The sequence below is a fragment of the Schistocerca piceifrons genome, chromosome 5, assembly GCF_021461385.2.
Source record: "Schistocerca piceifrons isolate TAMUIC-IGC-003096 chromosome 5, iqSchPice1.1, whole genome shotgun sequence".
Taxonomy (NCBI): Eukaryota; Metazoa; Arthropoda; class Insecta; order Orthoptera; family Acrididae; genus Schistocerca; species Schistocerca piceifrons.
Window position 1 is genome coordinate 96,214,999 of NC_060142.1, and position 288,358 is coordinate 96,503,356.

General features: G+C 45.7%; 1 protein-coding gene and 2 non-coding genes across 3 annotated transcripts; 2 read left to right on the forward strand and 1 right to left on the reverse strand.

Annotated features, from left to right (window-relative positions):
* The first annotated feature begins 47,988 nt into the window (after positions 1 to 47,988).
* Positions 47,989 to 48,063, forward strand: Trnat-ugu. The gene has a single exon. It is a non-coding gene; the product is annotated as a tRNA-Thr (tRNA).
* Positions 48,064 to 81,861: 33,798 nt separating this feature from the next.
* On the forward strand, positions 81,862 to 225,007 carry LOC124798761 (coiled-coil domain-containing protein 177-like). The gene is made up of 4 exons (XM_047262290.1): positions 81,862 to 81,959; positions 159,626 to 160,547; positions 203,468 to 203,606; positions 224,448 to 225,007. Exons 1-4 carry the CDS (start codon positions 81,862 to 81,864, stop codon positions 225,005 to 225,007), a joined length of 1,719 nt encoding a protein of 572 aa, XP_047118246.1.
* On the reverse strand, positions 177,737 to 177,841 carry LOC124799739. Its single transcript, XR_007017080.1, has one exon. It is a non-coding gene; the product is annotated as a U6 spliceosomal RNA (small nuclear RNA).
* Positions 225,008 to 288,358: the final 63,351 nt, after the last annotated feature.

Consider the following 288,358-nt stretch of genomic DNA (forward strand, 5'->3'; position numbering starts at 1 on the left):
TCGAAGACCAGGGCCTCCTCTTTCAATTCTCTGTTCTCCACACACAAGGGTGGTCTACCACTTCGTTTTTTGTCATTCATACTTGTCTGATCACACTAAAAGCACATGCGCCACAACCATTGTCATACGATGGTGCATTGTTGCAGTACACATCCAGAACGCAGCGTGGATTGCTGCACCGTTGTTCCCTTTCAAATGCAGGAAACAATTACGTCATGACAAACCACTTTATCCAGGGATACCCCATTTTTTGTTTCTCCTGGCAGGATGCTCTGGTACTGTGGGGCGCGATTGCAATGTGCTCCAGATCTCTAGACGTGTGTACGCATGTACGTAAACAATGAAGTACGTACCTTCATTTTTTCGAGGCGACCATTAAAACTTCATGACTACTCTTCATATACTCTGAGGTGACAAAAGCCATGAAATACCTTCTAATAACGTGTGCGCCCGGCATAATGCAACAGCTCGACGTAGCATGGGCTCAACAAGTCACTGGAAGTCCCCTCTAGAAATACAGAGCCATGTTGCCACTATACCAGTCCATAGCTGCGAAACTGTGAGCGGCGCAGGATTTTCATGGACGAACTGACCTCTCGATAATGCCCCATAAATGTTCGGTGGGCGACCAAACGATTCGCTCGATCTGTCCAGAATGTTCTCCAAACGTTCGCGAACAATTGCGGCTCAGTGGCATGGCGCATTTTCATAAACAAAATTCCACCGCTGCTTGAGAACATTAAGTCCATGAATGACTCCAAATGCTCTCCAAGTAGTCGAATATAACCATTTCAATCAATGACCGGTTCAGTAGAACGAGAAGTCCCAGTGCATTCTGTGTTAACAGATCCAACGTCATTATGGGCCTACCAGCTTGATGACAACTTATGTCCATGGCATCGTAAGGTCTGGGCCACCTTAGAACCTTGTGACCGTATTGGTTGGACCCTAGACAGCTGGAAAACCGTGACCTGACCAGATGAGTTCAGATTTTAGTTGGTAAGAGCGGATGATGAGTCAAGCGCTGCAGGCGACATCGTGCTGTTTGGCAGCAAACGGCCGACGAGAGTGCATTTCCTGAGTCCGTTCACGCCGTATTTCACCGTACTGTACTAACAGTATGTCCCACATTTTTTTCAGGGTTATTTCAGTGTTGCTTGTCTGTTATCCCTGACAACTCTACGCGAATGCAGCTGCTCCTCGTCGGTAAGTGAAGCCTGAACTCTGGTATTCTCGGTACACTCTTCACACTGTGGATATCTGAATACTGTATTCCCCAATTATTACCGAAATGGAATGTCCCATGCGTCTATCTCCAAATACCAGTAGGAGTTCAAAGTCTATTAATTCCCCCCGTGAAGCCATAATCGCTTTGGAAACCTTCGCACATGAGTAAGCTAGGTACAAATGACAATGCTCTGTCCTGTAACTTTTGTATGCAAACCAGCATTTGTATACACACACTTCAGTGTAATATGTAACACATTTATCGTATAATACGTAACGTATTTAATTTTTTGAGTTTTTGCCGATTCGTGTGTGTTTTCTAATACACAGTAGACTCCGAAAGTTCCTGTAGATTAAAACTGTGTGCCTGGCAGAGACTCGAATCTGGGAACTTTGCCTTTCGTGGGCTGAGCTATCCAATCACGACTCACGATCCGATCTTACAGCTTTACTGAAATACGACGCATATGTGAACTTAAGAGGTATGTCGGAATCTAAGATAGTCTGTGGCTGCGGTAACGATTTCTACGAACCAATGTTGAGATACTTAACACAATGGACGCACGCTATCTGAAATTGGGCCATGACACGAGATCCTAAGGTGGGGAGCTGCTACAACTCAATTAATAACTACATTTTAAAACAATTTATAATCAAAATGAGATGAAGGGAACAGTACCTACTTTACATGAAATTCAAAATAAACTGGTGATTTATCACAACCAATAAACTGACAAACTGAGATTCATTGGTTTTATTCACGTCACTGAGGAAATATGCAGTTTCAATTCATCATTATGTCAGATTAGTACTGACTATGCAATGGTTGATTGTCCGAACTGAACTGAGAAAAACTATCTTCGTAACTGAAATCCAATGACACTGTGGCGCCGGTATACCCTTTTAAAAACGAAAAATTCTCACTTCACGAGTCTCTCTTCGCCGCGATGGAAGTGAAGATGTGCGTCAGCACGAGATCTGCACCATCGCGGTACCTGTGGGTCGCGTTAAGTCATCGGCACAACGTCCCACTGCAAAACACCACAGTGATCGCCCCCTCAGCGATCGAGTACACGTGAAAGTCCCGCTTTGACAACAGATCGCAAAGTCTCTGATAATGTGTCCCTGCAACCGACTTCCCAGTTTGTGCTAACATGGCAACAAACACCAATCAGGAAAAATATTATTTATGTCTGTCCAACGGCGTTAAACTGTAGTACGAGGTGCATTCAAGTTCTGAGACCTCCGATTTTTTTCTAATTAACTACTCACCCGAAATCGATGAAACTGGCGTTACTTCTCGACGTAATCGCCCTGGAGATGTACACATTTTTCACAACGCTGACGCCATGATTCCATGGCAGCGGCGAAGGCTTCTTTAGAAGTCTGTTTTGACCACTGGAAAATCGCTGAGGCAATAGCAGCACAGCTGGTGAATGTGCGGCCACGGAGAGTGTCTTTCATTGTTGGAAAGAGCCAGAAGTCACTAGGAGCCAGGTCAGGTGAGTAGGGAGCATGAGGAATCACTTCAAAGTTGTTATCACGAAGAAACTGTTGAGTAACGTTAGCTCGATGTGAGGGTGCGTTGTCTTGGTGAAACAGCGCACGCGCAGCCCTTCCCGGACGTTTTTGTTGCAGTGCAGGAAGTAATTTGTTCTTCAAAACATTTTCGTAAGATGCACCTGTTACCGTAGTGCCCTTTGGAACGCAATGGGTAAGGATTACGCCCTCGCTGTCCCGGTACATGGACACCATCATTTTTTCAGCACTGGCGGTTACCCGAAATTTTTTTGGTGGCGGTGAATCTGTGTGCTTCCATTGAGCTGACTGGCGATTTGTTTCTGGATTGAAAAATGGCATCCACGTCTCATCCACTGTCACAACCGACGAAAAGAAAGTCCTATTCATGCTGTCATTGCGCGTCAACATTGCTTGGCAAGATGCCACACAGGCAGCCTTGTGGCCATCCGTCAGCATTCGTGGCACCCACCTGGATGACACTTTTCGCATTTTCAGGTCGTCATGCAGGATTGTGTGCACAGATCCCACAGAAATGCCAACTCTGGAGGCGATCTGTTCAACAGTCATTCGACGATCCCCCAAAACAATTCTCTCCACTTTCTCGATCATGTCGTCAGACCGGCTTGTGCGAGCCCGAGGTTGTTTCGGTTTGTTGTCACACGATGTTCTGCCTTCATTAAAATGTCGCACCCATGAACGCACTTTCGACACATCCATAGCTCCATCACCACATGTCTCCTTCAACTGTCGATGCATTTCAATTGGTTTCACACCACGCAAATTCAGAAAACGAATGATTGCACGCTGTCCAAGTAAGAAAAACGTCGCCATTTTAAGTATTTAAAACAGTTCTCATCTCGCCGCTGGCGGTAAAATTCCATCTGCCGTACGGTGCTGCCATCTCTGGGACGTATTGACAATGAACGTGGCCTCACTTTAAAACAATGCGCATGTTTATATCTCTTTCCAGTCCGGAGGGAAAGAATCGGAGGCCTTAGAACTTGAATGCACCTCGTATTAAGGAATTCCCCACCACGCAGTACATCAAGTAGAGGTCCAATCAGGGCACACTCTCCTCTCAAAGTTCGTAGCAGAAATTCCCATCCGACCTCAAGCGGCTACAGGCGAATCAGACCGTTGTTCATACAACTCAGAACGCCCAGCCAAGCGAACGCAACGGTAACTGCACCTGGTCCCACTCCCACAGTAGCAAGCCTGACCTCTTCAAGAATAGTGACGTCGCTCCAAACGCTTCCAGGTGGTGGGCCAGCCCTTAAGACCCAAAACCTGACAGCCGGGCATCGGACAGTACTGCACGCCCCAACACCGAAACTTTCGTCCTCCTTTGAGTGAAACGAGAGTCCTGCATGCCTCAATCGAGAGACACTACTACCTGCATCAGCCAGGGACTTAATCCTCTGAGTGGAGAGTAAACTGCATCGTTATTCCCAATATTGTACACCTCGGCCATTCACGAAGTTCTGGGGAAACGGACTGCAAGATTCCGATGAATTCCTTTGGCTGAAGCTACGTAAGTTCAGACAGACAACCCTTGAAATTCTTTATCTACTACAAATAGCTTTAACGAAAGATTACAAGCCCTCAAGCTAGCTTCCTTCCATTAATAAGTTACTTCCGCCAGTACCTCATCTCCTCCCTTCCAAATTACACAGGCGCTCTCCTGCATATTTCCCGGGAGTACAGCTCCTGGAAGAAACGATAGAGAGGAACCACGGTTTAGTCACAGTCTGGAGTATTGTTTGGAGAACTAGTATTCACTCTGCAGTGGACTAAAACAATCCCCGAGATTGTGATTAGACCATATTTCGGCAATATCGTTTCTGACGAAAGGTATAGAGGAGAACTTCTGTCAAGTCTGGAAGTTAGGAGATGAGACACCGAGACGTCAAGACCTATAGGCGAATCAGAATAATGTTGTTTATGCAACTCAGAATTTCCAATAGCGACGAGAACGTGACGGGAACTCCACCAAGTCTCGTTCCCATGGCAGCAAGCCTGGCCTGTTCAACAATAAATAGTGAGTTCCCTCCAGATGTTATCAGGTGGCGAGCCAGATCTTTAGAACGAAGACCCACTGACCGGGCACTAGACTTGTTGCTCACTGCTGAAGCAGTCGCTAACTTAGAGAGGAGTTAAATATATGCAATTCTTGATCATTTTCTCAATAAACCAAAAACGTCTTTAAAGTGTCATTTTATTCCTATACGTGCAACTACAGTGTTCATTAATGTCAAAACTAATCACGGATACATATGCTGTAAGCTGTCTCGTTCCACATGATTTTGATGAAAGAATCTTTCCAATGATCTATGGAACATATAACTAACTAAGTAGCTAGCGGAAGTATCAAGCAAATTTGTTACTGGTTTGAGAATTTTTTGGATGGGAGGACGCAACATGTTTATCTTGGCTGGAGAGTGATGGATATGTGAGAATCTGTGTGTGCCGCCGGCCGGAGTGGCCGAGCGGTTGTACGCGCTTCAGTCTGGAACCGCGCGACCGCTACGGTCGCAGGTTCGAATCCCGCCTCGGGCATGGATGTGTCTGATGTCCTTAGGTTAGTTAGGTTTAAGTAGTTCTGAGTTCTAGGGGACTGATTTTTTGTTTTTTTTTTTTTTTGTTTGTGGTTTTAGGGCGCAAAACTTCTATGGTCATTAGCGCCCAGCCCGTGACATAGAAAACAGGAAAAAAACGAAATTTAAAATCAGCAGCAATGGGAACAAAATCATAAAATTTGAGTAACTAAAGGCAGAAGGAATGCTTAAAAATCCACTATAGAAAAGGGTTGGTTGTCCCCCCAAAAAAAGCTTCAAATGACTGACGTCATTTCACTGTCACTAATAAACTGTAGAACGCGGTCAGCTGAGCGCGTGTCATCTGCTAAAATCGACGATAGATCAGGCGATAGCTGTAGACGGGAGCGTAACGGATTAAAATAGGGGCATTCAATTAAAAGGTGTCTGACCGTCCACAGCTGAGAGCAGTGGGGACAGAGTGGGGGAGGATCACCGCTTAAAAGATGTCGATGACTAAAAAGACAGTGCCCTATCCGGAGTCGAGCTAAAATTACCTCCTCCCGACGACGCGTTCGGGAGGAAGAGGTCCAAGCGCAAGGAAGGGCTTTCACTTCCCGCAATTTATTGTGGGGAAGTGTTGACCAATGCGCATGCCATAAATGAGCAGCTTGGCGACATAAAACGCTCCGTAGATCGGTAAACGGAAGAGACTGAATAGCTGGCCGAGGAAGAGAGACTGCAGCCTTGGCCGCTATATCGGCCGCCTCATTTCCACAGATACCAGCGTGTCCCGGGAGCCAGAGGAACGCCACTGAGACGCCCCCCAGGTGGAGCAAGCGCAGACAGTCCTGAATCCGGTGGATCAGAGGGTGCACAGGGTAAAGAGCTTGGAGACTTAGGAGAGAGCTGAGAGAATCTGAGCAGATTACGTACTGTATCCGCTGATGGCGGCGGATGTAGTGGACAGCCTGGAGAACAGCGTAAAGCTCCGCAGTATAAACCGAACACTGGTCGGGAAGCCGAAAGTTATTTGGGGTGTCGCCAACAATATAGGCACTCCCTACACCTAACGATGTTTTCGAGCCATCGGTGTAAATAAATGTGGCTTCCGTCATTTGTGCACATAGAGCAGCAAATGCCCGACGGTAAACAAGTCTAGGGGTACCATCCTTGGGAAATTGACATAGGTCTCTGAGCAAGTCGATCCGGGGACGGAGCCAAGGCGGTGCTGTACCCCAAGTTGTCAAGAAGGTTTTAGGAAAGCGGAAGGAAAGAGAATGGAGCAGTTGACGGAAGCGGACTCCCGGGGGTAGTAGGGAGGAGGAGCGGCCTGCATACCCGACATCAAAGGAGGCGACGAAAAAAAGGTCATGCGCTGGATTAGCAGGCATGGAAGACAGATGGCTAGCATAACGACTCAGAAGGACTGCCCGCCGATTGGATAGCGGAGGTTCAGCAGTCTCAGCATAAAGGCTTTCCACAGGGCTGGTGTAAAAAGCTCCAGATACTAAACGTAATCCACGGTGGTGGATAGAGTCGAGACGCCGAAGAATAGACGGCCGAGCAGAGGAGTAGACTATGCTTCCATAATCCAATTTCGAGCGCACTAAGGCGCGATAGAGCCGGAGAAGGACCACTCGGTCCGCTCCCCAAGAGGTACCAGTCAGGACACGGAGGGCGTTAAGCGAACGCAGACAGCGAGCCGAAAGATAGGAAACGTGGGAGGACCAGCACAGTTTTCTGTCAAACATAAGACCCAAGAATTTAGCGACGTCGGAAAACGGAAGGTTGACAGGACCTAGATGTAAGGAGGGCGGAAGAAACTCCTTACGTCGCCAAAAATTAACACAAACGGTTTTACTGGGTGAGAAACGGAAGCCGGTTTCGATGCTCCACGAGTGGAGGCGATCGAGACATCCTTGAAGACGTCTTTCAAGAAGGCTGGTCCGTTGAGAGCTGTAGTAGATCGCAAAATCGTCCACAAAGAGGGAGCCCGAGACATCAGGAAGGAGACAATCCATAATTGGATTAATGGCGATGGCAAACAGTACAACACTCAGCACGGAGCCCTGGGGTACCCCGTTTTCTTGGGAGAAAGTACGGGAGAGAGTAGTGTTCACCCGCACCCTAAACGTGCGCTCTGCCATAAATTCGCGAAGAAAAAGGGGCAGCCGGCCTCGAAAGCCCCAAGAGAACAGTGTGCGGAGAATGCCTGTCCTCCAACAGGTATCGTATGCTCTCTCCAGATCAAAAAATATTGCTACCGTTTGGCGTTTCCGGAGAAAATTGTTCATGATATAAGTGGAGAGAGCAACAAGATGGCCAACGGCAGAACGATGCTTTCGGAATCCGCATTGGGCTGGTGTTAAAAGACTGCGGGACTCCAGCCACCAAGCTAAACGGTAATTCACCATACGCTCCAAAACCTTACAGACACTACTCGTGAGAGAAATGGGGCGATAGCTAGAGGGGAGATGTTTGTCCTTTCCAGGTTTCGGAACGGGAACGACAATAGCTTCCCGCCATCGCCTGGGAAAGGTACTGTCGGTCCAAATTCGATTATAAAGGCGAAGGAGGTAACGCAGGCTATGGGTTGATAAATGCAGCAACATTTGGACATGGATACCATCCGGTCCTGGGGCGGAGGAGCGAGAAGAAGAGAGTGCATGTTGGAGTTCGCGCATGGAGAAAACAGTATTGTAGCTTTCGCGATTGTGAGAGGAGAAATCAAGATGTCGCACTTCCGCTGCACGTTTCTTCGGGAGAAACGCTGGCGGGTAATTTGAAGAGCTCGAAATCTCAGCAAAGTGCTGACCCAATGAGTTAGAAATTGCGACGGGGTCCACTAAGGTATCATGCGCGACAGTCAGCCCAGAGACCGGGGAGAAACTAGGCGCGCCTGAGAACCGTCGAAGCCGACTCCAAACTTCCGAGGAGGGAGTGAAGGTGTTAAATGAGCTAATAAAGTATTTCCAGCTTGCCTTCTTGCTATCGCGGATGACGCGACGGCATCGCGCACGGAGCTGCTTATATCGGATACAGTTGGCCAAAGTTGGATGGTGACGGAAAATGCGAAGAGCACGTCGCCGCTCACGTATTGCGTCACGGCATGCCTCGTTCCACCAAGGAACTGGAGGGCGCCGGGGCAATTCGGAGGTGCGTGGTATTGAACGTTCCGCAGCTGTGAGAATAACGTCGGTAAAATGTGTGACCTCATCGTCGACGCTGGGAAAGCGACGGTCATCGAATGTCGCTAGAGACGAAAAAAGTGTCCAATCGGCTTGGGCAAACTTCCAGCGACGCGAGCGCATATATGGCAGTTGAGGCTGCAGTCGAAGAACACATGGAAAGTGGTCACTCGAGTGTGTATCATCAAGGGCGAACCATTCGAAGCGCCGAGCTAGCGGAATAGTACCGACCGCAAGGTCCAAATGAGATAAATTTGCCGTGGAGGCAGACAAAAATGTGGGGACCCCAGTGTTGAGGCAGACTAGATCCGCTTGGTGGAAGACGTCTAGCAATAGTGAGCCACGTGGACAAGGATGTGGAGATCCCCAAAGCTGGTGGTGGGCATTGAAGTCCCCAACCAGCAAATAGGGGGGTGGAAGCTGATCAAGAAGATGAAGGAGATCAGCTCGTGCCATTGGTGTAGACGATGGAATGTATACCGTACAAAGAGAGAACGTGTATCCAGAAAGGGAAAGACGGACGGCGACGGCTTGGAAGAAAGTGTTTAAGGGGATTGGGTGATAATGGAGAGTATCATGGAGCAGAATCATGAGTCCTCCATGGGCTGGAGTGCCTTCAACAGAGGGGAGGTCATATCGGACGGACTGAAAATGAGGGAGAACAAAGCGGTCATGGGGACGCAGCTTTGTTTCCTGAAGACAGAAGATGACCGGCGAGTAGGATCGTAAGAGGATCGACAATTCCTCCCGATTGGCGCGAATGCCGCGGATATTCCAGTGGATAATGGACATAGGGTGAACAGAAAATGGAGGAACGTGACCAAGGGTGCTGTCAACTCAACGACTGCTCAGAGCTTGCGACCGACAGCATGGAATGGCATTCAGTCGAAGGCAGAAGATCCTGATCCATAGGTTGGTCAGGAGCAGCTCCTGCCACCAACGATCGGCCAGTTGACCGGCCACCAGCAGTGCGCCTCGGCGACACAGAAGATGGCCGAGGGCGATTTCCGCCAGGTGGTGCTGTAGATGGGACACGCCTTGGCGGAGAAGGAGAGGAACTGTGTTTCTTCGTGGCCTTCTTAGAAGTATGATGTTTAGATGAAGGAGGAACCGATGGTTGTGAAGTTGCGGTACGTAAAAACTCTTCACGAGAATGCTCTTTTTTCGAAGACTTGGCGTCTGACTTTTGGGCTCGAGATTTAACAGAACCCGATGAAGGGTGAGCCATAGAGTGGTCAGGCGAAAGGGGTGAGGTTGAACGGGCGATCTTTGCGCTGGCCGATCTGACGACCGTGGTACTAAAGGTGAAGTCGCAAGTCAGCGTGGCCGCCTCCTTTGTTGGTCGAGGAGAAGCAAGGACAGCGCTGTATTTACCTTTCTGAGGCACGGTGGGCTGTCGACTGGCGAGTAACTTTCGAGCAGCAAAGGTCGACACCTTTTCCTTCACTCTTATTTCCTGGATGAGCTTTTCATCCTTAAAAACGGGGCAATCTCGAGAGGAGGCTGCGTGGTCACCCATACAGTTGATGCAGCGAGGGGATGGAGGTGGACAAGCACCCTCATGGGCATCCTTGCCACAAGTAACACATTTGGCCGGATTGGAACAGGACTGGCTGGTATGATTGAACCGCTGACATCGATAGCAACGCGTAGGGTTTGGGACATAAGGGCGAACGGAAATTATCTCATAGCCTGCTTTGATTTTTGATGGGAGTTGAACTTTGTCAAATGTCAAGAAGACAGTGCGGGTTGGAATGATGTTCGAATCAACCCTTTTCATAACCCGATGAACAGCTGTGACGCCCTGGTCAGACAGGTAGTGCTGAATTTCTTCGTCAGACAATCCATCGAGGGAGCGTGTATAAACGACTCCACGCGAGGAATTTAAGGTACGGTGCGGTTCCACCCGGACAGGGAAGGTGTGGAGCAGAGAAGTACGCAGCAATTTTTGAGCCTGGAGGGCACTGTGTGTTTCTAACAACAGGGTGCCGTTCCGTAATCTGGAACAAGACTTTACAGGACCCGCAATTGCGTCGACACCTTTCTGTATAATGAAAGGGTTGACCGTGGAAAAGTCGTGACCTTCGTCAGACCGAGAAACAACAAGGAACTGTGGCAACGATGGAAGAACAGTCTGTGGCTGAGACTCAGTGAACTTACGTTTGTGAGCAGACATAGTGGAAGGTGAGGAAACCATTGCGGAAGAATCCCCCATGATTACCGGCGTCTCCGATGGCGCGCTCCTCCCTTGTGGGGGCCCTCGCCGAGGGCACACCCGCCTTAGATGATTGTTCACACCTCAGGTCACACCTCCCGACAAACGGACGGAGGGACCAATCGGCACTTTCGGAAGGTATCAGCTCGGGTAATCACCCCTCCCTGGGCCTGGCCGTTAACAGGGGGTACGTACGTGTCCTACCTGTCTACCCGGGGCGGGGAATTACGCGTTACCCCGTCACCGGCTACGCATGGAAGTGCGTGGGTCGGCCTTCAGACACGCACAGGGAGGAAAGAAGAGAAAGGGAAAGGAAAGAAGAGGGGGTCTCAAACGCCGTAGCGGAGAAAAGGGCAAGGAGAAGAGGGAAGGAAAAGAGAAGGACAGAGGAAGGACGAGGACTGGCAAGTGTAAGAGCAAGGAATTTGGAACAGTTTCGAGCGTCCGTCTCCGGACGTAGGCACAAACCATACTCCCAGAGGGGGAGAAAGGAAGGAAAGAGACAGAGGTGAGGGGGGGGGGGCGAAGATGGGGGACGGGGAGGGATGCGGAAAGGGAAGGGAAGGTATGCAGCCCGGAAAAGGAAGGAGGGCCACATTAGCTCGGGGTCCCGTGCTCGCTACGCACGTGTCCACAAAAGAGTTGTGGACCCCCTGGGGGGCTAGGGGACTGATGACCTCAGATGTTAAGTCCCATAGTGCTCAGAGCCAATTGAACCATTTTTTTTGTGTGCGCCACAGGGGCGTTTACTCGTACCTATTCTGTTCATATAATATGTTAGTGATCCTACGGACAATATTAATAGCAACCTCACACTTCTTGCAGGTGATGAAGCTGTATATAATAAAATACTATTTCAGAAAAGCTGCGTAAATATTCAGTCAGATCTTGATAAGATTTCACAGTGGTGCTAAGATTGGCAACTAGCTTTAAATGTTCAGAAACGCAGAATTGTGCGCGTTACAAAACGAGAAGAGATAGTTTCATGTGATTACAATATTAATGAGTCACTATTGCAATCAGTTAACTGATACGTATACCTGGGTGTAACACATTTTAGGGATACGAAATGAAATGAGCACATAGCCTCAGTCGCAGGTAGAGCATGTGATAGACTTTAGCTTATTTTCAGAATATTAGCGAAATTCAATTAATGTAGAAACGAGATTGCTTGCATCCTAGAACATTCCTCAAGAGTGTGGGATCCGTACCAAACAGGACTAGCAGTGGATATTTAATGAATATAGAGAAGGGCAGCACGAATGGTTACAGGTTTGTTTGGTCCGTGGGGGCTGTTACAGAGAGGCCGAGAAAACGAAGCTGGCCGACTCTTGAAGATGTAAGCTATCGCGAGAAAGATACTTACAATCTCTCAAAAACAGACTTCAAAGAATGACTAGGAATGCATCGTATATATCGCTCCCCTAAAGGAGAACAAGATTACATAAATTTCAGTGGGCACGGAGGCATTTGGACAATCATTCTTCCGGCACGCCACACGTGCATGGGGGGAAAAAAAAGAGAGACCCTAACAACAGGTACAATGCTATGAAGTTCACAGAGGTTTGCAGTGTACAGATGCAGACAAAGAAGTAAAGCTGTGAAGACGCGTCGCGTGTCTTGCTTGGGTGGATCAATCGGAAGAGCACTTGTGTGCGAAAAGTAAGGTGCCAGGTTCTAATCCGGTCAGTTTTTATCTGCCATGAAGCTTCAGATCAGCACACACTTAGCTGCAGAGTGAAAATTCATTCAGTATTCTGGACTTCTACTGAATTTGTGGAAATTACGGTTCTGAACGCGACCGCAGACCGGAGGTAGTACTGACCGGCCGCAGGTTTCACAGCTGGTTAACAGTGCAACAAAATATTCTGTAATTTATGACGCAGAACATGAAGAATACAGAAACGTTTTAGTGAAAGATAATGTCTGCAAAAGTAAATCGTAAGACTTATGTAAAACATGGAGGTATAATAAAGCTATTATTTACTAACAGATAAATCCATATGTGCATTGTTGATAACAATTATATGAGTTTGTTTAAAAGGCAAGAACACAAATGTTTTGTCTTATATAAACCGTATTTAGAATCCACTGATTATTTACAATACCTTGTTGACGGCTGGTTCGTGCCACGCCACAGAACCCTATTCAGTAGCGAAAAAGAATCTTTAAGTTTGTCTCTAATTTCAAATCCATTGCTGTTCAGAAATCCTCCAAAACGAGAAAAGTTAAGCATGTTGTTTTGGCTAGTTTCTTCGTTAACATCTTCTCGCAAAAGATTTCATCGTACAACCACTGAGAGCAAATGCTTTGTCTCCAATCAGTAAATGGGGTAAAATTACAATTGTGCCCAGAAAACAATTTGATGGAACAATGTTGAACTCCTTTCCTGCTTTCTTCTCGCCCATTGCCGATTTCTGAAATATCCCGTTAACAGATTCTTTTCCGTAAGCACCGTCATCATCGCCGATGAGTTTCCAATTTACGTCCACAATATCCAAGAAAACAACTGAAATGAAATCCTTGTCGAAACAACTGAAAGATTTCAATACAAATAAACCATCAGGTCCATGTGGAATCCCAGTTCGATTTTACGAAGAGTACTCAACGGACTTGCCCTCTTCCTAGCTTGCATTTATAGTTGATCTCTCGACCAGCATAAAGTCTCAAGGAACTGGAAAAAAGCGCAGGTGATTCCAGCATACAATAAATCCTTGAACGTATTCCCAGTTTGAATATAATAATCTTTCTTGAAACTGAGAAGCTTACGTCCACGAATCAGTATGGGTTTAGCAAGCATCTCTCGTGAGAAACTCAGCTTTTTCTTACATAATATACTGAGAACTATGGATGAAGGGCAACAGACAGATACCATACTTACAGGTTTCCAGAAAGCATTATACACGGTGACCTTATGGAGGCTGTTAGCGAAGGAACGAGCTTATGGAATACGTTCGCAGACGTATCAATGACTCGAAGACTTCTTAAACAATAGACCCAGTAAGTTGTCCTCGACAGCGAGTTTTCATCGGAGACAACGTTATCACCAGCAGTGACCCAGGGTACTGTTATAGGATCGCTATTGTTCTCTATACACATAAATGATTTGGCGGATAGGGTGGACAAAAGTCTGCGGTTGGTTGCTGATGATGCTTCGGTGTAAGGGAAGGTGTTGAAATTTAGTGACTATAGGAAGATGCAAGACGATTTAGACAAAATTTCCAGTTTGTGTTGCGAATGGCAACTAGTCCTAAATGTGGAAAAATGTAAGTTGATGCTGATGAGTACGAAAATAAAACCAGTAATGTTCGGATACAGTATTACTAGTGTCGTGCTTGAAACAGTCAAGTAGTTTAAATATCTGGGCGTAACGTTGAAAAGCGATGTAAGGTGCGACGAGCATGTGAGAACTGTGGCAGGGAAGGCGAATGGTCGGCTTCGGTTTATTGGCAGAATTTTAAGAAAGAGTGGTTCACCTGTAAACGAGACCGCATAAAGTACCCTGGTGCGACCTATTCTTTAGTACTGCTCGAGTGTTAGGGATCCGTACCAGGTCGGATTGCAGGAAGACATCGAAGCAGCGGAGAGGCTGGCTGCTATATTTGTTACCGGTAGGTTCGAACGACACATAAGTGTTATGGAGACGCTTCGGGACCTGAAATGGGAATGCCTGGAGGGAAACACTAATGAGAAAATTTAGAGAACCGGCAATTGAAGCTGACTGCCGAACGATTCTACTGCCGCCAACATACAATGGACGTAAGGACCACGAAGGTAAGACAATAGAAATTAGGGTTCATACGGAGGCAGACAGACAGTTGTTTGTCCCTCGCTCTATTTGCGAGTGGAACAAGAAACGAAATGACAAGTAGTGGTACATGGTACCCTCCGCCAGGCAACGTAAGGTGGCTTGCGGAGTAGCGATGTAGATGTAATTAAAAAAAAACAGCGATCACCTCTTCTCTGGAGCTCTTACGCGAGCATGTTTTCGATCTATATCGTCAATGCCATTAGGGGTATTCCTTGTATGGCAAAATTGTTGTTTCACGATTCCTGATATGTAAGATGGTGATACACGATATGCAAATTACAAAGAAAGGTAGTTTTCGCCTTTAGCCAAGAATCTGAAATAACCAAAAAACATGTAACTAATGTTTCCATTTACAGATGACGACTGTAAGAAGAAGTGAAAGTTGTTAAGAGACGGTTACCAGAGGTTCAAAAAGAAAAGCTGATTAAGAATTGGCTCCGGTGTCTCAAAAAATTAAAATTGATGGTGTTCTACAACGCAAATTTGGAGGAACTAATATTCCAGTGACATTGTTGACTCGCAAGTCACCGAAGTGGCATCAACTAAAAAGAACTTGCAATACGGCGGCCCAACTCCCCCGCATGGGACCTTCCGGCCAACAATGTCATACACTCATTTCACATCAGTGCAGTGAACAACATAGGAAAGCAACGATGGCAATGGAGATCAAATTCGTCAACTGTACCTTTCAGCGTCAGTAGAAGATGATATGGCAGATACATCTGAGATGAGAGTTGTGTGCCAGGACAGAAAGGTAAAGTTCCTAGTAATGATTATAAAACGTTATAAACGCGGAAAGAAAGGAACGAAGGTAGTGAAAATTTAGTAAAAAGTTGTATGAAACACAAATATGATGATACTGACTTACATTTCCGTCACCTGAGCACAGTTGTAAGAAGTTTACCATCCGTTTACTAGGCAGAAGGGAAAAAAATAGTAACATTGTACCGAGTTACGAAATTATGGCTGCACACTGCAACACACATCATTCAAGTGATAGCTTCCTTCACAACCTCCACACCTCGTTCACCAAGTCTTCGAAGTACAGCATAATATTATAACGTATAATGCTGTGTTTACTTACCTCAGCGTCAAACATTTTTTCTTCTGCACTTGCTGCATTTTTTAGGCACTGCGGTTTTATGTCATCTTTAATAAAACTGAGCACCAAATTGAAGTCTTCTCTGAATGACAATAGCTCCTGAATGTATTTTCATCATTAAAAAAAAATGTTCCTAAACATCGTTGTTTAAGTGCCTTCTGCACTTCTACGTTTTATTGTTACATGCCAGGAAAAGAGGAAAGCTAGTGACACCTTTATATAAAGTAGAAACGGAAATAATGTCTGGTCCGCAGCTCGTGGTCGCGCGGTAGCGTTGTCGCTTCCCGCGCCCGGGTTCCCGGGTTCGATTCCCGGCGGGGTCAGGGATTTTCTCTGCCTCGTGATGACTGGGTGTTGTGTGATGTCCTTAGGTTAGTTAGATTTAAGTAGTTCTAAGTTCTAGGGGACTGATGACCATAGATGTTAAGTCCTATAGTGCTCAGTGCCAATAACGTCTTGCTTAACAGGAAAGACTTAGTAGTGGAAATCAATTACAACGTAAATAATTACATTCTTATATTCATATATACTAATTCCTCATTTATGTGGCCATATTGTCCTCAGTTGCCTTACAATTCTTGTGGTTATTTTTGTTGCGTTGTTTGAACTACGAAAATGTGTGTTCTTTTTCTTTTCACCAGACTCGTTTCTCTTTATTGAGGTAAAGCATCAACAGTGGCCTGTAATTAAGTTATTTACATTTTGATTTCCTTTAACAATATGTTGGTTCGTAGTTACTGTGAATTTCACTTGATTTTTCGCTTTCATTGGGATATGCCATCTGCTAGCACATCGTTAATGATTTTCTTCTTCAGACACTGGCAGTTGTGGTCTAATTTTTAGTTGTTCTGCGGCACTATGCATTTCTTATGTTTTTCGCACCACACTTTTTCGCACACCACTGTTTACTGTTTTTTTATACTAGTAATACTACAGAACACAAACCGCAGTCTATACTTGGAAGTATAAAAACAGGCAGTAAACAGTGGTGTGCGATAAACTGTGGTGTGAAAAACATAAGAAATGCGTAGTGCTGCAGAACTACTAAGAATTAGACCACAACTCCCATTGTCTGAAGAAGAAAAACATCAAGGATGTACTAGCAGACGCCATTTCCCTATGTAAATTACAAAAACAAACTAACATATTGTTCACGAACTGTTTTTCGATCTTAAAGCAAATCAATATGTAAATAACTTAATTACAGACCACTGATGGTGCTTTACCTCAATAAAGCGAATGCCGTCTGGTGGTGAAGAAGAAAAAGAAGAAGAAGAAGAACAAAAGGAAAAAAAGACGCGCATTTTTGTAATTGCAGCGACAGAACAAAAGTACCCTCAAGAATGTATACAATTCATGTGCAACATTTCGTCTGTCTTTGTACCTAGATAAGAGACTAATAGAAAGTAGCAAAAAAATGGTTCAAATGGCTCTGAGCACTATGCGACTTAACTTCTGAGGTCATCAGTCGCCTAGAACTTAGAACTAATTAAACCTAACTAACCTAAGGACATCACACACATCCATGCCCGAGGCAGGATTCGAACCCGCGATCGTAGCGGTCGATCGGTTCCAGACTGCAGCGCCTAGAACCGCACGGCCACACCGGCCGGCAGAAAGTAGCAAATAAATAATAGTGAAAAGAAGGGTAGGTATTCTGCCTAGAAAGCAAGATTACGCAGGACGGCGGAGGCAAAGTAGACTGCCACAGGAGAAGAATGCTTTACTGGTATCAGATTGGCTGAAGAAAAAAGGAAGGAGGACCTGAAAATACAAATGCTAGGCTCCCTACGCACCATACACTGAGGTCAAAATGCTGTGAAACAGAAGTGTTGCATCATTCTGGAAACAGAGGCAGGGACGTCCTTCACGCGGGTAGAGGTCACACGTGGCCCGACTACAGCCGGCGTCTCTCCGGTGGCTCCAACCGCGGACCGCAACACGTGTCTGACCTATACCACTAGCAGCTACCTTGGCCTTAGACCACGGATACATATAGACCCGCGCACGCAACTACCTCTCGCGCGTTGATGTATGAAATCGAAGTCTAATTCACGGAACTGAGGGCCAGTTTCTGCTGTCACTTGCTATGTAAGAGGATCCAACAGTTACAGTTATTCTCATTCATAGCTGAAATCAAGTACTGATTTTAACATCTTTGCGAATTTTTGTTTAGTATTACACTTGTAGCGGCGCAGCTGATCTAATTTCTCCGAACTTCCCGATGTTAATGAGATGGCTGATTGGTGCCATTTATAATTTTGTTATCTGAATAGATTGTGAGCGAGCAGCGATGTTGTAACGCTCTATCACAGAAGTTAGGCTATTATCTTTGGTGTGTGCGACACACGAGGTCAGATAATGGCTGAGTTACAAATGGTTCAAATGGCTCTGGGCACTATGAGACTTAACTACTGAGGTCATCAGTCCCCAAGAACTTAGAACTAATTAAACCTAAAGAACCTAAGGACATCACACACATCCATGCCCGAGGCAGGATTCGAACCTGCGACCGTAGCGGTCGCTCAGCTCCAGACTGTAGCGCCTACAACCGCACGGCCACTCCGGCCGGCGAAAAGCAACTCTACTTGCGTCCAATTCGGACTTCAGTTACAGTGAGGCGCGGCTTTGCGTACGGGGTTGATCTACACATACATCCATATTCTCCACAGAACTGTGGAATGCATGTCAAAGTGTACTTCCCATTGTGACATCTACTACGGTTTCTTACCTCCTATACACGTACGGAGCGCAGGAACAATGACAGTTGAAATGTTTCTCCGCGTAATGTAATTATTCCAGTTTTGCTATCGAAATCTGTGTGGAGCAACATACGTTGATGAAAACATTGTATCACACTTGCAACTTGATTATGGATCTTGAGGGTTTCACAAGGAAAAGAATGTAAAGCTCCTGGAGAATTTTGGTGTGAAAGAATTTGTCACTTAACTGGAAGTTGCACTGCAGATTGGTCCGTTCCCTCTGTACATCCACAGCACAGGGGCACTTTAAAGTGAATCGGCAAATGGTCACGAAAACAGCTTAAAAACAGATTTAACATTGGCAGTATTCACAAAACGTTTAGAAAACTGTCTTTGTAATTCTTTCAACTCTACGACGAATTCTCTGGAATTCAAGGTTCCTCTAAGACTACTGAACAAGGGAAATGGACGGCGGTGGTTTTTTCTGTTACGCAGTGCAATCATCTTCTTAAATGCGTCCCCATCAATTTAAAGTAAGTTGTTAATCGCTTTGCTAAGTGCTATCGGGGGCAACGTGCAGTCAAGTCCACTTACTATGTGAGTTCTGCCACCCATTCTGGATGTTCTAATTTCCGTTCCCGCTTTCCTTTTCTCTTTCAGAATTCAACAATAGCGGGTTTCAAATTAAAAATCATTCTAGACATGCCCCTTGATTTAACCAAAGTACTTCACAGTATATACAGTCTCCATTTTCTTTATTCAGTTCCAGAAAACACTGCTGCATGTGGCACTGTATTTGCCGCCGAATTCAACACAAAGTGTTTCTTGATGTACTGGACAATGACTCCCGTACAAAGTTTGTCACTATTGTTGTCATTTTTTGCATTTTCATTGTCAACAAAGTCTTTAAACTCTTTCTGCAGTATATTGTAATGTCATTCGATACCAAATTTGTGGTTCCAGTCGATTATGCACTGCTTAGTAAATGTTAGGAATCCCCATGGTCTTCTTCTATGATTGCCATTCATTTTCAAGACTCGTCAGCGTAAATGGCCACTGGTCCTGCTAACTGCCTTTGTACCATTAAAAATAGCAATAATGAATTTGTGCCGCACCGCACTGCTAAATGAAGCGTCGTGCTGTACTATTACCGAACAAGGCCGGGAAGTACTGAGTAATTCCGAGGCAGTCTGGGCCTCGGACCACACGTACAAATGGTTCAAATGGCTCTGAGCACTATGCGACTTAACTTCTGAGGTCATCAGTCGCCTAGAACTTAGAACTAATTAAACCTAAAGAACCTAAGGACATCACACGCATCCCTGCCCGATGCATTATTCGAACCTGCGAGCGTAGCGGTCGCTCGGATCCAGACTGCAGCGCCTAGAACCGCACGGCTACTCCGGCCGGCCGGACCACACGTAAACAGCACAATGTCGACCAGTGCACTTTTGCACGCTGTGGCCGACCGTTGTGTAGAACCGTAAATAGCAGCTCCCCGGCCATAACAGGTTTCATACTGTTGCAAACAGCGCCGTCCCTGACGAAGAGTCTTCTCTCCCGAAAGCAACTACTCATTCGTCTTGATCACATGTACTGGACAACTTCTTGTTGTGGTCTGAAGACTGGTTTCATGCAGTTCTTCTATCCGACCCCCCCCCCCCCCCACACACACACACACACACACACACACACACACACACACACACACACACACACACACACACTTCTTTCTAGTACCAAACTGACAGTTGTTTCACGTCACACGATTACTCCTATAAATTGATGCCTTCTTTTAGTCAAATTAGGTCATAAATTTCTTTTTTTTACAGTTCGATTCAGTACCTCCGCATTAGTTATTCGAACTACCCACCCAATCTCCAGCGTTCTTCTGTAAAACCACATTGCGGAATGTATTCTCCTTCCTGTCTGAGCTGCTTATCCACCACGTTTCACTGCTGCAGTCCAAGCAAATACCATCAAGAAAACTTCTTCACACTTAAATTCGTATCGAATCACAAATTCCTCTTTTTCCGAACCGCTTCTTGCTATTGCCATACTACATTTTATATCTACTCCACCTCGGCCACCATCAGTAACTTTGCTGCCCAATTGGCAAAACTCATCTAATACTTTTAATGTTTCATTTTCTAATCTGATTTTCTGACAATCGCCCGCTGTAATTGGACTACACGCCATTACCCTTGTTTTACGGACGTAGGTGCTCATTTTACAGTCTCCGTTTAATCCAGCTGCTCTTTGCTCGTCGACGTCGTTTCCTGCCTGTGACATAATTTCAATGTCTTCGGCAAAACTGAAATTTTCTATTTCTTGCCGGCCGATGTGGCCGAGCGATTCTAGGTGCTTCAGTCTGGAACCACGCGACCGCTACGGTCGCAGGATCGAATCCAGCCTCCGGCATGGATGTGTGTGATGTCCTTAGGTTAGTTAGGTTTAATTAGTTCTAGGTTCTAGGCGACTGATGACGTCAGAAGTCGCATAGTGCTCATAGCCATTTTTTGAAAAGTTCGTCAGCGCAGATCGTTTCCTCAGTTCGACAACTCAGCTCCATGGGACTGTGGCAGCTGACGTCATAGTTCGTTAAGTCTGCGAAAAGCAGCACAGCTAGAAACACAGTTTACTATTGAGTCGACAAAACACTTTATTCAGAGATTGGTAATGCTTGTTATGTTCTACATGACTGCTTCGCAGAGGATAAGTAAATGTGATCGATTATTCAGCTATAGCACAGCCCATTAATATTCTGTAGTTGTCTGTCTCCTACTCCCTAATCTTCGAATTACTGTTGTGACAGCATGAGATACTCGTACAATATATTCACGTTTTCTTCCGTGGCTTAGTACTGGGTTGTTCTAGTTACGCGTTCTTCTGCACCCTTGCATTTGTTCTCTAGCCATTCTCGCTTAGCCATTTTGCGCTATTTGTTAGTCTCATTTTTAGATGTCTGTATTCCCTTTCGCCAGCTTCATCACCCGCATTTTATAATTCCTCCTTAAACGAATCAGCTTGTGGACAACCCGTGCAATGAAAAGGCTACGTGGCATCCATCGCCTGCCGGCCACGGTAAGAGCCTGTTGTTACCGTCAGCGGATTCTCACGAAAGGGCGCGCTGGCTGCAGGCGTTCTAGTACAAAGCACTCAATGCGAATTCTGTGGGAGGATGATCGTGGCGTACATGTTGCGCCAATACAGTTAACATAATTAGAGTGCGGATTTGCACGCAAATGCATGTCTCATGCATGTATACATCTTTCGGCAATTTGGAGAGCGAATGCATATTATTGTCACTGAGGCAAAAAAGAAAGTCACGGCATAGCACCTTTACTGATATTTATCTCGTGTGAATTACATCAAAAGTGCAAAAAATAAGTAATTTCGCGAATTTTAGGGCAGTCTGTCAACTTCATCGCGAGCTCAAGCGCCCCAGTTCAGCTCGGCAGTAGTCTGTAGAAGAAAATACACTTGTTGCGAACAATATAAAATTGTCCTATTATTTTTAAGCGATGTAGCCCTCTACATGATGCAGATTGAGAAAACAATTAAAATATTTTATATTAACCTAAAGGACGTCACATGTCTAGCCCACGTGGTACGTTGTGCAGCTGAAACAGCACGTCTATAACACGACAATGTGAATACGCTGATATCCACCGTAGACAAGGTAAATAGACGTACAAGGTATAAAAGTTCAATAATTTTGACATGCACTACGCTGACCTTTTCTTCCTATGAAGATATTCTCGAAAGCAACTGTCCGTGTTGCCGCATTTAGAGATAAACTGCCATACTGCACTTTGTTCAAAATGTTCAAATGTGTGTGAAATCTTATGGGACTTATCTGCTAAGGTCATCAGTCCCTAGGCTTACACACTACTTAACCTAAATTATCCTAAGGACAAACACACACACCTATGCCCAAGGGAGGACTCGAACCTCCGCCGGGACCAGCCGCACAGCCCATGACTGCAGCGCCTGAGACCGCTCGGTTAATCCCGCGTGGCACTGCACTTTGTTCCCACAGCTTCTTTTAATCAACAACTGCCACTTTTACTGCGATAATTTTTAGGAAGCTAAGTCGGCAAGAGGCAGGCAATTACCGAAAATTTAATAAAGTTGCCATTTGTTCGCTCCATTCTGCTGTGAAGCCGTAAGTTCTAGCCCCCGATTTTTTCTCCACTTTCGAAGCTACTAATTCAGCTTGCACTAAAGATGCATAAATGACATTCAAGAAAACAGATTTGATTTGATGAAAATCAGGTCATGATTAAAATTTTGCAGTAATAAAATCAGTATCATTTATCAATCTGTGGCTTCCATCTTCTTTAAGTCTATGTAATTGAAAAAAAAAAAACAATATTTTGTGGTAAAAGCCCGCATCTCGTGGTCGTGCGGTAGCGTTCTCGCTTCCTACCCCCGGGTTCCCGGGTTCGATTCCGGCGGGGTCAGGGATTTTCTCTGCCTCGTGATGGCTGGGTGTTGTGTGCTGTCCTTAGGTTAGTTAGGTTTGAGTAGTTCTAAGTTCTAGGGGACTGATGACCATAGATGTTAAGTCCCATAGTGCTCAGAGCCATTTTTTGTGGTAAAAATGCAAAAGACTTCCAACTTGATCTGGCTTTGTCCGAAAATTCTTCAACTAATTACACATTTGTCACTTTTCGTGACTGTGAAGATTGCCTATGCGCAAAAACGTTGTCTGATAAACGTGTGTGCCTAGGGGATGAAAATTCGGAGAAATTGGTTGTTTATTGTTTTACGAGATAATGGAAATAAATATGGAACTGAAGTTTGGTATAGCATATTTTTTTGTTATCCTGCATCATTGCGCACGTTTAATGCTATCGTACTGCAATGCATCCATGTTTTACGATTTGATAGTGCATGAAAATACGGGCTCTACAAATCACAGTGCATGGAAGCAAATTCACTTTTTTGTTTTAATCCGATACCACAAGAAAGTCTGGAATAACGCCGACAGGGCGTCATAGACAGTAGCTGCTCAAACAGGCAGCGTACAAATTGTAGTACACAAAATGTTTTCTCCACCCGTTTCGTAGTCAGTCGACAGTGAGTTAGCGAAAAACTTTCCGTGTTGGTTTCGTAATATCACCAGTTAAAAAAAGTACAGTGAAGAGGTACAAGAAATTCGAGAAGGATGTTTCTCAGTCGATGCCAACTGTTCAGTACAACTGGGTGTGTCAGAACAGACACTGTACCGTATGTTTCACACCGTACAACGTGCCACGAAGTCTGCCTATCGGGCTAGTGCAAAACTGACCATCCCTCAGACAACAGTGTGGAAAATCCGTAACAGACTACGAGTAAAGACGTAAAAATGGCAGCTGCCGACAAACGTGACGACAAATTTTGTTGTCTGCAGTACTGCATTAATATCGGGAAAAATCTTTAAAATGACGACTTCGCAAGAAAATTAATCTTCAGTAGCGACACCACTTTCCACCTGTCGTGTAAGGTCAACCGACACGACAATGACATACGGGGGACTGAGAAATCAGATGCAACTCTCGTTCACGAACACGATTCCCAGAAATATAGCGCATGCTGTGCCGTGTCCAACAAGATAATTTGTGGATTCTTCTTCTCCGCTAAGAGTACTGCCTATGGCATCACCTTTCTCGACATCGTAAGACACAAGCCGCAACAATCACCTTTGAGCTAGATGGCGACCATTCACATTTCCAAATTGTGTAGGAGATTACTGGATTGAGATGCTGCCGCGTCGCTGCACAGGCCACGTCGCGGTCGCTGACCTGGCACTACTGGAGTGGCCACCAGTGTCGCTAAACTTGAGGCCTTGCGTTTTTTTCTTGTTACATCACGGACAGCATTTATATTCCAAGCCTACCACAGAACCTCACAAACTTGCGACACCCCACCGCAGCGGCTGCTCTTACATCATCCCTAGTACACAGAGGCCGACGAGAAAGACAGGCCGGATCACGTACGTCACAGCACGTGACACTGCAGGTCATACGAGTGCCAACAGCCGTCTACGATGGGGAGCGAGTAGCTATTTCAGACTAGTTTGCATGCATTTAAAGGCGCAGTTAAGAATTAGTAAACTCTCGATAGCAGACGACATAGTTAAGAACTTTATTGGGTACCTTTTCACTAGCATATTGATTTCCCATGGGTCCTGCGTTCGTGAAGTATGACGGACAAGCTGACTAGCGTGACGTCGCGAATTCGTTGCGGGGCCCGTATTTCTCATGAGTCCCATGATATGGTGGGTCGGGTATGGTTCAAATGGCTCTGAGCACTATGGGACTTAACATCTGAGGTCATCAGTCCCCTAGACTTGAGTCTAACTAACCTAATGACATCACACACATCCATGCCCGAGGCAGGATTCGAACCTGCGACCGTAGCAGCAGCGCGGTTCCGAACTCCCTTGGCCATTTATCTGCACCGATGCTCTTGACTGTTTTATGGTCTTTAGAATTACCCTGTGTTTTATCACAGACACGTCACTAACTGTGGTGTGCGTACTGTAAGACCTTCGGTACACACACAATCAGATTATTTGACTTGTCGCTCTAACGAAGTAGGCGAATGTCAGCAATACGTCTCGTGGTCTTATCGTGGCGTGTTTATCTTCTGCCGTTAGGACAGACGATAGAAATGCCACTTGCACGCTTAGAGTAGCAGATTGACGGTGACCAACTTTAAACAGAACTTGATTAATTTTCACACACATTTATTAAAATAATAAAAAACATAGACATTACGTAACTTGATTCTGGATGCTGTTTACAACTGACAATCTGAAGTTCCTTTGGTCTTGGTACGTTAATCTCATTCTCGCATATCTCTGATACTTGACAAAGTGTCTATTCATTTATCTTCATGGCTATGTACAGGAATATGATAATCTTATTAGGCGCAGACTGAAACTTGACTATAGACTGGTGCAGACAAATGCAGACTGAGTAATCGGAGGTCTGTACACTCGTTATAATACCTCGCGCCATCAGGTATCACTGCGCGAGTGTGATCCGCGAGGAGAAAAGGTTCTACGTTAGCAGCAATCTCATTGGCTGCGTTACATATTAATACGCGGATCGGCGGGAGCAGAATTTGGTCCATCTCTAAGTAGGCGCCATCTCGTAGTGCGGAGACGGACGAGCGCTGCGCCTGCGCTGTTGTGCTTAGCGGGGTGCGCTCTAGTGGGAAAGTTGTGTACGCGCTGACTACGCGGAACTATGTACACAACACTAACGTGTCAGTTTCGACAAAATGATGCCTGCAGAAATTCTTGCGCTTGATCGAGTGCTGCCTCCACGTCAGAAATCCAGTGATTTCGCGGACCCGGGCACGGTTTACACACGGCGGTGGCAGTGCGCAGGCCCGCGTGTCCGGACATAAACACGGGCGGTGCCGCCATCCGCGAGGTTCATCGGCGGCGTGCGTGAGCGTCGCGTCGCGCGTGACGCTGAATAAGACATGGCGCGACATCGACCGCCACCTGTCGGCCACGTCCCACGGAGAACCCGGAATAACGGCTTCGATTTCGGCGAACGGGGCTCATGCGACAACACCGGCTGACCCCGGACGGCGACCCAGAGTAGCCACCCGGCTGCGTCTCCCGCCTAACGATGCAGGGCAGGGATACATCGACAGCTCTCGTCACCAGCATTCAGGGCCGTAACGTGGGGGTGGCGAGGTAGGCTCCCCACCATGTGAGATACATTCTGCAGAGACCAGTACATTTCCTTTACTGCAGTAGTCGATACAGAGGATTATAAAAGCTCTCGACATTGATATCTGTATTGTGCAATACATGAGACCTCATGTAAATTGTTACTTACATCACAGAAAGATTAAAATAATTAAAGCATTTGTAATGATCGAAGCAGACGAAATGAATTAAAATTTCTGCTGCAGCCGGGACTCGAACCCGGGTCTTCTTGCTAAGCAGAAATTCTAACCATTACACTACCACAGCACGATGGTCAATACTGCTGCACGAACTACCTAAGCTGAGTGCCCTCCCCAACATAAACATTTGAGTCCCGGCTGCAGCACAAATTTTAATTCATTTCGTCTCCTTCGATCATAATCGTAGATAATATAAAGATAATTATATGTCTCAGAGAAACATTACTGTAGGCTCAACATAAATGCTTTTATAATTTAAAGTAGAGTGCGTATAGATGACACACAGTAATGATGGTTGGTTATCTCATCATTTATTAAAAAATAAAGGAATGAATTAAAAGCACTTTCAATTTCTTTTATACTACCTATTAAATACTCGTACATAATGTGCGAGCAATATATTTCGAGAATTGTCCACAATTTATTAAAAATATTTCATATTTAATTTTACTAATAATATTTGATTACACTAGTTTGCATTTTAAAACATGTTGTCAGATAATTTGTTGAATCATGTATTCAAAATGACTATCACAATCAGATTATTTATTTTGTCGCCAACCAGTTTCAACCCGCGATGGGGTATCTTCAGGGCAGTTTACACCATTTGGTCGCTCGCTGGAGTCGTCACCCTGCCTGTGCACGGCAGGGTGACGACTCCAGCGAGCGACCAAATGGTGTAAACTGCCCTGAAAATGACCCCATCGCGGGTTGAAACCGGTTGGCGACAAAATAAATAATGTGATTGTGACTGTCACTTTGAATAATTGATTACAAGTAAACCAATCGACCGGCCGCGGTGGTCTAGCGGTTCTAGGCGCGGCTGCTACGGTCGCAGGTTCGAATCCTGCCTCGGGCATCGGTGTGTGTGATGTCCTTAGAACTACTTAAACCTAACTAACCCAAGTTCTAGGGGACTGATGACCACAGATGTTAAGTCAAATAGTGCTCAGAGCAATTTGAACCATTTAAACCAATCGCTGTTATCTCCACGCAACTATGTTGTCTAAAAATTTAATTTGTTGAAAGCAGGAGTTCTTGAAACAATTTTTTATGCTCATTCTAGAAATAACTGCCATTTTTGCCTATCACGTCAAGATTTTACACAAAATAAGACGTAATATTTTGAGGAGTTTCACTTCTGAGCCCACAAATATATTCTAACATGTCACACAAGGTGAGTTTTGAATCAAAACACATTTAAAAAATAAAATACATTTAGAAATATTCGTCAGAACCCCCTAATTTGTTTCTTGCTTCCAGATCCATGAGTATGATGACTGTCCCTCTTCAACATCCAACAGTAGTCGGCCAATACCGCTGCCGTCCAGTGACACTGGTACCCCTCTTAAAATCTCAGTGTAAACATTCACTCTGACTACTTTCCGGAAACTTAGGACATTATATTCAAGAGCAATTTGTGAGTGTAGGAAGTGGACTTCCACACTCATTTAACAACCGATCTTCTTGAAATTTTTCAACATTTTTCAACAATGGTCTTGTAATTAGTATCTTTGTTATCCCAGTTCTCAGTAAGTGATCGGAAGATGGTCGTGCGCATTTTTCTCTATTCTTTATTGTCTTCTCAGAATCTTCATCCTTTGTCAGTTTCTGGACTTGAAGACTAAAAACAAAAATTCCAGCTTTCAATTTGTCACTATCGTCTTGCGTAATTGCATAAACTTCATTTTCTTCAACATCTTGTGTCACGTTCTCTTCAACAGCTGGAGAAAAGGAGCAATCAGATCTTCTCCAGGTGCAAACTGGCCTAACGGCTGAATCAATGGTTGGATAAACAATTTGCTCTTATTTTTCAAACTGCACCCCTGAACATTAACTAAACAGAAGTAACAGCCCTTAAGATGGCTTTTAGGCTCGCTCCACACCATTGGAATCACAGATAGCATGGATGTTTTCTTTTATTTTGTCCACAATCTTAACCTTTTCACACAGCAGCAGCAAACTGACTCTGGCGCCCATCCCTTGCGCTGGCCACCAATTTTCATTTTAAAATAAGCGTGATAAGCTTTTTACAAAAAGTTTGTGCAGCCATTGTATCTTTCCCAAAATGTAAAACAAAATATTTACATTCTTCACACACTTGCATGTTGACATAGTAGTAACAATACTGTGTTAAATATACAGAGTAATCACAATACAGCATTGGTAATCCAAGCCTGTGAGCTAAGCAACACTTTCAGAGTCACTCAACAACAGCTAGCATAAAAACGTGTAACAACCTAAAGGTATACAGGACCATACCGAGAAATTTCCCTCCAAGAATGCGCATAAGCTACTGACACAGCAATACATATCTGAAGTCAAATTGCGGCGAATCTGTACTTGATTTAAAACTACTATGTGATACCACCTTCATATATATATATATATATATATATATATAAGTATGTAATGGTTTCTGATAGTCGTGCGTATAAGTAGTGACATACCTCAATTGAAAACACTTCTCCTCCATTATTGAAAAAACATTTTTCCAAGAATAATTTTGTGAATAGTACACATGTTCAGAAACCTGAGAATCGGAGTTACAAGAATATAGTGCTGATTACTCAATCCTTATTCAAGTTAACGAAAGAACAATCTAGAGCGCGAACCTAAGGACATCACACACATCCATGCCCGAGACAGGATTCGAACTTGCGACCGTAGCGGTCGCTCGGTTCCAGACTGTAGCGCCTAGAACCGCACGGCCACTCCGGCTGGCGCAACTAACTTTGCTAGTATTTGAAAGAAGTTATATCATATGTCTGAAGAGGCTCGTTATTTGTCTCTCCCGTCTGTAAAATTTGTGTCGTGTACACCTGACGTGATGACAAGTGTCGAAGAAATAACGTTTCAATCGTAACATAAAAAACTGTCCTTACGAAACGAGCAATAAGTAAGACCTAACGATAAGTAAAAGCTATTTAGCTAGTAATTATTTCTTCTTAAGAACGGTGCCACAATGCAAGGATGGGAAATATTTATAGAATGTATTTGATCTGGGTGATGTTACAGGAAAAAAAGAAAAAAAAACTACGTTCGATGTTGTAAAAATACAAAATTCAGAGAATTTAGACAAACTTTGTGAAACGGAACCTCACCGAAAAGAGACTTCAAACATCTGCAGAGGAAGTCAACTTCAGTTTTTAATTTATCACTTTTTTGATGTCAGTGCCACTAAAGCAGAGTTATTGAACTCGGTTTTCCGAAACTGCTTCACCAAAGAAGACGAAGTAAATATTCCTGAATTTCAATAAAGAACAACTGCCAAGATGAGAAACAAAGAAGTAGTTATCATCGGTGTAGCAAAGCAGCTTCAATTACTTAATAAAGGCAACGCCTCTGGTCCAGATTGGAGTTGTTGCATCAGCATACTCTGAAAGAAACCTGACTCGTATACACATTTAGCAGTTATATACGAGCGCTCCCTCACAGAAAATTTCGTACCTAAAGATTGAAAAATTGTGTGTGTTGGCGTGACTCGAGCGCGCGCGCGCACACACACACACACACACACACACACACACACACACACACACACACACACACACACACACACACCCATGAGAACTGACTGTGTCTCCAGAGGATCCGCATATTGATGATTTCACCGTTCTTAAGGTCACGATTTCTTTTAAGCTCGAATATTTTTTTCTCGTCCTTACTGTCACAATTTTTCTCAAAAAATCTGGCTTCGGCAGCCAGGGACAGTGGCCATGTGCGACTCAGACTGCTTATCACCATGTAGTGGAAATTTTATCATTTTCATATTTTCATTATTCCATCCTGGATGTTCGATTCTTTGATTTCTATTATATTTTAATATGTAAACGACTGTCGTATTTTGCCGCTGGACACACTGGCACTTTGCTTTTCTCGCGGCACTTTTAAAGCTGAGGAAGTCTGTCCCTTAGCAAACTTTTGTGCTCTTCAGAAGATCAATTGACAAATGCAGTTTTTGCTACTATGTGCCCTTGCGCGTTCCTTTCGCAATCATAGCGTGCCAAGCAGGTGGAGACACGGCACAAAGGGACGCCAGCGTGGCAGTACTCAGGTCGCAATGAGAAGGACTCGGAAGGTGCGGATGGACGCAGGCGGGCGGACAAGACAGCAGGAATGCCGTGTAGCCATGGTAGTCATGAAATGACAAAAAGAAATAGTCATGTGAAGGGAGGAAGAAAGATGCGAGTTCCGCGAGTGCTTACTAAGCAAACCTGTGTGTATGACGTGACTGACAAAGATGGTGAATCGCTGCAATAGCTCACATACAACGAGAAGTGATGTTCTTTCTTGGCTCTACGAGATCTTTGTAAGTTCCTTTACTAAACGAGAAAACGTCACAGAGAAGCTCAGCTATCTGCAGTGGCCGTCGCCGAAAGAAATGCGTTCAGCGTGACGTTGATTTTTATTGAACAAGTTGCGAAAATGTGCGGTTCTAAAAAAAAAAAATCAACCAATACCTAACTTCCTCCCATGCATATATCGGGAAAAGAAAATGAAGATAAAATCCGAGCGATTCGAGCCCACGCGGAGACAGCAAGGATCGTTCTTTCAGGAAACCATTCGCATTTGGAACAGAGAAAGTGACACTGGGCAGAAAGTACCCTCCGTCACATACTGTGAGGTGGCTTGCAGAGTACAGATGTACACACAGATGTCGGTGTCATCTTATTTCACATAAGCTCCTTCCAATGAATATCGCGTCAAAACATTTACAGTGGTGTCATCATGGTCGAAGAAATGTGCTCAACCAGATACCGCCGGAAAGATGGAGGTAAAGCAGAGCGCTTTATACTGTCCCCTTCGCTCGAAGTGATGGTTTCCGGAGCATGCCGATAGACATATTTCCAATATCATTACAATGGCATTCAATTCTATAATGGAGACTGCATTTAACAGAATCTTTTAACTTTTCTCGGTTATATAATAAGAAAATAAGTCGTCTCTCAAGTAAGAGATAAATGACCATCACATGACTATCAACAATATAACAACCATCAGTTTTCTAATAAAGACTAAGTATCTAACAGTTTTGGTTTTAATTTCTGCTTGGCCTTCGACACCATAATAAATGCAACATTTTAATAAGAATATTATAACTAAAGCTGTCAACCAATAAACAGAACGAAGACCGTTCAATAAGTAATGCTCCGCATTTTTTAAAAAAATCCATTAATATACATACATAAATGTCCTTGTTGGTGCTTCATGTTTGACGTTTGTTCTGCGTACCGGTAAAGTTTCGAACCGTTCTGACAGATTGGAGAGCCGTAGTACAGCGTTAAAATGGCGTCTACATAAGACTCACGTTACAAGCAGCGTGCTGTCACTGAATTCTTCAGTGCAGTGAAGAAACCATGGTGAACATCCATAAACGTTTGTGTGCAGTGTATGGCGATGATGCATTTGATAGGCGTACAGTTGGGCGATGGGTAAAGAAAGTTACAGCCTCAGGAAATGCAGAAACAGACCTCCATGATCAGCCACGCTCGGGACGTCCTGTCACAGCCACTGCTCCAGGCAGGCTGAATCGTGCGGATGCCATCATTCGTTCCGAAAGGCGCATCACTACTCAAAAAAAATGCTTCAAATGGCTCTGAGCACTATGGGACTTAACTTCTGAAGTCATCAGTCCCTAGAACTTAGTACTTAAACCTAACTAATCTAAGGACATTACACACATCCATGCCCGAGGCAGGATTCGAACCTGTGACCGTAGCAGTCGCGCGGTTCCAGACTGTAGTGCCTATAACCGCTCGGCCACTCCGGCCGGCGCATCACTACTCGACAAATGGCTCTACAGTTGGCGGTCATCAGCGTCTACAATGCTCGAGACTCTCGGGTATTCAAAGAGGTGCTCACGATGGATTCCACGAATGCTCAAAGCGGACCACAAGATTCAAAGAAAGGCCATTTCATCTGAATTGTTGTAGAGTTTTGACACCGACGGGGAACACACATGAAGATGACGAGAGTGTCAGTCACGCAGTGAAAATCTGGCTGCGCATACAGGACAAGAGCTTTTGCCAGCAGGGAATACATGCTCTTCCACAACGCTGGCGTACGGCCATTGAACGTGATGGAGGCTACGTTGAAAAATAGGATATGGACAAGATATGTTGATGTATATTGTCAGCAAATTCTGACTCTTAAAAACAAATATGTGCTGATAAAAAAAAACGCGATGCATTACTTATTGAACGACCCTCGTATTTGTATAACATAATGACTGATGAGACAGTTACTAGAAATTTTTCCTAAAAACTAAGAACATGTTTTCCACACAGCAATACAACAACAACAAAAACGTATTAATTGTGTGGAGAGTAGATGAATTAAAATAAAAGGATAAAGAGCTATATTAAGGCGTGCAGAGAAGTAGAGTGATACTGTCATTCACAGTCGAAATAAGTAAGCGAAGAGAAAGAAACGAGGATGTTTATCGCGGTGTGGGCAAGTGGTATGATTTGAAGGACACCGTGCCACGCGGACGTCGCCTCGCGTGCGGAAACGTACGTGGCGTCCCTCGAGTAAAAACAGAGGACGCCGGCGGCGCAGCCGAAAGCAGAACGGATCGGAAATCGATGATGGATCGCGAGGAGTCGCAGTCGAGCTCAGCTGCGGGATCGACTCGGTAGGCGGAACGCCCCCCGCTTAGGCAACCCGCGACGCACATGTCGGCCACCGACGATGAGTAGCGATTCCGGCCTGTGTACAGCAGACCAGAAGAAAGAGACGAGAGAGAGAGGGAATGTTTGTCTATGATGGGGGGGAGGGATACTGTGAGCCACTACGAGGTGAAGTTGCCGATACGGTGCGCCCGTGGAGCTTTATACTCTGGGCTCTGCGTTTGAAGCCCATGAGTCTATCTGTAATCCTCAATCTACTGGCGCTACAAAAACAGTCCGCTGCCCGAATTTCCATGCCTTTGAAATCCTGCCAGAATTTTTTATACCCTTTTTGTCCACCTTCGATTTCTATGTAAAAGAGATAAGCTCGCGTGTATTGGCGCACGGTCGTTCTAAAATATCGAGGCACAGTAGCCGTGTCTGTTTTTGCTTTGTCCGCTATACTAGAACGGACTAGTAATGATGTCAGGGCAAGGTAGGATGCTTCAAATTGTCAAAAATTTCCAAAATAACGGGAGGTCGTATATGTATCGTTGTGGAACTTCACACGAACCTTCCCTCTCTTAATACATAAAACGACTTAATGAACAAAGTCGAATAATGCCTCTAATTATTGTTTAAATAAAATAAACTTCTTAGCAATGGCAACGACAGTGTAGTGAGACATAATAACTGGGACAGAAGATCTCAATAAAAATTTCATTATTCATCTACTTTCTATGGCTTCTCGACGAGATCGAGGCTCGCTGAAAAAATATTTTTGCATCTAGGTAGTATGACTGAGTTTTTTAATTTTCAGACACGAACCCCTTGTGGTTAAACTACGTTCACTTGTTGATTTATCACCTTTACTTCAAAAATAGTAATTCTGATGTTTCTATATTGTCTTCAAACCTGTAACTAGGCCGGCCGTTGTGGTCGAGCGGTTCTAGGCGCTTCAGTCTGGAACCACGCGGCTGCTAAGGTCGCAGGTTCGAATCCTGCCTCCGGCGTGGATGTGTATGATGTCCTTAGAACTACTTAAACCTAACTAACCTAAGTCTAGGGGACTGATGACCTCAGATGTTAAGTGCCATAGAGCCATTTGAACCATTTTTTTGGAACCTGTAACTCTGCCTTTATTGTGAGATACAGTTGTCCTATGAACAAAAATTATATTTTCTCTTAAAAAAAAACAGATTTGCAGAAGACAAAGACTACGTAAATACGTAATTGTATTCACAAATTTCAACACACAAAATGATTTCAATTAACTAACAATTATAAAATGAACTTCCCCAATGCTCCACTTTAAATTAGTTTGCTCAACTGATAACTGAACGTTATGGTCTGAGCTCAACACTCAAAGCTACGCACACTTTAAGATCCTATTCGTAGTCGGTTGGATTAGAGGCTAAGTGTGATGTTTTCTGGGTAAAGATTGACTGTCAAATCAGCCATGCAACAGGTACTGTAATGCCTCTAATTTGTTAAGATAATTATCCGTCGCACAGGAAGAGCACTGCTTGTGATAGTTAATAATAACATTGCACCTTAAGGTACCACATGCTAAGTACATAGGACAGAATTTCTCATTTTTGCTGATGTACGGAGAGCCTAAATAAACTTTTATTCCAACAAGTAGAGAAAGAGCGAAGACACTGAGCAATAGCGGGGTTTTGAATAATTGACTTCGTACAGTATACCACCTGCATAAAGTTGTCACTCGAACCTCCTCAGCTAAACATAGCCTTATGAAGGAAGGAAGGAAGGATGTTGTTTTGTTTCGCGCACAATTTGTATATGGTTTTGAGAGATTCTAATATGAGATAAGCTCTCACTTCATGTAATTGTTACAAATTTTCATAATAACTTAGGTTTCTGAACTTAATAGTATTAAAAAAGTGGTCACTGTTCGACAAATTCCCATGTCGACGGATGCATCACGAGAGAGATTTTCGAAGTAACTGTTGTGACTTGGCAAGACAGCCAAGTCACTATGCGAGGATGCCGAAAGGCACGCATTTAAACTCGCGCAGGCTGGCGTGAGGTCTGGAACAGGACAATTTAATTAATATAGCCAATAAGGTACGTTGCTGCTGGAATACTTAACTTTAATCCATAATTGGTGTACATCAGTCTGACGGTACAGGCATCACAAATAAATATCAAATGATAAATGGCGCCTTGCTAGGTCGTAGCAAATGACGTAGCTGAAGGCTATGCTAACTATCGTCTCGGCAAATGAGAGCGTATTTGTCAGAGTAGCATCGCTAGCAAAGTCGTCTGTACAACTGGGGCGAGTGCTAGGACGTCTCTCTAGACCTGCCGTGTGGCGGCGCTCGGTCTGCAATCACTGACAGTGGCGACACGCGGGTCCGACGTATACTAGTGGACCGTGGCCGATTTAAAGGCTACCACCTAGCAAGTGTGGTGTCTGGCAGTGACACTACAGTAACAAAAACATTTATGGAATGGCATCTAGGCGGGCTCAAGGGTCGCACAATATGCCAGCTGCCCTTTCCATTCTACCTGCCCTCTACTATAAATTGTTTTCTTCGTGTTTGGCTATTATTTACTTTAACAAATATGGACTGTAACAAACGGTTTGTAATAATAATAATAATAATAATAATAACAATAATAATAAATAATAATAAATTATTTGTACACGAGCCATGTAAGGAGAGAAAATAATGGGATGCATGTGACATGGAGGATATGGACAGAACAGTACAAGCAGTGAAGCACGGCATGGCACACACTTCAGAACTGCTGCAACCACCTATCGCGTTCCAAGCAATACGCTGAAGAGGTGTGTTTTGAAGGGAAAATGCTAATGACCACAAGAAGATAATGGCAGGTTTCCAGTCAGGTTTTACCCAGAAGAAAGCAAAGGAAAGTTATTACCATTGCCTGTTGTTGAAGAAAAGATTTTTCGATACAACATTTAAGGATTTGCTGTGAGCAGCATTTAACTGACCGAGAGGAATAATCTTCCAGGTGATTTTGCAAGGGATCAACAATAGCTTGGCAAGGATGGATTGTTGGTTTCCGTGAAAGGTTTCCAATATTGAGGTTGAGGACAAGTGCACAGGATGCGCTACGTATGCGGGCCCACGAACAGTGCATGGCTATTAGTGAGGACGATAATGTTTCTTTTTCTCGGTAGTAACTTTAATATTTATCAATAAAAATTCTATTATATTATGTCGTTATATTATGCGAATATTTATTACGCACAAAATGTAATTTGCATTGTAAATAATTCCTTTTTTCGCTACCTATACTTTTTCATAAGTGAAACTGAATTCTGTCTGTATATTTAACCTGTTGCAGCTATTTTCCCAGTAGGCATCACCCTATCGGTTATATTATGTAACTATTTATTACGCACAAAATGTAATTTGAAAAAGTATATCGAGCGAAAAAAGGAATTATTTACAATTCAAAGTTGAAACTGAATTCTGTCTGTTTATTTAAACTGTTTCAGCTATTTGCCAAGCAGACAGCACCCTGTCGGGCACAGTGGTCAGTTTGATACCTTTAGGATTCTTGATTAAATAAGTGCTTTCCTTATGTCAAAAGAGAATGAAAAAAATTCAGGCGGGTTGTCGTGTCCTGACACAGGTGTTTCTGCATTCTATCCTCACCGCTCGAAAATTGCAAATTAGCAGTGGAGACAGATTGGATCATCGCCACACACTGTCACATGGCAACAACCAGATATACAGATTCTGGGACTCGACAGGATGCTTGCAGCAAGAGACTCATGAAAATCAGGGGTCTGATTAGCACCATTTATTCGTATTTGCCATCGGAGTAACCGGCTTCTGATGTGCAACCAACTGCCTCCTTGCTTTTTCTGATGTTTAGAATCAGTCTTCAGTGTAGCAGTGTCTGAAGCCACGGGGGCAGGTGCTAACAGATATAGTGAACACTTTCCGCTGCTCTCAAGTTTGTACTGAATGTGCTACAAAACAGACATGTAGGAGCTTAACGAGGCTGGCCATGAGCGACACGGAGTCGGCACCCCAGCGATTTGACTGAGAAATCACTCTCAATTCAAAAACATGGGTTATTAAGGAATCGTGTCGGCGCACCAGTATTTCTCTCTTCCTATAGTCGATCCACCAATCCACTGGCATTTAACAAGCTTCGACCAATCTGGCGAGCCCCTCCGCATCTCCAAGGCGCCTCTGGCCAACCACATCTAGATTCTCCCCTCCTCCTACTCGGCAGGTGTGTATGTTTCTGTATTTTAATTTAACACTCTCCAAGTTCGTTATGGACAGCGTTCAGGTTAAAGCTAAGCGTCACTGCCACTCCTATTGTGGCCTCCAACAACCGTGTTTACCTTCACTTGGCCCCGTCCTCCGCTCTTCTGTGGGTGGTGTAACTTCCCAAATGTAGAGCCTCTAATGACATCTCTTTTCACAGCAGAAGATGTAAAATTACTTATCCTGACCTTGACGGTAGCTACTGGCAACAAAATATTAACACTATTGAAAGTTTGACTAACAGAAATACTAGGGAACTAACAACATCTATTCCACAGAAAGAACTAAATGAAAGACTATCAGAGGATCACTTTTCTACGAAGCATGAAACTCTAAAGAATTTAAAATATATGCTATACGAAGGTTAAAACCCAAATAAGATAAAATTATCAGAGATAACATTTATGTAAGAAAGAGTTGTAGCCGCATCGAGCTCTATGTTTGCTGCGGCTACAATGAAAAACTTCAATAGAGATGTTAATTCGCTCTCTTATAGACGTCGCGGTAGAAGCACGCTTACTAACCGATATTAGATTGTTTCAGGTCGATCTGGAATTTTAAAGTTTTTCTAGTATCGTCTTGACGCATTAGTCAAAGTTCTGGAGAAAGGTGACATAACATTTACCGTTTAGCCAGACAACGGAACAGATAGTATACTCAAAGGAAAAGTAACTCGTGTGATACAGATCACGACAGCTAAGACCAAGAATTTATTAAGTGATTGTCAAGAACATTGAAGGACACAGCAGTGTACCAGACGTCGACATAAACTCTGCAAATACACGTGAGTAGGAAACATATACACGCAATCATGAAGAATTCATAGGTACGCTTTGTTGTCGGAATCTCTCATCAATGTCAGAATTGCTGATGTAAATCGTAGCTTCAACTCCTTCAATAACAGATCACTGTGCCTTCCAGTGCAGTGGTTAGATAATTCAGAAGTTCAATTGAATGATGTAGACGACACGAAGTATTTAAGTTATAACCGAGTTTATTGAACTGTTTTGTGTAACTGTGAATAATTATTTTCTTGATAGTACGCCGAAGCTAAAGGCGATTGAGTGACATTATTAACAGGGAACAGTAATTGAACATTGTATTAAGACACTTTCTGAACATTATTTAGAGAATATATTGTCTCCGATTTACGACGTAGGAGTTGTTGAATTAGCACCGTAGCGACACGTTAACGACGCTATATTACTTCACAAATCAACATCCTCTCAAGACTATAATGTAACATCGGCTTGAATGGTGTAACTTATAATTCGAGATGTCATATTATCTACGTTTGAACATTCATTTGCAAACCGGGCATAAAAACTACTGTTATCAAGTTTCGCTTAAGCTTATAAGCCCGTCGTGTACACGCGAAGGAAATTTGGTTTATTGTTTCAGATAAAGGGAGTTGTTGCGGTACCGAGTGGTGCAGTCGCTGTGTGTAGCAGTAAAGAAGACAGACATCCTCAAACACCATTGCTTCAATTATAAGCGAGGGCCGCTTATACATTACGGTGTGGTCTTCCATCGATACGCGGATATCTGTTAAAGGAATATAGCATCTGAAACTTTTTGTTTGTTTTATTATTCAATATCTGGTGATAATAATTTTTATTCTAGATTTTCTTTTGATGATAAGGGCGAGGAGTTTGTTTTAACAGTTACAGAGCAGGGTTGTCGCGATCGGCGGACGCCGACCTGTGTCAACCGAATTTGAACATCCACTTCCATCGAGCCGACACACACACACACACACACACACACACACACACACACACACACACACACACACACACACACACACACGCCACTACTGTAGTAGCATTCAAACTTGTGTAAACCCATTGACGTTGCAGTTCTGAGCAGCAAGTATCAATCTTGCTGCCTCTGCTAAGACGTGCCTTTTTAAGGCCATCTTCTACAGTGACACCTTACGACAGAGCCTAGGCGTTAGATGGAGTTACAAAAAATGGTTCAAATGGCTCTGAGCACTATGGGACTCAACTGCTGAGGTCATTAGTCCCCTAGAACTTAGAACTAGTTAAACCTAAGGACATCACAAACATCCATGCCCGAGGCAGGATTCGAATCTGCGACCGTAGCGGTCTTGCGGTTCCAGACTGCAGCGCCTTTAACCGCACGGCCACTTCGGCCGGCCTGGAGTTACAAGTTAGTTCTCTGAAGTGTAGTTTCTGCCCTGGGTCAGCTGCACCGAGCGTCTGCTGGTTGCACGGCTGCAGTGTTACTATCAATCGACGGTAACCTAAACGCAAACCTTTAAGCTGCTCACTGCATTGTGATTTCCTACCCTGGAGTGCCCTTGATCAAATAGCCTTATGTGTAACAAATTACAGGCCATTTTGTCGTGGATATGACAGGGTAGTAATACAGTCTGGCAGTATCCGCCGACTGTGGATATCCTACATCGATTGCAGCTTAGTGAAAAAAAAAATCGTTAAACCTTAGCACAACAGCAGCCTACCGCGTCTACTCGTCTGCACAGACTTCATCCATGTATAAGGTATACGCTGGGCTTGCTAGAAATTTTGATCCAGAGACACAAGCAATTAGGGAAAGAAATGGGTTATTGGTGCGTGTCATACGAGTCATGAGCAATAGCGTATTTACCAGCCTGCGTTTGGCGCATCAGAAAGATTACAGAAAGGTGATGCGAAGATCATGAGATGGATCACTATGCGCACGTTTTTATTTTTAATTTTTACGTTACTTGCACTGCAGATAAACCGAGATAATTCTCAATATATTTCACAAAAAGCATGGAAAGGAAAGGAGAAAGAATGTAGCATTTCAAACAAGTTTTAAGGATGGATGGTACGGCGTACACGAGAAGTTCGTATTTATAATTAAATCGTTTACTTATTTCAGGGTTGACGTCCTACAGGTGCTGGAATAGTATACATTGCGAAAACAGTGATCAGCAATTGTCTTGACATCGTGTAGTACTGCTGCATTTATAAAGTGTACAAGTTTGAAACGAATCTTTTAAATACACAGGTCTACTAAACATTTATTATCTATGATGTGTAAAGTTGTCACGAGAGACGTTTTTCCACTCTGGAGGTGGTCCGAAACCGGCATAGAATAAATAAACTGTAAGACAACATAATGTGTATCATTTATTTCTCCAAGTAACCGCAAAGAAATATTGGCTTGGCACATAAGTTCGTAGTGTTCTTCCATAAGTTTAACACGACAGATACTCGTAACAGAGACTTTACCGACGACTAATGTATTCTCCTTCTCTATATATAACGTTAGCTCAAATTTTCGATTTCGCGAGTGTAGACATCATGTAGTTTAGAGGCGAAGAACTCGTCGACTCATATTCGTAGCACATTTTCATCAGGAAAGGAAGTTCCTCGAAGGTTGTTCGACAGAGATCGAAAAAAGCGAATATCTGAGGGCACAAGATCAGGCGAATAAAGTAGGTGCGGAATAATATCCCAACCTAACTCATGTACAGTATTTTTAACAGTCCAGCAGAACGTGGGCGGGAGCTATCGCAGAGTAGCATCACTTCACGCTGCCTTCGCAGTCGTTTTTGCATTGCGTCTCGACAATAAATGTCTACTGTGATTGCTACACCTCGGGGAAGCAATCCGTAGTACACCACACCGTAATTGTTTCACCAGATACGTAACATTATCTTTTGTGAATGCTCGCAAGACTTTATACGGGGAATTGCAGCTAGGTTTGGGCTCAACCATTCCTTCATTTTCCCTATGTTAATATAAAGACACCATTCTTCGTCACCAGTACCGACTCAGAATACGAACGATCGGTGTTGTTCATGACGAGCAAGCAGAGCTGTTTATGTGGCCACAAGCTTTTTTTTTTTTTTTTTTTTTTTTTACTTTGGCTTAGAGCATGCCGTACCCACACATCTGATATTTGAATCTTCCACATTGCCTCCAAACGAACTGTGGTTATTTGACCATCATGTGACGTCATATTTGCCAGTTATCGAATATACTGACGTCAATCATGGTGGATTAATGTGATTAAATTATCTTCATGGAACCCTTAAGTTCTCTCTGAACGTGGAGAGTAATGTAGCCGGCACGGTAGCTCAGCGTGTTCGGTCAGAGGGCTGCGTGCTCTCTGTAAAAATAAAAAAAACTGAGTCAATGAATCAACGATCAAATTGAACGGATGTCTTGTGATGCTCGCCCAGACCAAACGCAACGAACTATATCGAACAAAATGAAAAAAAAAAGAAAAATGTCAAAACTGTCTGTTTAGAACGAGAAAATCGCAATTGGACAGCGCACGACAAGAAAACATTATCCCTCTACTGAATTCAAACAGGAAAATACGTCGGAAATGTCCTAGTTCTCCATTTCATTTTCTAGCATCCACAGTTCCGCTCACTATCCCCAAATGACAAATTGACAATATGTATACTAAAATAGCAAAATCAAGCTGGAAATAAAAATGACAATCGATAAACGAACCCTTAGCAACCGGAATAATAACATGCAAACCAAACACGCTGCGAACTTAAGCACCAACTAATATAATATCTTGCATGTAAACAGAATTTTAAAAAAATCCATTATAGTTTCAAGGCAAAATCGGATAGAAATAATTAAAATGAAGTGTCTAGGAGTGTTAAGACGTTTTGCGATCTGGGTCGTATACGTATACTCTGTTCAAAATACCAACAAGACTGACAGAAAGTAAGGGACGAGGCTCGGACAGGTGGCTACGGAAAACAGTCAGCCCACCCCTGCAGTCTGTAAGCCGGTCGTTGTGTCCGAGCGGTTCTAGGCTCTTCAGTCTGGAAACGCGGGACCGATACGGTCGTAGCTTCGATTCCTGCCTCGGGCATGGATGTGTGTGATGTCCTTAGGTTATTTAGGTTTAAGTAGTTCTAAGATCTAGTGGCTCATGACCTCAGATGTTAAGTCCCATAGTGCTCAGAGCCATTTGAACCCTGCAGTTTGTGGACCTTGTACCACACCACTGCAGCACTTGTCAGTTTCTGGCAACACGCTGTAGTGTGGAATCACAAGCTGAGCCTCGTGACACTGCTTGATTTATTTCCACATTGGTGAAAATTATTATTTTACATGCTGTTAATATCATCTGTTGCTTATTACTGAACAAGTACCCCGATAGTTTTGAATGGGTTAATTTGAAGTCGCTCCTGTGCCCATGAGGTTATTGCGCCGTCATCAAGGACTGCTATTTTCCCTACATTCTGCACACCGTCTTAAAAATTGTCTGCGGCAAATAAATCTAAAGCGAAAACGTTCTGCTGTTCGTACACAATACACTGGTATCAGTTCCATCTTCATGCACTGAGCTGTCAGAGATGGAGCGAATTGAATGACACGCAACATTACGCTCGCGTTCTGTGCGGATGTGCCAGTTCTCTTCGTCTCCAAGTGCTCCAGCCGAAGTGGTAAATTCTGCTCCAGGTCTCCACTTTACATACAACTTGCAATTATAACAGCGTAATTATGAAACCTCAGCATATCATTCACAAATGTTTACTGTTACTGAAATGTTATCCAGTCTCACTAAACTGTCTTCCATCATGAAGAGTTTAATGGGTGAAACTAGGAGTGATTCTTCGCTTCTACAGGTGTAATTTTTCGCTTCTTTTTAATCACAAATACAGGTTTCGTTTCACACAGCGCCGAAATTTAAGTATAAAAAGTGCAGCAACAGTGACCGCATATGAGTAAAATAGGTGTTTAGAGATGATTATCAAATAAATCTATACGATTGCAGCGTAAATTGGTGATGTCTCTATTATTTTACACTTCAGTATGACGAATTCGATGACGGGAAGACAAAACCACTACAAATGTCATACGTGCTTATGAAAGATACGTCGCACAGATCATTTGTTTGTTGTTTTGTCACCCGTTGTTCAGAAAAGGTGTTCGTGACTGTATTCCATATGCATCCATTGCCTGTATAGCATCACATAGGCCTCACATCGAATGTACTTTTCTGATTATGAATATTTAAGGAGATCAGTAAAAGTGAATGTAGTGGCGTAGCATTGCACGTGACGTAAAAGCAAGTGTCACTAACAATACAGAGTAATCGACAATCCAAACAGTGAAAGGTATTTTCGCAGAATCGGTCCTGACCTAGCAATACTTCGGTATTACATAACGAAATTGCATGAAGTGTAAATAATATTGCCATACCGATGAATATGGACAATGACGATGTACAAGGTCTGTAGAATAGCAATCAAATGGTGAATATTGAAAAAGTGTGAAGTTGTTAGGAAAATGGGAACATTAAAACTACACCCTGAAACCCGTTTAATGTTCACAGCAGGCTCTCAGATTTTTCTATACAGTTGAACTGTATTAGATCATGTATTACGAGGGTTAGCACTTAAACAGTGGCAACTGTTTATTCACAATCGATACAAAAGAGTTACATGTTTCCACCTTTTACTGTCCAAAGTAGTCACCAGCGTTGTGTAGAACCCGTTCCCAGCGATGTGGAAGACGTAGTATACAGTTAGCAGAGCCTGTTTTGTTGATGGTGCGATTGGAGCAATCTACTACCTGTTGTCTCTCTGGAACAGTTCTGAAGCGAATGCCACGAAGTGGTTCCTTCATCTTCGGAATCAAATCAAAGTCACTACTACTTAAGTCCGTGGAGTATGGTGGATGGTACAGTACTTCCCAGTCCCATCGACCTAACAGAGCAGCCACAGCTTGCTCTGTATGAGCCTTCTTACGCCGTATCGTAACGTTGGATGAGACATGGACCACATCGTACGAGCCAAATTTGTGTATCATATCTGTGGCACTCTCTCCTCTATTTCACGATAATACAAAACGGGTCGTCGTCCTTTGAACATTTTAGATGTCCTCCCTCAATCCTATCTGACACGGGTCCCACATCACACAGCAGTATTCCAGAAGAGGGCTGACAAGCGTAGTGTAAGCCGTCTCTTAGAAAATGTAACAGGTCTACTAAAGTGTTCTGCCACTAAATCGCAGTGTTTGGTTTGCTTTCACCTCAACTTTATTATGTGATCGTTCCAGTTGAGATTATTCGTAACTGTTATCCCCAACTATTTATTTGAGCTTACAGCCTTTAGATTTGCGTGAAATTTAGTGGGTTGCTTATAGTGGTCACACTTCTCATGATTTAGAATCAATTGTCACTTTTTGCACCACACAGATATCTTTCTCAATTATTTTTCAATTCGTTTTGATCAGCTGGTGTCTTTGCAGACGAAGCTGTTGTGTACCATAATGTAAACAGTCTAAGACGGCTGCTCAGATTGTATACTAAACCGCGTATGTAGATCACTAACGGCAGAGGGACTGTAACACTTCCTTGGTGAATGCCATATATTACTTCTGTTTCACTCGATGGTTTTCCGTCAGTTACTGCGAACTGTGACCTTTCTGACGCGAAAAAGAGGAATCCAGTCACACAACTGAGACGGTACTCCGTAGGCACGTAATTTGATACTGTTCCTCAGAAGCGACTTCTAATTAAAAGCCTTCTGGAGATCTAAAAATACATAAGCAATCTGATGTCCCTTGTCGATAGTTACTCATTACTTCCTTAGAATAAAGAGCTAGTTTGTGTTTCACAAGGACGACATTTTCTGAATCCGTATTGGCTATCTGCCAACAAATCATTTTCTTCGATGTGATTAATAATGTTGAAATAATCCGCTGAATTACAGACCCATACCACCAACGTCGATTTGCAGTGGGATTTTGCCTTTCTTGGGTACTTACGTGCCTTGTGCAACTTTCCAGTCTTTGGGTACGGTTGTTCTTTTTACGAGCGAGCGGTTGTATACGATTGCTAAGTATGGAGCTATTGCACGCGCATACTCTGAAAGGAACTTGAATTGTACCCAATCAGAAAAGGAAGCCGTGCTGTTTTTTTAGTGTTTTAGGTTGCATCACTGCACTGAGGATATCTACGTTTAAGTTACTTATGTTGGCAGTTGCTTTTGTTTCGAATTCTGGAATATTTACTTCGTGTTCTTTTGAGAAGAAATTTCGGAAAATCGTGTTTAACAGCTCTGCTTCAATGGTACTCTCGTTAATAACATCACCAATGTTATTTCAGAGAGAGATAATGACCGCGTCTTGCCATTGGTGTACGTTTCGTACGACCAGAATCTCTTTGCGTTTTCTGCCACATTTCGAGATAGCGAGAATTTCAGTGCGGTGTGCTTATCATAGTTTCAACAACGTGATTCTAAATTTCGAGCATCCAGATTGGAACGTCGACAAATGGGAACGTGTCGCCTGGACGGAGCAATCACGATTCTTGTTATTGCAGATCTATGGTCGTGTCTGTATGCGCCACCATACACGCTGCTGGAAACACGCAAGGCGGTACGGACTCAAGTCGGTGGAGGCAGTATTATGATATGGGGGACATTTCGCTGGGTTTTCATAGTACCTGCGGTAGTAATCGAAGGCACCATGACAGTTATGAAGCACATAAACTGTATTTAAGATCGCCTGTAGTCCTGCTCGCTCTACGTCTAACCCGACGGTTATGGCATCATATAGTGGGATGAGTATACGTCTCGCAAGGCGGCATTCGTGTTACAGTGGTTTCAGGAGGAAGATAGTGAACCCACGTTGATGTCTCCGCCATAAAATTCGGCTGATCTGATCCCGATGAAACACACATGGCACACTATCCGAGCTAGTTCCGCGCCCAAAAATCACCCTTAATTTACGGGGATTTCGAGACGTGTGGGCAGGCCATATAACTCCAGAGCCCTACCGACAACCTGCCACGCAAAATCAATGCAGCAGTGCGCTACAAAGTGGACCAGCACGCTTTGGTTGTCATAATGTTTTGGCTTATCAGTGTGTCAACAAAACAAGGTCGAAACTTTGCGTGTTATAAGAAATTTGGTTACACAATACGTCAGAAAGTAGCACAGAGAAAGCAATAAATAAAGGTCGTCCCCGCAGTAAGTGAAAATCTTCTCCGTTAACGAAGGAATCACATTTTTTCGACAGAATGCAAAGATGTGATTTCTTGGGACTTGGGTAGCCAGAATACAATTGTGCATGTCGTATTATCTGATAATATTGCTGAAGTCCATGTCCTAAATAAATATTTTTGAAAACAGTGATTGACACATGAAGAAAAAAAATGGGTTTTTTCTCCCAAGTTATTTCTCTGACACTACAATGGGTTGGGCACTGCTTTCAAACTTCGAGACACATTCTAGAGCGCTGCCTGTCAATGGCATTTGAATGAACAGCAGTGAAACCGATGTCCGAATAGTTGAGATTCGTTGAAGGTAGGCTATAATCAATTTCGAATAAACGACGAAATTGGAATCCCCATCTACATCTACATTGTTACTCTGCAATTCACACTTAAGTGCCTGGCAGAGAGTTCATCGAACCATTTTCATACTACTTCTCTACCATTCCAATCTCGAAGGCGCGTGGGAAAAAGGAATACTTAAATCTTTCCGTTCTAGCTCTGATTTCTCTTATTTTATTATCATGATCATTTTTCCCTACGTAGGTGGGTGTCAACAAAATATTTTCACATTCAGAAGTGAAACTGGTGATTGAAATTTCGTAAATAGATCTCGCCCCAAAGGAAACCGCCTTTGTTTCAGTAACTGACACCTCAACTCGCGTATCATATCAGTGACACTCTCACCCTATTGCGCGATAACAAGAAACGAGCCGCCATTCTTTGCACTTTTTCAATGTCCTTCGTCAATCCCACCTGGTAAGGATCCCATACCGCGTAGCAATATTCCAGTAGAGGACGGACAAGTGTAATGTCGGGTGTCTCTTTAGTGGGTTTGTCGCATCTCCTGAGTGTTCTGCCAACAAAGCGCAGTCTTTGTTTCGCGTATCTATGTGGTCTTTCCAATTTAAATTGTTCGTAATTGTAATTCCTAGGTATTTAGTCGAATTGACAGCCCTTATATTTGTACCATTTATCGTATACCCAGAATCTATCGGATTTCTTTTAGTACCCATGTGGGGTACTGAAATGAATTCGATGGCGCTAGCTGAAAATTTGTGCCGGCCAGGAACTGGAAAACGTGTTTCCTGCTTTACACGGCCGCCTTAACGGCTTCCGATATCCGATTAAGCTTTCCGTCCAGCTCAAATTCCCACCTTGTTGCACACTACAGACTTCGTGTCCCTTATCCATTACGTTCTTTGCTCGCGGCCTCATGTTGAAACCGGCAAGAGTACGGACGAAGTATGCATCTGTACTGAATGATGATTCCCGTCACAGCGCATATATTTATGTGCGTGGTGTCTGCTCTTTCGGATATGTCCGAAAGTTCAGACCCAACACCAATTAATTTTAATACATTGCTCACTGGAGAAAAAAATTCTGCAAGTCGCGTTTGTGAGACTTGAAATAGGAATTTATTATATATGACGGTAATATCTGTTCCCGAAAGAACAGTTACCGTAGATGACCATGCAGCTTTGATAGAAATGAAATGATAATTAAATGGACATCCTAGCTGCAAACAGGCGTTGATGAACTTCATTGGGGACATGTTGAAAATGTGTGCCCCGACCGGGACTCGAGCCTGGGATCTCCTGCTTACATGGCAGACGCTCTATCCATCTGAGCCACCGAGGGCACAGATGGTGTGCCTGCACGGAATTATCCCTCGCACGCTCTCCGTGAGATCCACATTCCCAACATGTCCATACCACTACATTCGTATTGCGCCTAATAGATGTTTGCCCATCATACTCATTACTCGTGGCAGATTAAACTACCATCTATTAGTCGCACCACGAATGCAATGGTGTGGACATGTTGGGACTGTGGGTCTCACGGGGGGCGTGCAAGGGATAAGTCCCTGCAGGCGCATTATCCTCTGTGCCCTCGGTGGCTCAGATGGATAGAGCGTCTGCCATGTAAGCAGGAGATCCCGGGTTCGAGTCCCAGTCGGGGCACACATTTTCAACGTGACCCCAACGAATTTATTGCTATTATTACAGAAACTCCTGGCAGAGGAACATTGTGTGCCAGACGTAGTGCTTGAACACAACACGTTTACACACACACACACACACACACACACACACACACACACACACACACACACACACACACACACACACACACATAAAAGAACAGATACAGCTCACACCCAGCTGCTTATGTTTGTCCTTTGTTGGTTGCATTCCCGCTAAGAATACGTTTATTCAGAGAAATGCTGTAATCTCGCACAGTCGTTTCGCTCTACCGATGGATGTGGGATGACGTAAGCAGTTTCTGGTGACAATTAATTCTGCACTCCACTCAGCTGTGCTGCTGTTGTTGTTGTTGTGGTCTTCAGAGACTGGTTTGTTGCAGCTCTCCACGCTACTCTATCCTGTGCAAGCTTCTTCATCTCCCAGTATCTACTGCAACCTACATCCTTCTGAATCTGCTTAGTGTATTCATCTCTTGGTCTCCCTTTACGATTTTTACCCTCCACGCTGCCCTCCAATACTAAACTGGTGATCCCTTGATGCCTCAGAACATGTCCTACCAACCGATCCCTTCTTCTGGTCAAGTTGTGCCACAAACTTCTCTCCTCCCCAATCCTATTCAATACTTCCTCATTAGTTATGTGATCTACCCATCTAATCTTCAGCATTCTTCTATAGCACCACATTTCAAAAGCTGCTACGCTCTTCTTGTCCAAACTATTTATCGTCCATGTTTCACTTCCATACGTGGCTACACTCCATACAAATACTTTCAGAAAAGACTTCCTGACACTTAAGTCAATATTCGATGTTAACAAATTTCTCTTCTTCAGAAACGCTTTCCTTGCCATTGCCAGTCTACATTTTATATCCTCTCTACATCGACCATAATCACAGTTATTTTGCTCCCCAAATAGCAAAACTCTTTTACTACTTTAAGTGTCTCATTTCCTAATCTAATTCCCCCAGCATCACCCGACTACATTCCATTATCATCGTTTTGCTTTTGTTGATGTTCATCTTATATCCTCCTTTCAAGACATTGTCCATTCCGTTCAACTGCTCTTCTAAGTCCTTTGCTGTATCTGATAGAATTACGATGTCATCGGCGAACCTGAAAGTTTTTATTTCTTCTCCATAGATTTTAATACCTACTCCGAACTTCTCTTTTGTTTTCTTCACTGCTTGCTCAATATACAGATTGAATAACAACGGGGAGAGGCTACAACCCTGTCTCACTCCCTTCCCAACCACTGCTTCCCTTTCATGCCCCTCGACTCTTATAACTGCCATCTGGTTTCTGTACAAATTGTAAATAGCCTTTCGCTCCCTGTATTTTATCCCTGCCACCTTCAGAATTTGTAAGAAAGTATTCCAGTCAACATTGTCAAAGCTTTCTCTAAGTCTACAAATGCTAGAAAAGTAGGTTTGCCTTTCCTTAATCTAGCTTCTAAGGTAAGTCGTAGGGTCAGTATTGCCTCACGTGTTCCGATATTTCTGCGGAATCCAAACTGATCTTCCCCGAGGTCGGCTTCTACTAGTTTTTTCCATTCGTCTGTAAAGAATTCGCGTTAGTATTTTGCAGCCGTGACTTATTAAACTGATAGTTCGGTAATTTTCGCATCTGTCAACACCTGCTTTCTTTGGGATTGGAATTATTATATTCTCCTTGAAGTCTGAGGGTATTTCGCCTGTCTCATACATCTTGCTCACCAGATGGTAGAGTTATGTCAGGAATGACTCTCCCAAGGCTGTCAGTAATGGAATGTTGTCTACTCCCGGAGCTTTGTTTCGACTCAGGTCTTTCAATGCTCTGTCAAACTCTTCACGCAGTGTCATATCTCCCATTTCATCTTCATCTACATCCTCTTCCATTTCCATAATATTGTCCTCAAGTACATCACCCTTGTATAGACCCTCTATATAATCCTTCCACCTTTCTGCTTTCCCTTCTTTGCTTATAACTGGGTTTCCATCTGAGCTCTTGATATTCATACAAGTGGTTCTCTTTTCTCCAAAGGTCTCTTTAATTTTCCTGTATGCAGTATCTTTTGTGGCGGTGTTCGTAGCGACAAACACTTGGCTGTGGAAATGGCTTACGAAGTCACCGCCACACTTTTAATAGCGGGCCGACCGGTCCGCTGGAACAGTAAACAGAAAGATGAAACCCCAAACACTCTGATTAAATAAAAGTCGGTACTTATCTTTATTGATGAAGATACAGAAACACAAGAGTGAACTCGGTGTCTACAGAAATCTGTCTAGTTCGAGTCGGAGCGGCTAGGTCAGCGTCGGCTGACGACAAACAACAACTCTGCCGCGATGAACACACAACTGACTAGCAAGTACACAATTCGGTGGCGAGTATACAACTGAGCGGCGAATACAGAACTGTCCTAGCGCTCTCGACTCCAGCGCTTAAGAAGCCAGAACCCAGCGGTGGCGCGCGCAGACTTGCGGCGATTTCCTGTCTCGCTGGCGCTGCTTATGCGGACGGCGTCCGTACTTTGATGCTGCCAACCTTTTGGCAGCGGGCTCGGTTGGCATTACTGGCTAGGATACAACAGTATCTATCTTACCCCTAGTGAGATAAGCCTCTACACCCTTACATTTGTCCTCTAGCCATCCCTGCTTAGCCATTTTGCACTTCCTGTCGATCTCATTTTTGAGACGTTTGTATTCCTTTTTGCCTGCTTCATTTACTGCATTTTTATGTTTTCTCCTTTCATCAATTAAATTCAATATTTTTTCAGTTACCCAAGGATTTCTACTAGTCCTCGTCTTTTTACCTACTTGATCCTCTGCTGCCTTCCCTACATCATCCATCAAAGCTATCCACTCTTCTTCTACTGTATTTCTTTCCCCCATTCTTGTGAATTGTTCCCTTATGCTCTCCCTGAAACTCTGTACAACCTCTGGTTTAGTCAGTTTATCCAGGTCCCATCTCCTTAGATTCCCAACTTTTTGCAGTTTCTTCAGTTTTAATCTACAGTCCATAACCAATAGATTGTGGCCGGAGGCCACATCTGCCCCTGGAAATGTTTTACAATTTAAAACCTGGTTCCTAAATCTCTGTCTTACCATTATATAATCTGTATGGAACCTGTCAGTATCTCCAGGCTTCTTCCATGTATACAATCTTCTTTTATGGTTCTTGAACCAAGTGTTACCTATGATTAAGTTATGCTCTGTGCAAAATTCTACCAGGCGGCTTCCTCTTTCGGTTTCTTACCCACAATCCATATTCACATACTACGTTTCCTTCTCTCCCTTTTCCTACTGACGAATTACAGTCACCAATGACTACTAAATTTTCGTCTCCCTTCACTATCTGAATAATTTCTTTTATTTTATCATACATTTCTTCAATTAGCTAGTAGGCATATAAACTTGTACTACTGTGGTAGGCGTGGCTGTGCTGTTGTTAATAAATTTTGTGACGCTCTCCACAAGCCATTACCATGGCAACCATCTCACCAATGGCCATTTTACGAGCATGAGTCCAAAAGAAATGCCTAACTTTTTTTTTCGAAAATCCATCTTCATCATCGAGATGGCTACTGTATTTTATGATACTCTGAAGCATCAAGCTGTTTTAGAGTTCCTGTGTTCCGAGAACGAGACGATAACAAAACATTCAAAAGGAATTGAAGAAGGTGTATGGGGATGACGCTGTTGATCGCAGTACACTTAGTCGCTGGGCAAGCAGACTGTCCGGCGAAAGTGGACACGATAATATTCGGGACTTACCGCCCAGCTTCAGACAGAGCACTACACAGTCTCCTGACTGTCTGCACCCTATTCACAATCCGATTCACTTACTTCCACTCGGATTGACCAGTAGTTCACTGTCATGCAAGGGCATTCAGAACACTAATATAGGTTGAAGTTGAATCAGGATTGCGCGAAGTAGACCGCGAAGATTTTGATGGATACCCCAAAAACGTTGACACACGCATCCTACAGCCCTGATAAAGCACTGTGTCAGTATCAACCTTCTTAAACTGACAATTCCTTCATGGAACGAAATCTCAAGATGGCGACTCCATTTTGTAGTCTGCTAAACAGCGGCTCGAACATCTGGTTCTGACTTCTACCGTGCAGGTACACAAGCCTCAGTGCCACTATGGCGTAAGGCAGTTGAAAGGGACGGAGACGATGTGGAGGAGACATTTTGCCTCTAAAGTATGTATCAGCAGACTGTGTATTTCTTTTGAACATACAATTTATTTTCGACACCTTTGACATTTTTACAATGCACTGTGTCGGTATCAACCTTCTTAAACTGACAATTCCTTCGTGGAACGAACTCTCAAGATGGCGACTCCATTTTGTAGTCTGCTAAACAGCGGCTCGAACATCTGGTTCTGACTTCTACCGTGCAGGTACACAAGCCTCAGTGAGTGAGTCAGTTTGGTGATGTCTCCAATGCAATAGATCGAATGTGTCCGTCTCTGCTCGTTATCGCCGTACAACATGCGTTGCAGCGACCGCCTACGTGTCGTGACGGAGGCTCCCCTAAGCTGGTACAGGGTGACAATTATTGAACTGTATGAAATAAAATCGTCGTAACTACTAAACGGTTTGAGTTAGGACGTTCAAACTGCACGCTTGGCCGCAGTGCGCGATGGAAATTGGTATGTGCATGCGCACATCCCTTGTTGTCGTCGGCCATTTTCATTTGGATGGGTCTGTCAGTAAGTAAAATTGACGTATTTGGTGGACTAAGAACCCATATTTCGCGATCGAGAAGTCTCTTCATCCTCAACAGGTGACCGTGTAGTGTGCAATTTCCAGTCACAGAATAATCGGTGCGATATTCCTTGATGGCACGGTGACTACCAAACGGTAAGTGTAGGTTTTGAAAGATGACTTCATCCCAATTACCCAGAGTACCCTGATTTCGAAACGATGTGGTTGAAGCAAGACGGAGCTCTACTCCATCGAAGCAGGAGACTGTTTGATGTCGTGGAGGAGCACTTTGGGTCTCGATTGGCCGCCATGTTCTTCGGACCTGAACACATGCGACTCCTTTTTGTGGGGACTATATTGAAGACAAGGTGTACAGCAATAGTCCCACATCCATTGCCGAGCTTGAAACAGCCATTTTGGAGGTCATCGACAGCATCGATGTTCTGTCACTTCAGCGGGTCATGCAGAATTTCGCTATTCGTCTGCCTCACATTATTGCCGGCATATCGAACACATCACAGCTTGAATCCGAATATCTGTAGTGACGTTTACATGGTGAATGAAGTGTGTTCACGCTGTAGTTTGTATTAAATTTTTTTTTTTTTTTTTTTTTTTTTTTTTTTGGTAGTTCAATAATTGTACCCCTGTACGATTCCCTGTGACTGGCGGCAAGCCGTCTCTTACACACTCAGGAGGAAGTCAGTCAGGTGCCTAGGTCTCAATGACTTCAGAAGACTGTTCTGCGTGTTAAAATAATTATGAACCCCCCCCCCCCCCCCTCGATTGCACAAACTACCTGGTAGTTTGAGCAATCGAGGCGGATTTTTCGTAATTATTTCGATACTTACGATAGCTAACGCGCTGCAATGCTAAATGTTCTTATGTTCTGCGTGTGTTTAGTCGTGCCACACTAGGATCGCATGTCTGCAGCTTTGCGTGGTGCCGATTTTGATTGTAGTTGCCACGAGTTTGACGTCTGCCTCGGTAGCTGCGCGGTCGGAGTTCCAAATTGCTAACCGAAGAGGCCCGTATTTGGTTTCTGGCCGGTCGGAGATTTTCTCCTCTCTGGGACTGGGTATTGTATCGTTCTTACGTGCGTGTCGTCGTAACTGCCAAGAAAATCGTCATCACTACGGTATCGTACCGTCTTTCCGAGATGACTGAATGGGCACAGCCCGAAAGCAAATAAACTGATAGTAAGAAAAAAACAGAAGCTTCGCAGATGCGGACGTCATGTTCTGCAAACTACTACCATCAGAGGCTTAATTTGTTCTAACGACAGTATAGTTCCGAGTATCTATCATCATCTGATGATTTATGCGATACTACTGAGGTCTAGTGAAGGAACAGAAGTTCCAGTTGGCACAGGGATATGCGTGAAGTGATTTGACGCCAATTACAATTTGCAGCACGTTGGCCGTTGATGACTGACTTCTTCAGAACGCTTAAATCAGTTCCAAATCATGTGCCACTCTGCCGCACTCATCAACCCGTGTTACCGAACTCTGCCTAACCATTTGAACAGCTGTGCTGACAGAACAGGCTTCCAACTGCTGTTACGAAAGTTTTATTATAATCGCTAAAACATCAAATGATGGCATGGCATTGTTGGCCGGGAGGCCCCATTCGGGAAATTTCGGCCGCCAAGTTGAAGTTTTGTTGCAGTCGACGCCACATTGGGCGACTTGACTGCCGGCGATGAGGATGAAATGATGATGACAACGCAACACGAGCGGAGAAAAATCTTCAACCCGGCCGGGAATCGAACCCGGGCCCGCTGCATGGGAGGCAAACACGTAGCCACCCAGCTAAGCAGGCGGAATGATAATTGTTCAGTACTACCCAAAAATCCAAATTAACGTCTTTTCTGTTATGCTAATTGATTTCAAGTTTTCCTGACAGTGTGGTCAAGTTGGTTCAACTTGTGTAAATAATTAAAGTTAAACGATGATTCCTGTTACTGGTGAAGTTTCCTAAATTAAAAGTGAAATAAATGTTTGTGAAATTTGTTTTAAATTCGTTTTTTGTGGCCTGGTACCATCCGCTCACCCAAATAGTCGCTAGCAGTTTCTTTACCCTCACACGCTGTTTTACAAACAAAAGCTGAAAATGAGCTTCAACACACCTCTAAATAGTGTGATCTGCATAGAGAATGATTCCACAGCACTTCACTGTGATGCTCCAAGCACAATACACAATGAGGTAGGTAGGCCCTATCTCGTTGAATTTATCTGCATTACAGCAACTGTTGTGGTGGCCACAAAATGAAAAGCTATCGCTTCAAAATGGAGGAAAGTTTACATTGTGTCTCGATGGACAGTGAGACTAATAAAATCAATTGGTCTTCGTTTTACGAGCCAGTTGGCTTGTCAGTTAAGACGAAAAGGGTGGTCAATATATTTTTCGTTATGTTTGCGACCTTCCGCTCCTCACGGAGTATAATGCCTTATAAGCACCGATTGAAGAAGATTACATCGTGAGACGACATTCCACTGTACAAAATGGATACAGAAAACTGCGCATAAACCAAACTGCGACGTTTACTGTGTCGTTCCAATGTCGCTTGAGTTTTGTTAATATTTCATGGCAGTGACGTTACCTTTGCTTTGTAGGCCTTAATTCGTGGCTGCGACGTTAAAGGAGTTCTATATTGATTCCCTTTACCACGAAATACAGAAAGATAAACAACTGAAATACAAATGCCGTGTAACTGGAGACCGATTTTTACGCAAGACTACATAAAACTTACAATTGACGGGGGACTTGTAGGTAAGCAGCAAAGAAAATATATCCTGTCTCTCGATTTTCATTTCCTGACTTTTGACGGTCCAGGAACTCTGCCGGTGAACAGACACAAATTGTGACGGCTGACAGTGTATTACGCCTCAGTAGAGCCTTTTATTACGATGTACTGATGTACTGACCAGTGCCGGCCGGAGTGGCCAGCGGTTCTAGGCACTATAGTCTGGAACCGCGTGACCGCTACGGTCACAGGTTCGAATCCTGCCTCGGACATGGATGTGTGTGATGTCCTTAGGTTAGTTAGGTTTAAGTAGTTCTAAGTTCTAGGGGACTGGTGACCTCAGCAGTTAAGTCCCATAGTGCACAGAGCCATTTTTACTGACCAGTGGGACGTAGGTAGCACGTCTCACTGTCTTGCAATGTCGATTCAGTGAAGCTGATGTGACAAAGTGATGACAGATGGCGCGAACTTTTAACACTTGCATGTCATAGGGCCACAGTGAGACCTATGCCGCTGAAGAATGCTTCGCTACAAACGTAACAACAAACCACAATGTGTTGAGGAAATTTAAAATCTTTGACATATTTTTCTATCGTTTACGATTCAAATTTCTATTCAAATATTTAAAAAAAATATAGGTCAATAAAGTTTCATTTATCAAATACTGGTACGTACGCAAACCCGATTCTGTATGAAAGTATTATCGATAGAAAAATTTGAGTCAAAGCATCACATTAACTTACACAGAGTGCTTCATCAACTCGCCATGAGCACATTCCTTTATACAAATAAACAGTGAACATTTGTACAGCGCGCGGTCAGAACCAATTTTTCAGGAGGGAAAGACAGAGCATTTGTGATTTTATTGATTCTGTACATTGGACAAATACCAAAGGAAACCAATGAGATTTTTGGAAAAGAAACTTAAGGCAAAGTAAATATAAGCTTCTTAGACATCCATGACAGACTTACGATGTCATCAGGAAATCTAAGAACTTAAGTTTTTCTTTCATCCTTTTTCCATGAGTATCAACACAAACAAAACGAGGGTAATGGAATAAAGTCAGGTGCTGAACAATTAGACTGGGGAATCACATAGCAAAAACCAGTTTTGGTTTTTCCTTAGCGAAAAATTCATATTTTATACGTTTATTATATTATTATTTGTTGATTACCATGAAGTAAATGATCGTAGACTCATATAGAACGGTGCCTTATCCGCTTCTTCGGAAGAAGCTCGACGCACTGTTCAATAGGGTCACGAATTCGACACACTGGCTCAAGGTGTGTACTGTAGAACAGCTGCACGTGCTCCTGCAGGAAAAGACACAGTTTCGTCGTCAGCGGTTCGTGTACTGCTGCTGCGACTGGGTTTTTGTGCAAGATCAAAACTAAAGTGCTGGGAAATTTGTTATTCCGAATTCGGACGCCTCTGCACAAATCCAGCTGGACTGGCGTGGCTCAAAATAATTAAATTTTACAAGGGTTCGCCCTCTCCTTTCCAGGAGGGAATGAAAGACAAGTAACAAAAATTTATAAGAACAAATGGTGACGGGTGGGCAGCGAACTGAAAACGGCGGGCTGTATTCAGCCCGCGGGCTACGGCCTATGCACCCCTGGTATACATCAAAAACTGCCCACTGAAAATAACTGCTGCATCAAATTAAAGTGAATTTGGCAATTGATTTGTCATTCACACGTAATTGCAGTTTCATGTCAATTAATTGGCAATACATCAGAATTTCTGTACTGCGACTTCCTCTAATTTAATGGATAATAAAAACCTGGAACTAGAAAATATTTTACGCACCCTTCAGATACGGTTAGTGCGACTGGCTCTGCTTCACCTCCCCGAGTCAGGAACATTACTTGTTCTGCAACACACGCCGCCTTGTTAGAAAACATGTAGTCACCGATAGGTCAGAAGATATTTTCAGTAGGCGAGACAAAACACAGAACTACTGCAACGACCGTGCGTTACTAGTCATGATCTTATTGGAGGTGACACATCTTTGCCTTCCTATATACTTGGAAATCGTTGATGCAATACTTGTTTTGCGTGAAATCAGGTCATCCTTCACAGATTCGACGAGAATGGAAATCTCAGAGCAGGAGAAAGACTGCGTTTACTTTATCCAACCTATTATGGAGCCCCTATACATGGTAAGAAGGCCACTGATTTGAGACTTTCTTCTTCTTGTTCCAGAAAGCTCACCATCTGGCTGAACTGCAGAGCCTTGTGGACTGTGTGTAGCGAGTAGCTGTTATCCTAATTTTTTTTTTTTTTTTTTTTTTTTTTTAGGTGTCCTCGTTCCTCCACTTGCCCTGTGGGCAAGTGTACCGAGGACATTACTTGTGTCCCTCGCATAGTGGCAACTGCCTGCAGCAAGCGAACATCAGGTCCCGAGATTCCGTGGGGTCTTTGATGAATTAAAACATTCAGAAAAGGGAGTCATTCGTCCTTTTCCGTCTCCATGGTGAACTGGAAGTTATGATGGACGGACAAAATTAAGATTTTCTGAGAACTAATGAATTTTCTGCCCTCCAAGGTGCCACAGCACATATGTATCATCTACATACATAAAAAAAACTGTCACCCCCTGATGACTAGTTGGTTTATAGAGGACTTTGGCTCAAAATTATCACTTCAGCGTCTTATCTTCAGACAGCTCCCTAGTTCTTAAAAATCGTTGTTGAATAAAACAGTATCTGGTGACTCACTGCATGTTACTAAATTTCCATGCCGGCCGTTGTGGCCGAGCGGTTCTAGGCGCTTCAGTCTGGAACCGCGCGGCCGCTACGGTCGCAGGTTCGAATCCTGCCTCGAGCATGGATGTATGTGATGTCCTTAGGTTAGTTAGGTTTAAGTAGTTCTAAGTTGTAGGGGACTAATGACCTCAGATGTTAAGTCCAATAGTGCTCAGAGCCATTTGAACCATTTTGAGTTTCCGTAACTTCATGGAACAAACAGTACACCGTGTTATTATGAAGACCGACAAACACGAAATTGGACTGAAAACCTCCTGCTGCACAGAATACAGGTGTAGTGGTCTTAATACAAAGCAGAACAATGGCAACGATAAGCAAAAATGGTTCAAATGGCTCTGAGCACTATGGGACTCAACATCTTAGGTCATAAGTCCCCTAGAACTTAGAACTACTTAAACCTAACTAACCTAAGGACATCACTCGCACCCAAGCCCGAGGCGGGATTCGAACCTGCGACCGTAGCAGTCCCGCGGCTCCGGACTGCAGCGCCAGAACCGCTAGACCACCGCGGCCGGCAACGATAAGCATAGCAAACATTGTATTGTGTGTGCAACAGTTGCCGAAGTTGACATTTCTTCATAAAAGAACCCAAGGAATTTCGCTGGGTGAGAAACAAGTGGCAGATGAAATATTAGCATATCTGCATGATCACTCAGTGGAATATGCTCAACTGTGCGTACAATATACGTAAGGAGTACAATGGTGACAACACCTGCTTAACAAGTGAAAGTGATACTGGAACATGTCTCGAGCCGAGCCATGTACTTCATCATCCTTGTGGAACACGGAGCGACACATATCGTCTCGAGTGAAACGTAGTAAAGGACGATCGTTGTCGACGGAGCGGGTACAAAACGTAATTACGAGCTTGACAGATCATCCGTAGCATAGAAAAAATGAACAGATCGTGTAAGTCCGCAGCAATATGACCGTGTAGTGCATAAGAAACACTATGGGTATTCCATGGAGGGTATGGTGCACATGTATGGAGCATCCTTGATACGCGCAAACACCTGTTTGTTACAAGTTGTTGGATATGCATGATAGTGACCTACTATGTTGTGCACATCAAATAGCGAGCGACATAGATTCCAGTGATTTTAAGGGAAACAATGGGTAGTTGCATAATTTCAAACAGTACTACAAAATTGGAAAACTTAAGATAACGAAATTTCAAACAAAGCGTCAACCTGACGATGCACAGCAAACTGCTGAATCTGCCGTAAAATTTGTACGTGAGACATACAAACTTATTTGTTTTCACTTCTGACCAATCTAAATTTGAAGACGAAATGTCTATAATAGTAACCCTGGAGATTAGAGGCTGAGCCGTGACTTCCTGTAATGATCTTGGCAGGACAGTTTCTCTTCCGAAGTTAGCCGCTTTGCGGCGTCCTCGTTGGCTAAGGGCTCTCCATTTAGGACGGCCGCTGCTCGCGAGGAGTGAATCGGTTGGCGGCAGTGACAGAAGGATAACAGGGCACGCAGCATCGCGAGTAGTCAGTCGGTGCTTGGTGTACTGCGAGGACGCACGGTGTTGACATTCCGGTGCCTGGGTCTGGTGGCGAGCGGAACTGGAGTCCGAAAGCAATCACCTGTCAACATAGACGCTGTTTAAGAGTCGTGGCTATCTCGAATCCTGAGAAGAGCGCGGGAGTTTACCCTGGCGTGCATGTTAACGGCGAGCCCCTGGACTAACTTTAAAAGTTGGGCCATTTTGTGGTGGAACTTTTGGTTGTTATTGCTCCGTGTAGCGATTTTGATTTTCGCTAGTCATTCCTTAAACCACTTGGACTTGGGTCCGGGAAACTAGCTATTGCAAGTCCATGTAACTACATTATGCCCTGGTTCCGTTGCATTTATCTTGAATTACAACAGTGGCCAATATTCGGCGATTCCTTTTTTTAATTACTATTGTTAATATGTTAATTATTCAATTTAATGGATCAAAGTTTATTCTTTACATAAAACTTCAGCCGCTGATTTACACTGCAATTTCATTCCTCCTTGTTGGCAACAATAATAGTCTCCAATAACGTGAAATTACACTTGATACATTTATAAACCACAACTACCTCAAGGCGATAGTGACCAGACAATCCGCACACAACATTAAATACCAAAGCACCGTTTGACGGCGCAGATTTGTTACTGTTTAATCAACTATTGCTTTAATAGCAACTACGGTTGTCACACTATAACGCTTAACATGTCTTCCTGCATTTGGTGCTATCCAGTGGTTGGCTGTTGGTTTTAGAATTTTAGCTAACTGTGTATTAATACTAGGTTTTTACGGTCTAGAAACCGTTATTGGTGTGCGCAAACCCTCCTGCCTGTTGTTGTCACTTGAGCTCTCTAGCACGGAATTCAGAAGCGCGGCCGACGTGAACGCCAAATGCCGAGAATGTGCTGACTGCTGTGTAAATCTTTCAGGCTATCATATCATATCATATTGCCGAATGTTTTCCACACTAGTTAATTCACGTATTTATTAGATCTTGCTATTCGAGTATTTTTGAATCTTAACAGCTATTACAAATTGTAATTTTTCATATTGACAAGGCCTGATAATTGACTTAACTGCAAATCTGAGCTCACTAGTTGTAAAATTATGTTAAATTTATATTTGTGTAAAGTAATTTTTATTGATTTAAAGTTGGGCTCTAAAGATTTTAAAAGCAAAACAGCCTTATATTATTCCCATTGATTTTATTCAACTGAATAATCGGTGTAGATCACAGCAATTTGCAAATGCTAATGAATCTTTGTGCTCTGTTTTAATTAACGTGGTGAGAAGAATTTTTTTTTTTCCTCGAATGGGGTCATCATTCGACTCCAGCAGCCCACGTGCCCTGCTTACCAATCCGAAACCTTAGGAGAGACACCAAGAGACTTGTTTCAAGATCAACTAGCATCAATACCTCAACGCATTTGTATACAAATATGCCGACTGTTACTCTGGGTGGTAAATTGGATGGAAAGTTGTTTATTGTGCTGTAAGAAGTTGGATGTAATCAGCCTCCTACGACTTTGGCAGGGCAGTAAGGGAATATTTTCGTCACAGTAAGGAACATTGGGAAAATGGGCTTAATAGAACTACAAATTTTGTTATGAGCACAGGATTTGTCCAGTAGCTAGTCACAATAATTTCCTTTTCGTTGATTCCTGATGTGCGTACCAAAATCATACTCCTTTAGAGAAACTATTCCCCCCCCCCCAAATTTTGTGACATTGCAGTTCTTACCACTTGGAACCACTCGACAAATAAGGCCTCTGGGTGAGAGTTGCAGATAGTGCGATATTATTGTGTTGTAGACACGGAAGTAACAAAGCCTTAAAGGATAGCTAGTGCACGATAAGCTCCATCGCCGACGGATTCGCATTCGGTTGCTTGCCATCACATTCCATCAGTTCTTACCATGCCGTTGCACCAATACGTTTCGACATGCATTCTTGAAGAGTGGATACCTTCTTGAACGTCCTGCACGGTTTGTAACTCCCAAGGAGCTCGAGCTTGTTGTGCGAATCTTTGTGATAACTGTGGCGAGCCGTTTTTAATTCGGTATTCATAAACGGACATCTTAGACATTCAAGAAATGTTAAAAACAAACTATTAACATGTACAATGAAGTGTAATACATAATCTCATACAAGGTTGATCTCTGCATCTCCTGGACACTCATTACCTGTCGCCATCCTGATGCACACAGTGACTCCTTAGTTGCTAACACAACACTTTCCAATGAGCCTTACTAAACATTGAACTTGCGCCCTCGCACTCAAGTGGTTTCTTGTTAGAGTGTCTACGGTAGGCTAGTTACAACCAACTGTATTTTTTTTTCTTCCTTGAGCTGCGGCATTTTGCAAAGGGAACGAAATTGAAAATTAGTCACAAATCATGAGTCACGAAAGAGCAATGAAGCGATTCCTGACTGTTGTAATGGCATCACGCAATCAGTGTGCGGAATGGGCCGATTCTGTTCTTTCGTGATCACTGCAGCAACACGCTAGGCCAGGCTATCGTTGTGTGGAACGGTCGCAAAAAAAATAACGATATGAAATCTCGGCAAGAACAGCGAAAAACTCACGCAAATCAACATGTGCAACCGGTTTCCTGAGAATGCAGCGAAAGCGTGTTAAAGTAAGTACTGGGAAACTAATAACACTCGCCAACTACAAACCAACAGTGAAACCCAGAAAAAAAGGGTTTTTGTTACAAATGACAAACTCTAAGTATGTAATTTTTCATTAAGAGCTACATGATAAATATAGTAGCTCAATGTTGCAAAATTAAACAGCGTTGCTTCCCTCACTTCTCATACATATATTTCACGTTCGTCAGTGTTGATCTTTATTTATGTCAGATACACTACAGATTATCATAAAAATCATTTTTGGTCTTGCAATTTTAATGACAGCTGATAATGGTTACTGTATACGGTAACAGGCCAAAACAGTAAACATACATTAGTAAGTAAATTGTTTACGAGATAACCGCGAATATGTGGTTAGGAGATGCCACTGACTTCAGTGTGAAAATTTTGTGCACTTTACATTGCAATAACACTTGTGCTAACAAAGTAACCTCCCCATCGCACCCCCTTAGATTTAGTTATAAGTTGGCACAGTGGATAGGCCTTGAAAAACTGAACACAGATCAATCGAGAAAACAAGAAGAAGTTGTATGGAACTATGAAGAAAAACAAGCTAAATATACAAACTGAGTAGTCCATGCACGTGATAGGCAACATCAAGGGTAGTGCGAGCTCCGGAACGCCGTGGTCTCGTGGTTAGCGTGAGCAGCTGCAGAACGAAAGGCCCTTGGTTCAAGTCTTCCCTCGAGTAAAAAGTTAAATTTTTTATTTTCAGACAATTATTGTCTATCCGTCCGTCCGATGCGAGGTAACTGCGTCGTAGTATAGGGACGCTACACCTAAACAAACATCGAAACACACGACGTCAGTCGACTATAGCGCACGGAAGAGAGAGTATTCCTGCTAACAAGGCTCCCTGGCTGACAGTTGACTGTTCGCTACTTTGGACCTGAGTGCATTAAATACGTGAGATGTATTCCGTGGGCAATATGAATCCAGAAAATATAGCTCGCGACTTCAGTAACAGGGTCAATGAATATTTTCCGAACTGTAAGGAATCGGAAAGTTCCTTAAGGGATCGAACGATTGTCGAACATTTGCATGATTATTTCTTACATTTGTTGATAAACAGTACGTGTGATGATGATACCTTGCTCATTGCTGCGGTGCTTTATGTACCAGATGGTGGTGGTGGTTAGTGTTTAACGTCCCGTCGACAACGAGGTCATTAGAGACGGAGCGCAAGCTCGGGTTAGGGAAGGATTGGGAAGGAAATCGGCCGTGCCCTTTCAAAGGAACCATCCCGGCATTTGCCTGAAACGATTTAGGGAAATCACGGAAAACCTAAATCAGGATGGCCGGAGACGGGATTGAACCGTCGTCCTCCCGAATGCGATATGTACCAGATGATGAGATTGTTGACGATCCGTACGAAGTACACGAAGAGGAAATACTGCGACTTCAATCTGATGGTATTTCTTTGGGTTACATGAAGGAAATGCTCTAATACAGGTTACTGTCCAAACCAATTAAAAGACGCCAATATAGATTATGGAGTGAAGTAACAAATAAACTTAAGAAATTTAAAGGGATGGAGGAAAAAAGCACAATTAAATATTGCAAAGAACTCGTGGAACGAAGTGGAACCCGAAGACAGAAGTGAACAGAGACGTCAATGAACGAACGGACAGATCATAACTTTGCGAAAATAAAGAAAGTAAGCTTTTCACTCGAGGGAAGACTTGAACCAAGGACCTCTCGATCCGCAGCTGCTCGCGCTAACTACGGGACCACGGCGCTCCTGAGCTCACATTATCCTTGATGTTGCCTATCTTATGCATGGACTTCTCAGTTTGTATATTTTGCTTATTTTTTTTTCATAGTTCTACACAACCTCTTCCTGTTTTCTCGATTGATCTGTGTTCAGTTTTTCAAGGCCTATCCACTGTGCCAACTTATAACTAAATCTCAGGAGAGTGCGATGGGGAGGTATCCTTATAAGTAAAGAATTGTAAAGTCTGATTTTCTGCAAGGTGTTTACAACGCCCCCCCCCCCCCCCCACACACACACACATAAACACACACGAAGGGGGGTAGAGGGGGGGGAGAGAGAGGGAGGTGGAGGAAGTGAGTGAGGGGGTGGGGGAGGGGCGGTAAGGAGGGAGGGAAAGGAAATATTAAGAAAGCGAACAACACTTGAGGCAGCGATTCCTGACACGAAAAGGAACGAAAAAGTTTGTACCAAAGTATGTCCGAGAAAGAGACAGTGAGTCTACAGTAAGCAATTAGAAATGTTACACTATATTACCCTTTATCCTTATTAATTTTTTAGTAGTGCTTATTTTCCAATGTTGATGCATGCTGAACCCCTTTATTCTGCATGTAGCAGGTTTTGTGGTTGTAGCTAAGTCGAAGAACAGTAGTCTGTTGCCGCGCGGGATTAGCCGAGCGGTCTTAGGCGCTGCAGTCATGGATTGTGCGGCTGATCCCGGCGGAGGTTCGAGTCCTCCCTCGGGCATGGGTATGTGTATGTGTTTGTCCTTAGGATAATTTAGGTTACGTAGTGTGTAAGCTTAGGGACTGATGACTTTAGCAGTTAAGTCTCATTAGTTTTCACACACATTTTGAACAGTAGTCTGTTGAAGACCATCACGGCCTGCTCCTGGCATGAACATCTTGTAATACGGTTACACGGGTCGAATAAAAACGTGAAATACCCAGAAAGGGAGCAGAAAATGAAATGAATATCCACGGTTTGAGAGTGTATGTATAGTTATTCCAGTGATTACAAAATCGAGTCAGACTCGCAAAGAATATGGCAGTAGGAGCCCACTTATCAGTATGACATTGCACCCCCTCTGGACTTCATGCGTGCACTTGCGATTCTGGTGGTAAGTGTGTCTTAAGGCCGTTGTATCCTCTCCTGAGGTAAGCTGGCCCACAACTGCTTTAAGTGGCCCTTTATAGTGGGGTATTGGCAAACGGACGGAGTTGACGACCAAAATGGTTCGAGACACGTTCTACTGGGAAACAGATCTGGGGATCTTAGTGGCCAGGTGAGAGGTGCTCGACCAGAACTTTTACGGCGAGTATGCCTGTCCTCACGTTCCCATACACTCCAATATTGGATCACCGTCCATCCAAATCCCCCCCCCCCCCCCCAAACCCCTGGATGTTGCACTACTATACCAGCCGGCCAACTACAGACCCAGAATGAGGCCCCTTCAAACTTTGCAGGTGCTGACAATGCAGTCTCACATGATTACGCAGTAAGTCCCTGTCCTTCAGCGATCAACGTGTCATAGTGTTCATACACCTCCTACACGGTGCAAGGAAAATGGACGGCACCAATTGCACGACATATTCCTCACACATAGACGAAGAAATTATGTTACATGAACATGGGTCTATAAACATTTTGTCACCATGGGACGTTTTCTCCAAATCTTTAATCTTGGGAAACACACACCAACAGAAAGCACAATAGTACCACATGTAACTCTTTCTCACACGAGACGTTCAATAAACCCTCCGTGAGTATTCACACATGCGTCATACCGCCGTCGTAGCGAAACTCTTACGCGCTGATGTATCCCTGAAGTACTGTGTTGGTTTAGCAACCTTCCATAATATGAGCGTGGAAACTCTGAAAGCCCTTGTATTTGAGTGGGGGGGGGGGTGGTTTGAACATCTTGTTTCACACACAAGTCCAATCGGTTTGGGTCCGGAGAGCGTGGAGGCTAGGCAATTGGTCCATATCTACCCATCCATTAGTCTCCGAATCTGTTATTTAGAAGCCGACGGACATTGACACTGCAATGAGGTGGTGCACCATAGTACAAGTTTTGGCGCGCAACTAAAGGCACATCTGCTAACTGATCGGATAGAACTTTCTCTACGAAATTATGATAGCACTATCTGTTGAGCCTGGCCGAAAAAAGTAAGGCACTACCAAACAGTCACCAACAATGCCGGACCAAATAATGACACAAAATCATTACTGATGACTTGCTTCAATAGTTGCGTGACAATTGACGTCTGCCCATACATGTCGACTGCGAAAATTTACAATCTCACCTTGTTGGAGAAAATGAGTTTTAACACGGAACCAAAGCGTTTCCCACCCTCTTGTTCATACAACATAATTTCTTCGTCTACGTGTGACAATTTGTGCCGTACATTTTCGTTACACCCCGTACATCGTACTAGGCCCAGTATGAACAGTAAAGAGGAGCTACAACAATCCACGCAGGTTGCCGTTCCGCTCGTCACAGAGAACAGGATCCCTTATCATTTTCATACCTACCGCTGATTTGTGCGTCTACGGACGTACGTTGGCGTTCGACCACAAGTTCTGAGCGCTTTTTTTCCAGGCAGTGTATATTGTCGTCAACTGAAGGTATGAAAGAGTCCAAAACGTGGTAAATTGATGGATTTCTTGAAGTAATGACTCCACTACCACGAAACTAGACCAAGATTAACCTGGAAAAACTAATGCCGCACAGCTTTACTGAGCTGCTAGCATCGATAAAGAGTCTGACACAACTGAAGAAAAAAACGTTTGGGTCCACTTTGCGGTGTTTCTGTCAGCAAGGAACCTTTCAGCGAGATAAAGTAGGTGGCCGCGGGATGTCCGTAAATCTGTTCTGGAAAAAAAGAGTATCGGCACGATGCTGATACACAAAACGGTCCACCGGCATGGAGTAAGCTGAAATACGAGGTGCCTAGATCATGTACTGAGGTTGGTATCATACTTGTACACGATGTAGGTGATAACGTTAGTAATGATTTTCAAGGACTGTCCGTGGCGGCTGTTTTACCACTTATTGTTACCAGTGTCACGATAGTAAAATTGTGTCTCTAGTCACAACAAATGGTTGGTCTGTCCTGTATTTAGAGCAGCGGGCTGTGAAAAAAAAAAAGGTTTAAATGGCTCTGAGCACTATGGGACTTAACATCTAAGGTCATCAGTCGCATAGAAATACTTAAACCTAACTAACCTAAGGACATCACACACATCCATGCCCGAGGCAGGATTCGAACCTGCGACCGTAGCAGTCACGCGGTTCCGGACTGAAGCGCCTAGAACCGCTCGGCCACCGCGGTCGGTGCGGGCTGTGAAAGCCGGTTGACAGATTCGTTGGAGAGTCGTCTTAATAATATTGCGAATGATGTCATTCCCTAAACTTTGACTTTGAAAATGATCCGTCTGTGGTTTCTGAAATAGTAATCGGTGGCGCGCAATTTTTTCAAGGACTAATTAAATTACTGATACGATAGTTTAGTTAAAGTAGTGGAATACGGTATATAGTCCAGTTTGATTACTCGGGCATTATGCAGTACATTTAAATGATGAGGCGATCTTTGGTAGAGACTGTAACATGAACCTGCACAATCTTCATCTGTGAGCTGCAGATGATCCTCAGGAAACGGTTGTAATATCGCGTGATCAGCGGATTAGTACGAATGTTAGAGATTATTGGTGACCACCTATTTGGACAATTTGCTTTGCAACAACACCGTAATGGATACATGTAGGTGGAATTTCTACTTATTCAGAATGTACCTTTAGCAATACAACAGGTGAGGTGACTGCTGCACGATGAAGCACCAACCCACTTCCATCATGCTGCTCCTTTTATCTTCCATTTTATTTATTTGAGAAAGTATTGGAACTGTTACGCTGTAGTGCACGATGTGTCCCAACTACTGTGTTTATACGCTACAGGCTACGACTAAGAGCGCGAGGCACTCTTTCTATTGAACGGAAACATTTACTCTGGACGATGAAAATATTACGTGTAAGTAATGATTTCGACCCTTCTTGTTCAAGACAAGTTTGCGATGGTCGGTCCGTATTTCTTTGTTCAGGCTAGTCATTGCTGTAATCTGGAAAAATACATACTTTTAATTTCAGGGTATATTTTCCACTTTATGTATTTAGTACCGCAAGTTCTATATATATAGTGGCCTACTTCTATATAATAAGGATCAGCGTAGGTTGGATGCGTAGACAGAACCTGCAGTCTCATATCTGCCGGTTTGGGGAGCATTCATTTGATTGGAATTTTGACTTTCAATACAATACGACGACAGCTATCGCACCCTCTCCACCCAAAGAGCTCCGCTGCCACTTGAGAGGACTTCTTACTATCTATCAATGTGTAAGCACACTGGAGAGCCAAGGAAACTAGTATGGGCATGCGTCGGCAACGTCTGTATAAGGCAACAAGTGTCTGGCGCAACTGTTAGATCGGTTAATGCTGCTACAATGGCAGGTTATTAATATCGAAGTGAGTGTGGACGTGGTGTTACCGTCAGCGCACTAGCGATGGGACACAGCATCTCCGAGGTAGTAATGAACTGGGGATTTTCCAGTACGACCACATAACGGGTGTATCGTGAGTATCAGGAATTCGGTAAAACATCAAATCTCAGACATCAATGCGGCCGGAAAAAGATCCTGCAAGAATGGGACCAACGAACGCTGCAGAGAATCGTTCAACGTGACAGAAGTGCAACCCCTCCCCGAATTGCTGCAGATTTCATTGCTGGGCCGTCAACAAATATAACCACGCGAATCATCCAACGAAACATCATCGATATGGACTTTCGGAGCCGAAGGTCCACACGTGTACCCTTGATGACTGCGCGACAAAAAGCTTTATGCCTCGCCTCGGCCCGTGAACAGCGACACTCTACTGTTGATGACTGGAAAAATGTTGCTTGGTCGGACATTTCAAATTGTATCGAGCCGATGGAGTATACGGGTGTGGCGACAACCTTCTGAACCCATGGGTCCTGCATGTATCCAGGCTGGTGGAGTCTCTGTAATGGTGTCGGGCGTGTGCAGTTGGAGTGATATGGGCCCCTGATACGTCTAGATACGACTCTGACGGGTGACACGTACGTAAGAATCCTGTCTGATCAGCTGCGTCCATTCATGTCTTTTGTGCATTCCAAAGGACTTGGGCAATTCCAGCTGGACAATGCGACACTCCATACGTCCAGAATTGCTACAGAGTGGCTCCAGCAGCACTATTGTGGGTTTTAACACTTCCGCTGGCCACCTCAGTCCCCAGACAGGACATTATTGAGCATATCTTGGGATGCCTTGCAACGTGCTGTTCAGAAGAGATTTCCACTCTTACGCATTTATGGACAGCCCTGCAGGATTCATGGTGTCAGTTCCCTCCAGCACTACTTCAGACATTAATCGAGTCCATGGCACGTAGTGTTGCAGCAATTCCGCGTGCTCGCGGTGGCCTTACAAGATATTAGGCATGTGTACCAGTTCCTTTGGCTCTTCAGTGTAAGTTCAGTGAACAAAATTTCACGGTCAGAAAATTAATAATTTTTACAAAAATGTTCAAATGTGTGTGAAAGCTTATGGGACTTAACTGCTAAAGTCATCAGTCCCTAAGCTTACACACTACTTAACATAAATTATCCTAAAGACAAACACACACAACCATGCCCGAGGGAGGACTCGAACTTCCGCCGGGACCAGCCGCACAGTCCATGACTGCAGCGCCTTAAACCGCTCTGAATAATTTTTACATCCTAGCCATTTCAGCAGCATAGCTGACGCAGATGTGAGGCTACGCAAGACACTGTGCCGTGTCGTATAGTGTTTATGTGGTGTACTGCGTTGTGGTTTCAATGATCTTTAAATATGCTTCAAACGCAAATGAAAGTCAAAGTTACTATCCTTAATCATTGCATTAAAAACTGATAATTGTGCTCGAGTATTAATGTGGTCTTCTGGAAATAATGACATCAACAACACACTGTGCTATGTCAGTTTTTTAACTGTTTAGAAATAATTTACGCAAACATTTTGCACTTTTGACCACACACACACACACACACACATCAGAGCAATATATGTCCCTAGAGCATGAATTAATAAAGTTCTCAGGAATCTGACTCGGAAATGGATTCGTTTGCAAAAGGAATATTAGGAACAGTGTACTACGCCTTAATTAACCTGTACTTTTAATTAATATGCCGTGATCGCTGTGACAGCACAGGTGAGGGCACTATATTACAAAAAAAGAAGTTTTATAATTAACAAATTTACCACTGTGTTATGAAAACGCTGAAGTAATTGATACAATTATTGTTAACAGACCTGTATTTTAATGAGAGTTATTACAATCACGTCCGCACAAGCCAGCGGTAATCGTGAGAGAGCTAGAGTCAGTCTCTGTTCACTGGACAAAAGAAGGAAAGAATAGTAATTATTAATGTATTTTGTAGTCAGAATAGGATATCACAGTTTCATATGTAGTTGTTCGTCAGCATTGATGATCACCTTTTATCGCACACTTCACACTATTTCTTTCTTTTTCTACAAGACTAAGTTTGATCAACTGAATGTTCTATTGGTTAGGACTTCCTGAAAAACCGACAGAATGGTTTTGGATCTGTGTGATAATTATTCAATCATCGAATACATGACAGCACAATAATCAGGAATTTAACTTTTTCCAGTGTCCCTTACGAAACAATTACTCTCATTATTCGGGTGGAGAGTAATTTTCAAAACTAAAGGTTAATTATGAAGGGGACAGGCCTTAGGTAAATAGTTTGAGAGCAGCATAACTTAATTTCGGAAGATACAGCTTACCTTTCACTGTACATCAACACCTCATCACCACATTAGATGAAGAGGACGTGGATGTCCTGTTCCTTGGTCACCTTGATCACCAGACTTAAACCAAAGTGACTTTACTTTTGGGGGCATCCGAATACTGCTGTGTTTGCTGATTCAGGTGCTCGCGTACAGAACCTGCGAACAATGTGTCTGTGTAACCTGTCACACAGTTCGGCTACAGCTGGGAATACCCGAAAGAGTGAGGCAGCCCGCGACGACACGTACGATCGCGCGTATTGCATTGCATGGCGGTCTCTTTTGTAACGTGGCAGAAATTAATACCATGTTGTAGTTAATGAAATATGTGGTGTCACCACCAGACACCACACTTGCTAGGTGGTAGCCTTTAAATCGGCCGCGGTCCGTTAGTATACGTCGGACCCGCGTGTCACCACTATCAGTGATTGCAGACCGAGCGCCGCCACACGGCAGGTCTAGAGAGACATCCTAGCACTCGTCCCAGTTGTACAGCCGACTTCGCTAGCAATGGTTCACTGACAAAATACGCTCTCAATTGCCGAGACAATATTTAGCATAGCCTTCAGCTACGTCATTTGCTACGACCTAGCAAGGCGCCATTACCAGTTACTATTGATACTGAGTCATGTACAGTCAAGAGCGACGCTCATCATTAATCGATTAAAGTTAAGTATTCCACCAGCTACGTCCGTTTTTCTAAAGTCTAATTTCCTTGTCCTGTTTCAGACCTCACGCCGGTCTGCGTGAGCTAAAACGCGTGCCTTTCGGCTTCCTCTAATAATACGGTGTTGGCTCTCCTGCCAACCCACAACAAAATATACTAGTGTCACTTTTTTTATTGGTAACACACTGTCAGATCCAAGACACATGTCGATATGAACTCCTTTGTTCATTTTCCTATAACAAGTTTTTCCTTTACTTAAAAATCAACCAATTACAGTTGCTCAGCAAATGGATTCGCGATAGTAATTTATGAATGCATACAAAATGTGTAAACTCACATTTTGGAAGAGGGGAGCTCAGAATTTAACTTGCTGTGTACCTGCATCTACATCTACAGTCTGATAACCACCGCGAAGTGCATGGCAGAGGGTACGTCCCATTGAAACTGTTACTAGGGATTCTTCCCGTTCCCTACATGTGTGGAGCGGGGGAAGAATTAGTGCTGAAACACCTCTGCTCACGCTGTAATTAGTGTAATCTTGTCTTCGTGATCCCTTCTGGTTGGTTCCTTTCTTTGCTCTTCTCAACCTCACTGTCTTCCTTACTCTTTCCCTTGCCTTCTTCTCCTTGCCTTCTCATTGCCTTCTTCTCTTTGCCTTCTCTGGTCTCCGCCTCAGCGTTTGAGACAGTCCGTCCTCTCTCCCCCTCTCTCTCTTCTTTTTCCTCTTCTTCCTTCCTCCCTGTGCGTGCCTGAAGGCCGAGCCACGCGTTCGCACGCGTAGCCGGTGACGGGGTAACGCGTAATTCCCCGCCCTGGGTAGACATGTAAGGCACGCACGTACCCCCTGGTAAAGGCCAGGCCCAGGGAGGGGTGATTGCCTGAACTGATACCTTCTGACCGTGCCGATTGGTCCCTCCGTCTGTTTCTCGGGAGGTGTGACGTGAGGTGTACACATTCACCTAGGGCGGGACAAAAGTACTACCGCCTGCCTCACAGTTCCTCGTCGTTTCTCGATCTGAGGACGGAAAGGATTTTTCCTCTGTCAACCTGTTCGTTATCCAGAAGGGCGTAGATGCCATAGCCGGATCTGTCAAATCTTGTACCAGGTTGCGTAACGGTACCTTATAACTAGAAACTGAGAGCGCCTTTCAGGCACAAAAACTGCTTCGGGCCACACTCCTGTACACGTTCCCTGTCCGGGTGGAGGCTCACCGAACTTTGAATTCGTCTCGTGGTGTGGTCTATACTAGATCCTCGACGGATTGACTGACGAGGAGATTCAATCTTTCCTCGCTGAGCAGGGCGTGACGGCTGTCCATAGGGTCATGAGAAAGGTCAACAATGACCTTGTACCGACCCGGACACTTTTCTTGACCTTCGATAGTGTTAAGCTGCCATCGCGCATCAAGGCTGGCTACGAGGTTATTTCTGTTCGCCCCTATGTCCCGACACCTACGCGCTGCTACCAGTGTCAGCGTTTCAATCACACTCGACAGTCTTGTTCCAATGCGGCTAAATGTGTCACTTGTGGCAGGGATGCCCATGAGGGTGACTGTCCACCTCCGTCTCCTCGTTGTGTGAACTGTCAGGGTGACCATGCCGCATCCTCCCGCGGCTGTCCTGTCTATGAGGAAGAACGCTGTATCCGAGAAATTCGGGTCAAAGAGAAAGTGTCCACCTCGGCTGCTCGCAAGCTATTGGCTAGTAGGAAGCCCACGCAGCTCCCGGCGGGGAAATACAGTACTGTCCTCGCCTCTCCTCGGACTACCAGGGAGGTGGCAACCCAGACATGCGATCTGACCTTCAGCGCCACGGTCGTCCGTTCGGCCAGTGCTAAGATCGCGCGGTCGACGTCTCCTCTTCCTTCCATCACCCCACAGACACCAGCCCCTTCATCAGCTTCTGCTAAGACGAAGACCCCGAAGTCAGATGCACGGGCCTTCAAGAAGGAACCGTCCCGTGCAGACTTCTTACGTCCCTCGACCTCCCTGCCTTCGACCGGTATTTCCACCAAACGACCTTCCAAGAAGGCTCATAGGAAGCACAGTTCTCCTTCTCCGCCACGGCGCATTTCTTCTCCTGCGCCACCCAGCGGTTGCCGCCCCAGGCCGTCATCGGTTTCGCCTGGCCGCACCGCTGGTAGCCGAACATCTGGCCGTTCACCGGCGGAGGAAGCTCCCCCTCCCGGCCATCTTCCCAAGATAGCACATGAACCTATAGACCCAATGGACGATGACTGTCCGCCTACTGATAGCGGCGGCAGTGCTCGCTCGAAGCCAGGCCCTCAGCGGCCTTCGCGGTGACCCCTTCTTTCATCTTCCTTTTCTTCTTACGATGGCACTTATTCACTGGAATATTCGCAGCATTCGCTCCAACCGAGAGGACTTGAAGCTGCTGCTCCGCTTGCACCGTCCGCTCGTCGTAGCCCTCCAGGAAACAAAGCTACGCCCATGCGATCAAATTGCCTTGGCACACTACACCTCTGTGCGTTTTCACCTACCCCCTGTGGTAGGTTTCCCGGCTCATGGAGGGGATATGTTGCTGGTCCAGGATGATATTTACTACGATCCCATCACGTTGCACACCGGCCTGCAGGCAGTTGCCATCCGCATTACTCTCCCCACTTTTACATTTTCTATTTGCACCGTTTACACTCCATCGTCATCTGCCGTTACCAGGGCAGACATGATGTAACTTATTGTTCAGCTACCTGCACCACTTTTGTTAACTGGAGACTTCAATGCCCACCATCCCCTTTGGGGCTCTCCAGCATCCTGCCCGAGGGGCTCCCTGTTAGCAGACCTTTTCAACTAGCTCAATCTTGTCTGCCTCAATACTGGCGCCCCTACTTTTCTTTCGAACACATCTCACACCTATTCCCATTTAGACCTCTCTATATGTACTCCCCAACTTGCACGCCGGTTTGAGTGGTATGCACTTTCTGATACATATTCGAGCGACCACTTTCCGTGTGTTATCCATCTCCTGCAGCATACCCCCTCTCCGTGCTCATCTAGTTGGACCATCTCCAAAGCAGACTGGGGGCTCTTCTCTTCCTGGGCGATCTTTCAGGATCAAACCTTCACAAGCTGCGATAGTCAGGTCGCACACCTCACATAAGTCATTCTCACTGCTGATTAATATTCCATCTCTCATACCACTTCTTCTCCACGTCGCGTACCGGTCCCCTGGTGGACCGCAGCATGTAGAGACGCTTTACGTGCTCGTCGACGTGCTTTACGCACCTTTAAACGCCACCCTACAGTGGCGAATTGTATCAGTTATAAACGATTACGTGCACCGTGCCGTCGTATTTTTTTTAAAAAGCAAGAAAGCCAGCTGGGCTGCTTTCACAAGCACCTTCAACAGTTTTACTCCTCCTCCTGTTGTCTGGGGTAGCCTGCGCCGGCTATCTGGCACTAAGGTCCACTCACCAGTTTCTGGCTTGACGGTCGCGAATGACGTCCTTGTGGCCCCGGAGGATGTCTCCAATGCCTTCGGCCGCTTTTTCGCCGAGGTTTCGAGCTCCGCTCATTACCACCCTGCCTTCCTCCCCCGCAAACAGGCAGAGGAGGCTAGGCCACCTAACTTCCGCTCCTCGAATCGTGAAAGTTATAATGCCCCATTCACCATGCGGGAACTCGAAAACGCACTTGGCCGATCACGGTCCTCCGCTCCAGGGCCTGATTCTATTCATATTCAGATGCTGAAGAACTTACAATCGCATCTGGATTGAGGGACATGTTCCCGCATGCTGGCGCGAGTCTATTGTTGTCCCGATTCCTAAGCCGGGGAAGGACAAGCACTTGCCTTCCAGTTATCGACCCATCTCGCTTACCAGCTGTGTCTGTAAAGTGATGGAGCGAATGGTTAACTCTCGATTGGTTTGGCTGCTCGAGTCTCGACGCCTACTTACCAATGTACAATGTGGATTTCGTAGGCGCCGCTCTGCTGTTGACCATCTGGTTACCTTGTCGACCTTCATTATGAATAACTTCTTGCGGAAGCGCCCGGCCGCGGCTGTGTTCTTTGATTTGGAGAAGGCTTACGACACCTGTTGGAGGGCGGGCATTCTCCGCGCCATGCATACATGGGGCCTTCGCGGTCGCCTCCCTCTTTTTATTCGTTCCTTTTTAATGGATCGACAGTTCAGGGTACGTGTGGGTTCTGTCCTGTCAGACACCTTTCGCCAGGAGAATGGGGTGCCAGAGGGCTCGGTTTTGAGCGTCGCTCTCTTCGCCATAGCGATCAATCCAATAATGGATTGCCTCCCAGCTGATGTCTCAGGCTCCCTTTTCGTGGACGATTTTACCATCTATTGCAGCGCTCAGCGTACGTGTTTCCTGGAGCGCTGTCTTCAGCGTTCTCTTGACCGTCTTTACTCCTGGAGTGTCGCCAATGGCTTCCGTTTTTCTGCCGAGAAGACGGTCTGTATTAACTTCTGGCGCTACAAAGAGTTTCTCCCACCGTCCTTACGACTCGGTCCCGTTGCTCTCCCATTCGTGGAGACAACAAAATTTTTAGGTCTTACATTTGACAGGAAACTCAGTTGGTCTCCACATGTGTCATATTTGGCTGCCCGTTGTACCCTTTCTCTAAATGTCCTCCGTGTTCTCAGTGGTATGTCGTGGGGAGCGGATCGAACCGTCCTACTTCGCCTATATCGGTCGATCGTCCGCTCCAAGCTGGATTATGGGAGCTTCGTATACTCCTCTGCACGGCCATCCATCTTACGCCGCCTCAACTCCATACAACATCGGGGTTTACGACTTGCGTTCGGAGCGTTTTATACTAGTCCCGCCGAGAGTCTTCATGCTGACACTGGTGAGTTGCCACTCACCTACCGGCGCGATAAACTGCTTTGTCGGTATGCCTGTCGGCTACTGTCAATGCCCGACCACCCGTCTTATCGTTCCTTTTTTGATGACTCTCTCGACCGTCAATACGGGTTGTATGTCTCTGCCCTGCTACCCCCTGGAGTTCGCTTTCGTCGCCTCCTTCAACACCTTAATTTTTCACTCCCTGTAACCTTTCGAGTGGGCGAGAGCCACACGCCACCTTGGCTCCAGGCTCAGGTTCGCGTCCACCTTGACCTCTGCTCGCTCCCGAAGGAGGTTACCCCCGGTTCAGTCTACCACTCCCGTTTTTTGGAACTTCGTTCGAAGTTCATTAATATGACCTTCATTTATACAGATGGCTCTAAGACCAATGACGGGGTCGGGTGTTCTTTTATTGTCGGGGCACGAAGTTTCAAATACCGGCTCCATGGCCATTGTTCGGTCTTCACAGCTGAGCTCTTTGCCCTCTGCCAGGCTGTTCCTTACATCTGCCGCCACCGACATTCTGCTTATGTCATCTGCTCCGATTCCCTGAGCGCCATCCAGAGTCTGTGATACGTATCCGGTTCACCCTTTCGTGCACCGGATCCAACGCTCTCTTCAGCAGCTGGTGGATGTCGGTTCTCCGGTTAGCTTTATGTGGGTTCCTGGCCATGTCGGTATCCCTGGGAACGAAGCTGCAGATGCCGCGGCCAAGGCTCCGGTCCTCCAGCCTCGGACAGCTTCTTGTTGTGTCCCTTCGTCAGATTGCAGCAGGGTCATTTGTCGGCGCATTTTATCGCTGTGGCATGCCGATTGGGCTGCACTTACAGACAACAAGCTTCGGGCCTTGAAACCTCTTCCGGTGGCTTGGACGTCCTCCTAACGCCCTTCTCGGCGGGAGGAGGTAGTTTTGGCCCGGTTACGCATTGGACACTGCCGGTTCAGCCATCGCCATCTGCTGACGGCTGCGCCGGCGCCGTTCTGCCCATGTGGGCAATTGCTGACGGTCCGCCACATTTTAACGTCCTGTCCGGATTTTAACATACTGCGTCTTGATCTTGGCCTGCCATGTACTCTAGAAGCCATTTTAGCGGATGACCCACGAGCAGCTGCTCGCGTTCTTCATTTTATCAATTTGACGACCCTCTCTAAGGACATTTGATTATGCTGTTTTCTTTTTTTAATCCTATGCCTGTCAGTCTGTCTTTTATCGTGTTTTCAGTTTCGTTGCTGTTTTAAACTTGTGACTCGCGGTGCATTCCTATCGTAGTCTGGGCGCTAATGACCATTGAAGTTATGCGCCCTAAAACCACAAAAAAAAAATTCCCTAGAGACGCACATGAATTTACTTTCGTATTTGTTATTCTATTAACAAATATTCACAGAACAATTCGTCATAATTTATTAGGCAGAATAAATACACTAACACAGTTCACCTTAGATCAGAAAGCCAGGATGCGAAAGAATCTCACACGATGCCATATTATACTGGGGCATGCTTCGCCAATACGTATGCGAACAATAAGAGGTTACAGGCACGAGAGATGGAAACTAAGATTCGAGATTCTCATTTTAGATTCGCTGTCTCTTCTCCCCGCTTCTGGAATTGGAACGAGATTCACATACGAAGAGCGACCAACTGCAACTGGAATTCATGAGGTCTGAGCGGTTATGCCGAGCACGATACATGCGAACGAAGCGGAGCATTCTTAATCATCCTTAACGTGTGTCTACGTATCCGGAGCTACAAATGTATAGGCTCTGCTGACTTACCGTTATACGACAAATTATTGTCTTTTCTGCTCATGATAACGTCTGGTACCATGACGTCGCATTTTTTTTTTTCATCATCTTCTAGAAACAATCTGTATCACATGAAGTACACGTAAAGTGAGAACAATATGGCGGCGAAGTGGAGTTGAAACTATGAAACTGTGCTGGATTTCTGGAGTTTGCTTCTCTTTCTAGTAGTATAAAATAATGGTATAGCCTCGAAGTCTCTTGCGACGGATCTGTTCCATTAAAGGTTCTGTGTACTTGCGGCGGTTATTCTCTATGGAATTCGGAACAGTAAACACATTTCGGATTTCTGCCATTTTCAAGTGCGTACTCGTATACTTCTACATTATAGGAGGGTCACTTCAAAAGAAATGCACACTATTTTTTTAAATCCATCTTTTATTCTATATGTTTGAAAGTTTTACAGTGTGTACATACATCCTTTAGGAACAATATTTTCATTTCTCCACATAATTTCCGTCCATCTCAACTGCCTTACGCCATCTTGGAACCAGCACATGTATACCCGCACGCTAAAATTCTGGACCAACCTGTTGGAGCCACTGTTTGAAGATGACTCCCTTGTGCACGCTGCCAAACTTTGGGAAACTGAAAGACTCTCTTCGTGGAACAAAGAGATGATAGTCATATGGAGCCAGGTCAGGATTTAAGGCGGGTATTTCAGTGTTGTCCATCCGAGTTTTGTGATCGCTTCCATGGTTTTTTGACTGACATGCGCGATAATGCACGGACACAACAGCAAAAAAACCTGCTTTTGCCGATGTGGTCGAACACGACTCAGTCGAGATTGAAGTTTCTTCAGTGTCGTCACGTATCCATCAGAATTTATGGTGATTCCACTTGGCATGATGTCCACAAGCAAGAGTCCCTCGGAATCGAAAAACACCGTAGCCATAACTTTTACAGCAGAAGGTTTTGAATTTTTTTTTCTTCGGTAAATTTGCAAGTGCCACTCCATCGATTGCCTCTTCGTCTCAGGTGAAAAATGATGGAGTCATATTTCATCACCTGTCACAATTCTTCCAAGAAATTCATCTCCATCATTCTCGTACTGTTCCAAAAGTTCGCTGCATACCGTTTTTCTTGTTTCTTTGTGAGCCACTGTCAACATCCTGGGAACCCACCTGGCACAAACCTTTTTTGAACGCCAACACTTTCAGTATTCTGCAAACACTTTCTTCCCCTATCCCAACGTAGCGTGACAATTCGTTCACTGTGATGCGTCTGTCAGCAGTCACCAATTCGTTAACACTCTGCACATTGTCTGGAGTGTGTGCAGTACGAGGCCTGCCGCTGCGAGGACAATCCTCAATATTGCCGTGCCCGCCTTCATCACTTAACCTGCTTGCCCACCGACTGCCGGCCGGTGTGGCCGAGCGGTTATAGGCGCTTCAGTCTGGAACCGCGCGACCGCTACGGTCGCAGTTTCGAATCATGTCTCGGGCATGGATGTGTGTGATGTCCTTAGGTTAGTTAGGTTTAAGTAGTTCTAAGTTCCAGGGGACTGATGACCAAAGAATTTAAGTTCCGTAATGCTCAGAGCCTTTTTTTTTTTTTATTTGATCCCACTGACTAACTGTACAGCGATCGACAGCTGCATCTCCATACACCTTTTTCAACCTCTTGTGGATGTTTCCCACTGTCTCGTTTTCACAGCACAGGAATTCTATGACAGCACGTTGCTTCTGACGAACGTCAAGTGTAGCAACCATCTTGAAGACATGCTGCGACGGCGCCACTCACGGGAACAGGTTGAACTAAGTTTGAAAACAAGCGGGAAAGACGTATCTACACACTGTAAAACATTCCCACATGCAGAATGAAAACTGTATTTTTACAAAAATAGTGTGCATTTCTTTTGGAGTGACCCTCGTATATACGCAAAAAGGGGCGATGTTGTGAATTTACATCTGTCATTTTAATACATAAAGGCTGTCATAGTAAGCACGAGTGAGAACAACGTTCCATAGTCGTCAGTACTTTAATGCTGTAGTGGCATACTATATAAATTTAATGTTAAAATAAAAACTCGTATCACACAGAACACCGGTCTACTCAGACTGATTCACCTCTGCCCACTTTCCATGAAGTCGCCGTTTATAGATGGCATCTGTCATATCTACAGTGGTAACTATTTGTCGGTACATGTCCCCAGCACTTATAGATAGGCGCCATTACAAAGGTGTTCAGAAATTCCCCTTACAAGCTTCTAGGACTTGTAGAGGGGAGTGAGTATACAGAACAACAAATTGCTAAGTGCAGATAATTGTAGGTAGACTTCACAGTACATAGCAAATGCAATTTACAACTGTCTGTTCACTTCTAGGAGTTCACTAAACGGCATTCCCTGTCTAAGTCAGCACTGGACCATGGTCTACAACCAAGTGAGCGAGAGCTGCTCTTCAGTCTCCCGAGTAGGTTTTTGTCCGTTTTCGTCCGGTCATTGGCGGATTGTACTCTGCCACCAATTGTCCGAGGCGTAGTCGATATCTTCATCCTCAGCGCCGCCCGTGGCGCCTGGCGCTGGTGGAACTCGCTCAGCCCCCGCCGGGATGGCCGAGTGGTTCTAGGCGCTACAGTCTGGAACCGCGCGACCGCGACGGTCGCAGGTTCGAATCCTGCCTCGGGCACGGATGTGTGTGATGTCCGTACGTTAGTTAGGTTTAAGTAGTTCTAATTTCTAGGGGATTGGTGACGTCAGCTGTTAAGTCCCATAGTTCTCAGAGCCATCATAACCATTTTTTGGAACTCGCTCAAGTGGCGAGTCTATGGCACTTGCACCAGTTCGCACCTTTGCGCCAGGGTTTCCTTTTATATAGCTGTGTCTTTTTCGGACGACACAGCAACATGTATACCTTTCACCATTGGACAAAGTGTCTGTTACAATTATCACTGTACTTTCCTATATTTTTTCTGTATGCATTCTATTACCTGTGGTTCGGAATTGATCAAAAGAACGATTTCTATTCTTTATCTACTCATGGCTTTCCAATGGACTAAAAACTGTTGAATGTGAAGTGAAAATATACCTTTGTGTGCAAGTTTGTGACAAAAAACGGTGATGTCGTGATTTAAACATAGTTACGTATGTGTAGTTAAGCAGCGTAATTCGGCAATTTTTCTTTGTATGTACCTAAAAAATATTCGTTTTAGCGACTCTGTCCGGCACAAGACACTGGTTTCGCCGTCAGGCTTCAGTACGTCTTGAGACTAATTGATCAGCAGCCAGCGGTGTTACCGAAATCCACGATGCAGCGCCATCATTGCGACTGAACGTGAAGCCCGCGGCGTGTTCACGCCAACACAGTTGATCTTAACGCGTGTAAGTATTGGCCAGTAAGAGGCGTATAGTCAGCAACCGCTGTGGATTTAGAGCGACGACTCTTGCCTGCGCCGCATGGCGCTCACTATTACCATCCGCTGGTGTAGGTTCGAGTCTTCCCTCGGGCATGGGTGGGTGTGTCGTCCTTAGCGTAAGTTATTTTGAGTTGTATTAAGTAGTGTGTAAGCTTAGGGACCGATGACCTCAGCAGTTTGGAAATTTGTGGTAAGGTCGTATGGGACCAGAGTCAGCTCTGCTGGGTGCCTGGCCAACAATCTCGCACCGCCCTGAGCCAAGCTGTCTTCAGGATCCTGTCAACACATCACCGACACGGTGAGTTCTGTAGTATACGAAGGGGTGTGCCCCTGCTACTCCTGGTCTGGCACGACGTTACCGCTCTGCTGGTTGCCACTCCTCGCTCCCGAAGGCGCTCGACCTTCAGAGACAGTTACGCATCTCGCTAGTACTTCCTGTGCTTCTATTCGGTGTCTATTGTATTCTGTTAACGGGTTCACCTCTAACAAGCACCACCAGAGACCGGTGCCGTCGCATACGATCCGTGGTAGTAGCACCGCCGTTGTTGCTGCTGCTGCGCGCGCTGCCTACCTTACATCCGGAGTTTACGTGAGCCTCGAGATCCCACGGATATTCCTCCGCTGCGGTGTACTTAAGCCGTGGCGCGTGGTCCAGCGGCCAGTGAGTGAGTTCAGTCAGTGGACAGTCAGATGTCGAAAGCTGGATTTTTGAACGAGACGATGCGTTGTTTACGTGCGTGGCCGAGGCAGTTGCCCCTATTGCGCATGAGTCGGTCGATCGCCGTCCGGCGGGGTTTCCGACAGTAGCGGCCCTATCGTTCGCTCCATCTACGACTACAAGGCAAATACCACCCGACTACCAAACGCTTACATATTCGGAAGCCTGTGAAGAAGAGAAGATGGATATCAGACACCTCCAGGAGGGCCGGCCGCTGTGGCCGTGCTTTTCTAGGCGCTTCAGTCCGAAACCGCGCACCTGCTAAGGATCGCAGGTTCGAATCCTGCCTCGGGCATGGATGTGTGTGATGTCCTTAGTTAGGTTTAAGCAGTTCTAGGTCTAGGCGACTGATGACCTCAGATGTCAAGTCCCATAGTTCTTAGAGCCATTTGACTCCAGGAGGAAGAGAGAAAACCACTGCAGATAGTCACCGGCGCCGGCGAAGCGGGATTCGTGTTGTCGCCGAAGAAAAGGCAAACTCGGCTTGCCTCGGCAAGAGTGGCGTCTACGCCGCCTGTGCTACCGATTTTCTCTCTCTCTCTCTCTCTCTCTCTCTCTCTCTCTCTCTCTCTCTCTCTCGTCATACCGGACTCTAGAGTCCATTATCGCAGCAAAGTATTTGTGCTACCGATTGAAAACTCTTTTGTAGCATTGCGAGAAGATGATCCTACAACACAGGACCAATAGCTACACCAACAGCAGAAGTAGCAACTGGAGCAACATAAGCACAGTCGTGCTGCACTATTAGGAGAACTTAAAACTATTAAATAACTAGCTGAAGGAGATCCTTGCGGGCCCTCTTATTCTGCGGCACTCTGGAGCGTGAGCTCTAGTTTGTGCCGCCAGCCAGAGTAAGCATTTATGTCATTGTTACGGAGTACGTAAGCGCCGAGGGTATTACCAACTACACATTGTAATATAATGATTATTCCCTGCTACTGTAGTGTTATCTTGAAGCTGTGAGAAAGGAGAACAGGCGTTCCAAGGCGCGGAAGCAGACGAAACTATGAGTGAGATTGTTACATGAAGTAAACAGTAAGGGGAGAGCCTTGCGAAAATGCAGACACCCCCAGACGCGGTCCCAGGGCGTTAGTTACTCTTCAAGGAATTAACATGTAATTTCATAGGTCGTCTAGACGCTGTAGTAGGTTGTCACCGTAGAACGTTATACACTAGTAGGTGCCTGTTGGTTACAAAGGCAGCTTGATACCAGCCCTTGAGAACAGCAACGTCAGTACACTCACAAGGATTAGAAAGAGAGCGAAAACGCCAACAACTATTGACCTAGCAGTCCCTACTCCGGGGAGCCCGAGGGGCCGGGCTAAATGACGTATCACAATATTTCAAGCCTTATTTGGCAGAGCAGTTACGCTTAGCTTGCAGCTGAACAATGTTGATAGCAAATACGGACTTACTTAGTGCAACTGCATTAACATACTCGCCTTAAGAGCAGTAGAGGGGACCTATCTAAACCATGATTGGCAGGCACCTGCAAGAGACCTACGGGATTGGCTGGGTCTGCTGTAAGTGGGGAAAACGGAGCCCCCACGCGACTATTGAAAACCCCCTAAATTCCGCATTTTCGCAGTCAGATGATCTGGGCGCCGAATCCGCGTCCGTCGACTCCAGCCCTCGGTCCATCTCAACGTAAATCTGCTCTCTCACTTGGAGTGCCTCAGTGACCAGTGTCACATTTAGTATGTTTTGTTTTGCAACTAAGTTGTTGCCTTAAGACGCTGCTAGTGTTTGCTACTATGGTTAGCATCCACTCCTGGGACTTCTGCACTGGCTTCTGTTGTGTTATTCATGCTTTTTCTAACCCTAGAAGTAGTCTCCAGCTTATTAGTTAGTCCTGTCTGGAATAAACAACTATTTCAAAACCCTGTTTGTCCAAGAGTCGCCACAACGAGTTCAAAAATGGTTCGAATGGCTCTGAGCACTATGGGACTTAACATATGAGATCATCAGTCCCCTAGAACTTAGAACTACTTAAACCTAACTAACCTAAGGACATCACACACATCCATGCCCACTGTAGGATTCGAACCTACCACCGTAGCGGTCGCGCGGTTCCAAACTGTAGCGCCTAGAACCGCTCGGCCACCCCGGCTGGCACAACGTGTTCCTACCGAGTCTCACCACCTGCATTTCTAGTAAATGCTTGTACCATTGTTGGCTCAGATAGAAGAAAAATTCACAATGAAGGCATTTGAAAGTTTTCTTTTGCCTTCTGCTCTGTACCGCTCGGGAGCGCAGCCTGACCAGCAACCCCTTTTCCCCTCTCCCACCTATGTCAGGACACAACATTTCCGTCGGCAAAACCGAAATGGCTGAAGGCTGTTATCAAGGGAATTCCTCGGGCTGTACGTCACGAAAATGTTACAACAGTACTATACGAAATAGGATTCATCGCCACGCTAGTTGACTGACTCAAGATTCACGGTACAACAAAGACGTCACCGAAAAGGGTAGTCATACTATCTGATACTGAGAAGCACCTCGAGATATTACAAATGGAGCGGTTCTGTTATCTTTCTGTCACTGTTGAGGAAATGCGCTCTAGTAGAGTCCTCATTCAGTGTTACAACTATCACACGGCAGGTCTCTGCGCAATGCCGACTCGGTGTGTTAAGTGAGACCAAGTCCCCCGAAGCGAGAGTCACCAGCGGCCTTCTGCCTTGGTCAAGGTAACCATCCAGCCAGCTATAGAGGCTGCGTCCGGCACATGAATGCTCGACGTCAGCAATCTGGACCCCCACTCTCTGCACTCAGGATGCCGCCCAGAAGATGTCATCGATCTCAGTCCATCAGGCAAAGCTTGTTTTCACCTCAAGGCGGCAGGAAAAACGAAGGTATACATCTGCAACACTCATTAATCTGCTAAAAATCAGACAGAATTTGACAGGAGGAGTCTTATCCCGTGGGATTTGCCGTGACCCTCAGGCGAACTTCCAGATCTTAAAGAGCCCATCTACCAGTCAGCAATCCCAGGAAGTACTCAAGCCTCCCGAAGACATGGCATATCTTGCCGAGTTGATTCGTGAGCTAAGGCAGACTGTCACTGAACTTACGGAAACGCTGTTTGCTATAGCAGAACCCAGTATCACGACTCTTCAGGAAGTTATCAGAGAACTGTTCCATATTACCAGTGACACCACACAGATTAGTCATGCCAATGATTGGGCACATGGCGAGTATCACCTTCGCAACTTGTAATGCTGCGAAAATCTTCTACAAGTTGAAATTTTGATATTTCTGTCGTCAGTGAGACTCACCTGAAGCGGGGATTAAGGGCCAATATTGCGATCTATACATGCCACCGCTTGGATCGCCTTACGGCCAGAGACGGAACGGCCGTCTGTTCGCTCCGCCATTGTGCAGCTCCCCACTTTCCGCAAGGACGAAACCAGCCATGGGGTCGTGACATTCACGGCCGTCTACAGATAACCCAAAGGAGTCCCAGAAAAGGATGCTTTCAATTTCAGGAACGGGAAAAATCTTATCATTCCTGATAAATTCAATCCAAACACGTTAAGTGAAATTCCTGTAAGGGAAATTGCAGAGGTCGTACCCTACGCCATGTAGTTGACTGCTTCCAAGCCTAGGCCAGCGCTCTTGACGGACCCACGAGCTATTCCAAGAAAGGTACCCAGAAATACGTTCTGGAACCCCTTGTACTGTCAAGTGCATTGCGGGAGTCGTCGCAACTGAGACTGTCCATGTGCGCTCCTCTGGCCACATCCTGGTCATTTTCTCTGCCCCAGGGCAGCTTATCCCCACCGCCAGCTGCTTTAGCACTGATAAGACTGACTGGAGCGACTATACTCGCAGACTACACCATACTCTCACTACAAATCCGTTACCAGCTGACGCAGATGTTGACGAGGCCGCTACCTGCATCACAACGACCATTTGAAAAGGCTTCAATCTATTCACACCTCAGCCGCCCATGACGGACGCAGACCGTCGCCATGAAGAAGAGATCCTCCTCTTTGTATGGGAATAGAACCGCTTGATTGAAGAGTGCCATCTCACGAAAGATCGCGACGTTAAGATTCGAGTCAATTTTCCCCAGCAGCGCATTAAGGCAGCCCTCATAAAACATCGCCATAAACGATGGGCAGGCAAGTCAGCATTGATCCGACCGACTGATGGCCCATGGAATCCTTCACGAAAAGGAATTTCATGGCATCTCCACTAGTGACTCCTAGCAGGCACGCCTACAAACCATATGAAAAAGCTACTGCCATACCTGATGTGTTCGAGCGCAACTTTACACCGGTAGAGGAGCCCATAAATCAGGCCAGATGGTTGAATACAGACATCAGGCCTATCTCACAGCAGACCCTGACGGGGCAGAAGCCCAATAACAGGAATCTATCAGCAAAGAAGAAGTCTGACAGACACTTCAATTTCATCCCCGCATGAAAGCGCCTGGACTCTACCTCATCACTGCCCCAATCCTCCGAAAATTACCAACCATTTCACCTCAGAGTAGCACTTGCAACCTACGCCCTCACAGAGTGGAGGACATCCAGCAAGTAATTGCCATGGTACTATAGGGATCTGTAGAGCATAAAATATGAATACAATTATTCCATGATTTCTTAACATGTATCCAATCATACAGTCACTTCTTTCCCATATATTCCTTTCCTCTCAGATCTGCTCAGAACCACCTCATTCCTTATCACTCCACCTAATTTTCAGCATTCGTCTGCAGTTCCAGATCTCAGATGCTTCGACTGTCGTCTTTTCACATTATCCCGAAGTCCACGTTTCACAACCATACAGTTCTGTGGTACAAACGTATATTCCCAGAAATTTCTTCCTCAAAATGAGATGTTTGATACTAGAAAACTTCTCTTGGTCACGAATGCCCTTTTTGTCAGTGCTAATCTGCTTTTGATATCCTCCTTGTTACGTCCGTAATTGATTCTTTTGCTGCCTACTTAGCAGAATTCTTTAACTTCATCTAATCCATGATAATCAATCCTGATGTAGCAAAAACGAGAATAGCGAGAAACTTAACATCTCATAACCTCCGTCTTTATTCGCTTTACTCTTCGTGCATATTCAGTGCTCATTAGAGGCTATAATATTTCTCTAATTTTTCTTCACTTTCAGTGAGGATAGTAATGGCATCAAAAAATCTGGTCATCGATATCTTTTCCCCTTGACCTTCAGTTCCACTCTTGAAATTTTCCCGTACTTAAGTCATTGCTTCTTCGGTGTATAGATTGAACAGTAGGAGCGAAAGAGTAAATCAATGTCATGTACCTTCTTCAATCCGAGCATTTCGTTTATGGTCTTTAGCTGTTATCATTCCCTCTTGGCTGTTGTACGTATTATCTCTCCCTATAGCTTACCCCTATTTTCCACAGAATTTCAAACTCTTGCGCCATCTGACATTGTCGAAAGCTTTCTCCAGGCCTACAGATCCTATGAACGTGTGTTTTAGTACTGACCCTGAAGTATCCTGAGATTATGAAGAAGTCAGTCGTCGTTTGCCCAAACTGGGAGAGAATCGCGCAGCACCAACCAGATATCGGCCTATCAGCCATCTCTCAACTCTCAGTAAAGCTGTTGCTCCGATTAGCCGCGCACCTCGCTCTTGAAGCAGTATCGCGAGATGAACAATTTGGGTTCATGAAGGCCACTCCAATCCTCTCTAGCTCTTACGGGTGGTCGTGCACGTCATGCAGGCTTATAACATACAGATATCTGCGGCATGATTCTCCTCGGTGTCTCACAAGCTGTTGGCAGCATGTGGCACCGAACTTTTCATATATGGTTTGTCGAGCCATTTGGTGCACCTACTTGCTAGCTATCTGGAGGGTAGGTTCTTCGTTGTGCGAGTTTTAGGTGCCACCTCCACGAGTAACTGTGTCCTTGCTGGAGTCCCGCAGGGCTCGGTGTTGAGCCCCATCCCGTACAGTGTTTACACTGAGGATTTACGTACCTCACTTCGAGTTGAAAAGCATGTCTACGCTGACGGCACTGCCATGGTCTGTCGCCACAAGTCCAGTGGCGGTTCATCGTGATCTTCAGGTTGGCTGCTGTGACATGGAGGAATAAGCTTCTACCTGGAGAATTCAATTTAATGCTGCGAAGAGTCAGGCACTACCACTTACGAGACGATGGGGTGTGGTAACAGAAAACATCTCGTTATGAGATACCTCCATTCTTTGCGCAACGAAAGACAAATACCTGGGACACAACCTTCACAACAGTGGACCTGGAAGCATCATGTCGGCACCTCAGAGTTCTTTATGCCATTTTGAATGAAAGACATTATCTGTTCAGCGTGGCCTTCGAATATACAGATCAACATTGGGTAAGCGTGGTCTATGATCGTCCACCATACACCATGTCAGCCGCTCACACGCATATAGCGATACTGCAGTAACTCAAGAACTAAGCGCTTGGCAACATTTTCAACGTGACGCACTATTTCCCTGCTGTTACCTTGACAAGGCGGCGAAGGAACCAATTGCCCTAGCACGATTTCAGGGACAAGTAGCGAAGCTGTATCAGAGGACAGAACCGTCACCAAACGTCCTCATAAGAAGATTAGGACGGTATAATGAGGCAACCATTTATGCAGCCCGTGGCTCTGCTGTACAGGTCGAACGGAGCGACCAGTTCAGAAGAAGCCTTCGAGAAGCAGCGGCCAGCTGCAGTCGCACTTTCGCTCCAGGCCGTTCTCACCGGTCGCTTACGGCGTCTCATATGTTGGAGCACAGCTGATTCCGAACCACGTCGCATCACTGTGCTACGTCGCCCAGAAGCCATCAGCACTCTCCTGGAACCCAGTGCCACTGTATACTGGCGCAGCACTGATTACGTCACGATCTACGTCATAACCCAGATGACGAAAAACTCTTGGTGTTGCTACGTTCATATTTGTTCTGGCGTAACCACAAGCGCCGGAACGAAGAAGTGGAACGCAAGAGCAGAGAAGGTGGTGAGAAAACATTGGCCAATGGTGCGCGGAATTGAACCGCACGGCGCTAAGAGCGACACCTGAAAGACGTCAATATAAACGCCGCTCCTGCTAGCCTCGGCCGCTCAGATCGGCCCGAGTCCGCAACGAACATGTCTGCTACGCTGTCAGATTATCGCGATCCGTATCAAGTGCCTACTTGGGCATTGCGTATTGGACTTCGTCTATGGCAAGACCTTCAGTTTGGAGTTAACAGCAAATGTCCTAGCGAGAGGCGTCAATTTGCTTTCTAGAAACAACGTTAGTAGTTTTATTTGTTTGAATTGTTGCATATCATTCCGAGAACGCAACATCCTCTAGGCACCCTATAAGCAACTAGTGGGCAAGACCCGAAAATACTGATGAAGGGCCAGCCGAGGTGGCCGAGCAGTTCTAGGCGCTTCAGTCCGGAACCACGCGACTGCTATGTGGTACTTCAATTTTGGTGGTGAGACTGCATTAAATATTAGGTTGGTCGGTAAACTGTATTGCACGCAATGACTGACTGAGTCAACAGTAAGACAACTAAGCCCACAACCTGCCTGCTAGATGTGGGCATTGCATCTCCGACTTAAGATGACGTTTGTGTAAAGATTGCGACCTTGTATGGGCGCTGATGACAGCGCGGTTGAGCGCCCCGCAAACCAGTCCAATCTAGGTACTTTCAAGAACGATGATGAAATGATGAGAGCAACACAAACACCCAGTCCCTGGGCAGAGAAAATACCCAATCCGGCCGGAACCGAATCCTGGACGCCGTGATCCACAGGCAGCAACGCAAGCCACTAAACCACAAGCTGCGGACGAAGACGTATGCTGAACTAGAGAAATAAATCACCTTGTTTCGACCTGGGACTGAATTTGTTACTGCTCTTATTAGGTAACCTGACGGCCGACGGAATTGCAACGCCTAAACACACACGTAAAGGGGTACAGAATGAGAAGTATTAAAAAGGAATATGAAGTCTTCAACGCAGTGCTGGGTTTATAGTTCGAGCTAGGGCTCATTCCAACTGTGGCACACTTACTGTCCGACACTTTATAGCCTCTTCTCCTCTTTACGACGACCATTTGCTTTGCCTTCAGGCTTAAGGGTGCACGAAGTATTAGACGTCATTAATCTTTGTTGAAGACGCCGCAATTATTTAAACACGTTTTGAAACAGTGTTACAGATCTTGTTCCGTGTCAGTGATTAAGGTTTAGGTCCACACGCAACATATGGTTCAAATGGCTCTGACCACTATGGGACTTAACATCTGAGGTCATCAGTCCCCTATACTTAGAGCTTGGATGGCGTGTACAGGTACAGCTGCCCATGCAGCTTCAACACGATACCACAGTTCATCAAGAGTAGTGACTGGCGTATTGTGACGAGCCAGCTGCTCCGCCACCATTGACCAGACGTTTTCAATTGGTGAGATATCTGGAGAACGTGATGGCCAGGGCAGCAGTCGAACATTTTCTGTATCGAGAAAGGCCCGTACAGGACCTGAAAACGCGGTCGTGCATTATCCTGCTGAAATGTAGGGTTTCGCGGGCATCGAATGGAGGGCAGAGCCACGGCTCGTAACACATCTGAAATGTAACGTCCACTATTCAAAGTGCCGTCAATGTGAACAAGAGGTGACCGAGACGTGTAACCAATGGCACCCCATACCATCACGCCGGGTGATACGCCAGTATGGCGAAGACGAATACACGCTTCCAGTGTGCGTTCACCGCGATGTCACCAAACACGGATGCGACCATCATGTTGCTGTAAACAGAACCTGGATTCATCTGAAAAAATGACGTTCTGCCATTCGTGCACCCAGGTTCGTCGTTGAGTATTTTTTTTTTTTTTTTTTTTGTTTGTGGTTTTAGGGCGCAAAACTTCTATGGTCATTAGCGCCCAGCCCGTGACGTAGAAAACAGGAAAAAAACGAAATTTAAAATCAGCAGCAATGGGAACAAAGTCACAAAATTTGAGAAACTAAAGGCAGAAGGAATGCTTAAAAATCCACTATAGAAAGGGGTTGGTTGTCCCCCAAAAAAAAGGCTTCAAATGACTGACGTCATTTCACTGTCACTAAAACTGTAGAACACGGTCAGCTGAGCGCGTGTCATCTGCTAAAATCGACGATAGATAAGGCGATAGCTGTAGACGGGAGCGTAACGGATTAAAATAGGGGCATTCAATTAAAAGGTGTCTGACCGTCCACGGCTGAGAGCAGTGGGGACAGAGTGGGGGAGGATCACCGCTTAAAAGATGTCGATGACTAAAAAAGACAGTGCCCTATCCGGAGGCTAGCTAAAATTACCTCCTCCCGACGACGCGACCGGGAGGAAGAGGTCCATGCGCAAGGAAGGGCTTTCACTTCCCGCAATTTATTGTGGGGAAGTGTTGACCAATGCGCATGCCATAAATGAGCAACTTGGCGACACAAACCGCTCCGTAGATCGGTAAACGGAAGAGACTGAATAGCTGGCCGAGGAAGAGAGACTGCAGCCTTGGCCGCTATATCGGCCGCCTCATTTCCACAGATACCAGCGTGTCCTGGGAGCCAGAGGGACGCCACTGAGACGCCCCCCAGGTGGGGCAAGCGCAGACAGTCCTGAATCCGGTGGACCAGAGGGTGCACAGGGTAAAGAGCTTGGAGACTTAGGAGAGAGCTGAGAGAATCTGAGCAGATTACGTACTGTATCCGCTGATGGCGGCGGATGTAGTGGACAGCCTGGAGAATAGCGTAAAGCTCCGCAGTATAAACCGAACACTGGTCGGGAAGCCGAAAGTGATTTGGGGTGTCGCCAACAATATAGGCACTCCCTACACCTAACGATGTTTTCGAGCCATCGGTGTAAATAAATGTGGCTTCCGTCATTTGTGTACATAGAGCAGCAAATGACCGACGGTAAACAAGTGTAGGGGTACCATCCTTGGGAAATTGACATAGGTCTCTGAGCAAGTCGATCCGGGGACGGAGCCAAGGCGGTGCTGTACCCCAAGTTGTCAAGAAGGTTTTAGGAAAGCGGAAGGAGAGAGAATGGAGCAGTTGACGGAAGCGGACTCCCGGGGGTTGTAGGGAGGAGGAGCGGCCTGCATACCCGACATCAAGGGAGGCGTCGAAAAAAAAAGGTCATGGGCTGGATTAGCAGGCATGGAAGACAAATGGCTAGCATAACGACTCAGAAGGACTGCCCGCCGATTGGATAGCGGAGGTTCAGCAGTCTCAGCATAAAGGCTTTCCACAGGGCTGGTGTAAAAAGCTCCAGACACTAAACGTAATCCACGGTGGTGGATAGAGTCGAGACGCCGAAGAATAGACGGCCGAGCAGAGGAGTAGACTATGCTTCCATAATCCAATTTCGAGCGCACTAAGGCGCGATAGAGGCGGAGAAGGACCACTCGGTCCGCTCCCCAAGAGGTGCCATTCAGGACACGGAGGGTGTTAAGGGAACGCAGACAGCGAGTCGAAAGATAGGAAACGTGGGAGGACCAGCACAGTTTTCTGTCAAACATAAGACCCAAGAATTTAGCGACGTCGGAGAACGGAAGGTTGACAGGACCTAGATGTAAGGAGGGCGGAAGAAACTCCTTACGTCGCCAAAAATTAACACAAACGGTCTTACTGGGTGAGAAACGGAAGCCGGTTTCGATGCTCCACGAGTGGAGGCGATCGAGACATCCTTGAAGACGTCTTTCAAGAAGGCTGGTCCGTTGAGAGCTGTAGTAGATCGCAAAATCGTCCACAAAGAGGGAGCCCGAGACATCAGGAAGGAGACAATCCATAATTGGATTAATGGCAATGGCAAACAGTACAACACTCAGCACGGAGCCCTGGGGTACCCCGTTTTCTTGGGAGAAAATACGGGATAGAGTAGTGTTCACCCGCACCCTAAATGTGCGCTCTGCCATAAATTCGCGAAGAAAAAGGGGCAGCCGGCCTCGAAAGCCCCAAGAGAACAGTGTGCGGAGGATGCCTGTCCTCCAACAGGTATCGTATGCTCTCTCCAGATCAAAAAATATTGCTACCGTTTGGCGTTTCCGGAGGAAATTGTTCATGATATAAGTGGAGAGAGCAACAAGATGGTCAACGGCAGAACGATGTTGTCGGAATCCGCATTGGGCTGGTGTTAAAAGACTGCGGGATTCCAGCCACCAAGCTAAACGGTAATTCACCATACGCTCCAAAACCTTACAGACACTACTCGTGGGAGAAATGGGGCGATAGCTAGAGGGGAGATGTTTGTCCTTTCCAGGTTTCGGAACGGGAACGACAATAGCTTCCCGCCATCGCCTGGGAAAGGTACTGTCGGTCCAAATTCGATTATAAAGGCGAAGGAGGTAGCGCAGGCTATGGGTTGATAAATGCAGCAACATTTGGACATGGATACCATCCGGTCCTGGGGCGGAGGAGCGAGAAGAAGAGAGTGCATGTTGGAGTTCGCGCATGGAGAAAACAGTATTGTAGCTTTCGCGATTTTGAGAGGAGAAAGCAAGATGTCGCACTTCCGCTGCACGTTTCTTCGGGAGAAACGCTGGCGGGTAATTTGAAGAGCTCGAAATCTCAGCAAAGTGCTGACCCAATGAGTTAGAAATTGCGACGGGGTCCACTAAGGTATCATGCGCGACAGTGAGCCCAGAGACCGGGGAGAAACTAGGCGCGCCTGAGAACCGTCGAAGCCGACTCCAAACTTCCGAGGAAGGAGTGAAGGTGTTAAATGAGCTAATAAAGAATTGCCAGCTTGCCTTCTTGCTATCGCGGATGACGCGACGGCATCGCGCACGGAGCTGCTTATATCGGATACAGTTGGCCAAAGTTGGATGGTGACGGAAAATGCGAAGAGCACGTCGCCGCTCACGTATTGCGTCACGGCATGCCTCGTTCCACCAAGGAACTGGGGGGCGCCGGGGCAATTCGGAGGTGCGTGGTATTGAACGTTCCGCAGCTGTGAGAATAACGTCGGTAAAATGTGTGACCTCATCGTCGACGCTGGGAAAGCGACGGTCATCGAATGTCGCTAGAGACGAAAAAAGTGTCCAATCGGCTTGGGCAAACTTCCAGCGTCGCGAGCGCAGATATGGCAGTTGAGGCTGCAGTCGAAGGACACATGGAAAGTGGTCACTCGAGTGTGTATCATCAAGGGCGAACCATTCGAAGCGCCGGGCTAGCGGAACAGTACCGGCCGCAAGGTCCAAATGAGATAAATTTGCCGTAGAGGCAGACAAAAACGTGGGGACCCCAGTGTTGAGGCAGACCAGATCCGCTTGGTGGAAGACGTCTAGCAATAGTGAGCCACGTGGACAAGGATGTGGAGATCCCCAAAGCGGGTGGTGGGCATTGAAGTCCCCAACCAGCAAATAGGGGGGTGGAAGCTGATCAAGAAGATGAAGGAGATCAGCTCGTGCCAGTGGTGTAGACGATGGAATGTATACCGTACATAGAGAGAACGTGTATCCAGAAAGGGAAAGACGGACGGCGACAGCTTGGAAGGAACTGTGTAAGGGGATTGGGTGATAAGGGAGAGTATCATGGAGCACAATCATGAGTCCTCCATGGGCTGGAGTGCCTTCAACAGAGGGGAGGTCATATCGGACGCACTGAAAATGAGGGAGAACAAAGCGGTCATGGGGACGCAGCTTTGTTTCCTGAAGACAGAAGATTACCGGCGAGTAGGATCGTAAGAGGATCGACAATTCATCCCGATTGGCGCGAATGCCGCGGATATTCCAGTGGATAATGGACATAGGGTGAACAGAAAATGGAGAAACGTGACCAAGGGTGCTGTCAACTCAACGACTGCTCAGAGCTTGCGACCGACAGCATGGAATGGCATTCAGTCGCAGGCAGAAGATCCTGATCCATAGGTTGGTCAGGAGCAGCTCCTGCCACCAACGATCGGCCAGTTGACCGGCCACCAGCAGTGCGCCTCGGCGACACGGAAGATGGCCGAGGGCGATTTCCGCCAGGTGGTGCTGTAGTTGGGACACGCCTTGGCGGAGAAACAGAGGAACTGTGTTTCTTCGTAGCCTTCTTGGAGGTATGATGTTTAGATGGAGGAGGAACCGATGGTTGTGAAGTTGCAGTACGTAAAAACTCTTCACGAGAATGCTCTTTTTTCGAAGACTTGGCGTCTGACTTTTGGGCTCGAGATTTAGCAGAACCCGACGAAGGGTGAGCCATAGAGTGGGCAGGCGAAAGTGGTGAGGTTGAACGGGCGATCTTTGCGCTGGCCGATCTGACGACCGTGGTACTAAATGTGAGGTCGCAAGTCTGCGTGGCCGCCTCCTTTGTTGGCCGAGGAGAAGCAAGGACAGTGCTGTATTTTCCTTTCTGAGGCACGGTGGGCTGTCGACTGGCGAGTAACTTTCGAGCAGCAAAGGTCGACACCTTTTCCTTCACTCTTATTTCCTGGATGAGCTTTTCATCCTTAAAAACGGGGCAATCTCGAGAGGAAGCAGCGTGGTCACCCATACAGTTGATGCAGTGTGGGGATGGAGGTGGACAAGCACCCTCATGGGCATCCTTGCCACACTTAACACATTTGGCCGGATTGGAACAGGACTGGCTGGTGTGATTGAACCGCTGACATCGATAGCAACGCGTAGGGTTTGGGACGTAAGGGCGAACGGAAATTATCTCATAGTCTGCTTTGATTTTCGATGGGAGTTGAACTTTGTCAAATGTCAAGAAGACAGTGCGGGTTGGAATGATGTTCGAGTCAACCTTTTTCATAACCCGACGAACAGCGGTGACGCCCTGGTCAGACAGGTAGTGCTGAATTTCTTCGTCAGACAATCCATCGAGGGAGCGTGTATTAACGACTCCACGCGAGGAATTTAAGGTACAGTGCGGTTCCACCCGGACAGGGAAGGTGTGGAGCAGAGAAGTACGCAGCAATTTTTGAGCCTGGAGGGCACTGTGTGTTTCTAACAACAGGGTACCATTCCGTAATCTGGAACAAGACTTTACAGGACCCGCAATTGCGTCGACACCTTTCTGAATAATGAAAGGGTTGACCGTGGAAAAGTCGTGACCTTCGTCAGACCGAGAAACAACAAGGAACTGTGGCAACGATGGAAGAACCGTCTGTGGCTGAGACTCAGTGAACTTACGTTTGTGAGCAGACATAGTGGAAGGTGAGGAAACCATTGCGGAAGAATCCCCCATGATTACCGGCGTCTCCGATGGCGCGCTCCTCCCTTGTGGGGGCCCTCACCGAGGGCACACCCGCCTTAGGTGATTGTTCACACCTCAGGTCACACCTCCCGACAAACGGACGGAGGGACCAATCGGCACTTTCGGAAGGTATCAGCTCGGGTAATCACCCCTCCCTGGGCCTGGCCTTTACCAGGGGGTACGTACGTGTCCTACCTGTCTACCCGGGGCGGGGAATTACGCGTTACCCCGTCACCGGCTACGCATGGAAGTGCGTGGGTCGGCCTTCAGACACGCACAGGGAGGAAGAAAGGGAAAGGGAAAGGGAAAGGGAAAGGAAAGAAGAGGGGGTCTCAAACGCCGCAGCGGAGAAAAGGGTAAAGAGAAGAGGTAAGGAAAGGAGAAGGACAAAGGAAGGAAGAAGACAGACAAGCAAGGAAGAAGAAGAATGCGGTACATTTACAAGCGTCCGTCTCCGGACGTAGGCGCAAACCATACTCCCAGAGGGGGAGAAAGTGAAGGAAAGAGCCAGAGGTGAGGGGGGGGGGGTGAAGACAGGGGATGGGGAAGGATGCGGAAAGGGAACGTATGCAGCCCGGAAAGGAAGTAAGGCCACATTAGCTCGGGGCCCCGTGCTCGCTACGCACGTATCCACAAAAGAGTTGTGGATCCCCTGGGGGGAGGTTCGTCGTTGAGTACACCATCGCAGGCACTCCTGTCTGTGATGCAGCGTCAAGGTCCATGCTCTCCGAGCTGATAGTCCATGCTGCTGGCAACGTCGTCGAACTGTTCGTGCAAATGGTTGTTGTCTTGCAAACTTGCCCATCTGCTGACTCAGGCATCTTATCCGCATGGCTGTAACGGATCGTGCAGCCACGTCTCGATCCCTATCATCTCGACTGCTATTGATACGAGGCCGTTGGGATCCAGCACGGCGTTCCGTATTAGCCTCCTGAACCCACTGATTCCATATTCTGCTAACAGACATTGGATCTCGACCAATGCGAGCAGCAGTGTCGTGACACGATAAACCGCAATCGCGACAAGGTACAATCCGACGTTTATCAAAGTCGGAAACGCGATGGTACGCATTTCTCCTCCTTACACGAGTCATCACAATTAAGTTTCATCAGGCAACGCCGGTCAACTATTGTTTGGGTATGAGAAATCGGTTGAAAGCTTTCCACATGTCAGCACGTTGTAGGTGTTGCCACCGGCGCCAACCTCGTGTGAATGCTCTGAAAAGCTAATTATTTGCATAGCATAGCATCTTCTTCCTGTCGGTTAAATTTCGCGTCTGTAGCACGTCATCTTCGTGGTGTAGCAATTTTAATGGCCAGTAGTGTAGTTACCTGTATGTACTCCATTTCATACCACTGTTAACTACGCTCCTGGAAATTGAAATAAGAACACCGTGAATTCATTGTCCCAGGAAGGGGAAACTTTATTGACACATTCCTGGGGTCACATACATCACATGATCGCACTGACAGAACCACAGGCACATAGACACAGGCAACAGAGCATGCACAATGTCGGCACTAGTACAGTGTATATCCACCTTTCGCAGCAATGCAGGCTGCTATTCTCCCATGGAGACGATCGTAGAGATGCTGGATGTAGTCCTGTGGAACGGCTTGCCATGCCATTTCCACCTGGCGCCTCAGTTGGACCAGCGTTCGTGCTGGACGTGCAGACCGCGTGAGACGACGCTTCATCCAGTCCCAAACATGCTCAATGGGGGACAGATCCGGAGATCTTGCTGGCCAGGGTAGTTGACTTACACCTTCTAGAGCACGTTGGGTGGCACGGGATACATGCGGACGTGCATTGTCCTGTTGGAACAGCAAGTTCCCTTGCCGGTCTAGGAATGGTAGAACGATGGGTTCGATGACGGTTTGGATGTACCGTGCACTATTCAGTGTCCCCTCGACGATCACCAGTGGTGTACGGCCAGTGTAGGAGATCGCTCCCCACACCATGATGCCGGGTGTTGGCCCTGTGTACCTCGGTCGTATGCAGTCCTGATTGTGGAGCTCACCTTCACGGCGCCAAACACGCATACGACCATCATTGGCACCAAGGCAGAAGCGACTCTCATCGCTGAAGACGACACGTCTCCATTCGTCCCTCCATTCACGCCTGTCGCGACACCACTGGAGGCGGGCTGCACGATGTTGAGGCGTGAGCGGAAGACGGCCTAACGGTGTGCGGGACCGTAGCCCAGCTTCATGGAGACGGTTGCGAATGGTCCTCGCCGATACCCCAGGAGCAACAGTGTCCCTAATTTGCTGGGAAGTGGCGGTGCGGCCCCCTACGGCACTGCGTAGGATCCTACGGTCTTGGCGTGCATCCGTGCGTCGCTGCGGTCCGGTCCAGGGCGACGGGCACGTGCACCTTCCGCCGACCACTGGCGACAACATCGATGTACTGTGGAGACCTCACGCCGCACGTGTTGGGCAATTCGGCGGTACGTCCACCCGGCCTCCCGCATGCCCACTATACGCCCTCGCTCAAAGTCCGTCAACTGCACATACGGTTCACGTCCACGCTGTCGCGGCATGCTACCAGTGCGATGGAGCTCCGTATGCCACGGCAAACTGGCTGACACTGACGGCGGCGGTGCACAAATGCTGCGCAGCTAGCGCCATTCGACGGCCAACACCGCGGTTCCTGGTGTGTCCGCTGTGCCGTGCGTGTGATCATTGCTTGTACAGCCCTCTCGCAGTGTCCGGAGCAAGTATGGTGGGTCTGACACACCGGTGTCAATGTGTTCTTTTTTCCATTTCCAGGAGTGTATAATATTCGTTAATTATCTGCTAAGATGATAGGAATGGAAGACTACGAATAGAGAGCAGCATAAAAATGTAAAAGGACAAATGAAAACAGCTCTCGCTATGAACTGTAATTTCTTACAAGGCAGGACCGTAAGTCATGAAAATCACGAGCTGACAATACGAAAGAATTAGTAATCATTCACTTGTGCTGCTTTTAGATTTCCGTTCCTCTTCGCGTGACCAGCTAGTACCTCAGAAAGCACTACATGCTCAGTAATGTATATAATTACCTGAGCAGCTCCAAATCCATATTACGTACATCCCTGCGTCACAAAATTTGAAGCAGCTCCAGTATTGGGAAAATAGCGCTGCTCTCACTTTGACGAATGGAATAGTTCGGTGTTGCACGCGATGGTGGTCTCGAGAGACTTTGTACTGGGCTTTGTCACGCATAGGGTAGCAAACACACAACACTGATAGTCAGGCGGGGTACTTCATCTTCGGTATCGACACTGCGCTTCGCTTCTTGCGGCAGAACGTCAGTTTCGGACAAGTTGTCGCCGGTTGGGACAAACATTTCTTGTAGCAAGTTAGATTATATTGTTGCTGTAACGGTAATAACTAACGAACCTAACACCCCAAAACAATATTTAAACAGCCGTACCATTCACAACAGATTTGTCACAGAGAGAAACCGCATAGCCCCAGGCGAGAATGACTAGAAAGTTACATATTAAGAGACACTTTAGATAAAATGTTTGTTCGTCGACCTGCTGCAGTCACACATTAACATCGCCCTCCAATGAGCTTTCAGGTGACTCTTGGATTGTAGTTGAATTTGAAAACTAGATTTCGTTGCACAACAATTGCATAATACTGATGGACGATAACATGCAGTAACGAATGCGCTCGTACAAGAGCAAATACACGGTCCCCAATGGGACTATCCACCCAGCATTAGCTACTTGTTATCCCTCAGAACCATTCGCCTACCACATTTATGCCTCGAAGCTCCGTTACCGAATGAGCACAAAGATATTATGAAGGGGAGAGATATTTCAGTTTGGGCACACCACCATACTACATCACTGATAACTAAGACGACTGTGAAACAAGCGTGAGGAAAGGAAGAAAGATGATTGTAGTTGGATATCTTTCCGAAGATTATGTCGATAGAAACAGCACGCGTTGAGAATGGATTTGGCTTTTAACAAACTTTGTCCAGATTAAATCCGTGAGCCAGACCGGTACCCGAACCAGGAATCTTTCTTTCTCTGGCAATGTTCGTACAGGAAGTAGGAGTAAGTGTGTTGACTCAAGACGGGTCCCTGCAACTTTAGTCTACATGGATAGCTTAGTCTATAAATACCTCGTCCGTGCCGGGTGCTGTGGCCGAGCGGTTCTAGGCGCTTCAGTCCAGAACCGCGCTGCTGCTACGATCGCAGGTTCGAATCCTGCCTCGGGCATGGATGTGCGTGATGTCCTCAGGTTAGGTGTAAGTAGTTCTAAGTCTAGGGGACTGATGACATCAGATGTTGAGTCCTATAGTGCTTAGAGCTATTTAAACCATTACTGAACCTCGTCCGTGAACAAAAAGACTCCGTATCGAGTCTCATTCTAATCTGCCAGCGAGATTCCAATCAAAGCACACTCCATTGCGAAAAATCATTATGCGGGCAAGAAACACTATATGAACCATGCCAGCATTCAGCACAACTATAAATTTGAAATCGTGGAAGGCAATGGAGGTGTTCAGATTATGAACGGTATTGTGGATTGTAGACTTTGGCATCAAACTGTCTAGTAAATGCTTCACGGTTTTCTTGCCGTGTCAGCTTTCGGCGACTCCCTCCGCCGTAACTTTCATCAGATTGAAAGCCAGTGAAGAGCGAATGCTACTTCTTCTCGCTATGAGTATGCACAACAAATGTGCGCGTGTCCGGCTCAAGGAATTTGCCTTGTTGCGTGCGGTCCTTCGATGGTCGCTAAATACGACATGACCGTCGCCGCATTTACGTGGTATCTTCCATGGGAACATCATCAACGTGACCCCACTGAGCCAGATCGCTGGTCGATCATCAGCGATCGGCTTGTTATCTTTGGCGCGACCCCGGGCATGAGCATCTTTGCGGTTTTCGGCTAGGGCGCGCGGGACGGCGAGAGGCAGTCGGTTTGGGGGGGCCGGTGAGAAAGGCGGAGTTGTGGTTCAAATGGCTCTGAGCACTATGGGACTTAACATCTGTGGTCATCAGTCTCCTAGAACTTAGAACTACTTAAACCTAACTAACCTAAGGATATCACACACATCCATGCCCGAGGCAGGATTCGAACCTGCGACCGTAGCAGTCGCGTGGCTCCGGACTGAGCGCCTAGAACCGCTAGACCACCGCGGCCGGCGCGGAGTTGTGACTCCAGCGTAAGCACATGTGTGATGTCTGTTACGCTGGGGCTGTTTGCAAATCGTGAAACTCCTGCGGCGGTTACTGGTTGCCTGGAAGGCATTTCATATAAACTGTGCAAGCCTCGCTGTGAGAGGGGAGTCTGGAGTAGGTGTTGGCCTAGATGTTTGTACAAATTGAGGTGCCCGTGTGAGAAGCACGACATGGGCCTGTTGGTTGCTTTGTCCTTCTGACAGCCACCGCAAGCGGATGTTCGGCCGGAATGTCTACAGTTTGTGGTGAGTATAGTGTGAACAAGTTCTCGTAGGATGTGCTCCCAGCCTGACTCAGCCTGTGATATTTGTGGGTGCCAACCCCTTGTCTGTTACGGCTTCCGGGTGTCCTGTAAGGTTTCACAGCCAAACTGTGTTTTTGTGGCATTCAGTGTTTCTGACTCAGCCTCCGCCTAGAAAGGGGAAAGATTTGTGCCTCAACCGAAAAAGAGGGGGGGGGGGTTTTCGATTGGACATTTTTTGGAATTCCTTAATGCTGTAATTTAAACATATAAGAAAAATTGTTCTTTCAGAATAAGCGCCTGTTTCTTTGGGATGTTGCAGTTCAAACAGGAGAGGCGTAATGTTAATGAGTATTTGTTATTCGTCAAATGAAGTGTATTTAATGTCTTGCAGTTTTCTGGGGCACGAAGCTGTGTTACTGACTCATTTTGAAGTGTTCTGTCGGGTGAATGACTGCTCCCCACTTCAGTGTATTCTTTTGAGTAGCATTGTAAGGTTTTTTGGATATTTGTCAGTGGGTGTATCGATTCAATTTTGTTTCTTTCTTTCTTTTGAATTACGGAAAATTGTTTAGTTTATCTGGTTATTGGCTTAACTCGCGTTTCACGCACTAAATCAGCTGATATTGAAAATTGATATTTTTATTCCTGTTTAATGTCAGACAGATTCAAATGTAGCTTCATTTATGTTATTTGAAATAAATGTGTTGGATTGACGTTAATGAATTATGTGCAATTGAAGTAAGGGACCCAGTCCTTCATTAGTGCTTAACAGTGGCGTGTGGTTCGGGTTGTGAGCCCCGTGCTCGGAGCACCCACATTTTAAGGAGGAAAACGTAAACTTGTAAGGTAGCATCCACAGCAATCGATCCAGCACGAAAATTTGGGTCATAATCGCGGCGGGACGCATTGACGACCTTCTTCCCGCACGTACAGCTTTTGAACACAGGCGCGCACCGGTCGTTTGTCACCGCTTCGTCCCCCTGCAGCCACCTAACACCCGGGTGCGCAGGAAAGACAACCAGGGCCCTCCTGCTCGCTGGATGTTGAAGGCGCAGGAAGAGGAAGTGGAGGAAGACTCCTCTGTCCAATGTGTTTTGAGATGATGTTTGAGAACACCTGGTGCTGCTGTTGTTCTGCGCAAAAAATAGATAAATAATATCAGTAAACAATGCGTCAACCTCTCGCTCATATAACTTCAATATTATTTTAACAATATTATCGTATTGATATACTGCAGCTATACAGCGTGTATCCAAAAGGATGGTGTAAACTTATACGGCTGAAAATACACGATAATAGAAGCAAAAATGTTCCAGTAAGCACGGTTCCACAAACAAGCCGCTGGCGAGATAATCACGACTGTATGGTTCCAAGCCGCCACAGACGTCATGGTAAACATCGTCCTAGTTAGTACACATTAATTTGAAATTTAGACTTTACTATTGGGTTGTACATCGCAATTAGTTCACATTTCGTGTATGGGGTACGTGCTAAAGGACGTGTTTGATCCGCCTTGACCTATACATCTTTGGCCTTATTTGCGCGTTAGATGCCGTCTCACACCAACAGCATAATGTGCCGAAGCTCCATCATGCATGTACTGACGTTGCTGAAGCGGGACATCCTCAAGCAATCCTGGAAGATGACACCGCTGATAGCTAAGGTACCTCCGTCCATTAAGTTTTGGTGGAAGAATGTGTGGCCCAATGAGTTGATCGCCAAGTGGCCCTAGCCACACACTCACTGAAAAACGTCTGATGTGGTGACTCTTGAACAATATGTGGGTTTATTTCGCGCGACAAATGTGTATTATTATAGTTAAACAGACCATCGCGTGTGAACCCTGCTTCGTCTGTAAATAAAATGTCACGCGTGAAACGAGAGTCGACTACAGCCTTCTGTTGCAGCCACTGACAAAACATCACTCTAAGAACAAAGTCCACATCATTGAGACATTTAACTCGTTGGAAGTGGTAAGGGTACAGTAAACTGCGATGTAAAATTTTCCATACACTACTGTGGCTTAGTACAGGCACTTGTGTGGCAATAATTCTCGTCGAGGTTCTCTGAGAGCGCTGTACTGCTTCCAACATCATATCCTCAACCTCAGGCGCAATGCGAGCAGGCCTACCTCCTGCTTTGCCAGGTGCAAAACTCCCGTGCTCTCTCAGGCACTGATGGACCTTTACCGGCTCCGGTGGCCGAGCGGTTCTAGGCACTACAGTCTGCGACCGCTACGGTCGCACGTTCGAATCCTGCCTCAGACTTTGATGTGTGTGATGTCCTTAGGTTAGTTAACTTCTATCAGTCCCCTAGAACTACTTAAACCTAACTCCCATGGTGATCAGAGCCATTTGAACCATTTGATGGGACCTTGTAAATGTAAGACTTTCGGGGTGTCTTCGATCAGGATATGTTTCTTGGTACAAGCGTGAAGCCTCCCGTGCACTGCCATGAGCCCTACAGTACATGAAATGCATACCCGTATACTCTTCGTTACTTTACGGTTCCATTGGAAACTACAACACAGCACACTTGGTACTCCTCAGACGGGACTGATACCGTTTGAGACTACGTACTGTAACCGTCCTGTACGTTCTGCGTGTATGGTGTGATTCCACCTCGCGGCAATGTTCCGTTGTGTAAACAGTGAACATCGGATGGCCTGAAGTGCGCAACGTACGTTGAGAATATCTTTCAGCGTATAAGGCTCTAGCTCTCAGTAAATTTCGTTGGCATTTTCCGTAAATGAGAAGCGTATCGGCTAGTGTTCCTTCGAAGAACATCATTCACATTCGCTTGATTCGACGATACTAGTTTTACCGTTCCTAATAGTGTTGTATTGCGAAACCGTCGAATGGTGTTTACATGTGAATGGCACGTTAGATGGATACGCCGTATTCGGCAATAGTTAATTCTCTCTCGTATATCGTGCAAATAGTGTCAGAGCATGTGATTCGATAAGTGGCGAAGTGATAAGGAATACCACTCAATCCACGATGAGAAGTTTGCAGCACTGCATTGATACCAGTGGTCATCACTTCGAACACCTTCTGTAAATGGACGTTCATGCCATCTTTTTGACCTTAGTTGACCTTCAAAGACATTATTGTCACATATCACTGGATTCGTCTCGATGGCCGCTATCAGAAAAAAAGTACCAAACTATAGCATACCGGCCGGCCGGTGTGGCCGTGCGGTTCTAGGCGCGTCAGTCTGGAACCGCGTGACCGCTACGGTCGCAGGTTCGAATCCTGCCTCGGGCATGGATGTGTGAGAACTACTTAAACCAATCTAACCTAAGGACATCGAAGTTCTAGGGGACTGATAGTCCCATAGTGCTCAGAGCCATTTGAACCATATAGCATCCCATTTAAAAACAAAGTTGACCTTCATATCTCTGAAGCAACCCCACCTGGCAACAAAAAACCAACGTCATATTATGGCACCCGTTTCCCCATGCAACATTTGTCCCAAAACGTTTCAGCTAGTATCATACTTTTGGAGTTACTCTTGGTGGCAATAGTTAGTGACTCACCCTGCATACGTCTCAGAATCAAAATGTATAAACGTAAGGAACTGACGAATTATTATGAAATGGGGTTTACAATTTAATCGTAATCACGTTGAAGCATATACTGTAGCTCATCTCCTGCAGTGTACCACACTTTAATAATTAAAACTAGCGCTGTTAATGACCCTGTGCGTCTCCCCCTTTGGCTTGTAAACAGCGTTACGTTACTCATTTAATGACCCACTAATTCGTTTCATTCATTTACACTGCATTTGTGAAAGGCATCATAATGGTGTTTAAAGCAAAGAGATCTCAGGCACCAGACAGAAGTTAGCAAACGCGCACTTTGACGTTGACGTAGTGACTAAGGATGTTGTCAAAATACAGAGCTATTCAAAAAGAATGAACAGATTTCAAACATTTGTATCTTCCAGATTAAAAAAGCTAGCACCATAATTCCAACGTTTCTGGACAGATAACAGTTTACAATTTGAACAGTGCTGATAACGTTCCACTCACGACCACTCTCGCGTTGTTGCTTTCTTCTTCATAGAGAAAATTGTGTCAGGACTAACCTATGAAGACGTGCTTCAAAACTGGTTATTTCCTCAATCTGAAGATGATTCAGATGACTTCATATTCTGCTCCTTATCTTCCAATCCAATGTCCCGGAATGGTGAGATTCAAGTAACGTCAGACGTGCTTAGAGAAATGAGGCGAGGTACCATCTTGCATGAACTTCATCGCCGATAGCCTTCCAGGTTTCCAGACCTCTCACCTTGTGACTCTTATCCGTGGGGATACGTAGCAGACAGCGTTTATAACCCGCCAATGCGTGACACTCTTGAAAGTCTGCGACAACGCATTGTTGAAGCTGTGAATTAAATAACGTGAGACCAACCGTTTCTTATGTGGCAGGAAATAAGGAACTGTTTTGATGTTTGGCGTGTAACACATGGTGCTCACACTGAATGCACAAAAATTTTAAACTTTATCTTTCCAGAAACGTTGGAAATATGTTTCTATCTTTTGTAGTTTGGAAGCAATAAATGTTTGAAACCCGTTCCTTCTTTTTGAAGAGCCCTGTAGTATTTCACAAACATCTCTTACTCACTCCACTCCCCACTGAGTGGGACGGAACGAGTGACCGTCAACCGTCGCGCGAGGCAGTTAAGATACTCTACTTTCGAAAAGGCTATAACTGCGTAGTGTCAGAATTAGGGCTCAAATTTTCGGGCAGAGTCGATTGCTGGCGCTGATATCTTGCAAGCGTGCTTTTTTTCCTCTTAAAATAGGTGACCTTGGAGACTGTTGTTCTCTTTCTATTTTCTTCATATTTATAAGATTTCAGTGTCAATGCCTGGACATCCGTTTCTTAAAGCAGCACCACATATTCTCTACTCTTTTAATAAAACAAGGTATGCATTTTATTTTCTGCTGCTAGTCATGTGAAAATGTGAGTGCTCCGAATGACGTTTCGAATTTTCTACCAAATATTAATTCAAACAGAAAATCAGAACTGACCATCATATGCCGATCAGTGAAACAAATAACGTAAACACTTATCAGAAACGTTTAATATAGAAATATGGAAGAAAAAAGATCAGACGCGCAAGTAAACAAATCTCGAACAAGAATCAAACAAAGATAACAACTATATATCTGCCATCGTACAAACGAAAACTAAAATACTGAGAACGACTGAATTTCGGAATTATATAATGATCTATTGCAGAATATAACAACAACAACAACAACAACAAAGAGCTGCTATTCGAATCTCCATGTGGTTTCGGAAGACACTAAAAAACAAAATACATCCTTAAACTTTTCTGAATGGAAGGATTCTAATGCTACGTCTTAAAATTAAGGGAGAACACGTCTCCATAAAGTTTCTGTATGCATCGGAAGAAGGAAGAACTCAAAATACCACTAATATTTAAGATCTGTGACAATACTACAGGAAAAATCCCATGACAAGTATATAAACACTTTTATTTAAACATGAACACCTTAGTAGAGAACACAAATTTATGAAGCACATGAAAGAACAAGACCGAGGTATTTTACAACTAAACATAATATCCGAAAAGCAATGGTTAATTTTTTATAGACCGATAATGAAGGAGAACCGCAGAAAAACGCCATACCAATGACTCTCTCCATGTAATAACAATTGAAGAACTCAAAACGTAATCGAAGGAACAAAGAAAAGTCGCAGCGCATGGAAAATATAAACATGGAGCTGATTAAATGAAATTTTCGCTAACTAAAGCATAGATTTTTAAATTTTAGAAATATTTTATGGCTGAGCTGACACGTTCCAGAGGGATCGAATAATGCTTTGAACTGTCCCATTTCCAACAAAGTCAAGAATTTAGCGGATTTTTTCCTTGGTAGGTTGCGCATTCTATTTTATCATTACAAACTGTATGTTAAAATTATAGATAAGAGAGTGGTACCAACAGAGGAAGCACGTATGTTTCAAACTACAGTTATAACATGATCCGTCTTCCCTAAAACCTTGTTGTAGCACTCTTTGTAGAAGAGAATTTAGATTGCCAACACATAGTGTTTTTGTCGATTACGTTCCTTACAATTATGAAAATATGTTTGAAAAGATACAACGGAAAATGCTAGGGGGATCACTTACAGCAATACTACCAAAATACAGAACATTATTATATTGTACTTGTATAATAAAGAGTGGGAGAAAATCTGTCGATATTAATCAAGAAGTTAGACAAGGCTACTTGCTGTCCCCCGCCCTCTTTAATGTATTTATTGACGATATCAATGTTGATTATATTAAGTGACACCTTAAGAAGTGATACGTTAGATTTCGTGACGCTATTTGCTAATGATCAACTTACAATAGCAAAATCTGAAGGAAAGCTGACTGCGGCGCTCTAGTTGAGTGAGACTGCCACTAAATACACACTGATGATATCGATAGATAAAACAAAAGTAAAAGACTTTCATGGATTGGAACTTGTAGGAGCCAAAGTTGTTAGAGAGATACCAATAACTGAACAAATGAAATAGTTTGAATTCTTTTCAAACTGCACTGTAGGTATTTCGAGCCAAGAGCGGTGGGATCACGCAATTCTGTGGAACCATACAACGTGTATTAAAACATAGCATACGGAAAGAAACATTAAAGAGGTTATCATATTAGCAGCTTTGCCTTTGCTGCTGAATTTTGAACCTTAACATCAGATAAATCATGACAAATCGAATCATCAGAGATGATGTTCCTCCGATTCGTAGTGGTACCATCGAAGCAACATCGCTATTAGACAAGAAATGAACTTAGAAACCATTACAACTCCAGCTGAAAAACACAGACTGAACTGGAAAGACTGCGTGGAACTTATATAGTACTGCTGCTTGAGTTATGTGTAGTAAAACGATAACTAAACAGGATAGAGGTATGTTCGGCGTCCCTTAAAGAGACGCGTGGCCAATTCTGGTACAGAGCAGGGCAAAAGACGTTCTCCATTAAGATGATGATGACTGTGGTATTTCCATCTAATAATAAATATAGATTATATAGAAAGATAAAGAAAAATGCTAACAACATGAATCGAACCGGCAACATCGTATACGCTGCGTAATCATCTACCGTGGGGGTCTGTAAACAATTCCGAAATTGTTTGCAGTTAGCAACGCTTAAAATATTCTCATTTTCAAAGGTGACTTTTTCGAATGTTTTGACAGTTACATCGCATTGCTTCAGGAAACAGATTTTAGACGTACTTATAGAAATTTTAGGTCAAAGAGGACCTATGAAAACTAGACATGGAAAAAATGATATAACTAACAAATGCAGGTATCTAGGACAGACTACCAGCCAAGACATTTCGGAGAAAGAAACTAATAAATCAAGAGTTGATGCGGAGGTGGTTTGCTGTATTCATTTTATTAAGGATGCATATACAACGCAATAAATACCGACAATGCTAAACGTAGACACTATTCCACTGTAATTCACTAAAAAGCACTTTATGCAGAGAGAAAGAAGATAATGTTTCAACGTCCCGACGACATCGAGACGGCGCAAAATCTCAGTGTAGAGAAGAACGCAGAAGTAAATCGGCCGTGCCCTTTCTAAATAACAATCCCAGCAATTGCCTGTAGGGATTTAGAGAAATCACGGAAAACCTAAATCTGTATGGCAGGACGCGGAATTGAACCGGCGTCTTCCCACATGCAAGTCTATTGTACTATCCACTGAGCCACCTCGCTCGGTAGCACTTTATGCAGCAGAATGTTTAAAGAACGGCGGTAACAGAACCACGGGGAATTACAAAAAAATACCTGGAGACCTGAAATTTTAAACATTTTTATTGGCTGACGTCCAGCAACCGTATGTTATTACATAACAGGATGTGTGATAGTCACCTCGGTTGCACATAATTACTGTCAAACTGACCAAGGTTTCGACTGCACTGACGCAGTCTTCACCAGAATGAAAAATTACATAGGATTGCCTAGAAAATATAATGACATGGCTTGAAACACAATATACTTAATAGGATTACTTCCATAAATTGTAGAGAGTATACATGTAACCACACCAAGGGTGAAAAACGTCTGAGCAAAAGTGCTCTCGTCAAATAGAAAATGTTACATTTTTACATTTTAATTTATATTCTTGTGACATGTTTGTCAACTGGATAAAATATTCCGTGAAATGCAATGGCAGCTGCAAGGTCGCTTAGGGTCAAGAACTGCATAAACACAGTCGCTACCGTCAGACCAAACGGCCTACAGGCCAAGGTAGCCACGAGGTGGATACGAAGAAAGATTCGTGACATCTAGCAAGAAGTAATCGTATTACAGACAGGAGCATATCAGGCATTGCAGAGACAATTTTAAACATTACAGGTAATAAACAAGAACCAGTGTACGAAAGTTACAACATAACGTAGCAGTCTTTTCTTTATTAAAGAAAATGCACTTCAAGGAATGTACAGAGGGAACATGGAAATGGAAGGGAAAACGATGTTTAAATGACTACATTGAGGAGAGTATCGCCATTGAAACCATTTTTAATTAGCGGCTTTATACCTTGAAAAAAGTTTTTTGTTGCGTAATTGCAACTGTTTGTTAAGAATGAGACCGTCCTTCAGAGACAGGTGTTCAAAAATTTCTAGCTCTTCTTGCACTCGGTGAAAAAAAGGCTTCAGGCTTAACATCTTAGATCTGGACGTCTTTTGCTTCTTTAGGATTATGTCCTCTGATTAACAAATAAAGTTGAGTAGTGAAGACTTTTTTGCCTAGATGTGTTCCTTGAATCTTATCGAAATAGCTCGGCCTGTTTGCCGTAATAGGCTGGACAATTGCAGTAAATAATTTTATGAACACCAGAATTTTTCAAAGGGGAAAGCGTAGGTTTGAAGTTATGTATGATGTTGCTTTCTAAAGAATTCGTAGTGGAGAAAGCTACATGGTATTGCATTGTATTGTATGTTAACCGGGGACCTAGAAACGACGGAGAGGCTCCGTCCCAGCCGCAGCCGCAGTGGTCCACAACCCCACGACGACTACCGCAGTCCACTTCACCTCCCCGCCGCCGCACACCGAACCCAGAGTTATTGTGCGGTTCGGCCCCTCACACCAGACGAGTGTAACCCCTATGTTTGCGTGGTAGAGTAATGGTGGTGTACGCGTACATGGAGAACTTGTTTGCGCAGCAATCGCCGACATAGTGTAACTGAGGCATAATAAGGGGACCAGCCCGCAATCGCCGAGGCAGATGGAAAACCGCCTAAAAACCATTAACAGACTGGCCGGTTCACCGGACCTCGACACAAATCCGCCGGGCGGATTCGTGCAGGGGACCAGGCGCTCCTTCCCGCCCAGAAAGTCGTGCGTTAGACCTCACGGCCAACGGGGCCGGCGAAGGCTACTTTACACCTGCATATATTTTTAATCAGACGCTGTATCCTGTAAGAAATTGGACCCAGAAATGGTATAGGGAAACATTTTTGTTTTTAGTAGGTGCATTATTAGAAAGGCAATGGTCGTGATTCTGTTATTGGTTTTCTAACTAAAAGTGACTCTTCTATAGTTGTTAATAAAGTTGCTATTGATAGCAGTAGTTTTAATCAGTTGATTTCAGTATTGAAATTTTCACAAGAAATGGGGGTGGTGGAAATGGCTCTATGAATAGCTGAACGAAAAAAAAAAAAAAAAAAAACGGCTTATGAGTATGCGGGTGTACTGAAGTGAATCGTATAATTCGATCAATATCTTCCGGGCCGGCCGCGGTGGTCGTGCGGTTCTAGGCGCTGCAGTCCGGGACCGCGGAACTGCTACGGTCGCAGGTTGGAATCCTGCCTCGGGTATGGATGTGTGTGCTGTCCTTAGGTTAGTTGACCGAGCGAGGTGGCGCAGTGGTTAGCACACTGGACTCGCATTCGGGAGGACGACGGTTCAATCCCGTCTCCGGCCATCCTGATTTAGGTTTTCCGTGATTTCCCTAAATCGTTTCAGGCAAATGCCGGGATGGTTCCTTTGAAAGGGCACGGCCGATATCCTTCCCAATCCTTCCCTAACCCGAGCTTGCGCTCCGTCTCTAATGACCTCGTTGTCGACGGGACGTTAAACACTAACCACCACCACCACCACCACCACCACCACCACCACCTTAGGTTAGTTAGGTTTAAGTAGTTCTAAGTTCTAGGGGACTGATGACCTAAGATGTTAAGTCCCATGGTGCTCAGAGCCATTTGAACCAATATCTTCGGTAAAAAAACCAGTTCTGAAGCTAATTTTGTCGTTTACTATAGTAAGAGTGAGATCTAGAAAGTTTAACTGCCGGAACCTATTTTCACGTTCACAACTGAAAGAAATATTTTCATCAAACCCGTTGAACATATTGAAAAGTCGGTCAATAGCTGAGCCGTGGCGGCTCGGGTTTGATCTACCGAACGTGCCGCGTATAATATTATCGCTGTATCGCGGAGGAAAGAGAGAAGTGGCACCTCTCGTGGGGGAAATCGGCGAGGCACCTTGGACAGTCGAGTAGCTGGATTTTGGAGGGCGGGGAGAAACAATGGGATAGGCAGTAGTGCGCGGAGCGTGAAGCCGTGTCTGCCGACGCCGTGTGTCATGGCAAGAGGTGCCACGTTACCTGATTGTGTTTGGGCGTTTGCAGCGGACTTGGTGGGTAGAGGCGCCGATGCTGTCTGGAACATGCTGCTTCCTTGTTTATGATGTATTTACCGTTTGCTTCTAGTGACCACTTTGTCGTCTCTATGGCTCGGTGACTGATGTGATGCCATTGCGAGTTGGTTTGGATACAAGCAGCATTTTGTTCTCAGTGTCCATCGTTCTGGCGATTACTGAGTGTGCTTGCCGTTGTGGTGTATTTATTGAGCAGTGTGCTTTGGAGGCTTGACCTTACTATTAGGAGGCCATTGCGTAAGGCCGCGTTTGTCTTGTGAGGAGTTGTGTTCTGCATTTAAAAACTTACGCAGAGAAGTATGAATGCATTTGAGCAATTCAGTGACTGTCAACAACTAAGTGTTATTGTTTTACGCCCCTCTGAATGGGAAAATGATAAATGGCCTTACTATTACTGACTTTCTTGTGTGTCACTGACTTGGATGTGTTTTTCAGCCACGTAATTTGTGCGTTTAACACTCAATGTCACAGGGAAGCATTACTGTAACGAACCGATGTCTGTTTCTGATTAATCTTGTAACGAACACTGTTTTAGATATTTCAATCAGTGTGTTGCAGGACATATCCTATTTGTGCCTCGGAGGCGGTTTATTGGCCATGATGATGTGTTGGTAGATCCATTTCACGAGTCCAGGCCAGTCACCCGGAGATTTAGACGTTGTATGTTGTGTTAATACTCCGTATTTTAAGCGTAGTGCGCTCATGCAAGAAGTTTATGTGGTTTTGCGCAGATTGCGTGGTATGTTTAGATGACTCTGAATTCAGTGTGTTAAGCGGTGTCCCCTGAGGTGCTGGAAGTAGTGGATAGACAGATGTTTTGGACACGTTGTAAATGTAATTTATTTATGTCCTTATTACGTTGGTGAGTTGCTTGCCCTTTGTGTCACAGGCGGTGCTAATTTCATTAATTTCGCCACCGGTCTTCGCAGAGGCTGTGGGAGGAACCGACCCACCGTGGCAAGCAGTTACGTAGTCGCTCCCGCCCACCGTAGCGGGCGTTGTTTACTAGCCCGACGCCTTCCTGTATTTGGAGGCGGGAGCGTGTTGACTGGTTTCTTGCGGCTTGCAGTCTGGGAAACCGTGCCTTTGGTGTACACGTGAAAAACTTATGTTTTGCTTCCAGTACCTCGGAGTGGCTCTATGTGGGTAATGAGAACAATTTATGTTGTTGGTGGCTCAGGCCGAAAGTGGTTCATTTGCTAAACAGAAGGTGTGTATGCATTTCTTTCCCATAATTCTGTAAACTTGTTTAGGTGGTTGTGCTTTTTTTTTTTTTAGTCAATTGAACTGTTGTTCAGTGGTTACTATGGATGGCCATTAACTTTTGCAGACATTTAATAGCAAGGAAGTGTATTGAAATCTGGTATCAAGTTGTGTTGATTATGTGGGGAAATTGCCTTGAACAGACATTTAATTAATTAGTAAACAACTGAATGCTATTTGTGAGTTGAAGTTTATTGTGTTCCTAAACATATTAACGATTATTTTTTAGTAGTTCACTTATGCAGTTAGGCGATTTACAAGGCCTGTTGTGTAGTTTACTTTTAAAAGTATTATCAATGTTATTAATAAAGAAGCGTGTTGTAAAAAAATAAACATTGAATGAAGTGCCTCAAATCCCTTTGGTCAACACCTTCTGTCATTCACCCTTGGGTGGTATTAACAAACCGTGAAAGCCCATTTCAATAGCGTCGTAGGAACCAGTTAAAGAGCAGATATGATACAAGAGTCGTTGTAATACTTAGCTTTCTATGGGCGCATCCAATCATGTCTTCCCAATATGTGCATAAAGTTGGTATCTCCCTAAAGGACGAATCTCAACGGACAAAAAGACTTCACTTATTTCGGGAGATTGAAAATGGGTAACACATGGTACAAAGAAACTAAAAAGAGACGTAGACGGATTACGATTTACCCAACAAGATAATGCTGAACGACTTCCGCTGAGAAGGAAACTGTAGAGTTCCCAAAGTTTCCGTGAAAAACGCAAGAAGAATGCTGGAGCAACTTGGACATCAAAAATAATAGAGAAACATCGAGATATTTTAAGGGAAATGTGACAGAAAAGAAAGGAAAAACAGTTGAAATAAACGTAGTCCATACCGGAAAGGAAGGAAGAAAGAAAGAAAGAAAGAAAGAAAGAAAGAAAGAAAGAAAGAAAGAAAGAAGAGGGTCGATCCATACATTTGCGCATTTCCGAAACAATCGTGGACGGAACCCCATGCAGTACAGGTAAATTACCTGTTCTCTCGCTTTTTTCCCGTGCTTGCGGTCTGGTCTGACAGAACACAGAATATGGCCTGACCGGGTAATCCGCCATCGCAGTCGTGCCGCTTTATCAGAGCGCGCGCGTGCTTAGCGAGGCGAGCACGCCGCCGCTACACGCACTCGCATATCAACTGGCGCGATGTGAATGTCGCGATCGCGCGCACGGCCGCCTGACGTTTATGCAGCACGCATTACGCGCCCGCCACAGTCGAGTACGTAATAGCGGGGGCGTGATTCTGCGCCACTGTCCGCTGCAGGAGCGCCCGAGTCCCGTAATACCGCACGTACGTTCTCCCACAGCACTGCAGCTCTTATACAGCGCCGCGGTAATGACACAGTGGCAGCCGAGAGCCGCCTTGTTCCGTCAGGATCGTTTATATAAATCGCCAAACGAAACACTACCACAGTTACGTTTTGCTGGAAACTTCTATCTCTGGATGGTTACTGTTAAGTCTCTAATTAGAAGCAATAAAAACCCGTGCAATTCATTTCTTAAGACGTTTATATGTATAGTTTGATGCTTTCCGCTATTTTAATGTTTATTCCAAATCTCTGGCTATTTAAGAAATGTGTTAATGCCAAACACCTCGGAATTATCGTATTTATCGGAGGGACAAGTTACACTAACGTGCTGACAGTGCCAGTACGCGCATGCGCTCTCGCTTGTTGTGGTTTTTCTGTTTTAAACTAAGTTGAGAGTCGAGTGCCAGAAAGTGATCCATCACTATTCAGAGACGGAAGTAGCTTTTTCTAGCAGTCGAATGGCGAAGGACCGATATCGTAACTTCTTCGGCGCAATCAAACTAGTCACATTTAGCTAGCAGATGGAACACTTTCGTTTATGAGTACGTAGATAAGATGAGCACCATGTTACAGGGTTACTCGTAAGTACCTGTGTGGTTCCCGAAAACGGCTGAAGAAAAAAAAAAAAAAATCCCAAACAACTGCAAAGAAGGCTCGCGGTCTAGAGGTTCGGTACAGATTTATTTGTGTGTGTAGGTGGTAGTAGTAGTAGTAGTAGTAGTAGTAATAGTAGTAGCAGTAATAGTAATATTATTATTATTATTATTATTATTAAGTCCCGTGGAGGCCCGGGAAAAGAATAGGCCTCCGGTATGTTCTGCCAGTCGTAAAAGGCGACGAAAAGAACAAACCACTAATAGGGCTAACCCCCCTTTTAGTGTGATTACTTGGTTCAAGACAGAACTGAAGAAGCCTCTGACAAGCCCCGTCATGGTCGGGGACGACGCTTGAACCCTATGCCCGCCCACAATGGTAACGACACTGCTAGCCAACTGGAAAATGATTTAAATCCAAATAGAGGTGTTTTGCAGGATATGCTTCCTGCAACCACCCTAGAAGGAAAACAAAGACAGAGGATGAGATGGTCAGATAAAGTGAATCGACACCTCATGTTCTGTTATTACCAAGCAACAAACCTAGGAACCAACATAACTGGATACAGATCACAAGTATACGCAACATTTATTACCAGATACCCGGAATTAAAATTTTTAACAGAACAACGACTAGCTGATCAGATACGTGTAATAATAAAAAATAACAGGATACCCCAGTCAGAATTAGAAAACATCAAACAACAAGTACAACAAATACTGGAACAAAATAATGTGCAATCAGAAGAAGAAGAAGAAAATACAGTAATGGACTCAAACATCCCAGAGCAAACAAACAAAGAACAACACGCATCAATTAAACAATCAGAGGAAAACGAAATCTCAAGACAGCCACCAGAACAAGCACAAATAGAACACGAAGAGACACACGTGTTAGATATAGAAGAGAAATTTCAGCTGACATATACAGAATACAAAGACACAAATACAGACATCAGACCATTCTTGCATAGACCGCCAAATAACCCACAAGTCGAAACAACAATAAAAACTATCAACACAATCATACACAACAAAATAAATGAAAATATAACTATGGAAGAGTTACAACTACTGGCTTATACAGGAGCACTCACTACACTAAATATACACACTAGGCAGAGATCAGAACAAACCAACACACAGAAGAAACCCACAAAACCAGCATGGCAACACAGGCTACAGATAAGAATAGAAAAACTGAGAAAAGACATCGGACAGCTAACACAATTTATAAGAAATGAAATATCAGACAAAAAACGAAAAAGGTTAGGTAAAATCTCACAACAAGAAGCAATAGAGCAATTAGATGAAAAGAAGTAGAAATTACAATCATTGGCCAAACGACTTAGAAGATACAAAAAAAAGTGATAATAGAAGGAAACAAAACCAAACATTCAACACAAACCAAAAGAGATTTTACCAAACAATAGATAACACACACATAAAATAGACAATCCACCAAACATAACAGACATGGAACACTTCTGGAGAAACATATGGTCAAACCCGGTACAACATAACAGGCATGCACGGTGGATACAAGCAGAAACAGACACATAGAAGATGATACCACAAATGCCTGAAGTGATAATTTTGCAACATGAAGTCACCCGAGCAATTAATTCTACACACAATTGGAAAGCCCCTGGAAATGATAAAATAGCAAATTACTGGCTAAAGAAGTTCACCTCAACACATTCACATCTAACTAAATTATTTAACAGTTACATCGCAGACCCATACACATTCCCTGATACACTTGCACATGGAATAACTTATCTGAAACCTAAAGATCAAGTAGACACAGCAAACCCAGCTAAATATCGCCCCATAACATGCCTACCAACAATCTACAAAATATTAACTTCAGTCATTACACAGAAATTAATGACACATACAACACAGAACAAAATTATAAATGAAGAACAAAAAGGCTGCTGCAAAGGAGCACGAGGATGTAAAGAGCAACTGATAATAGATACAGAGGTGACATATCAAGCTAAAACTAAACAAAGGTCACTACACTACGCATACATTGATTACCAAAATGCCTTTGATAGTGTACCCCACTCATGGTTACTACAGATATTGGAAATATACAAAGTAGATCCTAAACTGATACAGTTTCTAAACATAGTAATGAAAAACTGGAAAACCACACTTAATATCCAAACAAATTCAGATAACATCACATCACAGCCAATACAGATTAAGCGTGGAATATACTAAGGAGACTCATTAAGTCCTTTCTGGTTCTGTCTTGCTCTGAACCCACTATCCAACATGCTAAATAATACAAATTATGGATATAATATTACTGGAACATACCCACACAAAATCACACATTTGCTATACATGGATGATCTAAAACTACTGGCAGCAACCAATCAACAACTCAACCAATTACTAAAGATAACAGAAGTATTCAGCAATGATATAAATATGGCTTTTGGAACAGACAAATGTAAGAAAAATAGCATAGTCAAGGGAAAACACACTAAACAAGAAGATTACATATTGAATAACCACAGTGACTCCATAGAAGCGATGGAAAAAACAGATGCCTATAAATATCTAGGATACAGATAAAAGATAGGAATAGATAATACAAATATTAAAGAAGAACTAAAAGAAAAATATAGGCAAAGGCTAACAAAAATACTGAAAACAGAATTGACAGCAAGAAACAAGACAAAAGCTATAAATACTTATGCTATACCAATATTGACCTACTCGTTTGGAGTAGTGAAATGGAGTAACACAGACCTAGAAGCACTCAATACACTTACACGTTCACAATGCCACAATTATAGAATACATCACATACATTCAGCAACAGAAAGATTCACATTAAGCAGAAAGGAAGGAGGAAGGGGATTCATCGACATAAAAAACCTACATTATGGACAGGTAGACAATTCAAGAAAATTCTTTCTAGAACGAGCAGAAACTAGCAAAATACACAAAGCAATCACTCATATAAATACATCGGCTACACCACTGCAATTTCATAACCACCTCTACAACCCTTTAGAACACATAACATCAACAGATACGAAGAAAGTAAATTGGAAAAAGAAAACACTACATGGCAAGCACCCGTATCATCCAACACAGCCACACATCGATCAAGACGCATCCAACACATGGCTAAGAAAAAGTAATATATACAGTGAGACGGAAGGATTCATGATTGCAATACAGGATCAAACAATAAACACCAGATATTACAGCAAGCATATTATTAAAGATCCCAATACCACAACAGATAAATGCAGACTTTGCAAACAACAAATAGAAACAGTAGATCACATCACAAGCGGATGTACAATACTAGCAAATGCAGAATACCCCAGAAGACATGACAATGTAGCAAAAATAATACATCAACAGCTTGCCTTACAACATAAACTTATAAAACAACACGTTTCCACATACAAGTATGCACCACAAAATGTACTGGAGAATGATGAATACAAATTATACTGGAACAGAACCATTATAACAGATAAAACACCACCACATAACAAACCTGACAGCATACTCACCAATAAAAAGAAGAAATTAACACAACTAATCGAAATATCCATACCCAATACAACAAATACACAAAAGAAAACACGAGAAAAAATTGAAAAATACATCCAACTGGATGAGGAAGTCAAGGTCAGGTGGCATCAGGATAAAGTTGACATTATACCAATAATACTATCAACTACAGGAGTCATACCACACAATATCCACCAGTACATCAATGCAATACAGTTACATCCAAACTTATATATACAACTACAAAAATCTGTATTTATTGACACTTGTTCAATTACCCGAAAGTTCCTAAATGCAATGTAACATATACCATACAGTTAAAAGGAAGTCACGCTTGATCAAGGTCGGCGTCACCTTCCATTTTTAACCAGATATAACGTCTGAGACAAGAAAGAAATAGTAATAGTAATGTCGCGAGGCTCATTTGAAGTCACTTTGGCTGCTTCCATGTTCCTAACACACCAGTTATCCAGCCGGGAAAAGGAGATCAACAGTAACATGGAATCCAAACCACTTTTGGTTTCTGGCGACTCCTCACATCGTTGAGAGGTGAAGGTTAGGTTCAAACGAAGAGTGAAGTATCCGTGATATGACAGCTACCTCTCGTTTCCGGGCAGGGGCGTTATCGGTAGACCGCCAAGTCCATGTCGGGCGTTGAAGAAGTAATACAACAGAATTTTTTTCACAGCCAATTTCAGATGAAAGAAATGTGGATTTTTATGTGGTACATCGTGAATTATTCCCGCTTGATCTCCTATAGTGTCATGGATTTCCGATCGGTGACGGTGGTACACGTAGCCTTCGAAATGACGTCTGTAATGGAGGTCCGTTCCTAGCAAACAGCTATCAATGAGTTTCTTCTAGCGCAAAATCAGAGAATCGCAGATATTCATATGCACTTGCACAGTATCTACGGACGGCTGGCAGTGAACCGAAGCATGGTCAGTCGTTGGGCGATGCGTTTGTTATCATCGCAACAATGTCGCGCAAACCTGTCTGAGTCTGCACGTTCCAGCATTACGCGACGTACAGCTGTGTGCTGCTGGCTGGGACGCGGGAGATCATTCACCCAACGTGATCGATGGATCACAACCAACTTCTTGCTGCTCAACTTGAAACGATCCCTTTGAAAATCAAATAATGTAAGAAGTTTTCTAGCATAGTACTTCATTAATTTTTCTAACAGCTGAGCAGAACTGAACGTACTCAGATAAAGAGCGAAATGTCTATTCTGATGAACACTAAACTGACACACAATATTTTTAGCGCAACGCAATCTGACTTTCACTAATCGCTACAAGAGAATGGCCCTGACTAACATTAACCTATACGTTTCGCAAATCACTTACCTCACAAAAATCTTCGTTACTCGAACTACTGCAACACAGCGAGCGCTACTACTGCCAGCTAAATAAAAGATTCAAACTACTGAAGGCACTAACTATTGATAGTTTGTTCTCCATCAAAATCTTTCATTTGTTAACTATGCCTATGTATTTACCTTAATAGTGTTCAAAAGTCATAATATATATATCAGTCCATGATATCCAATATTACAAATTCACTCTTTCTGATGGACACACGTCCAGATCGTCCGCTCTCAAAACTCCGCCATCTCTCTCCCCACATCCACCACTGCTGGCGGCTCACCTCCAACTGCGCAACGCTACGCGCTGTTAACAGCCAACTGCCCAACACTACAATAGCATATACTCCAACAATGTGCTGTGTGAAGGCTGTGGTTGGTTTGCAGTCAGTGATTTTCATATAGAGCGCTACATGGCGTTACCAACATAAAAACCTAAACAAACTGGACGTTTCTGATGGCAGTGCTGACAAACTTGTCTACCAGCTTGAGGACTTCAGTCAGGCTGCTAGGAACCTAGGGGGACACACACCGTTGAATACCACATCTGTACGGCCCAATGAAGGATGCGCTCAGCGGGAAGCAGTAGGTGGACGATGGGGAGGTTATTGATGCATCTAAAGGTTGGGTCCGGCGCCGACCAGTAAAGAGGTACCATGCAGCCATGCAACTCCTCCCAGTAAGTCGGCGTAGGCCGTGCATTGAACGTAGATTATGTTGAAAAATACTGTTTTCTAGCGACGAAAGTGCGACATAATATGGTCTATTGGAATAATGAATAAAAGCATCCTGCTTTTAGAAAAAAAGTGTTTCATTAGTTTCTGAAAGGCACTCGTAGACAGCTCATCTATAGGTTGTGAGGAGTACGTTTGTGAGTACCGACGTAAATGATTTGCTTGCGTTGATGTAGAGGCTCAAATTTTTCACACCGCCAAAAGACTACATACCTTACCTGATATACAGTGAGGTACCATATACATGCATGCGTGATTTTTGAGTTAAGAACGTGTAGACAAGGCATAAAACGGCAGTGCACTCGTGGAAATGTCATTAGTACTCAGGTGATTAATGTGGAAAGGTTTCCTACGTGATTATCGCCGCAAGATCTGAATTATGTTTATCGCACGTCTCGCATTGATTCCTGCGGTTATTTCACGCAGTGTTGCTTGTCTGTTAGCACTGACAAATCTACGCAAACGCCACTGCTCTCTGTCATTAAATGAAGACCGTCGGCCACTGCGTTGTCCGTGGTGAGGGATTAGCCTGAAATTTTGTACTTTTGGCACGTTCCTGGTATTGTAATTCTCGGAATACTAAATTCCCAAACGATTTCAGAAACTGAACGTGAATGCTAATTGAAGCTACACGCTTCGGGCGTTCCAAGTCTTCAAGATCTTGAGGCCATAATCACGTCGGAAACCTTTTCACGCGAATCATCTGAGTACTAACGACTCCTCCACCAGTGCGCTGCCGTTCTATGCCTTGTCTATACAGTACTACCTCACTCTGTATATGTGCATCGATGATTTTTGTCATCTCAGTGTATGTCAGGCCGGCCGGTGTGGCCGAGTGGTTCGAGGTACTTTAAATGGTTCAAATGGCTCTGAGCACTATGGAACTTATCATCTGTCATCAGTCCCATAGAACGTAGAACTACTTAACATTTCAGGTCATCAGTCCCCTAGACTTAGGTTAGTTAGGTTTAAGTCCCATAATGCTCAGAGACTTTTTTTTGGGTACATCGGGTAAGGTCTGTAGTCCCTTGGCGATGTGAAAAATTTGAGCTATTTACACGCAGTCAAAAGGTCATTTATGTAGGTACTCACAAACTTACTCCTCAAAACCTATACGTGAGCTGTCTACGAGTGGCTTTCAAAAACTAACGCAACACATTGTGGGGATGTAGGACAAACATATCCGTTAGGACACTGCGGCGAAATTTGGTTTTAATGGGCTGTGGCAGCAGACGACTGACACGAATGCCTTGCCGGCCGGACTGGCCGTGCGGTTCTAGGCGCTATAGTCTGGAACCGAGCGACCGCTACGGCCGCAGGTTCGAATGCTGCCTCGGGCATGGATGTGTGTGATGTCCTTAGGTTAGTTAGGTTTAAGTAGTTCTAAGTTCTAGGCGACTGATGACCTCAGAAGCTAAGTCGCATAGTGCTCAGAGCCATTTGAACCATTTTGAACGAATGCCTTTACGAACAGCACGTCTCCCGTAGTACCTCTCCTGGACTCGTGACCACATCAACGACTGGAAAACCGTGGCCTGGTGAGATGAGTCCAGATTTAAGTTGGTAAGAACTGAGGGTAGATTTCGAGCGTGGTGCAGACCATATACAGCCACGGACTCGAAATGTTGACAAGGCATTGAGCAAGCTAGTGGTGGCTCAATGAATGTGTGCGATGTGTTTTTATGGAATGGATGGGATGCTCTTTTTCCAACTGAACCGATCATTGAGTCGTAAGGTTTATGTTCGGCTCCTTGGAGATAATTTGTAACTATTCGCGAACTTCCTGTACCCATACAAAAATGGAATTTTTGTACATGACAATGAGCCCTGTCATCTGGCCGCAATTGTTCGCGGTTGTTTTGAAGACCATTTTGGACAATTCGAGCGAATGTCTTTGCCACCCATATCGCCCGGCAGGAATCCCACGCCTTTTGTCAGCTCAGTGCAAATTTCAGCCTGTGACTTCTACCCGTTCCTGAGGAAAATGGGTTTTTAACAGTGGGAGAGACAGGCTGAGAGACGAGCAGCAAAGTGATCCTATTAGACTTTCATCTTTAGCGTGTGAGGTATGGAACCTTAAAAATAACGTATCAATGGATAGAGGATCTTTCCAAGTTCTGATACGTAAAACGCGCCGTGGCATAGCTGCAATAGAGGTCAGAAGTGTCATAAGAATTGGAAAAAAAAGAATCATGCTTTACAAGCCGTCATATCAAATCAGTTCATTTATATGAATGCTTGGTGTCTGTTCTTTCGTACAATTAATCCGCATCCGTGGGCAATGAAGCCATCACCTTAAGTACGGATCCCCAATACGCTCGACATCCTCCGGGGATCTCAGAGTAGCGAACATGGAGGACATGGACGAGAACTACGAGTAGGTGGTAATAGGTGGGAACGTGGGTCGACCCAGGTGCAGGGAGACAGTCTGCTCAACAGCAATAAACACTGTGTCCGGGTGGCGCAGTGGTTAACACAACTTCCTAGCAAACGGGAGTTCCCGAGTTCGAATTCCGGTCCATTACACATTTTTACTAGTCTTCGCTGATTCCGCATTATGTCCCGATGCAGCTGACACCAATAGTTCCTCCCTTTTCCTTCCCTTCCCCCTCCTTCAATTTACATAATTAATTCATGAGGTAGGTAGGCAGCCCGATGGACATATTTCCAAAGCGCCTTGCTGAGAAATTAGTGCAACGATGTATTCATGTTTGCCGTGTAAAAGCCATTGCCCATATGGAGCAGCTATAATGAGAATTACGAAGTTGGAGAGACACACTATCCTCTGATGTGTGCATGTTTTCTCCATCTCTTTTAGTTCTTGCATGTTTGGCTACTAAATAGGAAAGCAACTGGAATCACTCAACAAGGGGAAGTCCACTGGACCTGACGGGATACCAATTCGTTTCTACACAGAGTACTTGCCCCCTTCTGACAGCCGTGTACGGCAAGTCTCTAGAGGAACGGAAGGTTCCAAATGATTGGAAAAGAGCACAGGTAGTCCCAGTCTTCAAGAAGGGTCGTCGAGCAGATGCGCATAACTATAGACCTATATCTCTGACGTTGATCTGTTGTAGAATTTTAGAACATGTTTTTTGCTCGAGTATCATGTCGTTTTTGGAAACCCAGAATCTACTATGCAGGAATCAACATGGATTCCGGAAACAGCGATCGTGTGAGACCCAACTCGCTTTATTTGTTCATGAGACCCAGAAAATATTAGATACAGGCTCCCAGGTAGATGCTGTTTTCCTTGACTTCCGGAATGCGTTCGATACAGTTCCACACTGTCGCCTGATAAACAAAGTAAGAGCCTACGGAATATCAGACCAGCTGTGTGGCTGGATTGAAGAGTTTTTAGCAAACAGAACACAGCATGTTGTTATCAATAGAGAGACGTCTACAGACGTTAAAGTAACCTCTGGCGTGCCACAGGGGAGTGTTATGGGACCATTGCTTTTCACAATATATATAAATGACCTAGTAGATAGTGTTGGAAGTTCCATGCGGCTTTTCGCGGATGATGCTGTAGTATACAGAGAAGTTGCAGCATTAGAAAATTGTAGCGAAATGCAGGAAGATCGGCAGCGGATAGGCACTTGGTGCAGGGAGTGGCAACAGACCCTTAACATAGACAAATGTAATGTATTGCGAATACATAGAAAGAAGGATCCTTTATTGTATGATTATATGATAGCGGAACAAACCCTGGTAGCAGTTACTTCTGTAAAATATCTGGGAGTATGCGTGCGGAACGATTTGAAGTGGAATGATCATATAAAATTAATTGTTGGTAAGGCGGGTACCAGGTTGAGATTCAGTGGGAGAGTCCTTAGAAAATGTAGTCCATCAGTAAAGGAGGTGGCTTACAAAACACTCGTTCGACCTATACTTGAGTATTGCTCATCAGTGTGGGATCCGTACCAGATCGGTTTGACGGAGGAGATAGAGAAGATCCAAAGAAGAGCGGCGCGTTTCGCCACAGGGTTATTTGGTAACCGTGATAGCGTTACGGAGATGTTTAATAAACTCAAGTGGCAGACTCTGCAAGAGAGGCGCTCTGCATCGCGGTGTAGCTTGCTTTCCAGGTTTCGAGAGGCTGTGTTTCTGGTTGAGGTATCGAATATATTGCTTCCCCCTACTTATACCTCCCGAGGAGATCACGAATGTAAAATTAGAGAGATTCGAGCGCGCACGGAGGCATTCAGACAGTCGTTCTTCCCGCGAACCATACGCGACTGGAACAGGAAAGGGAGGTAATGACAGTGGCACGTAAAGTGCCCTCCGCCACACACCGTTGGGTGGCTTGCGGAGTATAACTGTAGATGGAGAAACCTCTCGTACTGATTTAAAACAGTGGGCAGCTGATGTCCACTGCAGATGATCGCAATCAAAAGACGACTGTAACAAAAAAGTACTGTTTCGTTGTCATAGTATAACTCTGTGGCTGTGGATTATGTCGATATCTTAAAAAAAATACATGTACCAGCCACTTTTTAATGTATTTTTATTTATGCCACGGTTTTGGGCTTTCACAGGTCTTCCATTGGCGTAACACATACTATTTCATCAATTAGTACACAGTTATAAACATCAACTGTCATTTGGATGCTGCAACTGGCCTAGGCACAATAACAATTTTGCTTAGCTTCCATCCTTCGCGTGTTGCATATCTCCGATGTATTCCTCGTTAGGTGTACTTACTTTCTAAACTGCTCACCTTTGTTCCATTTTCCGCATTTATAATGGTACACAAACATTTTTTCAATTGTCTGACGCACAAAAAGCAGTGCAGTATCCGCCATGTTGTCAACTGATGTCCTTGTCTGCGTCTAAAAATATTATCTATGTTCAAAGTTTATTTTTACTTGCTGGAAGTACTATTTGTAAGTCAATCTTTTCAATGACTCAAGATTTCAAATTACTTGCCATAATGTACCGAGTGCTGTCTGCGATTATTATAATTATTTAACCAATTCCTACTCCAGTTATTAAATGAGTAATAAAATGATATAGTACATTTTGCATAAAAAATTCATAGTACATATTTTACTCACAGTTGAAGTGACACAAAGAATAAACGCAGACCAACTACCTTACTTGATGGAGGACAACTATTAATAATTTTACACAAAAAGTACTATATTACTGATGTTTTTCAATGCAGTTTAGTTAACCACTCACCACTGCACGCATTTAATAAATACACTACCGGCCATTAAAATTGCTACACCTCGAAGATGACGTGCTACAGACGCAAAATTTAACCGACAGGACGAAGATGCTGTGATATGCATATGATTAGCTTTTCAGAGCACTCACACAAGGTTGGCGCCAGTGGCGACACCTACAACGTGCTGACATGAGGAAAGTTTCCAACCGATTTCTCATACACAAACAGCAGTTGACCGGCGCTGCCTCGTGAAACGTTCATGTGATCGGACGCATTTCTCCTCCTTACACGAGGCATCGCGTTTCCGACTTTGATAAATGTCGGATTGCAGCCTATCGCGATTGCGGTTTATCGTATCGCGACATTGCTGCTCGCGTTGGTCGAGCTCCAATGACTGTTAGCAGAATACGGAATCGGTGGGTTCAGGATGGTAATACGGAACGCTGTGCTGGATCCCAACGGCCTCGTATCACTAGCAGTTGAGATGACAGGCATCTTATCCACATGGCTGTAACGTCTGAATCCCTGAGTCAACAGATGGGGACGTTTGCAAGACAACAACCACCTGCACGAACAGTTCTATGACTTATGCAGCAGTATGGACTTTCAGTTCGGAGATCATGGCTGCGGTTACCCTTGACGCTGCATCACAGACAGGAGCGCCTGCGATGGTGTACTCAACGACGAACCCGGGTGCACGAATGGCAAAATGTCACTTCTTCGGATGACTCCAGGTTCTCTTTGCAGCATCATGATGGTCGCATCCGTGTTTGGCGACATCGCGGTGATGTCAATTTGGAAGCGTGTATTCGTCATCGCCGTGCTGGCGTATCACCCAGCGTGATGGTATGGGGTGCCGTTGGTTATACGTATCCGTCACCTCTTGTTCGCACTGACCGCACTTTGAACAGAAGACGTTACATTTCAGATGTGTTACGACCCGTGGCTCTACCCTCCATTCGATCCCTGCGAAACCCTACATTTCAGCAGGATAATGCACGACCGAGTGTTGCAGGTCCTGTACGGGCCTTTCTGGATACAGAAAATGTTCGAGTGTTGACCTGGCCAGCACATTCTCCAGATCTCTCACCAACTGAAAACGCCTGGTCAATGGTGGCCAAGCAACTGGCTCGTCGCAATACGCTAGTCACTACTCTTGATGAACTGTGGTATCGTGTTGAAGCTGCATGGGCAGCTGTACCTTTACACGCCATCCAAGCTCTGTTTGACTCAATGCCCAGGAGTATCAAGGCCGTTATTACGGCCAGACGTTCTGGGTACTGATTTCTCAGGATCAATGCACCCAAAATGCGAAAAATCTTATCGCATGTCAGTTCCAGTATAGTATATTTGTCCAATGAATACCCGTTTATCATCTGAATTTCTTCTTGGTGTAGCAATTTTGATGGCCTGTAGTGTGTATTCATGCAAAGGAATTACAGTTTTTTAGCTACAATGAGGCTTAAACTAAAAATAGTACTTTAAGAATCTACGTGTACAGTGAAAGTCACATTTTACTGGCAATTTTTCGATGTATACAAAGACGTCAGTCGGAAAGATGACAATACTGCGCTGTTTTTGTGCAACATAGACGCGGAATCGGAATAACAAGAAGCAAACACTTTTCGTTTCTATGACCGAGGCACAGAGTAGGAAATAAGTATATCTAGCGGGTAATATATAGCAAATATCTACTTGCGGATTGTAGTAGCTAAACAAAACTGCCAGACCAGCAGCAGCATGCGAATTGCAGTTTATGTTTATAACGATGTACTAAATGAAGTTTAAATTACGTACTACATCAACTGAGTATGTTCGATAGCCCGGAACGCGCATTGGAAGAAAGAGGAATACGTACATAAAACGTGGCTAGTTTATTGTAATAGAGGAAACTATATGCCCACATCGATGTTAGTGCACTAGCACACAGTATTTGAAGTTACCCCTGCTGTGTACTGAAATGCTTGCTCGTTATCAGGCTGTTGTTGACTTTTTCTTGTCAAATGTTGTGACAAATATGGGTTCACCACTATGAGCATGAAGCGAATCGGCAATCCATGGAGTGGCACCACACGACGTCTCCTAAAAAAAGTACTGTTTCGTTTCATAGTCTACCTCTGTGGCTGTTATATCGGTATACCCTCAGTTGCCAAATTCATCGCTACAGTTTTCTGGTACTCTAAAAGGATTATTCTCTTCAACGTTCTCCATCAAGGTCAAATACTCAACTCTGATGTCTATTGAGAGTCCAAAGAAACAACGTATTTGCGGCCACAAAAATGTGAACGGTCTTTAGGGTGGGTGAGGAAGAAAAATTCAGAAATGGTTTGTGACCCCTGAAGCCCACCACTCACACTTTGTCGCTTCGGACAAGTGAAGGATGGACTCCGCGGGAAAGTCAGAAACACTACAACAATGATGGGAATATTATTGATGCAGTAAGAGATTGGGTGAGACTAAGGGCCTGTAGAGAGGTACCATGACGACATACAAGCTCTCACATTCAGGCCGACTCAGGCCATAGCACTGAATTACACTGAAAATTAGGGTTTTATAGCTAAAACAGGGGAATAATAAAAGTGCACGACGAAGAACGAAGTGCTCGAATTAAAAAGAGTGTAAGACAGGGATGTAGTCTTTCAGCCCTGTTGATCAATCTCTACATCTAAGAAGCAATGATGAAAATATAAGAAAGTTCCGGAATGGAATTCAAGGTGAAAGGATATCAATGATACGAAAGTAATGAGAAGTAGCAGAAATGAGAACAACGAGAAACTTAACAACTAGATTGATGGTCACTAAGTAGATGAAGTGAAGGAATTATTCAACCTATGCAGTAAAATAATCAATGACGGACGGAGCAAGGACGACGTCAAAAGCAGAGTAGCAATGGCAAAAAGGACATTCCTGGCCAAGAGAAGTCTACTAGTATCAAACATAGGCCTTAATGTGAGGAAGAAGTTTCTAAGAATGTACATCTGGAGTACAGCATTGTATAGTAATGAAACATGATTCATAGGAGAAACGGAACACAAGATAATCGAAGTCTTTGAGATGTGGTGCTACATATGAATGATGAAAATTAGGTGGACTGATAACGTAAGGAATGAGGAAGTTCTGCACAGAACCGGAGAGGAGAGGAATATGTGGAAAATACTGGTAAGGAGAAGTTCAGGATGACAGGACATCTGTTAATGCATGAGGAAATTACTTCCATGGTGCGTAGCGAGAGCTGTAAAGGGCAAAAACCGTAGAGAAAGGCAGTTATTTGCTGGATGTATTCCAATCTCCGAGGATGTAGGTTGTAAGAGATTGTCTGGTTTGATGCGGCCCGCCATTAATTCCTCTTCTGTGCCAATACCTTCTCTCAGTCAGGAGACTGATAACGCAAACCAAAAGCTAAAATATGGGGGATGAATACGGTGTATTTATATGATGAACCGAAAGGTATTGTTGTGAGGACTGGAAAAAGAGGTGATAACTTTACATGGGTCGTTCAACAAATAAATTTCGTATTACTTTGCGTGAGGCATAAATAGCTCGAGACAGCTTCCATTTCTCACCTAAGAGTAAAACATATCGTAGAAAGTAGAACTGGAAACTAGGTGCACGTAAGTTAACACTCATCTGAACGCATGTCTTACACCACATGGCAAGCGCCCCAGTTAGCACCCGAGTTGCTCCTGAAGTACGTATTCAACAAAACGAAAACCCTAATTAATCGTTTTTCTTAACTTATTAGGTCTCTACACATGGGTTCCGAGAACGAATATGTAAGCGTATTAGACCAGCAACCTACCTACCTTCATAGGAATAATATTCGTGTGGCCCCCGACTGTCTGACCAAATAAGCTTTGAATAAAGATATTAAAGTTAGAGTCGGTACAGATGTATGCCTCGGATCAAGTAATGTAGCTCTCCCAAAAAACGAAAGGGGTTTGCAGATCAGGCCGCCTATTGTGACGTTCTTATTACCACCGCCAGTATTGAGAAAATGTTCGCGTTTGAGTGTGGAAGTTCCCTATTAGTTAACAGTAGTTACGGAGTGCAGTCCAGTAGTCTAGACCAGTCTATTATCATGGCACTAGCGCCCGCCGGAAGCGCGGGTATGTGAACGACCTTCGTGGTGGCAGCCATCCGGAAACTTCGGGTCGTTAGCCGCAATTATGCGGGGATATTGCGGGACGGTCGCGTGGAACGAGAAAACCGGCTGTCGCATATCAAACAGGGCGGCGACCGCTCGCTACGTATGCGCTATTTGTCATACACGCTGAAAATCGTTACAGCTGCGATGCCAGTAAAGGTAGCATAGTACGAAATTTTACTTACTGTGCTCATACAATATAGTCGACGGAATACGAGATCATAAATTCCTAAAGCACCTGAGTATTTTAATTTTGTTCATTGCTGTAGTTCAGAAGCTGCAGAACATATCAAGAAACATAAAAAGTCAGTCGTCATCTGCACAAAAAACCGTTTATTTGGTTCACTTTACCGGTTTCGACAGTTTAAACTGTCATCTTCAGAAGGGAAACTGGCTCAAATTATTGGTAATCTAACGTCCTTTATTACAAAACCAATAAAATACACATATCACGTCTTTTTAGCGAAGTCATTCTGACGCATAGCAAGCATCTAACTGTCAAATTTCACGTCGTACATAGTATGTGCGACGACGGTCAACCAACTTCACCCGCGTTGACGCAAACGGTCAGTCTATCAGACACGCCTTAAGGCCACGGGGCAAGGGTGAAAGGTGCTGCACCTGGATTTACAACGTAAGTAAAGCGACTGAGGAGCTAAAAGAAAAGAAACAGGGAAATGTGACTGGCTCGCTCAAGTTCTTTGTAAGTGGTCAGGCCAGTCACCCGGTTAACACATTAAGAGCACCTCCCCAAAGCCTTGGAAAACATGTTGGACAAAACATAAAACATTAAAACTTTCATACGAGTGCAGCTAAAGTTACTTAAAACGGACGACAATCTGTCGGGAAATCTGTTACAGGTCTCGGGTCTGAAAATAAAACAAAGTGTAGTAAAATGCGGCACACACTGAGGACGTAGACTGTCATATGATGGATGGTTTACAAATCAGTTGTTTGTTGGATATATTTCAATAATTATCTTCCCCTATAGTCTTTGCCCTCTACAGTTTACTGAAGCACCATGAAAGTTATACCTAGTATTAGTGTATGTTCCTACCCGCTCTTCTTGTTAATACTATCCACATCTGTCCCACCTCTCCCATTTTGTGGGGGGGGTTTCTTCCCTTTTCTTTTCTTTTCTTTTCTTATCTTCTCTTATCAGCCTCCTTAATTGTGATCATTCTTCTACAGCGCAGTCCTGAAACGCTTCGACTGTCTTGTTTGCTTTGCTGAAGTACACGAATTACTTCGATACAATGCTGTCGTATAAAGTAATTCCATCATTACTACTTCGCTCGGCTAATCCCACGCGGCGAACGTCGGTCTAAGGCGCTGCAGTCATGGACTGTGCGGCTGGTCCCGGCGGAGGTTCGAGTCCTCCCTCGGGCATGGGTGTGTGTGTGTGTGTGTGTGTGTGTGTGTGTGTGTGTGTGTGTGTGTGTGTTTGTCCTTAGGATAAATTACATTAAGTAGTGTGTAAGCTTAGGGACTGATGACCTTAGCTGTTAAGTCCCATAAGATTTTCACACACACACACACACACACACACACACACACACACACACACACACACACACACACACACTCCGACGTTCAGATTGAACAGTAAAGAACGAAATTGTAAATTCCTTACACTCTTTTTAATCCGAGCAGTTCGTTCTTAATTTTCCGTTCTTGTTTTTCCCCTCTTGGTTTTTGTATATTACCCGTTTTCCCTCACAGCTTACTCCTATTTTCGCGGGAATTTCGAGCATCTCACACCATTTTGCACTGCCGAAAGCTTATCTAGGTAGACAAATCTAATGAACATGTCATGGTATGTCTTAAACCTTGCTTCCATTATCAAGCGCAGCTACAGCTTTCCGGATGGCTTTACCTTACGTAGAGCCAAAATGATGGTCATCTAACAGACACTCAACTGTATTTTATAATTAGAACTGGGAAGTTTAAATCCTGTAACTCAATGAATCTTGCCTCTAGAAAGTCGACAAATGGCATGTCATCAGACTGTCGTTCTCGTTTTATTGCTGTTCACGTATGAGTCATGTGTTCTGAACTACGAAGGTATCTACAAGTCCTGGGTCGGTAATAAGCACGTCCAAGTTTCTGAAAATAAACGTGATTTCAAAACTTTAGTTCTTCGTGAAAGCTCGTCATATCGTAAAGTTGCCATCGTTTTTGCGGCAATTTGCTTCTGACCCCCCCCCCCCCCCCCCCGTAGATATTGTTACTATAATACATCACAGGTGCTTGAGTCCACTGCAGTATTTCGCAACAGAAAACGAAAAAAAAATTGCGGATAAAATTTGGAAGCAATGATATTATTTTGGAGTATTATACGCCTTTATCACGCTCCCTTCCCTGCACTCTTTGGCCCCGTGCCTTGTTTCACGCAATCGCCGGTGGAAAAACATGCACTGTGGCTGTACATCTGCAGCTCATAAATTTTTCACAGGGCTGCTTGTTTAGCATCCCCCCAGGTAACGCCGTTATTTATTGCACCCCTTGCGTATTGTTTCCTATCTTGGTCGCTGCATGCATTCCGGCGTTCTTTTTGTATTTTCCGCGAGGGAATTCTGACAACCGAAACAATTCCTCGTGCTGGTACATTCCAATAATTTGTCACTGGTCATTGTTCACAATATGAACAGCGGAGAAGGCATTCATTTTTCATCGCAAAGGTACTTCGATACGAAATTACGGTACTTTTAGTTGTTGCAACCTTTACAAATAAAAAAAAGACTACTGTATACCAAAGCGATCACAAAGTAAAGCAGCCGACACTTAACTACGTTTCCTGTTACTTCTCTTACGAGACGTTATTCCACGTCTTGTAATGAGAGCCATGTGTGGCGTTTCTCAAAGGAGCGGCAGGAATTTAACAATTTATAAATGGGGCAGTTTAGAGGAGTACAACAGCCGCGACATAGAGTCAACCCTCATTGAAGATGGATAATTTTACTAAGAAGTGCAGAATCTAGTGCGTCACAGTAGTAGTCTCTACTTTTACGGAACATTTTACCCGATAAAAATTCACCCTCTTGCGCTCGTCAGTGTTCGGAAACATATTGCGATCATTCATCGTCGGCATGGGATATTTTACAATTAAAACTGCGCGGGTCTGATCGATTCTACGGGTTAAGGAGGTTCGGGTACACAACTGAAAAGTAATTAACAAAAGGACAGTGATTACGTCCGATCGTTCGTGTCCGGACAATCTGCCGTAAAACTAGCTTATTTTCCTTGCCGTAACATTTAGAAATCATGACATAAATGATTAAAAGGCACTACAATGGGTTGAATCAATAACGGAGCCGACAACGAATCGATTTCAGTAATCTTTACTGAACAAATATAATTGCAACTACGACACCTACATCTGCTCAGCTCGAGTTGCAAACGACAATAGGTGGTAATACAAGAAATCCCTCTTCATTTAACATGCAGAAACTTTCAGAAGTTGTAGAAGTGGTGGAGGCAATCTCTGAACTTGTGTCAAAATCTTGACTTCTTTACAATCAGTGAGGAGTTTTCTTGTTACAAATCACTGCATTATCACTTACAAGAGGAAAAATCTAGTGTAAAAATAATGCAAAATTTTACCTATACTGGAACTGGTCACATTGATGAACATTAGAAACCATTTCAATTTTCGAAAGTTTTTCTACTGTTTTACAAATGGCCAGAAAAGAGAATGTATCCCAAACTCTAGTAGTATGACATAGTAGAGTGCTGTAGTGTGAAAGATTAACGGAGACACTTCACAACTCCATGTTTGGGATTTCCCACGGTTCAGTTCAAATGGCTCTGAGCACTATGGGACTTAACATCTGTGGTCATCAGTCCCCTAGAACTTAGAACTACTTAAACCTAACTAACCTAAGGACATCACACACATCCATTCCCGAGGCAGGATTCGAACCTGCGACCGTAGCGGTCACGCGGTTCCAGACTGAAGCGCCTAGAACCGCACGGCCACACCGGCCGGCGTTTGTTAATAACAACATTATAAATAGTGCATAAAGTTATAATGATTTATAGAAATCGAAAAAATGTTTCCCTGCTATGGTGTCCCATGCACGAAAGAGAAAGAGTATTTACAGAACTATCCGGACAGAAATTTTCTGACAGAATCCACATAAGGAATTCAAAACTGTAATTTCTATTCTCTGCATGACCAGCTGTTGAGGAACATAGAAGAAGAGTGTCCACGATCTTCTTAAAATACTGTAAAAGGTGCGTAAATACTCAGACATTCACTTCACATATATTCATTTAAAAACTAACTTTAGAGATGAAAAGAGTTTGTACAAAACCGTCATTTTTCAGTAAAGGAAGTTATACATTCCTACCAGATGTGTTCGGGCTGAGGGACTGAAATTTAAAATCATACTTTGAGCAAAGGAATCTTGAATTCGTTTAACGGACAAGCATTTCAATTTGTAACCAGACAGCCGATGCTTTACCTCTGGCTAAAGAGTCATGAAGCTGGATGGTTTCCAACGACTCCTCCTTTCAGATGTCGTCGCACAAAATGCGTGAGGGGCACTAGGTTGACTACGTGGGCCTCATCTTGAATCATAGCGAATCCCTACACCAACAAAACCCTACTACCATCTAAATGGGGTAGAAAGTTCTCTGTGCTTGAATGTGCCTATAGATGAAAATGTAAGCAGAAAAAGCAATATAGTAGATTTTCCAGATCGTTTAGGTCTATGTTATTTCACCGTAAGAATAAGTGTAACTTTGGGATTTCGAAGTCAGTACGTTAATATACACATTGCTCTGCGTGTGTACTTTATGACCACTTTCCCCCACAGGTGGCGATGCGGTTGGCAAGCAAACACGAACAGGGACTCATACTAGCGATGATACGGTCCGCGAACTGGGGAATTACCGGGCCGCAACGTTCTGCCCTTTGTCATCGTCGCTTATGTCGGTGTAACTAGGAACGAACATCTAGGAAACATTATGGCTGGTAGCCTGTTGAAGTGCTACTGTCATGACCATCTACGGAAAGTGGTCGAAGGAGTGTGAAACCACGAGAAGGCGACATCGCGGCAAGTGGAGGTCGGAGGCTTATCCCCTATGTAAAGCAGCACAAGCGGTGATCTGTGGTGCATATGGCGGCAGAGTAAAATGATGGTGCAGGCTTAAGTGTTTCGGAGCACACCGTTTAGTCCAATGGCTGAGTATGGTCACCTACATCTACATCTACATCCATACTCTGCAAGCCACCTGACGGTGTGTGGCGGAGGGTACCTTGAGTACCTCTATCGGTTCTCCCTTCTATTCCAGTGGAAAGAAGGATTGTCGGTATGCCTCTGTGTGGGCTCAAATCTCTCTGATTTTATCCTCATGGTCTCTTCGCGAGATATACGTAGGAGGGAGCAACATACTGCTTGACTCTTCGGTGAAGGTATGTTCTCGAAACTTCGACAAAAGCCCGTACCGAGCTACTGAGCGTCTCTCCTGCAGAGTCTTCCACTGGAGTTTATCTATCATCTCCGTAACGCTTTCGCGATTACTAAATGATCCTGTAACGAAGCGCGCTGCTCTCCGTTGGATCTTCTCTATCTCTTCTATCAACCCTATCTGGTACGGATCCCACACACTGCTGAGCAGTATTCAAGCAGCGGGCGAACAAGCGTACTGTAACCTACTTCCTTTGTTTTCGGATTGCATTTCCTTAGGATTCTTCCGATGAATCTCAGTCTGGCATCTGCTTTACCGACGATCAACTTTATATGATCATTCCATTTTAAATCACTCCCAGTGCGTACTCCCAGATAATTTATGGCATTAACTGCTTCCAGTTGCTCACCTGCTATATTTCTATGTATTCGCAGCACATTACACTTGTCTACATTGAGATTCAATTACCATTCCCTGCACTAAGCGTCAATTCGCTGCAGATCCTCCTGCATTTCAGTACTATTTTCCACTGTTACAACCTCTCGATATACCACAGCATCATCCGCAAAAAGCCTCAGTGAATTTCCGATGTTATCCACAAGATCATTTATGTATATTGTGAATAGCAACGGTCCTACGACACTCCCCTGCGGCACATCTGAAATCACTCTTACTTCGGAAGACTTCTCTCCATTGAGAATAACATGCTGCGTTCTGTTATCTAGGAACTCTTCAATCCAATCATACAATTGGTCTGATAGTCCATACGCTCTTCCTTTGTTCATTAAACGACTGTGGGGAACTGTATCGAACGCCTTGCGGAAGTCAACAAACACGACATCTACCTGCGAACCCGTGTCTATGGCCCTCTGAGTCTCGTGGACGAATAGAGCAGATAAACCATACCATATCCCACGTTGGCCCCATAGCATAATCAGCTATAACTGCAGCGGTCAGGAGATCGTCGGCTTAGGACCGTAGATCAATGGAAACGTTTGACAGCATACGTAATTCATCCGACCTGGCGAGACAAGGTTCAAGCAGCCGTTCACCTGGCTGATGGCATGCCCGGACGCTACCATAAAACATGCACCGATTCACAGACGAACGCCGGTCTGGGCTCTGTTATGCTACGAGTAATGAAAGTACCACGACAGCGTGGATTGCGTGAACATTACCTGCATCACTTTATGCTCGATGTGTTCCTCAACAGCCAGAGCACCTCCCACCAGGACAATAGTCTTCATCTCGAGACTAGAATCGTACTCTGATATCATGGCTCTCAGACCACTGTAATACAAGTTACGGTGATGCCCTGGGCACCACGTTCGCTTGATATGGGCTGATGCAACATATCTGGGACGCTTTCGGGCGCCAGCTCCGCGCTCACCAACAACTGGCCTGTACCGTGCAGTATCTGCTTGATCCGAGCGTAGACATCACGTACGGCTGCTTCAAGGAACCTACCGAGGCCTCGTCGGATCTACGACACGCACCATCACTGCTGTATTGCCCTTGAAAGACGGACCATCACGCCATTAACCACATGAACATAATGTTTAGGTTCACTAGCGTATTTTTAATATTTTCATTCACTGAGGTAACTCCTACCTTAGTGTAAGTATCCGTCAAATAGTCTCTAGGAAGATTTATTTTATTTAGTATTGGAAAGGACACCAGACTCAGTGTTCTGCCCATTAATTCTATTTCATGTATCCCCTTTCATCAGTAACCGAAATGCTCTTTTCGAAATTAGTATTAATTATCTAAACTAAAGTCACTGTCTGAGCCATGTCAACTGTCTGTCTGCTAGTCTGTCCTTTGAATATTACACAAAAAGTAATTATTTTACGGAATAAATTAAAATTACCTGTGACTGTCACGTGCGTTTTGAGAGGGACCAGTCCAAGAAATAGGCTATGTTAACCACAGGCTCACAACTGACTGGGAAGGACTTACATCAGTGAATATCAGTAACACCATCACACTGCAATGGCGTTCACATTTACACATTCCTTGTAATACTGTGTGTACGAATATCCGTAATTTCCCAAGCTCTAGCATATGAAGTACTGAGAAACACAGCCACAAAACTCATTGACATATTTATGGAAATAAGACGCATGAGAAGAATGCAGTTGTGTTCCCAAATGTGAACTGCTACCTACAGCTGTCCACCGTTTCACCACCTTCTATACTATAAAAGAGATGTTGAATAGAAATAACTGGTCAATTAGGAGCCTGCACATGGCCGGCCAACAGCGACATAATTTTTACGGTTCCGTCCCTCAATCGGTAACAACGGAACCTTTATTGGATCTTTTAGATGTCCGTCTGACCGACTCTTCAAAACCCTTTTTCTCAGGAACGGGTAGACGAATAAAGTTAAATAAATTTAAACATACTAAGTCTACGGCCGCTTGGTGATATAGAATACTGAAGCTTCTATGTCAATGCAATCAAAAGATACGCCTATTTTATTCACATATTTTACACTCAAACCTATTCATCAAAACTTACAGGTTAGTTCCTAGAGTCATGATATTTGGCAAGGAGCAAGGTTTCGCGGTACAGACAAAGGAACAAATCCAAAAATTGTTAATTTATAACTATATGACAAGGAAAAAGTAGACGGACAGTCCGATAGCGTACGACAAAATACGTCTGTTCGTCCGTCCGTCCGTCATTCCTTCCTTCCTTCCTTCCGTTTAGATCCGGTTTTCTCAGGAATGGCTCGACGTATATCCTGCCTGTATCAATATCGATAACAAAACTCTTCGCGATTCTCGATTTCCGGCCTGGATGAACTATCGATGTATATAAGTTTGTATGGAATCTTCATTGCGCGAGTCCCGGAATTTTTTTTTAATTTGTCGCTGCAAATTTTTGCCAATTAAAACGCTCCGCATCATAACAATTATTGTGAATATCACATCTGGAACAATTAACTACTTACAAAAATGTCCTACCTTGCCATCTCCATCTCAATATATGGCCAATCTCACGTAATCAATTCAGTTTTGTGGGCGGAGATTTTGCCTCGAAACTTGCTTAACTGTCCCACTGACATCACCACACTACTCCGTTAAACAACCTACATCGTCCAAAATATACAGCAGTTTGAGCGGTCCTAACTCCAAAAACTCACAGCCCACACATCTTTCTTTAGCTACACTCTCACCGTAGCATGTACGTATTCTATACCACAGTCGCATTCAGATCCCATTCCGTCACCCCAGCCACCGGAATAAATACTTATACATTTGTTTTTAGACATCATCTTTCCCTACCAACCCACACATCAACCACACACCCCTCCACCTCCCCCCCCCCCCCCCCACACACACACACCATTTGATAAAAAGTGTGTAGAAGCCACTATGCAGTGTGGAATTGAACAATAGATGCCAAGACAAACAGACCCGACAGTTCTTAAGGAGACGGGTGGGGAGTCTGTGCAGTCAGTACAGTATCAGTAGCAACAGGGTGTGTCGGCCTGGAGAGCTCAGTGAATTCGACAGGTGACATTCAATGACTAATCTACTGAGTAACAGCAATACAGTACTGAAATGCTGCTGAAGGATCTAATTTCACAAGTCGACTTTTCGTGAGGTGATTGGTTGTTCTTTCGCGTTTCTACCTCACAAAGCTACATTAAAATCAGGCAGATTTCATGTACTGATGAACACGGGCCGTGGATGATTGCAAAATGTAGTTGTAAAAAAAATCGCATTGTAAGTAGGCTGTTTAGATTTTTATATTGGTAACGCCACGTACCGCTCTGTAGCCACAGACTGCACACAGCTCAGCCAGTTTGCATTGTTGTCTGCCACTGTAGTGTTGGGCTGTTGGCTGTTAACAGCGCGTAGCGTTGCGCAGTTGGAGGTGAGCCGCCAGCAGTGGTGGATGTGGGGAGAGAGATGGCGGAGTTTTGAAATTTGTAATAGTGGATATCATGAACTGATTTATACATTATGACTTTTGAACACTATTGAGGTAAATACATTGTTTGTTCTCTATCAAAATCTTTCATTTGCTAACTACGCCTATCAGTAGTTAGTGCCTTCAGTAGTTAGAATCTTTTATTTAGCTGGCGGTAGTGGCGCTCGCTGTATTGCAGTAGTTCGAGTAACGAAGATTTTTGTGAGGTAAGTGATTGGTGAAAGGTATAGTTTAATGTTAGTCAGGGCCATTCTTTTGTAGGGATTATTGAAAGTCAGATTGCGTTGCGCTAAAAAGTATTGTGTGTCAGTTTAAGCACAATCATGTATAATTTTTCTAAGGGGACGTTTCATATGAATCAGTAAAAGGAATCACATATGAGTTCCAAAGTGCAACCACAGAACAGCTATTACAACGACTGCGCAGGGAATTGAAAGGAATGGAGTACAACGGTCGAGCAGCATTTAATAAACTACATTTCTCTAGTCAGTCCTGAACTACATTACTGGCCATTAAAATTGCTACACCAAGAAGATATGCAGATGATAAACGGGAATTCATTGGACAAATATACTAGAACTTACGTGTGATTAGATTTTCACGCAATTTGGGTGCACAGATCCTGAGAAATCAGTACCCCGAACAACCACCTCTGGCCGTAATAACGTCCATGATACGCCTGGGCATTGAGTCAAACAGAGCTTGGATGGCTTGTACAGGTACAGCTGCCCATGCAGCTTTAACACGATACCACAGTTCATCAAGAGTAGTGACGGGTCAATGGTGGCCGAGCAACTGGCTCGTCACAATACGCCAGACGTTTTCAGTTGGTGAGAGATCGGAGAATGTGCTGGCCAGGGCAGCAGTCTAACATTTTCTGTATCCAAAAAGGCCCGTACAGGACCTGCAACATGTGGTCGTGCATTATCCTGCTGAAATGTAGGGTTTAGCAGGGATCGAATGGAGGGTAGAGCCACGGGTCTAACACATCTGAAATTTAACGTCCACTGTTGAAAGTGCCGTCAATGTGAACAAGAGGTGACTGAGACGTGTAACCAACGGCACCCCATACCATCAGAAGGGTGATACGCAGTATGGCGATGACGAATACACGCTTCCAATTCGAGTTCACCGCGATGTCGCCGTACACAGATTGGACCATCATGATGCTGTAAACAGAACCTGGATTCATCAGAAAAAATGACGTTTTGCCATTCGTGCACCCAGGTTCGTCGTTGAGTACACCGTCGCAGGCGCTCCTGTCTGTGATGCAACGTCGAGGGTAAGCGCAGCCATCGTCGCCGACCTGATAGTCCATGCTACTGCAAACATCGTCGAACTGTTCGTGCAGATCGTTGTTGTCTTGCAAACGTCCCCATCTGTTGACTCAGGGATCGATACGTGGCTGCACGATCCGTTACAGCCATGCGGATAAGATGCCTGTTATCTCGATTGTTAGTGATACGAGGCAGTTGGGAGCCAGTGCGGCGTTCCATATTACCCCCTGAACCCACCGATTCCATATTCTGCTAACAGTCATTGGATCTCAACCAACGCGAGCAGCAATGTCGCGATACGATAAAACGCAGTCGCGATAGGCTATAATCCGACCTTTATCAAAGTCGGAAACGCGATGGTACGCATTTCTCCTCCTTACACGAGGCATCACAACAACGTTTCACCAGGCAACGCCGGTCAACTGCTGCCCGAAACCAACGTCGTCTTCCGTCCAGAGATTCCCTTTGAGTTCCGAAGCATCTGAGTAACACGTGTTGTTCGAACCAACGGTAACAAATCTGGCAGCTCGTCTCTGAATTGCTTCGATGTCTTCCTTCAATCCGACCTGGTACGGATCCCAAACATTCCAGCAGTACTCAAGTATAGGTCGCACCAGCGTCCTATGTGGTCAGCTTTACTGGTGAACCACGCTTTCTTAAAATTCTCCCAATCAACTGAAGCCGACTATTCGACTTCCCTACCACAGTTCTCACATACTAGTTGGAGCTCATATCGCTCTGCATCGTTTCGCCCTGATATTTAAACGACCTGACTATGTCAAGAAGGACGGTAGTAATACCGTATCCGAACATGTAAGTTAATGTGGAAAAATGTTTGATCTTCCTACTCATCCTCATTTAGGGTTAGCTGCCATTCATCACACCAAATGGAAATTTTGTCTAAGTCGTCTTGTATCTTTCTACACTCACTCACCTTCAACATTTTACCGTACACCACGGCATTACAAGCAAACAAATGATTTGGCGGACAGGAGGGACAGCAACCTGCTGTTTTCTATATAGAGAACAACAACGGTCTTACACTTGCATGGGGCACTCCTGCCGATATCCTTGCCTGTGATGAACACTCGCCGTCGAGGAAAATCACAAATCTGTGAACTTATTCCACATGATCGTACCTTCGTTAACAGCCTGCAATGGGGCACAGTGTCAAATCCCTTCCGGAAAAACTGCGAACAAGGACAACAGGCAGATTCAATATTCCTAGATATCGTATGAGAAAACGGCAAGCTGAGTTTCCCCGCGAGCTTTGCCTTCTAAAACCATGCTGATTCGTGCACATAAGCTTTTCATTCTCAGTTAGTCTCGAGGAAGCTTACTATACTCTATGTTCGAGGAGTCAGCAGCAAACAGAAGCTAGGGATACTGGTCTGTAATTCTGCCGGCTCGTCCTTTTACCCTATTTGCATACTGGAGTCACCTGAACTTCTCCCCAGTCGTTTGGGACTTTACGCTGGGCGAGCGATTCACGATAAATGCAAGCTAGGTAAGGGACGAATGCCGCGGAGTACACTATGTAAAATGGAACTGACAATCGATCCGGACCTGGTGATTTATTTGCTTTCGAACTTTTCAGTTGTTTCTCTACGCCAGGCATGCTCATTACTATTTCATCCACACGAGAGTCTATCTGATTGTCAAATTACGGTATGTTTGTACGTTTCTCCCGTGTAAACGTGAGATTTAAAACTTCCGCTTTCGTTTTGCTGCCTTCAACTGCCACACCAGACTGGTCAACTAGGGACTGAATGGAAGCCTTAGACCCGCTTAGCGGTTTTACATAAGACCCGAATTTTCTCGGGTTCTCTGCCAGATCTTTTGCTGAGGTGTGACGGTAGTAGTTGTTGGATGCTTCGCGCAGACCCACGAATCTCTGCTAATCTTCGCTTGTGATTTGCACATTCCTTGAGTTTTTTTGAGTTGTTTTCATTCGTCCACTGTGCAGTGGCATAGCTCTTTACTCCAAGTGATCTGGAGTGAGTTATCACTCCATACCCCGTGGCAATCCAAGGGAAACATCTGGGTTTGCCGAACGCCTGGAGATCGTTATCTTCATTACGTTAAGCTCTAACAATGAGGTAGAGAGGAGATCGTGCTATGGCCTGGGAGTGTTTTTCGTTGTTATAGCGCGTTCCGCTTTCATTGTTTTAGAAAAGGCTACATGTGGAAAGACATGAACACTTTTCATCTACTGTAAGCAGTACATAGTGCTGCAACAGTTCGAAGATGATCACTGATTGTAGCAGCAAGACAGCATATTCCGTCATAAAACAGCATCTATGAGGCAATTATTTGTGGACTGTAACATTTCTGAAATGGATTGGCCTGCCCGGGGTCCAGACCTTAACCTAACAGGAAACCTTAGGGATGAGTTAGAATGGTGACTTCGCTCCAGACCGCAGCGGCAATGATCCTCGATTCTCTAGTTTCGGCTCTTAGTGGAATAATGGCACTCACTCTTCCCCGTCGTTCTCTCACCTCAATGGAAACGTCCTTGGCGAAGAACATGCCGTCATGAAAGAGAGAAGTGGACATATCCATTATTAATGTCAACTAATAGTACATATCTCATCAAAAGTAACTGTTTTACTTTTCGCATTCTTCCTCGCGATATCAATATCGCATTCATTGCAGGTAACTACCCAAAACTAGTCACAAAGCTCCTGTGTATTACGCTGCTCCTGAACGTCGGATGGAAGACAAAGGTCACTATTCAGCAGCACAACACTAGCAAAAAAATTTTCCACCATGCTTATAGTGTTGGCATCCGTCACGATATATCGCTACCGTCAACGTTTTATGGTTCAAATGGCTCTGAGCACTACTGGACTTAGCATCTGTGGTCATCAGTCCCCTAGAACTTAGAACTACTTAAACCTAACTAACCTAAGGACATCACACACATCCATGCCCGAGGCAGGATTCGAACCTGCGACCGTAGCGGTCACGCGGTTCCAGACTGAAGCGGCTTTAACCGCACGGCTCACCGGCCGGCAATGTTTTATGGACCTCCTTATCCCGACATCTCTGCAAGACCGAATTTTGTCCGATTATGCAAAATGCTGTTACAAACTTCGCTGAAGTAGTGAAGAAACGCTATGTCTTAGCACAACACGTAAATGCAGCCTCAGCTACTTTTATTTATATTAACAAGTCCATGTTAACGAGGACGTCTTATCAACGGCGTTGCATGTTGCGTATCCTGTGTCGACAATGCAAGCACCTTATAGATCTAGCGCCATCATTTGAGAAAATAACAGACTTCTCAAAAAGTGCGGATCTAGTACACACATATTTAAGCAGCGCCACGCGGGACAATAGGGCAGTTCCCATTTGAACAGCGATCCGTCTAGTCGTACAAATGGCTCTAAGCACTGTGGGACTTCTAAGTCTAGGGGACTGATGACCTCAGATGTTAACTACTTAAACCTAACTAACCTAAGGACATCACACAACACCCTGTCATCACGAGGCAGAGAAAATCCCTGACCCCGCCGGGAATCGAATCCGGGAACCCGGGCGCGGGAAGCGAGAAGCGAGAACGCTATCGCACGAGCACGAGCTGCGGACAAGCACCTAGAACCGCTCGGCCACCGCGGCCGGCCACAACGAGTACAAGTTAGTAATATTTGAAGTGTTTTTGCTACGGATATACAGGGCATGAAGGGTAAAGTGACGTGTACTGATAACTGAAATCTTATTGTCGATTGTTCACCGTGCAGTAAACTTATCTTTTCACGGCTTACGAAAACGCCTAACAATGGAAAGAGAAAAAACCACTCTTTTGTATAATCAAGCTAAAAGTGACTTTGTCAAGAAAGAACATACGAATCAGTTAGCGGTGGGAAAGCTTTGTAGCTGTTTCATCTCAGCAACTGATGGAGGTACGGCAGATGTGAGGCATCACATTTCTACGAACAATCATATTAATTCATTCGCGGGAACATCGACATCGAAGCCTATTTCTACTTTTATGATTAAAGAAGATATCCAGGAAGAACTGCTCGTTACTGCTGCAGATCTAAACACAGTTCAAAAAGTTGAAGAGCATCATTAGTCCTTCAGTTCTCTTCACTGTTCCATAAAACTAGATGCCGCAAATTGTCTTGACTCCGAAGTCGCCGCAAAGCCGTCTACAATAAGGATCAAAGCTACAGCGATCGTTAAAAATATTCTCGCACCACACTCCGTGTCCGAAGGCATAAAACAACTGCAAGAAGTTTCATTTTCTGGCAAGGGCACCGACGCATCGTTTCACAAGGTTGAAAAGATGTTTCCTTTAGCTGTCCAACGCATTACTGAAATTGACGGAATGCAACAGAAGCTGTTGAAGCTTGATTCGCTGAATAACGAAACATCGGAGAAACATGAAAAGTTTTGTCCAGGCGCTTTAAGACAACTGCAAATTCCATTAAATAAATCAATCGCTTTTTGTGGAGGCAACATCAATACCAACTTTGGAGCGTTTCATCGACGCGGAAAAGTTGCACTTGTGTCACGTTGAACGATTCTGTTCGTTCGTCGTTGGTCCAGTTCTTACAGGATCTCTTTCCAGCCGCAGTAATGGAGTTTATCAGGAAAGCGGTGAAACACATATTGACGGTGCACTCGTGAAATGGTCGTACAGGGAAATCCCAACTTCATCGTTACCTCGGAAATGCTGTGTCCCATGGCTCGAGCGCCGACTATAACACCACGGTCAGACTCGCTTAAATCTTGATAACCTGCCATTGTGGCAGCAATATAATGGCGTCAGCACTATTCACTTGACTTGTACTCTCTATGAATCGTAGGATTGGAATTTTTTTGTACTGATGTAAATTGATTATGTTTTAAGTTACCCTTTGCTTACGGCACATCCGTGTAATTCCGAAAGGTAGCCTGCCCGGTTAGCCGCACGATGTAACTCACTGCGCACTGCTTTCCGGTCCCCAGCACGAATCCGCCCGGCGGATTAATGTCGAGGTCTGGTGTGCCGGTCAGTCTGGGGATGGTTTTTAAGGAGGCTTTCCATCTGCCTCGGCGAATGGTTCGCCTTATTCCGCCTCAGTTACACTATGTCGCTGATTGCTGTGCAAACATTTTCTCCACGTTTGCATGCACCATAATTACTCTATCTCGCAAACATTTGGGTTACACTCGTCTGGTTGAGACGTTCCCGGGGGGAGGGGGGGGGGGGGCGTCCGGTGTGGGGCGGCGGTGGTGTGAATGGGCTGCTGTGGCCTGTTGTGCACCACTGAGGGCTACGGTTGAGACGAAGACTGTCCGTCGTTTCTAGATCCCCGGTTCAATACAACAGCAAAAGTTAAGTATCTGTAATTTCCTTTTTGTAATAAAATTCATCAATACGACTTGTTTAAATGTTTGTCAAACGAAACGACTATGCAGGCTTCCTATACACCACAGTTTCTTTGGCGCTTAAGTGTAGAAAGAAACGATGTACGTTCTTTTGTAAAGAAAGTATCTATGAGTTACAACTTTTTGTTTCACAGAGTTTTCTTTACACGTTTTAAGTACCTCCGTCTGTCTAGCGATATAAGAAAGCGGAAGGCGGCCATCACGCGCTCTCTCTTTTGCCCTCCACTATCGTGGTAAGCTGTGTAAATGCCACTTTCACACTTCTGTTGAATAATTACGTTAATTTGATGTTAAATAGCCGTATTTCATTTGAAGATCCGTTTCCTTGCTATCTATGTTGTATGTGGCTTCATTACGGATTTTTGTAGCCCAGTTTCAGGCTGCATCGAAGAGAAGTTGCTGGCGCATTATGTGGTGGCCACGGACGAACACTGCTAGCATTCAGTAGCCGTTAATACATCTGATTATAACTATTACGTCCGTGAGATCATTTTTATCGATCTTTCTCTCAAAATCTAGGCAATGTTATTACACGAAGCGCGTAATATTCAGATCGGCCATTTGCCCTCAAACATCGCTGTCTACAAACGCACTCACCGGTCTCACATAATGACGATGCTGGAAGGCATTAGAAAAGGGAGTAAAATTTTTCTGTGCCACGATATATAATTTCAATAGCATTGCCTCCAGCAAAGCAAGAAACATTCATGTAATCTTCTCAACCAGTACTTACCACTAATTCAGTGCTTTCTTAAAAGTCCTGTTTACCTTTACTGACAAAGGATCTCTGCTAGTAATCTGAACTTGTATCAAATCCCATTACTGTGCCCTTTTCTGTTACAAACACAATGTCAACGAGGCTTTAGGCGCTTACCTTCCCCTTTCCTGCTGATCACCTCCCCCTTCTCGCCCCCCCCCCCCCTCGCCGTCGCCGTCGCGTAGTTTTACTTATGTTAATTATCGTAGAAAATATTGGAGTCATTAATATGATGCCTTTATCTTAGTGAAGAAGAGGGAACTTTGCATCGATTCAGGTTTCGAATTCGTGTACCTGTCCTTTTAGGCAGTATGTAACCGGTTGCAATTTGTTTGGGACTGTCAGTCGTGGCGTCTCCGTAGACGGTGATGGAAGAAGAGTTTCTTAAGGAAATAAAATGTGGCTTGAACAGAAAGGGTACCTTAAAAAATATATTATCTGAAAATTACTTCCCACTTTTAAAAATTTGTATCGCGTATGCAGATATCATGTAGCATATAGTGAATAAAGGCGGTACTGTAGAACGGACAAGGTAGGGAGCAAGATTTCAGTTCCCACGCTGGCTGAAGCAGCCGGTGGACCATATGGCGTTGCCAGTGGACGCTGGTGTGAGGAGCTGTGGCTAGATTTGAGAACGCCCGTTACGTCAGCAGCGAGGTACGTAGGCAAATCCCAGTGCGAAACAACTAATCTTGCTTAATGAACATTTATTATTAAATGTCTTTTTCCAATACTGATATTAGAAGAGGCCTACAGCGCATAAGTACTTCCCTACAACAATAGTCCATCGCCAAATAACAATCATATTAATAAATAAACGAATAATGTTCAAGCTAATGAAAATATACTAAAGGCTACGAAATATCACGAGTGTAAGCGTGAGGTAAAGGCAGCTTATAGGATGAATTCCTATCTACTTTCGTAAGACACTTAGTTTTCAGTTAACTTTGTCGATATTATCAATTTTCTGAGAGCAGTTTATGGTGTTTAAAAATGGATGCCATTATGATGTACTTATTTACTAAAGTTATCCCGAATAATAAAACTTCCTTCTTTATCACTTAGGATCACAAGAAGTAGAATCGCACATTACGGATAACTCGACGGCACTGATGCAGCTTCTGAGAGGGACATGAACTTCGAGAGCTTCTCCGCAAAACAGGTGGAAGGAATGAAACTTCCTGGCAGATTAAAACTGTGTGCCGGACCGAGACTCGAACTCGGGACCTTTGCCTTTCGCGGGCAAGTGCTCTACCAACAGAGCTACGCAAGCACGACTCACGCCCCGTCCTCACAGCTTTAGTTCTGCCAGTACTTCGCCTCCTACGTTCCAAAAAACTTGGTAGAGCACATGCCCGCGAAAGGCAAACGTCCCGAGTTCGAGTCTCGGTTCGGCACACAGTTTTAATCTGCCAGGAAGTTTCACATCAGCGCACACTCCGCTGCAGAGTGAAAATCTTGTTCAGGTGAAAGGAATGCTACACGGCGACTCAGTAAGGTGGTCAAGGACGGATTGCGTTTCCATCTGATTTTTGCAGGGATTGTCTTACTGTAAGCCTCTTATCCCGTCCTCTACGGGCTCACTGGCTAAACTGAGACATTTGAGGAAGTTTACTAAACCTGCGGATTCATGCAACTTGCATATGCACTGTACGCCGATACCGCATTTTTGGCATTAAAGATAGAGACTGCTACCGAACTGTAAGCCGCAGTGCTCTGTAACTGCTCGGCCCCACTTGCAGGTTGCCTTCCAGGGGTGATAAAAGTTTGGTTTCCAGTATTTCATGTAATTTGCTCTGAGCACTAACGACTTCTGAGGTCATCAGTCCCCTAGAACTCAGGTTATTTAGGTTTAATTAGTTGTAAGGACATCACACACACCCATGCCCGAGACAGGATTCGAACCTGCGACCGTAGCGGTCGATGGGTTCCACAATGTAGCGCCTAGAACCGCACGACCACTCCAGCCGGCTTCATGTAATTATTGACCACATTTAGGAATATCAAATCCTATCATAATCTACTTATTGCGAGGAATAATTTTCCGTAGAATGTTTTACACAAGGCTTTATGTACTGAAGTTACAAATTGTGTAAATGTGTCGAGGTAATTTAACTCATTACGTACTCACTCCCCTCTACAGGTCCTTGAAGTTAGTAACAGGAATTTCCGACATCCTGTATAGGTAAAACGGGAAGTACTGTTAAGAATCATATTAAGGACCATTAATGCCACACTCGAATAATGAGTAAGATCTGTGGTAGAGGAACATCACGAGAACTGTGGCTTTGAAACTGGTTTCAATAACGAGCTTATGATGGCTACGGAAAGCAACATTTATAGAAGGAAAGTTCGAGAAGCATAGAATACCAGCACCTATGTCATACGGTCGTGAAAGCATTCAATCCTCTCGGGATGTGAGGTCGGGGTCCAAGAAACTCTTCTGTTCCTGACGTTTTTTCCTGGACGGCGCTGGACATCCTCATTGAGGCTCCTCCGCTAGGCTTGCCGACTGATCGGTCGGACGTCCAAGAGCGACATGTATGCTGTAGGAAAGGGGGCGTTGTCGAAGAAACACCTGACGAAGAGAGACCATCTTTGTCAAAGATAAAACAACTATCGTATGTCGGCTTGTCAAAGATAAAATTGTCTAGCGATTCTGCAAGGATACTGTCCATATGTCGCTAAGTTTCATTGGCTCCTCTTTAATATTAAAATTCTCCTAAAGCTTACAAATTTCAGTGCCGTCTCTACATAGTCGTGGATAATAATTTGACGTTGTAGATGAAATTTCTGATACACAGAACTTCACTTCGTGGTGTCCTGACTGAAAAGCATGCTCTGCTACAGCTGCGATCGATTATTTCTATATGGAGAAATTCGAACAGTCGGCTCTGGACATAGTAAATAAGAACCAGCTCGCTGGTATCGGTTTGTAGATGACATTTGTGGTTTGGTAATTAATTAAAGAATCCAGTTTACCATGGAAATGGAAAATAACAGAATATCTTTCTTGGATGTTTTAGTTATGAGACGGTCCCATGGAAGTTTGAAACACAAAGTTTTTCGGAAAGTAACACATACGGACAGATATTTGCACAAAAACTCCGTCATCCTCAACAAAAGAGAGGTGACATTAAAAGCCTTGTCCATAGAGCCGAACGGATACGCACATCGAAACACTGGGACGCTGAACTAAAACATCTGAAGCAGGCCTTCGAGAGAAATGGCCGCTCAGGGAAAGAGGTAAAGAGAATTTTGCGACCAAGGAACAGAAGAACGAAGGACAAGGATGAACCATAACGACGGAAAAATACAGTTTCTCTCTCTTTTATTAAAACAAATAGCTGATCAGATCGGTTAGATCTTACAGAAACATGACATCATTTCTTTGTTGGTCTAAAGACCGGTCTGAAGTCAAGAACTCCGATCTGTGAAGGATAAACGCCCACCTCTGTCGAAATCTGCAATACAAAAAATTCCGTGTACGTGTGGTAATGTTTACATTGGAACTACCAAAAGGAGCGTAAATACACGGCTAAAAGAAAAAATAACAGCTGTAGCAAAGACTTTTGTGGTCTATTTTTCCTAGTCGGCAGAGCATGCTCTTCAGTCAGGACACCACGAAGTGAAGTTTTCTGAAATAGAAATTTTGTCTAAAACGACAAATTACTATCCACGTCTATGCAGAGTAGCCATTGAAATTTATAAGCATCACGATAATTTTAATAGGAAAGACGAGGCAATGAAACTTAGCGACATATGGACACTAGCTCCCCAGAATCGCTAGACAATTTCATCATTGACAAGACAACATTGCATGGTTAAGTTTTATCTTTGACAAGTATTATCTCTGATCATCCCGTGTTACTTCGACCACGCCCCCTTTTCTACAGCACATATGTCATTCTCGGACGTCCGACTGGTCAGTAGGCAAGACTCAGCCTCTGAGAAAGCCCAGCGAAGTTCTGGACGAAACATCATGGACAGGTGAGTTTCTTGGACCACGACCTCACATCCAGAAAGGTTTACAAGCAGCTCGTTCGAGAAGCGATTTAAATTCGTAACAAGGGAAACTTCCCACCTCACCACCATCGGATACACAGGGTGGTCCATTGATCGTGACCGGGCCAAATATATCATAAAATAAGCTTCAAACGAAAAAACTACAAACAACGAAACTTGTCTAGCTTGAAGGGGAAACCAGATGGCGCTATGGTTGGCCTGCTAGATGGCGCTGCCATAGGTCGAACGAATATCAACTGCGTTTTTTTAAAATAGGAACCCCCATTTTTATTACATATTCGTGTAGTACGTAAAGAAATATGAATGTTTTATGAAACTTCCTGGCAGATTAAAACTGTGTGCCGGACCGAGACTCACCCGCGAAAGGCAAAGGTACCGAGTTCGAGTCTCGGTCCGGCACACAGTTTTAATCTGCCAGGAAGTTTCAAGTCATCCTAGTCGCAGCTCTTTTATAGGACCTGAGGAGAATACTACAGTACGCCGGATCAATGAAAAGCTCCGGGATAGTGGTGCAATTGTAGTGCAAGCGCGTAAGTCTACATCGGTCATAGATATTTCGGAGCGACAGTACGTTGAAAAGGTCGAGCATTTTTTTTACACCAACCACATCGAGAAAAGTAGGTACGACCTAACTGCTAAATACGTAGCGACTATCAAAAACCTGACTAGGAATACAAGTATCTTCCTCAGACTTTTTAATACGAGGTCAATTATTCCGATGAGCCCATCGGCTCCTAGACTTCGTGGTGTATTGAACCTCCATAAGGAAGGTTTGCCTATCCGACCCATAATTAATTCCAGGAATGGCCCAGGTGTTCAACGTCACAAACATTTGGCTGATTATTTGAATAGGAACTTCAAGCATACAGTAAACTTCAGTATCTCAAATAGCAAACTTATGTAAACTTTTAGCCTTGAGAATCCCAAAGGGTATTTCCCTGGTTTCATTTGATGTAAAAAAATATGTATGCAAGCATCCCAACCGATCAGCGCCACGAAATAAGTGAAAATTTAAAGAAAGATACTGGAAGACCATTAAAAGTGATAGAAGAGGCATTGCAGCTTCTCAGATTGGTATTAGGTTACAACTATTTTAAATTTGGGGATAGCACATACATCGAAAACCAGAGCTTGGCAATGGGATCTCCACTGTCTTTATTGCCTTGCCGACATTTTTATGACGTTATTTGGGCATAATATGATGGTCGACATAAGCAATTACTTTGAAAGGATAATTTTTTGGGCTACATACGTGGTTGACACAATCCTGAAAGAACCGTTATACATCAAAATTATAACGCTTTTCTAGGTGAACTAAATAAAATACACGAGGGGATCCAATTTACTATGGAACAGAGCCTTAATGGCAACCTTCCCTTCTTAGATCTGTTGGTCAAAAATCAGTGGGAACTCTCCTAATTTTGATATTTTCAGAAAGGTCACCACTTACGACTTCGCGATAGATAGATCGTCTAATCATCCTCTGAAATTCAAAAAGGCCACATTCAGGGCTTTACTACACAGGACGCATACGGTCCCATTATCTCAAGAAGCCAGTGATCTGGAATTTAAATTAATATAGTTTATCCTTCGTAATGCACCCCTGTTAATCTTCCCAAGAAAATCCTGGTCGTACCCATTCGAAAAGGCGATAAACATAACGCTGCTTGCACCCCACGCACACCCGGAATATTCGCTTCCCTACAGCCAGTAAATAGCGGATTGGCTATTGGGCGTAAATTCCACAGGTTACCTTTCTATGGTAACTTTTCAGGCAGAATCGGCAAATGCTTAAGTTCTAAGAGAATAAATCGGGCCTTTCACACTATTGGCCATTAAAATTGCTACACCACGAAGATGACGTGCTACAGACGCGAAATTTAACCAACAGGAAGAAGATGCTGTGATACGCAAATGATTAGCTTTTCAGAGCATTCACACAAGGCTGGCGCCGGTGGCGACACCTACGACGTGCTGACATGAGGAAAGTCTCCAACCAATTTCTCATACACAAACAGCAGTTGACCGGCATTGCCTATTGAAACGTTTTTGTGATGCCTCGTGTAAGGAGGAGAAATGCGTACCATCACGTTTCCGACTTTGATAAAGGTTGGATTGTAGCCTATTGAGATTGCGTTTTATCGTATCGCGACACTGCTGCTCGCATTGGTCGAGATCAAATAACTGTTAGCAGAATATGGAGGCGGTGGGTTCAGGAGGGTAATACGGAACGCCGTGCTGGATCACAACGGCCTCGTATCGCTAGCAGTCGAGATGACAGGCATCTTATCCGCATGGCTGTAACGGATCGTGCAGCCACGTCTCGATCTCTGAGTCAACGGATGGGGACGTTTGCAAGACGACAACCATCTGCACGAACAGTTCGACGACGTTAGCAGCAGCATGGACTATCAGCTCCGGTTACCCTTGACGCTGCATCACAGACAGGAGCGCCTGCGATGGTGTACTCAACGACGAACCTGGGTGCACGAATGGCAAAATGTCATTTTTTCGGATGACTCCAGGTTCTCTTTGCAGCATCATGATGGTCGCATACGTGTTTGGCGACATCGCGCTGAACGCACATTGGAAGCGTGTATTCGTCATCGCCATACTGGCGTATCAACCGGCGTATTGATATGGGGTGACACTGGTTACACGTCTCGGTCACCTCTTGTTCGCATTGACGGCACTTTGAACAGTGGACGTTAAATTTCAGATGTGTTACGACCCGTGGCTCTACCCTCCATTCGATCCCTGCGAAACCCTACATTTCAGCAGGATAATGCACGACCACATGTTGCAGGTCCTGTACGGGCCTTTCTGGATACAGAAAATGTTCGACTGCTGCCCTGGCCAGCGCATTCTCCGATCTCTCACCAAATGAAAATGTCTGGCGTATTGTGACGAGCCAGTTGCTCGGCCACCATTGACCAGTCACTACTCTTGATGAACTGTGGTATCGTGTTGAAGCAGCCCATGGGCAGCTGTACCTGTACACGCCATCCAAGCTCTGTTTGACTCACTGCCCAGGCGTATCAAGGCCGTTATTACTGCCAGAGGTGGCTGTTCTGGGTACTGATTTCTCAGTATCTATGCGCCCAAATTGCATGAAAATGTAATCACATGTCAGTTCTAGTATAACATTTTTGTCCAATGAGGACCTGTTTATTGTCTGGATTACTGGCCATTAAAATTGTACACTACTTCTTGGTGTAGCATAGTACCACCTGGCGTCCCTCTGTCTATCTGAAGATAAAAACCTTTTGCATGTTTCCGCTTCCTAATTTATTGGTAACCGGAATCTACGAGACTGCTCTGTTACTACCCAGGAGGAGGACGGAACATCGATAGTCCACCCAAATTGAAGAATTGAAGGAGGGCACGACAGATGCAGAGTTGAAGCTTACTATTACGTCTGCTGATTTGTGAAAAAATAAGAAATAGATGGAGAGAAATATCAGAGAAACTTGCATCGTGCTACGTTCTCAAGTGGGAAGAGCAAAAATAAGAAAATAGTTAGTGATATCCGATGTCCTCGTAATGAACTCACTTCACCAGTCTGAGCTGCAAGTGTATCAGAAATATCACTATTTCTAAGCGTAATAGCAACTACGAATACTGTGAGAGTCGGTGGGGCAAGCGGAGGTGGGGAGGCACAGCGACACCAGTTACTAACCACCTACTGTAGTTAAGCGACTCAGAAAATCCAATCGCGGTCGGTTCGAGGATTAATGAGAGGCCATTACCGGTGTCCACGTCGCCCGCACAATTTACTGCCGCCGCGTGGAACTTAATGAAGTGGTGGTGCCGCCACATATGAGCAAACTCAATTCTAATGGCGACACGCGGCCAGCGCCGCTACACACACGGCTAGGGGTTCCGGCGCAACAACGGGCCGTGTGGGAGCAGCCAAAACTCTTGAACCGCTCTCGTGTCCCGTTAACATCCATAGCACACTGCTTGTGGGTCGTGATGCCAGACTCTGGTAATGAGGTTTCCGTAATTTTTCGTATTTATGGTACGTCAAGTTCAGAATTCAACTATCAATAGTCCTGTTCGAAGCAGGTCTCAAAAATTCTTAAGAAAATAGACTCCTAAGTTTTATGAGAAACTTAAATTCACTACAGTCAAACTAATTTTCTCAATGGGTCACGTAGATCATTCGGTAGTGTCTGAGAAAAAGAGGTGTCATGAAAAGCTTAGTGGACAGAGCCTACAAAATCTGCGAGCCGGCTTACTTACAAGATGAAGCAAATCACTTACGGTCAGCCTTCATGAAAAACGGATATACCAGCAAGGAAATTGTTTCGATCCCATACTTAGCCAGAACTTTCCCGATACTGTCCGTGACTGTGTTAATGAACGGTAAGAAAACTTATCCAGTAGCAGACCGTTTTGTTCTGGACTTCTGGCTTTTCTTCTTTGATGGAGGGCTCAATCAATTTTCAGAAGCGCCAAGAAGATTAAGGAATATTTAAAAAACTGCAAAACACGTTCGAAACCTCCTAGCAACACCTGTGGTATACAAAATTCCATGCAGTTGTGGACAAGTATATACTGGAACAACGAAAAGAAGTGTAAACACCCGCTTAGCCGAACATAGAAGAAATTGTCGCTTAGGACACATCGAAAAATTGTCCGTAGCTGAGCATGTTTTTCGAGATGGGAATCACGAAATTAAATTTAATGAGACAAGCGTTCTAGCACGAACATCCCATTATCATGCGCACATGTATAGAGAAGCAATAGCGATTCACAAACACCATAACAAATTTAATAGAAAAGAGGAAGTTTAAAAGTTAGACAAAATATGGATGTCGACGTTGCGCCAGCAGAATAACAATCTATTACTCTTAATCGAGAATGATGACGCCTTCCAGAGACAGGCATATCGTCGTCATCACGTGACATATAGTGGTGCCCTCTATGCGCTCTTTGAATGCGAGAGTACCTGGAGCCTCAGTGGCAGTAGCCAGACGACCTCAGAAGATGTCTTCCGCACATGGAGGCGAAAAGTTAGGTAGAAATTTTATACATCGACCACGGCCTCTCACACCCGAAGTTTCAACTGAAGAAAACACCGGCCGTGAAAGCATTCATTGCATCTTGTCTACATCTACGTCTACATTTATACTCCGCAAGCCACCCAACGTTGTGTGGCGGAGGGCACTTTACGTGCCACTGTCATTACCTCCCTTTCCTGTTCCAGTCGCGTATGTTCGCGGGAAGAACGACTGTCTGAAAGCCTCCGTGCGCGCTCTAATCTCTCTAATTTTACATTCGTGATCTCCTCGGGAGGTATAAGTAGGGGGAAGCAATATATTCGATACCTCTTCCAGAAACGCACCCTCTCGAAGCCTGGCGAGCAAGCTACACCGCGATGCAGAGCGCCTTATAAATTATTAATTATTGATATTTTTTAAAACTGCAACAAAAACTGGAAGTTTTTGTGCAATATGTAATTGATCATCATCTCGTTTATAATGTTCATAAAAATTGTGTTAGCATATATTTGACTAATTAACACGCATCTAATTCTTCACCACGACTATTCGTTTTAAGCTTCGAAAGGTCGCGAAATGGAAACCACATAGAAATTACGATGAACCTCTGCACAGATGTGTTGGGCATAGTCTCTAGTATGGCCGTCGATCGTGTCACGTATCTCTTGTTCAGTTCCGAGCGCACTTCGAGTGAGGAAAGATCCCTAGAAAATATTATCTCCTGCGAAGTATGAGTACCTGCTGAGATTTTTCGCCGGATTTCATGCAACCCCACACAACGTTAACTGTAATACGATTTCTTATTCATGAAAATTCTCGGCCGCGCTCTGCATGGGCACAAACACACCCCTACATCGTTTTCGATGGGAACTGTTGGACCACCCATCATGGGTGAGTTTCACCTCTGCTCACATGAACCACTGATTCTGAAGATTACGCTGGTCTGCAGCTCGTTGTCTGTGCCAAAATGTTGCGAATTGGTGGAAAACATAGACTGCCTTCTAGGACGAGGGTACTCGAAAGCTGGACCAAAGCTACGACAGATGTCAAAGTCGGAGAGGCGACTGTGTAGAGAAGTACCTGGAAGATGTAGTCAACCGTCGCAAATAGATTTTTTTTATTTTCACTGTGGTTTCCTTATCGGGACGGATCGAATCTTGATAAACGTGGAGCGCTCGGATTCAAATTATGTAGGCGTTTGCACTGGAGGAAAACAAAATGTAATAAAAAGATCTCTGGTTAGAATCTTGCTAATGTATCGTTTTTTGTTGCATTGCCACACTACAATGCTATGAAGTAAGCCACAATAACGGTCGATATACGGCTTCATTCAGACAAATGGGGGATAAAATGCGTGCAAAGAATGTCGCCTTCACTCTGAAGTATTATGTTAAAATTAGTGAAGTTTTCTCGACTGCCATGAAAAAGTTTAAGTTTCTTATTTAGGACTGTGTTAAGTGTACCGACTGTAAGTTTCATAATTCTCTCGGTGACCATGAGAACTGTAGACATACACTGATGCAAAACAAAAACCATTACAGAAAGAAGGGCTTGTGCGACATAAACCGAAGTTGGTAGGGATGTTTCTTCATCTGAAATATGATGTCTACTCATATTTTGCGGTAGTCGCGTAAGTATGGCGCTGGTAGCACCTCTATGAGAATGCAGATTATGTTTACTTTAAATATACGCTGTAACGGTCGTGAATGTTAGTTACCTTTGAGAGTGGAGGTGATGAGTTGATGGTCAAGAATGGATTTAAGGCGACAAAGACGCCATTATCAACACGTCACTGAGTTTAAAGGAGGTCATATAACAGGGTTAGGAACAGCTGGATGTTCCTTGTGCGATACCTGACAAGAGTTAGGCAGGAATACAGTTGCGACTTCTGAAATTTGCCAGGCGCATTTCTTCTTCTAATAATTTCCGGGTATGCAGCCGGATCCCGTAGACATTTTGTCGCGATATTTCGGCCCAGAGACGTCCGGACATCATCTGGTGAGCACACAAGTACTGAAAACCCCAGGTGCAGTCGCGGTATTTATGCCGAATCTCGCACATGTGAAATGTACTGGCATCCTACAGCTCATTCGTCAGGTGTTGACATGCGCCGCATAGCCGAGTAGTACGTGCTGCCCTCGGTGGTGAAAGTAAAAGACCATCTAGTCATTGAGTATCTAATTACGCCGTCGATTCCACTTTGATGGATAATTTTAATAACAGGATTCCAATTCCAAAGGGAATGGCTACACTTCACGCCAAATAAGGAAGGCCATGCGCAACTGTCATTCCCAGCGTATGGAAGGAACGCAGTTGATTTATAGACGTCATCAGCGTCCTCAGTGCGTTGCTTCTTGTTATGTGTCGTCGAAAATACACAAATTGCTGGTGGACGGAAGATAAAATCAAGGTTATTCTTCTTCAGTAAAGAGCCGGGCCCTGGTCGAATCCGTTAAAGACGATTTGCAAAAGAAAGCAGGCGTCTACGAAATTGGCCAATATATGCAAAGGGAGACGACAAGAACTGTCCATGAACGATGTACAGAACATGAAAGATACAGTGCTCTGCTACTGCCGATTTTGACAGTTGTCGCAGATCGGTGTATTTCATGGGACATTCAATGGAATACAATGGAACAAAAATTTTAGCTCCAGTTTCTGGATTTTTGGATTCTGTAATCAAAGAATCAGTGGAAATACGTCTTGCCCATAATCTTATAAATCGTGACAACGGCTTTCAGCTGGATAAAAATTGGAATCCTGTTTTTAAAATTATACAATCACAGCGGAAACGACGGCGTCAATCGATAATGACTAGACGATATTGTACTTTCACCACTGAGGGCAGAACGCACAACTCGGGTATGCCGCGCATGTCAACACCTGACGCATGCGCTGTAGGAAGCCAGTACATTTCGCATGCGCGACTGCACCTGGGCTCGACCATCTCCGTCGGTAATCCGGAAGGATACCGCCCTTCGATTGCGCCCTCCCGGTTCTAATCGAAGCGATAGGTCTATTGAAGGTGCCAGCAGCCAGCGGCTGCAGCAGCAGCAGCCGCCAGCGGCTGCAGCAGCAGCAGCCGCCAGCGGCTGCAGCAGCAGCAGCCGCCAGCGGCTGCAGCAGCAGCAGCCGCCAGCGGCTGCAGCAGCAGCAGCCGCCAGCGGCTGCAGCAGCAGCAGCCGCCAGCGGCTGCAGCAGCAGCAGCCGCCAGCGGCTGCGGCAGCAGCAGCCGCCAGCGGCTGCGGCAGCAGCAGCCGCCAGCGGCTGCGGCAGCAGCAGCCGCCAGCGGCTGCGGCAGCAGCAGCCGCCAGCGGCTGCGGCAGCAGCAGCCGCCAGCGGCTGCGGCAGCAGCAGCCGCCAGCGGCTGCGGCAGCAGCAGCCGCCAGCGGCTGCGGCAGCAGCAGCCGCCAGCGGCTGCGGCAGCAGCAGCCGCCAGCGGCTGCGGCAGCAGCAGCCGCCAGCGGCTGCGGCAGCAGCAGCCGCCAGCGGCTGCGGCAGCAGCAGCCGCCAGCGGCTGCGGCAGCAGCAGCCGCCAGCGGCTGCGGCAGCAGCAGCCGCCAGCGGCTGCGGCAGCAGCAGCCGCCAGCGGCTGCGGCAGCAGCAGCCGCCAGCGGCTGCGGCAGCAGCAGCCGCCAGCGGCTGCGGCAGCAGCAGCCGCCAGCGGCTGCGGCAGCAGCAGCCGCCAGCGGCTGCGGCAGCAGCAGCCGCCAGCGGCTGCGGCAGCAGCAGCCGCCAGCGGCTGCGGCAGCAGCAGCCGCCAGCGGCTGCGGCAGCAGCAGCCGCCAGCGGCTGCGGCAGCAGCAGCCGCCAGCGGCTGCGGCAGCAGCAGCCGCCAGCGGCTGCGGCAGCAGCAGCCGCCAGCGGCTGCGGCAGCAGCAGCCGCCAGCGGCTGCGGCAGCAGCAGCCGCCAGCGGCTGCGGCAGCAGCAGCCGCCCGCGGCTGCGGCAGCAGCAGCCGCCCGCGGCTGCGGCAGCAGCAGCCGCCAGCGGCTGCGGCAGCAGCAGCCGCCAGCGGCTGCAGCAGCAGCGTTGGCGTCGGCGTCTCCACCGGCCAGCCAGTCGGGTCGCCCCCTCCGCCAGAAGCAGCAGCAGCAGAGTGGGGCTTCGGCTCCAGTCTCCTTCATCGTTCTCTGTCCCTTTTACTCTGTGTCTCTCGTCGCCTTGCCCATCCCTCGTTTGCTTCTTTGTCCCGTCCCGTCTTGTGTTTTTCCCCTTATCGTAATGTCGACACCACCACCACCACCACCACCGTCATAAACACGCCACCGCCGCCACCACTATCACGTGGTGTGCCCCATGACCCCCCCCTCAGTCCATCTCCCCACTCCTCACTCTCCCATCTCCCTCACTATTTGTCGCCCCATCCTCGGCTCCTCCCTCCCGCGCCTCCTCTGATCCCTTCCCTCCACTCCCTCCCTCTGCTCCTTCCGTTTCCACAGCCCCCGCTAGGGTGATCGCCCTGAGGGCCATGGCCCATGCTCAACTCTCCCCTTCACCTTCATCATCACTTTCGCCATCGCCCTCACCATCTCCCACGCCGACTCCAGCACCGGGACCTGCCACTCCCCGCCACATTCCAGTCGCTCCCTCCTCACTCCTCGCCGTGATTCAGTCCTCATCTCCTCCCCCAGCCCTACCCTCCACTCAAATCTCCTTTCCTGCATCCCTTTCACCCACTGTGGCCCTAATGCCTCCCTCACCCCTGCTCCTTCCCAACCTCCCTCCAACCAACCCCAACACCCGCCCACCCTCACCGCCGTGATCACTAAGCTTAGTCCTGTGATCACGGAGGAAGTGGTGTTGGTGGAGCTCAAGGGGCATCACCATATGGAGGTGCATGCTGTTCGCCACATCCATAACTCAGCTGGCCCAACCCACCTTATGCGGGTCTTTTCCAAACATGCCCCCTCTATAGACAGGCACCCTCCTTCAGGAGACGTTCTCTTTCACCAACGCTACCAAGTTGACCCTTCCCGTTCCCCTTTTAAACCCCTCCACTGCCAGAGGTGCTTGCGGTATAATGCACAACTGACATCCGAGTGCCACGAGGCCCCCACCTGCCCGCACTGTAGGCAAGCCCACTTCTTACGGCAGTGCCCCATCTCCAGTCCCCCCTTCCTGTAATACCTGTAACCTCCCTCATCCTACTTATTCCCAAAAATGTAAGGCCCAACCCCCTCCTACCACTCCTGAACTCACCATTCCTGTCCACCCTCTGGACGTCCCCACCCCTCCCAGCAATTCCCTTCGCCCACCCCCTACTGTTGAGGACATCATCAGATTCCTCACCATCATCCTCCAAAATGTTCACCCATTTCAGCGACCCCACACCCTCCAACAGATATCCGTCGCCGCCCATTCCGTTTACCACTTAATAATGTACGCCACCTACTCCAACAACCAGAGCCGTTTCACATTCTCCCATCTTGACACCATTGTCTCAATCCCTGTCATGGTGCGACAGCACCATATCCTTTTCAACATCATCTGCTCCCTTCCAGCCAATAAGAACCTCTTCCTGCACACCCTTGCCACCCACCGCATGGATGCCTTCCTCCTCAATGAAACCTTCCTCCAACCCCACCACACTGCCCACACTTCGCCCTACCCCCTTCACCGCTCCCCAGTTCGGCTCCAACCTCTTCTTCCCGACCCCACCAAACACCTGATTCTTAGCCACTTCTTCCCCGGCCTTACCGTCACCTGCGCCACCATCTATGTCCACCCTATCGCCCCTATTCCCTTCGACTTCCTCTCCCACATTGACCGTACCTTCTCCTCCTACGTGACTGCCGCAGACCTCAACATCCATAGTCGTTCCGCTGCCCAGTTACGGCAGTGGCATTGGTTCCTCTCCTCACTCCAAGGCAGCCTCATCCCCATTCCCCAGCACACCCGTCCCGAATCCAACTCCAATCCCGATGTTATCCTTTCCTCCCCTAACCTCCTTGGCCGCATAACGGTGGATGTCCTGGAGCCTATTAGTAGTGACCATCTCCCTGTCCTCCTCACCATTTCAGATGGTCGTCGCCCCCGCCCCGACCCTTGTAATGACCCTTCCCCAAAGTATGTCCATGACTATTCCCGTGCCAACTGGAATGCCTACTGGGATACCCTCTCCACCCAGGTCGATAGCCACCCCTTCACCTACCACCACCTTGACGATGTTACCCATGCCACCTCCTTTCTCCAGCAGGCCTTGTCTGAGGCCGTGGAGGCCCATGTCCCTACTGTCGCCATCCACCACCACTGTCCTACCTTACTCCCACAGGCCATCCTCCTCCTCCGTAAATCCCGTCATCTCTACTGTGCCTTCCTCCACACGCGTGACCCAGACACACTACGCCGCCACCGGCAACTCCAGCGACACATTCGAAATTTGCTCACGGCTAAGAAATGCCGGGACTGGCGACAGACATGCACCCGTTTAAATGCTACCCTACCTATAAACTCGTCCAAGATCCGGTCAGCCTTCCGTCGCCTTACCGGAACTAAACCCTCCCCCTACTATCCTCTTCTCCATAATGATCACCCCTTCCATGACACGCTCAGTAAGGCCAATCACTTTGCCTCGTATCTCTCCGATACCTTTTCCATCCCTGATGATCCCCAGTTTGATTACTCCCTCTTCCCGGATGTCCGTGATCGAACTGACACCTCTGTCCCACCCTCGCACTGGTTTCCAGTACTTAGGGGCATCGAGTTCTGTGCGTGCAATGTTGTCCATCACTACACAGGATCCCATTGCCACACTCCACACGAAACGCAACACCACTCCTGGTCACGATCGTGTCACCTACCGCCACCTTCGTGAAGCTCCTGTCTCTTTCCTCTCCACCCCGGCAAGGCTCTACAATGTAGTCCTGTCCACCGGCTACTACCCCAACCTATGGAAAACCTCCCGTATCCTGATGTTCCTTAATCCTCGTAAACCGCAGTCCGCCGCCTCTTCCTACCGTCCCATCAGCCTTACCTCGGTCTTCAGCAAGGTCCTGGAATCTATCCTGACCAGACGCATCCACCAGCATCTCCACCAGCATCTCCACCAGCACCGCCTCGTTCCCGTTACCCAGTGTGGCTTTCGGCCGTCCTTCTCTTCCAATGGCGTTCTCCTTCACCTCACTCATCTCCTTTCCGAGCAGCTTAATTCCCATCACTCCGGAACCTTCCTCTCCCTGGACCTCGAACGTGCCTATGAACGCGTATGGTATTCTGGTCTCCTCTTCAACCTCCAAACCTTCGCCCTTCCGATTAACTACGTCTGATCGGCTCCTTTCTCTCCCACCGTCCTTCCTATGTCACCACCCATAACACGGATTCCTACACCTTTTCTCCCTCCGCCAGTGTGCCCCAAGGCCCCGTCCTCTCCCCCCTTCTGTACCTTTTCTATACGGCGGACATGCCGCCGCCGTCACCCCCCGTCCACCTTCTCCAGTTTGCCGATGACAGCACCTTCCTTGCCCTCGCCCCCACCCTGCAGCATTCCCAACACCTCCAATCCCGTCTTGACCAGTTCACCGCTTGGTGCAACCAGTGGTTGCTCAAGGTCAATCCCTCCAAAACCCAGGTGATCATTGTAGGCAAAACCACCCCTTCCTTCCGCCTCAAGTACCTTGGCGTCACCCTCGACCAACGCCTCTCCTGGACCCCCCCCCCCCGCCCCCCATCTCCGGACATTCCAAGCCAAGGCATGCTCCCAACTCCATCTCCTCAAGCTCCTCTCCGGCCGCACGTGAGGTCTGGACCCCTCCACCATCCTCCACACCTATAAATCCCTCATCCGCCCTATCCTTTTTTTACGCTCATCCAGCCTGGGTTTCCTCCCCCCCCCCTACCTTTTATAAATCCCTTCAAATCCTTGAACGCCATGCTCACTGCCTCGCCTACTGCATCTGTCTCCCCTCCCCCATGCGGATCCTGTACGACCTCATTCCGTTCCCCCACCTCCTCCTTTTCCTTGAGAGGATACAGATCCTGTACACCTCCCGCAAACTTGATCCTCCTCACCCTCTTGTCTCGCCCATCATCTCCCACCCCCGCCCGCTGCCGCACCTGTATTCCCACGTCCCACACGGTCTCCATCTCTCCACCCTTCTTACCCTATCCCAAGGTGGCTTCCGCCAGCTCCCCCTCCCTGATGATGTCTTCCTCCCCTCCATCTACTCCTCCTATCAACTTTGAGCCTCCCCACTTCCTGTGTTTTTTTCCTTTAGGCACCCTCCCTCCCTTCTCTCTCGTTTTCACCCCTTCCCCCTTCCTCCACCCCTCTCCCCCAGGCTTCCCCTCCCCCTTCCTCCCTTCCTCCCTGGCTTCCCCTCCCCCTTCCTCCCTTCCTCCTATCTCCCCTGCCTGTGGTATCTCTGCTCTCCCCCTCCCTCTCCCCCTCTCCTCCTCTCTTGGCAGGTCCCCGGACTCGTACACGCCCAGTGAACATTTGCGCGCCGGAGATCATCGCCATCAGTGTGAGCCTCCGTTTTGTGTTTAGTGTTCCTTCGCCATCACGCCACCACTGTTCACGTGTGCCGTCGCAGTCATTTGTGTTATGTGCGCCGTGTCACCAAGTGTTAGTGTTAGTGTTTTTTCTCGTCCAGTGTACACGGCTTCATGTTTATTGTTTTTCGATCTACAGTTTTTGCCCGCCGTTTTTATTGTGTTATCTGTGCCACCTATATGTCATATTATTGTACCACTCACGGCTGAAGAGCAGCGTAATATGCTGCTGACAGCCCGCCTTGTATGAGGTGATTAAAATAACAACAAAGAAGAACAACTGGGCTTTACAGGAGTTGTGTACTCACCTGATGACGGCCGGCCGTCTCTGGGCCGAAATATCGTGGCTCAATGTCAACGGGATCTAACTGTATTCCTCTTCTAACAAGATACAGAAAGTGTGCATGATTGCTGGCAGTGGTGGCCACGAGAATGTAGAGACACAAGAAGACCGGGATCCGGACGGATACGTGACTTTACCGAGAGCAAAGACCACCGTGTTCACCGCATGGTTCTCCTGCTGCAGATACAAAATCAAATGACCTCAGATGTTAAGTCCCATAGTGCTTAGAGCCACCAGTCCCCCAGACTTAGAACTACTTAAACCTTACTAACACAAGGAGACCACACACATCCATGCCCGAGGCATGATTTGAACCTGCGACTGTAGCAGCAGCGCGGCTCCGGACTGAAGCGCCTAGAACCGCTCGGCCACACCGATCGGGGCTGCAGGTACAGACGGTACACCAATTTCAGCAGCTCTTGGCCAAGTGCATTGTAACGCGCATTCCGCCGACCCCAAACCACAGCCATTTGCGACTCCAATGATTTTCGCTTGACACCATTGAAGGGCGGGATGGGTGTCTTGTGTTTTCTGTTGTATGCTGGTTCTGCCACGCTGCTAGTGACGGCCTGGTGTTTGTTAGGATGACGCAAGTTGACGGCCTTTACAGGGGACAGGCTTTGGTGGGCGGATGTGAAGACCGCAATTTCTGTAGTAAAAATTGCGGCAAAGTGGCAGTCGAGAATCTGGCGTGTTTACATCTAAGATGGGTGTGTGTCAGCCGTCTTGGCAGCAGCAGAATCGTCCTAGTTTCGGCACTGACCAACAGTGGCGGTTCTTTAAAATGAGTACGGTCAGCTTAGCGTCCATCCACGTGATGGGGAAACTTAACGGCCGGCACACTGGCTCATGGCAGGATTTCTCCGCGCCGCTTTTAGCACACAGCTTATGTCAAATATAGAAATCAATAAAAACTGATCCCAATGCGGCACAATGGAGCTTTTAGGCTCATTTTAAAGCAGAAAATTAGCTGGTTGTACTCTTATAAACGCACCTCCAGTCGCCCTGGTAGTTTCTGAATTATTAAAATATTCAATTAATTATAACTAAAATTGTAAATTGGACATCTTGGAGACGCTTTGACAAAATTTTACGAACGAGGTGTGAAATGAAAAGTCTGAATGAGTAGTACTAAGATATCTATGTAACTTTTTTTTTAACATGTTCTAAAAATTTAAATGAGGAGCCAAAATGATGTTTATAGTTCCTATTTTTTATTTATCAAAATTCTGCATTTTTAATCACGAAAAGATAGCGGCAGTACGGAAAAGTAGACATACAGAAATATTACCATTGTATGATCTATGTTATTTATGCATTGAAAGTATTTTAAATAATGAAAAGTTCTATATGAAGGACACAAATTTTAATAATACGAGAATAAGATACCGTACAGAAATTCTAATGATGAATCTGAATTCAGCGGAAAATTTCCGTCTGAAAGAAGTGTTACATGCATTTTATTACATCTATATAAGTGAAGTCAAATCAAGTTTTTTGCACTTAAAGTTTAGAGTGTTCAAACCGAGGGCTTTTAAGGCCGCCCATTTTCTGTGATGGGGGCAGTCATTTAGTTGAGTTGAAAAGGGTAGCACGTGTGACTGACTAAAGTCCGTGCACGAATTGGACTTAAAATATTTTTCGGACCGCAAATTCGCGTGAAACGTGTGATTTTCAGCAGTTGGGTGCTGCTGGACTTTGAAGAATTCTCGGTGGTGCGATTGTGAGACTTGTGAAAATTTCGCGCGCTAGTTGAACTTTGAATATTTTCGTACCGCGAAGTCGTGATGGACTTTAACTCTGAAATCACTATGACCCACAGCGCTTGTTCAGTTTGCGGTTGGACTTCAGATTGTGTTTGGTTTATTATTATTTGTCGAGAAGTATTCTCCGCTCAGAACTTTGTTCATCTTGGAGGTTTCAGCTATTTTAAAAGAAACATTAAGTGAATAATTGCTGAATGATTGTGGTCAATATTGGAGTGGCGCTGTTGAATTAACCCGGTCAATATCTGAGGTCAAATGAAGAACACTTAACAGTGTTTCAGTCAAATCTGTCCTGAACAAGTTAAAATAAACTCCAATTAGTTAAAACTGTATTGTTAGCAGGCAGGAATAATTTTTAGTGAAAACGTTTGGTTTTATAAACTTGACATTAATTTAAAATTACTGGGGACTGTGCAGCGGATGTGGTTGGCGCCCCTCAGACCTAACGTAGCCAATTTAGTTAATAAGTCCAACCACATTTTACGGAACCCCAAGGGTATCCATCCTACGTACGTGCTTGGGTGACGATTTTACTTTTTTTTCCGTGCAGAAGCTGGTGGGGGCTCGAGCCCTCTGTGATCACCCAGTGATCTAGTAAAACCAATTTTAGTTCAGTGTGTTTCTCCCGACCTCGCGCATACAGAGAAACCGTAGCACGTCGCAAATGGATTTCTCGACACCAGTGAAGCTCGCTAATGGGTATTTCTCGTCCGTAGTAGCTCGCAGCCTGCAACCAACCTGTCTGCGCGCTGGACACACTGGACCTACACCTGGAATTACGGTCTGGGCGCGATTTCTCATGGCAGTAGGAGCACTCCAGTGGTTATCCCACGTACCCTGACTGCAACGAACTTCGATTCATCAGTTTGTCGTACAATCTTTTGTGATGCTATTCGTGAGCAGCACTGCAGGGCGTGTTTCCCACCGGGATAACGCTTGTCCACATTCTGCTGTTGTAACCCAACGCTCTTTACAGAGTGTCGACACGATGGTTTGACCTGTTTGATAACCAGATCTGTATCCAATCGAGCACTTGTGGATCATCATCGGGCGACAACTCCACCGTTATTCACAAACAAAATTAGCCATCCCTGTATCGACGATCAAGTGCAACAAGCGTGGAACCCCACCGCATAAACTGACATCCGGCACGAGTACAAACAATGCATACATTTTCGAATGTCTGCGTTCAACATTCTGGCGGTTGCACAGATTATTAATGGACCAGAATTTCGTATTTGCTACGGATTTTCTCGCGCTTACATCAGCATCTGCTCTTGCAATGTTTGTAACTTAAATCTGTTACCTACACACACGTAATCCCGAAATTTCACTAGTCTAAATAATTATCTTTTGGTAGTGTGATTTTTTCCGGCAGTGTAAATAACGTAATTTTAATTATTAATAGAACACAGTATAGTAGTAATTATGCATTATATATTTGGTAAATGCGAAATAAAGTACACAGAACCGATATCTATGATAGTTCCATTCAGGATAGAGCCGTGTAAGACCTCTTGTTGCTGACATGGGTATCGTATGAAGTCCGATTTCATTCATTCATAATGGCAAGTGTGTCGGGCACGACTTTAATTTTAACATATGCAAACAGAAAGACGCAACTCTCAACCGTTTTCGAGAAAATCGAGTTGGAAAATTTTGGAAGTGCTTATACGTTTCGTATGGTCGCTAGCATTCACATCGTCCGCAATCGTGGGAGTAAGTGTTTGTTTTCTGTTAGATGATTTACTCCGGGTGTTGCAGTCGTTTTATAAAGTTCTTCGCCTGCCTGAAGAAAAAGTACCGCCAGCGAGATTCAATCCAAACCAGAGACAGGTTCTAGAGTACCTGCATAAAAATTCAATCAATTGTACGTCAGTATTTGGTGACATACATTTATATGTGGTATGTCGCGAAATTGTGTGACGTGCGAAAAGGAATTATGAATATAAACCCACTTTGTTTCGCAAAGGAGTCATTGAATTTTTGCAAGCGCATGGGTTATTCAGCGTTCACTACATGTACTCCACGCTGTAAAAATTATTGCTCTCTGTCATTTCCCCGATCAGTATCATCGTGATTCGCTCATTATCGATAGGTTACACATGTCACAAATATAAATAATGTCACTAACAAAAAAAGGAAATAAAAGAACTTAAATCAATACACCCATTTTATTTCTGAGTTTTCAGGCTGCATAGGAAAAAACTCTCCCCTTTTTCAGAGTAAAGATTTCGAAAATAATTAAATACAGATAACTGTCACAGCAATAATAAACCGGCTGTTAGAATTACATGGGAATGAAATAAAAAGCAAAAGTGCTGACAGCGAAATTCTATCCATATACTTCGGAGCCGACCGAGTAAGTCACGCTTATATGGGCCTACTTTGTAGGCGTCTCTAGTTAGCAAGAAGTGCACGGTTATGAAACGAATGCCATTTTGGCTCTGAGCAGTATGGGACTTGACTTCTGAGGTCATCAGTCCCCTAGAACGTAGAACTACTTAAGCCCAACTAACCTAAGGACATCACACACATCCATGCCCGAGGCAGGATTCGAGCCTGCGACCGTAGCGGTCACGCGGTTCCAGACTGAATCGCCTACAACCGCACGGCCACACCGGCCGGCTCAAACTCCATTATTCAACAGCGGTTGACAGTTGCGTCCATCTGTTTACATCTACTGAAGTTCTGGTCGCGCCGTACACAACATGTCAACATGAATAAAATTGCTCAGGGGAAGTTAGCAGTCTCATTGCGAGCTTGAATGGCCAGGTACACGTACTTATTTCCATGCTACTTCAGTTCTATGACAAAGTTCGTCATTAATAACGGCTGGTGCCTGGTAACGTACGAGACTGTTCGTAACCCGTACCCATACGATTTCGACTCTTGAGGGACAAGGAGAAAGTCATGGTCAGGCCAACATGGTATAAAAAGAGTAGCGATTAGTTTCTTATCACAGTCGATGCTTCTTCTGTTGGTGGCAAACAACACTTTGTTAACACTATTCTTCCTGTTTGGTCTAATTTGGAGTATTGTGTATCTGAGGAACCTTTTGCGCAAGGTTATTTGACCCTTTTGCATTGTTATAGGCACGTCCTGGCCTGCAGGCGACCTTGAATGTGTTGCGGAAGACCTAAATCGCGGAATCGCGCCACTAGTAATACTAGGTGATGGCGATTGACTTTCTAATGGGGCTCCCACAGGGTTTTCACTCGCAGCGGATGCCCCTGCAGCTCCGAATAGGTACGCTGGCATGCGCGACAGCGGCACTTCCCATCCGTCGTCTAGTTGAGATTGTGAAGAGTCTTCACTTCTCCTGAGCTCCGGCAAAGAATTGTGTTATGTTCATCAGCTTGGGTTTGCTGAGGATTATTGGTAAGGCTTTCATAGTCTGCTCTTCTGAATCCCACAGCGGAACGGAGATTGTATTATTCGTTGGATATTGCAGGATGGCGTACAAACGTCGTAATAATACCCACCTAAGGTGCAGACAGAATTCATATGAACATTTACAATGCCAATGGACTTTCTCCTTGCATACCTTGTGTACAAGCCTATATTTATGTCTACCCTGATCAGGAGACCTCACTACCCGTGAGGTCATTTTCTAGGATCGCCTTCGGCTGTGCGTCTGAGCTATGACTTCTGGGGTTCTTCTATTGAGGTTCTGATAATTGTACCACAATTGCCTGTAGCGACCTTGCCTAAAGTCAAAATGTATGGAAATACATGACGAAGTACAGGATTAACATATTGCTTTGCATTATTTTGTTTAATGATTGTGACATGGGTATCTCCAAGATAGGGCTCAGTCAATGGGCTTACCATGTCCGATGTCAATGGATGCAGAACTAAAGCACTTTTGCTTTACATTACCAGTGATTTGCACACCAACACGCTAATCGTTGGGCCTGTACAATTATTACGAATGCAATCTAGCAGACTTCGTTGCCGAAGAAGCTTTCAAACAGGGACACGCCCATCATGGTGATGTGCACAGAACCGCGACTGGAAAGACAGTTTAGTATCTATCCCGTGATATCAAGCATTACGACTGTACTGTCGAGCGCTAGTCGCACGGTGACGCTGAGACCCTGCTTGGCGCTTAGGTAGTGCCTACGAAGTTACAGACCAGTATCCCTAACATCGGTTTGCTGCAGTGTACCTGAACACATTTTCAGTCCGAATATAATTTTCTTGAGACCGAGAAGCTTATGTCTACTAATAATCACAATTTTAGAAAGCATCGCTCGTGTGAAAAACAGCTCGCAGTAGTTGGTTACCATTTTAGAAAACGGCAAGCTATGGGTGAAGAGGAACAGGCAGGTTTCATATTTCTAGATTTCTGGAAAGCATTTGACATGGTGGCCCACTACAGATTGGTAACCTACTCCATATTCCCGTATCTTCTGTTAACAAAGACGTGAGTGGCTCTAAAATATGAAAAGTGCACTGTCCTTTACTAGCGATATCCTTGCCATTGTTGAACACTCACCGTAGTGACCCAGCGATGTGAAATAGGACGGTGATTATTTTGTGCATACATAAATGACCTGGTGGACAGGGTGAACAGCAATTTTCAGTTGTTTGTTGATGATGTTGTGGGGTACGGGGAAATATCTAACTTCAGTGACTGTAGGATGACACAAGGTGACAGACAAAATTTCTAGTTGGTGTGATGAATGGCGCCTAACTCTGAAAGGTAGAAAAATTTAAGTTAGTGCGAATGAGAAGGAAAAATTAACCGATAAATTACGAATACAGCAGTACTGGTGTCGTCCTTGACACAGCCATGTAGTTCAAATACTTGAGCGTAACTTTGAAAAGCGATATGAAATGGTACGAGCATATGAAGATTGTGATAGGGAAGGCGGATGGTGGACTGTTTATTGGGAAAATTTTGAGAAAGTATGGTTCATGTGTGCAGAAGATCGCACACAGGACTCTATTGCGACCTGTTTTTGAGTGAAATTCTTCGAAGTCTTCCTTTAATCCAACCTGGTGCAGATTCCAGAGCTGGGCTGCTAGATTTGTTGCCGGTGGCGTGTGTCTATGTTTCGCCTTTGACGATGCCAACCCGCAACGCATCTATACTTCGCAGGTTATAGTCTGCTCGACCCTGCGTCGAGGCCGATTCCCGCAGAATCCTGTTCAGCCTCCAAATGGTGCTGAATATAGCAACAGTGGTTGCTCCAGAGATTAACTTCTTGCTGCAACCGCCGTTACTCCGATAGCCAATAGGAAAAGTGTAACGTTCCGCTGCCCAAGTATTTCTGCCCGTGCGGAGCCGGTTAGGGCCAATTCCATCTTCAGCAGCCAGCGACTGACGTACCATAGCCACTTGGAGACCGCCTTGGATGGGACGTCGCCTTGGTCACCCAGACGGCTGTGCTCCCACGATCTGTGCTCCCAGTCTTTGTGTTACGCACTGTGGACAGGTAGTGTTATTCGAAACACATAACTTTGAATATGTACTTTGTTTTGAAGATCCCATTGGTCAAGAGATCGTGATCTATGGTCTCAAGGATCTAATTTCGTATCATTGAAGAACAGTTATTTGTCACGAATTTTTCCTTCGGATTACTAAAAACACTTTCTGGAGAACGTTTACTTTCTTTCGTTGTACTGCATCAGAAACAGACTATTTATGTGAACACGGAAACTTCGAACACAAACAAAATTTAGTTACGTCTACTGATCTGCTTGTTATCCACTGGCAGTATTGCGAATGAGGTATACTTCAACCGGTGGGTTCGAACACCCAAGAGCTAAGGAGGTGCTTCGGGAACTCAAAAGGCAATCAAAAGAGGGAAAGCAACTTTCTTTCTGAGGAACACTATTGAGAGAATTTAGAATCGTTCTGCAGTCAGCTTCACATACCGATGATCTACTGTCACCAACTTTCTATTACGTTTAGCGCATGGACGATGAAGGTACGAGAAACTCTGGCTCGATCGGAGGCTTATAGACAATTGTTTCCCTCGCCATGTTTCCGAGTGGAACAGGAAACGAAATGATTATCATTAGTGCAGGCGACTCTCAGTCATGCACTGTACAGTGGCTTTCGGAGCATGTACGCAGATTCAGACACAGATTTCGCCTTCCGGAACTCATACACTCCATATTTACAGTCGTGGTATTCAGAGCAAAACGAGCAAGAGCATCGCGGGACGATAAACCGCCGACTGTATAAACCTTAAACGCTGATCACCTGCGCATCCAAACATGTAGTACATTTCATGCCAATCTGCTTTCTTGTGTGTGTTGCTTTCATTGTCGTTGTATTCAGGAAGACCACACATACACACATACCGTTGTGTCTGCTACTGTGGGTGCACCGACACGAGAAAGGAAGCAGAGAAGTTGCGATGGCCGATGGCAGGAATCCAAAATTATCTGTACGAAACACTTTCAGATTAATGGAACTTTTTACGTCTTCCTGTGCCTCCTACAGAGAAGTACTCTGCGAGTAGTAACAGTGAGTAGAGTGCAAGCTAAGTAACGTCTTCCTATTAATCAGTACTGATGCCTTCTAAGTCTGCGACCGAACTAGGCCTAACAGCGATGGGTGGCTGTTTGTCAGCGTTTACCAGAGGCGCCGAACTCTGTGTTCCTGGAGGTGCGGCGCTGCCCGCCATTTCCAATGGCGCGCGGGTCAGCGCCTTCTTGATGCCATTTCGCGGCGCGGCGCTGACGGGTGGGCAGGCGATGCTTTAGGACTGCACATATACAGCATATTTCTATTCTCTTCTAATTTAAAATTTATCATGTAAGTGTTTGAATTCACTTGCAGTATAAAAGTGTGACGGAAAGATAAATTTTCAGTACCAACAAATACCATGTGGAAGAAGAATATACTAACATCTTGTATGGATATCGCTCAGGAAACACTTTGAGATCAGGTAAGTGCCCATCTTGCTTTCTACTGCGGCGTGTTCTTTGTTCTACATCTACATCTACATCTACATCTACATTTACATTTACATTTATACTCCGCAAGCCACCCAACGGTGTGTGGCGGGGGGCACTTTACGTGCCACTGTCATTACCTCCTTTTCCTGTTCCAGTCGCGTATGGTTCGCGGGAAGAACGACTGCAGGAAAGCCTCCGTGAGCTCTCGAATCTCTCCAATTTTACATTCGTTATCTCCTCGGGAGTTATAAGTAGGAGGAAGCAACACATTCGATACCTCTTCCAATAACGCACCCTCTCGAGACCTGGACAGCAAGCTACACTGCGATGCAGAGTGCCTCTCTTGCAGAGTCTGCCACTTGAGTTTGCTAAATATCGCCCTAACGCTATCGCGCTTACCAAATAACCCTGTGACGAAACGCACCGCTCTTCTTTGGATCTTCTCTATCTCCTCTGTCAACCCGACTTGTGCGGATCCCACACTGATGATCAATACTGAAGTACGGGTCGAACGAGTGTTTTGTAAGCCACCTCCTTTGTTTGTGGACTCAGCCTGGCACCCGCCTTACCAACAATTAATTTTATATGATCATTCCACTTCAAATCGTTCCGTACGCATACTCCCAGATATTTTACAGAAGTAACTGCTACCAGTGTTTTTTCCGCTATCATATGCCTATTTAAATCATCCCCTTTCTAAAGAACATACTTCGGATTTCGAACGAATCATGTTAGCAACATAGAATAAGTTTCTTGCTTTGTGGTAGTACATTGTGTGTTTCTTGTGATAAAGCATTTCCTGACAACTATTCGTAATATAAATATATTACGTTATAAGAATGACCTCCACCATTTATTTCATGAGCTTGTATTGAAAAATTAGATGAATTGCTTCTTTACTTTTAAATCTGCTAAAAAGTGGATAATAAAGTATTTTTAGTGGCAGTTGACACATTTTGTAAGGAAATATGAGGAATCAGTCTCCATGGGTATAAGATGTCACCTAGAACACATGTGAGCTATCGCCGTCACAGCGAGCGATCTTCATTCAGGGAAACAATGTAGTGCGATCCAGACCGACTTGTCACGCAACTGAGGGGGCGACAAGTGGAGGGAAGAAGGAGCGTCACGTGATTGAAAAGGCCAAAATTACCTGTCAGGAGACAAGTGAGGCCATTCGCAGACAAAGGCAGAGCGGCCGATCGAGAACTCGTGGTCTCTGGAACCTAATAACGTATTTTGGATTTTTGTAGTTAAATTTGTTGATAAGTGCAGAAGACCGATGAACCACAGAAAGAGAATAGCATGGATGCAGTATTTCTACTCCGTACAGGAATATCAACGATGTCGGTGGAACGTCCCAAGCATTTTGGTGCAAGGGACCAACGGTCTCCGGTGGCACATTACAGAGTAAAGTAAAGTGAATTAAAGTAAACACTACTTGCATATTGGGCCTCAGGCATGTTCAGACTGGCTGGCTGCTGCCGCCAAGATAGTAGAAGTAGTAATCTACGCTGATCAGACAACATTATGACCATGTACCTAATAGCCAATATGTTAATGTCAGGCATGGATAACAGCCGCGACGCATCGTGACGTAGAAGCAATGAGGCCTTGGTAGGTCGCTGGAGCGAGTGGGCACCACGTCCGCACTGCCATGTCAAGCAATTTCCCTAAATTCTGTGAAGGGGAGCGATGAGCTGTGACGCCACGTTCAATCACATCCTAGATGTCTTCTATCGGATTTAGATCTGGCGAGTTGGGGGGCCAGCACATAAACTGGAAGTAGCCACTGTGTTCTTCCAATCACTCCATCACATTCCTAGCTTTGCAACATGGCGCATTATCTTGCTGAAAAATGCCACTACCGTCGGGAAAAGTGATCTTCATGAAGGCGTGTATGTGGTCTGTAAACAGTGTACGATACTCTTTGTAATATATCCGCCGTCCGCAGATAGGAAAATCTCAGTGTGAGTTATAGCGTTTTTATTTAAACTAAAGTCTTTCTTCAAAATTTACAAAGCAATATTCGTGAGGTAGGACTGATCCTCCAAGCTTCCCCATAACTAAACCAGAGATTCTTCCAAACATAAACTGTCTGTAGTAACCATACAACATCACCAAACCAAACCCGGGGCGTCTCGTGAAGAGCGGCGCGGAGTCCACGTTGCAGTCACCTCAGTCCGAGGACGAGTAGAGGCCCTGCGAGGATGGCTCCGGTACGCTGGCGGCGGTGGACGATGACGTGGCGGCGGCTATGATCACACCAGTGGGCTCGCTCGGCGTGAACTGCCTCTCCAGGCTCCGGCGCCAGCCTAAATACTGCTTGGCGCATGGATATGGCTGGCTCTATTTGCAGTCACGTGTCGAGCGGAAGGAAAGAGGTCCGCGGCTGTAGCGACCTCTTGCGGCGTCGTGGACGCCTCCTGGTGGTCTCTGGGAAGCGTCTGTGTTTCCGGGACGACCGACCAGGCTGACCTCTACTCAGTCCGGGGCCCGCTGTACCGGTCTGCTTCGCGGGAAGCGAGAGTTGCAGGCGCTTAGTCTGACCGTCATGGTGCCTTGCACGGTGTCCAAAATACTATTTCCACTGGGCCTACGGATACCAACGTGAACGTTCCGAAGAGCATTATGGAACCGCCACCACCTTGTCTCCGTCCCGTAGTACAGGTGTCGCGGAGCTGTTCCCCTGCAAGACGACGGATTCGCGCTCTCGTATCGGCATGATGATGAAGGCATCGGGATTCATCAGACCATGCAACGCTCTGCTACTGCGCCAACGCCCAGTGCCGATTGCCACGTGCCGATTGCCACGTGCCGATTTCATGGTATAAACATTGGCACATGGATGGTTCGTCGGCTGTGGAGACCCATCGTTAGGAGCGATCGACGCACTTTGTATTCAGAGATATTTCTGTTGTTCCCAGCATTGAAGTCTGATCTTTGATCCGCCACTGTTCGCCGCCTGTACTGTTTTACCAGCCCGCCCAGTCTACGACTTCTATAATAAGGGGGTGGCAACCCAATCCCACGACTTCTGGACATTTTCTCCTAGGTTTCGCCATGTGTTGAAGACACTCTCTCCACAGCACTCCTCCATACCCGAAATGCTCTTGCCTAGCCTCAGGGAAATTCAGATAGATCACGCAACTTCCCCATTCTACACACGGATCTCACGCTCACTGATACTACATGCAAAGTGCGTGTGAATGAACTTCTATAATAAGGGGGTGTCTGATTAGTAATCATTCATCGCCAGGTGACGCTGCTATCGCCTGGACGGGTTTATATCAATAGTAGGTCAGTCGTCCCACCATCATATACTGATCACCCAGAAAACTATGACATGTGGTCAACGTGTCGCCAATCATTCTAGCCGTCACTGCGAGTAGTCAGTACTACTACTTCTTTATTCACGCGGCACCTAATTTGAACTCTCAGTCGCTGAGCTGACCCCACAACAGACCACCTTAGCTCAGAAAAAAATCTGTGGTGGTACCGAGAATTAAATCCGAATCCTTCGGCACAAAGGCAGACACGATAACCATTTTTTAAAAAGAAAAGGTTTCTTAGTTTTTAAGATATTTCTCTTAGTTCGTAATCTTTTATATTTGGTTTATAATTTGGAACTCTTTATGATGTTACATGTCATCCTTGCACAGGGGTCTTTCTAAGTTTTTCTCAATCATTCCAATTCTAGTATACGTACTGCCGAAGTGAGCGTAACTTCTCGGCAACAGAGGCGGTTGTTACAGAGTAATAATGCAACGGTAATTTATTCAGTGTTTTTTTTTATCGCCATCGCCTATATTTATGCGAAAACACCACCACAACAGTGAAGAAGCCTGTAAGAAGCAATAACCAAACAGAAATACACACGACACAGAATAACGCAACATCATTCAGATGTAAAAGTACTGTGATGTGGTTGCTGTCTGTGAGGCAACAGGACACATTGCGTCATTTACCGCTGTTCCATTGAATTCAGTGGAGCCATACGCGAGGTGCAAACCGGCCTAGTCTTCATCAGTGAATCTATCCACAACATTTCTGTCCCTCACTTCTCATGTTCAAGTAACACTGTCCGAAAACAAAAAGTCTAGACAGAACCGAACAATACTGAATGTAAACTTCAGAGCAACTAGTTATAGAGGGCATTACTCTTTCAAAAGTATGTACACTTAGTAAATTGAACAAGACACAACATGTACTGCAGAAATTTGCACTGTTGTGCATCATTTTTCGTTATAATGCAGCTAAAAAGCTGATGGTGTAACCGATCAAACGAAATGCAAGAACACTGTAACGAGTTGCCGGAGATCATTGCTCCCTTACACCTAAATAATCTGAAGATATCCCTGAAAAACCTCTGAGTTCGTTGATGGAGTTCCGATTAACACACAACAGCACAGTACAGATACGAACTAGCTTAGAAAAAGATAAATGAGGCAGATCAAAATCAAAACGGCGTGGTGGGTTAACGACAGTTTGTGTGATACACTGGCCAACCTGACTGGCTTTTCTACACTTGCTGAGGAAGGTTCTGGACTGGTCCTACATTTTTACCTCAGAAAATATGTTTGAACTTCGTGACTCAAACAGTGAGAGCGCAAATATACAAAGAACCAGTTCACAGACATATGGCAGCCGCTACTTCTTGTGGGGGTGACGGTGTGTTTGGCATAATGCGTCGTAGGGCTATGCTGCAAACCCCGGTAACAAATACAGTAAGAAACCATCCTAAACGATCATGCAAATGAATTAAAACAATTTTAATAGATACTCTGCCGCAACAGAAATGTCTTAATGTTAATATGGGTGGTCCAATTAACGTGAAACTGATAGGTACCACACTCTCACGTAGAAATATTATTGGGAGCTACGATCTTCTAGTGGTGAATAGTCATTACTGTAGCGGTTCGGGGTTTAGAGACACTATATATTGGGTGTCAGTGACAGAGGGGAGCAAAAGTCATCATTTTGGCAGGGATGGCGGGAAGGAAGCGACACTTTGAGCCAAGGAAAGAGCCCACTCAACTGCCCACAGTGGGTGAGGTGTGAGTGAAACTTTGGTGGTTCCACTAAAAGTCATTTACCGAGCCTTAAGACCCTTTCAACAAACAGAATACATTTTGTTTTAACTCGCTCAATTCCTCGCGCAGTGGCGAAGCGGCGAAGTTAGTAATTCTCAGACACAGCTATTGACTGCGTAACTTGGTGGCTGCTGCGTTTCCGTGATATTCCTTCATTTAACGAACGCCATGGGATTGCAAAAATGCGCACTGAGATCTACAAGCTGGGTAGCTGACTTTATTCCCTTCAGGAGCCAAGAATACAGCTTTAAATTAGCAGCGTCTGCAGACAGACGTTCGCACATCTTACCAAACACGCAGAGTGCCTATAAGGAAGGCGGTGACAGCAGTGATTGGAGAATATGATTTCTGCCCACTCTTTGTACTTAATACTCAAATACAGACACATCTTGTGGTAGCGAGGCACATCTCATCAGAGATCTCATAAAAAAGTCTCTCACCTGTCCTAAACTCTGCAGAAGTATAACACGAAGCATGCTCGGCAGGTTAGAACATGGTAAGCTCGCTCTTTGAAAATCTTAAGTCTAGAATACTCTATCATTAGGGTTTTGAAGCGTCCTTCTGAGTCAGGGCCAGCGACAGCGTGACAAACTTCACAAGTTGGGCGAGCGTGATGGCCGAGGTTGCGTCGGTATCGCCTTTGCTCATTCCTTCCCGGAAGTACTTAGTATAGCCCATAATTTTATTTAGTATTGCGGTGTCGTATGGCAGTCATCCCTCGGCACAAATCTTTGAAGGATAAACAGCGCTGACAACACGATTCTGCCGAAATTAACTGTTTGCCCCTTTAGTGCAAATATGCAATGGACATATGAACGCCTTCTACACGACGAACGATATACGGATGTATCGTCACAAGCTTACATTGGGAATGGGAATACCAGAAGAGAGGTATTAGAATTCTCATTCACTTTATGTTAGCAGTACCCGTCGCTTATGAGACTGCATACGTTGCGAGGAAACGATATTACAGTACCATGCAGAAAGAATTTAAATATTATGTTGACAATGTAAGGGCGAAACATTACTACGAACGACAGATGGGACTCATTATTCAGTACAAAAAGAAACACTTTATGCTAAATTTGCAAGCATGCAGTATGTAATGATATTGATGTTATGAACAGTAAAATTTCTGATGTCGCAATCCTTATCCCAGTGTAAGTTTTCTTAACCAAAGCAGTAACGTATAAAATTTCCGCACTCTTCGCTCAGTTCCATAAGAAAATAAACTCGCTATTGTTGAACTTGTGAAATAGTACAGAAACGAAAATTAGAACATCCAGAATGAACTCGACGGCACACTGCCCACAATAACTCATTAAAAGGTGAAGAGAAATGTATTCCCGTCAAATAGGAAAGAAGTTAAACAAGGAAATAGCGTTAAGAAGAGATACATTTTGACGAATGCAGTCCAGCTCCCTAACTTCACTGCCATTGAAGAAAACGCGAGATCTGAAGAATTCATTGTGGTCCGGTAAGAATTTCAAACAGACAATGTTCGTAAAACGTTTAGGAAAGTATGTCTCATATTTATATCTATTTTCGAGCTGCCACGCGGGGTAGCCGTTCCGTCTGAAGCGTCCTTTCACGGTTCGCGCGGCACCGTCCGTCGGAGGTTCGAATGCTACCTCGGGCTTTGTGTGTGTGTGTGTGTGTGTGTGTGTGTGTGTGTGTGTGAGAGAGAGAGAGAGAGAGAGAGAGAGAGAGAGAGAGAGAGAGAGAGAGAGAGAGAGAGAGAGGTTGAGAGGTTGAGAGGTTGAGAGGTTGAGAGGTTGAGAGGTTGAGAGGTTGAGAGGTTGAGAGGTTGAGAGGTTGAGAGGTTGGGGGGGGGGAGAGTGAGTTAATGAGTAGGAATTCTGTACTCCAAAGATCAAAGATTTTGGAGAAGACATTAGCTGGCATGGCTACGCACTGAACGGTTTTGCCTACGCAGGGCCAAGAGAAGCAACACCTGTGTTAAATGTAAATCTGCCCATAAAGGGCCTCTTTCCAGAGTGCTATGTCTTTCGTAGAAAACTAGATATGTAGCTGGGTACCGGCCATCGGGAGGGGGGAGGGGAGGGCGGTCGAAGAGGAGACATGTTGAGGTGCCCAGTGAATTGCCCACTGAAACCAACTCAGGGTCCTTGTTTAGAAAAGACGGCAGAGTTGTAAATTTCTTCTGGCCTAATCTTTCTCTCAACTTTTGGAAGCCTACACAGTAGTAGAGAGAGAGAGAGAGAGAGAGAGAGAGAGAGAGAGAGAGAGAGAGAGAGAGAGAGAGAGAGAGAGAAATCAGTGGAACGAAAACACCTGCTGACGACGCTGGTCCAGGTCTGCAATTAATGAGCAGTGTAACGTAATCAAGGGAATTTGGAAGCCTCCACTATCAGATTTCAGAAGATTATACTCACTTACGGTTCATAATAAATATTTAATCAAGAAACGAGTTAATTCATACATCTTTTAAATTTAGCTAAAAATGAAGACTCAAAACTATCAAAACTATATGTAAGTCGTTCTCCATTGTCTGACGGCAATGCCTTAAGCTCTGGAGCGCCCCCTCTCTACCCCACGTAGCTCCTGGCTGCTTAGCCCTCATCATCACTTACAGTGACTAGGCCTGCACAGCGGGGGTCAGGCGCCATCGCCATCATCCAGATGGGTAACAATACATTGTTTTAGAGTATTGGCTACTTTTACATCATTGACTTCTCTATGCAATACAGCACTTTTAATTAGGGTCATCATCACAGTTTGCACTGTAATAACAAAAGTAAAAGGCTGCGATCAAGACTGTTTATAAATAATTAAAGGGAGAAGAAAATGGCCACAACATTCTCTATCTGGGCTAACTGACGACTGAAGCCACACATTTCAATAATATGAGTTTGCCAAATCATGATAACCAGCGGGCCTTGTACCTCGTGTTAAAACGCTAGGAAAAAAAGAGTAATGAAACAATACCTCAAGAAGCTCCTACAAACCTGTGTCTGTCTCACGCTATGCATTCAAGAGAACGCGCTGGATTCTAGGTGTCAGAACGCTTTTAATCCAGTTCTAACAGTGGCGACACACTCAATACGAAAATATTTGCTGTCGATGTTGCACTGAACTGACAGACTTATACAATTCATTTTATTATCCCCATCTATCATTTGTTTTGTGTCCATAACTTGCAGGTCAGAGCCCTACAAGAATCAGGCATTTTGGAACTTCGGAAAACATTTCGGTTCTTCTCCCAAGTTTCTACGAAAACGTACATATATCAACGTGCCAAATGTAGGTACGAGTCTAGTCTCCCCGTTTTTAATATCTCTTAAAAGTTTCCTGTCTTACCACAGAAATCGTCCTCAGAGGCAATAGCAATCGATTTGTTCTGTTTCTGGGAAACTTATCAGCTTGCTCAGTTCTCGTTTACGGTGCGATTTATCTTAATGACGTAAGGCAGAAAGGAGCAACATCGATTCCCGAAAATGGGTGGCAGCCTGCCCTTGAATAATAGATCGGTTCGCGATGCGGAACCTCGCAACGTGGCTGACTCTTGCTTTACTGGACACGCGCCTTGCAAGCCGTTGCTCACATACTTAGCAGATGCGCCAGTGTGCTGTGAAAACAAGTCGCCCTCACCGCTGGAAGGTATAAGGCGCCAGTCGATGCTTCACTGCAACGCTGTCTGATAATGCACTCGCTATTAATTGAGGCACATTTTCGACAATCATTACTGTAGAGTTTTCTTCTTTCAACTCACTTCTCTCTCCACGATCTTTCATTGAAATGAGGCACATGGTTGGTGAAGTGTTGGCAGAAGAGCCAACACCGTGTTGCTAGAGGAGGCCGAAATGCACGCGTTTAAGCTCACGCAGGCTGGCGTGAGGTCTGGAACATTACAAGGATATAAAAACTTAGAAAAACGGACGCAGTTGCTGTAATACTTAACTTTAATCCATAATTGTAGAACATCGCTCTTGATGATACAGAATTATAATCTCAATATAAACTGGTAATGGCACCTTGCTAGGTCGTAGCAAATTACGTAGCTGAAGGCTATGCTAACTATCGTCTCGGCAAATGAGAGCGTATTTGATGTGAATCTTCAGGTTTTCGCGGCGCAAAGACTGCTCCATTAAGTTTCGGGAATGCAGCCGCATAAATTCTGCTTCTTCTTCTTCTAATATTTCGGCTGTATACCTTTCAGCCATCTTCAGAGAGAGCCGTACGACTGACGCTCCAGCGCTCGCTCCATCCTTTTAAACTCGCGGACCGCGCCACTGCGCATGCGGCCACAGATCGGACAAACAAATCGTACAGTCCAAGAGAGGTGTACGGAACATCGCAGGTACACTCCGCTCTTACAACCCAGTAAATCGGCTGTGGCAGAGCATTGTATTGATTCTGGTCACTCTATGGTATATGAAAATGTCGAAATTCTGACTTCTGTTTCATCTTTCTGGGACTCCGTAGTAAAAGAGGCCATTGAAATCCGCTTGGCGAAGAATTTAATTAATAAAGACAGCGGTTTCACATTAGATAAATCATGGAATCCGGCACTTTCAATATTGAACTTACAAAGACGTCGCTACAGTTCAGCTCCCAGTAATATATCGACCTCCCAGCATGGATCGAATGCGCAGCCACAGACTTAACTCATGCATATGTTACGTCTTTGCCGCCGATCAACATCACTGGCGCCTTGTTTATCTGTGGCCGCATGCGCAGTGGCGCGGTCCGCGAGTTTAAAAGGATGGAGCGAGCGCTGGAGCGTCAGTCGTACGGCTCTCTCTGAAGATGGCTGAAAGGTATACAGCCGAAATATTAGAAGAAGCAGAATTTATGCGGCTGCATTCCCGAAACTTAATGGAGAGCGTATTTGTTAGTGTAGCATCGCTAGCAAAGTCGGCTGTACAACTGGGGCCGAGTGCTAGGAAGTCTCTCTAGACCTGCCGTGTGGCGGCGCTCGGTCTGCAATCACTGACAGTGACGACACGCGGGTCCGACGTATACCAACGGACCGCGGCCGATTTAAAGGCTACCACCTAGCAAGTGTGGTGTCTGGCGGTGACACCACAATTGGTATCCTGTGTAGTGTGACCACCTCGAATTCTCGGGTGGAATTCATGTGTGTCTGACGTCAGTTCAGCACTGCAAATTCTAAAAAAAATGGCTCTTAACACTATGGTACTTAACATCTTAGGTGTAAGTAGTAATTTCTAGGGGACTGATGACCTAACTAACCTAAGGACATCACACACATCCATGCTCGAGGCAGGATTCGAACCTGCGACCGTAGCAGTCCCGCGGTTCCGGACTGAAGCGCCTAGAACCGCACGGCCACTGCGACAGGCACTGCAAATTCTGTTTTCAGCCAAGAAAATAATTGAGTACAAAATACCTATTTCTGTTCCTACTGATCTAGAAGCTGAAACTGCGTAGCTAGCATCTGGAGATTCGTAGTTATGGCACCACAGCAACTTGCTTAACGAATTTAATACAAACAAATTATTGAAACTAACGGCCGTGTTTTTCATCTTCATGTTCATTTGTTGTTCTTATGTTATATACATACTACATCAAAATAATTAAAGTTGAAATGCACTCACATCAGTCAGTCATAACAGTGCAACGCCACTTCAGGACGAAGTTCAACAAAGATCCACCAACTGCTAACTCCATTCGGCGATGGTATGCGCAGTTTAAAGCTTCTGGATGCCTCTGTAAGGGGAAATCAACGGGTCGGCCTGCAGTGAGCGAAGAAACGGTTGAACGCGTGCGGGCAAGTTTCACGCGTAGCCCGCAGAAGTCTACGAATAAAGCAAGCAGGGAGCTATTTTCATCTTTCAACAGGATGGTGCTCCACCGCACTTCAATCATGATGTTCGGCATTTCTTAAACAGGAGATTGGAAAACCGATGGATCGCTCGTGGTGGAGATCATGATCAGCAATTCATGCCATGGCCTCCACGCTCTCCCGACTTAACCCTATGCGATTTCTTTCGGTGGGGTTATGTGAAAGATTCAGTGTTTAAACCTCCTCTACCAAGAAACGTGCCAGAACTGCAAGCTCGCATCAACGATGCTTTCGAACTCAATGATGGGGGACATGCTGCGCTGAGTGTGGGAGGAACTTGATTATCGGCTTGATGTCTGCCGAATCACTAAAGGGGCACATATCGAACATTTGTGAATGCCTAAAAAAACTGAGTTTTTGTATGTGTGTGCAAAGCATTGTGAAAATATCTCAAATAATAAAGTTATTGTAGAGCTGTGAAATCGCTTCAATCATTTGTAATAACCCTGTACATTTGAACTTCTTTTTGCAGGTCACTGGTTTTGGTTCACAGTTAGATTCAATATTATATAGATGTTGCTAATTTTAATGTAATATCTATATTCTTTCGAAATTATTATATGCTGTGTAAATGTAATATAGCGTTCCCATGCTGTTTTGCCAGTTGAAGGAACTTTGTTGTTGACACCTGTGAAGGCAACATTATATCGGTGATTAAATTGTAATTGTGTCTTTTTTATCATGACTGCTGAAGTCTTAAATATTGTTTCAGCGTTAAAAAATTCGAACAAATATTAGTACTAATATCACGATTGAATTTAGCGTGTTTCAGAATTTCCGTTTGTGACGCAAGTTGCTTCAGTTTTATCCTAACAACAGTTTTGACAACCTGTAACGCATAGCGTTTACTCGGTGCTGTAAGGTTCTTATATTTCTTTGAAAATTACTTCAAAATCCACGTAACTTATTGAGATATCAAAAAGTAAAGTTCAGTGTTATTTTACATTGTGCGTCATTCGTATTCTTCAATAGTCTGTCTTGCGTAAACGATAGTCATTGTTGAATTCAATAAGAATGAAATTACTTCTTCATACTTGATTAAGATATTTTATTCATACTTGAAAGGTTTCTGAAGAACAGTAATTACTTTCTCCTCCTATGCCAACTCTCGAAAATAGAAATATCGGAATACTGTCTTTGCGAAACTGAAGAAGAATAAATACAGAATTTTATACACTGAAATGCCTGCAAATAAAACTTGAAGTGTAATACCCGATAAACAGCACAACATTATTGTAGTATAAGGCGCACGACTTAAGACGTCACGCCCCTTAATGCCGTCCTCCCGTGAAGCATGCTGAAATTAGTTACCAAGGACTTTGGTATATGCTTAGTAACGAGTTTGAACACTGCCGCTGGAGATGGCTGGAGTCGCAAGACACACAGTACATCACATAAAACGTGCTACTCAATCTTTCAATGTTACACATATAAAAATTTGATTTGGGATTCGTTTAAAGTCATAAACCACTTACTAACGGATTTCACTTTTTTGAGCTCTGGGGAGAGCCTCTAGGCTCGGCAGTGCCTGTTGTTCGTTTTAATAGGCGCAGTGATAGGGGAGCAGTGTTTGTACAATGGTAAAAGTAAAAACAACCACATTTGTTCCCTTGTCCACTGGCTAGCCATGTTGTCTGGCTGACCTCTCGTAATTCAGTACAGTGTATACCATAGACAAGGACATTAGCCTATGTCCTGCCACGTTGGTAAAATCGAACAAACTCATCCCGGAAACTTATACTTCGTTCTAGAATATTCGATGTTATAAGTAAATATTACATTAACAAGACATTCACTTTAATCTTTTCTGTAAGACTGGTGTATTCTGCCTTCTGAGCATGCTCTCTTAGCCCCACAGTCGACAGATGTTATATGTTAAATGTTTCTGAGACGCCAAGGTCCCTTCCTCCACCTCCCATTAATCCGAAAGAAACTAAAAGTAATTTTGAAAAAATAATAATAATATTCTGTGCTAAGTTCCGATGGGACCAAACTGCTGAGGTCATCAGTCCCTAGGGTTACACGCTACTTACGCCAAGGACAACACACACGTTCAAGCCCGAGGGAGGACTCGAACCTCCGACGGGGAGAGCCGCACCAACAGTTACAAGTTGCCTTAGACCGCACGGCTACCCTGCGTTTCTAACTAAATGTAGAAACTTGCAATGCAGTGGTAACTTTGATATTCTTATTGAGAATCCTCAGATTACGGAGTCCACTTACTCCAACATCAAATAATTCCTTAATGTCTCCAACGTAGAAAGGTTTTCTGTGCTCATTAATGATTTCAATGGATAAATGATGATGTAACAACTTTGATTGATGGGCGCAATATAGGCTGAAGATTCGAGTGAGGCTACATGTTTCATCAAGGAAGTGCAGTTGATAAGCACAAGAGCTAGACATGCTTCTTGTTCACCATGCAGATTCCTCTGCTCAGCAAGTAATCAAAGAAGCAATAAGAAGGAGTAAAAAAGCAATGGACAGTATTGATACAAATAATGACAAAAGTAAGTATTGAAAGACGTAGTTGCTAGTAATGTAACATGGAAGTCTTCTCCATGTCAAAACAGACTAGCCGGCCGAAGTGGTCGTGTGGTTAAAGGCGCTGCAGTCTGGAACCGCAAGACCGCTACGGTCGCAGGTTCGAATCCTGCCTCGGGCATGGATGTTTGTGATGTCGTTAGGTTAGTTAGGTTTAACTAGTTCTAAGTTCTAGGGGACTAATGACCCCAGCAGTTGAGTCCCATAGTGTTCAGAGCCATTTGAACCATTTGAAAACAGACTACAGGCATAGAATTTTGACTCTTGAGAAACATCATTCACCATAATTTTTAACGTTGGAAATGTGAACAAATATTTTTGGCTGTTGTTTATTGTTTATTCATTTGCTTGTTTAGTTTATTTATCGTGTGATAATAACAAATTTTATTATTTCTAATTTACAGGATATAACTTCACATAGATGTATTTCTCACTTGTGTTTTAAGTGACTTCCATTAAAAAAGCGGCAAAATTAAATATCACAAAATACACAACTGGATACCTTTGTTATTATGATGGATTGTTAAGTTTATATTAACAACTTCATTTGGCGTCACCGTCAGAAAATCGTTTGCAATCTGAGGGCATACTAGGGACATCCAGTGTAGCATGGCATGATACCATCAGCACACCTGGCACGGTTTGTTCTGATCCTGTGAAGGACTCACAATGGCTGATGCGGTAATTCGACACTGGATGTTTTAGTTATGTAGGACATTTTGCAGAACTTCACTTAGCATTCATTTATTTATTGCTTTGGAATCACTAGGTCAGATTTCCAGCTGGTCTTTACAGGTATCAGTGAAAAGCATGGATTGTAGAGCGCAGCCTATTCCTTCGTAGTTTTTGGTAGTTGTAGAATCTTACTGTAGCCGGTGACAACAGCTGTGGATCTCCGTATTGGTAAAGTTGTGATATGGCTCCAAGGTGGTAGCCAGTGGTTTGGAGCGACTTTGTATCTAACTGGGCGCAAGATTAATCACCAAATTTTTTGTGAGATGTGGCACAATTATTGAATTTTTACTGTTCGTCATAGCTCTTACTATCTGAGAGAATTTACAAGTAACCTGAGCCAGTGTGGTGGATACTGCATTCAATCGAAAGTGTGCTGTATACCCAGCTTCCTCGTCTTAAAACATTGGCACATGCTGAACATTGTCGTATTTCAGTCAACAGCCATGGGAGATGCAAAGTAGACCTCCGGCCTAACTTATTCCATTCAGGGCGTGATATTTGACGAAGAAGTGGAAATACAATTAGGAGAAAACAAGTGGCGCCAGATGTTTGCCTTCTCTAGCATATAGTAAAGGTTATGTTGTGCATCGTTATCAGAAGAATCGTTGCTTCGCGTTTGAATCAACATAGGATCAAGTGCCATCCGTGCGACTGGCATCGTGCCACGCAGTCACTACACGTGGGGCCAACTTAGCATTCATTCATTCATTCATTCATTTATTCAGTTATTCAGTTTTAGGTGGTATCGACCAATTCACCAGCTATATTTTATTAATACATCTACATACAACGTGTTTTTTAAATTTACTTGTTACATAAACTTATACATTAGGCAACATAAATAGCTGTAAACATTCAAAAAGTTATTACCTAAAAGACGTAGACATCAACATTTAGATACCTACGATATGTCGTTGTATCACATCAATTCTACTTGAAGAGGACAAACAAAATTATACCGCATGTTGAACCAGTTGACGTTTCCGGTATCTACATCTGTTTGCTGTGTTCGATAATTAGTGCACGTGGTCTTGCGTAGCGTTCTCGCTTCCCGCGCACAGGGTCCCGGGTTCGATTCCCGCGCGGGGTTAGGGATTTTCTCTACCTCGAGATGACTGGGTGTTGTGTGTCTTTCATCATCATTTCATCCTCATTCACTCGCAAGTCGCCGTAGTGGCGTTAAAGAACTTGCGGAGCGGCGGCCGAACCGCCCCGCGAGGGGTCTCCCGGCCACCAATGCCATACGCTCATTATTAATATTAACGTCCACTAATAATAAGTGATTTAAATCGGATTCTTTTTCACTGTGACGACTATAAAATTACAGATTACTCAATGTGCTGAGAGGACTCGAGTAACAGTCATGTCCTAACCGATTTCGTATTGTGGAGCTCTAATACCGTTTACCCATTCTGACTCCATCATACCACGGTTTGCTCTTGCTCTTCACTTCTGGGCGAGTACGAGAAAAGCTCTTCCTTTGTTATCCTCGGTCACTATCCATCCCCTGCTCCATTCCTCATGTGTTCTTTGCACTCCGATTCTAAGACTTCGTACGGAAAATACGCCAACGTTTTGAAATATGCCCCGAAAAATACTTACACTAGGATATCTGTCGATTATCGTTTCCAGTGCTGCCTGCATGCCCTTTGATTCGTACTGCAAGAAAACGCTTCACTGCTGTAAACTTCGTATGTACCAGATTTACTATGTCCTGCGCACAACAAGGCGTGGTCGCATTCCGATATGTTGTTTCTATCCTCCAGATAATCTTCAGACAGCAGCATCTTCACAACAATGATGCTAGTAAGCTCATCTGCGTCACACGTTTCGTAGAAAAGAACGAATTTGAGTAGATATTTGCATTATTATAACGTACGCGCAACGAACACTGCATATGTTTTACTGACACATTCCGGGCAGCCGATTAAGATTTTATTTGTTGAAATCATCGACATGATTGGCGATAAACATCGACCTATTAAGCATTGTGTGATTTGTGAGATGGTAGTAATTTAGTATGAGTAATTACATTATAGCTTGAAGGGTTTCCTCCAGAAAGCGAAGTATACCTCGCGTGATAACTACACATAACAAGTTGATCGCAGAACAATATGTTAAGTAGACTTTAGTCTCACGGCGACCCCGTAAGTCCTTCAGATTATGCTTCAACTATTTCTAGAAACCATTGGTGGCTGTACCATTACCCTCTAGAGCCAAGACCACAGTAGAGACAGTAGGTGGTCACAAATGAAAGTACCGCAGATTGTGAACCCATTTTTTGGGTGGAAATAGTGCAAGTGGTTGTTTCTTGAGGCTCGCAGTGAATTGTGACAATTCACTAAAGAAAATTGAGATTTTCAAATACACAAAACAATAGATACTTTGTACCAAATTTATCAACGCACTTACAGGTATACCAACAGGTCAATCAAGAATTCCTCCTTACATGCGACACACAACCAACTATGCTGTCTTTATACGGGTGATCGTTCAACACATCTGAAAGAGCCACTAGTGGATTTTAGGCTCATGAAGTATCTAGCATATTGTGGAAATTTCTAAATCCCTTGCAACACTACTTTTTTCCGTTAGGCTCTGTGGAGCCTCTCGAAGACCAAGAGGTGTGGTGACACAATAGTCTTCATACGGATTAAATCTGTTGCGTCACAAAAAGAAGCGTCGTCAGGAGAATGCAATGAACATTCTGCAGCGTTCGGATTGTAATAATGACACTAGTAATTATAGCATGGGTAGGTGAAAGGCGCATATTAGGGTCCGACGTAATTAATGAGCAATAATCTGAAACGGACTGAAGAGCCTACAACTACCACTGTGAAAACCTGACATTACTGTTATATTTCTTAAGTAAAGAGTTTAAATGGATGTAGTGTTACTATAAGCGTACAGCAAACTTTTTTGTAGTCTGATAGGAGCAAGTTTTTTTTTAGGTTATGATCACTTTCCTGCCACGCAAATTAATGTAATGAGAGTCAACTTTCCTTTCACGTTTCGTTTGTGTAGCTTAACACCGGCCGGATCGAATACGCACGGCGGATTAACGACAGTTGATCTGGCACACAGGTAGCATGAGTGTGGCTTTTAGGCGGTTACGTACGTCATAGAGGTAAACGCTGGTTTGGATCCAAATCTCCTCCTCAGAAAATACAATTAGCGAACTGTTATAGTACGCTAACGTGCAGATAAAAGTTTGACCAGAGAGAAGGGAGGGAAGTCCGTGAAGCGTGTAGACACTCTACCTGTCGTCAGTCTTGACAGTGAGATAAATTTGCCAATTCATGTATAAGAAGACCCGCACGGCGGACTAAACAATAGGAAATTGGGAAATGAGTGTTTCCTTTCATGCCGTTTTTCTGGTTCTGAATGGGAATTAAGGAAATGTTTACTATCTTTTATGGACCCAAAAATGGAATTAAAAAACGATATTCTGAACAAACATTGTTTAGAATTCACCCCTGAAACGGTTTTTCCGAATACGCAGCGGAAATATTTGTTATTCGTGGTTGGTGCGTGAAAAATGCCGATTTCAGGCAGGTGCATTTTTTATTCAGTCTTTTTCGGGAATTTCGACTTTGTAGCCGCGAAAAATTTTTCTATGTGCTTGCCCATACTAAAAGTGATAAAGTGATCAAGGAGCTTACGACGTGTTACGGCTTGGCAATCCGACGGCACTCCAATTCGATGGAACATATGAAGAAGGCAATTTGGGCAACGTATTTCCGCAAGTGTTCGACGGATGACCACCCACAACACCAAATTTGTCCGGCCGGGGAAACTAATTGGTACAGGTGCCGCAGTGCAGAGGTTACCGGACATCTGCACGAGTATCAACACGACCAGCCGCTCTCCAAATAAGTTCAAAAAGTGATTCATCCGATTTACGAGGCCCTTTTGGAGGATAAGTTATTGTACCTGCGCTTGGTAGGAAGCATGCGTTCAAACTTTCGTTTGAATTTTGTGTGTGTTTGGAAGTTAGCCCCCAAGCATTTGCATTCTGGTGCGAAGACTGTGGAGATTTCTTCGTTGGAGCTGCTCGCTGCCAGGAAAGTCGCATATTCAGCAATTCTGAAGACCATGACAACGATGGACGTCACCGTCGAACCGTATTCGACGCAGGTCGCCAAGCATTCAGAACCACCGGATTCAAGCGGCCGAAAACCGCCTGTCACCGGCTGTACGAGCGGCTCTGGAGCGGCGCAGGATGGCCCAGATCGAGGAGAACGCCTTCTACAAGGAAGAGGAAGGACTAGTTTATGGCCGGCCGGTGTGGCCGTGCGGTTCTAGACGCTTCAGTTGGTCGCAGGTTCGACTCCTGCCTCGGGCACGGATGTGTGTGATATCCTTAGGTTAGTTAGGTTTAAGTAGTTCTAAGTTCTAGGGGACTGATGACCTCAGATGTTGAGTCCTATAGTGCTCAGAGCCGTTTGAACTAGTTTATGGACCCGGAATAGCAGATAGAACGTAAGTTGCATAATATTGCATTTATATGTAGTCCCAACTTCAAACGCGTTTTTCTCGAAATGACTTTTTATCGCACGGTATGGTGACTTCAAATCTACTGAACCGATTGGCATGATTCTTTGCTTCCGACGAAGCTAACTAAATTGTCTAGAAGTTGTACCACTTTCATTCCGATCCAAAAAATATATTTTTACTTGGCCGACGGAGTCGAAAAATCGATGAAAAAACCCTATTTTTTTCAAATGACCGCCATTTCGTTTCCTATGGTCCAAATAACTTAAGCGAGGTACAACTCGTAAAGAATCTTATATACTTTGCTAACGTCAACTCAGTTTTGATTTCACTCGAGCCGGTTGACCTGCGACATACCGCGCGTGGAAGTCCACATCGAAATTTTGTTTCGTTCCGACGGAACTTCCGCCTTTGCTCGTAGACATTTCCGGTCGAAAAAATTCCGGTTTGTAGAGGACATAAATAAATATTTTGTCCACATTTGACATCGATATCTGTAACATGTTCTTTGAGAATTTTCTCGGGATGTTTTTTTCGGGCCAAAGATAAATTATGCTAGTGAATGTGTAAAGTACGCACCTATCAAACAAGTAAAATCATAACGTTCGAGAAATATTCAATTGCACCACTGTACCGGAAATGTTTGGTAAAAAGTACAGGTGCAAGCTGGCACCTACAGCAATGGTTACTTTAAGGTTCTGGAAGATTTATTATGATAACTGTGACCTCAACAGAAACACTGCTGTTTCCCATACCAATCACAGATGATGTAATCGATGCTTCAGAAATAAACCGCTTTCTGTTGTATATGATCTTTCCTCTCTATTTACAGGAACACGACCGGGTTCGTGGTATCAGCTCACATCTTCAGTTGTACGTACGCCAGCAAAACATGAAACCCTTGATACGGGTAGGTGGGTGTCTCAACCTCCTACAAATAAAATATTGCTTTTTATGGATAATAGCATTGCATTTTGAGGAGCTTGAGAGTTCCTGCTACCTGTATCATGAGTTTAATGTTTTACCAATTTGTATGCACCTGACGGCGTGATTTGTTACCACGAAAACAGTCGTGCTGCTGTACATAAAAAGAAAAGTTCAAATATATAGCTGAAACCAATTTATTTCTGAAACAGAGTTATGAGATTTGATGTACTCTATTATACAAAACAAATGTGGCACCAAATATTGATCACACAGCTTAAATCGCCCTTTAATATCGTAATATTAGATATAATACAGGAAAACTGGTAGTAACTAACTGTCAACGACAGCAGCTTACAAACGAAGTCCGTAACATTAATACGTGAACAAACGCGGTAGTCTAGTAACGGCATCAGCGAAAACGAAAGCGTATCGACCAGCGCGCTCATCATTTATCATGGGAGTTAATCCATTAAAGTAGCCATGCCAGCCGCCGGAACAGAACGCATTACGAAAGTGAATGGTGTAACAGCGGCTGTAGCTCGCCCACTACACAGCGCGATGCGCGGCTGTCCGATGCAGCGAGACCGACCACGGCGGGCCGTCGCGTCGTCACCAGAGAGCTACCGATCAGCTCGCGGCAATCGACAGGCGCCAAGAGAACGGATTTGGCAGACGCTCAGATGCAACTGGTACCAACTACGCGGAACTGTGAGAGAAATACGATTCGACGAAACCCATAACAATTCTTGCTGCTTGTGGCTTTTGTAAATTACAATCGATAAGTTCAGCAACTTGACCTTTTTTTTTTTTTTTAAGGCAGCGTTTTTCTTTTTCAATAACAAGGAAAGTTGTAGAAACACGCCTACCAACTTTCGTTTATGTTGCACATGTGAAAGGTGATGTCCATTAAAATTTTGCAACCTTTTTTGTCGCCGTGCTAGACAGTGTATCTACACCTGGAGTTACGGTCTAGGATGCGATTTAGTATGCAAATTTGAAATCAGAGTCCGTGGGAAACCACAAGTGTGCTCATGCTGTCAGTCAGTCTGGTGATTGGACTTGCTGTGCTGCCATTCACAAACAGCATTAAAGGGGGTGGTTTCCAACCGGAGAAAGGCCATCCACGTATCGCTGTTGAAACCCGACATGCTGTACAGTGTGAAGACACCTTGCCTTGTCGCAAACGTGCTAGAGTGAAGACATATCTGGTGACCGAGCAGGCCCTCACCAGATGAAAACTCCAGAGTCTTCCACAAACAGCATACCTGTGTTGACAGTGGGATGGAGTTCCATGATTGTTGCATTCGGTCAAACAGCCATCAGGCACCTGTGCGACATGTTATGCCGGAGCCAAGGTAGCCCCTGAGGGCCGGCAAACCATATTACACCACAGAGGACGGCGTTGTTTATGTCCAAGGCGTACCAACAGCACCATATTAAACACCGGTTATTTACATATAAGATAATCGAAACAAACGTTCCGAGCACTACTTCCTGCACGGGGAGCTCGAGCTACGGCATGCAGGAAGTATCACTACACCAAAACCTGACTGGCTGGAGACAGCTATTTAGGGGGCTAGAACCAGCCCAGAAGTTCGGTTCACTCCAGATGCCGACCTCGTGTACTTCGACCGCTGAAGATTACGTCTTCGTCTTGTTGTTGAGTCATCAACCTTGTGAACTTATATAAATAAAAGTTGTTTGTGAAAAAATTGCTAATTGTCAGTCACAACAAGACACAATGCATGCACGATTGCAAGCTTGTATTTAATAACCGTAGTAACCGCCAGAACTTTAACGTACGAGCATTTCACATGCTTACATTAACCTGTCATCTTGCAGTGTTCGAGTCCTCCCTCGAGCATGGGTGTGATGACCTTAGCAGTTAAGTACCGTAAGGTTTCACAGACATTTGAACATTTCTTGCAGTGTTAATCACTAAAATATGTTACCCAAACAAATGTATTTCCGAAATTCCACTACTCTCCATTAATTATTTTTTGGTGTCGCGATTGTTTTCCTGTCACTATTAAGCTACTGTTCACAGTTTTTAGATCAAGCTGCCACCGTATCCACGGCAGTGATGTCGCTTATGCGCCAGGAATGAAATCAAACTGTGATGAGTATTGGAAGTGCGACCTTAGTGTGCCAGCGCTGTTGATCTACAGAGACTACTCCATTTTGAATTTTGTCACATAAGTGCTCAAGCAGTTCTCCGAAATGTTTTAGAGATGCGAGAAAGTTGTGCTAAGTTTGTTCCCCATACCTAGACTCCCGAACAAAAACCACTTGTGGATACCTTCTGCAGTGCTATTTTTCTCAAGGTAACACCTAACCGCATTATAGCAGAAATTGAAAATACCGATTCAATTGTGAGCTGCTTTCTATTTGAAACACGACCTGTTTCGGACTCTCATACGCCCATCATCAGGTGTTACAACTTTGTGCTGTGACCTCGGGTACTCTGTGCTCGCTGGTGATACACAGCGCCCTGTAATCGTCCACCGCGGCACTCGCGGGCGCAGCACGAAGTTATAACACCTGATGATGGTTATATATGAGTCCGAACCCAGTTCTGTTTTAAACATCTACATATATATTCCGCTAGCCACCAAGCGGTGTGTGGCGGAGGAAAACAAAAAGAACCTTACAACTGAAGTGGTATTTTCAGTCCTGTTATAAAGCTCAGTTGCGGATGTTTCTCCGACTGCACTGTTTGATCACTCGTGATGACTTTACTAGCAAAACGAATTTATCACAGAATGAAGACTCAACACTTTGTAATACAAAATATGGGCGCAAAGTCCCATGAATGATCAACGTTATGACCACGCAAGTGATATTCACACCAGTGTGATACTCTAAGAAATATCCTCGTTTTGGATGTTGCCCAGTTAGAGTTGCATATGGTTGTATGAACGTTGTGCTCAAGTAGAGGGAGACACCTGCAGAAGAACTGAAGCATTAAAGTGACCACCTTAATGCCGCCCTATTTCTTATTACATTAGACTCGTGAACGTACTCTCTTAAAAGTTGAAATAGTCGAGCTGTTATTTGCTGCGTTTTTTTTGTGTAACACTCATCTGTTTGCAAATTACGTACAATTTAATTTCCCTCGTTAAATCTAACAGTAACTATATTCTAGTTCCAATTGCTATGACCGAACTGTAAGTGTACCTCTGTTTTCTGAATTTGAGTGGACTCAATACGAAAGCTACATATCTAGTACAACAGGCTGTGTAAGTGTGTAACTTTTTAACGGACAAAAAGTCGATCTTTACCAGCAAATGACGTTAGAATCATCAGATAGGAGGATACATGCTAAGGAAGCTTCTGCGAACCGAAGGAAGCGTGACTGTAGTATCAGGTATGCAATGGTTTCTCAACTAGACAGTTCTCAACAGAAAGTTTGGTTGTAATAAATGTGGTCACCGTTCTGATTTTATGAACTATATCACATCAGCACACGTCGTACTCTGAGATTGCTACAAACACTCACGTCGACCTTTGAGAGACTTGGACCAGGCCGTTGAGGAAGACGGTTATCACAATACTCCATTATAACAAAATGTTTTATTTTTCATCTGTTCAACTAACACGTTCTCATGACACGGCTATATTAGGAATGTCTGAACGCAAGTTTGAGTTTTCCGTCGTCGGCTGATACTCGTATCCGAGTTTTCATTTCTCTCCTGAGATTTCCTTTGTCACGGTTCAGGCGTGGAAGTGTCGTTGATGGCTTAGCAATCCAATCCTAGCGTGGAACAGGCGGCCACAGACATTACAGCTGATGGAAGGTGGAGGACGTGGCTGAGCCTGGAGGAGTTTACGTCTCTGGCGTTTGTCATTCTCCATTCTTCGACGTTCCAGCTCAAAGTTTTGAGGAGCATTTGAGGTAACTGAGCGCCAGCGACTTCGGTCTTCTGCTATTGTGGACCAGTTACTCGGATCGATGTTCAAGTTTTTCAGATTTTTCTTGTACTGATCCTTATAACGTTTGAGAGGGGCACCTCGTGGCCTTTTACCTGTGCTCACATCGCTGTACAGCATTTGGCGTGGAAGTCTGTCATTTTTCATCCGCTGGACATGTCCGACCCATCTGAGTTGATGCCCAATGATAAAAGCTTCCATGCTATGCATTTTTGCTTTCTCTAGAACTGCCGTGTTGGATATGAAGTCATCCCATTTCAGGTTCATGATGTATCTTAGCTTCTGTTGGTTGAAGCGTTCTAGTTTCTTCAGATCGCAGCGATATAACGTCCAGGCTTCGCAACCATATAGCAGGGTGGAAATGACTACAGCTTTGTACACCATCAGTTTGGTGTACAGTGTTAGGTCTTTATTCAGGAAGACACGCTTTGTAAGACGAACAAATGCTACATGTGCAGCACGTAATGTATTCTCCACATCTTTTCCAGATGAGCAGTTGGATGACAGTATGCTTCCCAGGTAGAGGAAATGGTCCACTTGTTCCAAGGGTGTATCATAGATGGATATGCTGAAGTCAGGAACGGAGGAGCCAGGAGTTGGCTGCGCCATCACCTTTGTCTTTGGAATATTGATGGAGAGACCAAATCGTTCGTACGTCCTGCTGAAGGAGTCAACTGACAGCTGCAACTCTGCAGGTGAATGAGCTGGAGAGGCATTGTCGTCTGCATACTGCAGCTCTGTCACACGAGTGGTACTGGTGAACCTTTTCGAATGGAGTCTGGACTGGTTGAATAATCCTCCATCAAACCTGTACTTTACGAGACAACCGTAAACAATGCAGGAATAGAACTAAAGCATAGCTGCCAGATACAATGCAAATAATGTTGGTGCAAGAACGCATCCTTGTTTAAGCCCACTTGTTATTGGGAATTCACCAGTCATTTCATTCTGGCAGAGGACCTGTCCAGTCATATCAACGTGGAGAGCTTCAATCAGGTCAACAAAACGTTCAGGGCAGCCGAAGCGTTTTAAGACCATCCACATGGCTTCTCTGGGAACTGTATCAAAGGCCTTTTCTAGATCGTAGAAAACAAGTAGTAAAGGCTTTTGCTGTTCTCTGCACTTCTCCTGTAGTTGTCGTGCACAGAAGATCATGTCAATTGTCCCTCTTGGAGGTCGAAACCCGTATTGAGACTCAGGTAGTATAGTCTCTGAAAGTGTCTGGAGGCGATTTAAAAGGATTCTTGCAAAAATTTTTCCAGTGACAGAATGTAGAGATATTCCCCGGTAGTTACCACAGACGCTTCTGTCGCCCTTTTTGAAGATAGTGACAATTGTGGAGTTCTTCAAGTCAGCTGGTACCTTGCGGGTTTCCCACATTAAAAACTAGACTCTTCTCACTTATTATATTAGAGGCAAGCCGCCACCCTCAATAAGCTCCATCGGGATGCTGTCAGGTCCAGGGGCCTTCCCAGGTTTCACACTCTTGAGTGCCTTGCAAAATTCTTGAAAAGTTGGAGGATCAGCCAGCCAGGGTTTTGGAGGGTGCTGTGGGACATTTTTGAGAAAATCTCCAGCGGCACTAGAAGGGCTGTTTAACAGTGAGCTGAAGTGCTCTTTCCAACGCTTTAACATGTCCTGACTTTCAGTAAGAATGGTGGAGTTGTCAGCAGCTTTCAGTGCTCCTGATGAGGAGCGGATAGGTCCATACAGCTCTTTAATACCAGCGTAAAAGCCACGCAGGTTCCTTGCATCAGAAAGATTTTGGAGTTCTGTGGCGTTTTCCATGAACAATGAATACGACAGATTCTTTGTCTTTATGCTCAACGCACGGCGTACTTTTGAACTGCCATTCATTATTGACATTATTGGCGAACCTAAAACCAAACTGTAGTTAAAGATACCAGTGTGTGAATACTATACGCCACAATTGTGACCTCATTTTATTTTTCAATCATTTCCTGAAATCTGTGGATCCAGATACCTTGAAAATCTTGAACGAACAGAATATTTCCATTCCACGACTTCTCTGGGATACTCGCAGGCATATTCAAAGTCTGCATCCGCTACACGTGGGTCTCTGACCTTTGAGTGACATCGACAAATACTGCGTAATCTGTTACACAGCAAGGTGTTTACCTGCGTTTGTAAGTCAACGCCGTGATTGTGTCATTTCTATAGTAGCTACATCTGTAAAGTGACAAAGATGATCTATTAAGACTTTAATAACTTAAGATTCAGTGCATTACTATGGTACTTCGATATGGAAAACGTCTCGTTCATTGAAGAGTTTTGATCGACGCGATTAATCACTAGTGGCGATGATAAAGAGTAACTAAATTACATAGGGCTGATGATGCACCGCAAATCTATCTTACTACCATAAAATTTGTCAGCCAGCGTGTACACATAGTTGTCTTTGCTGTGTACAGAGAGCGAAAGACAAATTTTCTGCCTCTATGGATTCACTTCATATCTTGTACGTAATATGGTTTATATTTAATACTGAAAGAGCCTTCCTTACGTCAGAATTACACCGAAAGACGTGAAGAGGAGAAGAATATTTACACCGTCTTTAAATATGCTGCGACACCATGAGCATCAAAGTCGTTGATTATGAGGACGTAACGCTGTTGTCCATTTGCATAATATAATGTCTAATCCCAGGTATAACGTCTAGATCGCGAAGGTGGCGTTGCCAGAAACTATCTAAAACCAAGTAACTGAAGTTTGCGTTTTCCTTTTTTATGTACTACGTTCACTGTCATAGGACTAAACTATGATGCACGAAGTGTCCTCTTTCTGCACAAAGGTACTACGCAGAACAAGTAAAATATCGTTAATTTTTTCTGCTGGTGTTCTCTCGTTATTATGCGAACAATAACAAGTGCTCACTTAACAAGAGGCAGGAGGAACGTCAAGACCTGGACAAGTTATCCTCTCACAGGTGAATCACATGACATACCAGCGTAACGTTCTCTCTGTACATGGGCTAGGAAGATACGCAAAAATAAAGCTCAGAATACGAGCAGTTGTATCGTAACCTGTCAACCATACTATGTCAACAATGACTGTATGTGACGTATAATGCCACGTGAAACTGGAACTATTAATGGAAAGAACGATCTATGAGGCGAAGAAGAATGCGGGCGAGTTGGGCAGTCTTGCACTATTTCCTCCTAGCTTGTGCTAGAACATGCAAATGTGCCTTGGAGTTTATGAAAACCTCTTGCACTGGCGTTCATTGGCGTTGAGCCACAAACAAACAATGTGACGTTAAGCACAAAATACGGAGGGCTTGCAGAAGAACCCATGACATCTTCAAGAACAATAATAACTCTGCGCGCATTACTACAACCAGAAGCCCTGTCTGCATTCCTCTTCCGTGTTGCCCTCGGCACGAAGCACGAGCGTGAGTATTTTGCTGGCAAAGTGAAAACCAAAAGAAAAACAAAGCTCAAAACAAAACGCCTGATAGCTGTAGACTAATGTCCTGAAAAGCGATAGAAGAAATATCCAACCGTTTGGCAGACATCCTTAAATAATGACATGTTGTTGGCACTCCTACAGAATAAGCAGTAAGAACCACCTGTAAACTTTTGGTACACACGGAAGAACTAGATCCCAGGGTATAGTTTCAACAAGCCGAAAATTGTCTGAAAGGAGCACACAAGCGTATGTCGCAAGTTTTGGGAGAAGGCAGATGAGAAGTGCATTCGGACAACTAAATTGGAACGAAAACAAGGGGAAGATAGATCACGCAAGGCCCTGTGAATTGGACTGAAAGAAGGAACAATAGGCAGCTCTCATTCTTCCTCTGCGATCAAATAGAATCCAGTCTTGACTAACACTGATAACGAATAAATACTGGGTGAATGGCCTAAGATGTAACACTCATTTTGTATACGGTACGAAATATCGAAACGGGGTCTTAAAAGCTAGTACCAGAGGAGCATTTAGATTTTGTTGTATGATTCATACTCTAATATTTCGACTGACATAAGAATTAAAAGGACGAACGCTTTTTTGAGTGGGACATCATACTTTTTAACCGCAATCGAAAGCACCTTTGATGAGTACAATGATAAAGATTCGTTAATGTTGACGTTTAAATTTTTAGCCCATTTCTCGGTTACCGTTACGAGGCGTGTCAAGGCAAAGATGAAATGACTGCCTCATTTGCCTCTGTTTACATCGTATGAGCTGATTTCAGAAGACTCTGCTGTCAGATGCAGCTACTACAAAGCTACTAAGATTGAAAGTATTTCCTCTTCGTCCTACATTACACAGTGTATATATATGGGATTAGCTACGACAGTTGATGGACGGAAGTATGCAGTAACTTTAAACGTATCAGAAAGGGCTTATACAAACTATTTAAAATATGTGTACGTACTCATTCTTTAGTGAACAGAATTTGTTGAAACGAGGAAACAGAGAAAAGGTTCGACATAACGATGCAGCGTCGCATGATAGGTCCTAATGGCGGCGCTTTAATTCGTAATAGCCCTTTTCGGACGTCTTGTCTTTCAGTTTAAACTTATTTCTCAGCCATTTTTTGAGCACGTTTCAACGTAAACACCAACATGTGTCTTATCACTGCACTGACTATATCAACAATCTTGGAATGCCGTTCAAAAAGTATTGCGTTTCCCTAAAAAAAAAAAAAAAAAAAAAAACAAAAAAAAAAAAAAAAAAAACACGAAAGTGCTTCAATGTCCTAGTTGATATAATAATTTCGAGGGTGCGACGAGCAGCACCGATGCAAGCATACATGTAAAGCATCTACTTAACGCAACCATAGGCAGTCCATAATAAATAGAGGCGCAACAGGTACAACAAAATGCATGCTGCACTAGTTGAATAGTTTTCTTCACGCTGGCCTCCACAGTACTGGTTAATAGGTTATAGGAAGACTTTCTTTTCCCCCCACAAAGGCTGTTTTCCAGCCCTGTATCATTTTCTGTCACTGTAATTTTGAAATGGCAATGTGGTCAAAATCGGCTCATTATCATGTATAAGTTATTGAACATAATATGCTTTTGGATCTCTCATGGGGTCAAAACATTCCACATCTGTATTATATGTTGTTCAGTTCCAGCAGGTTGTGGGCTAACAGTACATTTTGAACACTGGTAAACTGACATTTCCCACAGGAGTCAGAACACAGTACTAATCCCACACTCCGTTGATTCTACAGTTTATTTCACAAAATTCTCACAACTTGTTGGTATAATCTGAACAGGGGATGAACACGTGGACTGCTTGGACCGCAAGTGAGAGCGAGTGAGTTACGTAGTGGAACTTTCTGCCCCCAACCCCCTTGGATTTTCCTAATTTTACTTGCACGTGTATCAAATTCAGATAAACTGTGTTAGATGGACAAGTCACCTGCATGCATTTTATTATGTATTGTGTATTTCTAGTTTTTATGAGGAAAAGTGGGTTAAGTCTGGAGCCAACGTAAACATTAGCCAACGCTGGACGTCATTATATCGCTACAACTTTATTTGACAGTCTCATTGGTTAGCTTCCACATCTTAAAACCACATTATTGTCTTACAACCTACCCTACGGTACAGATCAGTCTGCCACTATCCTCCTACAGCGTAGAAACACAGCTTTCGCGTAACAGTGACATCATTATGCGTGCAGTAGTTGAGAAGCCAGCTGACGTAACCTGGCCGTGGCGAATGAAGTAACCTGCAGAGGCTTCCTTATCGGCCGGCGCGTGGCGCCACGCGCCCAAGCGCGCCACGGTGAGCTGGGGATCAGCTGTGCGGTCTTACCGGCAGGGCTGCCACAGACGACATACTCGGCGGTGCCGTGTTAGAGCGGGACGCCGGGTCCCGCGACGTCGCTCGGCAGGACGCAGGCGGCCGGGCGGCCACGCGGAGCAGGCGCAGACTCTGGCGACACTGACGACGGCGCAGGGTCTGCCGACATGGCCGGCCGCAGAGCGCGTAGCTACGCTGAGGTCGCCGCTGGCGTGGCGGCACCGTCCCCGGCGCGGCTGCAACTGGAGGCCGGGGGTCGCCGCGGCGCCGACCGCAGCGCCCTTGGCGGCGGCGCGCGCTACCAGCGGCGGCCACGGCGGCGGCGGCGTGTGACGTCACGTCTGCGCACGCGCACTGCGGCCCGGCGCCGCGATCAATAGACGGCGCCGCTGGACGCCGCGGGACCAGCAGTGTGGGCCACCCACGCCGCGCGACGCTTCAAATCAGAGTGTCGTCCCTCTGATACGAGAGAGGGAGGGGAAATCAAAATTTAAATTGTCACCTAGGAAAAAAAAAATATCCAGCTGTGACCGTAAATCTCTCATGTGCTGATGACTACGACTTGATCAATTTGTCGGATGCACTCACAATGGGGGCAGGTTCTAACTTAACGAGCCCAGGTAGAAACCCTTGGTGGAACTGAACGTAACAAGTAGTTGGTTGAGCGGTGGAGGACGCGCTTGCAGCTGAAGGCTGTAACGCAACAAGTCTTGAGGGAATCCCGAGACTGTAGTGAAACAGAAGCTGCAGAACTCTCCCGTTATGAGTCGGAGTAAATACCAACAGAAGGCTAGAAGTTTGTAAATACTTTCGGTGGAATGAATGGTTTAATTCTACAACCCAGTCGCGCGTTCGCCCGCGCTGATCCTGTCGTTCTCCAGTGGCCCTCCCCATACCTGCTTAGTGGAAACCATTCCCACTTACTGAATGACAATTTTATGATACCGAATGAACCACTTGGGTGATAATGGAATTGCACAGTAGCCATCATCGAGATAAACAACAACTATTACATTGTTGTTGGTAAATATTTTATAATATTAAGTGTGTGTGTTAAAGGGTGGCGAACAAGATCGTTTATATTGTAATGAGCAGTGATCACAGAAATAAATCAAGTCAAATAATAACTACATAAATCTTTATTGACACCAATTCTTTCTCCCCAATTATACTGAAAAAATAGACGTCATTACATGCCCTGTCAATTAAAAAAATATTCTAGGTGGAGAACAATATAAGCCAACGGCCCCACGACAGTGGTAACTCTGGTTTCCGTCAGATCACCATAGTTAGGCACTGTCAGCCAGGACTAGAATGGGTGACTATCCAGTCAGCCGAACGCTGTTGCCAAGCAGGGTGCACTCAGTCCTTGTGAGGCAAACTAAGGACCTACTGCCGGCCACTGTGGCCGAGCGGTTCTAGGTGCTTCAGTCGAGAACCGCACTGCTTCGACGGTCGCAGGTTCGAATCCTGCCTCGGCCATGGATGTGTGTGATGTCCTTAAGTTAGTTAGAACTACTTAAACCTAAGTCTAGGGGAAAGCGGTCTCGCACGGGTATGCGGTCTGCTTGGCACCACCTGGGTGTGTTGCTTTCCGTAACTGGGTTAAAACCGCCAGGAGACCCTCTGATTCCCACAAATCTTCAGATTGCTCTCAAGTACTCCTGAGGCTCAGACGAAACTGAGTGGGGTGAGGACCGTAATGTCCTATACCATGGCCTAGACGTGGCCCCAGCGCTCAGTAGCCCCCTTAGATGGGGTGAAGCTAAACTGGGAAGCGCCGTCCATGCATGACGTTAAATGCTAGGCCCTTAACTGGGTGCAATTCACACTGATCCGCACTGGCCCACCGTGAAGAAACAAAAAGCGGTGGGTGAGACATGGTTGGTCATGATCCCCCAGTGCATGTGAAGGCCCTCTGGGGAACGTAACTCGAATTTGAGTGCTATGGCATCTCGATGATGTCAAACTCCACAACATAAGAACTGGGCCATAACATCATTTCATCAACATCATCACAACTTCATAACATCTCCAGGCTGTGGAAAGGTGAGGGTTATCGTTGTGTCAAGGAAGGATGTTAAACTCCCGTCAAGGTAGGACATTAAACGCCCCCAAGCCAAGGCAAAAGCGAACGGGGTGTGACGCAGTGGAAGCTGTGTTACGAGAGACACCACCTCTCTCTCTCTCTCTCTCGTGGAGCTTGGCACTTGGCATGGGTATGAGGGTGTAAGACGAACGACGATCGCGGGGCCCTACGGTCTGACTGCTGTAGTTCCTCACGTCCTGGTCGACGTTAAAAGTCTCCCAACCCAAAGCGAAACGAAAGCAAAGGGTGCATGGCGCAGGATGAACTGAGTAACAGGGACACTACATCGGTCCCTTCCTGGTTCTGGATCGAGAGGTGGTGTAGGGCGGATGTGGCGTGTTGCTGGCCTCGGCTGTGATGTGCTGCGCCTGCCTGGCGCTGCTACTCCCTGGAATGCAGGGACACTCCACCATCGGTGTCTCTGTGCCGGTGGCCTGGTTTGCCATTGTGGGATCCTTACCCAAGTCGGCAAGTGTGCTTCGACGCACCTCTTGATCTTATGAGGTGTGTTCCGCCAAGCCGAGGAGGTGGTAACACAGCCTGGGTTAGGTTAGCTGGGTACAGACCCTCGAACGACTGGGTGACCGACCCACCACCTGGGTAGGTCTGGGTCCTTGGCCATCAGGTGGAAGCTCTGGCTAGTAGGGGGCGAAGGGCGCGAGGTGCATCTGCCTCTCCAGAGTGCAGGGCATGCTTGCCGATGCGGGATGGGTGAAATTGGCAGTGAGCAGGTACTGATGGGACCAGTGCGTTGGAAACGGCGCATTGGACCCAATATCTGTGAGGGGTCCCTGGTCTGGGGCGAGGCCAGTGGACGAGCTGCATTTTAGTTTCCTCCGTCCTCCCTCCCCCCCCCCCCCCCTCCCTGCCAGAGGAGCCGGTCTGGGGCAAGAGACGTGGCTGCCAAGTCTTCACTTGTCTAATACAATGATGGCTACTGATGAGACAAGCGACTCGAGTGCGCCCATAAGGGATTCTATGCTAACTGATCCCTCACCACAAGATGGCCTGGGTCAAGCGATGGAGGAGAATACTATGGAGAGGCTAACCCAATTTATAGACCAGAATGTTAGAAACGGAAAATAAGTCACGCAGCTGTTTAGACACTGACCATGCCGCCAGCTCATTTTTAAATTTCCAACGCCAAGCTCGAGGGTAGACTCAAAGAACTCGAAAAATAAAATGAAAGACTATGCAAACAACCGGCAAAGACATGGGCGGTCATAGCTGCACAAGCAACAACAAAGGCCCAATCACCAAGAGAAACCATTGCAAAAGTTTCTAAACGGTCTGATAAGGCCTTCTTTCTAAGACCACTGCCAGATGAAGACATTAAGAAAGTTCAAGAGGTTTTTGCGACCTCTGTAAACCCCTGTAAACCCGGTAAGAGAGAAAATTAAAATCAGTAGAGTCAAGGCAAGAGAGAACGTTGTTACTGTCGATGTTGCGACAGAAGATGACAAGCACAAGCTACTCGCCAAAGCTATGCAAGTCAGATCGGTGTGAGCTCCTGTGTAAACAGAACCCATTAGCTATCGTATATTATGTACCCCTAACACTAACAAATGAAGACCTTTGTGAAACCCTGTACCAACAAAATCTTGATGACATGGACGTTGAAAGCATTATGAAAGAATTCAAATTAAGATCCTGGACAGGACCAAAGGACCAAGTCGTAGTCCCTTTGGAAAAGGCTAACAACAATGGGCAGGGTATACAATGGGTTTCAGGAGATAAATGTAAAAGACTATTTAGTGGTACCTCGTTGCCACAATTGCGCGGACACTGACCACATACACAAATATTGTAGCAGGAAGCCGGCATGGTCCAGGTGCGATTCTGAAGATCTCAGGAAAAATTGCAACAAACCAAATGTTTGCGTACCATGCACGCGCAGAGGGAAAAAGTCCTGCGGAACAACTGGAACGAACTGCCCAACCTATAAAATGTTGGAACAACTTTTGTAGTAGAATGTAAAACGTAGTCATGCTGGATACTGTAATTAACTTACAATAGTAAAGCATAAAATTAATTCGTAGCAAAAATGTTATCTGACGCGTACGTAATAAGAGTTTGATTCTATACGTCTCGCGCATCCGCGCCGCCCTCTGTGAGGCAGACCGTGAAGCCCTCGCGGTCCGCAGTCTAGTCACACGACGAGGCCCATACAACGGGCATAAAGTGAATTTGCTACAGCTTGTTTAATAGAGGTCACAAAACCTTATGGTTATGCATCAAGTTTTATAAAGTTGGCTTAGGACATGGCTTGTTTTAGGCAAACATTTAAATAATATTTTATGGAAGTACTACTCGTTGCATCCTGTAGGATGATAATATTATGATGTGCTAGTAAATTATATTAGATATGACCTTTTTCAGGTTCTGAAGAAGACGTTATTACTAACGTTGAAACCTAGGTAAACGATAAAGTTAACCTGCAACTGTAGGCTGTATATTCTTATATAAGCAATATCAGTTGCTGTCGCTGCATAAAAATGTTAAAAATAATGAAACTTTTGATAGCTAGAATAGATTGTGGCTGATGCTGCAAATAAAGTCAAAACAGCTAAGAAAAGGATGTCTCCCTGCAAAAAAAAAAAAAATAAATAAATAAAATAAAACAAAAATAAAATAAAAGGAGAGACGCAGAAAGGGCTCGCAAATTCAAATAATTCTTAAGGTCAATAGAAGAAATAAAGCAGCGAGAAATAATCATGTCAGACATAAGCATACAGACAGACAGAGCCAGTAGGAGAGCTGGCGTGACCAGTAACAATGGGCCAACCACTCACAGCCGAAAGCGGCCATACTTCAGGTAACGACCTGCATGCTACAGACACAAAAACCATAATCCCCAGTCAGGTAGGATCCTCGAAATTAGTTTTACAGGATATTTCAGTCTCGAGTACTATGCAACTGAGGGCAGCACAGAAACCCACAGGAGTGGATCCAAGAAGGATATATCCCAACTTGGTTGCTCCAGGCGTGAGAGCTGCATGGCGAATTCCGACTGTCCTTGTGACGAGCCTAAGTGCTGTTCTATGTGTAGGGCACAAACACGGCAGAAAGGTCACCTTCTCAACAAAGAAAGCTGTCGACAGGATACAGGTAAGGCCAATGAACCTCCCTACCGAATTCGGAGCCCTGCGTGACTCGCTTAAGAAAGTCTTTGTGTAGATTTCCTCCATGTCGAATTTCTCCCCTCATCTTTCACAGTTTGTCCTCGCCAATGGGCGAATTGCGTCAGACTAGAACAAGGCCTGGCCTGACTGCAACTTCCACACACATTTCCCATAATGACACCTGGAATCACGATAGGACAAATCAATAGTCGACTAGTCATGCAGGAGCTGCGAAGGATAGTTGAGGACCTGAGACTGCTCAGCCCGAGAATATGCCTCCTGCAGACAAATTACCTCCAAATTGCTTTCAAGTCTACCTGCCAAAAGGCAATTTCCACTGAGGAAGAACTCCAGGCAGTCACGATAATAGCCAACAAAGGATTAAGGGCCACAACAATAACGCAGTCATCCAACAGCCACTGCAAAGCCATCGAGTTACAGACAACACTGAGACTGTACATATTTATGATATATACCGTTCCCAGTCTCGGTGGCGGCCGGCCGGCAAACGGTCAGTTTTTATGTCAGAGACTGTACTTTCAATACGGAGGGAATTCCGATGATCATCTGGACCACCGTGCAAGAATCACCACGGCGTTGCATGGGTGGAGGGTCATATTCACAGCTGATATGAATGCCAAATCCCCCTATGGTATAGCGGCACTAGAGATGGAGGAAAAGGCTGAGGAGATGATCATGGCCCAACAGCTTATTGTGGCTAATAAACTGGGGAATCCCGCCACCTCCACGGGTGGAGGCGATTAGGCACTAACATAGATGTCACTCTGGCCACACCTAACGTAATTAGTAACATGAAAAGCTGGTTTGTTAAAGATCAAGTAACCACAAGCGACCACAAGCTGATTGCTTTTCGTGTCAGGAGGTAGGAAGTCCAATAAAACGGGCTGGGAGTGCCTAGCTCGAGAATGTGATGTTCCTCGATTGCGCGAGGGTGACCTTGACGTGGATAGATACGCCGAAGAACTTAGGGCGGTAAAAGCTGCTTGTCAACTAGGATAAGAGCCGTAGCGGCCTCCCCATCACCATAGACCGCTGACCTCGAACGTTTGCGCCAATCTGTGCGACGGGCGATGAAGTACTAGCAACGAAGTGCCATCTGGCAAGGAAAACAGTACTGGTTGCGGCAATATAGAGAAGCGAAAGACACATTTAAAAAAGAACTGAAAGAGTTAAGAAACAAAAGTTGGGAGGGATACGTACAGAGGCAACTTGCAACTGACGCTTGGTGAGTCCCCTACAAGTTGTCAGGGAATAGATAAGGTCTCCTGCGGTTCTCTCCACGGTCAGAGATGGTGGCAGACCAACAGAATCCTGGCGACAGACTGCCGAGGTCCCCCTGCGGACTCTGCTGCCAGACGACGAGGAAAATGAATAACGGAGGTCCAACACCAAATCCGCAGGGCGGATCAGCAGGAGTACACCAATGACATCAAGGTGTACCCGTTCTCTGAGGAAGAAGTTGCTGCACGCATTAGATCACTAAAACGGGGAAAGTCACCAGAGGCAGACGGTATAGTAGCGGAGGTGGTACAGTTCCTCACCCCGCAGTTAATAGCACCTATCACGGGGTTATTTAATGAATGTCTTAGGACCAGTAAATTCCCAAAGATCTGAGAAAGAGAAAACACGGTTAATATAAAAAAAGGACAAGGATCCCATGGAGCCGAAGTCTTATAGGCCAATATGTCTCCTGGACATCATGGGGAAATTGTTGGAGAAGCTATTAGCTGACAGACTGACCGCACACAGAACATCGAGCGGGATGACCGACAGGCAGTTCGGCTTCAGGCCGGGGCGATCGGCGTCTGAAGCAATCGCCCTGGCGGCTGAGGTCTGCAGCTCAGACCCCACACAAGCACGTGGCCTGGCATCATGGTGGACATCAGGGGCGCCTTTGACAACCTGTTGTGGCGCGTTTCGCCTGCGCAAGCGAAATATTTATTCCTTGACCCAGTGTTGCAACGAAGTCCGGTGACATACCGATTTTCTTGCATTTTTTTCGCTCGCCATGGAGCTAGATAGGGTAAAGAGAAAACGTGTATGAAGTTAGTCACAATATTGTATAATTTGTGTTTTTTTAAATTCACAAGCGATATGTAGCGCTAATGTGGAGTTTTACAGTAATAGGGTTCCGAACATTTGGTGGACGATGTTTGACCGTGTTATTGAAGCAGGTTCTACAGCAAAGGTATAGAGAAAGTTTTCTCTGACTGCAAATCAAATGAGTTCGTGTTAGCAATAATCGAACGACCAAATGTTAATGGCAGTATCGCAATTCGAGAAGATCCTGTAGAAGTTTTCTTTCTCTCACATTTCAAGAAGTAAAATCTGCTTGGAGGACCAGTTAATAAACTTAATAAACCTTACTTAATAAACCATATGTTGTTAAATCTGCAACGTTGTCGATGTTTATAATGAACGTTTCCTGTTTTACTTTAAGATGATACGGCGGTAAAATAATTGAGAGTCAACAAGTTCTACGAAATACAAATTAATGTTACTAATACAGCTACAGAGCGTAAAGCAGACTGTTCGTAATAGTCCTAGGGAGGCACTGAACGCCAAGCTTTATTCAGAGCCGCACATTTGCCTCTGTCACGTTGAATGCAGAACAGTACGTTTTATGAAATGGATTTTTTTACCTTGCAACGTCACAGTCAGAAGGATCCTATGTGCAATGCGCAATCGATCACTAGCTGTCAAGAGACGCGGATACGCCAGTACGAAAGTAGACTGGGAGTACTGCATTCTCAGCAGAGATGTACCGACGGCAGACTTTGTTGGTCAAGAGAGCTCAGTGGCTCCGTAGTGGACATGTTGTTGGATGTTACCTGAGTAACAAATCCTTCAGCTCCGTTTCAAATCTTTTAGAGCTGCTCGAGCCGAATGCTTGTGATGTGGCTAAGTGGGAGCGCTAAGGAGCAATCACCGCTAGGCGAAGGCCAGACAGACCTCAGGTACTCGAGACTGCCCAGCAGTGGGGTGGGTGGTCGAAGAAACTAACATCTAATCAGAGCAAGGAACTGTGGTGAGTTCGACGGCGCAGCCAGCAGTTCAGCTGGCACAACGACTGTATACCATTCTTTTTAACTAACCACGCACAATGGTCGCGCAGCTCCTCGTAAGCCACAAGTTTCTGTTGTCAGTGGTCAGCGACGTATGAGGTGGTGTACGGAGAGACGACTCTGGACAGCTGATGACTGGAAACAAATGATTTGGAGTGACGGATCACACTATACCCAGTCACAATCCCATGCATTGACTTCAGCAGCCTGATGCTTGGAGAATGTTACCCGCCATAATGTGTACATCGGAAAGCGAAATATAGAGGTTTGGAATGTTTGGCGGAAGAGACCAAACTGCGAGGTCATCGCTCTCATCGTATTAGGGAAGGACGGGGAAGGAAGTCGGCCTTGCCCCTTCAAAGGAACCATCCCAGCATTTGCCTGGAGCGATTTAGGGAAGTAACGGGAAACCTAAATGAGGATGGCTGGACGCGGGATTGAATCGTCGTCCTCACAAATGCGAATCCAGTGGGCTAACCACTGCGCCACCTCGCTCAGCAGAGTACGTCGTGTTATGGTGTCGGAGTGTACTTTGTGATCAGCGTATGGTTCCCTTATTGCGCTCAGCGTCTTAAGCGCAAAAGGCCAAAAATATTTGACAGCATTGTGCGCTGCATACAGTAGAGGAACAGTCAGGAGGTAATTACTGTTTCAAGCGCGACAAATAATGCATTACGGCAGCATAACCAATAATTTGTAGACAACAACGTTCCTGAATTGAACTAGCCTGCCCAGACTCTCTACCCTAATGCAGTGGTTCACCTTTTTGGATGAGTTACAACGTCGACATCGCTACAAACTCTACCGTCCAACATGGCTGTATTCACTGGTTTTGCTTCTTCTGGAAGAATCGGCTGTCATTTCTTCACAGACATCTCACTGGAAGTGTCCCCACGAGAGTTCATGCAGTCATGAAGTCGAAGGAAGGACGCATCAATTGTTATTGGCCGATAGTAAGAGTTCGGATATCTTTGCTGGAGAGTTTTTAATAGTTTACAGAATACACACTATCATGAGCCTCAAGTAGTGTCTCATACAAAGAGTCTCGGACATCTTGAATCAAAGCCTACAAATCCTACGAACTCTGGCTTCCAGTAACACCGTCGGCCACTTTTTCTCAGGATATTAGGTGTATGCTACAGGGACAGACTAATAATATACAATATCTGCAAGAACAGGAAAAACATATCGCTTTTAACCATCTTCTTGTACCGCAGAAGAAGATGTAAGAGATTTATGGACTGAGCAGTAGGCGCCCGGAGTTCGAGGCGCCATGTCATGAATTGCGCGGCTGCTTCCGCCGCGCCGGAGTTTCGAGTTATCCCTCGGTGTGTGTGTGTGTGTGTGTGTGTGTGTGTGTGTGTGTGTGTGTGTGTGTGTGTGTGTGTGTGTGTGTGTGACCTCAGCAGTTTGTTCAAATGTGTGTGAATTCCTAAGGGATCATTTTTGAACTGAGCAGTAAGGGTTAAGACCACATCGAACGGAGATGGAATGACGTAAATAGATTTTAATCGCACTCCTGAACTTATCACTAATACACTTTCATCATAAAGAGAATACCGATTTTGTAATTCTGCTTCACTGTCAATGACAAGAGCCACTTGCATCTAATGAATGAAATGTACACACTAATGACAAAACACTGTGGACTAAGAGTAAACTGAAGAAGATGAAAGTAGTGAGGATTAGCAGAAATGAGGCTACGTTTATCGATAAACATCGAAGTTTGGGGATAAAAATGAGACGACGTTAAGAAATGATGCTCCCATGGAAGCAGAATGTCCATCATTTATTGAAGACATAAAATGCAAACTAGCAGAGGCAAATACGACATTCGTGGCCAGAAGGTCTTTGAAGCCCTATCATTACCAATCGGTTTTAAAGAGATATATTAAAGAAAACTCAATTTTTATTTACCTGCATTTTGCGGAAATACTGTTGAGTAAAATAACCTATCAAAATAACGCACATACTCAAAGGGATATTTTGTGGATACAGTCTTAGCACACAGTAACAGAATATACATGGCAAATGCTTTTCTTGCATTTTTTTTTGTTTTTTTACGAACTTACCTGATTTTTCCCGGTTTTTTGTTTTTTCAGTTCTCACATCGTCCTCTGAACTCGCAGTTGATTCCACTTCAGAACTTTTCACATCACGAAGCTCCCCCATTATCTATTACTTTTTTTGACATTGCCCTTTGCTGAAGATAGTTTTGCAGGAGCGCAAAAGGAAGCTGCCTCGGGAATTCTCTTCTTCTCAGTTGTTCTTTCTTATTTGTGTTGAAAATAATTGTGGCATTTATCGCAGCTGCGTTCACGATTCTATAAAACAGAAATACAAGAAAATGGCAAATCGTTCTAAGTACTTATATGTTGCATTTATTCAGACTATAACGTCAATTTTAACCTTGGATGGTTGGTTGTTTGTTCGGCTGGTGGTAATAAGGTTATAAAAAAGCGTGAACGCCCAACTGTACCAACCGGCCGCCAAGCCATCCCGAGACTTAGCCATCACCAGATGCTGATATGGAGGTTCATGTGGTCAGCACACAGCTCTCCCGGCCGTTGTAAGTTTTCGTGGCCGGTGCCGCTACTTCTCAGTTAAGTGGCTCCTCAGTAGGCCTCACACATGCTGCTGAGTGCTGTTGGCAAGTGGCGTGTACTCAGACTCAGACCTACCAGTGTGCTAGCCAAGCCCGACAGCGCTTAACTTCGGCGATCTCAAGGGAACTTGTGTCACCAATGCGGCATGGCCGTTGACGTAGTAAGGTTAAGGAATTTCATATAAAAAAACCAAATTATCATTCCCTCCATCTTCGCCAAGATTTCCATCGTTATGCACCGTATACAAAAGTAACACCACTATTTCGTTTCGGCTCATTACCGACTAAGGTGCAATTTTCCTTAAAGCCAAACACAGGTGACTCTTCTTGCCAGCGTTTAGTGTTAGAAAACCCCAAGGGGACTTGTCTCTTATTATTCCTCAGAGTACGAATGATAGTCGTTTTCTGTGTTATCTGCGCGTTTGTCGACATTACGTTACGCTCTTTATTCGTAAATTGTGACAAATACTTGTATTTTACATGTTATGAGCTTGTAATGTTTCTGACTAAGTTCAATTGACCCCTTGTCCTGTTTGTATAGGGCTTCAGGCTTCATACGCTTACAACGTTCCCACTCCTGCAAGAACCTTTTTACACATTCTGGATGTGTGACAGTTGATAAAACATCAAAAGCATTCCGTGGAAGACGCAGATTCCGCCAGTATATGCCAAATAGTCCAAATAGGTATGGAATAAACTTCCTTAAAGTTTAAATAATTTGGTTTAAAACCAGTCTTATCGCCGCTACGTGATCTGTTTTCTCCCCCTCACATCTTGTTTCTTTATCGTCCAGTCTGGGGCATCGAAGGGGGAATCAAAGACTGTTTACGGCCACGGCGAGAGAAAATGTGTCAAGCCGGTGCCATGTGTTCGCCACGAATCTTATACACTTAACCGATGGGCACGCTTTACACCATCGTAGAACAACAGTCTCAAATTTATTAGTTTACTTCCCATCTCTCTCCCTAGAAGGGTTCCCCTGCTCACTTTGTGTGTACCTATTAGTTCAGTGAACAAGTACATGCATAATTTGTTCATTAAGAAAGCGTTGCGAGCGCTGTCGAGGATTTATCGCACTTTTAGCAACACTTTACACACCCGTTAAATGAGTTACGCTATTATGAGCGCGTAAGTTCTTTGGCGGAGCACCTAACTTCCATAATGTTCCGTCTTCACTATCTTCACTATAATCACGGGCTCCTGTTTGTTCATACACCGAACAATAAACATCGGACGATAAGTTTCAGATTCTGTGGCCTGGATTTCTTCAGCAGCTTCTCTTACAGCCATCGGTTCTTCTAAACTGGAGGATTCGACTGTGATTTCCATCAGATACCTACTTATCTCTTCTTCTGCCTCGTAAGAATATACCATGATGCAGCTACAACACTCACAATATACTAACGAAAGTCACCAATCAAGTCTGTTCTACATTAAACGAAGCCAATGCGCGCGCACACGAATAATCTATGCGGAGCTAACGAACTGACACCAGTGCCCGCGGCTGGTCCGTGATACCTAGAAACGGCATATGGTACTTCGGGTTAGTTTACAAGAAACAAGATACCAGATACACCATACCAGACGACTTCTACTGTGCTCACTCAGAATGTCTAACAATTTTCTCATTACTTTTATTAGTGTAAAAATATTCTTCCCCCACAGACCACCTCCGATTACTTATGTGTGAATCTGAGGAAAAAAATTCTCAGAAAGTACGTTTGGAGTAAATCATCATTTGCAAGTGAATCACGGATTGTGATAAAACCGGTAAAGAAGTGAATCGAAGCGTCTGGAGAAGTTGTGCTGTAGTAGGTGTTAAAAATTACGTGGGCTGCTACGCTAAGGAATGAGGAGGTTTCTCAAAGAAATTGCGAGGCGAGGAACATGTGGTTAATACTGACAAGAAGTACCGGCAGAATGATACAACATTTTTCAAATAAGAAACTAATAACTTCCAAGGTACTTGAGGGAGTTGTTGGAGCGTAAGTCACGGGATTTGTTGGTACCAAGCTTTTATCCACCATAGTGATGTCCGATCGACAACAAGATTGTAGCTTCTTTAACATTCGGTTAGCAAAATTTATCAAATACATGGTGGTTGTAATTAAACCATCTCTAGTTAAATTATCGCTACTTGAAGGGGGGCGCCATGAAACGGGAGTGCTGGTAGGGCAATTTAATTTCGTTGATTTCAACAGATCATTTCTCTTCTGCATGTCTTTAAAGAAATAACAGTTTCCACACATTTTAACTTTCACATGACAAAAGCAAAACAAGGATAATGGAATGTAGTCTAATTAAGTCGGGTGATGCTGAGGGAATTAGATTAGGAAATGAGGCACTTAAAGTAGTAAAGGAGTTTTGCTATTTGGGGAGCAAAATAACTGATGATGGTCGAAGTAGAGAGGATATAAAATGTAGGCTGGCAATGGCAAGGAAAGCGTTTCTGAAGAAGAGAAATTTGTTAACATCCAGTATTGATTTAAGTGTCAGGAAGTCATTTCTGAAAGTATTTGTATGGAGTGTAGCTATGTATGGAAGTGAAACATGGACGATAAATAGTTTGGACAAGAAGAGAATAGAAGCTTTCGAAATGTGGTGCTACAGAAGAATGCTGAAGATTAGATGGGTAGATCACATAACTAATGAGGAAGTATTGAATAGGATTGGGGAGAAGAGAAGTTTGTGGCACAACTTGACCAGAAGAAGGGATCGGTTGGTAGGACATGTTCTGAGGCATCAAGGGATCACCAATTTAGTATTGGAGGGCAGCGTGGAGGGTAAAAATCGTAGAGGGAGACTAAGAGATGAATACACTAAGCAGATTCAGAAGGATGTAGGTTGCAGTAGGTACTGGGAGATGAAGAAGCTTGCACAGGATAGAGTAGCATGGAGAGCTGCATCAAACCAGTCTCAGGACTGAAGACCACAACAACAACAACATGAGAAGGTGAATTTTGTTAACAGTGTAACGTGGAAAGTAAACGTAGTTCAAACGATGCTTAGTGTCACGACCATCTGCACTCTCGACAGCTTGGAACCGCAATACACACACATTTTGTGGTGTCACCGCCAGACACCACACTTGCTAGGTGGTAGATTTAAATCGGCCGCGGTCCATTAGTACATGTCGGACCCGCGTGTCGCCACTGTCAGTGATAACAGACCGAGCGCCACCACACGGCAGGTCTAGAGAGACGTACTAGCTACGTCGTCCGTACAACTGGGGCGAGATTTCCGGCGACGTCGACGCACACGTTTTGTGGGACGAACACAGTCACTGTTAGAGAAAGTGGCACTGGGCGGAGTGGGATTAACTACATGAATGTCCATGGCCGAAGGTTCACGAGCCTGATTGTCCATGGTTCGCTTCCGGCGCGAAGCAAAGGGCCTGGAATGGTAGTGAGTGATCGGAGCTTTTTCTGGCAAACACTTTGAACATGTCCATTCTTATTACAGTAAAAGCAAATAGCTTGGCGGGACGGGCAATGTTCACGTAAATGTCTAGTCGCACACCGCGGGCATGATTTCACTGCATTTTCTTCACATAGACTAGAAACACTGGCTGAAGGCAATCATGCCCGCGGTGTGCGACTAGACATTCGCGTGAACATTGCCCGTCCCACCAAGCTATTTGCTTTTACTGTAGTAAAAATGGACATGTTCAAAGTGCTTGCCAGAAAAAGCTCCGATCAGACAGTCACTACCATTCCAGGCCTTTTGCTTCGCGCCGGAATCGAACCATGGACAATCAGGCTCGTGAACCTTCGCCCATGGACATTCATGTAGTTAATTACACTCCGCCCAGTGCCACTTTCTCTAACACTGACTGTGTTCGTCCCACAAAACGTGTGCGTCGACGACGCCGGAAATCTCGCCCCAGTTTTTTCTTTTTTTTTGTGGTTTTAGGGCGCACAACTTCAATGGTCATTAGCGCCCTGACTACGTTAACAATGCACCGCGAGGAACAAGTTTAAAACAACAACTAAAAGGGAAAACACGATAAAAGACGGACTGACAGGCATAGGATTAAAAAACAGCATCATCAAATGTCCTCAGAGAGGTTTGTCAAATTCATAAAACGAAGAACGCGAGCAGCTGCTCGTGGGTCATCCGCTAAAATGGCATCTAGAGTACATGGCAGGTTAAGATCTAGACGCAGTATGTTAAAATCCGGACAGGACATTAAAGTGTGGCGGACCGTCAGGAATTGCCCACATGGGCAGAACGGCGCCGGCGCAGCCGTCAGCAGACGGCTATGGCTGAACCGGCCGTGTCCAACGCGTAACCGGGCCAAAACTACCTCCTCCCGCCGAGAAGGGCGGGAGGACGACGTCCAAGCCGCAGGAAGAGGTTTCAAGGTCCGAAGCTTGTTGTCTGTAAGTGCAGCCCAATCGGTATGCCACAGCGATAAAATGCGCCGACAAATTACCCTGCTACAATCCGACAAAGGGACACAACAAGAAGCTGTCCGAGGCTGGATGACCGCAGCCTTGGCCGCGGCATCTACAGCTTCGTTCCCAGGGATACCGACATGGCCAGAGACCCACATAAAGCTAACCGGAGAACCGACGTCCACTAGCTGCTGAACAGAGCGTTGGATCCGGTGCACGAAAGGGTGAACCGGATACGGATCACTGAGGCTCTGGATGGCGCTCAGGGAATCGGAGCAGATGACATAAGCAGAATGTCGGTGGCGGCAGATGTAAAGAACAGCCTGGTAGAGGGCAAAGAGCTCAGTTGTGAAGACCAAACAATGGCCATGGAGCCGGTATTTGAAACTTTGTGCCCCGACAATAAAAGAACACCCGACCCCCTCATTGCTCTTAGAGCCATCAGTATAAATGAAGGTCATATTAATGAACTTCGAACGAAGTTCGACAAAACGGGAGTGGTAGACCGAACCGGGGGTAACCTCTTTTGGGAGCGAGCTGAGGTCAAGATGAACGCGAACCTGAGCCTGGAGCCAAGGTGGCGTGTGGCTCTCGCCCACTCTAAAGGTTGCAGGGAGTGAAAAATTAAGGTGTTGAAGGAGGCGAAGAAAGCGAACTCCAGGGGGTAGCAGGGCAGACACATACAACCCGTATTGACGGTCGAGAGAGTCATCAAAAAAGGAACGATAAGACGGGTGGTCGGGCATTGACAGTAGCCGACAGGCATACCGACAAAGCAGTATATCGCGCCGGTAGGTGAGTGGCAATTCGCCAGCGTCAGCATGAAGACACTCTACGGGACTAGTATAAAACGCTCCGATCGCAAGTCGTAAACCCCGATGTTGTATGGAGTTGAGGCGGCGTAAGATGGATGGCCGTGCAGTGGAGTATACGAAGCTCCCATAATCCAGCTTGGAGCGGACGATCGACCGATATAGACGAAGCAGGACGGTTCGATCTGTTGTGTCGGTATCTGGGCCGACACCGTGAAGTTGAGATGGCTGAAAAGGCAAGCTAGACTAACGCAGACGGGCGTGATGTACTGGAACAGGATACGTAATTAATGTTAGGAAGAAAAGTACGGAGCAGGATTAATACTTATCTTTAATATCATTGTGGTACATCGATCTTGACGATACACAGGAGACTTTAAGTTCAATCACTGTATGGCTAATGGCGCCTTGCTAGTTCGTAGCCATTAACTTAGCTGATGGCTATTCTGTCTCTCGGCTAATGAGAGAGAAAGGCTTCGTACATCTAGTCGGTAGCTAGGTTCTCGTACAACTGGGGCGAGTGCTCTCTCGTATCACGAGACCTGCCTTGGTGGTGGCGCTAGGTCTGCGATTACACAGTGGCGACACGCGGGTCCGACATGTACTAAATGGACCGCGGCCGATTTAAGCTACCACCTAGCAAGTGTGGTGTCTGGCGGTGACACCACACGATCCGCTGCCCACAACATACCACTGAGAAAACGGAGGACATTTAAAGAACGGGTACAACGGGCAGCCAAATATGACATGTGGAGACCAGCTAAGTTTCCTGTCAAATGTAACACCTAAAAAATTTTGTTGTCTCCACGATTGGGAGAGCAACGGGACCGAGTCGTAAGGACTATGGGAGAAACTCTTTGTAGCGCCAGAAGTTAATACAGACCGTCTTCTCGGCAGAAAAACGGAAGCCATTGGCGACACTCCAGGAGTAAAGACAGTCAAGAGAACGCTGAAGACAGCGCTCCAGGACACGTGTACACTGCGCGCTGCAATAGAAGGTAAAATCATCCACGAAAAGGGAGCCTGATACATCAGCTGGGAGGCAATCCATTATTGGATTGATCGCGATGGCGAAGAGATCGACGCTCAAAACTGAGCCCTGTGGCACCCCATTCTCCTGGCGAAAGGTGTCTGACAGGACAGAACCCACACGTACCCTGAACTGTCGATCCATTAAAAAGGAACGAATAAATAGAGGGAGGCGACCGCGAAGGCCCCATGCATGTATGGTGCGGAGAATGCCCGCCCTCCAACAGGTGTCGTAAGCCTTCTCAAAATCAAAGAACACAGCCGCGGTCGGGCGCTTCCGCAAGAAGTTATTCATAATGAAGGTCGACAAGGTAACCAGATGGTCAACAGCAGAGCGGCGCCTACGAAATCCACATTGTACTTTGGTAAGTAGGCGTCGAGACTCGAGCAGCCAAACCAATCGAGAGTTAACCATTCGCTCAATCACTTTACAGACACAGCTCGTAAGCGAGATGGGTCGATAACTGGAAGGCAAGCGCTTGTTCTTCCCCGGCTTAGGAATCGGGACAACAATAGACTCGCGCCAGCATGCGGGAACATGTCCCTCAATCCAGATACGATTGTAAGTACGAAGAAGAAAACCTTTACCCGCAGGAGAAAGGTTCTTCAGCATCTGAATATGAATAGAATCAGGCCCTGGAGCGGAGGACCGTGATCGGCCAAGTGCGTTTTCGAGTTCCCGCATGGTGAATGGGGCATTATAACTTTCACGATTCGAGGAGCGGAAGTTAGGTGGCCTAGCCTCCTCTGCCTGTTTGCGGGGGAGGAAGGCAGGGTGGTAATGAGCGGAGCTCGAAACCTCGGCGAAAAAGAGGCCGAAGGCATTGGAGACATCCTCCGGGGCCACAAGGACGTCATTCGCGACCGTCAAGACAGAAACTGGTGAGTGGACCTTAGTGCCAGATAGCCGGCGCAGGCTACCCCAGACAACAGAAGGAGTAGTAAAACTGTTGAAGGTGCCTGTGAAAGCAGCCCAGCTGGCTTTCTTGCTTTCTTTAATAATACCACGGCACTGCGCACGTAATCGTTTATAAGTGATACAATTCGCCACTGTAAAGTGGCGTTTAAAGGTGCGTAAAGCACGTCGACGAGCACGTTAAGCGTCTCTACATGCTGCGGTCCACCAGGGGACCGGTACGCGACGTGGAGAAGAAATAGGGTGAGGGATGGAATATTCAGCAGTAGCGAGAATGACTTCCGTGAGGTGTGCGACCTGACGATCGCAGCTTGTGAAGGTTTGATCCTGAAAGGTCGCCCTGGAAGAGAAGAGCCCCCAGTCCGCTTTGGAGATGGTCCAACTAAATGAGCACGGAGAGGGGGTATCCTGCAGGAGATGGATAACACACGGGAAGTGGTCGCTCGAATATGTATCAGAAAGTGAATACCACTCAAACCGGCGTGCAAGTTGGGGAGTACATATAGAGAAGTCTAAATGGGAATAGGTGTGAGATGTGTGCGAAAGAAAAGTAGGGGCGCCAGTATTGAGGCAGACAAGATTGAGCTGGTCGAAAAGGTCTGCTAACAGGGAGCCCCTCGGGCAGGATGCTGGAGAGCCCCAAAGGGGATGGTGGGCATTGAAGTCTCCAGTTAACAAAAATGGTGCAGGTAGCTGAGCAATAAGTTGCATCACGGCTGCCCTGGTAACGGCAGATGACGATGGAGTGTAAACGGTACAAAGGGAAAATGTAAAAGTGGGGAGAGTAATGAGGATGGCAACTGCCTGCAGGCCGGTGTGCAACGTGATGGGATCGTAGTAAATATCATCCCGGACCAGCAACATAACCCCTCCATGAGCCGGAATACCTACCACAGGTGGTAGGTCAAAACGCACAGAGGTGTAGTGTGCCAAGGCAATTTGATCGCATGGGCGTAGCTTCGTTTCCTGGAGGGCTACAACGAGCGGACGGTGCAAGCGGAGCAGCAACTTCAAGTCCTCTCGGTTGGAGCGAATGCTGCGACTATTCCAGTGAATAAGTGCCATCGTAAGAAGAAAAGGAAGATGAAAGAAGGGGCCACCTCGAAGGCCGCTGAGGGCCTGGCTTCGAGCGAGCACTGCCGCCGCTATCAGTAGGCGGACAGTCATCGTCCATTGGGTCTATAGGTTCATCGGCCATCTTGGGAAGATTGCCGGGAGGGGGAGCTTCCTCCGCCGGTGAACGGCCAGATGTTCGGCTACCAGCGGTGCGGCCAGGCGAAACGGATGACGGCCTGGGGCGGCAACCGCTGGGTGGCGCAGGAGAAGAAATGCGCCGTGGCGGAGAAGGAGAACTGTGCTTCCTATGAGCCTTCTTGGGAGGACGTTTGGCGGAAGTACCGGTCGAAGGCTGGGAGGTCGAGGTACGTAGGAAGTCTGCACGGGACGGTTCCTTCTTGAAGGCCCGTGCATCAGACTTCTGGGTCTTCGTCTTAGCAGAAGCTGATGAAGGGGCTGTTGTCTGTGGGGTGATGGGACGAAGAGGAGACGTCGACCGCGCGATCTTAGCACTGGCCGAACGGACGACCGTGGTGCTGAAGGTCAGATCGCATGTCTGGGTTGCCACCTCCCTGGTAGTCCGAGGAGAGGCGAGGACAGTACTGTATTTCCCCGCTGGGAGCAGCGTGGGCTTCCTACTAGCCAATAGCTTGCGAGCTACCGAGGTGGACACTTTCTCTTTGACCCGAATTTCTTGGATACAGCGTTCTTCCTTATAGACAGGACAGTCGCGGGAGGATGCGGCATGGTCGCCCTGACAGTTCATACAACGAGGAGACGGAGGTGGACAGTCACCCTCATGGGCATCCCTGCCACAAGTGACACATTTAGCCGCATTGGAACAAGACTGTCGAGTGTGATTGAAACGCTGACACTGGTAATAGCGCGTAGGTGTCGGGACATAGGGGCGAACAGAAATAACCTCGTAGCCCGCCTTGATGCGCGATGGCGGCTTAACACTATCGAAGGTCAAGAAAAGTGTCCGGGTCGGTACAAGGTCATTGTTGACCTTTTCCATGACCCTATGGACAGCCGTCACGCCCTGCTCAGCGAGGAAAGATTGAATCTCCTCGTCAGTCAGTCCGTCGAGGGAGCTAGTATAGACCACACCACGAGACGAATTCAAAGTTCGGTGAGCCTCCACCCGCACAGGGAACGTGTACAGGAGTGTGGCCCGAAGCAGTTTTTGTGCCTGAAAGGCGCTCTCAGTTTCTAGTAGTAAGGTACCGTTACGCAACCTGGTACAAGATTTGACAGATCCGGCTATGGCATCTACACTCTTCTGGATAACGAAAGGGTTGACAGAGGAAAAATCATATCCGTCCTCAGATCGAGAAACGACGAGGAACTGTGGGGCAGGCGGTAGTACTTTTGTCACTGATGGCTGGTCACGTTTCCGTTTTTGGGCAGAAGTCGAGTGAAATGGAGTGAAATCCATTGCGGAGGAATCCCCCATAATTGCCAGCGTCTCCGATGGCGCGCTCCTTCCTTGTGGGGACCCTCTCAGAGGGCACTCCCGCCTTAGGTGAATGTTTACACCTCAGGTCACACCTCCCGAGAAACAGACGGAGGGACCAATCGGCATGGTCAGAAGGTATCAGCTCAGGCAATCACCCCTCCCCGGGCCTGGCCTTTACCAGGGGGTACGTGCGTGCCTTACATGTCTACCCAGGGCGGGGAATTACGCGTTACCCCGTCACCGGCTACGCGTGCGAACGCGTGGGTCGGCCTTCAGGCACGCACAGGGAGGAAGGAAGAAGAGGAAAAGGAGAGAGAGAGAGAGGGAGAGAGAGGACAGACTGTCTCAAACGCCGAGGCGGAGACCAGAGAAGGCAAGGAGAAGGCAAGGCAACGAGAAGGCAAGGAGGAGGCAAGGCAACGAGAAGGCAAGGAGGAGGAGGCGAGGCAACGAGAAGGCAAGGAGGAGGAGGCGAGGCAACGAGAAGGCAAGGAGGAGGAGGCAAGGCAACGAGAAGGCAAGGAGGAGGAGGCAAGGCAACGAGAAGGCAAGGAGGAGGAGGCGAGGCAACGAGAAGGCAAGGAGGAGGAGGCGAGGCAACGAGAAGGCAAGGAGAAGGAGGCAACGAGAAGGCAAGGAGAAGGAGGCAACGAGAAGGCAAGGAGAAGGAGGCAACGAGAAGGCAAGGAGAAGGAGGCAACGAGAAGGCAAGGAGAAGGAGGCAACGAGAAGGCAAGGAGAAGGAGGCAACGAGAAGGCAAGGAGAAGGAGGCAACGAGAAGGCAAGGAGAAGGAGGCAACGAGAAGGCAAGGAGAAGGAGGCAACGAGAAGGCAAGGAGAAGGAGGCAACGAGAAGGCAAGGAGAAGGAGGCAACGAGAAGGCAAGGAGAAGGAGGCAACGAGAAGGCAAGGAGAAGGAGGCAACGAGAAGGCAAGGAGAAGCAGGCAACGAGAAGGCAAGGAGAAGAAGACAAGGGAAAGAGTAAGGAAGACAGTGAGGTGGAAAAGAGCAAAGAAAGGAACCAACCAAAGGAAGGAAGAAACGAGAAGTGAAAAAGCAAAATGACCGCAAATAGAGGTCGTGGAACCGTCCGTCTCCGGACGCAGGCGCTAACGACCCCCTTGAGGGGGTGGGACTCCTTTTAGTCGCCTCTTACGACAGGCAGGAATACCTCGGGCCTATTCTAATCCCCGGACCCGCAGGGGGGTCGCCCCAGTTGTACGGACGACGTAGCTAGTACGTCTCTCTAGACCTGCCGTGTGGTGGCGCTCCGTCTGCTATCACTGAAAGTGGCGACACGCGGGTCCGACATGTACTAATGGACCGCGGCCGATTTAAAGCTACCACCTAGCAAGTGTGGTGTCTGGCGGTGACACCACACATCTCACATTTCTTAGCAGCAATTCTCGAACGGCTGACCTTGGAACACGTGCAATGCTTGAAGATCGCACGTTGCGTTCAGCCTTCTGAGCCATGGCGACAAATCCTTGAATAACTTGTGGCGGAATTAGCCGTCAGCATCTCCCAGGAGTAATTCCCAAATCGCCAATTTATTCGAACTTCCAAGTTCAAAATGATTCAAATGGCTCTGAGCACTATGGGACTTAATTTCTGAGGTGGTCAGTCCCCTAGAACATAGAACTAAAACCCAACTAACCTAAGGACATCACACACATCCATGCCCGAGGCAGGATTCGAACCTGCGATCGTAGCAGTCGCGCGATTCCTGACTGAAGCGCCTAGAACCGCTCGCCATCGCGGCCGGCTAACTTCCAAGTCATGTTTTTGAATGTCAGTGCGGAAAGAGGACCTCTCCGTATTTCTGAAGTTGAGTAACGATACGGGAAATAAATTTTCGCTACACGGGTCAACGTAGACGGAAAACTAATTAAAACAACACTCTACATCACTTTCTTGTCCCACTTGTTAAGTAGTAATTAGAAAGCAGCCAAATACTTAGATTTCATTTGAATCCTACAGTAGCCTGACATTGACCAGAGATACTCCACATTCTGCTTTCCAGGGCTAATTCCTGCTGAGAAAGGAAGCCCGAACAAATGTAGAAAAAGCTTAAGAACAGTTATTCGAGGGAACATTTTTGTTTGTGCAACTCAGCAGTTCACACGTTGCTTCAAAATTATTTGGATTAGTTCGTTGCCTAATTTTGAGCAGACTCAAAATTTTTAAACGCGTGTACGTGCTCATTGATCATACTGTTCGCAATCATCAATGAAATTACAATGAAATCCAGACCATTAGCTGGTTACAGGAGTTGATATTTATCAACGGGAACAGTTGAAAATGTGTACGCCGCCGAGACTCCAACCTGGGATCTCTTGCTTACATGGCAGACGCTCTATCCGACTTTTTTGTTTTTTTTCCTTCCTCGGAGTTTTTGGGCTCCCCATCTCCCCTTCTAGCACTTCCATTCACTCTCCTTCATGCGCCTTCTTCGGCGAGCTTCAATGCCAAACTTTTTTTTTTAATGGGTTTTGAAACTGAATTGCATCTTGAAGACAATGTTAGAAAACTGTAATCCGAATAGATTACAGTGAAAATAACTCACTCTATAATACTGTTGACTGCATTAACGTAATACAAAATATTCTTCCATTAGAATTTAATTTCCTCCCTTAATTTTTATTTTTGCGTCTCATTTTTGTTTAAACTTCTTAAGTGATGCACGTCTTATGCATTAGAATAGTTTTTCCCTATTATTCTTGTGCTGTGACATGATTCCTGTTACTTTTTGGGAAAACATGCTTTTTCGGGGTTCTGTTGAGGCCTTCACGGCTATGGTATCGGCCCTGGGGCACACGAAGTCCCCACCTTACTTCACCCTCGACAGCAATCCCCTACTTTGGCAGTCTATCTTGTTCCGTCCATTCCATATTATTTGTATATCAACCGATGCCTTGTTTCTGAAACAAAATTTGTATCATATTCTCGAACTTCAAAATATACCGGAACAAAGACCATAAAAAGTATTCGTCTTTCATATACTCTCGACAGTCTTTTAGATTGTCATTGCCTTTGTTGTTAACATAATTGACGAAATTTCCGAATAGCCACAAGATGACATTGTTTTTATGTGGTGGAAAGGAAACTTCTTCTGGGAAGAGTATATCGTGTAGTGTGATTTCTCTTCCATCGGTCCGTTTGAGAAAAGCGACTTGCAATACAATGTCATTCCAAATATTCTTGTATCCATTACAGATGAAGCGATGCTTTAAAGAGTCCAAATTGTGAACGTTTTGGCACACATTGGTGCTAATTATGTTGTTGACAACTCTGTATCATGACGCTTGACTTCCGTAGTCAACGTTTTGTTATTTATATTAGTCCATATTTTTCCCAGTTTTTGTTGGGATACTTCAGCTCCATTTTATTTTGATTTTCTCTACTATATATTTACTTGACCTCTTATTTTTGTCTGTTAAAAATGCACGTCAAGTAGCTTAATTCTACATAAAACTGCTTAATATGCTTTAGGTTGTAATTTATGTTGTGAACATCTACTGACGGCTGCATGCTTCCGGGTTTAAGAAGGTCAAATAGAGACGCAGCCGAACAGCGTCACTACCGCTCTGTAAGTTTTAGCGTTCTTTTAATGAAGAGGGCAGTCAGCCCTAGGCCTCCGTTTTCGGGTCTCGATGTAGTCGTTCCGACTGCTGCTCTAAACATATAGCCTTTCCATACGTATCGACAGAGAGTGTTAATTATAGATTTCGCTATGTCTGGAGGTGTTGGTAAAATCTGAGCGCCATATGCAGCTTTCGAAAGAACTGCACCGTTTATTAGTTTAATTCTTTGCTTGATATTTAAGTCTCTCGTTTCATGCAGTATTAAGGTGTCTCTGATTTTTCTTAACACTTGTTTCCAATTATCAGCCGTTTGCTTTGGGCGTAACTTTTTACAATCGCCCATTAAGAAGGTGTGACGGTCCACCCTATTTGCCCACGGTAGCTGCACATTGTCAAGACCCTGTAAATTTGGTGCGAGGATAAATGAAATGAAAAGTTCCTTTTTAGTTACCCTGCTATAAAGCAATAACTTGTCAGTTAGCTGGGCACAGTCATCATCGCTCCTTACTAGAACTCCCACATCGTCAGCGTAGGCATTTGTAAACGTCTTCAGCCCAGCTATTGTTATGTCTTCTAAGGTTGTGTTCAAAAGCCGTAAAAGGGGTTCCAGAGAAACCACATAAAACAACATGGACAGGGGACTTCCCTGAGGAACTCCACTAGATATCAACACTTCATTAGTATATAGTCCATTGATCGAGATTTTGGTTCGTATTCCTCTGACGATGTTCGTTAAAACCGCTAAGTTGCCATCATTGAAACCTGTGTGTTTCAAGGTTCGGAACAGATATCTGTAGTTGACTCTGTCAAACACTTTAGCAAAATCAATGAAGGTAATGCCTCCATTCGCTGACGACGATGATGAGAAAATAGAAATAATGTCTCGATATTCACACACAGTCTTAAAAATGGTACGTCGAGGGAGACACGTCTGGTGGCATCCAACGACTTTCTAAAATCGGTCCCATTCGTTCTTTAATTACACGTGGAACTACCTTGTAATCTGAGTTTATTAGACTGATCGGACACGAAAGATATTACTAAAATGAGGCCGTACTCCCTCCCTTTGGAAGTAGTACACTTACACTTTCCATGAAAGCAGCAGGAATTTTCTCGCCCCTCAAGACGTCATTAACTACTTCCGTGAATTGGGAACCTATTAGGTGCCAAAACGTCCTATAAAACTCCATAGGCAGGCCGTCTGGGCCGGAAGACTTCAGTGAGGGTTAAGATTTGAGTATATCAAAAACCTTGTCGTTCGTAATTTCTAATGTTAAACCTCTGTTCTCCTCCTCTGTAACAGCTGCTTCTATTCCGGAGTTCTGTAAAAATTCTTGTACTGAGTTGTCAGTAGCATTTCCAGAATATAATTGCTGAAAAAATATATGTGCTTCATTTAAGATATCCCTTTGTTCTGTCAGGACTCTTATTTTATTTTCCAGCCTCAGAACGGAAGATTTCTTCTTCTGTTTTTTGTATGTTGTATCAAGTGGTAGATGGAGGTGTTTTCTGCCTCCACCGTCGTTCCAGTGTGTGATTTGATTTGTAATCCCTCCAAATGTACCCTCTTGATACTTGTCTTTATCAATATTAAAAACGTCAAAGCCAAAATGATGTCTTGAGACACTGGTTGGTCGTAAAGGTCTCTCAAGCAAGAGTAGTAAAACTCCGTTGTGTGTCTTGACCACATTGCACTTTCTTTGGCGTAAGGTATCAGCGCTGCTCTCATCTTTTTCTTAGCGGCCATAGTCCACCATTCAATAGTTGGCAGTCAGTTTTAAGGATGCGTCCTAAATATAGAACAAGTTTTTTGCATCTTTAAAGCTAGAGCTTTTTCAGAGAGGGTATTGATATTTAATTTCCATAGTGGGCGACCCCAATGTGTCTTTTGCCTGGTTAATTTGACGATGCACGTCACTCCGAGGTGGTCAGAGAAGGCAGCTGGTATCACCTCGATACTACTGACTTTGGTGTCTAGAATCGACAGAATATATGTCACCCCCACTTTACTCTGTGTAGCACCAGTGATAAAATATCCGACGCTGGTTCGCTTCACATATATTTCCCGCGCGTCAAACCACTTCATGTTTGTGACCAACGCCTGCAGTTCTTGGGAGAAGTAAAGATTTGGTCGCTGATCCTCTTTATTTAAAACACAATATCTCCTCCAATGACAATTTCTGCAGGGTTTTCTTGGAATAGCCTTTTTTTAAATAATGGCTGCCCTCTTTCGTCTCGCATTGTTGCCTGATGGTGTGTAAAGGTTTATGAAAGTGGCGTTAAAAATTTTACAGCTAATTCCTTTCCCCGACTCTAAAAGGCACATGTTTGTCGTCTCGATCCCTTCTTTAGCAAGGATGGCTGTTCCATACGCGTTTTCTGGAGCCACATTCAACACCTCTTTGTACCCTGAAACATACAATTCTTTGACATGAACTTCCTGCAGAAATACGATATCTGTATCTGACTGGTACAGAAAGTCCTTCAGTGCAGCTACCTTTGCTTGACTCTGAATTTTGTTTATATTTAGGTTGGTCACGTTACATGTATGTTCCACTGTGAGACGCTACAAGACAATAGAGGACACGTTATTGGAGCCGGGTACAGCAACTTCTGTTTTGATATATGTGTTATTTTATTTTACTTTTATTCCATTGACGGTTTTCTTTTTCTTTTGTTTCTTTCTTCTTAGAGTTCAGTGTGGCAATTTTTAATAGACAAACGTCTTCCTCAAAAGCCCCTTCCGGCCCCATTACATCGGTCTGATCATCCTTTTCGTCCGCCCAGTGAAATCGTGGCGCGGAGATGCCGTGTCCATGCCCTTGTCCAAGTACGGTTTCATTGTCCATATCTGATGTCGTATTGTCATGCAAGGGGTCAAATGTTCCGTGTGGCGTGTCAGCCCGTTCTTGTCTCTTGTTCCAATCCGAAGACTCACCGACCGCTTCCTTTTGTGTATCTTCGTCCTTCTTTTCGGTCTCCTGTATCTTCCTCAGCCGCTCTCTTAAAGGAGGGGCCAAGTTCTCTGCAGCTTGATGTGCTCTTTGTCTCTCTTTATTTTTTGAGGATTTCGGTGAAACATTTGGTGAACTTCCTGGCGAAGCCATGGAAGATCGAGGAGAAGTCACCTTTCCCGCCTTCGTGGCGGAAGATTTTTGAGCTCCGTTAATTTCGGAATCGGCCGTTGCTGCTGTTTCTACGACACGTGAGGTGGGTGGTGTCATTGGTTCGTCTTCTTGCGCCCCCCTTTTCCTTTGACGTTTCCGGAACCTGTCTGTGGTGTCCTGTCATCTGTGTGGTTGTCAGTTATTTGTTGCATCACTTCCTCTTTATGTCCATCCACTGCAGTTCCCTCTAGGATGTTGGCCCTTTCGTGTGTAACTACCGCTTCGTACTCTACCATGTCCACATCAGGTATTATCGATGAAGCTTGTCGCTATTTTGGAAGAGTTGTCAGACTGAGGGGGAACGCGCTTGCCCTCTGTGACGTCATTACTGGCCAGATTCTGACTGTCATCGTTAGTCAACTCCGCGGTGCTTCCCGTTTCCGCGCGTGTGTCGGAAGGTCCCGCTGTTCGGCCATATTCTGTTGGTAGGGGGCCCGGCTAGCTACCGCGGCAGCGTACGTCACTTGCATGCTAACAACTTGTCCTGGGACAGCCGCCTCGTTAGTCGGTAACTGAGGAACAAGCCTTCTACTGCACTCACTTCTGACGTGCCCTGTGGCGTTACATAATGCACAAGTCTGTGGCTTCCCATCATAAATTATGAGAGCACGATGGCCACAGATATCCCTTCTTACTTGAATATGTCGTAAGAGCTCAATCTTAATCTAACTCCATTCAAAACCGGAAACATATATTGCTCCGACCATTTTTCTGCAATATTAAATATAACCCTACCACAGGGCTGAAGAGCAGCATTGATTGCTCCGGCAGTGACCTCGAAAGGCAGTTCGAAAACTCTCCATGTTCGAATGCCTAGCCCAGCATGGGAAACAAGAATGTTGTAAGACGTCGTGGTCTCCTGACCTTCACTGCTTACATATTCCCTCCCAATCATGTTCCGCACATCAAGACGCTTCATTTGAACCCAAACTCGATAAGATGAAGTCAATGTTGTCAATTGCCTATCGTTTACATGGATTCATACAAGTGAGCGCACCGTGGTTGAAATACTCGAGGCTGGCGTGCACACATACATTCCAGACACGACGGTCACAAAAGCTTTTAGTGCAGGAGAGAGGCTGGGTCGTCCCCTGAAGGGCCTGGCGTCCCGTTGTGCGGCCTATGTCGGCCGGTGACCACCCATGTAGCGGACAGCGTGGGCTCCAGTGAAAATGAAGAACAACCCCGTGTTTGGCTTAAAAGCAAATTCCGCTACATTGTGTGGGAGGGACCAGCCTACGCATTCTTTACACACAGCACGCAGTTTGCTGTCTCCCTGTGAAAATCTCTCAAACGCCGCAGCTACAAGCTTCCGGATTGGTCACCTTAAACGAAACGTCATTCTCCCGTTATAGAAGAGCAATGCTGATTGGCAGACGATATTTCTGACGCCTTGAGCTGAAGGAATAATGGAAGAGACCGAAAGATATACCACTTCACGCTTGGCGTGGAGGGGCGCGGTTCCGTTGTCACTCTTGGAGCGAGAACACTTAACGAGAGAGTGCGCGGTCGTACGTGGACTCGAAAGAACGGGGAACTAGTGTCTCCTCAGTACTTCACTGGGAGAGCACCTTTGTCGAGAGCGAATCAAAGGGAGACTCTATATTGAGTCCTTGTGATTAAGCGTTGTTCACCGTGTTGGCCGACACTTATTGTGCGGTGTGAATGGACAGAGTTATAGTTAAACACCTGCGAGCGAATTTTGAGTGGCATCGCAGTGGACTGGTTATCTGACCAGTGTACCATGCCAATAGTTAGACTATGGGCGAATAGGAGTCCTTGACTTCATCAAGGCGTAGGGACAGTTTGATTGGCGAAGGTCAATCCAGATAGAACGAGAGTTATCTTTGCTTTCTGCGCCACTCGCTGCTGACAAATGTCATCGCAGCTTACGGTATTGTGCACTACAGCTATTGCGAGCCCCATATTTCCCCCACAACAGTACGCTTCACTGCATTTCACACGCGACAGCCTCGACCGTACCTTACAATACTCTAAAGGATAATTATTCAAGTTGAGTAGGCGCGCCTCTCAGCCATTCTGCCAAGGCAACAACCATCTTAAACTTCACATTCCGAAAAGAACCAGGATATAACTTGTTCAATTCATAACTAAAAGTGCCATTGTGATTTCTCAGAATTTTTTTCAAAATAAATCATAACTTTCGTTAGTTCCATGGTTTTTTTACACTAACTAGCACTACACCAGTACCCAAGTATCCCACTAGCTACGTAAGAAATATTGTGAATTTTTTGTGTCTTTTCCTTTCAGCAATAAATATCTTCTGGAGTCGTCTGCTGTAAGTTTTTCAGGTGTTTCTCTTTAGAACGTTAGGAGCGTCTGTCTGACTTCTGTAGTAGTGTGGAGGTGGAAATTGTACCATTTACCCCGTGGCTCCCGCAAGATGCATCTCAGATTAATCCATTGCGCAGAATAATAGATCAACCCCAAACCTCAGAACGCCACTAACGGTTCCGTCTGCATGATTAAACTTCATTTTGCCACCGCACTTGTCAACTATCGAGGAGCACAAATCAGAGGGAATCAATTTCAAAAAGACGGAATTGGAAACAAAAGAAAGATGAACGCCAATAATTTCGTCTCCTGTGATCTTAACTGTTTCTGAAAGCCACCTTTTGATCTCAAAAGCTTCTGGTCATTTACAGGTCCAATCAAAAGAGAATCTAACCGTATCTATTCTTTCACAGCTAATTTCGTTCATTTTGCCATTTTATATCACTGAAAGACGCAAAGTAAACAAAGCGCTTCTAACAACCCTACCACAACAAAGGTCAAAAATTAATTACAATTTTAGAGTTGCTCACGCTGCTAAATATTGCATTTTCGGGCAACAACAAAGTTATATTATGTGGCAGGTGTCAAAAGAGCACGTTAATAATGCCATTTCTTGAAATAATGGATAAACTAGGCACTCATCTTTTCGTGTTCCCTACGCTGATCTCGTTGTGAACTCATAGCTCAATCGTCGAAAATCTAGGTAGTGATGATTCCAAGCTCGGAGGCCTAGGTGTTATTCTGCGATATTCAAAAGTTTCATGAACCATTCTTTAAGATTACTTTTTTACATCACCATTGTCCTAACTTGCAAACGTTTAATCAGCACTCCGAATTTAAGGTACACTTCTTTTTTATTACTTTTGTTGCAATATCACGTAACTCGTTCCAAAACATCACAAACAGTGAGGAAGATATTTTCAAGTATGTTTTATATTGTGAAAAGTTCACATTTCATAAACTGACTACAATTTGGGCGTCATGTTGAAAAGACGCAAAGCTTGACACACTGATTTTTGGGTGCGTAAGCGGTTATTAGAGTTACAAGTACGTCAAAGATCATAGTGACAAAAGAAAGAATACACATAAGAATATTATCATTGCAATATATACATATCGATGTATGTAAGTACCTGTACATTAATGAAATCAAATCTGAATGTTGTCACAGAAATATGTTAACTATTTTACAGAAACACAGTAGAATATTGCTGGTATCGAGAGGTTGAGGTGAGGTGCCGTAATGGTTACGTAATTGACGTACCGTTACACGCTCTACTGACCTTCGCAACAGCCACACAGCCTCTGTTCATACCACCCCTCCTAGCGCTGCCGCCACACGTCCGTCCAGATCGGCGGCCGAGCAGCGGATGAGTGAGCCACCGAGGACAGAGACGATAGTGCTACTGCAGTGACTTATCTCTGACACAGTCCCCGTGAGACCCACACTTGCTGTCCACACACTATAGTGGGCAGGGGTTCTACAAATGTACTCATTACTCGCGAAAGTCAATCTAGAATTTCAGCATTGCTCCAACACTTCATGGAATCGGTAAAGTATATTAAACAAGTATGCTACCGAGGAACGTCACAACGAGCGTCAGAGTGACGAGCGTCGCAGTCGTACAGAAGTTATTTGATTCTGTGTAAGATTGCACAGCACTGAAAATTTGCTTAAGCTTCTCGCTAGAGTGAAGGCCAACTGTCTCCATGGCGGCCCTACTGTTAGTTTTCGTATGGAGTGCGAGGAGTAGTTGTGATGTTTGGTATCTGGAAGGACGAAACGTATCGCGAGAACTGAAGTTGAACAATGAAATTTGGAATGCGTATGAACAGGAGGAATGACAAAATCACCAAGATGCTACTCCAGATGTGTGTAAAATGAATGTTCGCAACGTAAAGTAATAACCACTAAAATTATGATTTGATCCTGTTTGTCTGCCCCCGGAAGCAGATCTTAGGATCTGCTAATTCCATTTTTAACATTAATACTACTAAATGATATACATTACAATCTGTTACCTTCATCATTCATTTATGTTTAAAGAGTTGTTTGTACTTACATATTGAACAATGTTTAAAATTATCTATATTTCTTAGCTAAAATTGTTCATCATAGTAATTAATCTAATTGCCCAACTCTGTCCCTTATTATGACTGCGCGGTTTAACATCACTAACGCGAAATGACTGACATCATCTACGTACCGAACACTAGAAGACACTACTTTCAAAGACGTTCCACACCACCATAGATCCTCAGTGGAAATAAACTAATTTGGTTAAAGCTGTTTAGGTTTACAGCCATAACAAACTGAAGCAAATTGCGATATCACCGTATGTACTGAGTCCGGTGCATCGAAGTGATGGTTCTTGTACTCGTCTGGGACGATGGAAGAACTCCAGCAACGAACAAGCTCTTTCAAAGACTAGGACGGCAGAAGGTGGTCCTCTGACTAACACAAACTAATACTGCCTTCTCCTCTCTGTATTCTACAGACGAGAAACGCGAACACCCAGGCACAAGGACGGAGTTCAGATAACGTCTCAACGTAAATATAGGCAGAGGAAGTGCTCTCAGTTACTGGCCGCTGTATACTCAACGTCGACTTCCAACCCGGAGGTGAAGTCCAGAATCGTATAGGTTCGGAACAATACAGTGCCTAACTGTCGCTCGGTATCACCTTTGTTTCAAGTATAAGCTCTCCTGTACCAACAGTCACACACGGAAGACCTCGTCTCTCTCTCCACCGCTTGCTTCCCAGCAAGGCTCGGCTCCCCGCCATCGTAATTCCGAAAACGAATCGTATTCCCGACACCGCCGAATATTCTCCCTCTCTACAGATTCTTCCGAACGTCGACTAACCATATTTTAGTCTTTTGTCGTCCAGCGCGGAATGTTTGCTAGGAAAAACCTATACTCGCACAGTGGTACGCTTCTGAGTAAAAATCCGCGGAAATAACCCAGCCTGCGTGGTTTCCGAGGTGCCGCTTCTTTGTTCCCCTCACCTGCGTCCAAGATTTGCGGAGTTCCCGGTTATCCTTCTGGTCCTGCTACAATAGCGGCTGGCCATCAACCTAGCCGGCCGGTGTGGCCTGGCGGTTCTAGGCGCTTCAGTCTGGAACCGTGAGACCGGTAAGGTCGCAAGTTCGAATTCTACCTCGGGCGTCGATGTGTGTGATGTCCTTCGGTTAGTTAGGTTTAAGTAGTTCTAAGTTCTAGGGGACTGATGACCTCAGATGTCAAGTCCCATAGTTCTCAGAGCCATTTGGACCATCACCCTATTGTGCTCCAGAGCTTAGGTGCCACGGCGTCCGTCTAACTTTCCTGTTTTTAAACACGACCAACACCTGTGCGGACCTTCCACCCAGAGCTTGAATTCTGCCTACCGTTTTATCTCCACTGGCATTCCAACCTCTTATCAGTACGGCTCCCTGCCGCCGTTGGATAAGCAGCTGAGCAGCAAGTCGTATACTCCTAGCTCACTCGTTTGTTACATAGTTTAATTCTTAATTTCTTTGCGTGTTTTTGGTACTTGCATTGTTTAATTCATAAATTTCGGGCGTATTATAGTATTTGAGAGTTGTAGCATCGCGTTTTTAGTACCTGAATAGGGTAATTTCGCTTAGTCTCCTTCCGCCGCCGAGCAGTGTCAGCAGTGCGCAAGTAGCAGCATTACTGCATTTACTAGGCAATCTTGTATTTTAATAACCGTTTAAATTTTGTCGATTTGTTTGCGCTCTTTGTAGATTAGTTCAGACGTTCTTTGCAAAACAGTTTTTAGCATGGATAGGGACTGCAACTGCTGTGTTCGGATGCAGGCTGAGTTGGCATCCCTTCGCTCCCAGCTTCAGGCAGTGTTGGCTTCGGTCTCACAGCTTGAGGCTGTTGCCAATGGGCATCACTGTGGGGGTCCGGATGGGGGTTTGTCGGGGACGGCCAGCTCGTCCCACGCATCCCCTGATCGGACTAAGACTGTGGTTGCCCGGGATACTGCCCGCATTGAGGCTGATCCCTCACCTGTGGTAGAGTGGGAGGTCGTTTCAAGGTGTGGCAGGGGGCGAGAGACATTCCGGAGGGCTGAACGGAAAGCCTCTCCAGTTTGTCTGACGAACCGGTTTCAGGCTCTGTCTCAGGCTGATACTGATCTTCGGCCTGACATGGCTGCTTGTCCTGTTCCAGAGGTTGCCCCTCAGTCTGCAAGATCCGGGCAGTTGCAGAGGGTGGGCTTACTGGTAGTTGGGAGCTCCAATGTCAGGCGCGTAATGGGGCCCCTTAGGGAAATGGCAGCAAGAGAGGGGAAGAAAGCCAATGTGCACTCCGTGTGGATACCGGGGGAAGTCATTCCAGATGTGGAAAGGGTCCTTCCGGATGCCATGAAGGGTACAGGGTGCACCCATCTGCAGGTGGTCGCTCATGTCGGCACCAATGATGTCTGTCGCTATGGATCGGAGGAAATCCTCTCTGGCTTCCGGCGGCTATCTGATTTGGTGAAGACTGCCAGTCTCGCTAGCGGGATGAAAGCAGAGCTCACCATCTGCAGCATCGTCGACAGGACTGACTGCGGACCTTTGGTACAGAGCCGAGTGGAGGGTCTGAATCAGAGGCTGAGACGGTTATGCGACCGTGTGGGCTGCAGATTCCTCGACTTGCGCCATAGGGTGGTGGGGTTTCGGGTTCCGCTGGATAGGTCAGGAGTCCACTACACGCAACATGCGGCTACACGGGTAGCAGGGGTTGTGTGGCGTGGGCTGGGCGGTTTTTTAGGTTAGATGGCCTTGGGCAAGTACAGAAAGGGCAACAGCCTCAACGGGTGCGGGGCAAAGTCAGGACATGCGGGGACCAAGCAGCAATCGGTATTGTAATTGTCAACTGTCGAAGTTGCGTTGGTGAAGTACCGGAACTTCAAGCGCTGATAGAAAGCACCGAAGCTGAAATCGTTATAGGTACAGAAAGCTGGCTTAAGCCAGAGGTAAATTCTGCCGAAATTTTTACAAAGGTACGGACGGTGTTTAGAAGGGATAGATTGCATGCAACCGGTGGTGGAGTGTTCGTCGCTGTTAGTAGTAGTTTATCCTGTTGTGAAGTAGAAGTGGACAGTTCCTGTGAATTATTATGGGTGGAGGTTACACTAAACAACCGAACTAGGTTAATAATTGGCTCCTTTTACCGACCTCCCGACTCAGCAGCATTAGTGGCAGAGCAACTGAGAGAAAATTTGGAATACATTTCACATAAATTTTCTCAGCATGTTATAGTCTTAGGTGGAGATTTCAAATTTCTAGATATAGACTGGGACACTCAGTATAATGTCACACGATGCTCTGTCCCTACCACCCGTCCTAAACATCTGAGTGCACTATCCGAAAATTACCTCGAGCAATTAAACAGAGAACCGACTCGTGGAGATAACATCTTGGACCTGCTGATAACAAACAGACCCGAACTTTTCGACTCTGTATGTACAGAACAGGGAATCAGTGATCATAAGGCTGTTGCAGCATCCCTGAATATGGAAGTTAATACGAATATAAAAAAAGGGAGGAAGGTTTATCTGTTTAGCAAGAGTAATAGAAGGCAGATTTCAGACTACCTAACAGATCAAAACGAAAATTTCTGTTCCGACACTGACAATGTTGAGTGTTTATGGAAAAAGTTCAAGGCAATAGTAAAATGCGTTTTAGACAGGTACGTGCCGAGTAAAACTGTGAGGGACGGGAAAAACCCACCGTGGTACAACAACAAAGTTAGGAAACTACTGCGAAAGCAAAGAGAGTTCCACTCCAAGTTTAAACGCAGCCAAAACCTCTCAGACAAACAGAAGCTAAACGATGTCAAAGTTAGCGTAAGGAGGGCTATGCGTGAAGCGTTCATTGAATTCGAAAGTAAAATTCTATGTACCGACTTGACAGAAAATCCTAGGAAGTTCTGGTCTTACGTTAAATCAGTAAGTGGCTCGAAACAGCATATCCAGACACTACGGGATGATGATGGCATTGAAACAGAGGATGACACGCGTAAAGCTGAAATACTAAACACCTTTTTCCAAAGCTGTTTCACAGAGGAAGACCGCGCTGCAGTTCCTTCTCTAAATCCTCGCACAAACGAAAAAATGGCTGACATCGAAATAAGTGTCCAAGGAATAGAAAAGCAACTGGAATCACTCAATAGGGGAAAGTCCACTGGACCTGACGGGATACCAATTCGATTCTACACAGAGTACGCGAAAGAACTTGCCCCCCTTCAAACAGCCGTGTACCGCAAGTCTCTAGAGGAACGGAGGGTTCCAAATGATTGGAAAAAGAGCACAGATAGTCCCAGTCTTCAAGAAGGGTCGTCGAGCAGATGCGCAAAACTATAGACCTATATCTCTGACGTCGATCTGTTGTAGGATTTTAGAACATGTTTTTTGCTCGCGTATCATGTCATTTCTGGAAAACCAGAATCTACTATGTAGGAATCAACATGGATTCCGGAAACAGCGATCGTGAGAGACCCAACTCGCCTTATTTGTTCATGAGACCCAGAAAATATTAGATACAGGCCCCCAGGTAGATGCTATTTTTCTTGACTTCCGGAAGGCGTTCGATACAGTTCCGCAATGTCGCCTGATAAAGTAAGAGCCTACGGAATATCAGACCAGCTGTGTGGTTGGATTTCAGAGTTTTTAGCAAACAGAACACAGCATGTTGTTATCAATGGAGAACCGTCTACAGACGTTAAAGTAACCTCTGGCGTGCCACAGGGGAGTGTTATGGGACCATTGCTTTTCACAATATACACTCCTGGAAATTGAAATAAGAACACCGTGAATTCATTGTCCCAGGAAGGGGAAACTTTATTGACACATTCCTGGGGTCAGATACATCAGATACATCACATGATCACACTGACAGAACCACAGGCACATAGACACAGGCAACAGAGCATGCACAATGTCGGCACTAGTACAGTGTATATCCACCTTTCGCAGCAATGCAGGCTGCTATTCTCCCATGGAGACGATCGTAGAGATGCTGGATGTAGTCCTGTGGAACGGCTTGCCATGCCATTTCCACCTGGCGCCTCAGTTGGACCAGCGTTCGTGCTGGACGTGCAGACCGCGTGAGACGACGCTTCATCCAGTCCCAAACATGCTCAATGGGGGACAGATCCGGAGATCTTGCTGGCCAGGGTAGTTGACTTACACCTTCTAGAGCACGTTGGGTGGCACGGGATACATGCGGACGTGCATTGTCCTGTTGGAACAGCAAGTTCCCTTGCCGGTCTAGGAATGGTAGAACGATGGGTTCGATGACGGTTTGAATGTACCATGCACTATTCAGTGTCCCGTCGACGATCACCAGTGGTGTACAGCCAGTGTAAGAGATCGCTCCCCATACCATGATGCCGGGTGTTGGTCCCGTGTGCCTCGGTCGTATGCAGTCCTGATTGTGGCGCTCACCTGCACGGCGCCAAACACGCATACGACCATCATTGGCACCAAGGCAGAAGCGACTCTCATCGCTGAAGACGACACGTCTCCATTCGTCCCTCCATTCACGCCTGTCGCGACACCACTGGAGGCGGGCTGCACGATGTTGGGGCGTGAGCGGAAGACGGCCTAACGGTGTGCGGGACCGTAGCCCAGCTTCATGGAGACGGTTGCGAATCTAATTTGCTGGGAAGTGGCGGTGCGGTCCCCTACGGCACTGCGTAGGATCCTACGGTCTTGGCGTGCATCCGTGCGTCGCTGCGGTCCGGTCCCAGGTCGACGGGCACGTGCACCTTCCGCCGACCACTGGCGACAACATCGATGTACTGTGGAGACCTCACGCCCCACGTGTTGAGCAATTCGGCGGTACGTCCACCCGGCCTCCCGCATGCCCACTATACGCCCTCGCTCAAAGTCCGTCAACTGCACATACGGTTCACGTCCACGCTGTCGCGGCATGCTACCAGTGTTAAAGACTGCGATGGAGCTCCGTATGCCACGGCAAACTGGCTGACACTGACGGCGGCAGTGCACAAATGCTGCGCAGCTAGCGCCATTCGACGGCCAACACCGCGGTTCCTGGTGTGTCCGCTGTGCCGTGCGTGTGATCATTGCTTGTACAGCCCTCTCGCAGTGTCCGGAGCAAGTATGGTGGGTCTGACACACCGGTGTCAATGTGTTCTTTTTTCCATTTCCAGGAGTGTATATAAATGACTTAGTAGATAGTGTCGGAAGTTCCATGCGGCTTTTCGCGGATGATGCTGTAGTATACAGAGAAGTTGCAGCATTGGAAAATTGTAGCGAAATGCAGGAAGATCGGCAGCGGATAGGCACTTGGTGCAGGGAGTGGCAACTGACCCTTAACATAGACAAATGTAATGTATTGCGAATACATAGAAAGAAGGATCCTTTATTGTATGATTATATGATAGCGGAACAAACACTGGTAGCAGTTACTTCTGTAAAATATCTGGGAGTATGCGTGCGGAACGATTTGAAGTGGAATGATCATATAAAATTAATTGTTGGTAAGGCGGGTACCAGGTTGAGATTCATTGGGAGAGTGCTTAGAAAATTTAGTCCATCAACAAAGGAGGTGGCTTACAAAACACTCGTTCGACCTATACTCGAGTATTGCTCATCAGTGTGGGATCCGTACCAGATCGGTTTGACGGAGGAGATAGAGAAGATCCAAAGAAGAGCGGCGCGTTTCGTCACAGGGTTATTTGGTAACCGTGATAGCGTTACGGAGATGTTTAATAAACTCAAGTGGCAGGCTCTGCAAGAGAGGCGCTCTGCATCGCGGTGTAGCTTGCTCGCCAGGTTTCGAGAGGGTGCGTTTCTGGATGAGGTATCGAATATATTGCTTCCCCCTACTTATACCTCCCGAGGAGATCACAAATGTAAAATTAGATTAGAGCGCGCACGGAGGCTTTCAGACAGTCGTTCTTCCCGCGAACCATACGCGACTGGAACAGGAAAGGGAGGTAATGACAGTGGCACGTAAAGTGCCCTCCGCCACACACCGTTGGGTGGCTTGCGGAGTATCAATGTAGATGTAGATGGAGACGTAGATTGAGTGTCTTTACTAGTATAGGCAGCCACCTTTCATGCAATAAGCGTTAACCGTTCTTTAATATTGTCACGTACGCCTCGTAGTCTCCTCTAAATATTCATATATACGATGTACAACGTATCAAATGATACCTCACTGTGGTTCTAGTTCACAGCAAAGTATGTGGATGAGTGCTTGTAAGGTGCGAAATTATAGCCACCTTACAACATCCTTCAAATGTGTACTTTTTTGCAAGTAATGTGAGACACACATGATATCTTGGTTCAGAAGTCTGCTCCGAAAAGGTTTTACCTTGAAACTAACTAACCTCTACGACATTCTGGAAATGCCTGCCGCACTACAATTTCTTCATACGAGGAAAGAGGACGAAGCAGTGCGTGCCAAGTTAGGTGTCAGCCGACACAGCATTGGGCGATATCGATAGCTTCCTCTATACCGACCAAGTTCTCCGAGTAGTTGCAGGAAGTTAACTGCCGCATACTTTAGTGCCATCCAAAGTGCCTTTCGTATTAAGAAACCTCATTATGCTGTATACAGGTTAAAGCAGCTGAGACAGGCCAACCAAGATATATCCAGGATGAATAAATTAATCTACGTGAGGTTTTCGCGAAGCTGTAAAACAATATGGGAAATTTGCTGAGTTCCCAAGTATTAATCGCCGTATTACAATGCCGATTTCATAGAAATTATGTTTTCTTGTAACGGAACTATAAAAAAAAAAGAGCTAAGACAGCTTCAACGAAGCAGTTTCTGTTTGCACAGTAGTTTCGGTCTTCGTGTAAACATCAACACAGTATACCGATAACTCTACATACACGCCCAGTACGTTTCCGAGAGAAAGTCAGATACCTAGGTGTCTGGCTGCACCGGAAACTTACATGGGGGGGGGGTTACCACATTGACTACGTTGCTAACAGAGCGCACGCGACGGTCAAACAGCTCTACCCAATCCAATGCTCAACAGGGAACGCACACTGAATAGGAGGGTGTCGAGGTCCATATACATGACACTGATTAGACCTCTGGTGTTCGCAGCTCCCGTCTGGGGATATGCAGCTCCTACACGATTGCGCCGCCTACACATCATACAGAACAAAGCACTACGAGTCATTAGCAACGCTCCACGTTACACACGCATCGTGGATCTTCACAAAGAACACCGCCTTCAAACCCTCACGGAAGTATTAAAAAAAACACAAACGCCACACGACTATACAGGAACTCGAGACACTCGAACAATCCTTTCATCCTCACTCTGGGAAACTACGATCACAACCATAGGTGGAACCACAAGCGGCGAAAGACACTGCTAGCTAGGGCATAGCCACCTACGGTAAACTAACATACACCAACAAGCGAGAAACGTCGGCAAGCCCCTGCATATCAGCAACACTGGTAATTACCAGCTGCTGCTAGAGCCGACCAACATGTCACAGCAGGGACACCGACGAGCTCGCCCATTGACGCACAAACAAACCGCCACCATCACCCTACACTGTGCACCCGATATATGACCTATCGGACACAAAAACGATAGTAGACCTAACTGTTGCAGGATGCTGACGCTGAACGAGAGCTCTACACCGGCACCCAGCGCCAGCCTCCGAGCAACACCACCGCACAGCGTCAAAGGTATCGACATGCTGCCTGCGATAGGTCGTGCAAGGGTAGGCTTTGTTACTAGTGGGTATCATGCAAGACATCCGCTGCTGCTCTTACCACCCGACGTAACTATCACAGAGGTTTTTTCCGTTAGTTCTTGCCTTGGCACTTTTTTTTCCTCTGCCCTTCAAACTGCTACCCTTCGTTCGATTTCGACCCAATCTATCTCCAGATGAGCGCTCATTAATGGTTAACCTTAACCAGACGTACGCAAACATCGCAGTACCCGCATCCTGCGACATCTCACTTTAGTGGAAACTAACCCTTATGCAGAGATGGCAGTAGAGCTTTTGAGTTGGCCATTATGCTGGTGTGGACGTGGGGATCCACCTCTAAAAAAATAAAAATAAAACACCTTCAACGACATAATACGCATGATACTTGATCCAATATCATTAAGAAAATAGCACGGCAGACCACTCTCTCGGCCCCAGGGGAAGAGGTTCCACAAACGTCTGCCCTATTGTACCACATGTGAACAAGCACGCGTCTGAGGTACCAACTGACTTCTCGACGTCCCTCTTTCTGAAGACCTGAGGACGGACTTTTTATGAATCTATTGAATAAGGAAGCGTTTGTGAGAGAATATCGGACTATGCGCTCTTTGGAGTGGGTACGATGGAGATCTATAAAAGCAACTTTAACAAATGCTCTTAGAAACCTTTGCAGCAGACCCTACACTCATGGACGCTAATCGAGAGAGAACTTGCAGGGAACATATCCTAATACGCTGTATGTTGGCGAATGCTTATGTTCAAAGAATATGGAGTCTGCGTTCTTTGTGCCTATATTTTTGATCATACGCTCATTGAAGTAGTTTCCCGAGTGTACACATTATCAGCTAGTGGAACTGAGAGACCGTAGTGTACTAGCTAATTTTGATCGCCTTGGCTGCAATTAATTAACTGTAAACAAGTCTATTATGCTACTGTGTAGAAACTCCTCGCCCATTGGCTTATTGGTTATGTACTATTTCTGATAATTTCGCTTGGAGTTACATGGCTCGCCCCCCTCCTCTCTCCCACCCCCTTACTAGCAACATCACCTCAGGTCAGTCTGTACGATTTTCTTTTTCGAACTGGCATCACTGTATTTGCTATTCATGGCTAAACTGGCAACATGCACGCACATTCTCGTATGACAGTGAAGTCAAAAATAATAATTTTCAGGATTAGCTGGCTATTTCAGCTTTCAAATTTTCCAATCTCACCTCTAAATCGAAGACTATGCTCAACTGAATCTAAAGTGTCGAAACACAGCACACACAGAAGTTGCATAAATTATATCAATAAATAAGATTGACAATGTGGTATCATGTATCAATACCACGTCACGGGCGTCACAGCAAGGGAAACGCAAGTTTCCGTGAGATGCCGACAGCGGTCACGAGGGATCCGACGGACGCAATAGTGCACGCCCACTCAGCCACACCTCCAACGACTCTGTACTTCCAGTGCCCTCTGTCCCCGCAGTATAGAAGGGCCGGTGGCAGCGACTCAGGCCCACTCTCACTTAGAACCACTTCGTTTTGGGCGTGCTGCGCTGACAGCGCCTGTTTGTGGCTCTGCCTGTACTAGCCCACGAACGATGAAGACAGACAGTTAAGTGAATCTTCTTTCTTGCTGCCTCATTTGTAATGAGTCGTCTCACTCCTGGAGTAAGTCCTTGTGCTCAGGGAGAAGTCTATTTATTGTGTTAACTTGCACGCTAATCATTTCTGCTCCACTCCAACTTCACTATGACGACAGTTATTGCACCACTCTTTCGTGAATCTCTTGTTACACAATGGTAAAGAGAGGTGGACTACAATTAACATTTTGTATCGTGTATTAATTGGAAGAGATCTACCCAGCGCGGGCCGCAGTGGCCGAGCGGTTCTAGGCGCTTCAGTCCGGAACCGCGCGACTGCTACGGTCACAGGTTAGTTGGGCATGGATGCGTGTGCTGTCCTTAAACCTGAGGCAGGATTCGAACCTAAGTAGTTCTAAGTTCTAGGGGACTGATGACCTCAGAGTGGCTCAGATGGCTCTGAGCACTATGGGACTTAACTGCTATCATTGGTGAGGAAAAGAGTATGAGTAGGCCCTAAGGAGGAATGTACCTTTCTCATTACACGATGGATGGCCATGATACCTCTCTCATCAGGGTAAGATTGGGTTTCAGCCTCGGTTAGACTGAATTCTTCCTGTGGTGTAATTTATACCAGGTTGCTCTACGAAGTTCTATGGGCCTCGACAGAAACAGGGTAGCCATGGAGAAGCGAGACAGAAAGCAGTAGTTGTGCTTGAGAATCAGAAGCAGTCTACAACAGCCAAGTACCATTCTGTAAACTAGAGTAGGATTTAAGACGGCCAGCAGTTGCATCAACACCTTTGTCGATGACAAACGGATTTACCGTGGCGAAGGACTAACCGTCTTCAATACTAGACACCACGAGGAACTGACGTGCAGTAGGAAGGGTCTTCGATCATTAGCCTCGTTAAGTTTACATTTCGTAGATGTTGATTGGGAAGATGATTGGCAGATCCGATGTGGCGGCTTTAGTTTCGCCGAAACCGGTAATCATGGAATAAAAAGAATTCCTGCGATCTTGGGTACCAGTTTATTATTTTACAAACATCTAGATCGCTCCCACATGAGCACAATGTGCTCCCTACAAGATGATTGCGAGAAAATCCCCCATGATTTCCCGAGTCAAAGTGTCTCTGATGGCATGCTCCTTCCAACTGAGGGCCCTTTCACAAGGGGGCGGGGGCCCTTCACATGGGTGTGCACCTGCCTTAGGTGACTGCAGCTCAGGCAACCACCTGGAACTGCCGAATTGTCGGTCTGTCATGTGTTCTTTCACACCTCAAACCCCTTGCAATCACCCCTCCCTGAGCCTGGCCTGTACCAGGGGCTACATGCGAACCCTACCTGTCGACCCGGGGCTGGGAATTAAGCGTTACCCCGTCACCTGTTACGCATCAGACAGATGGGCCGGCCTTCAGGAGCACACAGGGAGAAAAAGAGGGACCTTAAACGCCGAAGCACAGGAACGCGAGGAGAAGGGAAACAAAGATAGGAAAAGGGAGCGAAAGAACAAAGGTGAAACTGTTCTGATTTGTCTGTCGTTGACCTAACAACATTGCCAATAACCCACTAGACATGTTCCCCAAGGGAGGGGAAAAAGAACAGCCAGAGGATAGACATGCAGCACGGAAGGGAAAAGACGCTGCAAAGGCTGGGGGACCTGTGGCAGCCAAGTACGAACCCGCCCAAGAGTGGCGAGCCTCCTGGGGGGAGAACAATTGCAATGTTTGCACCAGTGTAGACTGGGCTACGCTAACGTGTGTTGCTATTGTCCTATTAAAATAGCCTACCTAATTCAGAGGTGCAGTTACAGCACGTTTTTCCTCTTTCACACTCTTGCTTCACTCCCATTAGGAGGTAATGTGGCATGAATCTGTTCAGGTATACACACACACTGTAGTATGGACACTGATGTGTTGGTAAATGTGCCAACACCTTGTAGATATAGGAGGCTTAAATGCGCGCTATCTAACGCAGACGGGCGTGAATTCTGGAACAGGATAAGTAGTGAATTCTCATAAGAAAAGTATGCAGCTCCTCGAATACTTATCTTTTATGCTTTGATGTGAATTACAGCATTCTTGATTAGACATTTCATACGATAACTATCAAACTATGTAAGGCTAATGGCGCCTTGCTAGGTCGTAGCCATGGACTTAGCTGAAGCCTATTCTAACTGTGTCTCGGCAAATGAGCGAGGCTTCGTCAGTGTAGTCGCTAGCAAAGTCGTCGTACAACTGGGGTCGAGTGCTATTCCGTATCTCGAGACCTGCCTTGTGGTGGCGCTCGGTCTGCGATCACACAGGCGACACGCGGGTCCGACATGTACTAAATGGACCGCGGCCGATTTAAGCTACCACCTGGCAAGCGTGGTGTCTGGCGGTGACACCACAGACACAGTGTAGTGTAAAGTCATGTCTTTTCTTCACACAACTGAAGGAATAAGCCCTCTTCGAATCGAACTGTCTTACGTGAACGGATGTCTGTGTTGTTGTGGATACTCAACCGCGCCCCTCTATGTGAACGACCACTTTTACGGTAAGAATGAGGACATGGTAACAGATTTTGGTTTGAGTAGTTTGTTTAACCACAAATCCAAAATTTTTGTTGGTGACTGAAAACTTTTCACATGCGATCTAGAAGAAATGCAGTTGATAACGTACATATTGCATATTGCTCGGGGACCAAGGACAAGAGCCAGGCGGGAATAATAAGAGTGGAGGACCAAGAATGAGGTGCTCGGATTAAAAAATCTTGCGCCATTACTGTTTAATCTGTACATAGAAGAAACAATGATAGAAATAAAAGGAATGTTCAGGAGTGGCATCAAAAGTCAAGGTGTAAGGCTATCTGTGGTATCGATAGCTGCGATGCCACAGCACTGGTACACGTTCTTAGGTTGGCACTACGACACCGACGACAGCGCCCTCTATCCATCGCCGTGCAGCTCTACGGGCGCCGCTCCAGATTACACCCATTTGCTCCGAGGAGACGACCTAGCAACATTGTTACTTCAGAGTCTGTAATGGCTAGCCCCCTATGAAGTAGAAACAATTATGGTCTATCGAACTACGTGCTCATCTATACGCAACGTTAACTCCTATTAGTAGATGCGAAGCCGTACAGGTATCAACGCTAAGTATCATCAGTTGTATATGTTCATACCCCAGTGAAACAGTTTCCATTTACACGTATTACGAAAGCATTTCACCTTTTTCCTGCTCCTACACATTACCTACATTCGGCCTACCCTTCAGTTTACAGGAGCAGACCCACGTGCCGCCATCTGCTGAATGGAAGGAACAGTGCATAATATGAAATGAAAGAAAATCCAAGACGGAGGTAATGGCAAGTAGCAGAAATAAGAACAGCGATAAACTCACGCGGATTGATGGTCACGAAGTAGATGAAGGAATTCTACTACCTAGGTAGCAAAGTAGACAATGACTGACGGTGCAACGAGATCATTTAAAGCAGGATTGCCTGGAAAGCATTTTCTTGCCAGTGCTATAAGAAGTCTACTAGCATCTTGATTTGAAGAAGCAGTTACTTATACTGTACGTTTGGAGCACACCATTGTATGGTAACAAATGCTTCGATTCTCTCCTATTCCAGTTTTTCAACAGTCGTCTGTAGCACCACATCTCAAAACATGGAATGTTGAAAAGTAGGTGGACTGATAAGGTTAGAGTTCTCCGCATATTCCTTTCCTCTCCAATTCTGCGCAGAACTTCCTAATTCCTTACAAGGAGAAGGGAAAAGATGATAGGACGTCTGTTAAGACAGACTGGGATATATCCAGCAAGCAATTGGCATTACTCGCATGTTGACCAGTATTACGAACTACATATCTTGGCCAACTACATGCCTGTTCCAAACTGAATACTTTTCCTGGATTTCTCCACCATTAAAAAACATGCACGCATTACGTAACTCAGTAGGACCAGTCTTCAACACTGGACGAGGATTATGTTATGACTCCCCATTGTTTTAGTAGGAAGCAGTGAGATTACCTGTTTCCTTGTTTTCTCATTCTATTCCCAAGAAATAAAATAGAAGAGACCGGGTGGGAGAGAGAGAGAGCAGTGGCTTAGAAGGTAGAGGTAAAGGGGAAGCAATAGTTGGTTTGGAGAGGGAGCAAGACTAACAGAGACGGGTACGGCGGAAAATGGATGTCCAAAGTCGTTATTGCCCTCCTACTTTTATCCAACAATATAATTGAAATTCGTTTTCTTAACCTAATAAATTAATGCTGCCTTGAGGCAGGCGTAATTTCTCCGTTTATGCTTCTCGTACGGAAATAGTTGCGATTAAGTTGCGTAAACAGCACCCATAGCCAGTCAGAATGCGATGCAGCGTATACTGTAGCCGCTTTTCTAATTACTCCAGAGTCACTCCGATGGTAGTCTAACACCGCAAGCGCCTGTTGGAGAGACAGATTTACGTTTCTTTCTTGTTGCGGTGGTGGCGGGGAAGCTACGTCGCCGCTGGCCGTCTTTCCGGCCGATAAAACCCCGTCGTCACGAGTTTTCCAAGTCTCCAGTTCAATCCAGATCTCGCGGTCCTCTGGGAAATAACGGACCGGAAGGGGTGCACCAAAGTTTACTCTTCCCCAGGTCGGTCTGCTACAGACGTTTTCTCGTGAGCTCGGCCCGCGGTTCGTATGTGGCTGCCCTCGTGGACACAAGCTCAGTCGCCCTGGGAGAGCGTGTCGCTGGCTCTGTCACTCACACAGAGGTATTTAATGGGATAAAAAGTGAAGCTAAAAGGGACAAAGGCGAATTTACTTCATTCTACAGCGCCATATGCCGAATTTTATTTGTACGTAAATAACAGTGGAACTACTAAAATATTGACTCGAAAAGGCCATCGATGACGACTGGACAACAGTGGTTTACTGATCTATAGCTTCGGCAATACACGCACCAGTCACCATGCTCTTTGGATAAATTTAATTGAAACTTCCTGAATAATTTATAAAGAAACATCAGCACTAATAGTTCCAGATGAAGATGGCTTTATACGGTCACAGTTTTATTGCATTCTGAATTATTCAATTTATCTCTGAATATTTCTACCCCTAAGATGTTAAAGAATCAGTAAGTTGATGCAATCAAGTAAAATATTTGCTACAGGGAAATTCAAGGCAGTTTGAACTGCCAACTTTCAAAATTTTAAGGAGGCTGTTCAGAATATGCAGCAGGCTACTAGATTATTACAGATCACGAATGTAATTTCGGATATATTAACTGTAGTACCAGCAGAACAATCAGCGAATTAAATTGTCACCACACAAGATTTATACTGCAACTCCCCTGTCTAATCCGTGATCACCTTGAAAAAGGGGTCGATAGCTATTCACTATCAGCTTCCCTTATAACCTGTGTATACACTGACAGCAGTCGCCCTTGCTTTGTTTCTCAAACAGTGCGCAGTGTCATCAACGACACTGTGCGTCGGCAGTAACATCTCAGCACAGGCCGCTCCTCACGGATGTTGGTCGCAGAGTGTCACAGTTCACATCGTGTAGTCGTGAAGTGAGCCATGGCCGATATAGCAGTATGGCAGGAATGCAAAAATTGTTTAAATCAGTTCCCTCAACGAAGATAATGTTGTCTTCTGTATCTTTTACTGCGAGAGAGAGAGAGAAAGCTAGATAATTTAGGCGTGACGGAGAGAAGACAGAAAGTTGAAGGCTGTGGGGAACTGATACATTATCGCGAAGTGAAAAAGGAAGAAGGAAGCAAACGGGAGTGACAGTAGCTGTTGAGGATCGTCTTAATTATCCTTTCGCGTATGTTGTATACCTCTTCTTCCCTTTCTCATCATTGTGATCTAAAAGAAGTGAGGATATGTTTCAGGTGTATGCTCCTTAAGTGGGCTGCACATCTCGTGATTTCGTAAGGAAGAGAACCAGAAGGTAACGTGGTACAGTAGAAATATAGCGTAGATGTATTTGGTGGATTACACGCTCTATGATTATATCCAACGCAGTCCTCGTTGTTCTCTAAAGCTAATACCGTCTGAGGCATTGGATAGAGATCACTGGCTACTGGTGACAAGCATAAGAACCGTGAACGAATGAAGGAAAAGCGAATTATAGTATGGAAACTGACAAACTTTCATTTATATTCTTCACTGACTTGGTTCTTCTTCAATTTCCTGATAAAGGATGAACCGGGAGCAGGAGAAGAGGAATGGGGACGATTTAAAAGTGCTACGTAAGCCATGCGCGGCTCTTGTTCTTGCCATTATTGCTTGACATCTTGTCTTGGGGGGTACTCCTGTCTGGCATCACTAACTTGCTTGCCTGCCTGCCTGTGAGTGGCAGCAGGAGTGCCTACCGATAAGAGCACCGTCGTACTATCTTTTGAGCGACCGCTTTTATTTCTGGGTCGTCGTGTCGCAGGAGTTCAATCGGGACAGAGCAGCTGTAAGGTCCGGATAGTCATGACTCGCCCGACTGTGGCCGACACACATGACTTGAGTGGGGACGACATGGGTTGGTCGTTCGGTCGGTCGGTCGTCTCATCGACGACGTGTATATGGTCGCCGACCGCTTCTGAGTTCTCCGTGTGCGTCGACTTCTGATCTGTCCTTGTTGTTCCACAGTCACTTGTTATTCTATTGTTAGAGTTGTTTGTAGAAGTGTTTCGTGGAACCGTGTGTAGCTTGTGTGGTTTTCACTGAGCACTTATTTTAATGCTGTCTGCGTGCTGCATGCAGTTAGTCGGTTGGGATGGAGTAGCAAGCAAGTCTCCACGGTGCGGAGCCAGGCCGGGGCTTCTAGCGGCGTGCACGCACTGTCAGATCATGAGGCGCTAGCTGTGATAGCGACAAAATTCGTTGCCCACCGAACCTTGGTTCGGAAGTAGCTGTTTTGCGCCCTAAAACCATAGCAAAAAAATATGGTAATCAGCGACCAGTCTGTGGTTTTTTTTTTACCTTTTCCTAAGCGAAATTGCAAATGAGCAGCAAAGGGAGCGAAACTCAAAAAATTGGGGAAACTATAAAACAGAAGGAAATCTTAGAAAAACACTGTAAAAGGGGAGGGGGTTGTTTGTCCCCCAAAAAGAGCTTAAAATGACTGACATCTTATTGACACTAATAAACTCGAGAACGCGATCGGCTAAGCACACATCATCTGCTAAAATGGAAGATGTATCAGGCGACAGTTGTAGACGGGCGCGTTAAGTAGGGGCACTCAAGTAGAAGGTCTCTCACAGTCCTCAGTTGAGAGCAATGGGGACAAAGTGGAGGAGGATGGCCATTTAAAAGATGTCGATGGCTAAAAAGACAGTGCCCTATCCGGAGTGTAGTTAAAATTACCTCCTCCCGACGACGAGTTCGGGAGGAAAAGGTCCAAGCACAGGGAAGAGCTTTCACTTCCCACAATTTATTATTGGGAAGTGTCGACCAATGTGCGTACCACAAAAGAGCAACACGCCGACATAAAATACTCCGTAGATCGGCGAAGGGAATAATGCGAATAGGAGACTGAAGAAGAGAGACTGCAGCCTTGGTATCTGTGGAAATGAGGCGGCCGATATAGCGGCCGATATAGCGGCCAACATGTCCAGGGATCCAGAGGAACGCCACAGAGAAGCGCCACCCCCCCCCTCCCCCGAGCAAGTGGAGGCAGTCCTAAATCCGGTGGCCCAGAGGGTGGACAGGGTAGAGAGCTTGGATACTGAGGAGAGAACTGAGCGAATCTGAGCAGATAACATACTGTATCTGTTGATGGCGACGGGTGTATTGGACAGCCTGGAGAACAGCGTAAAGCTCCGCAGTATAAACCAAACACTGGTCGGGAAGCCGAAATCGATGCGGGGTGTGGCCAACAATATAGGCACTCCCTACACCAGACGATGTTTGTGAGCCGTCAGTGTAAACAAATGTGGCATCCTTCATTTGTGCACATGGAGCAGCAAATGCCCGATGATAAACGAAAGAAGGAGTACCATACTTGAGAAAGTGACAACTTCGGATACAGCACCACCTTGGCCCCACCCCCGGACCTGCCTGCTCCTTGACCTTTTTCAAAGTTTTAGGGAAGTGCTTCCGTCAACTGCTATGTTCTCTTTCCTTCCAGACTCCCGGTGGTGGTAGAGAGAAAGGGCAGCCCTAAATCCAAGGAGACGTCGAAAAAAAAAGTCATGGGGCGGATTAGCAAGCATGGAAGACAGATGGCGAGCTGTCCTCCTCAGCTGTTATGCTAGCTGATTGGACAGCGGAGGTTCAGCAATCTCAGCATGAAGGCTTTTCCACGGGGCTGGTGTAAGAAGTTCCAGACGCTAAACGCAATCCCTGGTAGTGGACAGTCGAGACGCTGAAGAATAGGCGGCAGAGCAGAGGAGTAAACTATGCTTCCATAGCCCAATTTCGAACGCACTAAGAAGGCGCGATATAGGCGGAGAAGGACCACTCCGTCAGATCCCCGGGAGGTACCATTCCGGACACGGAGGGTATTGAGGGATTGCAGACAGCGAGCCAAATGATAGAAAACTGTGCTGGTCCCCCCATGTTTCTTGTCAAACATAAGACCCAAGAATTTGGTGACGTCCGTGAACAGAAGTTCGACAGGGCGTAGATGCAGGGAAGGCGGAGGAACTTATGACGCCAAAAATTGACCCAAACGGTCTCACTGGGAGAAAATCGAAAGCTGGTTTCGATGCTCCAAGAGTGGAGGCGATCGAGACATCCTTGAAACTTCGGAGGAGGGAATGAAAGTGTTAAAAGAGCTAATAAAGAAGTCCCAGCTTTTCTTCTTGCTATCGCGGATAACGCGACGGCATCGAGCAGGGAACTTCTTATAGCGGATACTGTTAGCCAAAGTAGGATGGTGGCGGAAAACGTGAAGAGCTCACGTATTGCGTCACTGCACGCCTCGTTCCACCAAGGAAATGGGGTCCGACGGGGGAAATCGGAGGTGCGAGGTATTGAACATTCGGCAGCTGTATGAGTAGCTTCTGTAATATGAGTGAACTGATCGTCGACGCTAGGAAAGTGACGGTGATCGAATGTCGCTATAGATGAAAGAAGTGTCCAATCGACTTGGGTAAACTTCCAGCCTTTCAGATGCATAGATGCCAGTTGTGGCTGCAGTCTAAGGACACATGGAAAGTGGTCACTCGAGTGTGTATCATCAAGAGCGAACCATTCGAAGCGCCGAGGTAGCGGAACAGTACCGACCGAAAGGTCCAAATAGAAATTTGTCGTGGAGGCAGACAAATATATAGGGTCCCCAGTGTTGAGGCAAACAAGATCCGCTTGATGGAAGACGTCCAGCAATAGTGAGCCACGCAGACAAGGATGTGGAGATCCCCAAAGCGGGTGGTGGGCATTGAAGTCCTCAACCAGCAAATATGGGGGCGGGAGCTGACCAAAGGGTTGAAGGAGGTAAGCTTTTGCCATCGGTGTGGACGGTAAAGGTGTATCCAGAAAAAGACAAACAGTTCCTTCCAAGCTGTTAGTGTCCAAGGGGATTGAGTGATAATGGACAGTATCATGGAGAAGAATCATGAGTCCTCCATGTGCTGGAGTACCATCAACAGAGCGCAGATCAAACCAAACTCACTAACTGGAAACGAGGGAAAACAAAGCGAAGTGGGGACGCAGCTCTGGATGAATTGTCGATCCTACTCGCTGATCATCTTCTGTCTTCAGGAAACAGATAGGCTCTAATGCCGCGGATATTCCAATGGATAACTGACATAGGTTGTGTTGTGTCTAGACAAGACAGCCTAGACACAATGAGAGGAAGCCGAAAGGCACGTGCTAAGCTAAAGCAGGATGGCGTGAGGTCTGAAACAGGATACGTAATGAATGCTATAAAGTAAAGTACGTAGCTTCTGGAATACTTAACTTTAATCCATCCTTTTGGTACATCTGGAGATTGTGGCGATACAAGTGAGACTCTTTAGATACATGCAATGTTACTAATGGCGCCTTGCTAGGTCGTAGCCATTGACTTAGCTGAAGGCTATTCTAACTATTGGCTCGGCTAATGAGCAATTCTTCGTCCATGTAGCCGCTAGCAAAGTCGTCCGTACAACTGGGGCGAGTGCTATCCCGTATCTCGAGACCTGCCTTGTGGTGGCGCTCGGTCTGCGATCACACAGTGGCGACACGCGGGTCCGACATGTACTAATGGACCGCGGCCGATTTAAAACTACCACCTAGAAAGTGTGGTGTCTGGCGGTGACACCATAGGGTGCACAGGAAAGCGAAGAACCTTACCTCAGTTGCTCTCAACTCAACTACTGCTGAGAGCCGGGGGCAGACAGCGTGGATCAGCATTCAGCCGAAGGCAGAAGATCCTGATCCATAGGTTGTTTGGGAGCCGCTCCTGCAACCAGCGATTAGCCTGTTGATCGGACACCAGCAGTGCGCCTTGGCGACACGGAAGACGGCCGAGGTCGTTTACCAACAGGTGGCGCTGTAGGTGAGGGACACTGTGGCGGAGAAGGAGAGGAACTGGGTTTCTCATGAGCCTTCTTGGAAACATGATGTTTAGATGAAGGAGGAACCGATAGTTGTGAAGTCGGGGTACATAACAAATCTTCGCGAGTAGGCTCTTTTTTGGAAATCCGGGCGTCTGAATTAGCAGACGCTGATGAAGGGAGAGCTATAGAGTGAGCAGGTGATAAAGTGGAGGTTGAACGGGCGATCTTTGCGCTGGCCGATCTGACGACCATGGCACTAAATGTGAGATCAGAAGTCTGCATGGCTGCCTCCTTAGTAGGCCGAGGAGATCCAAGGAGAGTGCTGTATTTACCTGCAGGAGGCACAGTGGGCTTTCGACTGGCGAATAATTTTCGAGCAGCAAATGTAGACACCTTATCCTTCACTCTGCTTTCCTGACTAAGCCGTTGATCTTTGAAAATGGGCAATCTCTAAAGGAAGCAGCATGGTCACCCATACAGTTGATGCAACAAGGTGATGGAGGCGGACAAGCACCCCCATAATCATCCTTGCCACACGTAACACATTGGGCTGGATTGGAACATGACTGGCTGGTATGATTGAACCGCTGACACCGATAGCAACGCGCAGGGTTGCGGATGTAAGGGCGAACTGAAATTATTTCGTTAGACGGTAAATTTTCAGAAGTCATATTTCTTCTAATGATTTCCGGGTATGCAACCGGATCTCGTAGACATTCTGCCACGATATTTCGGCCCAGAGACGTCCGGCCATCATCACGTGAGTGCAACTTAGCTCTTCAGTAGTTGTGTAATGGCGGTATTTATGCCGAATCTCGCGCATGCGAAATTTACTTGCATCCTACAGCGCATGCGTCGGGTGTTGACATGCGCGGCATAGCCCAGTTGTACGTGCTGCCCTCGGTGGTGAAAGTAAAAGATCATCTAGTCATTGAGTATCGAATGACGCCGTCGATTCCGCTGTGTTTGATACATTGGGATCCTGTTATTAAAATTATACAGTCAACTTATACAGTGATAAGGTGAGACCACATCAAAGTGCCTTTAATGAAATCATTACATCTCACTGGTAACTTATTCAGTGCACAACTGACGGTCTAGTTTGAATAAAAAGTACGTTGACCAGAGTATATGTTCAATGACGAATTCTTTGAACAAACCGACGGCGTCGCCAGGGGGAGCCCTTTGTCCCGTGTGGTATCTAATCTTTTCATGGAGGATTTTGAGGAGAAAGCACTTGAGTCTGCTGTTTTAAAGCCTACGGTCTTCTGGCGGTACGTAGTGATACTACTTTTGTATGGCCTCATGGCAGACGGGAACTGGAGAAATTCCTTCATTACTTAAACTCATTACATTAGAACATCAAATTCACGATGGAGATCGAAAAAGATGGCACTTCACTTTTACAGCGTACTAGCACGTCTAGCAATGGTAATGGTTCACTAGGACATTCTGCGTACAGGAAACCGACTCACATAGATCTGTATCTCCAGGCTTCTAGCTGCCATCACCCGGCACAAACAGCCGGTGTTCTCAGTACCTTAATACATGGAGCGCATGTAATACCGGATGATGAAAACCTCCACGTAAAATTTAAGAACCTTATCCAAGTGTTATACGAGAATGGCTAAATCTCCACGCCAAATAAGGAAGGACATGCGCAAGTGTCATAACAAGAAGCAATGCACTGAGGACGCTGATCGCTGATAACGATTATAAATCAACTGCGTTCCTCCCATATGCTCGGAATGTGTCGTACAAACAGCAGATTACTGAAGAAAAATAAAATCAAGGTTATCTTCTGTCCATCAACAAGGAACTGGGCACTGGTTGGATCCGTTAAAGACGATTTACAACTTAAGACAGCAGGCGTCTACAAAATTCCCTGTGAATGTGGCTCTACTTATATTGGCCAGACGGCAAGAACTGTACATGAACGATGCACAGAACATCGAAGATACACCCGTCTGCGGCAACCATCAAAATCGGCATTAGCGCAGCAATGTATTTCTTTCGGATATTCAATGGAATAAAAATTTTTGCTCCGGTTTCCGGAACTTGGGATTCTGTAATCAAAGAATCAGTGGAAATACGTCTTGCCGATAATCTCATAAATCGTGACAACGGCTTTCAGCTGGATAAAAATTGGAATTCTGTTATTAAAATTATACAATCACAGCTGAAGCGACGGCGTCATTCGATATTCAATGAGTAGATGATGATTTACTTTCACCACCGAGGGCAGCACGAGCAACTCGGCTATGCCGCACATGTAAACACCTGACGCATGCGCTGTAGGATGACAGTAAATTTCGCATGCGCAAGATTCGGCGTAAGTACCGCGATTGCTCCTCGGCACTTCCATCTCCAGCGGCAACTCGAAAATGCCTATGCACTCATCGAAGGGCGGTACATTTATGCAAGTGTTAGGTGTTCCAGGACCGACCAGCCGTCCCAGCAGCCCGTGCGGTCGCCCTCCCACCGGCGGCAGTAGAGTGGAGCTTCAGCCCCAGTCAGCGTCTTCGTGAGTTGCTCTTCTCCTTTCGTTTTGCCCAGTCCTGTCCTTTTCTTATTCGCTTCTAATGATGACTTCGACCACCACCACCACCACGTGTTGTGCCCAGTCGCCCGCCCCCATTCCATCCCCCCACTTCTCACCCTCCCCTCTCCTGTTCTCTTTGTCACCCCGTCCCCAGTTCCTTCCCCCTTGCCACCCCTTCCCTTCCCTCCCCTCCCCTCCCTTCCCTCACCCAGTTGCCACCATTCCTGCGGCCCCGCCACGGCCCACGCACAACTGTCTCCGTCGCCATTGCCATCACCTTCCCTGTCATCATCCTGAACACCAGTTCCAGCGCCCACACCGGGACCTGCCACCTCCCACCATCTCCTGGTTGTTCCTCTCCCCGACACCCCTTCTCACCCTTCCGTCACGGTTAAGCGTCCCAGTACACCCCTGCCTCTTCCGCTCCCAAAATATCTCAGCCTCCTCCCACCCTCGTGGATGGCATTGATGTCTCGCCATCTGTCCCTTCTACCACTTGCAGCCTTCTTGCCCCCTAGCTCCTCTGCAACCATTCATGCAGGTCAGCCTGCCGCGACGTGAACAAGAGTGAGCGTGTACCGAGGCATAGTGGGTAATGCGGCCGACTCGGGCTCCTGCAAGCCCGGGCTACCTGGGTTCCCGCAGGCCTGCCAAGCTTCACGGGACCTGCTCTGCTTGCTGCACCTGGCAACAGGTTGCGCTGTCAAGCTACCGTGACTAGAGTAACCAGGCAGTTAGCCCGCAGTTCATTTATCACAACGGTGGGGGCAGCACAATGAATAGGCCGAACTTTAGTGAGATTGAAGAAAAAAAAAAATTTTGTTACCAGCATGTATTCGATAGTTGTCAAACAAACACACGAAAACGTTTTCCATGCGGCACTTGTGCTCTGAGGCCACTTCAAATAAATCGGTAGGGGTGTGTCAATGCAAACTATGTAAAAAGCTTTTAAGTACGTATTTGGGAACCTCGAATATGTTACGACAAGTGTGCAAATTTGATAAGCGGTTCCTTCACTCCGTAAATATCCTGAAAGAGGACAAAGATTTAGTGGCCGAAAAGTGCGTAGAAATGTGTGCTAAGGACCTGAGACCATTTAGCAGTATAGAGGGTGAAGGATTTCTTAATTTAGGGCAGACACTGATCGACATAGGTAAAAAATATGGCGCAGTTGATATTAAAAATATTATGCCTTCCCGAGTGACAGTAACTAGGAAAGTTCAAACCTTAGCTGACAAAGTGCGCAGCAAAATGCTCCCAGATATAGCGCATGCGATTCGTTCTGGTATATGTGACAGTACATTTGATCTATGGATAGACAAGTACAAATGGGTGCATTACATAAATTCAGATTGGCTTTTGAATAAATATGTACTAATGTGCTCTGCGTTTCCCGACTGCCCAAAAACTGCCAAAATTACAACTCGTTTCGAATATTCGAGCCAATGTCTTCACGAGAAACACCCATAGTTTCTAAGCAATCATCCGTTTGTCACAGACCAGGGCAGTAACATTGTCAAAGCTCTCGAAATATATCAGCGTCTTCCATGCATGGCTCATAGTATAAACACAGTCTTGAAACATGTTCTGGGCAAAAAGTTTTTGAAAGAAAATGTCCCAAATATATTAGCCATTCTTAATACAGTGCAGGCTACGGTTTCCTACTTCAAGAGAAGAGGTCTCTTGTTTGAGACTAACTATTCCAACGGCCGGCCGCGGTGGTCTAGCGGTTCTAGGCGCGCAGTCCGAAATCGCGCGACAGCTACGATCGCAGGTTCGAGTCCTGCCTCGGGCATGGATGTGCGTGATGTCCTTAGGTTAGGTAGGTTTAAGTAGTTCTAAGTCTATGGGACTTAACTACTGTGGTCATCAGTCCCCTAGTGCTCAGAGCCATTTGAACCATTTTGAACTATTCCAACGAGTTGAGACACACTGCTTTAAAGATGAGTTCATTTTGACTTGTATCAGTCCATTCTCAGTTTGATTCAGTGAAGGCTGTCTTACATAACGAAGGTGCCTCTGATAAGATGCTGGGTTATGACCACCATATAACTGGCCAGCTAGCATTTCTGATTCTGTTTAAAGAAGCCACAGTTGATCTAGAGGGTGAGAAGGAGCCAACCCTACATTTAGTTCTACCGTGGTTTTACGCCTTAAAATGTTTCCAAGTGGTTCTATAATATTCAGATGGAATATAATTACTAAGCTCTTCATCGTTATCCCGTACAGTACACTGAGCTTTTATCAACATACATATTTCACAAGGTTTCATGTCCTGAAAATACAAGCCGCCGGTGCCTTCCTAGAACAGAAAACAGGCACCATAAACGTTGCAATTTTATGGAACATACGAACGCACAACTACCGCACATTAAGAAAGTTAACCGAGGATGAAAAAATTGATGTTTACTAAGCAGCACGACAGACGCGTGTGACTTGCGGAGTACCCATGTGCATGTAGATGAAGAATAAATAAATTGAAAGTGGTTCGATGAACCCTCAACCAAGCACTTGTGTGCTGAAGGTAAGCTCCTAAGATAATGCGTTTGTCTCCTATTCTCGAACTTATCGCTGGATAAAAACACGTACATCTCTCCGTCTGAGCGCTGCTTTTTTGTATTTTATTCTGATTATCATTTATTCCAATGTAGTTGGGACTCAACAACATATCTTCGAATACGGAGGTGTAAGTTGGCGATCGAAATTTCATATATAGATCGCGCCACGTCAAAAAACGCCATTGTTGTTATGATTCCCACCCCAACTCCTGTATAATTTCCGCGACACTCTTTCCCCTGTTTCACGATAATATCAAACGAGCTGCCCTTCTTTAGACTCTTTCGACCTCCTCCACCAATCGTACCAGAAAAGGCTCTCCAACTGCGTAGCAATGCTCCAAAAGAGCGTTTTGTCATTAAAACGCCTACAACATTTTCTGTGTGTCTATTCCTATTTAAGTAGGTCGTAATAGTAATCAGAGTTATTAAGTAGAATCTACAGCCTTTAGATTTGACTGGTTGATCTTGTAAACGAAGTTTAACAGGCTTAGTTTAGTACACACACTGATAGCCTCGCTCTTTTCATTATTTATTGCCAACTGCTAATATTCACACCAAAAATATCCATCTTATTTAAATCGTCCTGCAGTTAGTTTTTATCTTCTGGTGACTTTACTGGACGATAAATGATGGCATCATTTAAAAACTATTATAATTTCAACTATGTGTAGTACTATCTTCACATTATTCTGCAAATATTAATTGCCACCTGTATAGTTTCATTACAAGTGCCCAATCACAGCACCCAAGAAACAAATCCAGGACCGTACAAAATGGCGAAATTTGAAAACTGGGCAGAAGAGTCTCTTCTCCTATACGATGAAGTCAGCAGATACTTGCAAGAACACTGTGTGAACGAGGGAGATATTTTTCCACCACTGGAGAGTAACTCCCGACTTCCTCGACTTTCGTGTGTGGTAAGAAAAATATTAAATATAACAGCCACTAGTGCCTATAGTGAGAGAATTTCTTTTTCGCTGATTAGGTTTCCAGCGCAACTAAAATCACGTCTTAATGCAGACAGACTTAACGATCTCGTCATAATTAATTCGAACACTAATCAGCAGACAGATTCAGAATACAGTAGAACATTAAACAGGAAACTATGAGTATGAGTGCAAATTTACTAATTGAGAGTGACGCCCAGAAAGCACAAGGAAGAAAACTGCAATTTATGAGGTAAAAATGAACTGTGTGCCTTACAAATTTTCTATTTTAGACTAAACTTTTTGATTTAAGTCCTCCCAAGACGCATTTATTATTGCTTGTAAACCATTTTCTGTTACTTGTGTTTGCAAAAGTAGCCAAACATTTTTATGAGTATCTGGTTTGGCCTAAATCACACTTTCAGGGGAATTGAAGGAAAATTTGTAAATGACACAGACCTAGACTACAAGCGTGGACTCTGAGCCATTTCTCGCGGCGTCTACGTTTGCGTCTTGAGAGTCTCCATTGTATTCCCAGTACTATACTTTTTAGACGAACTGGATACGAAACAAGTGCTTCGGTTTTGTTAAAATGCATTTTGGCAGTTTAGACTGATTTTGCCAACTTCGAATGAATTCACAGAACCAGTAAAATACATCCTGGAAGAATAAATAAATATTTGTATAACTGGTGTCAAACTTTAGTATGCTTCAGCCAAGTATAAGGTTTTGGCAGTCTAGATTCTTTATTTGGTTCTCATCGCAGTACAGTGGCGTAGATAATTCATTCTTCTGGGGAGGGGACCAATCTTCTTTTTGAGGGGGTGGAGGTTCACTTCATTAGTACAAGTATCCATCCGTTTCAGTGCTGAAAACTGCAACACAGACTGTATTGCGTTCCACTAAAACAAAAAACACTATGTTAATGGGCTTGGGGGGGGGGGGGAGGGGAGGGGGAGGGTGAACCCCTGCTCTCCCCGCCCTCCCTGTTAACTACGCCCCTTGTGGTTATCTGTAGCTTTTAGTGTACAAAGGAGCTCCATTTTCAGTTATTGTTCTGCTTGCTACACAAACCTGTTTGCGATGTGATCTGATGGTGGTTCACAATCTCCCAATACTGGATATTCTCAATTTGAAGTCTCGAAGAAATCCTTTTATATTTGACAACTAGCTGACAACCCGGCGTTCCCTGGGCATTTATTTATTCCACACTTTTATAGTCCATCATCCCTCCCCTATTTTCTCTCTATCCATTTATTCCTCTCCCACTATCTCTCTGTTCACCACCTCTCCCCTCCCCATCCCCATCCCTTGGCCCATCTTCCCCCACCCTGTATCATCCTCCTCGTCCTCTCTCTGTTGGACTCAGCCACCTCAGTTTATCTCCTCTATGAAAACTCACATATATCTGTCAACTTTTGTGGTGATCAGTGAAGCAGTGTCGAAGTTTATTGCTAGGTAGCATTTATTGTAATACTTTTTGATACACAGCGCTGATAGTTTTGTTTCCTGGTGCGTAAACAAATGATGTTGAAGGTGTCCCGACAGGGGAAAATCATGTTTTTCACATGGCCAATTGTATGTCGCATATTCAAGATTGATGCCACAAACATATAACAACTGCTCTTGCGATTTATCTATTGACGTGGCAAATACAAGCTGCACTGGAAATTATAACCGTTTAAAGTCGAGTGGCATGTCGGTAGGAATCATAGTCATACGTGGAATCAAACTGTCTTCACCTTTGTACTTTCCTTTTAAAAATGGCTTCGATTACGTTGTTCTTTTATTTCTCCACCGCAATTCGGGTGCCATTACAAAAACGTAACTGGTTTACCTTTCGTAACATAATGATTGCCGATCCGACATAATTTCAGATTGGGAGGCGGTAATCCCGGCAAATCCATGGAATTTAAAAATTCCGTACGATAGTTGACTGCATCATCTTGGTTAGTAACGGAATAAACCGACTTGAATTTTCAGATTCGAAATATGATGACAAAATGTATGTCATCATTTATCCAGGTAACATCAAGGATTTTTGCAGCCAATATAACACGTTCGCTCAACCAAAAATTGTTTGACAAACGACATTTGCTGTGCGCGAATTAACAGTTGCAAACACGATGACTATGTCGGACATCTCTCAAATTTCAAAAAGATCACATTCACAGACCACACACACACACACACACACACACACACACACACACACACACACACACACACCAGAGAGAGAGAGAGAGAGAGAGAGAGAGAGAGAGAGAGAGAGAGAGAGAGATGCGCTAGCAGTCGCAGCATGTTGATGTTACCTGAAAAGGTGCTTTTAGTGAAGCTGTATTATCAGAATGCGGAATGTGCTAGTTCAGGGGATTCGAACGGGTAAAGGTCCGTTGACAAATGCAGCTGTGGCGAGAATGATTTCGAAATTTGAAGCCACGGGTTGTTTAGACGATAGACCCCGTAGTGGCCGACCAAGCACAAGGCGTAATGCTGCTGAGACAGTTCAGGAACAAATGGACACTGTAGCGGGTTCGTCTATGCACGGGGAAGTCAGCGCTCGTGCAGTCGCACGTCGCACCGGCATTCCATACACTACTGTTTGGTTGGCACTGAGGCGTACCCTCCGATGCTATCCGTACAAAATCCATCGGCATCATGAATTATTACCTGGCGATTTAGTGAAGCGGAGGGGAGGGCATTTGCGGTGTGGGCGTTTCAAAAGATAGCGGAAGATGACGATTGGTTGAGTAACGTGTTGTGGACCGACGAAGCTCGTTTCACTCTCACAACTGCAGAATTTGGGCTACCGAAAATCTTATAACTGTCATGGAAACTCCATTGCGCGACGAGAAAGTCACGGTATAAGTTGGATTTACCACACGTACCGTTGTCAGGCCTTTTTTCCTAGAGGAAATGTGTGATTCTGGTTTTGTAACTGCTATCGTGACGGGTGAGAGGTACACCGGTATGTTACAGAATCTATCAGCCAGGCTGGGGATGATGAAACACCTGCTGGAACGTACGATGTTTATGCAGGATGGCGCTCCACCTCATATTGCTAGACGCGTGAAAGATCTCTTGCGCGCGTCGTTTGGTGATGATCGTGTGCTCAGCCGCCACTTTCATCATGCTTGGCCTCCCAGGTCCCCATACCTCAGTTCGTGCGATTATTGGCTTTGGGGTTAGCTGAAGTCGCAAGTGTATCGTGATCGACTGACATCTCTAGGGTTGCTGAAAGACAACATCCGACGCTAATGCCTCACCGTAACTCCGGACATGCTTTACAGTGCTGTTCACAACGTTATTCCTCGACTACAGCTATTTTTGAGGAATTATGGTGGACATATTGAGCACTTCCTGTAAAGATCATCATCTTTGCTTTGTCTTACATTGTTATGCTTATTATTGTTATTCTGATCAGATGAAGCGCAGTCTGTAGGACGTTTTTTTAACTTTTGTATTTTTTTGGTTACAATAAAACCCCATGTCATTCCAAGCATGTGTGTCAATTTGCACATCTCTATCTATATTATTCCGTGATTTATTCAGTTCTCAAATTTATAGTGACTTTTGATCATCCGGTAGATAATAAGCCCGAAATATAAGGTCAAAAAATATTGGGTCTTATTTGTACATTCTTCCTTTACGCGTATATCTCTTGGGCTTTTTATTTTACCTGAGCACCGAAAGACAAACTTTTAATTAACGTTCATAATACGACAATGACGCGCGCAGAATAAACGGCTGCGTAGCGCAGCTCAGCGGTAATATGGACAGGCAAGCAATTTTACCGCAGGCTGCCCGGGTTGGGTTGGGTTCTGCTTGGCTTGGCTGGGAGTGAAGCAGCCTGCCCGTTCTGTTGACAACGCGCGGCGGCCTGCCCGCCTGGCCACCGGGCAAGCATGGGCGGGTTAAAAGCGGAACATGTGACCAATAGCTGTGTACTCACCAGTGAAGTGCTGAAGTCAAATCGCGGTATTTATGCTGTATCTCGCGCATGCGAAATGTACTGGCATCCTACAGCTCATGCGTCAGGTGTTGACATGCGCGGCATAGCCGAGTAGTACGTGCTGCCCTCGGTGGTTAAAGTGAAAGATCATCTAGTCATTGAATATCGAATGACGCCGTCGATTCCGCTGTGACTGTATAATTTTAGTAACAGGATTCCAATTCCAAAGAGAATGGCTACACTTCACGCCAAATAAGGAAGGCCATGCGCAACTGTCACAACAAGAAGCAACCCACTGAGGACGCTGATGACTATAAATCAACTGCGTCCTTCCATACGCTGGGAATGTGTCGCCGAAATCAAGGTTATCTTCCTTCAGTAATCAGTCTGATTTTATTTTCCGTCCACCAGCAAAGAACCGGGCCCTGATTGAATCCGTTAAAAACGATTTACAACTGAAGAAAGCAGGCGTCTACAAAATTCCCTGTGAATGTGGTTCTGTATACATTGGCCAGACGACAAGAATTGTCCTTGAACGATGTACAGAACATGAAAGATACACCCGTTTGCGGCAACCGTCAAAATCGGTAGTAGCAGAGCACTGTATTTCTTTGGGACATTCAATGGAATACAATGGAACAAACATTTTGGCACCGGTTTCCGGATTTTGGGGTTCTGTAATCAAAGAATCAGTGGAAATACGTCTTGCCGATAATCTTATGCGTCGTGACTACGGATTTCAGCAGGATAAAATTGGAATCCTGTTATTAAAATTGTACAATAACAGCGGAATCGACGGCGTCAATCGACGTTCAATGACTAGATCTTTTACTTTCACCACCGAGGGCAGCACGTACATCTCTGCTATGCCGCGCATGTAAATGCCTGACGCATGCGCTGTAGGATGCCAGTACATTTCGCATGGGCGAGATTCGGAATAAATACCGCGATTGCACCTGGGCTCTTCCATCTCCGGCGGTACACCGAAAGGCTGCCGCCCTTCGATAGTGCGATTCCAGCGCTCATCGAAGTGCTAGGTGTTACAGGTGCCAGCCAGCCAGCCAGCCAGCCAGCCCAGCAGAGCCGTAGCAGCAGCAGCAGCAGCGGTCCAGCCAGCAGCAGCAGCGGCGGTGGCAGCAGCAGCAGCCCCGGCCCCGTCCGCGGCAGCAGCAGCTGCGGCGTTCCTGCCACCCGCCGTCGCCGTCGGACCCTGGTCTTCGTCCGTCTTCGTCTTCCTCCGTCTCCGTCTCCGTCTCCGTCTTCCTCCGTCTCCGTCTTCGTCTTCCTCCGTCTCCGTCAGTCCCCAGTTTGTATCCTTTCCTTTTCGTCCTGTGCGTTTTTTGTCCCCGTTGTCATGTCCGCCCCCACCACCACCGCCATCGTCTATACCTCCCCTTCCGCAGCCTCCACCACTAACTTGGTGTGCCCAGTCCCACCCCCCCTCCCATCCCACCTCTCCCTTCGCCCTCGCTCTTTGTCGCCCTCTCTCCAGCTTCTTCTTCCCGCTCCTCTCGTTCTGATCCTTTCCCCCCACTCCCCAGCCTGCCACTGCAGCTCCGGCTCGGGTGGTGGCCCGTCGGGCCACTGTCCATGCCCAGCTCTCCCCGTCGCCTTCGCCATCGCCGCCGTCACCATCGCCATCGCCATCGCCTTCGCCTTCGCCTTCACCATCTCCGGCGCCGCCTGCTGCGCCCACGCCGGGACCTGTCCCTTCCCCCCATCTCCCTATAGCTCCCGTCCCTCACATCACCACCCGCCATCAAACGCCCTAGTGGCACCCCCACCTCCTCCGTTCCCAAAAAGGCCCCACCCCAACCTCCATCCCCTCCCCAGGGTGCCATGGATGTCCCCTTGCCGCCTCCTCCTCCTCCTCCTCCTCCTCCTCCTCCTCCTCCTCCTCCTCCTCCTCTCTCGAGGCCCGGAATCTCTCCCTCCTCCTCTGCCAACACTTCCCTGGTGCCCCCCTCTCTCTCTCCTTACTCCCAGACGGGATTCTGTTCTCATCTCCTCCCCCAGCCCAACCCTCCATACTGACATCCTCTCCCGCCTCCCCATCACCCGTTTTGGCCCCAATGCCTCCCTCACCCCTGCTCCTTCTCCATCTCCAACCCGTCAACCCCAACCCCCGTGTCGCCCGCTGACCCTCACCGCCGTGAACACTCAGCTCAGTCCGTCGATCACGGAGGAGGAGTTGTTGGCGGAACTCAAGGCGCATCCCACGCTGGAGGTGCGGGCGGTACGCCGCATTTTCAACTCGGCCGGCCCTACCCACCTCATGCGGGTTTTCTCTGAGGACGCCCCCTCCATTGACCGTCTCCTGAAGGAGGGTGCCCTCCTCTTCAACCAGCGCTACAAGGTCGACACCTCCAAATCCCCTCCTCAATCCCTGCGCTGCTAGAGGTGTCTGCGCTATAATGCCCACCCCACAGCTGAGTGCCACGAGGCCCCCACCTGCCCGCATTGTCGGCAAGCGCACTTCCTTCGGCAGTGCCCTAATCTTCAATCCCCTCCCTCCTGTAATACCTGCAATCTCCCCCATCCCACCTACTCCCAAAAGGGTAAAGCCCGACCCCCTCCAACCACTCCTGAACTCACTGCACCTGTCCGTCCTCTGGACGCCCCCACCCCTCCTGGCAATTCCCTTCGTCCCCCCCCCCCCCCCGCCGCTGAGGACATCATCAGGTTCCTCACCATCGTCCTTCAAAATGTTCATCCCTTTCAGCGCCCCCACATCCTCCACAGGTATCCCTCGCCACCCATTCCATTTTCCAGTTTAAGATGTACGCCACCTACTCCAACAACCAGGCCCATTTCACCTTCTCCCGTCTTGACACCCTCGTCTAAATCCGTATCATGGTGCGACAGTACCGTATCCTTTTCAACAATATCCGCTCCCTTCCCGCCAACAAGAACCTCTTCCTGCACACCCTTGCTACCACCACGTGGATGCCTTCCTCCTCAATGAAACATTCCTCCAACCCCACTACTCCATCCACACCTCACCCTATCTCCTCCATCGCTCTGATAATCCCCTCCTAATTGCGCGTGGCGGAGTTGCCATTGGTCACCACCACCAGATCCCCATTCAGCTCCAACCTCTCCTTCCCGACCCCACCGAACACCTGATCCTTAGATGGTGGCGCAGGTAATGGTAAGGCCGGGGAAGAAGAGACGATGTCTGCCCCAACGCCTCTATTCCTTTCGACTTCCTCTCCCACATCGACCGTACCTTCCCCTCCTATGTGATCGCCGCCGACCTCAACATCCATAGTCGCTCCGCTGCCCAGTTACGGCGGTGGCATCGGTTCCTCTCCTCCCTTCAAGGCGACCTCATCCCCATCCCCCAGCACACCCGTCCCGAATCCAACTCCACTCCCGATGTTATTCTCTCCTCCGCCAACCTCCTTGGTCGCTATCAATAGGCTCCAGGACATCCACCGTAATGCGACCATCTCCCTGTCCTCCGCACCGTTTCAGACGGTCGTCGCCCCCGCCCGGACCCTCGTAATGACCCTCCCTCTAAGTACATCCATGACTATTCCCGTGCCAACTGGAATGCCTACCGGGCTACCCTCTCCACCCAGGTCGATAGCCACCCTCTCACCTACCACCATCCCGATGTCACCCATGCCGCCTCCTTTCTCCTTGTCTGAGGCTGTGGAGGCCCACGTCCCTACTGTCACCATCCACCCCCACCGTCCTACCTTACCCCCACAGGCCGTCCTCCTCCTCCGTGAATCCCGCCCTCTCTACTGTGCCTTCCTCCGCACGCGTGACCCGGACACCCTACGACGCCACCGGCAACTCCAGCGACACATTCGTAATTTGTCGGCAGTCCCAGCGTTTCTCAGCTGCGAGCAGACATGCACCCGTTTAAATGCTACCCTCCCTATCAACTCGTCCAAGTTCTGGTCAACGTTCCGTTGCCTTACCGGAACAAAGCCCTCCCCCTACTATCCTCTTCTCCGTGATGATCACCCCTTCCCTGACGCCCTTAGTAAGGCCAATCACTTTGCCTCCTACCTGTCCGATGTGTTTTCCATCCCCGATGATCCCCAGTTTCATTACTCCCTCTTCCCGGATATCCGCGATCGAACTGACACCTCTGTCCCTCCCCTCGCTCCTGGTTTCCAGTACTTTGACAACATTGCACACGCAGAACTCAATACTCCTATCACTACACAGGATCTCATTGCTACACTCCACACAAAACACAACACTGCTCCTGGTCACGATCGTGTCACCTACCGTAACCTTCGTGAAGCTCCTGTCTCTTTCCTCTCCACCCTGGCCAGGCTCTACAATGTCGTCCTGTCCACCAGTTACTACCCCGACCTGTGGAAAACCTCCCGTATCCTGATGTTCCTTAAACCTGGCAAACCGCTGTCCGCCATCTCCTCCTACCGTCCCATCAGCCTTACCTCGGTCTTGAGCAAGGTCCTGGAATCTATCCTCACCCGACGCATCCACCAGCATCTCCGCCAGCAACGCCTCCTTCCCGTTACCCAGTGTGGCTTTCGGCCATCCTTCTCTTCTGACGATCTTCTCCTTCACCTCACTCATCTCCTTTCCAAACAGCTAAATTCCCGTCGCTCAGCCATTTTCCTCTCCCTTGACCTCGAACGCGCTTATGACCGCGTATGGCATTCCGGTCTCCTCTTCAAGCTCCAAACCTTCTCCCTTCCCATTAACTACGTCCGTCTGATCGGTTCCTTTCTCTCCCGCCGTCCTTCTTATGACACGATTCATAACACAGATTCCTACACCTTTTTCCCCTCCGCCGGTGTGCCCCAAGGCTCCGTCCTCTCCCTCCTTCTGTACCTTTTGTACACGGCGGACATGCCGCCGCCGTCACCCCCCGTCCACCTTCTCCAGTTTGCCGATGACACCGCCTTCCTTGCCCTTGCCCCCACCCTGCAACGCTCCCAATGCCTTCTCCAATCCCATCTTGACCGGTTCACTGATTGGTGCAACCAGTGGTTGCTCATGGTCAATCCCTCCAAAACCCAGGCCATCATTGTAGGCAAAACCACCCCTTCCTTCCGCCTCCTTGATTTCTATCTCACCATCTATGGCCGTCCTATCGCCCTCACCTCCACCCTCAAGTACCTTGGCGTCACCCTCGACCGTCGCCTCTCCTGGACCCCCATCTCCGGACAATCCAAGCCAAGGCACGCTCCCAACTCCATCTCCTCAAGCTCCTTTCTGGCCGTGCGTGGGGTCTGGACCCCTCCACCATCCTCCACACCTATAAATCCCTCATCCGCCCTATCCTTTGTTACACCCATCCAGCCTGGATCTCCGCCCCCCCCCCTACCTTTTATAAATCCCTCCAAATCCTTGAACGCCATGCTCTCCGCCTTGCCTATCGCATCCGTCTCCCCTCCCCCACGCGCATCCTGTATGATCTCATCCCCTTCCCCCACCTCCTTTTCCTTGAAAGGATACAGATCCTGTACACCTCCCGTAAACTTGATCCTCCTCACCCACTCGTGTCTCTGAGCCTCTCCCCCCCCGCATGCTGCCGCACCTGTATTCCCACGTCCCACCCGGTCTCCATCTCTCCACCCTCCTTACCCTCTCCCAAGGTGGCTTCCGCCAGCTCGCCCTCCCTGATGATGTCCTCATCCCCTCCATCTACCCCTCCTATCAACTTTGACCCTGCCCTACCCCCCACTTCCGGTGTCCTTTCCTTTCGGCGCCCTCCCTCCCTTCTCTTCTCTTCCCTTCTTTTTCCTTTTCCCCAGTCCCCTCCCTCCACCCCTCTTCCCCCGGGCTTCCTCTCCCCCTTCCTCCCTCCCCACCTATGTCCCCTGCCCATGGCATCTCTGCTCTCCCCTCTCGCTCTCCCACTCCCCTTCCTCCTCCTCCTCCTCTCTTGGCAGGTCCCCGAACTCGTACACGCTCAGTGGACTTTCGCGCGCCGGAGATCATCGCCATCTGTGTGTCGTGTGTGTGCCTCGATTTGTGTTTAGTGTTCTGTCACCGTCACGCATCAACTGTTCACGTGTGCCGTCGCCGTCATCCGTGTTCTGTGCGCCATGTCACCAAGTGTTTCCTGTTTTTTAGAGTCCAGCGTGAACGGCTTCATGTTTATTGTTTTTTAAATCTGTTTTGCCCGCCATTTTTACTGTAGTGTCTGTATCACCTATATGTCTTGTTATTGTTCCACTTAAGGCTGAAGAGCAGCGTACTATGCTGCTGACAGCCCACCTGTCTCAGGTGATGAAAATTACAATAAAGGAAAAAAAACTGGGCTCTTCCATCTGCGGCGGTAACTCCGATAAATGCCTATGCACTCATCGAAGGGCGGTACTCTTCGAAGTGTTAGGTGTTCCAGGACCGATTAGCCTTCCCAGCAGCCCCTGCAGTCGGCTTCCCAAGGACGGCAGCAGAGTGGGGCTTCGGCCCCAGTCAGCACCTTCGTGAGTTCCTTTTCTTCTTTTGTTTCGTGTATCCTGTCCTTTCCTTATTCCCTTCTAATCATGGCTACGCTCACCACCGCCATCGTCTATACCTCGCTGTCCACAGCCGCCACCACGGTTTCGTGGTGTGCCCAGTCGCGCCCCCCCCCCATTCCATCCCCCCACTTCTCACCTTCCCCTCTCCTGCTCTCTTTGTCGCCCAAACCCGGCTCCTTGCCTCCTCCTCTGAACCAATCCCATCCCTTCCTCCCTCCCTCACCCTGTTGCCACCGTTCCTGCAGCCCCCACCAGGGTGGTGGCCTGGTCTGTCTCCGTGACCATCGCGAACTCCAGCTCTGGCGCCCATACCGGGACCTGCCACCTGCCACCTCCCACCATCTCCCAGTTGCTCCTTCTCACCCTTCAGTGTTCAAGCGGCACCCCTCGCCTCCTCCACTCCAAAAAAATTCTAGCCTCCTCCTCCTCCTCCTCCTCCTACAAATACCTCCTGTCCCATCTGGATCCCACACTCCTCGAAGCCCACAACCTCACCCTGCTCTTCCACCAGCACTTTCCCGGAGCCCCCCCTCTCCCTCGTCACTACCGGCCTAGACTCCATTCTCATCACCTCCCCTAGCCCCACACTTGACTCTGACATCAGAATCCCCATTCCCTGCTTTGACCCCAGTGCCTCCCTCACCCCTGCTCCTTCCCCATCCCACTCCCGCCAACAACAACCCAACCCCCGTGTCGCTCGCCAATACTAGTTGCCGTGACCACTCAGCTTAGCCCGACAATCATGGAGGAGCAGGTGTTGGCAGAGCTTAAGGTGCACCCGTACCTAGAAATACGGGTGATACTCTGGCCCCACATGCCTGCGGGTGTTCTCTGAACATGCCCCTTCCATCGACCTTCTGCTGAAGGAGCGTGCCCTCCTTTTCCATCACTGGTACAAAGTCAACCCCTGCTGCTCCCCTCCTCAATCCCTCTACTGCCAGAGGTGCCTGCATTATAACACACGCCCGACATCTGAGTGCCGCGAGGCCCCCATCTGCCTGCACTGAAAACAGATGCACTTCCTCCGGCAGTGTCCCAACATCCAGTCCCCTCGTTCCTGCAACCTCCCACACCCTGCCTACTCCCAGAAGTGCAAGGCCCGACCCCCCCCCCCATCACTCCTGAACTCACCATCCCCATCCGCCCTCTGGACGCCCCCAACCCTCCTGGCAATTCCCCCGCCCACTGCTGAGGACATCATCAGGTTTGTCACCATCGTCCTCCAGAACATCCACCCATTCCAGCGCCCCCACACCCTGAAACAGATATACCTCGCCACCCGATCTGTCTTCCAACTCAACACCTATGCCACCTATTCCCATAACCAAGCCCACTTCACCTTATCCCGTCTCGACGCCCTTGCCTAAATTCCTGTCATGGCGCAACAGCACCATATCTTGTTCAATAACATCTGTTCCCTTCCCACCAATAAGAACCTCCTCCTGCACACCCTTATGACTTACTGCGTGGATGCCTTCCCCAGCATACCATACACACATCACCCTACCTCCTCCACCGCTCCGATAATCCCCTCCCGAAAGTGCACGGAGGACTAACCATCGGCCACCACTGCCAAACCCCTGTTCAGCTCCAATCCCTCCTTCCTAACCCCACAGAACACCTGATCCTCAGTCTCTTCTTCCCTGGCCTTACCATTACCTGCGCCACCATCTATGTCTGCCCTGTTGCTTCTATTCCTTTAGACTTCCTTTCCCACATCGACCATACCTTCTCCTCCTATGTGATGGCCGCCGACCTCAACATCCATAGTCATTCCGACGACCAGTTATGGCGGTGGCATCTCAAGCCTCCAAGGCGACCTCGTTCCCATTCCCCAGCACACCTGGCCCGACTCCAATACCACCTCCGATGTCGTCCTCTCCTCCCCTAACCTCCTTGGTCACATAGCGGTGGATGTCCTTGGTCCTATTGGCAGTGACCATATCCCTGTCCTAATCACTGTTTCACACGGTCGTCGCCCCCATCCCGATCCTCGCATCGACCCCCCCTCGAAGTATGTCCATGCTTATTCCTTGTCGACTGGAATGCCTACCAGGATTCTGCTCTACGAACTGAGCTACCCAAACGCGACTCACGCCCCATCCTCACAGCTTTACGGAAGCTTTGGAAGGTAGAAGACGAGGTATTGGCGGAAGGAAAGCTTTGAGGACGGGGCGTGAGTCGTGCTTGGGTAGCTCAGTTGGTTGGAGGGACTTGCCCATGAAAGGCAAAGGTCCCGAGTTCGAGTCTCGGTCCGGCACACTGTTTTAATCTGCCAAGAAGTTTCAAATCGACTTATGTTATATGAAGCAAGCTTAGTGGCCGTTTTCGAGAAGTCACGGTAAGAGCAGCAAACGTAAAACTCTAAAATGGCTACTACAGCATTTTTACGGAATTCTGCACACTGCTGGTGTGACTGCCTATTAGGGAAACCATGTGCGTGAGGAAAATCCAAAGTCCAAATTTGAAATTACAGATGCAAAGTGGCCCATTCCTTAGAAGGCTTTCCCTTCATTTAATGGAACTACTTATGTTCTTCACGAATAGGACTTCGACTTTCGTTAGAAAGTTACGTCGGTGGTGACTGTTCTGGCAACTTCCCATATTCTGGCTGACCTGCTGGTCGATATGAGGTTCCCAATGAAAGAAAGTTTAATAATGGCAGAAAAAAATTACGAATGGAATTTTTTACAAAAGAAGTGTTTGTGACGTGAATGTAAAAGTGCGGCTTGTTCCATCTGTCTTGAAATACGGCAGTCACCTTTTTTGAAACAAGTCACTTTGCTGCAATTGTTGATCCATTTATTGAACTGTGCAACAAAATGGTAAACGCCTTCACAGAAAAATGATTCCGTTTTCCTAACGAATCCAGGCGAACACGTCTTCGTTTGAAGCAAATGGACAACTACAAATGTATTTTTTCTGGGTTTCAAAAACAGAGATCGTATGGAGGCGAATCAGAGCTTTATGGAGGACGCGTATTGGCTACCAACAGAACTTCTGCAGCTTGTTCTAAACTATCCAACAAATTGCAGTTGCCTATGTTGGCAGCATGGTAGCTGGCAAAGATGATCTAACGTTGTCTGACGGTAGGTCTGCAAGTAACACTTATTGCTATTACTTTTGAAATAATGAAGTGTTTTCTTCTTTTACAGAAACTATAAGGGGCAGTCAAAGGAACGAGGCAGATGGAAGACAATGTCCACTGAAGTGCGTTTGAAATTTTCTGCCCCTCTGTCCAGCGTCGCTATTTTTCACAGCCGTTATGTGTTCTCTTGTGAGCAGTGGAGTGTAAATGTGTAGTCCTCCTCTCTGTCATGGAAGGCCTCTTTGTGTCGCGAAGTAAGTTTTTGTTAAAATGGAAATCGGCAGAGCTCAGTTTCATGATATGTGGTAATTTTGTCGCAGCTACATACTGTGACATTTTGATTTTTGTAATTTTTCTTTTGTGGCGTCTTTTTCCCATTCAGACCTGGAATTCAAATGAAGAAACTAGTTACACTTCTTACAATTTCTTGTATTAAGGACTTCTGGTTTTGATAGGTCCTTCAGATCTTACTCTCATCAGTCTTCTTTCAACAGCAACCCAGTCAGAAGACACACAAAAACGTACATTTTCCAAAACATACAAATATTCCAGAGACTTTTAGCCATTCACGTTTCTTAGGAGCAGAACGTTGCGGCTGTTTAGTGGTGAAAAGGAACTTTTTTTCTACCAAAACAGTACCTCTTCCTCAAACTATTAAAGTCACGAGGGTCGTGCAAAAGTGTTTTTGAGGAATTTATTCAACGTCGTGTGGAGGTACCTCTGTACTGAATCGAACACTGCAATACTCTTACATCCTTTCTGCCCACCTAAAAAGGTCTGATGCAGTCGTTATTTGCATACGAAGTTTAAATAATATTGCACCGGCGCAGTCATTTGCATACGAAGTTTAAATAATATTGCACCGGCAGCAAACGTGACAGTACTATAACCAGATCCTGGGTGCTTGCGTGAAATGAAATTATAGCGGAAGTGGTTCCACACGTGTGGAAATATGTTCAGACATTTCACAGAACTACTTTACAGCCTTACCCATCCCATGTTCGTACTCACTGCAGTGTGACAATAATTCTGCAGCGTTAATTTTAAAGTTTAAGGAGACACTCACGCTCCTCATGCTCTACCAATGTAGTAATGCCGAGGTTGCAATGGTGATGGTAAGGAGATGTAATAAGCCGTCAGCTTGCACTCAGATCTCTGATCATTATGGTGCTAAAGTGTTGATTGCATTTCCACCATTTTTGTCAGGTTCTGCCACAGCCAGGTTTTATGTCAAAAAGTGTATGTACAATCACCAAAGACTAAGTCCGCGGCAATCGCGAGCTGGGACGGAGAACCTGGCCACACTGATATACATTCTAAGTCAGGCCATCTGCGCCTTCTGGCAAAATTGTACGCTGCGGCACATCTCTCGGATTGGAAACAAGGCTTCCTCCAAGAATCTTTTCTGGCTGTGGCCGTGGTCTAGCAGTGAAACACCTGACGTCTGACTGTGATGTCTCGCGATCATCAACTGTCCGCTACTACATTTTTACGGCAGCTTGCGTATGAATGTTGAGTTCATGAGTGAAATAATTGTAGCCCTGCTTTCTCATACACCCAGTAACATTAACCGATTGCTTAGTGGACTGCCTGCCACTGAACGCCACACACCCTATGGTATCCAGGGTCCATTTATTGTGGTAGTTCCCAGCAGCGGCTGGGGGCGGTGACATTGCACTCCTTCCTTGTGGGAAGGCACTCCCGCCATAGGTGATTGTTCACATCTCAGGTCACACCTCCCGAGAAACGGATGGAGGGACCAATCGGCACTTTCGGCAGGTATCAGCTCGGGTAATCACCCCTCCCTGGGCCTGGCCGTTACCAGGGGTACGTACGTGTCCTACCTGTCTACCAGGGGTGGGGAATTACGCATTACCCCGTCACCGGCTACGCATGAAAATGGGTGGGTCGGCCTTCAGACACGCACAGGGAGGAACAAAGAGAAAGGCAAAAACAAAGAGAAAGGCAAAAACAAAGAGAAAGGCAAAAACAAAGAGAAAGGCAAAAACAAAGAGAAAGGCAAAAACAAAGAGAAAGGCAAAAACAAAGAGAAAGGCAAAAACAAAGAGAAAGGCAAAAACAAAGAGAAAGGCAAAAACAAAGAGAAAGGCAAAAACAAAGAGAAAGGCAAAAACAAAGAGAAAGGCAAAAACAAAGAGAAAGGCAAAAACAAAGAGAAAGGCAAAAACAAAGAGAAAGGCAAAAACAAAGAGAAAGGCAAAAACAAAGAGAAAGGCAAAAACAAAGAGAAAGGCAAAAACAAAGAGAAAGGCAAAAACAAAGAGAAAGGCAAAAACAAAGAGAAAGGCAAAAACAAAGAGAAAGGCAAAAACAAAGAGAAAGGCAAAAACAAAGAGAAAGGCAAAAACAAAGAGAAAGGCAAAAACAAAGAGAAAGGCAAAAACAAAGAGAAAGGCAAAAACAAAGAGAAAGGCAAAAACAAAGAGAAAGGCAAAAACAAAGAGAAAGGCAAAAACAAAGAGAAAGGCAAAAACAAAGAGAAAGGCAAAAACAAAGAGAAAGGCAAAAACAAAGAGAAAGGCAAAAACAAAGAGAAAGGCAAAAACAAAGAGAAAGGCAAAAACAAAGAGAAAGGCAAAAACAAAGAGAAAGGCAAAAACAAAGAGAAAGGCAAAAACAAAGAGAAAGGCAAAAACAAAGAGAAAGGCAAAAACAAAGAGAAAGGCAAAAACAAAGAGAAAGGCAAAAACAAAGAGAAAGGCAAAAACAAAGAGAAAGGCAAAAACAAAGAGAAAGGCAAAAACAAAGAGAAAGGCAAAAACAAAGAGAAAGGCAAAAACAAAGAGAAAGGCAAAAACAAAGAGAAAGGCAAAAACAAAGAGAAAGGCAAAAACAAAGAGAAAGGCAAAAACAAAGAGAAAGGCAAAAACAAAGAGAAAGGCAAAAACAAAGAGAAAGGCAAAAACAAAGAGAAAGGCAAAAACAAAGAGAAAGGCAAAAACAAAGAGAAAGGCAAAAACAAAGAGAAAGGCAAAAACAAAGAGAAAGGCAAAAACAAAGAAAGGCAAAAACAAAGAAAGGCAAAAACAAAGAAAGGCAAAAACAAAGAAAGGCAAAAACAAAGAAAGGCAAAAACAAAGAAAGGCAAAAACAAAGAAAGGCAAAAACAAAGAAAGGCAAAAACAAAGAAAGGCAAAAACAAAGAAAGGCAAAAACAAAGAAAGGCAAAAACAAAGAAAGGCAAAAACAAAGAAAGGCAAAAACAAAGAAAGGCAAAAACAAAGAAAGGCAAAAACAAAGAAAGGGAAAAACAAAGAAAGGGAAAAACAAAGAAAGGGAAAAACAAAGAAAGGGAAAAACAAAGAAAGGGAAAAACAAAGAAAGGGAAAAACAAAGAAAGGGAAAAACAAAGAAAGGGAAAAACAAAGAAAGGGAAAAACAAAGAAAGGGAAAAACAAAGAAAGGGAAAAACAAAGAAAGGGAAAAACAAAGAAAGGGAAAAACAAAGAAAGGGAAAAACAAAGAAAGGGAAAAACAAAGAAAGGGAAAAACAAAGAAAGGGAAAAACAAAGAAAGGGAAAAACAAAGAAAGGGAAAAACAAAGAAAGGGAAAAACAAAGAAAGGGAAAAACAAAGAAAGGGAAAAACAAAGAAAGGGAAAAACAAAGAAAGGGAAAAACAAAGAAAGGGAAAAAAAAAGAAAGGGAAAAACAAAGAAGAGAAGTCTCCAAAGCCGCATTGGAGGAAAGGGTAAAGAGAAGAGGTAAGGAAAAAAGGACAAAGGAAGGATGAAGACGTGCAAGCAGAGAAAGCGAAGAATGCGTTTCAGTTTCAAGCGTCCGTCTCCGGACGTAGGCACAAAACATACTTTCAGAGGGGGAGAAAGGGAAGGAAAGAGCCGGCGATGAAGGGAGGGGGGGGGACGGAGATGGGGGATAGAGAAGGATGCGGAAAAGGAAGGTATAAGGTATGCAGCCCGGAAAGGAAGGAGGGCCACATTAGCTCGGGGTCCCGTGCTCTCTACGCACGTATCCACAAAGGAGTTGTGGACACCCTGGAGGGGCGCTTTAATGTTGTGGAGTGATGCTCCAACAAAAATGTCCACAGTTTGTTGCTGTCGGGTGTGAAATGCAGAGGCGTACAATGGTTTTCAAAATGACTTTTCTTTTACAGTAATTTGACAACTATTTCTACACTTCATGATCCATTTAAAGTACCTCACTACAGTGTTCGATGTTACAGGCGGTTCTTAATGCAAATATTTCGTCAGGCGTTCGTCTATTTCTGTTAAGCTAAGTGAGTAATGGTGGTGCACGGCGTTTTACTGTCGTGCGATCCCTTACATTAAATGTACGTGATAAACTGCCTGTGTTGCTGTAGATCATGCACTGCGAAATATTCACACTGCGGGGACCCCATGTAGCTTAAATATCACGTTGGACTAACTTTAAGGTATTGAACTACATTTAAACCAACAAGTAAGCCCATATTCAAAGCCACCTAGAACGGAAGGAGATTGCTAACGTCAGTGTCAGCAAACGTATACAGGGGATGCCTCACTGCTACGACAGAAATTTATCAAAAAGAAACAAAGTGAATTAACTGATATAACCCACATGTCAAGGCGAATGTTACTGTATTTAAGTGACGAAAAAAGAAACTCACATTAGTTTCCTTGACAATTGATTCGCATCTATTCATGGCTGCTGTATATTGATGGAGCTTGATATTCCCAAAACAGACGTCTATGGACTTTAAAACGGCTTACGGAGTCGAGATTGAGGAAAGGCTCAATTACTAACGAAGTCAGAACAAAACCTTTAAAGAATTTCTTCCAGAAATTTTCAGCTCCATGAAGACAAAGGGAAAAACGAGAACTTTGAATGCCCTTGTACCAAAACTTTGAATGCCCTTGTACCAAACGCGATTTGAACTCGCGTGTTACAACCCACTGCACCATCGCATCTTGAGTTAACGAGGCGCTGCTGGTAGCAGTGCTCTCATATTGCAAAATGGGTCGCTAAGCCACGTGAGTCACAGATAAACATAAAAGAACAGTTGTGACCTACGTAAAGTGCAGAGTACCTGGAGCCCAAAAGTGGAATTTTACTTCCGTGTAATGTGGGACACCGAGAAGTAACATTGAAACATGGCACTTTGAGTACGGCCCCGTCCACACCAAATCCTGCATTTTCCTGTTACCGTTGGTTGCTCAAATTGTTTTTCTTAAATCACATACACTTAATTGTTCTTTATTTGGAAACAATTTCAAATAAGGTTGACAATTATTAAATTTGACTTAAGATACAATGTCAAATTAAACAAAAATTTTTAAGGAAGCTGCACTCACTGGTTAACTCCTTATTGACCAGAAATTCAAATTACATTTTTGATGGCTGAAGGCCTGGATAGAAAATTCTTGAGTTATTGCTGTTGGGGTCTTCAGCCAACTATTGTCCCTTTTTAATAGTATTTTAGTATCTTTTGGGTAGTTTGTTTTTTAAGAATGAGCTAATCATCAAATTTTTACTATTAACACACAATATACACTCCTGGAAATGGAAAAAAGAACACATTGACACCGGTGTGTCAGACCCACCATACTTGCTCCGGACACTGCGAGAGGGCTGTACAAGCAATGATCACACGCACGGCACAGCGGACACACCAGGAACCGCGGTGTTGGCCGTCGAATGGCGCTAGCTGCGCAGCATTTGTGCACCGCCGCCGTCAGTGTCAGCCAGTTTGCCGTGGCATACGGAGCTCCATCGCAGTCTTTAACACTGGTAGCATGCCGCGACAGCGTGGACGTGAACCGTATGTGCAGTTGACGGACTTTGAGCGAGGGCGTATAGTGGGCATGCGGGAGGCTGGGTGGACGTACCGCCGAATTGCTCAACACGTGGGGCGTGAGGTCTCCACAGTACATCGATGTTGTCGCCAGTGGTCGGCGGAAGGTGCACGTGCCCGTCGACCTGGGACCGGACCGCAGCGACGCACGGATGCACGTCAAGACCGTAGGATCCTACGCAGTGCCGTAGGGGACCACACCGCCACTTGCCAGCAAATTAGGGACACTGTTGCTCCTGGGGTATCGGCGAGGACCATTCGCAACCGTCTCCATGAAGCTGGGCTACGGTCCCGCACACCGTTAGGTCGTCTTCCGCTCACGCCCCAACATCGTGCAGCCCGCCTCCAGTGGTGTCGCGACAGGCGTGAATGGAGGGACGAATGGAGACGTGTCGTCTTCAGCGATGAGAGTCGCTTCTGCCTTGGTGCCAATGATGGTCGTATGCGTGTTTGGCGCCGTGCAGGTGAGCGCCACAATCAGGACTGCATACGACCGAGGCACACAGGGCCAACACCCGGCATCATGGTGTGGGGAGCGATCTCCTACACTGGCCGTACACCACTGGTGATCGTCGAGGGGACACTGAATAGTGCACGGTACATCCAAACCGTCATCGAACCCATCGTTCTACCATTCCTAGACCGGCAAGGGAACTTGCTGTTCCAACAGGACAATGCACGTCCGCATGTATCCCGTGCCACCCAACGTGCTCTAGAAGGTGTAGGTCAACTACCCTGGCCAGCAAGATCTCCGGATCTGTCCCCCATTGAGCATGTTTGGGACTGGATGAAGCGTCGTCTCACGCGGTCTGCACGTCCAGCACGAACGCTGGTCCAACTGAGGCGCCAGGTGGAAATGGCATGGCAAGCCGTTCCACAGGACTACATCCAGCATCTCTACGATCGTCTCCATGGGAGAATAGCAGCCTGCATTGCTGCGAAAGGTGGATATGCACTGTATTAGTGCCGACATTGTGCATGCTCTGTTGCCTGTGTCTATGTGCCTGTGGTTCTGTCAGTGTGATCATGTGATGTATCTGACCCCAGGAATGTGTCAATAAAGTTTCCCCTTCCTGGGACAATGAATTCACGGTGTTCTTATTTCAATTTCCAGGAGTGTGTAACTAAGAATTCTTAAGACCAATTGCATTTATAGCTGACGGCATTATTGACAAGAAATCCTGATTTGTCAACTGAAGGCCCCAAGACTAATAATTCATATTTAAAAAATTTCTTTTTGTTATTCATCACAATCTGACCAAATCAAGAGGGAAGTGGGCCTCAGACAGTGCTGCAAGGAAAACCTGGGAAAGTCACTGAAGTTTGTAAACGATGAGACAGGCAGCCAAGAGTGGTATTCCCTTAACCACAGGTAAATTTTGTAAGAGTGTTGGCCTGTGTTTTAACTAACGTCTGATAACCAATACAATGATGGAATAAGCCAGACAAGGCGGAACCGGTGGACACCACTGCATCTTCAGAATCCGGTGTTTGGTCCTTGTGGTTCCTTCTGCTTCTGTATGTACTAAAGTAATCCGAAAGAAACACAACATCCGAACCACAATCAAGGAGGCTGAAGAACTACGCGCCTTCCTGGACAGCAGCAGCAGCAAGACAAGGTAAGGTACATTGCCGCCGGAACACACTAACCTCCAGGGCAGGTAACTGGGGCGTTAACGGCCACTACGCAGAAAAATACCGCTGGTTGAACTTCAATGATTAATTAGCCGTGCTCCACTTGTGTTATTATTAGTGAATTCCTTATTATTAATTTCGCCAACTCAAAACACTCTACTCATTGTTCGCTTGTTACTGCTGTCAGGATTGCTAAGACAAAGAGCAAACGGCGTTATCTCAAAACAGTGGACGTTTCCCTACTGGGTTAATGTTCATTGAACTCAAGCGTCCTGGGTCCAGTGGACAAGGAGGTTGTCGCGCTCGCAACTACAGCCCCTCGATCCGGCAATGCCCGCGTGCCACCAGCAGTCCTGGCACGTCTTCGCACTGCCAGACCTCACTACCAGTCCGTCCCAACCCAATGTCCCGACACACTCTGGAGGAGCAGAAAGTGCTTTCTGGGTCAAAGATATATATATTTTTTTTTGTGGTTTTAGGGCGCACAACTTCAATGGTCATTAGCGCCCTGACTACTCTAAGAATGCACCGCGAGGCACAAGTTGACCACAACAACTAAAAGGGAAAACACGATAAAAGACAGACTGACAGGCATAGGATTAAAAAACAGCATCATCAAATGTCCTTAGCGAGGTTTGTCAAATTGATAAAACGAAGAACACGAGCAGCTGCTCGTGGGTCATCCGCTAAAATGGCATCGAAAGTATTTGGCAGGTTAAGATCGAGGCGCAGTGTGTTAAGATCTGGACAGGACATTAAAATGTGTCTAACCGTCAGCAAGTGCCCACATGGGCAGAACGGCGCCGGCGCAGCCGTCAGCAGATGGCGATGGCTGAACCGGCAGTGTCCAATTCTTAACCGGGCTAAAACGACCTCCTCCCGCCGAGAAGGGCGTGAGGAGGACGCCCAGGCCACGGGAAGAGGTTTTAAGGCCCGAAGCTTGTTGTCGGTAAGTGCAGCCCAATCGGCATGCCACAGCGATCACATGCGCCGACAAATGACCCTGCTAAAATCGGACGAAGGGACACAACAAGAAGCTGTCCGAGGCTGGAGGACCGCAGCCTTGGCCGCGGCATCTGCAGCTTCGTTCCCAGGGATACCGACATGGCCAGGAACCCACATAAAGCTAACTGGAGAACCGACGTCCACCAGCTGCTGAAGAGAGCGTTGGATCCGGTGTACGAAAGGGTGAACCGGGTACGGATCACTGAGGCTCTGGATGGCGCTCAGGGAATCGGAGCAGATGACATAAGCAGAATGTCGGTGGCGGCAGATGTAACGAACAGCCTGGTAGAGGGCAAAGAGCTCAGCTGTGAAGACCGAACAATGGCCATGGAGCCGGTATTTGAAACTTTGTGCCCCGACAATAAAGGAACACCCGACCCCGTCATTGGTCTTAGAGCCATCTGTATAAATGAAAGTCATGTTGATGAACTTCGAACGAAGTTCCAAAAAACGGGAGTGGTAGACCGAACCGGGGGTGACCTCTTTTGGGAGCGAGCTGAGGTCAAGGTGAACGCGGACCTGAGCCTGGAGCCAAGGTGGCGTGCGGCTCTCGCCCACTCGAAAGGTTGCAGGGAGTGAAAAATTAAGGTGTTGAAGGAGGCGACGAAAGCGAACTCCAGGGGGTAGCAGGGCAGAGACATACAACCCGTATTGACGGTCAAGGGAGTCGTCAAAAAAGGAACGATAAGACGGATGGTCGGGCATTGACAGTAGCCGACAGGCATACCGACAAAGCAGTATATCGCGCCGGTAGGTGAGTGGCAATTCGCCAGCGTCACCATGAAGACTCTCTACGGGACTGGTATAAAATGCTCCGATCGCAAGTCGTAAACCCCGATGTTGTATGGAGTTGAGGTGGCGTAAGATGGATGGCCGTGCAGAGGAGTATACGAAGCTCCCATAATCTAGCTTGGAGCGGACGATCGACCGATATAGACGAAGCAGGACGGTTCGATCCGCTCCCCACGACATACCACTGAGAACACGGAGGACATTTAAAGAACGGGTACAACGGGCAGCCAAATATGACATGTGGAGTCCAGCTAAGTTTCCTGTCAAATGTAACACCTAAAAAATTTTGTTGTCTCCACGATTGGGAGAACAACGGGACCGAGTCGTAAGGACGGTGGGAGAAACTCTTTGTAGCGCCAGAGGTTAATACAGACCGTCTTCTCGGCAGAAAAACCGAAGCCATTGGCGACACTCCAGGAGTAAAGACGGTCAAGAGAACGCTGAAGACAGCGCTCCAGGACACGTGTACACTGCGCGCTGCAATAGATGGTAAAATCGTCCACGAAAAGGGAGCCTGATACATCAGCTGGGAGGCAATCCATTATTGGATTGATCGCGATGGCGAAGAGAGCGATGCTCAAAACTGAGCCCTGTGGCACCCCATTCTCCTGGCGAAAGGTGTCGGACAGGACAGAACCCACACGTACCCTGAACTGTCGATCCATTAAAAAGGAACGAATAAAAAGAGGGAGGCGACCGCGAAGGCCCCATGTATGCATGGTGCGGAGAACATGTCCCTCAATCCAGATGCGATTGTATGTACGAAGAAGAAAACCTTTACCCGCAGGAGAAAGGTTCTTCAGCATCTGAATATGAATAGAATCAGGCCCTGGAGCGGAGGACCGTGATCGGCCAAGTGCGTTTTCGAGTTCCCGCATGGTGAATGGGGCATTATAACTTTCACAATTCGAGGAGCGGAAGTTAGGTGGCCTAGCCTCCTCTGCCTGTTTGCGGGGGAGGAAGGCAGGGTGGTAATGAGCGGAGCTCGAAACCTCTGCGAAAAAGCGGCCGAAGGCATTGGAGACAGCCTCAGGGGCCACAAGGACGTCATTCGCGACCTTCAAGCCAGAAACTGGTGAGTGGACCTTAGTGCCAGATAGCCGGCGCAGGCTACCCCAGACAACAGAAGGAGGAGTAAAACTGTTGAAGGTGCTTGTGAAAGCAGCCCAGCTGGCTTTCTTGCTTTCTTTGATAATACGACGACACTGAGCACGTAATCATTTATAATTGATACAATTCGCCACTGTAGGGTGGCGTTTAAATGTGCGTAAAGCACGTCGACGAGCACGTAAAGCGTCTCTACATGCTGCGGTCCACCAGGGGACCGGTACGCGACGTGGAGAAGAAGTAGGGTGAGGGATGGAATATTCAGCAGCAGCGAGAATGACTTCCGTGAGGTGTGCGACCTGACGATCGCAGCTTGTGAAGGTTTGATCCTGAAAGGTCGCCCTGGAAGAGAAGAGCCCCCAGTCTGCCTTGGAGATGGTCCAATTAGAGAAGCACGGAGAGGGGGTATGCTGCAGGAGATGGATAACACACGGGAAGTGGTCGCTCGAATATGTATCAACAAGTGCATACCACTCAAACCGGCGTGCAAGTTGGGGAGTACATATAGAGAGGTCTAAATGGGAATAGGTGTGAGATGTGTCCGAAAGAAAATTAGGGGCGCCAGTATTGAGGCAGACAAGACCGAGCTGGTTGAAAAGGTCTGCTAACAAGGAGCCCCTCGGGCAGGATGCTGGAGAGCCCCAAAGGGGATGGTGGGCATTGAAGTCTCCAGTTAACAAAAATGGTGCAGGTAGCTGAGCAATAAGTTGCATCACGGCTGCCCTGGTAACGGCAGATGACGATGGAGTGTAAACGGTACAAAAGGAAAACGTAAAAGTGGGGAGAGTAATGCGGATGGCAACTGCCTGCAGGCCGGTGCGCAACGTGATGGGATCGTAGTAAATATCATCCCGGACCAGCAACATAACCCCTCCATGAGCCGGAATACCTACCACAGGTGGTAGGTCAAAACGCACAGAGGTGTAGTGTGCCAAGGCAATTTGATCGCATGGGCGTAGCTTCGTTTCCTGGAGGGCTACAACGAGCGGACGGTGCAAGCGGAGCAGCAACTTCAAGTCCTCTCGGTTGGAGCGAATGCTGCGAATATTCCAGTGAATAAGTGCCATCGTAAGAAAAGGAAGATGATAGAAGTGGTCACCTCGAAGGCCGCTTAGGGCCTGGCTTCGAGCGAGCACTGCCGCCGCTATCAGTAGGCGGACAGTCATCGTCCATTGGGTCTATAGGGTCATCGGCCATCTCGGGAGGATGGCCGGGAGGGGGAGCTTCCTCCCCCGGTGAACGGCCAGATGTACGGCTACCAGCGGTGCGGCCAGGCGAAACGGATGACGGCCTGGGGCGGCAACCGCTGGGTGGCGCAGGAGAAGAAATGCGCCGTGGCGGAGAAGGAGAACTGTGCTTCCTATGCGCCTTTTTGGAAGGACGGTTGGTGGAAGTACCGGTCGAAGGCTGGGAGGTCGAGGTTCGGAGAAAGTCTGCACGGGATGGTTCCTTCTTGAAGGCCCGTGCATCTGACTTCGTTGTCTTCGTCTTAGCAGAAGCTGAGGAAGGGGCTGGTGTCTGTGGGGTGATGGGAGGAAGAGGAGACGTTGACCGCGCGATCTTAGCACTGGCCGAACGGACGACCGTGGTGCTGAAGGTCAGATCGCATGTCTTGGTTGCTACCTCCCGGGTAGTCCGAGGAGAGGCGAGGACAGTACTGTATTTCCCCGCTGGGAGCAGCGTGGGCTTCCTACTAGCCAATAGCTTGCGAGCAGCCGAGGTGGACACTTTCTCTTTGACCCGAATTTCTTGGATACAGCGTTCTTCCTTATAGACAGGATAGTCGCGGGAGGATGCGGCATGGTCACCCTGACAGTTCACACAACGAGGAGACGGAGGTGGACAGTCACCCTCATGGGCATCCCTGCCACAAGTGACACATTTAGCCGCATTGGAACAAGACTGTCGAGTGTGATTGAAACGCTGACACTGGTAGCAGCGCGTAGGTGTCGGGACATAGGGGCGAACAGAAATAACCTCGTAGCCCGCCTTGATGCGCGGTGGCAGCTTAACACTATCGAAAGTCAAGAAAAGTGTCCGGGTCGGTACAAGGACATTGTTGCCCTTTTTCATGACCCTATGGACAGCCGTCACGCCCTGCTCAGCGAGGAAAGATTACTAGCTCCCTCGACGGATTGACTGAATTCGTCTCGTGGTGTAGTCTATGAAGCTCCTCACAGGGAACGTGTACAGGAGGGTGGCCCGAAGCAGTTTTTGTGCCTGAAAGGCACTCTCAGTTTCTAGTAATAAGGTGCCGTTACGCAACCTGGTACAAGATTTGACAGATCCGGCTATGGCATCTACGCCCTTCTGAATAACGAAAGGGTTGACAGAGGAAAAATCCTTTCCGTCCTCAGATCGAGAAACTACGAGGAACTGTGGGGCAGGCGGTAGTACTTTTGTCACTGTTGGCTGGTCACGTTTCCGTTTTTGGGTCGAAGTCGAGAGAGATGGAGTAGAATCCATTGCGGAGGAATCCCCCATGATTGCCAGCGTCTCCGATGGCGCGCTCCTTCCTTGTGGGGACCCTCTCAGAGGGCACTCCCGCCTTAGGTGAATGTTTACACCTCAGGTCACACCTCCCAAGAAACAGACGGAGGGACCAATCGGCATGGTCAGAAGGTATCAGCTCAGGCAATCACCCCTCCCCGGGCCTGGCCTTTACCAGGGGGTACGCGCGTGCC

Excerpts from the sequence above, each read along its gene's own strand:
- LOC124798761 (XM_047262290.1), top strand. The coding sequence starts at position 81,862 with ATGGGACCAGAGTCAGCTCTGCTGGGTGCCTGGCCAACAATCTCGCAC. Across the intron at positions 160,548-203,467 it reads AGCAGCCGCCCGCGGCTGCG|GGCTGCCACAGACGACATAC; the intron begins GCAGCAGCAGCC and ends TCTTACCGGCAG. Across the intron at positions 203,607-224,447 it reads GACACTGACGACGGCGCAGG|GCAAGGAGGAGGAGGCGAGG; the intron begins GTCTGCCGACAT and ends GGCAACGAGAAG.